This window comes from Thermobia domestica, chromosome 9, assembly GCF_964235325.1.
Source record: "Thermobia domestica chromosome 9, izTheDome1.hap1.1, whole genome shotgun sequence".
NCBI lineage: Eukaryota > Metazoa > Arthropoda > Insecta > Zygentoma > Lepismatidae > Thermobia > Thermobia domestica.
The window spans coordinates 56,480,581-56,768,938 of record NC_137462.1 but is presented as its reverse complement, the minus strand read 5'-3'; the positions used below and the strand labels follow the sequence as shown (position 1 = coordinate 56,768,938).

Here is a 288,358-nt window from a genome sequence, read left to right as displayed (position 1 = left end):
TAAAACTCAAAGATTACATTCCCGTTTCTTTTCTTTTTTTTAGTCGATTAGCCACAGTGGGAAACATCACATGCGACAGTTTTCTACTGGCTGCCTATGATGATTCCTTTCGATGAAGTAAATGGCAACGTCCTGTGAATTCTCACCCGATATCAGGATGATCTGGATTCGTCCATCATTTTCTTAATCAATCACAAATACAATAAAAGAGACGTGATATCAGTTATGAATAAATATAAGTTATCATCAATCATGAATTGTCACCATCGAATCAATAACTTTTCACAGAATAAAGATACTTGGAAATTCACTTCACCATTCTACAATATTTCCAGTAAAATTCTAGCCCAAAATGATGTCATGTACCCATTCGCATTTAAAAATGGATTAAAGCCAAGATGGCGACTACTAAGATGTGCGCTGCCAAGGTTACGTACAACGGCAATGTTCTTCCTTGCCATATGATGTTCCCACTATACTCGTACGTTATAGAAGTAAAAGTCTCTAGCATGGCTGTTACGAACATCCTGTATTGTTTATTCGTTGTTACACACTATATTGTCTTTCCTAGTATCTAACATACAACACATTCATCTACGTGTATGTGGTTATATTCAACATGGAAATAAAGATATAAAACTTATTGAACCAGAGGTTGAAGCAGTATAGAATCAAACAGCATACTTTCGTTTCGTCTCCTGTAATGGAAATAGTCCGTTGACAGAGACACGATGAATCGATTACATATTTCAACTACTTCTCTTCAAAGGTCTACATTACATAGTTGCGAGACACATGCACACTTTCACATACACACACACATAAAAATTCCATTTCCGAATGAAAGCGCTATAACTAATGAAGTTTACATTCACTTCCGACTTATTAATGTACTAGACTTAAGATGGCTGAATTATAGACCATTCACCTCTGGTGCAAGATTTCCTTTGTTTGTCTTCGTGCCACATGACTTTGTGATAGTGGATAACATTTTGTTTATGAGTCTTCTTATAATTCTCCTGTTCCCTTTCACATTCTTCTTTCATCAATACTTTCATAACTATTCCTTGGTTTTACCTCGGACAGATAATCCGAATTCCACTTTAAGCAGTAAGTTCCGTCTTACGCTTATATATATATATGATACTCCTAATTGGCTAAGCAGTCAGTGTTCGGATTCCACGTTAATCAGTAGGTCCCGTCTCATATAATCTTGCTACTTACTAAAAAGAACGTTAAACTCAAAATCAACTCCGCCCCTTTCTCGCTTGGAGGCGGAATTTCCGAAATCACTTAAGTACGTGTCCACTTTTTTCATATGAAGTTTATACATGAAGATTCATCTTTGTAACTTGAGAGTTCCTGAGATCAGTGACATGTACTCCTCCCAGACCCTCCGTTGCAGGGGAAGGAGGACTCGAAAACGTTCGGTGGCTACTAAAGTACGGTGCATTTGGAAATAAGTCGAAGTACAATACAGGGTCTACATTAGGCTTTACGCAACGTAAATTTTCCATAGTTTTCTTTGGAATATGCCTAGGTATATATTTAATTTTACTTTGTGGCATAGATCTCTAGAATCAACGTGTATCTCTACAAGCTGTGACTGCATCATTCAGCCCGTGGATGTGTATCCAACCGGCAGTAGTTCGCATCCTCTTTGGTTGCCTCAGTAGACTGGGGGACAAGCAAAAAAAAAGAAAGTCATATAAGTGCATGATATATTCTACACATTTTGAGTCCACTAATCTTTCTTAGCATACGCATTTTATTCGAAATTACATGACAAAGCTCAGTTTGATGTAGGTGCTAGTTATATTCAAAAATTCATTTCAAACGGTTCAGCTGTTTCCAGTGATAGGGACACACAAAGTCGATTTAATTATGATAATGCAGATAGCAATATAATCTGTGTTAAATACAAGAAGTACTAAAGAACGAAAGTATAAATTATGAATAAAAATTGTCTATGTATCATTACTTCTAGGATGGATAAATGCTTCATAGAAACATCATCGCTTATTCTTTAAAACTTTTAAGACATATATGTATACTTAACATAGATTGAAAACTATTTTCAGTATGTTTTCTGGGCCAAACTAAAGTCGTAAATTTCATCATATGGCATGATTATTATATTTATTTTTCAGAAAAAGTAATTTGGAGGAGAGACAGAGAAGAATGAAAACGGAATGCATTGTTCTCATGATTGCTATTATTTTTGGAACTTTGAAAGTCAACGGAAAGCTAACGCTTTTGGAACCAAATTTAAATTTTACTCAATTGATAGAATGTATGCATTTCGTCATAAAACAGCATCTCAGTTCAACTCAAGTTATTATTTTCTTTGAAGACATTTCAACAGAACTTGCTCATATCGTGATCAAAGATATTGAAGTTTCATTTATTACAATAAACAGCAATTTTGCCAAAAGTTTTAAAACATCAACACAAATAATTTCTCAATATGAATGGACAGAAGATACTATTGGGTATGTGATGTTCTTGCAGCATCCCAACAATTTCCACGTAGCAATTAATCAGTTAAAGCCCTTAAATTTCCGTCCTCGCAGTAAGATCATAATTGTTCTCAGCAGTACGAATAGTAACATAGAAAATATGAGAAAAATATTTATATTGTGCTTGGAAGAAGACATCTTAGATATTGTTATAATCATTCAAGAAACTTTATTGGAAAATCGTTCTGTTCTAATACACACATACTTCCCTTTCTCTCCCACTCACTGTAGATCAGTCAAGAATGAAGTATTAGGTCACTGGCAGGAAGGAAGCTTTCTGATTCAGGTCAATTTATTTCCTGCAAAAGTGAACAATTTATTTGGATGTCCTTTTAAATACACCATTTTCGATTTGCCACCTTCAGCAATCGTTGCTGCAACTGAAAATACTACAGTCAGTGTTACAGGTATTGCCGGAAGCATATTAGAAGCCTTTGCAACTAGGATCAATTGCACATTAAGAGGGAAGGGTAGAAATAACTGGTTTAAATATGGTTACAGGCTGAGAAACGAAACATATATTGGTGACATGAAAAACATTAAAGATGGGACACTAGAAGGAGCTTTCCTAGACGTATCTGCACTATTATATTATTATGAGGACTTTGAACCGATACTTTCAGGATTGCATCGTATCTTGGTGTGGATAGTACCTCAACCAAAATTTTACCCTCATTGGATGAATCTGTATTTTCCATTTCAACTCTATTGCTGGATTTGCATAATTGTCTTGTATTTCCTCGTGACTCTCTGCACAATATTAATTAAATATGTTGCAGATGGAAAAGGCTACATATTTGAACAACCATTTGTGTATAATTTCTCTGTTCTGATAGGTTCAGCAGTATCTGAACCTCCGAACATACTTCATGTTAGATTGGTGTTTTGGATTTGGCTATTAGGTTCCTTTGTGCTAAGCAACAGTTATAAAGGTTCTCTTTTCGGCTTTATGACCAAACCAACTAAACAACCTTATATTAACACAATGGAAGATCTTGTAAAATCAGACTTAAATTACGGAGGGTATATACAGCATCGACAATATTTTGCATTATCTTCAGATCCCATAATAAGGAAAATATACGAGAATTACCAAGAAAGAACGATAACAGATTTCTTGACAAAGATCAGTTCCGGAGAACGTTATGCTCATATTGCATCAGCTGCAAACAGCGAATATAGCTTGTATAAGCGAAGATTTATTGACTCCCACGGAAAACCTTTAGTACATTTCGTGCCACAAATTGTTGTTTCTTCACCCACAGTGTATCTTCTGCGACGTAACTCGCCGTACGTTAATACTTTCAACCATATAATAAAAGCTTGTGTTTCTTCTGGACTGCTTTACAAATGGAAACAAGATGTATTTATCTCAGTTCTTTCAAAAGGAAAACAATCTAGTGTCGTAACCAATAATAATGATCTTGTTGTATTGAGTATGGACGACCTGTTAGGGTCATTTGTATTGCTGATACTTGGTTTGTCCTTAAGCGCTATATTATTTCTCCTCGAAATTGTGTCCATGAATTTTAAAAAGGAAACAAAGTCAAGCACCAGTACCCTTCAGACTCTTCTTTAGTCAACCATACTTATTTTATAGTGACTTTCAGGTTAATTAATTCCAATCAACTTTTCGCATATTCATGATTACTTTGACATCTGTTTGTTTTGAAATATCATGAGTTTGTAGGTTACACTCTATTCCTGTACAGCCTATATTATATGTGATTCTTATTTCCCCGTAAAAATATTACACTGAGTGCAACAACAACAAAGGAAAAAAAAACTTTCTTCTAAGAGACATGTTAACACTTTTCCAGAGGGTAGAATACATTTAAAACCGACATTCGTGAGCAGTGACAGATAAACACTAAAAAGGAAGTGATATAGAAACACCGGATTCTAGTGAGTTGCTAGTAGAGGCTTGTATATGTGAAGTGACAGTGGTATATACATATACTGTACTGTATATGTATATACAGCGGTAAATGTGAAAAGCCTGAGCTCGTTGGTGATATGTAAAGAAGTAGTAGAGTATTTCCAGCACCAAATTTGTTGTAAACTTCAGAAGCGATGTAGGCAAACTTGGTTTGTGCAATTAGTGTAATTTGAACAAGAATGTACCGTTCGCCAGCAGAAGGCCGAAAGTGATTCCGTTTAATCTTGCAACCTCGGAGTTATTCTAAACGTGCAACATGTGTACCCTAGTTAGCACCAGTGATCAGAGGAAGGTGCACATGCACTTCAGTCCTGTTCCAAAAGATAGCAGCTGTACAGAGATACAGAACTGGACGTTCAAGTCACTGAAGATCGCGTAGTGATCGCATCACAAATTAGCTACACTAAAATACAATGGATTCAGCTAGAACCAAATACAACTGCAAGGAGTACGATCATAAGTGCTTCCCTAGGTTTATCCTCACGCCTCATCACCATGCAGCCTGCCTCCAATGGAATCTCGACTAAAACTAATTTAAAGCGATGAATGGCACTTTATTAGTGTTAGATAATATCGCTATCGTATAAAGAGATATAAAAGATAATGAATTTGATATCTCTACTACAAATATTTGAAACATGTACAGAAGGCCAATACTTAATTATGAAGAGTACAGGATACGACAATAGGTTGTACTCCACCATCTAATGTATGATACATCGGACCTCGTAAGCTTAACTAACGTAAAGAAACTTATCTTTGCAAGACTATTTATTACCTCACACTAGAATTATTTGAACAATACATAAAAAATGACATTCTCTTTAGTAATCATAGCATCATAATATTCTACAAAAACAATTAAAATCAGAAACACATAGCTCACAAGGTCCTAATTCAGTTTATTTGTGAACATCTGAAAATTTCTTCACTTCTCACTATCTCACTTGAGATGTTACATTTTTTAATTTTATCAAGTGCAGACATACTATATGTCATTGTCACCCAAATCTCTTAGTATGTTATTAATAACGATTGTATAATAATATAAATTCGCAGTTTATCCAAGTATCTTATTCCAATTGTTTTAAAAATTCCACTGGTCTCACACAACCTTGTAAATCACCTAATTATCGGTGTACGTTTTAAACTTATTTGTTTATGAACAATTGGAATATTAAAATAGCTTAAAAATAAACTTGTAACAAATAAAATAATTCTAAGAAATATTCAGTACTGACATTCTTTCTTATACCTTGAAATTTATTCTGATGTAAAAATCCACTCAATTGGTTGTCTCATCTTGCAACATAGTATGTGATCAAACCCAAGCCACATCTAACTCAAGGCATAATAAACCAATCTATCTTCAACTGTGTTAAGAGTCAGTTTTGCCCTGGTAGAAGCAATTAGTTTTTGGAAGATGAAGCATCGATTAAGTGTCATATTCCACTGTGTATATGGCATCGACCCAAAAGATCCATCTCTGCAACCAAAATGTTGTCTAACCCCTGTTTCTTAACCACCAAGAGGATGAACTCTTTCAACAGGACAGTTCGCTCACATAAGCAAATGCAAAGTAACAACATACGTATATAAGTCTTATACCACCTCCCCTGGAGTCATTTCATTAACGAACAATCGTTGTTTTGTGTACAGTTACTAAAAAATACAAAAACATTTTCTATCTTATTAGACGGATATAATAATTATGAACGATAATAACGTGTGATATACGAAATGTAGTCGGTGAGAAAGAGGAAAATAGTCGAATTTAATGTTGAAATTGGTAACCATGCTTCCTGAATGAAACAAGAGGAACAGGCAATGACCAACAAAGTAATCAGAAGCGGTATCAAATGTTTATAGCAAAGTTCCATTTTGAAGGTATCATGGGTTGAAAAACACCGACAGTAAGTGTACAATATTGATAACAGATTTCTGTACTTTTGCTAATGTGAATTTTGTAATAAAATTAATACGCTCACGACATAATTTTCGTGAAAGATTAAATAAAATATAACACAACATTCATTGCTCAGTATAAATGTCAAATACACCGCGTAAGCTTTGCTAGTAGCAAATCATAAAAGCAAATGCGAGCTCTGAAGGTCAGTTACGTAAATATTAATTATAGCCATTAAAGGGAATATACACGCTTAACCGTATACCCGACGTACATCCGTCGAACGCAATACGCGTAAGTGAACTTTTAGAAATAGAAAATAAGTTTTGAGAGAAATAAACAAACGTATTAAATAAAATATTATTGACCTAACTATAACCATTTCGCGTAGTGTTAGTGAAAAACTCAGTGCTGTGATCTGTGTTAAGCGATAGTGTTCAGTGCTTGTGTAGTATGAGTGTTCAAAGCGGCCCCACACAACCTACGCACCTAATACACAGACAGGTACTGTTGGTCGGTTGTTCGGTACCTGCGCCCTACTCTCAAATTCAAACGATAGCAGTGGCTCCAGCAGGAAACTTTCCTGGAAGGCACCTTTCCACCAAGGACAGCCAACAATGAACCAACTTCAAGAACTGGCATAACTGTAATACAATCTTTGTTATAACAGAAGATAACAGAACACATTTTCAACCACATTTGCTGAAGAGACAACACCGTAGACATGTAGAATGCACCAACACCAGCCAACATACAACATCACGCCACTTTGTCATCATAACACTGCCTCACAGAATAATTGGTTCCAAAAGAAAGCAGAAAGACACTGAAACAAGCACTTTCGGGACGAGTCTCTTCCTGGAAGAGTTCAAGAACATAACAGATTCGTTCTTCTCTTCCGTATCACAAACCAGGGTCAAGATTTTGTGTTTGATATGAGTTAAGCGTCATGTTCATCAGCGAGGCTACTTGAGGCGTGAATCTACAACTTAACGTGGGATCCGAACCACATGGGCTTCCGCCGGGAATCGAACCCCGATCTCCCATGCCAAAGCATGTACGCTATCCACATGGTTACGCAGAACGAAGTACAACCTCAGACCTCCAACAGGGAACAGACTCAAACTTCCAGTCAAGAAGTAGCAATGTCCAAAGAGGACGACGAAGAAGAGCTCCCTTCTCATTCTGCCAAGATACCCCATATTTACACATGAGATTGTCAACGTATATTCAGTTATGAAGTCACTGCCAGCGACTCTTGACACTTGGCGTCAATGAAGGACTATGCAAAGGTTGTGGCATTCTATCAATGCACAAATAAGAAGATCACAGATAGCAGAGCCATTGTGTTAAATTAAACAGCCATTTTTTACTGTGTAAGGTCTCTAAACAAGATCACAAATAGCGAACAACCTAAAGCTAAACAAATTCAACGCAACGACACACCAGTCACATCAGCAGCAGCCTCAACTCTGTCGATGTACATAGCAGCACCAACCGCAGCTCCATCAGCAGCAGCAACTCCAACAGCTGAGTCATCATCCAACCCCACTACCGCCGAGACAACACCTGCAGCATCAGATATACCAAAGTGGGACTGAAGCCGTCATCACTCAATGTGGTGCTTAGCTTACTGATAGAACTCAACATCAAGAGCTTAGAGAAACTTAAAGCCGATCTCAGGAAAATCATGGTAGCTCCAGACTATCACGAAGCTAACTACATTGCTCGATGTAGCTGCATTGATCCTTGATGACGGCACACAATAGAACTCGAATCAACAGAGAGGGGCCGCGGTGGCTCAGTGGGAGAGCGTTCACTTCTGGTGCATGGGGTCCCTGGTTTGATCCCAGCTCGTCCCAAGTGAACTTTGTGGTGGACAAATACCGGTGTGTGTGTGGGTTTTCTCGGGGTTTTCCTCTTTCCACCCACTTTCTTCATTCCACTATTTCATTCATTTCTCATCATCAAGGCCTCCTTTAGTCTAGCCAGCATACCTGTGGGACGTAAAACTCAAAGATTTTATTTCGCAACAACAGAGATATCAGTGTGGCGTGCTGGAATTCAGACGATGTCCACAAAAAGAGAGCAGAGTCATATATTTACTCACACGGAGATGTATTTATGTGGCTCTGCTCAAGGAAACACACCTAAAACCAGCACTGTCTTTACAAGTCAGAAACTGCACCATGTACAGGGACAATGGGCAGGGCGGAAAACGATGCACAGAAATCCTTGCCAAAATTCAGACCGCTCATGACCAATGTAAATACCAGCGATACAATCATCCTGCACTCTCCAGACAGGCCACTCCATATAGTTGCATCTTACAAATATCTAATCTACCAATCTATCTATCTGATCTTCAAATGTTCTGAGACTCGATCACAGCGCCCTTATCACAGTTGATTTCAATTGCAAACATCTAGCAAGGCACCATCTGTATCCAATCAAAATGGATAAGAACTTCACCGAGAACTCCGTCAGATTGATCTATTTCCAACAGCACCATCGGATCGCACTTATTTTACACTCATAGATGTTCTCGGCATTACCCTCTCGGCCAATACTGTTATCATAGAAGGTCCTCCCAATATTCTGCACGTCTTGCAATCTGATTGATTGCAAATCCTGTTTGAAGCAGCAATATGGATCATCATGTGCCAACGCATCAGCTACTCTAACACCGTACGAGCGACTGGGAATAATACAACTGGCTGCTAGCTGAGTTAGTGGACACTAGGCTAGCAGTGGGCACCCCATAGGTGATTAAAACCATAGTTTTTCCAACTAAAGCGATGGGCACGTCGCAGGTGACAAATAATATGTCACTTTCCATACAAAGGATGTTGGGACAATCTTACCAAATGGGTAGAAAAACAACATACAAAGGATTGCCTAAAACACCTGGGACTATATACTTCAACTTATGGATGGACCATTGTTGCAAACTATTTGCGCCATGACATGAGGATAAGACCCAACACATTGTAAACCTCTCTTAAAACCACAGCTAGATACAATTTCGAAAAATAGGCGAAACTCTTTGCAGATCACCTCGAAGAGATCTTCAGAGGAAATGGCTCTGCCCTAGCTCTGTCAGAGTGACATAGTATGAACCCATATTTGGAAAAATTGTCATTTCATTAGAACTGTGAAATCATATTTTGATGCATAAATGGTGTACATATTTTCCCAGATTTTGAAGAGGATCAGATCATAGAATTTTAATTCAGATGCAGTTCTGAAGGTTTTCAGGCCCTGTATTGCAATGTTAGAAAGCGGATTCAATTTCTTTCTAATTTTCATCATGTGGAAGACATACATCTCGCAACATAAGGTATGATTCCCGTATTGATATTGCATGTCCAGCTACAGTAAAGAACTATAACGCATATGGGTTACGTGGTTAAAGCAGACATGCTCAAATCAACATATGAGATAAAAAAAGAAAGTAAGAAATGATGACACTGAATTTTGTGTCACTTCGTTGATATCACTGTTGTAAATGAATTTCTGATTCACAAAGACCAGTGTGAGAAGCCATCCTGTTTCAAGCAGTTCTACTTGCTGTAATTTCGAGGTTGATTAGAACACCAATTCACCAAATTTTCGGAAGGAGAGCGAAAGCAACTTTTCAATAAGCATAAACCTATGTTCCACCTGAAACAAGGTTCACAAAAGCATTACATACACCAATGAGAGGAACATCTCGCAGATGTGCATTCTGTACCAACGTTCAAGAGCCTCATCGAACGCGAAGAACGTGCAATACGTGCGATGTTGGACTCTGTATAACAAATACCATGAAATGCTTTCATCAGTCCATAAGAAAATGTAATGGTGGATGTGAACTAGTGGTTGCAAGATCCTTCACAACATTTGGCAATCTCATTTGGTAAATGTTTTCCCAATATAAACATTATTGTGATATACTGCTTTTGTATTAGTATCATCAAATATTTAGCAATGTTTATTTTAGTATAGTAAAAATATAATGGAAGTTGTTGCCTAGTGGTTTCGACTGAAACCACCATATTTGGCAACGCTGTAATTATTGCTCCAAAATTATTTTGTATTATTCTTTATATATATAAGAGGGAAATATTTACCCCAAGCAAGGATGTTCTTATTTCTGTGGTACGAACAGGAAATGATCTTTTCGAGAGGGGGATTTCCCCGCCATCCTCCTATTAATTCGAATACTGGATCTATTTTGAAAAATTGAGTAAATTGGTCTCTGGTCATCAAAATTTCAAAGACACATTGATATCCACATCCAAAATTATATCTACAAAATATGTCATAGGTACAATCTTGTTCAAAAACTCTTAGTCACCCATCTTCTTTTAAAAGGCCACATTCTATCAACCGTAAGTAGAAAATTCAAACCCTTTTGGTTTAAAGAAGGATCTCAGTTAGCCAGGTTCTTGCCCACTGCTCTTTAAATTTAGACACCTTGATCAAATAGTAACACCCAAAATTTAAACAAAGAGGTATTGGCCAATTTTTAAGATACTTAAGAGTTACAAATAGAGTCACACCCGAAAATTAGAAATAGATACTCCTTTTAATTCACTATAGATAGAGACGATTTTTTTAAAATGAAATCTTTCCGTTTGACATCCCACGAGTATGCTCTATTAAAATGATTAAGGTAAGTGAATGATGATGGAACAATTGGTGGAATGAGCATGTGGGAAAAACGGGAGTATACCCCGACAAAACCCACGAATATGATGTTGTCCACCACAAACTTACTTGACCGGGGATCAAACCAGGGACCCCATGCACCAGAAGTAAGCGCTCTACCACTGAGCCACAGTGCCCACAGACGAAATTAAAAATTAAAAATTAGATATACGGCCCTTGTGACATTTCACCTCAAAATTTCAAAGATATACTGACTCGACCAGAATGTTTAACGTATTGTCAAAATATTGTGGTCCAATTCATTAAAGAGGACAACATTTGCACTTCTGGGCTAAAGATACACATCTATTATCAAATTTGGTAGGGAAACGAATATTGTTCTAAAAAGATTTGAAATTTACATCTTTGGGCTAAGGGAAAAAAAATTAAAAATTTTTCAAATACATTCCATGACAAGAACAAAATTTGTAGGGTGCCAAACCTACCAATCATATTACGAAAATGTGTTAAATTTTACACCTCCCCCTCCCAGCCAAACAAAACTCATAAAACACGAAAATACCAAGTTTGGTGGGTCACCGAAAAAAAAAATGTCAATTATGGTGGGGCAGGTTGAACAACTCTAAAGGGTCAGTCGAAATACCTATTACGAGACTTAGATTCGATCATGTATTCCTGTCAAATTTTGAGGATGTAGGTTGTGTTAACTTTTAATTTTGGGGTAACTCGAGGTCATTTTATATTTTGTAATGTCAGAATCTACTAGTCGTGGCAGCCTGGTATTAAAGTATCCTTATCATATGTTTAAGATTTTCTATAAGACATCTGCAGAAATCTGATCTTGTAACAGAGGTCGTAGATTGGGGCATATAAAACATACAGGCTTCTGCAGGATATACAGTGCACACAGAGTTTCATCTAATTTCATTCAAGCTCCCAAGTTCACATCATTTCAGATATTTGCACACATATCTTAATATCATAAATATTTTTGTATTATATCTTGTTCAATGGAGAGTTAAAATCCAGAAACCCCTTGAATACGCCACTGTATGCTTGCATATAACGGTTATTCTGCTATAGACAGGTAGTAGCACAATTAAAACCTATATGTTTGAATTATATCTAGTAAATACATTTTCTGAAAAGCCAGAGCAGAAACACATTATGTACCTACACACAATCACTAAATTGTGGCTAATGCACTTTAGTTTCAGCTTTTTACGTAACTGCGGATAATATTCTATAGAAAAAAACATCAAGATCTTAAGTGGATAATGCAGTACACTAAGCTAATGTTTCATTCTGTATAGGCTCCACGTATTCTAATAGCTCAGCAAAACGATAATGGACGTAAATGGGTTTCCTAAAGCTTTTAGTACTTATCGTTATCATTTATATTATTTCGTTTGTATTTTATTTTGCTTCTACGAAGCAGATGGACGATAGCTCTTTGACATTACAGTGTAGGGTGCATCCAGGAAAATACCATCAATATTTGTGAACTTCTTTGTATGTGGTGACTTAATCTGTTAAATACTGGAACTGTCACAAGATTTTATTACCTAATTTTTCATAGTTGACAATAAATGTTCCATGGATCCTTCACGTTGAAAGTAAGGTATTTTCCGCTTCTTTTAATATGAACAGATGGTAAGAAAACGTATGTCTTACTGTTTGATTGTTAGCATGAGCATAATGAGTTAATAGACAAGGAGACTTGCGGAAGTGTCACTCACTGATTTTAATGAAACTTAGCATACTTGTAGAACATCGAAAAATAAACGACAGGTATTTTTTTTATTTCAGCAGTCGTACGGGTTTAAGGGTAGAAATCACCCTTTTGAACACCTTTGAACGTTAGAGGTAGTCTCCAAGCATAGACAGAAAACAAGCGCTTGGAGGATAAAGGTGTTATGTTACATTTTTCGAAATGTTGCATTCTGGCTGTTCATGCACGTGTTATATGCTACTCATGCTACCTAACACATTATTTGGTGAGTCCTCGTCCTAGTGTAGATATTTAGAAACGATGAAAGTAGTATGTTAACGGACAATGTTGTGAAAGTCAATTTTCCCATCATATTCAATTTGTTACATACCACTTTTATCCTCCAAGCGCTTCATTTAATGTAGAAAAAAACATACTGCCAGGAGGAGTAGGAGAGGTGATTCAGAATCTAATGTCAAAATTACAAAATTCAAAATGGCGGATCTAATATGATGACTACAATTACTAAAAGTCTTCTGGTTTGAAATGCTCTGCAGTTAGCCAAGCCCAAGAACAATTATATTTGACAGAGGTTACTGCGAGAAGGTGCAGACCGAGCTGAAACTTCTTTCTGTACTTAGTTTAACGGCATGTTTGATTAGAGTGAGCCTCTGTATCTCGCACTACCAGGATGCTTATTTAAAGTGTGCCCTCTCGCCCCTCACTATTCGGGGTGCTTATTTATAGTGATTTATAATATATTTGGGTCCCGTGTTCAACCTTGAACAACGCAGTAGGCTCTAAATTTGGACAGTAGGTTTAATTTTGATAATACATACTTTAACTCTGATCCCCGAAACTTTCATCTTTACTTTCTCTACTGTTAAAATGGATTGTTGAATATAATAGTGAGGCTGGAAGTAGATTGAGTTGATTTTGAGTTTAATATCCCTTTCAGCAGCCAGGCTATATGAGACGGGGCCTACTGATTAACGTGGAATCCGAACACGCCAGGAAGGGCTGAAAGAAGAATCACAATTTAGGCTCGATTATATAACGACCGATTAAGTCAAATCATCGATTGGTTGAGTATCGTAATGAAAAACAATTTTCATTGCTTCATGGCCAATACTAGTTCGTCCAGTTAGTGAGAGTTTTGCGATGGGTAGAATTAAAAGATAAGTAAACGCCTTGTTGCGAAATGTCGCGGCCAGAAAACGAAAGACATATAACACAATGCTAACTGGTATATGGTGTTGTATATCTCAACCTTGGTGGCGTTGTGTAACCTCAGGTGGTGCACGCGAGGTGACTTACTATAAATAAGCACCCCGAATAGTGAGAAGAAAGGCGACTCACTATAAACAAGCACCCCGAATAATTAGAAATGCAGATACTCACTTTGATCAAGTATCCCGTTAAAATAAATACAGAAAGAGGTTTCAAACCTGTATGCAACCTTCTCGCAGTAACCTCTGCCAACTATAATTGTTCTTGGCTAACTTCAGGGCATTTCAAACCAGAAGACTTTTATTAATTGTAATCACCGTATTGGATCCGCCATTTTGAATTTTGTATTTTGACGTCAGATTTTGAATTAGCTCACCTAATCTCCCCCCTTGCAGTTCTCTTCTACATTAAATGATTGTTTTCTGTCTATGCTTGGAGACCACTCCTAACGTTCAAAGGGTAGTTTCTACCCTTAAACCCGCACCATTGCTGAAATAAAAAAAAATACATGTCGATTATTTTTCGATGTTCTACAAGTATGCAAAGTTTCATTCAAATCTCTGAGTGACACTTCCGTAAGTCTCCTTGTTAGCTACTCGTATAGTAGTTACAAACTGAAAGATAAATATTGCTTGGAAACGTACCCAGCATGTCCACATTTGAAGTGACACATGAACTTCTGTGTTAAAAATAAATGTTGATTTAAGATTGAGTTGATTTTTAGTGCGTAAAACAACTTTGGGACACAAGATATTTAAGATAGTCAAAACCGTTGATTTCAACCAACGAATTTTCACATCTAAATACAATTTATGGTTGCTGATTTCGTCAAATTCAACCAACCAATATTCACCGTAGGATCAACATCACTTTTTGGTGGTTAAGTTGAAACCTAGTTTTAAATATGTTGATTTCCGGTAAACGTAGGTTGATTGAAAACTACTGCAGCAAAGCGGGCATAATCAACGTATTAAACTCGGGATAAGCTGGCTTTGAGAGTGGAATCTGAATACACACCAGCAAACCCACTCCCCTCATTTCTCACTGAAATCTAGCACATTCTTCTCACAAGTTATCATATTGGGATTCACTTTTCAATATTGGCCGACAATGTAGTTGTAAAGGCCACGTGGTACACAAACAAGATCTTAATTTCTATAGAATGCATAATTATTTTTAAAACGAGCACAAGCAGAAAACTGCCGATCTCCAGCATAGCGATCGCTGCATTGCCACATTTCAGAAGAGAATCATGGTTGCCTGGAATGGGAGCATCGGTGTTATTCTAATTTTTAACGACCAATTTTATACATACATACATACATACATACATACATATATATATATATATATATATATAGTGGCGGATCCTAGATATAATCAAAGGAGGGTCTAAACGATAGTTTGCAGCTTTATCCAGTGTGAAGCTCTTGGGAAGATGCTTGGGAAGTACCCCTGCCAACATCTACAGGGGATGGTCCTAAGTACCCTTAGGTCATTGACCTTGGGTCAGGGACCATGGGTCCTGAGGCATTGACCCAGGGACCAAGAGTGAGACAAAGTGCTGCCCTTACTACCACAACAGTCAATACATATCGGACGTTACAAGGAAAGGGGGTCCGGACTCTATGGTCAATCCCCTCCATAGCTCTCTTTCTTCCATTTCTGCCTTATGTTGACGTCTACAGGCTGTCTGTACTTTGTGATTGATTACTTGATCATATATTATTACTGTACAATTCTCCTGACGTCTTGCTTCTTAGTTTTCCTCAATTATATGATCATTTTTAATGCGCTTATCCGCCTTCTCTTCTGTCGTTATGTGGTACGCCTCTGCCCTCACTTGTCAGAGTATTGTCGAATGTAATGTCAGATTTTAGTATATGTTAACTGTGCTTCTATGCATATTATCGTCGAACTCGTGCCATATTTCGTCTCATTATCCACAGCGTGTTGTGTTGGCAGTGTCCCTACTCTTCCTCCCATAAGTACGAAACGTTGCAATCGAGGACTTTTCCCGCCTATGGATTTTCGTATTCTATGACACAAATCGATTGACCATAGTCTCGTTCCACATTTCGTGTGACACCAGAAAAGGTTTCCTCGTAAGTAACCAATAAAATTGCGCATCGTAGTTAGCGCGCCACACCCGCGTCAAAGTAGAAAAATGTTCAACTCAAACGCATCTAGCGTTTCGCTTTTATTCATTTTGATGCTCCACGAAATATTAAACACATATTCAATCATTTGTCTGAGCCATGACTTACGGATCTACATTATGATATTAATCATGTTCGTGTGAGGGGGGAAATAGTTTACCAATCAATTAGTTTAAAGTTAAAAATCTGAAATAAAGAGAGAATTGCCTTAAGAGAGAATTTAAATCTAAAATAAAAATTCTATTTTGATCCAGTGAAAACACGCGTTACTGCTTCAAATCTCAGAAAATGTTATTAAAAATTACAAGTCCGTGAAAATGTAAATCTTAAAAATGCAAGACTTTTCACAAGTTCCTGCTGTCGGAGTGTTCTTAAAAATAAATTTAAAAGTTATAAAATTTATTTTTTAATTTGTTTCTCTAAAGCTGGCAAAATAATTTAGAAAAGAAAAATAAAATTACTAAAAGAGAGTTCACCGCCTAAAACTACTTTTCCTTGAGCATCGCTTCAAAAACTATCACCCCGGCCTAACTGAAAACTGTATCCGTCCACCTCACCTGGCACAAGGCTTGGCACAAAAATAATCGCGGATCCCCTGGTTTTCCGAGCTCTCATGAGTTCCGCCTTAAATAACATAGCAAAAAGATATTCTTATAAAGTTGCAAGAATATTCTCCTCTGATTTGTTTACTGTCCGAAAAAAAAACACGCCGAAAGAGTTCACGCGGAATCACAGCACTCGCGTAAATATCCGACCAATTATGTATATTCCTTACCTTTTATTGAGTAAAGGTCCCTTAGTTTTTTACGCAGTTCCATTTAACCTTCACACAATTCTAAAGTTACCGATACGCTTCCTTCGCTCTTTTCTTTCATCTCACGCAAAACCGCAAAATTGTTGTTTTCTCAGTTCAGGAAATTCTGACATAGCAAAGAATACGGGCATGTTTTTCTTCCCTATATGAATCCTCGTCAAAGAAACACCCGTGATCACTACTTCCCTAGACTGAAAATCTCAGTAACTAGGGCATAACATAATATTTACTTTTAATATATAAACATAACAAGCTGTTTACTTTCATCAACTTCTCTTTTATCACATGATGGGAGATCCGAGTTCGATTCCTGGCGGGAGCTCATGTGGTTCGGATTCCACATTAACCAGTAGATTTAAGTCTCATATAGCCTCGCTGCTGAAAGGGACGATAAACTTAAAATCAACTCAACTCAACGCTTTCATCCCACAAGAATTGGGGAATAGCGACATACTTTTTGCTCCTAAACTCACCCTTCCCCTTTAAATGAATGCAATCGTTATAACTTCTCACGCTTACAGAATTTGCAAGGTATATTTCAACCCAATGCCAGGGACACTTTCACTCATACAGAATTTGCAGGGTATATTTCAGGCAAATGCCAAGGACTCGTTCATTCATACAGAGTTTGCGGGATTTGTCTCAGGAGAGGGGCCACGGACGTGTGCATCGCTGGATTCCCAATACAAAAACACAAACATTTCCATCAGGCTTTGTCTTCACTACTCGATCCCATAGCTCTTAAGGAAAGAAAATATATTCACGTACTTTCCGCTATCTCTTTAAGAATAAAAAGCAATAAAATATGCGTTAACCTACTTTTTGATATTTCCTGCCCTTGAAATTAATTCAACAGTCCCGGAAGAGAAATGTGCATATTGTTATCCTTCATCTTTTTTAGCGTTTATCTGCACGGAGTACTACGTATATTTTGTCATCTATCAAGTTTTCAGTTCTCGGGGGAATTGGAAATTTATTCCCAATTACCGTGAGACAGCGTTTAACCGTTAATGACAAGAAAAATGTAAGTGAATTAAGTCATAACGTCGAACAATAAAGCAAATAGACAATGGAGGGATACTGGGCTACGGGAAGGTCACATTCTTGTTATCAAAACACAAACATATTGTCATTTCTCATAGTAAATTCGAATGCTTATCTCATTTTCTCATTTTACTATGAAAAAATACATAATTATATAACCATCTTTCCTTGTAACTACTCAATAATCACATTGACATTGAGAGATGTATAATTTCCTTATACAACACATTTTATTATTATTCGTCTAATTTGCCTACAACTGTATCAGAATGTTTACTCTTTTTAACAATTATTTGACTTTTGTTGAGACAAGCACACATCTCTATCCTCATTAGCTAATTTGTGAGAAAGGAAATACTGTAATTATTATTTCCTACTAATTGAATAATACTCACCACAATACGCTACACTACAGTAATAATTGATTAATACCTCAATTAATTCTCACTACTAGAAATAGAATATTACGCTAACAATACAAAGTGAGTATTACATCTGATTTGTAACTTAATCCGCGATAAGTAGAACAAAGTAATGGAAATCAAAAACTATTCAAGCAACTAAGCTAACTCCAAAAAGAATGATGGTTCTTTTTTTACTACAAGGTAAGTATTCTTCCCTTTCTTCATAGATTTCTCACAATTAATGATTACATATTCCAAATTTTTGTATTAGAATAAATATTTCTGAACAGAATTGCTGAAGTGATTATCAAAGTAAACTGATTTTATCATATTATAATCTCAAAATTATAATCTCATATTATTATTCTCATTAACCCTGAATTTGGTATACGTCTTTGATGTTACATTATAGGTATACGTATGACCGCCACGGTCACATCTGTTTTTGTTTTTGTTTTTGGTATTGTTGTTAGATTCTGTCAACCATGGTATTTACAGAAAGATATGAGAACTATTAATAATTCAAGAAAAACGTATTTTAACAATATTACATTGTTTTATAATGTTTTAATTAGGAGAAACGGTATTACCATATACTTAGAATCTCAAGAAGTCTTAATTTTCCAAATAATGTTATATTAAATTAGCAGCTCATGTTTACTAAAAAAAAGAAAAAAAGAAAGAAAAGAAGAAAATAGTCAAAATAACGTATGGTAGTACAACATTTTTGTTTGATAAAACCAAATAATTGTTTCTGTCATTAAATATACTAAGGTTCATATTTAAAGACATAATTTTTAGATGTTACAAACACATAAAGTACGGTAGTTTTAATGTTACAGAAAATAAGACTTGCGTTACGTTGACCGAATGGTTTTATCTGTATCAAAAACTGGACATATTTCTAATTAACACAGTAAATATATAAATAATGCTAATAAACTCTTTGTTGCTACATAGAAGAAAACAGAACAATTACTCACTAATTCGCAGTTACAAATAGAAATCTTGGGCCTTATGCAGAGTCGTTTTGACGTATGATTAGCGTCATATTAAAGGCCTGACTACTGCAGGAAACATATGTTAGTCGAACTCTTTAGTATGGCACTGATAACGCATCAGAACGACTCTGCATAACGCCCCTTAAGTTTAAACACAGTACCTAAACACGTTGAAAATGATACACTATATTTCACTGACTCCATCTAGCCATGCTAGGATTTCTTTTCGATTACTCGTATCACACGAAAGTGCAAAATTTACACAAGTGTAAAAAGAATAAAACCTATGGTTATAGAAAAAATATATTATCGCCGTTGATAGAGGTATACGTTTGAGGATCACGCTCACATTCACGACATGCTATTTCTCAACAATGCTTGAACTTCAACTGACCAGGTTGCGCCACCACAGTAGCTACATCCCTTGACTACAGAAAGTACAAAAGACAGCTAGAAATAGTTCAAATTGCTGCTATTAGTAATATATGAGAAATGAACGAGTTTGTAGGCAAGTAGGCGCCGCGCTCACACGTATACGAATCAACGGTTAAGTTATAAAATTTCCACAAGCGATCGAGTGTTTCCGTAGTTTACTATAGGCTTACTATGACATAAAATTAAAACTGAACATTTGTTTCTACATATCTACTTTACAATTGTCATCTCGACCCGACCTAACCTTATAAGAAAACTCTGAAGTCTCCAAAGGAATCTTCAGAGTCTTCTTATAAGGTTAGGTCGGGTATAGACGACAATTGTAAAGTTGGTGTGTAGAAACAAATGTCGAGTTTTAATTGGATGTCATAGTAAGCCTATAGTAAAATACGGAAACAGTCGATCTTTTGTGGAAATTTTATAACTTAACCGTTGATATATATCGGTAGTTCTAAAAGTGGCGCCCACTGACCATAGAGCTCTATTCTACAGGCCAAAATAAAGCGAAAATATTATATGATGCTATGACCTCTGGGACCTCCTTCAGCCGCTATGGGTAATCAAAATTTCATAATGTGACAACGTCGCAAATTAACTAGCAGCAATTAGCATTACTCTACGAATACAACAAGCAATTGAATTGATTGCTACACTAATAAGTGATGCTAGTGTCAATCAATATCGACCTTAGCTGCCATCTGGAAAGAATCGATATGACTATTTGATAGATTGGTAGTTATAATCTATGGTTATTTATTTGCGACGTTGCCACATACTGTATTTCATGTCTCCAGACGAGGACTCGAAAGGTATATATATATATATATATATATATATATATATATATATATATATATATATATATATATATATATATATATATATTGTTGATACATGTGATTGATATTATTTAGGAATATATTATTTTGGGAAAGGAAACATTTAATTATTGAATGTTATGTCAGAATAAAGAAACTCAATGTTGTCATGTAACGTAAACACGTGTGTGTGTTTATGTGTTTACATCAATGTTTTGTATATGTGATGAATGTTATGTTTTGCTACGGCTAGACGCTAAGTCGTCAGTTCGTATGCTATTGTAATTTGTAATTTGTAATGTTTTGATTCAGGAATGAATTGTCATCAAGTTGTAATACTATAACATTGACACACTTTGACTGTGGCATAATCGTTGAGTTTGCAGAAATTTGTGAGTCTGAGAATTTGATCACGATGTAATTCGGGTGAAACCAATGTTTTACCAATAGCTGAGATATACAGAAAGTCAACAACAATGAATTCCAGGATGTCTGGAAACCTAGTATAAAAACTCATGGTTCTAAAGGATTGGGATCAGAGAAGGAGCATCGTACGTTGGGTATCGACATCGAGAACCACTGATACTTCTATCACAGTTGTCTTTGAGCTGTGATTCCAGTCTACGATTAGATCAGGAGATCTACCAATTTCTAGTAAACCATTAAAGTGGATTATGGTTTACCAATAGTCAGCTACTATAGACTATTTACAGCGAGACATTCATCTTCCAGAACATCGACATCAGTTCCAGGCATCATCACTCGAAGGTACGTGTATCTCAGCTATGTTCGAGTTATTCGTGGTTAACTTCTTAGATGCTTAAAGATATGTGATCTGGCGTTTATACACAGTCTACGATCAGTTACAGTAATACACGATATTTATGGAAATACAAAGATTTCATTCAAAGTTAATTTAATGTGGTTTACTTCTGTCATCCTTAACCTACTCATTCTAGATGGTGAGTAGCAGCGATCTTCGACCGTCAATTATCATTTCATCCCCATGCAATCTAGGCACGACGGTGGAAGGTTGTTATGGTGGAGATTTGCTGGTTTTGTAGAGGTCCTAGTGTAGCTCCCACCAGTCTTATGGTGGAGATACTTTGGTTCGATTCCCGAAGAGTGCTAAGTATAGTTCTCACCATTGGTATGGTGATAATAGCTATGGTTCGAATCCCGCAACGGAATAATTTTAGTTTTAAGAATACGTTTTAATAGGTTATGGTTTTAGTCCGGTTTAAATATTTATAGTTTAAGTAGTTTAGTATGTTAAGATTGAGTAGTATTATCGTTCACCAATTGAATACGAGATTTGGTTCGGATCTCGAATGACTAAGGCATTGACTCAAGTAGATTAAGTAATTACGTTAACCCTCACCACCCACCCGTACTTCGTAATCAAAGTTGAATTATTATATAGATAAATGAACGAAAATACTGTGTTAACTAGAGCACAGAAAGCGAGTAAGGGTATAAATATTGATGTGCATAATTTATTTGGTGTGAGGACACCGGAAAGACGAAATACTTCTTGTAGTCAGGACAAAGTCGCGAGTCCTAAAATTGTTTTGAGTAGGGAACCAGTTTTTAATTTCCCAAGTAGTCCGGTAACTAAATCTGTATCAGAAGACTTTCCTTCAATCATAAATCTAGATCCGAAATTAATAAATAGTAACGATAAGGATTGTAAAATGGCGTCTAATATAACGTTTTATGCAGATATTAACAAACTACCTAAATTTGACCTCAAGAACGATAATGACATCGTTTCGTTTTTCGATGAGTTCGACGATGCTTGTCAAATGGCAGGTATCGCCGAAAGCAAAAGAAAGGAATTACTGCCTAATATTTTCAAAGGAGTAGGGAGGCAATGGATTAAATTGTTCCTGAAACGGAAAAATACGGCAGAAATACAGTATAAGGATTTGCAGTCAGAAATCGTGGAAGAGTTTACCAAATCTAATGTGACAATAGATATTGAAGATAAAATTAAGGAGGGTTTACAGCATGAAGACGAAGCCGTCATAAATTACGTATATGACATGCTCGTTCTTTGTGAACGATTAGATTCGAACATGACTGATATTAAGAAAATAGGTATTATAGTTGGAGGATTACATCCATACTATATGGAAAAAGTAGGAACGCGAGAATACTCTAGCCTAGACAAATTCGTTGAGGATTTGCAAAAGATAGAAAAGAATAAATGTAAGATTGCTAAACGCGTGAAAAAAGAAACCGGTAAAGTCACGATTAAAGATCTTGTTAAAAAGATTAGGGAGCAAGTAGAAGATGACGAAAGTGGATCTGATTCAGATCACGTAGTCGTAAGGAAAAATAAAGATGAGAATAAGATCAAACAAGAGCCGCAGAGTATTACACAAATCGCGGAGTTAGAGAAAAAGATAGACAAATTACAGCTTGCATTATCGGCAAAAACACAAGACGAAGAGAAACACGAAAATAACGGAAGAAAACAAGGAAAAAATCAGTATTATAGAAATAATAGGCAGAATAGAGGTAATAACCGAAATAATTACCGCGGAAATAAGAATAAGAATTGGTATAGTAATAATAACAGGAGTCAAAACAACGGTAGAGGAAATAAAGGTTTTTACAATAAGCGTGGTAATCGTGGTGGTTATTGGAGAAATAATAGAGGACGTGGTCAACAGGGAAACTGGCAAGGAAATTGTCAGAATTCGTGTTGTCACCAATCCTATAATTTTGAGAATCAGAATCAGCAGAGATTTGTGCAAGTGGTACCAGCACAAGTAAATGGTACTACTTACTATCAAACAGCAGGTCCGAGTAATTTAAACGGAACACATCTGTAAATGGGCGAGGCGCATTTACAGGCAATCGAAATGTACGAACAAGAGAAATAATTGCCTCAGTTAATTTAGAAAACAATATGGTATATTTACCATTAGAGATCGATGATAGACAGATTAAAGCGTTACTCGATAGTGGGTCAAAAATTTCGATTATTAATGAGAAATTAGTGCCACCGAGTGCGAAAATAATTCCACGACAAACAAAGATCAAAGGCATCACGCAAAACACTAGTAATTAATAAGTTAGCAGTAATCAAGTTCAAAATTTCAAATCAAACTTTTCACCAAGAATTTAGGATAATAAAAGATTTCCCATATCAAATGTTGATTGGGAATGATTTCTTGCAGACACAGAATTATCGAATTGATTATGGAACTGGTAAAATCATAGTTCAAAGGTTCGGAAAACCGATTAAACAGTGTAGAAATGATCAGGAAACTAGAACAGTTTCCGATAGTATCGCAATAAGTATAAAAACAAGTTTAAAGCCGAAATGGGTCCTTGGACATAGAGTGAAGTTGTTACCAAGAACTAGGACAACTGTTGAAGTTAACCTAGTTAACTCTTGGGCGAACAACGAGTATTTATTAGAGCCAGATAAAGTGTTAGAGTCTCAATATAACATATTTGTACCTAGAGTGATATTGTCAAAAGAAAATAGGTGTTTAGAAGTAATCAATCCATCAAATAAGACAATCATGTTGACGAGAAATTTGAAAATGGGAGATGCAGAAGCATGTATTAGTGAATCAGAATTAAGACAGGAAGGATTATCAGAGGATGAAATTGAAGAGGTGTTAGATGCGAGGAAAAACTACGATAAAACACGGTTAAAATTTGGCAATAAGACTAAACCAGAAATTAAAAAGAAATTATAGAAGTTATGCTATGATTACGCAGATGTTTTTGCGTGGCGAGAGAATGAATTAGGAAAAGTTAAAGGAGTAGAACATAAGATAGAGTTGGAAACAGAAGTCCCGTTCAGACGTCAACAATATCCGATACCTATAGCTATGAGAGATAAGGTTAAAGAACAGATAAACATCCTGCTCGAGCAAAACATCATTGAAGAGAGTAATAGCTCTTATAACTCACCCATGCTATTTGTTAAGAAGCCCAATGGATCGATCAGAGCTTGTTTGGACTGTAGGGTTCTAAATCGGCACGTAAAGTTCCATTCCGTGGCTTTGCCGCCTATACACCAAATTCTGACATGTATGGGTGGTCATAAATTCTTTAGCGTGTTGGACATTAAGAGTGCTTATCATACGGTATCGATTTCTAAGGAATCTAGAAAGTATACGGCATTCAATATTCCTGGCGTAGGGGCGTATCAATACTCTAAATTGCCCATGGGTTACATCCAATCGCCCGCTACATATACAAAAATCATGGCTATGACATTAGCTAACGTTCATCCGGAAGCGGTGTCATATTACATGGATGATGTATTCCTATACGTAAACAATCAGGAGAAGATGGTATCGGTATTGCATTCAGTTTTTCAAAGACTAAGAAAATATGGCTTAAAGTTATCGGTAGAAAAATGTCACTTCATGGAAGAAAAAAGTAATGGCATTAGGTCACATTGTGAGCGAAGCTGGTTATGAAATAAGTCCTAAAGTGATTCAGGCAATAAAAGCTTGTAAGCCACCCACAAGCGCGAAAGAACTTAAGTCATTCCTTGGGTTGACTAACTACGTACGAAAATTTTGTAAAAACTATGCAGAAATGTCATCTAGTTTTCAACAATTATTAAGGAAAAACCATAAATTCGTATGGACCGAGGAACACCAACTTAGTTTTGAAAAATTAAAAGATGCGTTGATGAATGCACCTTTATTAGCACCTTTCCGCGAAAATCTGGAAACGAGAGTGTATACCGATGCGTCTACAAAATCAATAGGGGCTGTACTCATGCAAAAGCAATTGAATGGAGAATGGACACCTATAGCATATTATAGCAGAGTGTTAATACCAAATGAAACGAGAAGACATATAGTGGAGTTAGAAATTTTGGCTGTGGTGAGTGCCTTTAAAGCATTCAACTACTATTTGTATAATAAAGAATTCGAGTTATACACTGATTGCAGATGTATAAAATATTTACAGACAACGCCAAAATTGTCACCAAAATTGTTAAGGTATAGTTTAGAGATGGCTCAATACCAATATACGCCAGTGCATTGTCCAGGTGAGAAAAACCCTAGCGATGTATTATCAAGAAACACGAATATTCAACCAACCGATGAAGACATTGATTTGGATGCGTTACCAGTAAAGACCGAAGACCTCGAAGTTAACATCACGTTCGACGAAGATGTGGACGTAGCTGAGTTGCAGAGGAAAGATTCTTTCTTCGGGTCAATAATGAAGGCTATAGAACATCCAGAAGAAGCAGACGAAAAGGCGGAAAAGCAAGCTCGCTGGTATGAAATTAAGGACGGAAAACTTTTCAGAACTCAAAAGATGGCTAATGGAAAGAAATTTCTATTATGCATTCCTTTTTCTTTACGGGAACAAGTTTTTAAGAACTTGCATTGCTCGATATATGGAGGTGGACACTATTCCTACACGAAATGTTATAATCGAGCTTTAAAATCCATTTATTTCCCGAATATGAAAAGATTTTTCCAAGAGAAGGTCAGCCAGTGCATTAGTTGCCAAATTCAGAAACGTAAAGCTGGTAGGACACCACTGCATCCGCAAACATACCCTAGTTATATGCCATTCCAGCATGTAACTATGGATGAGATTGGACCGTTTAAAAGATCTAAAAATCATAGGAATAAGTACGTAATTGTGTTTGTAGACAGTGCGACTCGTTACGTAATTGCTAGGGCAGTTCCTGCTATAACTTCCGAAATTATAGCAGAAGTAATTTTTGAAGAATTGATTACAAAGCATGGGATTCCTGAGATTTTAGCCATGGACCGGCATAGCACACATAGAAGCCGAGTAATGGAAGAGATGGCTGAGCGGTTTGGTATGAGATTAAATTTTGCTAATACAGATGCCCACTATAATATCGGAACATCGGAAAGAGCTATAGGGTCAATCCAACAGATTATGAAGCACTATATAGACCGTGAATTTACAAACTGGGACGAAATTTTACCTTCTATAGTGTTTACCATGAATACACAGATTCATGACGGAACAAAACACTCGCCATATTATTTGCTTACAGGGCGTGAACCCAGAACGTTCTTGGAACAGGATCTGGACATACCTTGTGAGTATGTAGAAAACGAAGAGCGAATAAGAACTGTAAAGGAAGCAAGGAAGGTCGCGTACCAGAATTTGCAAAAGCGGTTTAAATCCCAAAAGAAGCAGATTGAGAAGAAGTTCTCTCAACCAAACTTCGACGTAGGACAAAAAGTTTGGATTCGTGAAATGCCAAGAGCAGGCATTCCAGCTTGCTTTGGAAAAAGATTTAACACTCGAGGAGTAATAGTGCAAAAGATGACTAATAATTCATATAAGGTGAAATACGAAACTAAGAAAGGACAAGAGAAGACGGACACTGTTGATAGAAGACGTTTAAAACCATTTGTTAGCGCAAATGAGGAAGATTCGGATAGGCAAGAGGAAGAGTCGGATTTAGATAGTGATGTCTAAGAAAAAAAACAACGCGTGGAAAAACCAAGAGATTTTTAAGACTCAAAGGACTACATCACGACAAGTTAAAAAAATATTTGCAACGATAAACACGAATAAGTTTTAGTATACAAGGTTGTATTTTTTTTAGGTATCTGTAGACAACATGTTTTTATCAGTGAAACAGCGAGATGGACCGCTGTTTATCAACAAAAGTCCGTGTCCCGAAATCAAAGTAAATGTTGATTTCCATCTGAAAATCCCTTAACTGGTAAAAATATATTGTTTACAGAGCATAAAGTAATTAGGAAATTAGAGAATTTTTTTAAAATTAGAGATATTTAGTAAATATGTTGAAATGGTTGAATAATCCAAGGTACACATACAAAGTAAACTAAATAAATAAAAACATAAGTATTAAATAAATAAGAGATATAGAAATAATCAAAATAAATAAGTTCAATTCAGATAGTAATTCTAAGTTTTAATTGTTTACAGTTAACATCATGATCAAGTATTTCATTTTTCAAATACTATTGATTAGTATTGGCGTAGCAGAGGAAGAACATCAACAGATAACATTATCAGAGATTGGACTAGCTTTGACGCAGAATGCATATGCTGTTCATGCTACGAATATGGTGTTTACGACTGTCAAAATGCATTTGCATTTCCAAGAATCAGTGCCAGTACACGACAAATGTACTGACGCATACGAGATTCTTAATGACTATGCAGTAAAAGAGAAAGAGTTTAGACAAAACATAGTAAATTTATTACCCTGCCATTTTGTCTATGAAAATGGTAAAACTAGGTGTAATAATAATCACAGGAATAAAAGATTTATATTTTCGTGGTTACTGGGATTATCGTCTATTGGTTTATCGACGTATAACTTGATACATAATAAACAGTTGTCTCAGTCTATTGATAAATTAAATAAACATGAGAATGTATTAACTAATGAATTAAAAATCTAAAAGAATCTTTTAATAATGAGATAACAGTAGTCCACGGAATTGTCGTAAAAGTGCAACATGTATTGCAAGATTTTAAAAATAAAATTCAGGAGCTATACTGTTATTTGCATCAATCCCAACGCATGATAATGGCGAACTTGTTTGCTCATCTTGTACAGGAGAGAGTAAATAAAATAGTAAATAGCATATTAAATAATCAGTTAACATATCATATATTATCTAATGCAGATGTTAAAAGGTTAATTAGTCTTCATGACGTATTGAAAAATACTATTTATAGGTCAGACATTGGGATGTTTTACTAAATGTCTAGCGTATATTTAGTAAAATATTATTACGAAGAAAATAATGTGGATTTAATAATAAAAACTCCGATAATATATGATACTAGTATTTCAATAATGTATGACGTAACATCAATGGGCTACTTAATAAATAATACCAGAATATTTTATGAATTACCGGAAGCAGTTTATTTGGCGGAAGGCAAATTTCACTCATTAGACAAAAGTAAATGCGAATTTAAAAGTTTTCTATATTTTTGTGAAAGCATAACTATGGATCGTGAATCAAAATGTTTGAATAATATGATTTTAAATAATTCTTTGGAAGGATGCCAGCAGAATTCTGAAAAATTTTTGGGGAATGTGATATTTAGATATACACACGCTGGTGTGATGTATTTTTCTGTTGGAAAAGAAGCGTACATGACAAAAGTGGGTGTACATCAAGAAGTTACTTCAACAAAACTTGATCAAACTAAAGCTAAATCAAATTTCATAAACTATGATAAATTTGATAACATAATAATTGGAGAACTGGTCATTCCAACCAAGCGGATAATTCAAATTCAAAATAAACATATTAAATTGATCGGTAATTGCACTGAGAGACAAATAAATTTCACCTTGCATACGCAAGAGTTAAATAGTTTAACTGAAAAATTGTTAAAATTGAAAGTCGATACGTCAATCCAAGAACTACATCTAAAAACAGATTATATCATGTATGTAATTTTTGGAGTAATAATATCATTAATTTTGACGACAATATTGTTATTGGTACTGTATTGTAAGGTTTATAGAGCGATACGGAAGTATAAAATTCAAAATCAAGAATAATAATAATAATAATAATCATCATCATCAACAAGTAATAATAAAGTAAGCTTAGTATGTAAATCAATATTGTATGTGCCTTGGGTTATGAAAAAAAAAGTTTTACATTTTTGGATATGAAGAAGAATGAAGTTTATTTGAAAAAAAATCTAAGTTGCAATAAAACCTGAAAAGGAATATCGGATTAACATTTAAAACAATTGGTAATAGGTAGAGATACTTACCTACAGCATGAGGTAGTTGTGAGTTGAAAAGCCTTTGGTTATGTCATCCTAGATAAAACTAGGATTGGTCTATTTGATTTGGTGAAACGAATAAGTTGTTGAATGAAAATGGTTACGCAGTACTAATACGGCAAAACTCTTAGTTTTGGTAGAAAAAGAAGCAATAGAAAATAAGCATAGTTAATAGATCATCATAGATGAAAATAGATAAAAGCGTGTAAATAGATAATAGCTAAGTTAAATAACAACAGAATATTAGTGAAATCAGTAGCTTCAAGCTATAGGAAACAAAAGCGAAAAGAAGAAAAAATAGAAGAATTGTCTATTAGTAAAGCTAGACAAATAATAGATAATGTAGATGCTAGTGATATAATCTAGTACAGTAAGCTTACGAATCAAGAATAAGAAGTCGTAAAAAGTACGAAAAAAGTATGAAAAAGTCGTTAAAAGAAGTAAATAGTTTGAATAGAAAAGTACGAAAATCATAGATAATAGACGAGAAATAGTCAAAAATAGAATACATTCATAATGCATCATGTCTAAAATCATCATTAAGTTGTATATAAACACGTTATTTTGTCAAAATTCATTTTCTAAATTCAAGTTTTCTTTTTAAAATGAGAGAAAATTATTGATTTATTATTATTATAGAATGATCAATTGGCATATGGATTATTTGTATAATAATAAGTAAAAGTATTCAGTTCATGAATATCTTCAATATTCATGTAAATACAAGATTCAGTTTTGTAGCTTTTCTGTCTTCTACAAGCTACTACTCGCTTATCGGTTGAATCCTGGTGCTCGCTTCTCGCGCGTGTGAGAGAAGGATCGGTTGCTAAGGGGCGGAGCTTATAAGAACATGGCCGCTATATAGCAACAGGCCACGCCTACTGATGACGAGTCTCTCTCGTTCACAATGATTTTGATGCTTTATGAATGATTTCTGAGTACAGAGAATGTTGGAATGTTAAAGAAAGATAGATTAAACATCAATAAAGATAATAGTACCTACAGACAACGTTAAAACTAGCCGTAAAGTGTAGTTAAGAACATAAATATGCACGAAAATGTAGGAATTTACGACTTTAAAAAAATGACAAAGACAGCGTCAAACGAATAAAAATGTAACGAGGATAGCATTTTTGTATCCGAATAGGTTACATAACTATTAGAACACTAGTCATTATTTAGAATATGCATCGATTATGCATTTTATAGAGAATAATGAACGATTTATGAACATTGAGACTAGGCCTATGCAAGAAGTATGTAATATTTTTACAGAAGAGAGTAATAGACCGAGATGTAGCAATATTAGTTTTTAAGAAAAATAAAAACGCGATTTCACACTTAGTTATTTATATTTACAGGCATTATGGAGAAGAAGTTTATCGTACTTACTATTGCGTTAACATCTTTAACAGTATTAGTACTAGCGACGTCTATAATTATAATATATATAGTTATTAAATTACGTAGATTTAGTAGAAAGAAAGAACAGGAAGGAAGTGTAGAGAATAAAAAGGTATATGACGATATTAGTAACATAGAAAACTGCGGATCATTTCCAATTTATGCAGAAGTAGATAAAAATTACACTAAAAAGCACACTTTTAGCACTAAAAAAAATGCAGATCACAGTCACAAGCAAACAGAGGTATCACAAAATAACTCAGACACTGTTGGTACACAAGAGAGGTTACACTGCACCAAAACCAAGAGGGATGCACTAAAAATCACGAAATTATCCAATTTCGAAGCGGAAAACACGGATAGACTTTCATCTACGAACACGAAAAGCGAAAAACTGTACATGAGACCATGCGACGTGATAATCCTGTGAACAATTTTCCAAAATTTTAACGAAAAGTGCGGAGCCCGTAGTCAAAGTCAACTAGAACTATCGAAGCAACGCGGCAAACAGGATGAGACGTGGAGATTTTTCAAGATCAGTGTCAAAAACGTTGCTGATACAGCATCTTACGGAAGGAAGTGAATCAGAGTTACTAACTCTACGGATAAGAAACTTACTGTGAGTGAAGTGATTAATATTTTTCAAATTTTATTTTTGTGTTCTAAAATCATGCAACGACAAGAGACGTTGTTTATTAGTATATTAGTGTACTACAACAAGTTAAATAGTATATAATAAAGTGCGTTTTATTCGTTGAAAGCATCAGTGATATGGACACTGATTTTAGTAAAAAAGGTGCAAAGATAATAAACACTGGTTTGGACTTTGCGACTGAATGCAGCGGAAAGTTTCCGAGAACGAGAACAGGAAAATATATGTATGTGTGTTCAAGAGCACAGGATGTGCTAGACAATTACAAGTAGTTATGTATATAACTCAACAGATGGCAGGAGCCCATACTTTATGAGGACTCTTGACAAGTATTTAAAAAAAAAAGAAAACAATGAATGTAAATAAATGATGTTTTTAAAGATTTTTAAATGTGATAAATAGTTAAAGAAATATAAAGTTATATATACAGGGTGATGGATATATATACTCAATTATTTTTATGGTCAATTTCGAGGAAGAAATTGATTCGAGAACGGAGTTCTCTCATTTTGAAGGAAGGGCATGTTGATACATGTGATTGATATTATTTAGGAATATATTATTTTGGGAAAGGAAACATATTTAATTATTGAATGTTATGTCAGAATAAAGAAACTCAATGTTGTCATGTAACGTAAACACGTGTGTGTGTTTATGTGTTTACATCAATGTTTTGTATATGTGATGAATGTTATGTTTTGCTACGGCTAGACGCTAAGTCGTCAGTTCGTATGCTATTGTAATTTGTAATTTGTAATGTTTTGATTCAGGAATGAATTGTCATCAAGTTGTAATACTATAACATTGACACACTTTGACTGTGGCATAATCGTTGAGTTTGCAGAAATTTGTGAGTCTGAGAATTTGATCACGATGTAATTCGGGTGAAACCAATGTTTTACCAATAGCTGAGATATACAGAAAGTCAACAACAATGAATTCCAGGATGTCTGGAAACCTAGTATAAAAACTCATGGTTCTAAAGGATTGGGATCAGAGAAGGAGCATCGTACGTTGGGTATCGACATCGAGAACCACTGATACTTCTATCACAGTTGTCTTTGAGCTGTGATTCCAGTCTACGATTAGATCAGGAGATCTACCAATTTCTAGTAAACCATTAAAGTGGATTATGGTTTACCAATAGTCAGCTACTATAGACTATTTACAGCGAGACATTCATCTTCCAGAACATCGACATCAGTTCCAGGCATCATCACTCGAAGGTACGTGTATCTCAGCTATGTTCGAGTTATTCGTGGTTAACTTCTTAGATGCTTAAAGATATGTGATCTGGCGTTTATACACAGTCTACGATCAGTTACAGTAATACACGATATTTATGGAAATACAAAGATTTCATTCAAAGTTAATTTAATGTGGTTTACTTCTGTCATCCTTAACCTACTCATTCTAGATGGTGAGTAGCAGCGATCTTCGACCGTCAATTATCATTTCATCCCCATGCAATCTAGGCACGACGGTGGAAGGTTGTTAATATATATATATATTGCTTTATTTTGACTTGTAGAATAATACTATGTGGTCTGTGTGCGTCATTTTTAGAACACTCAATATATATATATATATATATATATATATATATATATATATATTGATATTATTAAACATATAGTTGAAACTGAAAGGTGTTAATAGGAGTAATCTACATGGCTGTCAGCATGATCAAATCCTTCATATATATATATATATATATATATACTCCTATTAACATCTTTCAGTTTCAACTATATGTTTAACAATATCAATTCAGTCTATATCTCCATTTTGTTTTTGTTTAGTTTGATTAATCGCACACAAACAAAAATGATTTATACAGTTTGAACTTATTTGCATCTTCATTAAACACCTGTATAATTTCGTGACACGCCGGTGTGTCGGGATTCCATTTTTGTTTCAAAGCTCTATTGAGGTTTCTCACTAAGTGGGGAAGGATTTCATACACAGGGCGAATGTTCTGTTTCCAGAAAAGTCTACTGCAAGTAGTGCATGGAGTTCTGGTTGCGTTCGGTTTCACTTATTTGGATCCAATCTTTGTTTGGGAGTTACCAAGTTCCTAACAGCATTTTTAGGTCTTAGTTCAGTTATCTTCAATACTTATATTGTCGAGGGCTAAAGTTTGTGATACGTGCACATTTTAAATTCAGAGTTTAAGTTCCATCTTGGGCGTAAAATCCATTGGTAAACCATATTCATCCATTTGTTTCATATTCAACCATTTGCCAAACATTTTTCATTAAGTTCAATGTGTTACCAACTTTCTACCATACAGGACAAATTTGCTGACCTAACTTCGTTGATTCGAACTACTGAATTCACAAGGGGACACGCTATTATCACTGATAGGTTGCCTTCCTTACATATTCAGTGACTTTGTTCGTGGGTTTGATAATTGATTTATATTTGTTGGATAGTATATATGAATGCTAGTTGGTATATATGAATGTTGGATAGCGTGTGAAAAAGGGCTTTATTGGCTACTACATACTAACTATCCAAATAAAGGGAAGACTGTCTTCTGCTGTTACAAATAATTTTGTCTGCAGCCCTTACTGTTGTCTCATAAAGCGTGATACTTCATATGAACCATGGATTCCTAATATACAAGGATGTCATAGAAAGCGAGATAGGAAATTCCGAATAATCGAATTGAGAGTTTCGCTTGCCAGATAGCGATCATAGGTTCTGGAGATCACTCAAAAATTTAAAAGGGTAAAATACATCATCTGATACATCATTGGAATGGTCATTGGAAAGACAAACTATTTTTGTTGGAAAAAGTTGTTCGTGTGAAGCACCGTTCACTAAAATAGGGTAAATGTGGAGTGTTAGTTTCTTCTAATTACATCTCTAATAATATTACTTTGCGTTGGGTCTAATTACAAAGTAGTTTCGAATAACTCAAATTTTCATTTCGTGGATGAGGTGACTTATATAATAATACTACATACAATCTCTCTGTTACAACTAGATAATAGTAGCACGAATATTTTGTTCATTTACACAATATCAAACATTTCCTTTCTATATTGTAGCTAATTTTGTCCTTTTTTTTTATCTGTTTTCTTAGTAAGGTCTACATCCTCGTCAAGAAAGTTACTTCGACTTTACTCAGCCATTACTTTACGATAAAATACACGATGTAAATATAACGTTTTGATATAAAATAAAACTAAATGTTGATGTAATTCCCAGAGTAATATAAAAGCCTTACTTCCAACTCGTATTAATATTACTTTTCTTATTTACTTTGCAGGAATCCGACTTCTAACAGAAAAGAGCGAGAAATGAAAATGAACTTTTTTCTACTCACGTTCATTACAGTTCTTGGCTCTTTGGAAGCAAATGCTAAACTCACATATTTAACTTCAAATACGGATTTTGCACATGTTATGAGGTGTATATACAAAATTATGCACAATCAGTTCAGCTCAATAAAAAGTTTAATATTATATGAAGATGTATCCATAGAGCTTGTAGATCAGACAATCAAAAGTTTTGAAATTCCATTTATTACAATACGCAATAGCTCCATCCAAACTTCTAAAGCATCAACACAATTAATTTCTCACTACGAATGGACGGAAGATAATGTTGGATATGTAATATATTTGCAAGATCCTACCAATTTCCGAGTAGCACTCACTGAGTTAAAATTCTTGAATTTTCGTCCTCGCAGCAAGATCATCGTTTTTATCAGCAGTGGAAATAGTGACAGGCAAATCATTAGAGAAATATTCCATTTATCTCTGGAAGAAAGCATCTTAAATGTTGTTATAGCTATTCAAGAAACTGAAGAAACATTACTAAAAGATCCTACTGTTCTAATCTTCACATACTTTCCTTTCGCTCCAACTCACTGCAGGTCAGCAAAGAGTGAAGTTGTAGTAGATCGTTGTGCAAAGAAAAACTTTTTAGTTGGAGCCAATTTATTTCCCAACAAAGTGAGCAATTTAAATGGATGTCCTTTTGCTTACTCTATATACGCATTGCCTCCTTCAGTGATTATTGAAAATAAAGATAATACTAAAGTTAATATTGTAGGCATCACAGGAAATGTATTAAATACGTTTGCCATAAACATCAACGCTACTTTAAAAGGAAAGGTTAGAACTGACTGGTTCGCATATGGTTTCAGGCAACCGAATGGAACATACATTGGCGACATGAAACTTGTCAAATATGGAACATTAGAAGGTGGCTTTTTAGATGTATCTGCACTGCTTTATTACTACAAAGACTTTGATCCGATACTATCAGGACTTCAGCGTACTTTAAAATGGATAGTACCACAACCTAGTTTATACCCTCACTGGATGAATGTGTATTTCCCATTTCAACCATATTGCTGGATTTGCATATTTTTAGTGTACTTATTCGTTGTTATATATTTAACAGTAATGAAATACGTCATTCCGAGCATAAAGAGCAATATTTTTCAACAATTATTTTTATATAATTTCTCTGTTCTGTTAGGTGTAGCAGTATCTGAGCCTCCACGCAAGTTTCGTGTTAGATTAATATTTTCAATCTGGCTTCTGGGGTCTTTTGTACTAAGTAACAGTTATAAAGGATCTCTGTTTAGTTTTCTGACTAACCCACCTAGAGAACCTTATATCAACACAATGGAAGATCTTGTGAAGTCAGACTTAAACTACGGAGGCTACGTATATCATCGACAATATTTTGCATCATCTTCAGATCCTATAATAAGAAGAATTTATGAGAATTACCAAGAACAAAAGATGTCAGATATCTTGTTGAAAATTGGTTCAGGAGAGCGTTATGCTCATCTTTGGACGGCTGAGACCGGTGAATATGAGCTTTACAGAAAAAAACTTATTGACTCTCATGGAAAGCCTTTATTACATTTTGTTCCACAAACTGTTGTGTCTTCTCCTACAGTATACCTGTTAAGATGTAATTCACCATACATCAAAACCTTCAACAGCATAATAAAAGCTTGTGTTACTTCTGGTCTCCTTTACAAATGGAAAAATGATGCACTTTTTGCAGTTCTTACAGAGAAAAGACAAGCTGACGTGCCCAATGATGATAAATTGTTGTAATTAATGTGAAGGATTTGCTGGGATCTTTTGTGTTACTGACACTTGGTTTAGTAGTGAGCAGCATAATATTTCTATTAGAAATTATAGTTTTACGTACTAAACGGAAGAGAAATTAAATCATTACATAATTTTATTATCTTTCATAATTGACCTATACAGAAGCTATATAAACAACTAGGCATGATAAGCTCTTAAAATATAAACATTTTCTGAAATATTTTTTCAGCACAAAGTTAAAAATATACTGTATATTTGTTGTTGTATTTCTCACCTTTGATAAACATTTAAGAACATGTGATCAATCTTAAAATTATCAAGTTTCCAGAGAGCTTGTACAAAAGACTAAGCTCTCATTTCATGAACTAAATCCAAATGTAGAGTATTAACAACTACGAGGGACTACTACAAATATTAAAATACATAATTAATTCTTAGAAAGATGTTTTATTGTTCAATGAAAACATACTTTTGCTTCAATGAAACTGTTTCGTTGTCCAAGGAACACACCAAACTTTTTGATATTCTTTAATACGCTCTCCACGGATCATTTTTCATTGCTATAACTAAAAGAATTTTTGTGTGCATAGGTGTCATAAAACTACATAACTAAGTGTTTATTATTGTGCTGATCTTGGAATATACTTAAGAAGCACAAAATTCGAAAGGAAAATCTTGTTTTATATACGTTATTTCTTACAGAATATGAACTGTAGTGAATTGTATTCGTTGCTTTCAGTGTATGAAATACATGAGCAAATTGTACCTTATTATATAAGGTGTTAGAAACCAACACCAACAACATTTGGGAGGTGATTCCTGACATCAAGATAAGACAAAAAGTATAGACCAACATGAGTGCACAAATGCTTCTTTTCGGAGTTATAGGCTGCCGAAAACATAAAAAAAAATAAACTTTAAAGGTCCATAGCTCCAATACTACGGGACCTAACGTAGTCGGGTCAAGACTTCACTAAAGAACTAGTATGTACCCTATCCAAATATCAAAGTTTCAGAATCCTGCGGTACTTCTGCAACAATTTTTATAGAGGTAGTTTGTGAATACTTCAAATTATATGCCTGTAGCCAAACTCTCTCTATAAAAATTGTTGCGTAGGTACCTTAGGATTCTGAAACATGTATTTTTGGATAGGACACCTATTAGTTCCTAAGTGAAGTCTTGATCAGACTACGGTAGGTCCCATATGGACCTTTATAGTTCATTTTTTCATGTTTTCGACAGCCTATAACTCCGAAAGTAAGCATTTGTGCACCTAGGTTAGTCTACACTTTTTTTCTTATCTTGGTATCAGGAATCACCTCCCAAACGTTGTCGGTGTTGTTTTGAAACACCTTATATATAGATTATGCCAAAAGTCACTAACCTGTGTACATTATGTTTACAGATAGTTAATTGATTACAATATATAAACGCGCTATTGCATGACTAATATTAAAACAAGTAGCAAGACTATCCATGGCTTTGTTAAAACAAGTAATAAAACTAAAATAGCTGCCTTAAAATTTATTGTTTGTGTTCTTCATTAGGAAACTCACAGAAAGAATAAAATACGCCATTTATTAGAAGTTTTCTTACTGTAATACTAAACTAGCTTCAATTAGTTTAATTGAAATAATTTCGTAATGTGAAACAATAAATAATCGTTTAAATGACGATGCACATCATTTGAGACATTATGGAATATAAGTTTCATGAGAATGGGTGTTACTAAGAAAATTTAAAAGAGAATCAAAGACATATGTCGCATTCTATGCCATCTATTTTCAACGAATTTAAAAAGTTCGTTACTGAATTTTCTATGTCTGTGTATGTGTGTGTCTGTCTGTTATTTGCGAAGTTTTCAATTTTGAGCCCTCCATTCGATGTAGCATCAACAACTATCTGAGGAGGTGAAGGAATTTTTTGCGTCACTCTTACCGTTCTCGAGATATTGGCCAAAAAGGTTCCGATTTTGAGAGATTTAAGGAGCCATATCTCGGGAATCGTAAGTCATAAAGAGATTATATTGGTGTTGATCAATACCTAAAAGGATGGTGAATATTTTGATACCAAATAGTAACCAGTAGCCACTAGCCAACTGGCCATTGGCCAGACCAGTGGCCACCGATTACTATTTGGTATCAAAATGTTTACCAGCCTCTTAGGATTGATTAACACCAATATCGTTTCTCTATGACTTAACATTCCTGAGATATTGGCCAAAGAAGTTTCGATTTCGGGAGATTTAAGGAGTTGTATCTCGGGAACCGCAAGTCATACAGAAATGATATTTTGCGAGAAACAGAAGACGGTGCGGATAAAAATATTTACTTTTATGTGTAGGAACAATCACATTTATAATTCACTCTCCACCTCTCCATTATTTTTAAGGTCGTTTTGGCAATGCTCTTGGAGCATACTCAACTGGTTTCCTTTATATTGCTACGCATAATTGATAAATTTAATTTCTGTTTGATAATTCAGTTGTTAATCAGAGTGATTCTGAAATGTATATATGAAAGTGAACATGTCATATGATGTAATTATTCTTTGAATAAATGTTCATACTTGACATTTTCCTCTTGAATTATTAGAAACTTCCTTTGCAAATCACAATAATGATAATGAAGTTGAATATGTTTTTATGGCTGGTGGCCATAAATGTATCAAAGGAATACAAAAATTATAACAAGCTTTTTACAATAGCAAAGGTCATATAAATCAAATAATACAAATAGTACGACCAATATAGTAAACAAAAAAGACATGAACTTACAATGCCTGGTCTCTATGGAAATCACATCCGAGTGACTACACATATAAAAACTTTGCTAGAATTAGAAGTCTTGCCAAGAAGGTACAGCGACGTAAATATTTTGAATACATGGACTCAATTGGTGATTTTACTGTTAGTAACCCTAAAGTCTTTTGGTCTGTAATTAAATCTAGAACAAAATCTCCGGGCATACCGGCAACAATTCAAGATGAAAATACTGAAGCGAGTGATGATCAAAGACCAGACCTCTTCAATAACTACTTCTGCAAAACATTTACTTCCCTTTCCTCTACAACCCATCTCCCCCCTCTCCATCCCATCTGTTCGGACACCTTATCCATTCTCTCTACCACCCCGGGCGAAGTTCTGGCTCTCTTGCTATCGTTATCTCCACATAGATCACTTGGACCTGATAAAATTAGTCCTCTTTTTCTCAACAAAACTGCTTCAGTTATTGCGGTTCCTCTATCTATCTTATTCAATAGATGCTTCAAGGAAGGGTATTATCCCACCAGTTGGAAACTGGCTCACGTGACCCCAATATATAAATCAGGACTTAAAGATCATGTATCCTCCTATAGGCCAATATCTCTTCTTTCTGTAATATCAATTATCTGCGAAAAAATAATTAAAGACAGGCTACTTAAATTCACCTCACCTTACATCCATAGTTCTCAGCACGGCTTTCTACCGAAAAGCTCAAGTCTCTCAAACTTAAGTACTCTTCTTTCCTGTGCAGTCAAATGTATGAATAGCAATACTCAATTAGATGTTATCTACTTTGATCTCTCGAAGGCCTTTGATTCTGTCAGTCACATTCATCTTCTTCATAAACTCTCCAATAGATTTAATGTACATGGCAAATTTCTCTCTCTAATCACAAGCTACTTGAAGGACCGTAAACAGAGAGTTGTTCTTTCAGGGGCGACTTCTAACCCCCAACCCGTGATCTCAGGGGTGCCTCAGGGGAGTGTACTTGGGCCTCTACTGTTTGTCCTGTATATGGATGATCTCTACACGCACTTATCAGCTCAACCTAGTGGCCTTCTGCTTTTTGCTGACGATTGTAAGTTATACAGAGAAATATCGTGTCTCCATGACACAATTGCTCTACAGGAAGACATAAATTACCTTACAGGCTGGTGTGAAATGTGGCACTTGAAACTCAACAGTAAGAAATGTGACAGTATTACTATTACTTTGAAAAAGTCTCCTGTTCCCTCCACATACCATATCAACGATTCCCCTATCACACATTCTGCTAGTCATAACGATCTTGGTGTCATCTTTGATTCAAAACTCACCTTCTCTGACCACATCTCCTCAATACTAAAGAATTCAATGCGCATGTTGGGACTTCTTTATCGATTCACCGAACTACGCACTGTTTCTTCATTAGCAACTTTTTATAAGACTTTAATAGCGCCCAAGATCGAATACTGCTCTCCCATATGGGCCATGGCAGCACCTACACATCTCTCCAGACTTGATTCTGTTCTCAATTTCTTCATTGCTATAGTCCGATTTCGTGTTCCTGCACTTCGAATATTATCTAAGAAGGAGCTCTTGCGACATCTTAATATTCAGACTCCCGAAGTACGCAGAATTATCTCTGATCTGAAATATCTACATAAAATAGTTAATGGAACCTTAAGATCGGAAATATTACTTCAGGAACTATCCTTACGTGTCCCTTCCCGCATCACTCGGAATACCCACCTTTTCCATCTTGCCCGTCCTAGGTTGGCTGTTATACAGAGGTCTCTTTTTTATAGAATACCAAACAGTTATAATCAAGTAACAACTGATGTGGACATTTTTTCGAGCTACCCAGTGTTTGAAAGAGCAATTAAACGAGCTTTGACGGAATAGTTTTACTTTTACACTCTTTTTTTTTCTATGTTGTTGTTATTGTTGTCTTGTTTTTTTTTCTTTCTTTTGTTAGCATGTCCCTGTGTAATATGGCAAAGTTATGCTGTATCTGGGAAATTGTTCAATAAATAAATAAATAAAAATAATTACTAATAATAATAATGAATAATGAAAATATATAAGAAAGAGAAGAAAATAGAATAAAGAAAAAGCATGAAAATAAAACATGCTGTTAATACAGAACATAGTTTAAAGTAATACAGAAAAAGATTGCAAATATCCCGTCAATAAAAAAAGAATTTAGGAAAACGTAAATTACAAAAATTGTTAATGCATCAAATAATATGTAAATTATGGTAAATAATATACTGCGAAAACAAAAGCACAAATAATTCAGGGATAAACGAAAAACAAGTAACCAAACAAGCTAAAAAAAAGTATCTGATAAGAAATTGAAAAGTTTTCCAGTAAAATGTTACACCAATTAATTTGAAGTAGCTGAGAATATAGTGAATAATAATCCCTTGTAGCAAATGTAAACACTCAGGACCTGCGTGCAATTTATAACCCTCACAAAGAAGAAGCTGGATTTTAATAGAATGATGAGATATAACAATAGATACTATGTATTCACAATTTGTGTTAGAAAGAATATTAGTATTAAATAATACCAAGTCCAAATTAGAAACTGATGAATCCACATTTAAATTTGTATTATCAGGAAGGGTAAGAGAAATTGAAATTTAATTTTGGAATTGTAAATGTTTTCCAGGAAGTGGATCATTCTTCAGTCAATCAATTCTAGAGATATTAAAATCTCCAATTATCAATATATCATCTTCTTGTTTACCGCAACCATAGGTTGGTGGGCAACATGGACATTTTAAAACATTTTTCTCCCTCGGAAGAGCTGTTTTATACTTTGATAAGGTCTCTTCTTCGTAAGTGCATCTAGATATTCTGTCCTTGGTCTTCCTCTTCCTGGTTCTTCTTCTGCCTTTCCCTCTTATCAGCACGGTGATCCAATAGGGGTGCCGAATAAGATGGCCAACCATGTTGTTTCTTCTTTTTCCTATTATCTTCATGATCTGTCGTCCTTCATTAGCTTCCTTTAGTACGTCTTTATTCCTTTTCCTTTCGGTACATGATATGGGCAGCATTCTGTGCCATTCTGCGACCACATTTAAAATGCTTCCAGCTTGGATATTTGAGATTTTCTCAATGTCCACATCTCTGATGCATAACGCGCCACGCTCCATATCAGGATCTTAATAAATCGTCCGACGACACATTTCCACACGACACATATTAGGAATGTCCAACGACATATTTCTTGATGTTAGTAGTCCTCTTTTCCTATTGAATCAATATATCATAATTCGCAAATTCAACTTACAAGCAATGCACCATAATTAATACCATGTGTCCACAAAAACACTCCGTGATTTGAACTGATTGCACAATGAAAACTTTTTGCAATATGTTTGTAAGTAAGGTGTCAGAAGGTGTAGTACCTCAAAATATTTTTACATGTAGTAACATTTGCCAATTTTTCCGCTAGAGGGCAGCAAATTCAAGATGGCGTTCTAACGCAGCTGGTGTGTGTTAGAATTCCACAAAATGAAGAGTGTTGTGTCTGTTCAACGTCCGTGCGGGAGTATAACAAAGATACAGTGTACGTGCCTCCCCCTACCTGCATCCATGGAAATTCTGCACGACAGAATCACAGAAGCCGTAAACACACATACGCCGGATATGCTTCCCAGAGTATGGAATGAGCTCGATTATTACCTAGATGTTTGCCGTGTGACGTAAGGCACACATTGAGTGCGTGTAATGAACATTTATCACATGAAATTTTATGAGTTGTTACACGTCTACCCAGAAAATGAACACAATATTACTCAAGGTTTTCATTTTATAACTAAATAAAATCGAGGAGTGTTTTTGTGGACACACTGTATAGTTCTTAAAATCTTGAGGAAAGAAACCTGAGTAGAGATGAACACATTATATCAACAAATTCTTAGTTGAGTTACACTTTATTTCAACCTAAATACATTCATTTATATTTTCTAAATAGTATCTTTGATAAACAAGAAGATGATTTTTAACGGCCAGCAGAGAGCCATTGCCCTGATATACGTTTCGTCACAATATTGTCTATCTGCCCTAAAGAATACGTAAGTTTAGGAAAGTAACTATAATCGTTGTATCTGTCAACCAGGTTTTAGTAACTGCTATTACATCAGTAACAGTAACATAAGAAGAACTCAGAGTACGGAGAGCCAGTATTATTTCTCTAAGTCCCTCATCATTGCGTAGTTTATAAACATAAAAGGTCTTATAAGAATACAACTAGACAACTCTCAATCAGTTTCGTTTATCTTAAAATGAAGTGATGAGTAAGCAGTTATATTCGGTGTTCAGTTTAGTACACACCACACTCACATTGACAATGCTTACAATTAGATCAGTCGTAAGCGACGGGCTAAATCTAGCTAGAAACAAAGTTTTCTTCCTCGATTTTGATACTAACGTAGAATTACTAACATCACACACAATTGCAAGTTTATTTTTTTTTATTTATTTACTTTATTTTTTATTTTCTTAGCTTGAACTTCGTGATCTGTGAACTACACGCTTAGAAATTAGTTTTATATACAGTAAAAGCTCCTTCTTCGCACTTCCTTCATTCGCGTTTTCACAATTAGCGGATTAAAAAAATGCGACCCAATTCCTATATTCGCGGCTAAAGATTTCTTTATTCGCGGATCTAATCAGTACGTACATACATAATAATAAAAAGGATTCCAATAGGTATCCAACCCAATATCCTTTGTAAACGCCGTCAAATGGACTAATAAAATGTAAAATAGACCTTATTACAACTTTGTCTAAAGTATGTTGTTAAATGATATCGCCGCTGTATTGGTTCGGACTTTGACATAAGCCGCCTTCGCCGCGATCGGCGTTTTTGAGAATGTAAACAAACAGAATGAAAGCAACCTTATTACTCAATGAATAAAGTATATTTTTAAATGCCGCCACATTATTAGACGTTCCGTCCATTCGTAAGAGCCGCTTTGCGTGTTTTATTGTTTCGTCTTTCCATTCGATACAAAAATTGTGATCGAGTAACACGTCTCTACCGCTGTCTTCCTAATTTATACAGTAATGTCAACTAAAAAAAAAGAAAATGAGAAACGAGTTTCGACACGAAAAAAATATGTGTTACCGCTTAAAGTGAAAATAGAAATGCTTGATCGTTTACGCCTTGGAGAGTCGTTTGCATCCATATCACGCTCATTCAATGTCAACGAATCAACTGTACGATCGATAAAAAAAATCCGAAGATAAAATAAGGTCGTCTGTAGCTTCAACTTCACTGCCAGCGAAAATTGTTCGTGATCCAGCAATAGAAAAAATGGAAGTGGCGTTGTCATTATGGATCGAAGACCGCAACCAAAAAAGGGTGCCCCTGAGTGGTCCAATGGTCCGGGAGAAGGCAAAGTGTCTTTACTCTCATTTTAAAGAACCTGATGGTAGTTGTAGTGGTGAATGTACAGATGGAGGATTTCAAGCATTGGAAGGTTGGTTCAATAAATTTAAGATGAGACAATCATTGCATAACATTAAAATCATTGGAGAAGCTATATCTGCAGACACTGCTGCAGCAGAACGATATCCAGAAGAATTTGCAAACTTAGTAGCTGATGGAGGATACAAACCTGAGCAAGTATTTAATGCAGACGAAACTGCACTGTTTTGGAAGAGAATACCAAACAAAACATTCATTTCTAAAAGCGAAAAGTTTGCTCCTGGATTTAAGGCAGCAAAGGATAGAGTTACACTCCTGCTATGTTTTAATGCATCTGGAGATTGTGCCATTAAACCACTGATGCTTTACAGATCGTTAAATCCTCGGGCTTTAAAAGATCAAAATAAGAACGACCTCTGGCAGCTCCTAAAGATTGAAAGTTAGTAATATTTGACTTATTTACACAAATATTACATTTATATGTAGTCACTAATTCGAGAATCATTAACAGCTTTACTTAATTGTTCCTAGACATGTGAAGTGGCTTTTATTTAAACAAATACAATGCATTTTATAGTTTTTGTCTCGCATAAACTGGCTGTTCACATTATCTGATGCAGGACTGCAGAATCCAGAATAAACGAAAAGGCAATATACTTGTACTGGCCAATAGAGTGAAGTCACGCAAATAATTGCAAAAAATGAGTTAAATTTGTTTCTCGACCTGCCAGAGGATATAAAACAAGAAAGACCTCACAACCTTTTCTAAGAAAAAAGCCATTGTGAATACTTTTAGAAGTTAATGACAATAATATTAATAATAGCTGCCCACAGAAATAGAGGCATTGGTATCGTAGATATACCAAAACTTCACCAAGAATACAAGTAGATTGAAGGCCTTCGCTAACAATTCATAAAAAAAATCAACCATTTATTTCATCTGATATGCGATGCAGACACAAAGCTTAAAGCAAAGCGTAAGTCGTGAGTGGGAAAGGGTATGAAGTCGCTATATATTTTGAAACTTCAAGATGATAATTTAGAAACTAATTTGAAATGAATTTCGGTATTTGGAATTTCGGTTATCTATATATTTCGTTGTTGGTTAATTAGTATCGGACTTCCGAAGAGAAAATCTCAAAAGAATCTTATGACCGTGTCTATAGCGACAACTCCCAGTACGACCCCTGTATAGTTTTATTAGAAATAGGAAGAAAAGGTGAGGAAGAAAAGAAGAAGGTAGGAGAAAGGAAGAACAAGAAGAAGAGGAAAAGGAAAAGGAAGAAGGAACTAGAGATAAAGGATTACTGGGTAATGATGGAAGTATGGTAAAGAAACTTGAGTAGTTATTGGAAAGGTGATTCATGTCCGAATGTTATTACTTGAGGATCAATTCTGAAGTGATCCTGAAGAGACACATGTTCCCTCATACTACCCTGACCTGGATCCGGGCAACTGCACAAGTGGGAGTTGTCCTGACCCGGCCCAGGCGATGAGAAGTTTTAATTTAATCGTTTGTTTGTTATTTCCAAATGTTGAATAACCTTTATTTAGATCAAACACACATTTGAATTAGACAAGAAAAAAATCAAATTGATGTATATGTATATTTTCCACAAATAGCAGTTTTCGAGATTCCTGAAAAGACTGTTATTATTAAAGCTCATCCTATTGTTTTGGCTTTCCTCTGAGAGCCGATTTAAAGTAATTTAGGGTTAGTTATCTTTCATGATTTCTGTCATGCACCAATATATATATAATATGCTATTACACACTTAATTATAAACAATATCGTCATAAATCAGTATTAAATGCTGCCACTTAAGACTAAACTGTCATTCATTCAATCACACACACATATAAATAGGACAATGTATTGGTATAGGTAAAGCAGTTTAAAAAGAAACCATCATCTAACTATGGTTGGGGTACATTTATCACATCTATTGAGAAATTAAACACAAAATGTTAAAAACATGCAAATAAGTATACACATAAATGTATCATCCCAGACACAATGTCGGACTACATGAAAGTAAATATACATATATATTTGATATTAGTAGACAGATGAAAAGAAAATATTAATTTTTGATAAAATACAATGTACATTTTAAAAAATCTAGTTACCTTTTATAATATTTCATACGAAAGAAAAAAACTTAAAATGATGGTTAGAAATTGAGTCTGTGTCTCATAAGAAATTTCAAAAGGAATAATAATTCAACGAGTCTTTTCTCGTACTTTCCGACTATCTGTTATGTCACACGTATTAGCAAGGCACCCTTTTGGTGTCCATTTACTTGACTTCACTTCATTTAGATGTACACACATGAAATCATATTTATAAATTGTAAACAACACATATTCAGTCTGTAAACATATTTATCGATACCTTTTTCCATTTCCTGGATTAGGAGAACAAAGTTTTGTCACTAATATCACGGTGACTACGTCACTTATCGGGCCATTTCAGTTATCTTGTTCATTGACTAACTTTAAATCACTATCTCCCTGTATCACAAAGTACACATATTTATAGTTATATTCGTACAACGTATTGGAAAACGAGAATTTTCCAGGTCCAATGAGATTTCTTTTGTATCAAGAGCCCGATTACTGACGTGGAACACTGTTCAGTTGTGAGGATTCGTATATAATGGATAAAATTGGAATGTAATGGTACAGAAGGATTTTAGGTTTATGAATTTGAGGGTAGATTTACTGATAAACTAGGGTTACGAAGATCTGCCTGAGTTTCATGCCTCATGCAGTTGGTATAATTACAGACGATATTAATAGTTACATAAGTTACTTAATAACATTACAAAAATTAAAGAGAATCTATCATGCGGCGGTATTTTAAAATTCACAATTTATATTCGTCGAATATTTCAAAACTATGGCAACCAACGAACGTCCGGGGCAAGGTACCAAGACCCTGTACACATATTTATCTACTCAATTAAACATTATACATTTCAGTTTAATGTCATAATTATATTCAATTCGTATTTATATCTCAACATACATATACTCAATAATCATTTAATCCTTCAAACCAATAACCACGACAAATAAATTTCTCAAGTTGCAACACTTCACATAAAGAACAATCCGACTATATCACTAATTCAACTGATTAACCGCGCATAATGATAAAATTCATATTATCAAACATTCTGTTTAAAAAAGACATTTAATGTGCAAGGCAGGCACGTAAACACAGAAAATATAGATATAAGTGAATCAAAAAATGTTAGAATACTTTTGGGCCCAAACATCTAAGACAATATTCACCTCTATGGTAACCAATGGAAACAAAAGTAGAAAAATGACGGATAACACACCAAAATTTTCAGATGGGTAATCATGAAACAAACGAAAGCAAACATTTAATCGTATACTGAACTATCGCTCGCTATTGCAGTGTGTCAAATGTGATGCAAAACGATCCCTTGATATCCAACATCAACAAATATTTCCACGAATTGGGTCTCGCAACATCTCAGTTTGTAATTCAGGTTCAAATGATACATGTTAAATGGTTGATATTTGTCAAGTTCAAAACACAAGAGAGGTGGGGGAAGGTTGGAATTTTTTAAAAAAATTCTTGAAGAGAATACAGAGATAGAGAAGAGAAAGAAAGAGTGGCGCGCCATAGGAATAAACTAGGACACTAAAACTACAAAGGTAAGTGGTCGAATTTAGACATAACAATTCACAGCCAAATATATTTTATATGCCGAAACAGGTGGCCTACTAAATTGCGTGCCCTAACGGAGTGTCTGAGTGCCTAAGTACGAGTCCGTGCCTTCTTGGCAACCATCTCACAAGGAATAAGCCCTGTGGAATGATTGACTATTAACCGTTTCCGGTACCAACTCACTCAGATTACGGCCGGTACAGCCGGAAGGTCAGTGTAGTCTCTAATTTAGAACTTCTATAAAAATTATCCGACCCCTCAGGAACTGAGAAGTTTCGAGTAAAATATGGAAAACTAGAATAAAGTCGATAAAATACATGAAATCCTAACAGGGATTTACCAAAAGTAAAAAAAAAAATTAAATTTAAATAAAATAAATTTTTTAGTAGTAAGTTGTCTGCCAAATCTTACTAGCCGCTACCACTTCGCAAGGGTGCTAACCTTGAGGCGTCAACTAATTTCAAACAATATATATTAGAAATAAAAGAAGTGAAATTCATGGACATTGGGATTTTGGACGTTCTGGTACGGTAATACGAGATTCTACTGTAATAAATTTACTAGGTTATTCAATCCTACCCACTCCGTCACCTCTCCGAACAGTAATCAACTTGGCTTAATCAGGTGACGTGGAAAAAATTTCAAAGATGCAGAGTAGTATCGCAAATGTAAGATGAATGTATATATTTAAACTACTAATTCTGCAAACAGCTATTCTGTTATGTCATTACTTGGAACTAGCCGGAATCATGAGCTACATGGCCACCAGTCGCATCGTCAGACCAGATAAGCAGTTAGTATGTACGCTTGCTATTATAGGTCGAGCCACGAAAATACAATCCATCATTTTTACACAACAAATTATCCTCACAAAATTCTGATGTAATGGTCATTGTACTAAATATATATATATATATATATATATATATACCTCCTGGGAAAATTCACAACTGGGCACATATATACACGGGTGTTCTAATGCTTATTCGCATTCACTACAATATATATATATATATATATATATATATATATATATATATATATATATATATATATATATATATATATATATATATATATTCTCATTTATAACAAACTTCTTTATGGACACCCTATTCCATCATTCTGCCCTAGACTGTTTAAAGCACTCTCAATATACGTATATATTAAAATCAACAAGTCACTACAGTACACTGATCAATAAACGAGAATTTGTAAGAACTGATACTAAATTCTTTCATAGCAGTATATTTCACTTCACGGCTTCATATTATTTTTATATGCAATGAGGATTCAATATCATTAGCTATACTCTTAACTAAATGCAATTATATTTTGAAAGCAACAACAATGCAGTCGCTCACAGAAACTACGGAAGAGAGAGAATTTAAAACTGCAGCCTGACAACAGAACAATGCCATATAGACAAACTTCAGTTTACGGACAAAAACAAAGTTTAATTTTTAATAATTCGATTATCAAACTATATAAAGTATTGTGCTTTACAGAGAAGCTAAATTATAATGTAATTTGTCTATATATTTATTCATATGGACCAGAAGTAATATGTATTCATCAATAATTACAGAAGAAGGGTAATTTTCGGGTTGACTAGATCCTTAAGTCTCGGAGTAACAAAACAGTAGCGGCGAGTAATTCGTTGCCCGACACAAGATGGCATTGATAGTATGAAAACAAACTTTGTACTACTAAACCCGCTTTGTACTGTTATCGGTTAACTATAATCAATATACTATGTAATGACGGTACGGAATTACTATGAATTGGCTTTGCTGACCAAAAGAGATAAATAATCACACAACAATACACTGTCCGTAAGTAAATAAATCATACTTTCACACATTACTCCTACTATCTACGTACTAAATTACACACATACATGATACATCCCACATAAACCGAGAAAGCAAATACTAATGCATATCACTACACATATTAATCCATATTATCACGCAACTCAACTATACGCAAATCAAACAATCATTAAATTTCACCATATCGACAATCGGCTCTGTAAACTGGGAAAAAGGAACGGAATAATCCGAACCAAGTGGCTCTTCTATTAACTAATCCATTTTTCATATACTTTTAGATAACTGTCAATGTCCCAGGAGGGACATATTGAAACTATTAACTAAAAAGGTCCCTTTCCTGAAGGGAAAAGAACCCTTTCGATTTTTCATTTAACCCATGACGCGTTGGAAACTGTGATCAACTCAGGAATAAGTGAGAGTCCCTGTTCTAATTTACACTGACATGAAATTTAAAGAAGCCTATGAATATCGCCATGTGCAAAAAAAATATCACATATACTACGTATACAGACAAAAGCTATATTAGGACAGGTCTATCGTAACCTAACGGAAAATTTGGGAAGTGGAGAGGGAAATTTGATGCACTTCACTACAAATCCTGTCCATAGCTATCTGTAGATGCAATCATGGCGTCCTTGACTTGAGATTCCTTATTCTAGATTTTTTTTGACTGTTTTAGAGTGAAATTTCGCTCAGTTGAGACTCTTAAAAAGTTTCCTCACTATTTATTTCATAACTAAAACATTTTACCTGGATTTTACTGCTTTATCGTGACAAAATCCAAAATATTTCGGGATCGAAACTGACGTCGTGTTACTAGAAGCCTTTCCCAAGTAGAACAACAGGAAGACGCGCCATAATACTCGGGCGTCAGACATAGTTCCAATCAGAACAAAGAATTTTGGCGGCGGAAAATATAAAACGAATAGAAAATAGTAAAAACTGGATGAAACCGGACTTTAGAAGGATATGGGCATCTCAAAGGGACGAAGGGGGTCTAAATTATTCTCATAAATATCAGATTGGTGGACAACTCAGAAAATTCTGTCCAATTGCTGACCAATGTTTTGTGTCCCACTAAGATGATAATTTCAATAATCATCGATGTGAAATGCCCATATAAAGAGTTTACAATGAAATAATATACAATTAAACAAATTATTCCCTACAATATAATTCTTTCCGGATTATTCCGAAGCTCCCAAATTAATTTTGGTTTGAGTTGAGAACAAATGAAGTTACTACATAGACCGAAAATTATGTATTGAAAATCTACAGTATATGATACTTTCGGAAAGTATTGGTCCTTCCAAACAAAAATTTCATTACCTTGACTGTAATAGCACACTACAAGCTACCACTCCATCTAGACATGGCACAAAAAATGAAATGAAATCTTTACGTTTCAAGTCCCACAATTATACCTGCTAGACTAAACGGGGATGATGAGAAATGAATGAAATGGTGGAATGAACGAAGTGGGAGGCAACGGGAGAACCCCTAGAAAATCCACGCACTCGGCGTTTGTCTACCACAATGTTCACTTGGCGATAGCCATGACAGAATTCACTACAAACTACTAATCAGATAAACAAAGGCAAAGCAAATGGACTGCACAGAACCTTTAAGAATCATCTAATGCAGTAGTTCTCAAAGTGGGATCCGCGACGTTAAACCATTGGAATTTGTTGTAATAAAATGGAACTCACAGCTGTTACCCAAGAAGTATTTTTTTTAGTTATTAAAAAGAAAGCAATTAGAAATTATACCTACGTTATTAAATTTAAATGTTTTCCTACTTTACTACATTTCTCCCTAAAGCCGGTTAACCGTTATATAAGACCAGAGATGTGGGTCTACGCGTAAAAAACGATAGTTTACGTTTACGTGTCAACTATGCGTAGACAATGTAAACAACGTAGACTATGTAGAATATGTCAACAACACGTAATTTAATATGGCGTCGTAGACAATAAAGAAACTTTCTTTTGTCGTTATCTTGCGAAATTGCGTACAAAATAAAATGCCTAGACCAGCGAGTAGTAACCTTCGAATACTTAGTGTCGTCTTGATGAAGGAAAATGAAAAATATTATGCATTTTGTGAAATATTCAAGAAAAAATTGGCAAATACAGCAGATTCAAGACTGAAAGCCCACAGGTGAGAATTAGTTTTGTAAATTTCATTATAAAAGCAGTGCTCGAAGTGGAAAATCTAAGGAAGTGGTATGTGCAGAGCAGAGTAAACATACAGATTAGATAATTCCCTCTACTTTTTATATGTTAGTCGTTTCCCTAATCTTTCGCTGAACCGAAGCAAAACAACTGAATGAGGAAATATGAACAAACGAGCAACGAAATTCTTCCTTACATTTGATAGTGGTTGTCTACATAGTCTACACGGGAAAAGGTGTAATGTAGATTACGTATAGATTACAATAGACAATCACTTAGACGTAAAATTATAGTTTACGGCACATCACTGTATAAGACTACTTCAAGTGAGAGAAATTCCTTCTTCGTTAGGGCATTTTTTCAAAAATAGTTGTACATTAACTCTACGACGCCTCGAAATTTCATAGATTGTATGTTCAAGTGATGGAAAGCTCCCACCACCAACATCAATTCAAAAAAAAAAAGTAAATGTTAGTCATTCTTATGCTTATAACTAAAGCAACCCACATTATGCTTTATTTCTTGTTTAATTATGCTATATTTTTCTCCAAATTATGCTTTATTGTTAATTTTAATCATTGTTTTACACTAATCGTGTATAATGTATAATATTTACTATACATTAAATATTCTAAATATCTTGATTGATTTATTAATATTTTATGCAACCAGTTTCTTTCATATTTAATGAACTTTGTACTTAATGTACTGTTTTACTCTAGTCAGCTTTTTCTATCATTTGTGTGCGCCTTAGAGGTGCATATATACAGAAATGGAAAGCAAAAGATGCCACCAAAATGTACAGAATGTGCTCAAGTTCAGGAGGTACATATAGGGCTCAGTAGTTGAAGACCTAAAAATTGCCTAAAAAGGAACTATAAAAAGACCTAAAGATATTTAAAAAAGGACCAAAATTGAAAAAGAACGTAAAAATAAAACTCAATTTAATTAGAATTACATATTTAATGAATATAATGCTCAAGAAATGGAAGCTTCTGGAAGGTTAACGGTCTGTCCTTCTTCCACAAACTGAAGTACAAACTAAAATAAGAAAACTTCTCTACCATCCCCTCCCCCTTAGTGGAGGACATTGTTACGCCTCCTTATCTGGCTTGGGATTGTTACAGATCTAGTCCTATCAGTCCAGTCGTTGAAGAGTCTTATCATTGGAATCTTCTTTACTAAGGAAAAAATGTTTAAGAGATGGTGGTGATTCAAGTTAATGACCAGTAAATGTATTGTCAAAAGATGAAGTACAAAAAACAAGGTTACTGCAGGTAATATGGGAGAAATGAAGAAAGAAGGGATAAGAAGAGGAGGAAAGAATGATGGAGAAAGAAGGAGTAATATATAAGATCCAATGCAGTGAATGTAATATGTGCTACATTGGTGAAACGGGAAAACGGTTAGAGGAACGAATAAAACAATATAAGGACACGTTAGGTTGGAGAGAGAGAGAAATGCAGTCTATAAGCACATAAGACACGGGCCATTCGATTAATTGGATTGCAGTGAAAGTGTTGGGCCAAGAGGAGAGAAGGTTAGTGAGAAAATGGAAGGAAGCAAGATTTATTGAATTAGAAGGTGATCGGATCATGAACTGGAATTCAGGACTTAAAATTGATGAACAGTGTAATAAATTGTTAAGGAGCCTTAAAGATTGAATATGTTATTTGTACAGGTTATTATTTTTGTAATGTTCAGTATTATTTATTTATTTATTTATTTTATATTATTTAATTCTTATTGTTTATTTATTCTTTATTATTTATTTAGTATTCACATTTATGAGTTATTTGTAACCTTATTTTGTAAGTTAGATATATATGTATATGGTGTCAACAAGGCGAAAAAGGGAATTAGTTATTTTTTCTGTTTTATAATCTGGTTTTGTGATTTAAGGGGATTGGCTGAAGTATCTTGTGGTAGCCAATCAGCACTCAGGAATTGTTTCGCTGTCTCTTCTAGTGTCTATACTATACTTGTGTATTTATAGAGTCTGATGAAGCCAAGTGGATAATTGGTGAAACTGCTACCCATTATTAATTTTTACACTAAACGTATTGTTTTGCTCAGCGAGCAGTTTTGATCGGATTTAATAATAATAATAATAATAATAATAATAATAATAATAATAATAATAATAATAATAATAATAATAATAATAATAATAAAATGATGATGATGAGACAAAAAAGAAAAAAAATACTGGAACAGGTATCCACTTATTTTTAATGAGAAGTTTATTTACCAAGTTTCATCTCCATAAATTCAGGGATTTATGTGATAATCTATTCTGAGCAAAATATTTGAATCTCCTTTAACTCCCTTCGCAACGCATTAAAAAAATTCCTTTATTCATTGCTCTCTTACAAAACGAGTTTTCTGACCAAATCTCACATTTCTAGCTATATTAATATGACCTGAATTTTCACCTTTCATACAATCATACATATTGACCCCTTCCCCTTCCAGGAGCGCAATTTTCGAAAACGTTGGAATATATGTTTCCCTTAATTTTAGTTAAGAGTTTATATAGCGAATTTCATAGCTCCAACTTATGAGAATCCTTATGTTAAGCATTTTCTGAATAAATAATAGGAAATCTTAATATTATAGAAATTGTCCCGCTTACCCTCTTTAGAATTGGAGTTCTTGAAAGCGATTAAACATGTATTGTTTATTTAAGAGTTTATATAATAATTTTCACATCGCTGACTTAAGCAAATCCTCAGAATGATCATTTTCTCAATAAAAGAGAGATTTGGATGTTATGTGAAAATGAAATGAGATCATTTTAAAAGTTTTGAAAATTCCATTTCTAAAGGGGACGAAGGGGATCTTTCTATAATATTGAGATTTCCCTTTATTTGTTCACAAAGTGCCATGTGAAGGGATTTTCTTAAGTTAAAGACGTGGAATTCTGTGTACAGGACAACTCTTTCACCGATTTGGAAATTTCCGCTCCTTGTTGGTGAAAAAATGGTCATTACTAAAATGTCCAAGGTAGAGAGTGGCTCAGTAGTAGAGTGTTCGTCTCTAATGTATGGGATCCTTGGTTCGATACCAGCTCGCTCTAAGTGAATTTTGTGGTGGACAAACACCGTGTTCGTGGGTTTTCTCGGGGTTCTCCCGTTTCCTCCCACTTTCTTCATTCCACCATTTCACTCATTTCTCATTATCACCGTCTCCTATAGCCTAACCGGCATAACCGTGGGACGTTAAACTTAAAGATTTCATTTCATTTCATTTCTGGTATTCCCTGTATATATATGATTAAACTGGTGAGCGCAATAGACAAATAATTAAAAGCAAATCTATATTATAAAAGAGAACGTACAAATCCTTTGTTCCCTCATCACGCTAATACGGCTGAACCAATTTCTTTTATTTTTGGGGGGTTATTAGGATTTGGACCCTAGATGGTTTTTATCACATCACTTTAATTTTTAATTACCAGTGTCTTGAGATAATTGACCATTCAAGTGTGCATAACGTACAAATCCTTTGTTAGTTCATCATAGGTATAAAAATAAACGTATTTATATACAACCCGCATGACCGTGTCACTCGGCGGGTTAACATAAATGACAGGCGCTATAATGTTAACATTTACTGCAATTTGAAAGCGAAAAAGTAAAAATTATCTAAGTAACAAAGTTTATTGCGTTCCGGGGTGACCGCAGCGAAGCTATTTGTATTTGTATAAAAGCAAGTTTTTCTTAGTTTTATATTTTTCTTCTCGTTTACTCTTTATATATAATTATTATAAATGTTTATTTATATATTTATTCATTTATAGTTGTTCTACTTTATTGGTTATGTTTCCAATAAATGATTATAAAATAAGTTGTCATTGAATTATTACAAGAAGTTATCTTCTGTTCTGACCATTCAATTTAAGAACAGGAAAGTCGAGTTAGAAAAAATATAAATGTATAAATTGGTGAAGTGCATGTGCATATGAGGGTCGAGATGGCCGACACGTGAGAAAGATTATAAAATTGCGATAAGACGTTACAAATAACACTAGTCAAAAGGTTTTTGCCACATGAAAGAAGAATGCTGATCTTTAAGGAACTTTGGCCGCTGAATTCGAATCTGCAATCTGTTTTTCTCTATCACGCACAGTTTTCCCGTGACAGAGGGATTTTCGGGAAATTTCCCCTAAAATTTCCCTTTTTCTTCATTTTTGTACCTCTAGCTCGGGTACCCTTAGGCATATAAACATACAAATTATATTCTAGATTAGCTAGATTTATACTTAGTAAACCCTGTAAGTTTCATCTGAGTCGCATCATTCTTCATTGAGAAATAAATATATTTCTATAAATATATGCTATGTGTACTGTCCATTTTACCATATAAAATAGGTGCAGAAAAATCACAAGTAACTTCCACGGGAATTACAACATAAGCAAGGTTTATACTTCATTGGATTTGTAATGAAACATGCTTTACAATGATGTATACACCATGTCCGCCATTTTTATAAGAGGGAAATTCTTGAGGGAAATTCCCTTATAAAGTATATTTTTTGTCTCATGTCATTGTTCATATAGTGATACAGAAACGGGAATTGCGCCAGATTAATCCTATTGAAAAACTGATCTTTAACTTTAAAAGTATATAACAAAATTCTTAGTTTCCACGCCTTTTAAACGTTATTCAAGATAGTAAACAAAAAAATAATATTGACCTACAAAAACAAATATCAATAACTCACAATGGATCAAATGCACAACTGCTTTACAAAGTATGAAAATAAAACATTTGTACTTACAATTAATTCTTCCTTTTGTAGTGCCAGTCACTTTCTCTAACTAAAAACCAGCAGTAGTCGCCCATCATATGAGCATCGCATTTACCTTGATAACGTTGCACCATTTTTTGAATGTCCTGATGGAATCGTTCCCCTTGTTCGTCACTTACAGCTCCTAAATTCTCGGGGAAAAATTCCAAGTGGGAATGAAGAAAGTGAATTTTCAGGGACATTCTACATCCTAACCTTTGATAGCTATCCAAAAGCTCTTGAACCAATTGACGGTAATTTTCTGCCTTATGATTTCCCAAAAATCCATACACCACTTTACTGAAATCTCTCCAGGCGGATAGTTCATCATTATTTAACTTTGTCTCAAAGATGTTGTCCTTTAATAGTTTCCGAATTTGGGGCCCGACGAATATCCCCTCTTTTACTTTCGCGTCCTAAGTTTTGGAAACTGACTTCTAAGGTACGCAAAACCTTCTCCATTCTTGTCCATGGCCTTAACAAAGTTTTTCATTAAGCCTAATTTTATATCTAAAGGCAGCAGCAGAATTTTTTCTGAATTAACTAAGGGAGAATACTTAAAATTGTGTTTCCCTGGCATATATGTTTCTCTTGGGGACCATTCTTTTTGAATGTAGTGTGATTCAGTTGCCCTACTGTCTCACAAGCAAAGAAAACAACAGTATTTTGTAAATCTTCTCTGAAGCCCCAGTAATATAGCAATGACCTTTAAATCACCACAAATTTGCCAACAGTACTTGTTATAATGTATCACAGCTAACAACACAGACAAACTTTCATAAGTTCCCTTCATCTCTACGGAATATGCCATTGGAATTGATGGTTTAGTGTTCTCATTATGTAGCAAAACAGCCTTAAGGCTTGTTTTAGAGGAGTGGATAAACAACCTCCATTCTTCAGGGATGTGTTGGAAACCTAGTGCATCCATTAAACCATCTATATTTGTACATGCACAGAGGGAATTTTGCATTATATAGTAACCTGAAAATTGTTCATGTCGGTTTCTGAAAATTGAAATTCTGGTGGTAGGAGCCAGTAAATTCCATTCTTGAAGTCTCAATCCGAGCAACTCAGCTTGTTGCTTACTCAGATTTAGATCCCTCACTAAGTCATTCAGTCTGGACTGGTTAACAAGAAGAGGTGTGTTTTTGGTTGGGCTATAGTTTGAATCAAAGGAAGTTGATGGTTCGGGCAACTCATCTACTTGCTCTTCTGCTGGAGAAGAGTCTTCTGACTGTGCCTATGGATCAGTGATTGGGAGTTCAGGTCCATGTGGTATGGCTTTTAGAGCGGATGGAACATTTGGGTACTCAATATTAGATTTTGTTCGTTTAGAATGACCCCAAATTTTTGTTAGACAGAAATAACAGTCTTCAGCATGACTGGTTGGTTCTCGTCAGACAATTGGCACCGCAAAAGGCATAGCTCGAGTTTTATCGCCACTTTTCCACTTAATAAGAGTAGAATAGCATGTTACACAGCACACATGGGGAGCCCACACTTTGTCTTGATCACTCACATGACACCTAAAATAGCTATAATAAGCTTGTTTTAACGTTTCTGTTAATACACGGCGCTGACTTTTCACAGTATATTTTCCACACACGTAACAGAAAGTGTTCGGTGAGTTTAGACACGCACGCCGCGATCTCTTCATAGCGGAGAAAGAAAACAAACACGCACACGCACTTACGACCGCTTATCACAGGTAAATCCAAATTAAAACTAAACCTACAATATGCATGTAGTTATACAACACTTCCTTATCTATTTGCCATGGACCTGACAATTTATCAGTAGAGTCCGATTTTGCGCAGCTTTATTGCATCAGCTAAACACGTGTTGTTGTACAGCTGTATCAATGCAATCGCATGCCAGGTGGTAGAAAACCACAGACCTCTTACTCCATGTCGTATACTCTCATTTTTCGTATTTTTGCCTGTGTGGGTAAATGAAATTGTTTTTTTTTTTTTTTTTTTTGGTGCAAAGAACGCAACATTACGTCTTAAAATAAGTAGTACAAACAACATACATGCAGCTATATTTATTTCTCTAGAAATAATAATGCGATTGTTCTGAAACTTGCGAGGTTTCTTAAGTATAAATCAAAGTTTTATATGGTGTCATTTTTGTATTTATATTTCAAGGGCCAGTGGTACGAACATTTGGAAAAAAGGTATATTTTGAGGGAATTTCTCAGCCCCCTCCCCTTGTCACGCAAAAAACTATGGGTGATGGAGAAAAACGGATTGCACTTTCGAATTCAGCGACCAAAGTTCCTTTAGGATCAGATGTTTTCTTTTATGTGGCAAAAACCTTGTTTACTAGTGAGCTATTGATTTATTGAATTGATATAAATCTATATTCTGGCGCAATTCCCGCTTCTGTATCACTATATGAACAGTGACATGAGACAAAAATCTACTTTTTTAGGGAATTTCCCGAAAAATCCCTCTTATAAAAATGGCGGACATGGTGTATACATCATTGTAAAGTATGTTTCATTACAAATCCAATGAAGTATAAAACTTGCTTATATTGTAATTCCCGTGGAAGTTACATGTGATTTTTCTGCACCTATTTTACATGGTAAAATGGACAGTACACATAGCATATATTTATAGAAATATATTTATTTCTCAATGAAGAATGATGCGACTCAGATGAAACTTACAGGGTTTACTAAGTATAAATCAAGCTAATCTAGAATATAATTTGTATGTTTATATGCCTAAGGGTACCCGAGCTAGAGGTACAAAAATGAAGAAAAAGGGAAATTTTAGGGGAAATTTCCCGAAAATCCCTCTGTCACGGGAAAACTGTGCGTGATAGAGAAAAACAGATTGCAGATTCGAATTCAGCGGCCAAAGTTCCTTTAAGATCAGGTGTTTTCTCTCATGTGGCAGAAAAAAAGTTAAAATTTGTTGACTAGTGTAATTGTATGTCTTGGGAGCTGACATATTTGTAACAATGGTAGATAATAGTAAATTGTGGTTTTAGTAATGTTAGAAGAAAGGACTTACAAATTTTAATGAAGATATCGACTTGTAAACTCCAAGTTGTTCCAGCTAAATACGTTGAAATATTTAGTCCATTTATTTTTCTTTAATGTGTTGAAGCTTCAGTTTTCGTCGAATCAAATATTAGATCTAATTATTTTACGCTGCAGTTTAGACCTGCGTGAACTCCACCGATCTTGATATTCTGAAGTAATGGATTATGGTTATATGTGACTCTATGTTACGCAAATATGTCTCTGATGGTTAAATGATTAAAATTTAAGTTTAAAACTGAAGACCGTTAGAAAAATATCATATGCTTACTAGCAGGGACAACGGTAACACAAGTAACATGGTTATGATACTCCATTTCCATTAACTAGTTGCTTAATATGTCATTTGTTTATTTGCTTCGTAATATCCAAAAGCCATCTTAACTCCAGGATCAGCCTTTTGGATATTACGAAGATTAACTTATTTCAATAATGTAATCACTTGAACTAAATTTTATTATTTCAATTATGAAAACATACTCGTCGAAAATATGAAAACATTAATTTTTGAAAACTGAGCTCTCTTGATAAATTTACCATATCATTAGCCGGGTAATGGGCCTAGGTGACAACGGGTAATCTATGTTTGTGTGAGATTTATGAAGATTTAAATAAAATATTGTAAAATGTAGTATCATCGGAAAATTATAAATCATAGAAGCATTTCAAGTAAGTGTTCTAAATCCATGTTTCATATAGCCTCGTTGTTGAACGGGACGTTACACTTAAAATCTAATACAATTAAGCTATCATCTAACTGAAAATTACTGATATTGGTTTCGATTGTATTCATCCTCAGGGATTAGTATAAAGAGATAACAGGTTGAAGTTAGATTTGTACAGGAACCTCTTCGCTGATTGCAGCTTCCGGGGTGTGATTGTTGAGGTAATCTCCTCTGTCCACAGTGACCTCGGTACATGCTTTGTAAGGAACCTCCTTTGCTCATTGCTACCTTGGGAGACAGGTTGTAATTAGGATATCTCCTTTGTCCACGGTGACCTCTGCAGATAGAGTAGGATTAGGAACTGATTCGTCCATAGCGGCCACAAGAGCACGTATTCTAATGTTATTAATAAGTCGGGAACTGATGCTTTGATACTCTGGTGGTCCTCTTTTATGTGTGTCTTCTGGAAGGTTCGTCTTCGGTTTCCTCCAAGCTGGTATCGTGTCATCCTGTAAAAGTGTACTCATTGGTAAAAGTGGATCTGTAAAGGTAGGGGGAACGCATGACGTCACGCTGTACCCCGTGGCTACCTTTGCCCATTGGAATTTGGTCAGAAAATGGAGCGACGCCATACTTATTTTCTGGAAGTGGGTTAACTGCGTCTCTCCGCGTTCCCTCTCATTTTTACCTCTGCCCCTACTATCGTCTCTTTCTAATTGTGTTGATAAACAATAGCACATGTTTACAGTTATCACGTATGCTCGTAGAAGTAACATACACTGCAAGGTTGGGATCCATACAATATATAAACCCATTATTCACTAAACGGAATACTTTATTAGAATCCTGTCTCATTAGTAATTATATACTTCCTATTTCAATTTTTGTTTTCAACAAAGGAAATATTAATTGTGTAGCAATACAAATTGAAAATTTAAAACAAACGCACCATTGTGCTGCCATAATGTCTTGATCCGTGGCAAAAATGCGAACAAAAACTCACACCCTCGACACACCCACGCGTTGAGCAAATAAAGATTCATTTGTTGCTAAGCCAGAGAGTCTTGTTATACGGACGACGAAAGGGAGTCCAATTTCTTCAGCTGATAGCAGCGCTTCGAACAGAAGACTAGGTGTCAAGTGAATGTGGTATATCTATACAGCTGTTTAAAATTCAATATTTTTTTTATTTAGTTTTTCGTTGACACTTACACCCTCTCTTACATTGCGAGATATTTTATGTTGTTTACCTTGTCGCATTTTGCACAGTCTACGAACTTTTTGTATTACCCTTTCTCTAGATAAGTTTCATTGCACACATAAAGACCTGTAAGTACTATTATAGTATTAAAAAGCTAGGTAAAAGTACAGAATGTGAGTAAATAATATAAAACAAGATAAAATGAAATTATGAGAGTTTTATACTCAGTATGGTGGAGGGAAACAAAATGTAATTTACGCGTAACGTCTGACTATTATTTCCATCAGGCCAAAACAAACAGATATTTAAAAAAAATGAATTATTTAGTGGAATGAGCATTTGGTGGGAAAAGGGAGTATCCAAAGAACATCCACGGATACTCGTATAATACTGTCCACCTCAAACTCATTAGCCTGGGATCAAACTAGAAAAACCACGAACACAAAGTGGAGGCTCTACAACTGAGCTACAGTACCTTCTCATATATACTATCGATAAAACTAATGAGCACGATATAGAAACAATTAAATGTAATTAATTTTATGAGTTACTTTTCCTTAATTGACTTTTCAACTAAGTAATATTCCTTCCAATTATGTTTATTTCCAATATTTCAAATGCGTGGCTCGGGCACTTTTCATCAGAGTTACAAGCCTTAAAGTCGATTCTTTTATTTTAGGTCTTCATCTTCACAGTGTTCTCGTATCTTGAAAGTGGAAAATACTTAATATTGTGTAATATATTATATGGATACTAATTGTTTATCTACTTGTCGCTTAGTAATTAAGTTAGTGACGTAACGTAAAATTTACACACACTGTTACATAGTCAATAAATAAGAGTAATTTGTATCTACGGAGACAAGCAGAAAAACTGTTGGTATCGATAAAATATATTACAGAATATTCACTTTTTCCATTGCTGAAATACAAAAACAATGTGAAGACCTTGCATAAAAAACGACTTACGCCTTGTGGCCCTGATGAAACATGCTTGAGAGACGAATTGCAAATATTTGAAATATACGAAGTGCACATCAAAGCTACGTACTGTTTCATTCTAATTTCCAAGAACAAAGAAATAAAGGAAACTAACCCGTTTCTGTTTCTCAACCAACTCTTTCTTTTTATTGATTTACATAATTATGTGGCATAGTCACATTTTGGGGCTATGTTTCAGATGCTGGAAAGTACAACGTCGCAGGGATTATCCACTGGCAAAATGACGTTCAAGAAAAGAATCCTTGAGGTTTGGAAACAATAAGAAATCACTCGGGGCTAATTTGGTGAGGAGGGTGGATGTAGCAGATGTTCTATATCGTGGTCAGTCAAGAATGAGGTCACAACAATAGCGTGGTGTGACGGTCCATGTTGAGTATGAAATTCATTTGCCATTTGAGGTCGTTTCTCAATCAATTTTGTCAAAAATCCGAAAGTGTTAAACAGGATGGGACAATATCACTCTATGGGAATCGCAGAAGATAGCATACAGCATGTTCTCATTGGATGCCACTTGACGACATTTTTAGGAGGTGAATCTTCGTGATTCCACTATATCAGCTGCCTTTTTTTGTGGATTGAATAATTGAATCTCTGATTCATCCATTGTTACAACACTTTCCACGCAACTTCGTCTCTCTGCTCTGAACCGTGTCAACAATTGATCGAATCTTTGCCTCTTTTCGATCGTCATTAATGATTCGTAGAACACACCGAGAATGAACTTTCCTTAGGCCCAGTTTGTTTATAATTACTCGTTCTGCTGTTACCATTTTTAACCCCAATGGATCACAAAACTCCTGAATGCTGGCACACCCTTTTTCCATGATGAAATTTTCAACACGGGCAACGTTAGCGTAATTTGATACTATTTTGAACGTCCAGGCTTCTGCTCATTTATAACACTCATTCACCGAGCTTTCGATTAACGCACCCACTTCCTAACAGAGTTTCCTGCAAGAGCACTACCACCACACATACTCTCCAATTGGTGATGATTATCAGCTGCACAACGTCCAGCTGTGAAGAGGATTTTCACAATTACCCGTTGCTCTTCAACCGAAAATTCCATGCTCCAGGGCAGTATCAGAAACATGGATTACTCGTTCAGGCACTGTGACTCACCTGTAGCCACCTAGTAACAAAATCTACCTTGCTTAGAGACGAAGTATGGAAAGTTCCAACGACGCAGTTACTTTCCTGAAATGACAAAAATTTGGACTTTAGGACAAAACTGCAAGTACTTGTAACGTTCCTCTTTGAGCGTTACATTTTCTCAAAGAGATTATTTTGTAGAGATATTTAATCAGCTCTTAGTGTTCTTTTCTTTTATATTTTCTCAATTCTCGACCCTCATGAAGGATTCAAGATGGTCGACAATTGGACTAGTATGTGTAATCAAAACATGCCACTTTTCTTTGTATGTCTATGGCTTGCGTCGAGCGGATATATCTCCGTCTCGGTAGATAACGCTGACTGCTTGAAATAATTTGAAATTTTGTGTTTCGTTTAAACTGAGGAATTTGTTATGAACGTACATATATAAATATTAACTTATGAAATTTTGATTTTCATTCAGTTATATATATTTTACTATTAAAATTGTCGTTTTAGTATTACGCTCTGTTGCGTAGAAAGGAGCGACCAATCAGAGAACGAGCGGGATCTATAAGCGCGTTCTCCTTTGTCTTAGCTCTTCGCACTGAAAAATATGGTGGTGAGGAAGGAGGAGTAGTGTTTCGTCCTGTCTTCTAGACATGGAATTACTGCATACTAAGCAGCAAAATGATTGTTCTTTATCACAAACTCTTCGATGGGAGATGCCATAACCGGGCAGTGATAACAAAGTCAGTGTAACGTGTAGTGAATTATAATAACTCGCCTGCAAACATTCAGCTTGTGCTTGTTCCGGATACTACTGGGATTGGTTTGCTACTCACTAACAGTTCGTTGTGTCGTAGGTGGAAACATGATAGTTACACCGAGAACTGTCTCTTGGATTAAGTTTCGATCTGGTTTGCTGCCTCTTCCTTGGAAGTAGCGACTCCCCGTCTTCCTTTCCCTAGTTGGGGACTCAATCCCTTGTCATTTTGCCGACTGACTCCACCTGCTTCTGTGGGACCCAAGCATATCACTTAGTGGAATCTTCATCCGTGGTCGTTGTTCTGAGCATAGGTGCTCCAACAACTTATACGGCAAAATTGTGTCTATCTGGTGAGCGTTGATGAAGTGTTCTTAGTTGCTGTTAACTAAGAAGAAGGTCGCCATTTGGTCAACCTGTACCTGTGGCTAAAATTGCGATTACTACGTGTCGAGCTGCCTGAGAGGTCATTGGAGACCGGTCGCCACCCGAAGATGCTGCCCGAAGCTGAACTGGCTTGTGGTGCCGGTATTGTCTACTAGTAAGCGTCAAAAGGTTGGGTGAACTTTGGTCACCGTTTCAGGTAACTCTGTTTTTGTTATTTCTATCTCGATCTATGGAAGAAGCAACGCTGTTCCAGGAATTGTAAAGGAACTTATTTACAACTTATATAATTCGTTCAAGTGTTTGTTTCCGTTTATAATATCCAGTGCAATATTATCACTGTCGTGTGTCTATTCTATTGTCTCAAGTCGTTCTATAAAGCAAGACAATATATGATTATTAATCGTTGGTTACTCAGTGAATTTACATACTATACGTATATAGATTCTACAATGTCCATAATGATGTCTCAAGTAAATTTTGTCCGTAACATGTTTGAGTAGACAGAAGTGAGTCTCTATCCAGTAAGTCGAATCATACGCCGACGGGGTAGTCTGCTATCAACACCATTTCTCTCTTGCTTTAAATGGAATCATTTCCCGAGTTGCGTAGATGTATAATGTATCACTCGCTACCATCTAGCTTATGTTCGTCCAGTAATGGGCACTCCGTATTGTCTATTTTATAAGTACTATGTTTGGTAAAGTTAAAGCTTGATTAGCGACAGCTAGCTCATGTCTGTCCAGTAGTGGGCACTCCGTATTGGTTATTACAATATATAATTCATAATCTAAGTATTAAGTCACCACGCAAGGAAAAATCTATGTACATCCTCGAGTTGTCTTCATGTCTTAGCTCTAGTTATAAAGCTACTTATTAGTTCAGTTGGACGCGTCGAAGACGGTGGGCATTGCGATAATACTCACACCTAGATGTGATGGTGTCAGAGGTAGAGTCTAATTTACTGGTTGGTCTTGTACTTCCTATAATGTTTCTGCAGTATGTATTATTATTATTACCGCCTCTGTTTAGTTGTAAGCTATGTCGAGGGAAAGCGCCCTCTTAACAGTTGGTTGCGGAAGAGTAGTGGAAACGTTATGTTTTTAGGGAGGAAGGTTAGTCGACACAGCCACATGCTTACTCCCTCTGTGGTGAGATGTTTTGTGAACAGTAATGTAATTTGTAATCTCCCTTCACTCGCTGTGATGTAGCCTACTGAAGATTGTCTCAATGTTTGGTCGAGGAATGTAAACGGCTTTTCTATTGTTATTAAGAATAACGTTCAAATATTGTTGTTACTCATCTTTTAGTTGTGTTGGCGCGATAAGTTTTTTTGGAACCCTTAAAGACTGAATACATATGATTTTTTTTCTTACAATTGAGTTTAGCTGTCCATGATTACTAATGTCGATGCCATTTTCAATATTATACGCTGTTTGCAAGAGAGTTAAATAAACATGATTTGCAAGGTATGTGGTGTTGTTCCGAAGTGATTTTTTTCATTTCTTTCTCGTTCTCATGTTACCGACGATGCCATTAGTGTGCAAGAGTCTGGAGTTAAATAGCGTTGTGCTCACTTGTCTATAATTGTAGCTTAAGAAAGGAATTATATCGGCGGCCCAATTTTTTTTCTTTTCTTTCCTTTCCCCTAACGTTAGCTACGAATAAAGGTATATGAAACTGGTGCAACTTGTACAACATAACGGTGGCTTTCCAGTCACGAGATTCTAAGGTCGTTATGAGTTTAACTACCCAGCTATAGAATCGAACTCGTACTCTTCAAGTTGGCTTTACATAGCCAGGATCTAACTTCATGTCTCAAGTTGGCACCCTAGTTCAGAATTTTAAGGTAACGTAAAAATTAGTGATGTCTCAAGTTTGACGATCTAGCACAGGATCGTTTCAAGTTGGCAACCCAGCTGTAGGATTATTTTATTGTGTAAAATGTCACACTATTTGGTTGTTGTCGTGTTTATGCGGGAAGAAATGAGTGATACAGACTGTCGCGTTGGTGTTGAAGAAATATACTGGATGGAGCTCACATATGTTTATGTTCATTAGATTTATAAATAAGTAAGTAAGATGTCGGCTGAGTCGAGGAATCTCCGTCCTAATGGAGATGATATTATTTGCGTTTGTTGTAGCGAGCCTCTTGCTGCCGCGGAAAAAATTGATTCTGATAAGAAACGTGCTATATCTTGTGATAGGTGTCACGAATGGTCACATTTTGTTTGTGTTAAAGGATACTTCGTGTTTTTGAAGCTGTTAGCTCAGATTCTTTCGTTTGGGTCTGTCCTAAATGTGACGCACATACTTCTGAAGTACTGGAGCGTGAGAACGAATCACCTCCCAAACATTTTTCTTCGCCTAAGTCCTCGCAAGGTAGCGAAAAAGGGACAGAGCACGCGAATGAACTCGCTGAAATGTTCACTCTTGTATTGAGCGAGATAGAAGAAAGTAATGCTAATACTAATAGGAAAATAGAGGAAAGTAATGCTGACATCAATAATAAGATAGTAGAAAGTAATGAAAGGGCTGAAGCTAACAATGTTAGAATTCAGGAGTGTATTGTTGAAAATGTACATAACCTTTCCACTACAATTAATAAAATTGATGAAAGAATAGGTAGTGTAGAAAACCTTTGCAGTTCTCTAACTGTTAACCAAAAGGATTTGCATGTGCAGTTACACAATATTAAATTAGAAGTTGATAGTAATAAGTCATGTATTGAAAATAATAAGTCATGTATTGAGTCTGTTAAGTCGTGTGTTGAATCCGTGGAATCTCGTGTTCATTCTATAGAAAATGAGGCTGAATCTCATCATAAAGCATTAAAGGTTGTTTTTGATAGAATAAAAAACTTGAAAATGAAAATGATGAAGTTAAGATTGAACTAGAGGGGTGTAATAATAGTCAATCTAAACTTTTTGCAGAAGTGTTAACTTTAACTAACAAGGTAGATAAATTGCAGAAACCGAAATTTTCGTCTGTTGAGTGTGGGAGCCCGAGTGAGGAAGGCGTTCCTTATAAACGCCCTTGCACTAGTGTAAACTCTCTAGTATCGTTTTCCGAGTCAAGGGATAATTTGCCTGTTAATACTATTGTTAGTACGTCTGCTGGTTGCAATGTGTTTGTTACTAGTTCTGTTACTCATTCAAGTAAACCTGTGTTTGTGCAATCAGAACCTGATATTAAATATGAGTGGGCAGCTAGCCCTAGTGAAACTAAAGTGGTTGCCAGTGCTTTAAATACTTTCCAAATGTCAATTCATTTATTTATTATAATAATAATGTAAGTAATAGTACTCGCACTACTGACACTGTCACATGGTCGTTGTCGAGGGGGATCACTTCTCATGTTGGTAATAGCCTACCGGTGTTTAATACTAGCTATTTAAAGCCTAGTTATGATCCTAGTGTTTTTCGCACTACTATTGTACCGAATAGTCAAGTACCGCGTAACAGTGTTGCCACTTTCAGTGGTATAACACCAAGTTCATTGCCTTTTGCGATTAAGCAGAAAGATTTACAATCTTTTCCTTCGTATTCTGGGGATATTAAACCTTGAGCCCCAAGAAAGTTTTTGAGGGATCTTGAGAAACGTTTAAGTATGTATTTACTTACTGATGGAGACCGATTACGGGTCGTAGAACATTGTATGGTTCGAGCCGCGTTTGCTTAGTATAGCTCAGTAGCTCCTGAAATCAAAACTTATCAAGATTTTGTGCGTCTTTTTAAAAGTCAGTATTGTTCGCCTCAGATAGAGCGTGCACAGAAGAAGTCGTTGCAATCTTTGCGTTATGATAAGACAAAATTTGCTTCATTGTTAGACTACGTTTGGTTTGTAGTTGAAAGTTACTACAATATATGTGAAACTCCGAGTACTTCGGAACTTCTGGAATTAATTTTGAATTGTTTACCGCCTAGGGATGTGCGTTTCCTGTCTGTTCAGCAATATAATAGTGTCGATGAATTAATGAGTAAAGTAGCGTTATTATCTGGGATTGAGGATACTTCCATGCATGAAGCTAGGCCTCCGACAAAGAAAGTATTCGCTAAGCAAGCTAAAATTATTAATCGTAATTCAGAACATGTTGACAGTAGCTGTCAAACTGAATTTTTAAGCTATGCTCAGACTGAAAGTAGAAATAATAATAACAATAACAGTAATGGTAATAATTATCAGTATAATAATCGATATCGAGGGAATGGTAGAAACCGTTATCGTGGAAGGAATCGAAGACGTAGCGGAAGATATCAAAACAATGATAAAAGACGAGATGAGGCATCTTCCAATCCGAGGGAAGATCAACCTTCATCTACTTCGGAAAACTAAGGTCGCAGTCTTTTCCGAATACGGGGGGGAAAGACTGCTATATTTCTCCGGTCCCCGTAGATAATGATTCTGAAACTAATGTCAAAACTTATAATGTCTTGGTTGAGTCATTATCTGGAGACGTAAACAATAATGAAAGCAATAATGCTATGTTATTTAACGTAAACTTTGTAGTTGAAGAGGATGAAGAAAAAGAAAAGCCTGACTATTATTTTTCTTCCTCCACTGTTGTGAAAGGAAACATTGGAGGAGTCCAGTTAACTTATACTATTGACTGTGGGTCTGAGTTATGCCTTTTAGATTGGAATATTTGCAAACAGTTAAAACTTAAATTTTCATCTGCTAAATTGCGACCATATACTGGTTTGTCATTGGGTGCCTTTGCCGGTACAGAGAAGTTTTCAGTTCAAGGTGTCCAGATATTTAGCTTAACCCTACAATGGCCAACCTATTTTCCTAACATAAACAGCCAAGTTGAGTCCAATGGACTCACATTGTTGATATTGTGTTATCAGATTTTATATTGTGTTATTGAGTGTAATTCCGTATGATATTTTAAGTTTTTCCGACGGAACATGCAAGTATAAGAACTAGGTATTCATATAGTGTTTTTAAAAACGTCAGTGTTGCCATCTGATGTAAAATTTTCGTGGAAATTAAAATTATTTTTCTTGTATTGTTTAAAAGGTAATTATAAATTTTAGTAGAAACAACTTTTGCTAACTACTAGGTTTTCAAGAAACGTTTTTCTCAAAGTGCTGTAAGTTATTAGAAACTATATAAGTAATGCAATTGAAGGAGAGGATTCCAAAAGTGCCTGAGTCAATTTTGAAAAAAAAATGAAATGAAATCTTTAAGTTTTACGTCCCACTGTTGTGCTGGTTAGGCTAAAGGAGACGGTGATGATGAGTGAAATGGTGGAATGAAGAAAGTGGGAGGAAACGGGAGAACCCCGAGAAAACTCACGAGCACGGTGTTTGTCCACCACAAAGTCCACACGTCGCGAGCTAGGATCGAACCAGGAACGCCAAGCACCGGAGGTGAACGCTCTACCACTGAGCCACCGCGCCCCCTTTGTCAATTTCGAGATATTGGTTCTATTAAGTTCCACTTCAGCATGTTCGCATATTGAACATGCTTTCATGACAAAAGTACATAAATTAAATTAGTTGTAGGCAAAAGAAAACTGAGTTATTGTCCGAAATGTCCTTAGTCAACAGCATTCTCTGAAGTTATTTTGTGACTCATGCCTAACAAACACTTATAAATCCCTTGCTATAGATGATAATTTCACCGTTATCTTACGAAACGTAGAGAATTAAAATTTTCTTTTACGTAGATTACTTTTCTTTCACGGAAATAGAATGATGGAAGCTCACAAAATATCGTCTCTTGAAAAGCTTACTTTCTTGACTTAGGCTCTTTTGGAATTGAGCTCTTGAATTACTGATTTTGAATGTTGTTGTAATTTCCTGGAACTACTGATGAACATGCTTCGTTTTACTTGTTTGTTGATTTACATCTTTTGCAGTATCTAAGAACAACCGAATCTTCAGGACACACATGCTTTTGGCAGGTCCTGCATGTTTGCCTTTGCAATTGTCTTTTCGCGCATCACACAAGTAAAAAATCTTCTCTTTTTCTTTCTCCAACCTTATGTTGGTAACATGCATTTCCTATATCGCTATTTTTGAACTCGGCAGCCACAGACTGGATTGATTTGACAAGACCTACAACACGTCTATTGCCAATATGTGGCTGGATGAGACTTTGTGCTATTGCAGTAAGGATATCCTTTCTAGAAGTCTCCCGATCAGGATGCAATGTACTCCAGACGAATAGGCTGCAACAGCTCATACATCAAGAAATTTCATTAAAAAAATAAATTGTCATATATTAGTCTTCGTTTGCCATGGATATTCATGTGCCAATTGGTCTCTTCCTTCCTTCAGTTTGATACGAATTCGGGTGGAACGAACGTCTTTTGTTTTCCTGTAAGGCAATTGCAAAGCAATGTGATGGCGAGATCGAAATGTGTGAAATAATTATTGCATGTGATATTTTTTTTAACTCCCAGGGCGAGACTCCGCCAAATGCAAGACCACATTTTGTCCCAAGTTTTTGGTTGTTATTTTCTTTCCTAACGTAAAGTGTACCATACAAAAGGATAGTGTGGTTTGGAATCTGCTATTCATCATACCTTCATCCCACACTTACCTGGTTTCAACGACATACATTGCGTAAATAGACATCTACCTACGAATGGAACAAGCTGTTCGTCAATATTCAAAATTTCTCCCGGATCATTTGATTTTCTAGCATTGGTTCATTCTTTCCCAAACTTCACGTGTTGACGCCAGTTTATCTTTATTTCTCCTGTCACTTCTTGTTATTTTGTCATCAAGTTGGATAAATGTGCGCAAATACTTGAACCTGTTTTTACTCATCGCACCGCGAAATGTTGTGGTCCATACTTTTTGTCCCATAGCAGTTCTATGTTCAGATCTTTGGCTTTGAGACGACCAGTAGTATACAAAGGTCCAAGTAAATACTTCAATTCTCTCTCATCGACCGGCCTACACTGATTCTGCATGTTGCTTCTTCATGGGTTATACCGAACACGTCGTCTTGAATAAATAATAACAGAGCGTCTAAGGGATTTTCGATTATTTTATTTGGAAAAAGAAACCTTATTTACTCCCCCCTGATGATGTTCTGAGACTTTGTTTTCTGTGGTCACGGATGTTCAGAATATCATGTAATTCCGTCCTTTTGCAAATAATTTTTTTTCATTACTTTGGCACCGATTTCCAACATCTTCAATCTCAGAATTACTAATCGTATCAGAAACTTCTAATGCTTCACTTTCCCAATCACTTCCGCTATCTTCAACTTTACTCCACATAATGTCTTCGTCTTCATCCCCAACCACTGTCGATTTACTCATACAATATTTGAAGAAGCAGCCATTTCTGCACTTTCATTAGCATTAACATACACTAACAGTTCCACAACCTGCACCACAACAAGAATCAACTGATAAAAATGTGCCATATAATTAATAATTTAAAGAAAATTACCTATATTATCATTGGGAATACAAATATATGAAGCAATTTAGTAATGAGTCCATTGGACTCATGTTGGCCTTTTATGTTACGAAATTAAAAATATATTTTTAAAACCTACCCTAATGTATATATTTTCAATTCCAAATTGTATTCACACTTTACATTACCTACCGATAGCATATCTATAATGAGACATCTATTGAGCAAGAAATAAATTGCACCTGGATAAAAATTATACGCGATGAGTCCATTGGACTCACGTTGGCCGTTTAAGGGTTAAATATTCAGGGTCACTTATTTGACATCGCGTTGTTTGTTATAAAATATCTTCGAACTGATCTTATCTTGGGTTGTCCATTTTTAGACAAATTTAAAGCTGTCGTTGACAGAGAGAGAAAGGAAATCAGATTGCGTGATAATGCTGGTAGTCTTGTCGTGATATCGACTGATCAACCTAGTATTCTTATGGTAGCTTTGTCTTCGAACAAGGTTGAGATCGGGAGGACTGAATGGCCATCCGATAAGCAGGAATTACTTCCGTCTGAACTTTTGTGTTCTGATGTTAATATTTTAGAAATTCCTCCTCCAGTAGAAAATTCAGCTGTCCTTTCTGTGTCAGATGTGCATACAGTTCCTGAATCCAATCTTTCAGAAGCTGAAATTCAGGACTACATCTCATCTCGAGAAGACTTAGATAACAATGTCAAGCAACGTCTATATGATTTGTTATTCCGATATCGTAATATTTTCTGCGAGTATCCCCGTAGAATACGAACTCCTTTGTACAAGATAGAATTAACCGACGAAGAACCTGTCCTAGGACCGTATTATTCTGTGCCGAAATCCATGGGAATGGAATTTGAGGCAGAATTACAGAAATGGATTGAATTAGGCATAGCCCGTGAACAGATCTCACCTTACCGGAACCCCTGCATTGTGTTCGCAAGGCATCTGGTGATGTTAGGCCCGTAATTGATTTTCGCCTACTGAACCTTCGCGTTCGGGCCCCTAAGCCTCAAGTGGAATCAATAGGTGATATATTGAACCGTGTAGCGAAAGCGCAATATTTTTGAAAATTCGACTGTTCGTTAGGATATTATGGCGTAGGTCTCCATCCTTCGTCATATCCCTGTACAAGTTTCGTTTATAAAGGACGCCAGTACGTAATGATGGTCTTACCTCAAGGAATCAAGAGTACGCCCGCCATTTTCCAGAGCGTAATGCATAGTTACTTCAATCAAAGTACTAAAGATTTCGTTACTTTGTTTCTGGATGATATCTTAATATCTAGTACTTCTCTAGATGAACACTTCGCCCATCTGGAGCGTGTGTTCGAAACTTTTGAGCGTGGCAATTTTTCCCTGAATTTCCGGAAGTGTTGCTTCCTTCTGACGGAAGTGAACTTCCTGGGACATGTCATTAGTGGTCAGACTGTTAAAGTTGACCCACGTCATAATGAGCCAATTCGTTGCTATCCTATCCCAAAAACCAAGAAGAAAATGCGTCAATTTCTAGGATTATTGGGATGGCGACAGCGGTTCATTCCTAATTATTCGACTCTTACTTCTCCGTTGTACCATCTCATTAAGAAGAATGTTAAGTACAAACTCACTCCCGAAGTTTTGGATCTCTTTTATAAATTGCGGGAAATTGTCAGTAATCCACCTGCGTTGGGACAACCTGACTTCAACTTGCGTTCCACATCCATTCGGATGCTTGTTCAGAGAATTTGGCTGGTTTTCTGGCACAGTACCCTGACGGGTCTGATCATCCAAATGTCATTGCCTACGCTAGTCGTAGAGTTAAACCTCACGAACTTTCATTGTCTTCTTTTCGGTTGGAATTGCTCTCTGTTTTGTTTCTGTGTGAACGTTTTTCGCAATATATCCTTGGGAGAACCACGTATATTCATACAGATAATGCTGCCGTCACTCATTCTTTTTCTATAAAGAACTTAGATACAAGGACGACTCGTATGCTTCTCAAATTACAAAGGTTTCACCTTGTCTTCGAACACTGTCCCGGGAGTTTGAACTTCGTAGCGGATACATTGAGTAGGAATCCACCGGAAGTGCCTTCTAAGTTAGAAGAGTATCATGTCAATTTCTTGTCTGTTCAAGACTTGTCTCTTTTCAACATGGAGAAAGTCAGGGAAAAGCAACAGTACAATGATTTTTGTATTAAGTTAAGGTCTTTATTGGATAGTTCTCCAGAACATGTCACTTGTTATCAAGGTTTGTTATATTTCAAGCATAGGAATTCGAACCAATGGCTTTTGGTTATTCCTCAAGAATTAGTAAAGGAAATAATCGGAATAGTTCATTCGCGTGGTCATTTTGGAGCTAGGAAATGTATGTCTCTATGTCGTTCTTTATTTTACTGGAAGAAACAAAGATTGTCAGTTCGACAGTATATCAGAGATTGTCTTGATTGTGCTGAGACGAAGTTCGCCAATCAAGTAATACTTAAAGAAGAAATTCATATAGAAGCTAGTCGACCTCACGACCGTCTAGCGGTCGACCTCGTTGGGAAACTCCCAGTTAGTAATGGTTATTATTATATTTTGTCTACTATTGATATTTATTCTAGGTTTGTTTGTTTCTTACCTTTGAAGACTGCTCATGTTAAAGGTATAATTTCAATGTTGGAGAAGAATTATTTTTATTTGTTTCCCTATCCTAATGCTATTGTCTCAGACAAAGGTTCACAGTTTGTCTCGCGTCCCTGGCAGGACTATTGTAAGGAGCATAATATGAAATCAATAGTAATGTCCAGTTATTCCCCTTCTTCGAATGGCTTGGCGGAGAGGAGCCATAAAGAACTCAACCGAATTTTTCGTTTAGAGTGTCATAGTAATCATTCTAAGTGGAGTACTGTACTTAAGCGATTTCCGGAACTTCTTAATTATTCGTTATGTAGTAGTATTGGTTGTACGCCTGCAGAGCTATTTTTATCTTATTCTGCTATTGAAGCATTCAAAAAGAATTTTCCTTGGCCTGGTGTTCTGGAAAAGACGCCTACCCAAGATCGTCATATTACGTTGTATCCTAAACTTACTAATAAAACTAAGAAATTTTTGAAACGAACAGGAAAGGAGGTTAAGTTAGAAGAAGGAGACCTAGTAATGGTTAGACTTCACCATCTTTCCTCTTCAGTTAAAGGAGAATTTGCTAAATATATGAAATGTTTCTCGGGCCCTTTCTTGGCTAGAAAGATTCTGAAAAACTCAGCGATTTTGCATACCCTCACTGGGGAAAGTGTGGGAACGCAAAAATTTTCACAATTTGAAGAAATTCAACTGCTCGAAAGAACGCAGAGATGAACTTCTTCGAAATTACCCACATAAATAACTCCTATCTTCAAATAGTGATATATAGGGTGTTCAAAAATAACTGATCTCTTGTATCATTTATTTTTCCTGTCCCCTGGGTGGATGTAACGTTCCTCTTTGAGCGTTACATTTTCTCAAAGAGATTATTTTGTAGAGATATTTAATCAGCTCTTAGTTAGTGTTCTTTTCTTTTATATTTTCTCAATTCTCGACCCTCATGAAGGATTCAAGATGGTCGACAATTGGACTAGTATGTGTAATCGAAACATGCCACTTTTCTTTGTATGTCTATGGCTTGCGTCGAGCGGATATATCTCCGTCTCGGTAGATAACGCTGACTGCTTGAAATAATTTGAAATTTTGTGTTTCGTTTAAACTGAGGAATTTGTTATGAACGTACATATATAAATATTAACTTATGAAATTTTGATTTTCATTCAGTTATATATATTTTACTATTAAAATTGTCGTTTTAGTATTACGCTCTGTTGCGTAGAAAGGAGCGACCAATCAGAGAACGAGCGGGATCTATAAGCGCGTTCTCCTTTGTCTTAGCTCTTCGCACTGAAAAATATGGTGGTGAGGAAGGAGGAGTAGTGTTTCGTCCTGTCTTCTAGACATGGAATTACTGCATACTATGCAGCAAAATGATTGTTCTTTATCACAAACTCTTCGATGGGAGATGCCATAACCGGGCAGTGATAACAAAGTCAGTGTAACGTGTAGTGAATTATAATAACTCGCCTGCAAACATTCAGCTTGTGCTTGTTCCGGATACTACTGGGATTGGTTTGCTACTCATTAACAGTTCGTTGTGTCGTAGGTGGAAACATGATAGTTACACCGAGAATAGTCTCTTGGATTAAGTTTCGATCTGGTTTGCTGCCTCTTCCTTGGAAGTAGCGACTCCCCGTCTTCCTTTCCCTAATTGGGGACTCAATCCCTTGTCATTTTGCCGACTGACTCCACCTGCTTCTGTGGGACCCAAGCATATCACTTAGTGGAATCTTCATCCGTGGTCGTTGTTCTGAGCATAGGTGCTCCAACAACTTATACGGCAAAATTGTGTCTATCTGGTGAGCGTTGATGAAGTGTTCTTAGTTGCTGTTAACTAAGAAGGTCGCCATTTGGTCAACCTGTACGTGTGGCTAAAATTGCGATTACTACGTGTCGAGCTGCCTGAGAGGTCATTGGAGACCGGTCGCCGCCCGAAGATGCTGCCCGAAGCTGAGCTCTTTGAACTGGCTTGTGGTGCCGGTATTGTCTACTAGTAAGCGTCAAAAGGTTGGGTGAACTTTGGTCACCGTTTCAGGTAACTCTGTTTTTGTTATTTCTATCTCGATCTATGGAAGGAGCAACGCTGTTCCAGGAATTGTAAAGGAACTTATTTACAACTTATATAATTCGTTCAAGTGTTTGTTTCCGTTTATAATATCCAGTGCAATATTATCACTGTCGTGTGTCTATTCTATTGTCTCGAGTCGTTTTATAAAGCAAAGACAATATATGATTATTAATCGTTGGTTACTCAGTGAATTTACACACTATACGTATATTGATTCTACAATGTCCATAATGATGTCTCAAGTAAATTTTGTCCGTAACATGTTTGAGTAGACAGAAGTGAGTCTCTATCCAGTAAGTCGAATCATACGGCGACGGGGTAGTCTGATATCAACACCATTTCTCTCTTGCTTTAAATGGAATCATTTCCCGAGTTGCGTAGATGTATAATGTATCACTCGCTACCATCTAGCTTATGTTCGTCCAGTAATGGGCACTCCGTATTGTCTATTTTATAAGTACTATGTTTGGTAAAGTTAAAGCTTGATTAGCGACAGCTAGCTCATGTCTGTCCAGTAGTGGGCACTCCGTATTGGTTATTACAATATATAATTCATAATCTAAGTATTAAGTCACCACGCAAAGAAAAATCTATGTACATCCTCGAGTTGTCTTCATGTCTTAGCTCTAGTTATAAAGCTACTTATTAGTTCAGTTGGACGCGTCGAAGACGGTGGGCATTGCGATAATACTCACACCTAGATGTGATGGTGTCAGAGGTAGAGTCTAATTTACTGGTTGGTCTTGTACTTCCTATAATGTTTCTGCAGTATGTATTATTATTATTACCGCCTCTGTTTAGTTGTAAGCTATGTCGAGGGAAAGCGCCCTCTTAACAGTTGGTTGCGGAAGAGTAGTGGAAACGTTATGTTTTTAGGGAGGAAGGTTAGTCGACACAGCCACATGCTTACTCCCTCTGTGGTGAGATGTTTTGTGAACAGTAATGTAATTTGTAATCTCCCTTCACTCGCTGTGATGTAGCCTACTGAAGATTGTCTCAATGTTTGGTCGAGGAATGTAAACGGCTTTTCTATTGTTATTAAGAATAACGTTCAAACATTGTTGTTACTCATCTTTTAGTTGTGTTGGCGCGATAAGTTTTTTTGGAACCCTTAAAGACTGAATACATATGATTTTTTTTCTTACAATTGAGTTTAGGTGTCCATGATTACTAATGTCGATGCCATTTTCAATATTATACGCTGTTTGCAAGAGAGTTAAATAAACATGATTTGCAAGGTATGTGGTGTTGTTCCGAAGTGATTTTTTTCATTTCTTTCTCGTTCTCATGTTACCGACGATGCCATTAGTGTGCAAGAGTCTGGAGTTAAATAGCGTTGTGCTCACTGGTCTAATTGTAGCTTAAGAAAGGAATTATATCGGCGACCCATTTTTTTTCTTTTCTTTCCTTTCCCCTAACGTTAGCTACGAATAAAGGTATAAGAAACTGGTGCAACTTGTACAACATAACGGTGGCTTTCCAGTCACGAGATTCTAAGGTCGTTACGAGTTTAACTACCCAGCTATAGAATCGAACTCATACTCTTCAAGTTGGCTTTACATAGCCAGGATCTAACTTCATGTCTCAAGTTGGCACCCTAGTTCAGAATTTTAAGGTAACGTAAAAATTAGTGACGTCTCAAGTTTGGCGATCTAGCACAGGATCGTTTCATACTTTTCGTGTGAACCACGTAACTGTAAGGTACATTATTTAAGTGATTAATCAATTAATTATTACAATACTCCTATGTTTCATACGCTCAATGAGAACTTTTCTTTAGTTCAATATTCTTTCTATTTGTTTAGTTTTTTACAATTATTTCTTAACATTTTATTTCTTTTTAGTTTTTTCTACTTCATTTTATTGATTATTCTATTTTCAGTGAATTAAATCATATAGTAAATTAACAAAAAATGGTTACTTACCAATAAACCCTCCATTGGGGAAACTAAACACTCTCCACACATTTCGGAACAACAGCTAGTTCCGTATTCAGTGGTAAGATAAACAAGGATAAAAATGAATGGGAGAAAAAAAAGAGCAGAAAATGGAATGCGTACTACAGAATGAACAAATTTAACGTAAAGGATGCTAAAATACCACAAGCAGAGTACAGTGCCAAACAATGAACTGAGTTGAAGGAAGCACGATGTCCATGTTACGTCACTATTGTCAAATCCAAAATACACATCAAAGGTAGGTAACCAACTTGTATCCACATTTAGTGGAGAGTGTTTCGTTTCCCCACGGGTGGATTCATTAGTAAGTAACCATTTTTTATTAATTTGAATCACCCTCTCATGCGCCTACATAATGATCATATAAGTTATTACTAAATTATTAGATGAAGAAGTTATTCTGTTTTGGTTATTCAATTGCAATTACGAAGAATGGGAAATCGAGTTAGTATATATATTTAGTAAACGCATGGCTGATAAATTGGTGAAGTGCATGTGCATGTGGTTATCGAGATGATCGACACATGTGAGATCATAGAATTATGATAAAACATTACAAAGAACTATAATAATATTTATGTTTTGTAGACTTACCAGTTATGACAATGGTAAGAAGTTATGACAGTGCGTTGTTCCTGTGACCACTTCTTTTCCAGGTACGTACTTGTAAAGTTTTCGGGTTGTGTTACAAACGAAACATCGTTGTGATCATACAGTAAACAAGTGAACTAGGAAGTTTAATGGGATAGATGTTGTAAGGAGTGACGATCCGGAATTCTCAGTTTGCTATGAAACTCACTGCTAATTATCAGGCTGTTCCAGAAAAAATCTTTAAAATCTTTAAAACATTTATATTATCTTTTATATTTTGAAGTTCCAATTTCCAACTAAGCTCCAGATGAAACATTGGGGTTAATTATTTTAAAGTGCAGTTTTGTTTTACATCAACTCAACAGATCTTGTCGTCTTTGATGTTTATAAAATAAATAAATACTCTTGCGCTTCTGGTACTATTGTCTTGAAATTCCACACTGGCAGAGAAAACGTCTATTGTACTTGCAGTTTAGTACTGATTTCTTCTATGGAATTTCTACATGCTAAAAAGGCAGTGTTGTCTAGAAAAAAACTACTTAATATGTTGGGTGGCAGTAATGGTATACAGTGATTAGTGATCAGACGGAGTACAGTGAAATTACAGTCATTAGACAGGGTATACAACAATTAATTCAGTATTAAGAAAACTACCTGTGATATAGAAGATTACGATAGATGAGTTCCCTAACATTGATCTAGTACAATTATCAGAACGCTCTACCCCAACGGCGCTGTCAAACAGAAATAATTTCATGAGTGAATATTACCGGACGCTCAAAATCGGCATAGTGGATAAAAGAAACACGAACTAAACCATCAACATTTACTGGGACGAACCTCCTCTCTGAACTTGTGACTAACACGTGCGTCTTTGGCACATAGCATCCCGAATTCGATTTCCGGTGGAAGAACTTTGAAATTTTAACATATTTCGTTGATTCGGATTCCATTTTAAATTGTAGGTTCATGGCTCATATACATACCCTCCCTGCTGAGAACCAACGCTCAACTCTACTTAATCAAACCAAATACTCAGGAACGAAAAGATCAAGAAACGTATCTGGAAGCAAATACTAGAAGTTTGACACAGAAAACACAAGCTCTAAAGATCACAATTCTGATGTAATAGAGAGATAATTTTGCAATAGAAGGATACCAGAAGGATGGAGCTACCAAACTTGAATTCCATTCCTGGGAGGTTCTTAAAAGACAGAGAAAAGAGATGTTGGGCTGTGAATGTTGTTTAATTTGGGTACTAGTGGTACTTATATTAAAAGAGGAAAGGAAGTAGGATTGTATTTTTAGAAGCAGTATGATTTCTTCCTAAAAATATCATGTATTATAAAAACGACAAAGAGTTCATTGAAACGTAGCGCCAATCTGCCGCCGTCCTAATTTGTGATTCTGTGACTACAAAACTTTTTACTTGTATTAGATTCCACATTATTCATTCATGGATGTATTTATACCTGATTTAAAACTGATAAGTCAATTCATGATTGCAATACCAAAACAACCTTACTAACTTCTACGTTATGGCTTTACAACAAACGATGGAAATCATGTTCAATTGCTACATTAGAGTTTCCCCAAGCATCTAAGTTAATAGTAAATATATGCGTTTTTTAGTGAATTCATTGTATTTATTTTATTCATTATATTCACCAACTTAGAGGTCGAAATTCTATTTTCTAAAATTTCGCCCTTAAGACAGGAAAAATTAGCATGATTTTTTAGATAGTTATTTACTTTCACTCGTCAGTTAGAGATTCTGAATTTAATGGATTTGTAAAAATAATTTCTCGACTAATTGTGAGAAAATGTGAAAATCTAACTAAATTTCTAATTAGAAGGACTTAAACATTTTATAGTTAAGGTTTAAGTTAACTTCAAGATAATACCTAATTCAATAAAATTATGTAGAAGGAAGTATTATTCTTACGTAAACAGATAGAACACTTTACAGAAAATATACTTATATAACGAAATTTTTATATTGTCACAACTTGTAGTGAAAATCTTGTAAGAAAAAATTACTGAATGTTTTAATACATATAAATGATTTAGAAGTAGATACATTTATAAAAGACTATACGAAGAAAAAATTCGCTTTTATGATGTACTTTCTTTTGAGATCTATTGTTCTGACTATAAGTAATATTTAAAGTTTACTTTAAATCTTTCTTTCTGAGAAAAAATTGATGTCATTTTTCGACTGAATACGAAGAGACTGAAATTTGATCTAAAATTTTTCCTGTTTTATAAAAAGAAAAAATACAGAATTTAATAAAATAATTGAAACATTATTTTAAAATCCATTAGGAAAATAGTAATATTTCAAAATAAGTCAGTTGAGTTTAAACTTTTATTTGATTACAGTTCAGCTTTGTTATAAGTCCGCCAACGCAGCATGATATATGCGAGAGACGACCTTCATATATCTGAATGGCCTGTGGTAAAATTCAATGTTGTCTTTTCGCTTAGAATTTTAAAGTGGCAAATTAATATAATCGAATTTTAATCAATATTAGGCTTGAGAAACTAAACTCTCTTGAGTTCACAAAAATTACACGTACCCTTTTGCTGCGTACTTTTAGTCCTTCGAAAGTAAACTAAGATCTTTAATTCACGAAACAGTCATGTTCAGATTTCAATTTCAGTACTTTTAAAAACAAGTTTTAATTCCGAGTACAAGACGGATAGATAGTCGTTAGCGGGGACTAAGACAAGGTTTAAGCGACAGAATTTTCTGGAATTTCTATGTTGAGTAACTACACTTTCAAATTTTATATCCATACGTCACCATAATATCCAGTTCTGCGAAATTCCGCCTAGTTACATAATTTCTCCTGGGTACATATATATTGAATCGCATTCAACTAACTACTGTTCATTCCTTGTCGATAATTATGATTATTTACTCTCGTCATTTTAATACTTTACGTTGATAATGATTAAGTAATATTCTACTTCCAACTCATGGAATATTCGTCTATTTCAGCATGACATGGATGCGGTAACAGGTCTTGTGTTCATCAGTGTCATACAACATACGAATTATACTGCATTAAAACTCAAATTACACATTCACTAATTAATTTTATTACAATATTGCCAATAAATAAACGCGAAATACACTGCTCTTCAATTGAAATTCTACTTATACTAATTTTCCAAAAATCAATTATGCCTACAACATAGCTAAAATAAGAAGTAAGTCAATTAATCACAAGGTGTTATTAAAATCTTAATTAAACAAAATATAAGAAAACTAATTATTTGAACTATTTTAATATCCATAAAAAATCCATTACAATATTGCCAATAAATATTACAAATAAAAGTTACGAAATATTACTAATTTATATTACTTCTCATTAGAAAACTTTAGTAAGAAAAGAAGACTTTAGACATGACGTCAGCTTTGATTGCAAATTCTACTTCTGAGCAAATTTATTTCTTCACAAATCACTAACAAATTTATGTATTTCTGCGTGAAGTTTCAGATATGTACGCAGAACGTTCAAATACTCAAATTTACGATCACAAATCTCGTATACAAATGGTTATTCACTTGTGTAAGTTGTCATGTAAAGTTTAAATGCATTACTGTTGCCAAGTTTCGCAGTAATTTCCTGCTTCCAATTCGTGCAATGTTATTTTATTCTTTGTCCATTGAATGTTCTTGAACAGACAGGAGAAAAGATCGTGCGATGTCGACCCAATCAAGGAATACCAAATATACTACTCTCCAATGAAATTGTACTTATACCAATTTTCCAGAAAATCAATTAGGTGTACAATATAGCTAAAATATGAAGTAGTTGAATTACTCAGAAAGGGTAATTAAAAATTTAATTAAATAAAATATAAGTAAACTACAGTTACTTGAAATACTTTAGTATCCATACAAATAGTTCATTGGTTTAATTACATCCCAAAAAGGCTCACTACACCAAGTTCTTAAATTGCAAACAAAAATCGATTAGTAAAGATCCTTCTACTGACAAATGTTTCATTTTTGTGCAATATTAATTAGAAACCTAATATTATGCATACATGTGCAAGCACTATACATGTGCACCTACTATGCATGTGCAAGTAACTAGTAAAGCTAAACAAAACAAAATAAAAATTATGTTTCATACACGGTGTTCGAAACGTAACTAACGATTACAAAAGTGTCTAAATTATCAGGCTGTCTGTGCTACTGAAGAATTCTTCTCACATGACTTCATGTGTGTCCGCAAATTCCACTTCTGAGCAAATCTCTTCCCGCATAAACCACACACAAGTTTACGCACTCCTGCATGGAGTTTCAAATGCGTTTGCAGATTGTTGTAACGCGCAAATTTACGACCACAAATCTCACATACAAATGGTTGTTCTCCTGTGTGGGTTGTCATATGAAGTTTAAGTGTACGCCTGTCGGCAAGCTTTGCACCACAAAGTTCACATTGTTCTGATTCATTGTGGGTTTTCATATGTTCTTTGATCCGTTGTTTCCTCACTACTTTTCCACAAACTTTGCAAGATATGAAAGTGTACTTGTGACTTGTTTTATGGCTGTACAATTGCTTTCTTGAAGCAAATTTCTTATCACATTCAGGACAACTATATTTTTCAATTCCTTCATGTTCTTCCAAATGGACTTTCAACAGTTTCCTTAGTATCTTCTTATTACATATTTCGCATTTCACACTATTTTTGTCTTTTTCATGAATATTTTTAATATGATCAAATAGTGTATTCTTTGATAAAAATAATTTGTCACAAAACTTGCATGCGAAATCTCTGGTACGTGTGTTTGAATGTATTATTAAATGTCGTTCCATAATATATACTTCGCTGAAACTTTTAGGACACTGTGGACACTTATATTCTCCAATGTTATGTTTCTTCAACATATGTCTTCGACGATCTTAGGACGACTAAACTTCTCTCCACATTCAGTACAAGTCAGGTAATACTCGTACATTTCCGTGTTTTGGTCATTAATTCTGAAAGATAATATAGAAAACGAATATAAATTAACATTTATTACATTAGCGAGAGACAGAAAGACTCTGCATATAATGATATTTACTAAATGTACTACTTTAAGATATTTACTTATATATCATTTACTAAATGTATTACTTTAATAGAACATTCTTGGGAGGGGTAAGGTTACACACTTATTGCAAAGAACTATCATGCCAGCAATGTATAAATTGACAGCGCGTAGATGCATTTTTAATTGCGCTCTTATACTAATTTGAAGATCCTGAATAGAATGCAATTATTTCGTACATCCATGAAGTCACGAGAAAAACTACCTAAAACTTGGATACTTGTATTTATTTATATCCTAAATTTGACATCGATTTCGTAGGCACACCATGGATGCGTATATCTAAAAATAATTTTATTGAATTCAGCAACTTCAGAGTAGTTTAGAAGAGCAATTAGAGATGTATCCAAACATGGCCATTCTTCGCGTGATCCCATGGACGGATATGTTGAAAAATATTTTCGTTGGATTCACCATACTCAAATTAGTACAACTATATTTTTCTCGAATTAGTACAACAAGTGGAATTAGAAATTTATCCAAGTGTGGGCACTTTTATTAGTGGTATGATCGTTACTTCTTTGTTCCTAACACCCACAAAGTACACTTAATTGTTCTGGCACATGAATTTAAAATTTAAGACAAACATACTCAAGCTGTATATTTTTTTCCACCCAATTCTTCGCAGACACTTATACTCTATCTTCCATTGTTAAATATTTTCTGTTGTTTGTTACTATGTTTTAGACGGCCTATGAGTATTTTCTTTGCACTTTAGTCTAGATAAGATTCATAGTATATACGTAAATGTGTAAACAACATTCAACAAGACGGAACTACACACAAGTATTGAAACGTACGTAGGCTACAAAAAAAGAGACGAAATATGTCTATATGTAGACACGTAAATGATTATGAAATATTTCGTTGAATGAGAATATAAGTTGAAATGGGAAAACCAGAAAAAAGAAACAGACACAATGTTATCCATCACAAACTCACATGAGCTGACTTTCCCTGTGTTTATACGATTAAACTGATGAGCGCAATAGACAAATAGTTAAAAGTAAATAATTGCATAAAAGGAACTTTTTTTTGTTTTATATTTTTCTACTTGTTTACTACTTACATATAATTGTCATAAATGTTTATTTATTTATAGTTTTTCTACTTTATTCATTATGTTTCCAATTAATGATTATAAAATAAGTTCTCATTGAATTATTACAAGAAGTTATCTTTTGTTCTGACCATTCAATTTAAGAACAGGAAAGTCCAGTTAATAGCTTTGTCTAATGAACAAATTATATATAAATTGGTAAGGTGCATGTGCATGTGAGAGTCGAGATGGGCGACACGTTAGAAAGATTATAAAATTGCGATAAGACATTACAAATAGTTGTATGTCTTGCGGTCTGACATATTTGTGACAATGGTAGATAATAGTAAAGTGTGATTTTACCACGCACACTTCTTTGCAACATACCGAGCTCACAATGTTTTCAGTTTGTGTGTAATATTTGTAGATGGAAAATCGGTTCGCTCATGGCTACAATGTTTAATGCAGTAGGGGTCAAGGTTATGAAACTCATAGCCTGTTATTATGAGACTCCCTGTCATCTGTAATCCAAGCTGTATAAACGCATTTCACACATGTTCGAAGAAAGGACTTACAAATTTTAATGAGGGTATCCACTTATAAACTCCAAGTTGTTCCAGCTAAATGCTTTGAAATATCTAGTCTGTTTACTTTTCTTTAATGTGTTAAAGCTTCAGTTTCCGTCGAATCAAATATTAGATCTGATTATTTTACGCTGCAGTTTAAACCTGCGTGAACTCCACGGACCTTGATATTCTGAAGTAATGGATTATGTAATATGCGACTGTATGTTACAGAAACACATCTTTCATGGTTGAAAAATATCATATGCTCACAAGCAGGGAAAAGTGTAAGATGAGTAACAGTGGCGTATTTAGGGGGGGCTTCCGGGCTTAATCTCCCTCGAAATCTTACTTACTATAGTCAAATATATGAAATATCTTGCAGAATTTTCACATTTTCAGGCAAAGCCTCCCCCCGAAAGTTAGCACAGCCCCTCCCGAAACAAAATCGTAAATACGCCAATGATGATACTCCATATGCTTTTCAATACTCCATTTCCATTAACTAGTTGCTTAATATGTCATTTGTTTATTTGAGTAGCAGCCAAAAGCCATTTTAACTCCAGAATCAGCCTGTTGCATATTACGAAGACTGATTAACTTCAACAATGTCATCACTTGAATTAAATTTTATTATTTCAATTATGAAAACATACCCGTCGAAGATATGAAAACATTAATTTTTGACAACTGAGCTCTCTTGACAAATTTACCATATTATTAGCGAGGTAATGGGCCTAGGTGACAACGGGTAATCTATGTTTGTGTGAGATTTATGAAGATTTAAAATATTGTAAAATGTAGTATCATCGGAAAATTATAAATCATAGAAGCAAATAATTGGGAAGAAACAATAGACTATCTAATAAAATCTCTTTTACCACAGGATATACCTGAAGAAGATAATAACTCACAAAGTTTCATAAGAAGAGAAATGCAATTACCACCTTTAGAAGACAGAATAGAAGTAATAGAAAACCAAGAAATAATAAATAACATAAAACGACTTAAAAGCAAAAAAGCTCCTGGACCGGATGGAATAAAATCGGAAATTTTTAAACATAATGCTGACACATGGGCACCATACCTAGCAAAACTCTTCAACTTGTGTTTTAAAAACGGACGAATTCCAAAAAGGTGGAAACAAGCAAATTTAATCATATTCAAAAAGTCAGATGACAAGAAAAATGACGATCCAAAATCTTATCGACCTATCTGCTTATTAAATGTAATAAGTAAACTTTTCGAACGAACCATTGTGGAAAGAATAAACAAAAACAGAATTTTAAATAATGACAAATTGCAATATGGTTTCAGAAAAGGAAAAAGCACCGAAACAGCTGTAAAAAGACTAATTGACCTCATAGAAGATGGTAAACTGGAGAAGTACCAAGTTGTTATTTATGCCGACATTAGTGGTGCTTTTGACAATCTATGGTGGCCCGCACTATTTAAAGAACTCAAAAAACTAAAAATTAGCAAAGCTCTTTACAACATCATGCTGGATTACTGTACTGACAGAACGATTACATTAAAATCTCCAGGAAAAGATATAACAACAATAAGCACCAAAGGATGCCCACAGGGTTCAATATGCGGACCTACAATGTGGGACATTACTTTCCAACCATGTTTAAGAAAACTAAACAATCTAAAAGAAACATTAGGTGTAGTTGGATATGCGGACGATTTAGCAATTGTGATGACAGCATCCTCAAGAAGACAAATAGAGCAAAAAGGAAATATAATATTAGAAAATCTAGAAAGATGGTGTATAGAAAATAAATTAACTCTATCGGTTAATAAAACGAAAATTACAGTATTTGGCCAAACTCTACAGAGAGAACCCATAATCAAAATTAGGAACACTAAAATAGGAATTGTGAATGAATTCAAATATTTAGGTGTATGGCTAGACAAACGACTAAACTACGAAAAACATATAACTGAAACAACAGAGAAGATGAAAAAAATAGCCAACAAACTCTTAACAGTGGCTATGAAAAATTTTAAAATTGACAGAAAAATTTTTAAATTGTATAACAAAGCTATTCTAATGGCTATTGCACAATATTGTGCCGGAATCTGGGGTCATAGACTGTTTCTAAACAAAAACTTAAGGCAAAAATTAATAAGAGTGCAGCGATTAATGCTAATTAGAACCCATGGCATCATAAAAACTATCTCTGCAGAAACAATACAACTTTTGGCCAATGAAGAACCCATACACCTACAGATATTAAGAAGATGTATTAAGACGTGGCTAAAGAATAATGAGAGAACGAAGATATTGGAAATTACGGGAGAATTCCCAAGCACCGAAGACGATATTAACAAACTGATTAAACGGAAGTGGGAAGATGAATGGAGGGATTCGATAAAGGGACAAAGAACAAGAACCATTATCCCAAACTTAAAAATAAGAGAAGAAATGGGAACAATAAGCAGTGAATTAATAGAATACATCTCTGGACATGGACCGTATAAATCTCATCTGAGAAGACTCAATATAATTAATGACGATAAATGTACGTGTAATGAAGTACAAACACCAGAACATGTCTTCTGGAATTGCAATAATTACATAACAAATAACAAAATAAGGGAAATAAGAGACCAATTAAAAAGGGATAATATACAAACTTTAATAAACGATAAAATGAAATTAGAAAAATTACAATTTGTTGCAAGACATGTATCAAGAAACTTGTGGAAGGAAAGAAACGATGAAAGAAGAAGAAATTAACAAGACCCAAACCCTATATTGTAAATATAAAGAAATAAAGAATTAGAAGAAAGTAAACTAATCAAACAGAAAAAAAAAACTAAGTTCTGATGACAATTCCAGAACTTAAACCTTCACGTTCCTTATTTGTGTTAGTGTATAGTGCCTTGTTTAGTGTTTTGCTAGTGGTGGCAGGATTTTAAAATATAACAAGTGTTTTAGAAGAAGAAAGAAAATAAGAAGACTTTACAAAGCTGGTGAGAGAAATTCAGACAGACCAAAACAGTTCTGATGTTGATTTCCAGAACTAACAACTAACGAAAAATTGGAAATCTGGAAGTCCGATTTCCTTTCAAAGAATTTTCTTTTTAGTGGGAAAGACAGGTATGAATAACACCAAGAAATAAATTCATACAGGGGAGATAACTATTTAAAGAAAAAAAAAAAAAAGATTCTGGTAATACTTGTTTAAATTGTTTACTAATTATTTCTTTTCTCTTTTCAGCTTACCTTAACATTTTATGCAAGGTGTTTCCTGCTCATGTATATGTATGTAGTATGTGTGTGTGTGTATGTGTCTTTGTGTATCTTTTCAATTTTTTTTAAAAAGGAAATAAAACAACAAGAAAAAATAAAGAAAAAATAAAGAATAGGGCATGATTTAAATTTTGTTTTAGGTATCATGCCAATAAAAGGTAAGCCTCGCCTCACCCTAACTGAGGCCAATCATAAAAAGAGGAGAGAAATCATACGAAAAAAAAAAAGTAGTAGAGAGAGAATTACGAGTAAGAGGCAGTAGCGTCTGCCATTTAATAAGACCATATGAAATGGCAAAGGCAGGGGAAAGTGGAGGCTTAAAAAAAAAAAAAATCATAGAAGCATTTCAAGTGTTCTAAATCGATGTTTCATATAGCCTCGTTGTTGAACGGGACGTTACACTTAAAATCTAATACAATTGAGCTATCCAGCTGAAAATTACTGATATTGGTTTCGATTGTATTCATCCTCAGGGATTAGTATAGAGAGATTTCTCTCTTTCTCTCTCTCCCTCTCTCTCTCTCTCACACACACACACTTGTGCGTAAAAGAAAAAAAGAACTACATTCCAAATCATCCGTGTTGGTTGTTACGCAATGCACGATGAACACAATATACTTCCACATGAGGCGAAACAATGTTTATCAACGTTCTGGAAAGCAACCTTGAAACCCGCCAGATATAGGAACAACATGTTAACTGGGAGGGGTCCAAAGTATTTGAGGAAGGTCCAATACGTCTACGTAATAACGAACCTGTCTTTTACTGTACCCGAAAAGATAAGTAATTCTTAATTACTGTCACCTATATTTTTAGAAAAAATGATAGAACGATTATTTCTATAAGAAAAGAAAGAGTACATGATGAGGCGTAAAATAAAATATTTAGCTTACATCAATCATTTCTCTGTTAAACAAGTATAGTTCGTTAAGAAAGTCTACAAATGCTATTCGAGTTTCGAAATTTTGCGGAGGTCCGGACCCGGTGGACCCCCCTCGTGGCTACGCCTCTGAGCATTGCTAACTAGTCCCAAATTCAATGTGGCGTTCCCTATCATACAGTTCTATCAAGAGTATAAAATATACTTATTTTATAAAAGAAATATGTATATACTAAAATACTATCCACAGAGGGGGGGGGGATTCTGCATATTGACTTATTAATATTTGGCTCACAAATTACTGTAGAAGAAATTTTCATTATCTATATAAGCTAAGAATTAACTTGTAAATGCGGATCTACTTTCATTTGATTTCTGCTCTACTATATATTTTCTTTTTTCTTTTGTAATTATGCTATCACTTTTTTTAATTGTCATTATATTGATTTGCTTCAGTATAGGTACCGTAATATAAAAATATGCATAAAAACAAATTCCATTTGTTAACTGCTAGTGAAATAAAATTTAGAAATCTTATTTAGCGCGAAAAACCTTCTCGTTCACTGGAAACCGTGCTGTGTTGCAGAAGCACTGCAACGACCAGACCCTTTAACTTCTGAGATAGGGGAAAGGAGACTTAACATTTGCTCCAATTCCCGCGCTGAAGGAATCTGGTCGTTGCATGCTCGCTGCAACACAATATAAATAAGATACTCTGTTACGGATTATTTTTCGCTTTTTAAAACGGATTAACGAAACGGACAGTTAGAGAAGTAAAAAAAATATGTTATTTAAAGTATATATGGGAGTATTAGAAAGTATTTTTTCTGTTCTTTACTACTATTGCTAATAATATTTTTTTCTTGAAATACTTTGGTCGTTGCGTCCGCCACTGGCTTCTACACTGCCAGACAAAATGTTTATTGTACTTTATATGTCGTACTTTATATTTGTATAGGTAGGTTAGACTGATTTCTTCTGTCGAATTTCTACATGCTAGCAGAGCAGTGTCGTCCGGAAAGTAAAATCTGACGTATCGAATGACATCAGTGGTATATCACTTGCATACATTACACACAGTAGTCTAGATAATGTTGAATTTTGAGCAACTCTTTGGAATTGACAAACTGGGAAATATAGACTGTTGTCAATGTGGAAATATATTCTATTATGAAAAAACTGCTAGATGAGGTGACCAAAGTCACTTAGTAGATCGACGAAATGTACTTTGTATATAAATCCATTACGACCCACTCAGGAAGGCGTTCTACACATCAAAACCTTCATTATATTGATTACTGACTCAAATACTAAGGCGTACCAAGTTATAGCGAGTCACCCTGAAGAGTGAAAACCTGTTTGATGTAATGGTAGAAGGTATCAAGTACTGAGATGAATATGGGTACAACAAGCTGTGGTTATTTGAAAATTTTCCAAGCGTATATTTGGCTTAATTAGACGATAGCACTGCAGCTGTGTGAGTCGTTATTTAATTTTAAAAACGTGGTCCCGGGTTCGATTCCCGGTGGGGGCACTCGGTTGAAAAAGTGTAAAACGCTTTTTCAGGCCAGCCATCCTGAATGAGGTTTTCCTGGGTTACCTCACTCACATCCGGGGTGGTACCTAACTCATAGGTCCCAGGCCGCTTCGTTCCTTCCTCAATCCTTTCTCCCTTCCCTTTCCCCGGATAGTGTGTTCGCCGAGGAACGTAATCATTCATAAATGCCCTTAGATGCCGAAGACTCATAAACCTAAATCCTAATCAATTTTGAAAACCAGAAGTTTCAAAAGCTTCCAGGATATACATTAGTGTGCGGTTAGAAGAATAAAATTACAGTGATTAGCCGGGGTATACAAAAATTAATTCAGTATTAAAGACACTACCTGTGATATGGGAGATAGCAACTGATGAATTCCCTACCCTTGATCTAGTACCCTTATTAGAATGCCATTCTTGGCAAATATGTATAACCCTTAACTATTACAATTTTTTTAAATACAACATGAATCAATAAAAAGGGTACTTTCAGTAGACAGAAATAATTCATAAATGAATATTACCGGATGCTCATAATGGACATAATGGTTTCCGTTGGTCTTGTTGCTAACACGCGCGTCTCTGGTGCACAGCATCCCGAGTTCAATTTCCGGTGAGGGAGACTTGAAATTTGAACGCATTACATTAATTCGAATTCCATTTTAAACTGTAGATACACGTCTCATATATTATATAGTCTCCCTGCTGAAAAGAGACGCTCAATTCTACCAAACCAAACCAAATATCTAGGAATGAGAAGATCAGGAAACATATCTGGAAGGAAATACATAAAGTTAGACACTGAATACACAAGTTATATATATATACTGGGATTCTTTTTAAGAGGGGAAGGAAATGTTCGTCTGTGATTGCTATTTAATTTAAATACTGGCGATATTTTTAATAAGAGAGCAAAAGAGGTATTTTCTTTTAGTTCTAGAAGCAGCACGATTTCTTTCTAAAGAACCATGCACGATAAAGACAACACAGAGGTCATTGAAGCATAGGGTCGATATATTGCCGTCTTAACTTTTGGATGAGTCTGTGAGTACAAAAATGTTTATTTGTATTAGATTCCACATTGTTAATTTATGGATATATATTTATACCTGATTTAAAGTTGAAATAAAGTTGCTCGTTAATTTTAAGATATGTTTGATGCCAAATTAATCTATGGTTTGAATATAATTACATCCTTATTAACTTCTACATTATAACTTTTCAACAAACGATGGTAAGCATGTTCTATTGCTACACCACAGTTTTCAAAAGTATCTAAGTTAATAATAAATACATGTGTTTTTAAGGGATTCGTTCTATTTATTTTATTAATTATATTCACCAACTTAGAGGTGCAAATTTGTATTTTGCTAAAAGATTGGTCTTAGGACAAAATAAAATAGTACGTGTTTGTAGACAAGGGCGCCCATCAGGGGGACGAGGTGGGGTGCTCGCCCCCCTAAGAGGAAACTGTACTTGGGAATATCGAAATCCCAATAGGAAATTTACATTAGTTACACCAAAATTTGAAACTATATGTGAAACGTCGCTTATACTACCCCCGCTTGGAAACCACAACATGGGCGCCCTTGTTTGTAGATGTTTATTACCTTTCATTTCCAGTTACACTTACCTTTAAAGATTCTGAATTTAATGGATTTGTAGAAATAGATTTTCGATTAATTGTGAGAAAATGTGAAAATCTAACTAAATTTGTAATTGAAAGGACTTCAATATTTTAAATATAGAATTTAATTTAAGTTGAAGGTAATACACTGAAACTAACTCAATAAACTTTTGTAGAAAGAAGGATTATTCTTATGAAAACACACAGAACACTTTAAATGAAAATATATTGATCGAATGAGAAATTTCGATTTGATCACGCTTGTAGTAAAAATCTTGTAAGAAAAATTTTAGGAATATTTTAAGATATATATAAGAATAAATTGAAAGTATATAAATTGCAGGTATAACATTTTTAAGGGATTAATAAAAAGTATAAGAATTCAAAATTCGCTTTTGTGATGTATTTTCTTTTAAAATATATTGTTCTCACTAAAAGTAATATTTTAAATTAGTTTTAAATCTATCCTAAATTGCTTCCTTGAGGATAGCACATGGCTTCAGGCTTCTCTGCCAGTTGATTTTGGTGGATTAGGCATCCGACGAGCCATAGATTTGGCTATTCCCGCCTTCTTGGCATCATTCTATGGTTCCCGATGTCTAATAGAATCACTTCTCCAACAGGATATAAGCTTCCACATGGATTCTGAAGTTAAAGATTGCTCTTCCACTTCGTCACTTCTAGTTGGATCTGAATTACCCGAATTTAGTACCAGAGCAAAGCAATCCACGTGGGAAGAACCTATTTTTAAATCACACTTCTCCTTTTTACTACGGTCTTCAGACAGCCTAGAAGACAAGGCTAGAATAATTGCTGCATCATCCATAGAAGGAGGAGCTTGGCTTAAAGCTTTACCTTCGTTCTCTCTAGGTCTTCATCTCAGTAATGAGAGTTTTCGAATAGCAGTTGCGTTAAGGTTGGGAGCAAATATATGTGAACCTCATAAATGTCAGGCATGTAGGAATCCAGTAGATAAAAAAGAACTGCATGGACTGTCTTGCATAAAAAGTACAGGTAGATATCCCCGACACTCAACTGTCAATGACATTATAATGAGAGCACTCATTTCAGCAGGTATACCGGCAATAAGGGAGCAAAATGGATGTAGTAGAACGGATGGTAAAAGACCAGATGGGATGACCTTAATACCTTGGAAGAGAGGCAAATCATTGATTTGGGATTTTACATGCACAGATACTTTCGCTCCTTCCAACCTTCCTTTCTCCTCACTCCAAGCGGGCAATGTAGCCAGTCGAAAAGAAACAGAAAAAAGAAGAAAATACAGTAACCTAACAGAGAAGTACCAATTTGTACCCATTGCCATTGAATCCAGTGGATCCTGGGGCAAAGAAGGTCTCAGTTTTATAAAGGAAGTAGGTAAACGCATCACTCAATTGTCTGGTGATGATAGAGCAAGCACCTTCCTAATTCAGAGAATAAGTATGGCAGTACAAAGAGGTAATGCAACCTCTATATATAACCATACCACCAGGTAAAGAGCTAGAGGAGATTTTTCTTCTTTAAAACACGTTTCTTTAAGTCATCTGATTGTTTTATGCTAGAAGAAGAAGAAATTTGATTTGTATATAAAGTTATCTCTAGTATGTGATTTGCATTAGGATTGTTCTGTTTATGTACATGTTATTTAAACTTATTAGTTTTTTAGTTACATTTCACTCAGTTACTTTCAATATTCTTACCAAATTCCTTCTCGTGGTGTATACATGACATTACTACTTGTTATAATATATGTATAGGTAGCATGTGTTATAATTGAAATGTCGTCTGCTTCTGTAATTTATCGTATAATAGAATACTTGTAAATAAATTAAGGTATTAGATTATTATCTAAAAAAAATAAACTTAAGAGAGTACTGTACAAAAAATCCCAAATAAAGCCATTATCTACGTTTTAAATCTTCTTTTCTACGAGGAAAAAATGATCCATTATTTTCTGATAGAATACGAAAATAACGTGAAGCTCAACTATTGTTTTTCTTCTTTAAGAAAGAAAAAAACTTCTGTTACCGAATTAAAAAAAATAAAACGTCCTATCAAACACTATTATTAGAAATATAGAAATTATTCATAATAAATTATGTTTTAACTTTTATTTACTAACAATTTAGTTTTGTTATAATTCCACCAACGAAGCATGATATTCTATGAGAGAGGCCATCTTCAATTATCTGAATGGCCTATGGTAAAAATCTAATTCTCTTTTCGCTTAAAATTTCGAAGAAGCAAATTAACATTATAAGATTTTAGTGAATGTTAGGCTTGAGAAAATGAAATCTATTTGTTCATGATAATTTCAGGAATTCTTTTGCTACGTACCTACATGCGCAAAAAATATTGTGCATACTGTAACTCACGATTTTTCGCATATATTCCATTTTCCTCACGCTTATGGGTATAATTCAGTTGTTAGTATGTGGAGATAATAGAAAGCAATCCATCTAAAGAGATATTTCCAACAAATATAATAAAATAATACAAATATAATCAAAAAACAAAATTATGCTCGGTTTTGTGTATACTGGCAACGATGATTTCTAGGGATTTTTCAGTAGCAGAGCACGATTGCGGAGGGAATTCAGTAGGGGGGTCGAAGACTTGGATCAAGGAACTGAATAGTGGAGTAAAATGTTGCATTTATTGGTTAAAACCTAGTGTGTAGATTGCCTGCCAAATATAAATTAGCTTCTGTAACTAAGATGTCGTACGAAAATATAAAATTAAAAAGAAAACTCTTATCTTAAGGTTCGAAGCGATACGCATCATAGTTATGAAGATTCTTTCTTAAGAACAAAGAGCAAACACAACGTAGCCTCCGTGATTAGGTGGATAGAGTGGCTGACTCGTAGTTATTTTATTATTTTGACACCACATCGAATCCCACCCCATCCTATATATTTTTTTTACAAAACATTATAGGAAGTATATAATTTTGATGTTAATAAGAACCGAAACAATATAATAAGGACATAACTTATTGATAGTATCCTTTAATCGACGTAATTATTCAGTATTAGAACACGTGTATGGAAACAGTTATCGTTTTCAGTTTATGGTCTTGTATGTTACACTTCCCCTGCCCGTTCTTGAACAGTAGACAACTCACTTCGGATTTGTGTGTCAGGTACAGGAAAAAGAACATACACGACCTTGACAGTCTTTCCAGTCTTACCCCTTGTTATATCGACATGACGTTACATCGAATGATGCTTCTTCTTGTGTTTAAAAAAAGAAAAAGGAAAAAGCTGATGTAAAATTATCGTTTGTGTGTGTGTGTGTGTGTGTATGTGTGTGTACTTGTGTTGTTTTTTCTTTTTATAATATTGACTTTCTCCCTCTCTTTTTTTCATATCCACAAGTGCGAAAAATGCAATCATAAACCTGTGTAAGGAATGTTTTCGTTGAAAGAAACTAAATTATACAGATCTACGTATGCGGAACACGAATATTTCCAAAAGATAGCATGAATATGAACGATAATCATACCATATTTCTACATTATATAGTAGCGTGAAAAACTTATATTAAAATGATTAACAAACAGGCATAAGCTTTTTTTTCTAGCATGGCAACACATTAAACGTAACTCACTAAATTTTGGGAATTACAAATTATCACCTTACGTGTCGTTGTATTCCTATTCGTCGAGCGACGAAAGAAGAAATTGTAGTAATAGTGATAAAAATCGAATTCGAGATTTCAATGAATTCAAGTTTCACGCCCCCACATATCGAAAAAGTGATTTTGATGTCTGTCCATCTGTTCGTCTGTCGGTTCGTCACGCTTTTACATGCATTCAAATAGAGGCCATACTGTTCGACGTATCTGGACCGAATTCTAGACATGAAGTTTTTATAACACTTTATCGTTTCGAATTCTATATCCTCCGACACCTAAAAATAAGGGTAGTTTACTGAAGGATGAAAATTTAAAATAATTAAATTATCTCAAAAACAGCTGTAAAGATTTTGCTTATTTTGTTACAAATATAGGCCTAGTATGAATCATGGCTCTGAAAAAATATGTAAGGTGTAATTTACTGTATGGTATGCTTTTTTCGAACAATTTTCTCAATCACATTTCATAAATAAATGTATCATTAATAACCTAACAATATGACACAATTCGTTCGTCCTGTAAACATTCAGAAGTGGTAGTTTAATCTTCTCCGACGAATTTTTTATTAACGCCTGACGCAATTTTGTTCATATTTTATAAATAAATGTTACATAAATAACCTAACGATATGGTATAATTCCATCATCCTAAGAAGCTAGAAGTGGTATAATACTTTTCGGAGCAAGTTTTATCCTACGATTTTGTCGAGAACGACTCAGGCAATTTTGTTCGTATTTCATAAATAGCATAACTCGTTTGTTCTGAAAAGATACACAAGGGATATTTTATTCTTGGAGACGACTATTTTGACGATTTTTTCAGAAAGTACTTAGATTCTTTTCCTCATAGTTCACATACAATTATTTCCTTAATAATTCTAATATATGGCATAAGTTATTTCTAACAGAAATATAACCAATCGATACTTTACTTTTGGACGTAAGTTGCTTCGAACAAAGTTTTCCAAAACACATTATTTTATTCGCATTTCCCAAATAAATGTTTTAGTAATAGCTGCAGCCTAACATGAGTCAGTTTAAGAAATTCGAGCGAGGAAACTCAGTGCGTTTCATCCGTACCCATTCCTAAATATATTTTTAAATGTTACACTAAATCACAATTTTCCTAACAAAATCGATACTTCTTTTTAAATGTGCCTTGTGTGGCCAAATGGTTCAATTTCATTGGTTCTGGATTTGATTCCTGGTGAGAGCTACTGTATTTTTATCCAACGTTAAGGTATAGGTAATAAGTAGGTGCAAAGAGAAAAGTGTTTAAACAAGCCTAACCAAGCTAATGAATAATACAAAGAAATAATACAATATTACGAAATTATAGAAGAAACTGTTAATATTAGATATTTGCGTGTAAAATGTCCAACCGATGACTGTCAACTCCAAAGGTAAGAAAGTGAAACATCCAATACCAGGTTAATCAGTGGTCTCTATTTAAAGCTATCCTACTAGGAAGTAATTGAGATACCAAAACATGTTGTAATCGCTGGGAGACATGTTAGGAGAATACATTGGGTGAGAGAGTTTAATACTGCAACTCATGAATAGTCTGCACCTTCGTTGAGTATTGAAGTGCGTAGGTCTATATAGATTTGCATTGAAATGAGCATTAATACTCAATATTTGTTGAACATTACGGGGGGCTTGCGGACAGGTTTGCAGTGCATTTCACGGAGTTCGATATTGTAACGATCCTAGCGAACTCCACACTCTACACTATAAGTTAAATTCGTGCTTAATTAAAACTATTTGTTTAAATTTAACACTGTTAACCGTTATCACCTGTGCACTACGGGCAACAATCCGCCAGTAATTCTTTATTTTTGCAATTTGTTTTAGCGCCATAAATGTCTTTGTTCATAAATTTCTTTGTCTATGGTTTTGCATATACGTAGCGTGGACAAATTTTGACTTCTACGCCATATGCATCTAGTTACAAACACACCTATAGAACGAACACAACAAACTTGGAATATATAGTTTGAGTACGGAAAATCATACACGAGGCGCTGCACAGGAGAGCATTGTGCATATATATGGCTGTCAACTTCCTAAGAAATTAATAATAATAGTAATAATAATAATAATAATAATAATAATAATAATAATAATAATAAACGGAAAACGAAACAGTTATTTACATAATTTATTTATTTAAGTATGTAAGTGCAATGGACTTAAGTTATTTCTCTCTCTCTCTCTCTCTCTCTCTCTTTGAAGGCAACAACTTTTAGAGTACCAAGACGTAGAAAAGGACTTGTGGCACTCACGACTATAGGGTGGTGTGTGTTTGGCACATCGGATTCTTTTGTTGTTAGTACCAGCTTTCTAGACCGGATGCAGTTATTTCCGGTAGAAAATAAAAGAAAATATACCTTTCTATTACTATTAAAGTAAATAATTACACTCATTCCCTCAATGTGATACTTGTTTGTTTAACTGTATACAGACAGCTGATCCGTGGAAGAATCGTTGATAATAATAAATAAAATAAACTCGACAAATATTCTTGTAAATAATAGGTTAAAGTTTGCGTCACACTGTTCATTTTGCTGGGCAAGCCAGTGTGCCGTGTTATCCCGTTGTGGCACACTGGCTTTCTAATTTTTCCCAACTATTTTAACTGTTTCAATTGAAATGAATCTATAATAATAAGAGAGTGAATGTAGTCTTCTCTTCCCTTAGCTTTAGAAATAAGGTCCGCTAGAATTGTATATATATATATATATATATATATATATATATATATATATATATATATATAATACTCAGAATTTTATAGAGTAGTTTGTTTTATTCGAAATGACATACTTCCTGCAAATGTTTGGGTTGGAATTATTTGAAATCAAATCTTTAAGTTTTACGACCCACGGTTATACCGGCTAGGCTAAAGGACACGATGATGATGAGAAATGAATGAAATGCTGGAATGAAGAAAATGGGAGAAAACGGGAGGACCAAGAGAAAACACATGCACATGGTGTTTCTCCACCACAAAAGTCACTTGGTGCGAGCTGGGGTCGAACCAAGGATCCCTCGCACCAAAGATGAACGCTTTATCACTGAGCCACTGCGGTCCCTCTGAAATTATTTATAGGAGAGAGTGACTACTTTTGTGAAAACTTGATATCGAACACATCTGTTTAAAAATACCAGCTTTTTGTGAAATATTGCTTAATATTCAGGAAAACCTAAGTCAATAAAATAATAATAATAATAATAATAATAATCTTAAATTAAAAACTCTCTGGACCTAGTGCTATGGCACAATTCCACGAATAAAAAGAATTTGTTTACTTCTCATGTAAGTGCAGAAGAACTTAATTCCTGTTGCTTTCAATATACGAAGATGCTACATAAAGTGCCCTATGCAACATAATGTAGTATAGAGTCATCGTTTCAGGTTGTCTAAAGAACACTTTCGTTTTAGCAAGAAAGGAAGAAAATAGAAAATACTCAGTTTTAACCTAGTAGAAAGTTTGCAGATTTAAGGGAAAATGCACAGAGTTGTTGGATAGTAGTTCTGATTAATGGAGTAAGAACCGTAAATAGTTTATTGTTTGAAATATACTGGGAGTGACCAAGCCATTACCTATGGAAATATCAAAAGAGAGACGTTAATGGTGTTAGCTGCAAACTGTTCTAGAAATGAAAAAATTAAGGAAATTTCTAAAACTCTGAAATCACAGATCCAAATTGACTGACTGTTAAGTAAAACTGTTAAATCTGACTAAAGCCCCTCCCCAAATAAAAGTATTAATGACCTGTGTCACAGTTTCAGACATAGCATTCTCATATCAAAACTACGATATAAGTAAATTATGAATAAAGGTGAATTTACAGTTCTGGAATACCAACAAATGATTTTGCTTGATGTAAATTTTGGGAAAACTTTTTATAAGGCTTTAGATTTATTTATTGGTTTGTTCGTTTATTAGCTTCCCCATGCCGTAAACGTCGCCACACCTAGTGGCCCACTTGCCGGTAAATGGCGATCGTCGATATAGCGACGCGTCGAAGGATTGCCGCTAGTGTGCCACTAGTGGCAGGGATTCGTCGAGTCGAAGCAGATATCTAGAATCGGGGGTATTCAAGTTACCACCACGTAATAGCGAGGACTTCATTTTGATCTGCACTCCTCTGATTTGTCAGGGAGAATCGCAAAGGGACCACCAACACGAACTATCGCCAGTCATGTACATGCGGTTATTATTATATATTATTTTTCCCTGACGAATTGTTATTATAAGGACAATACTTGAGTTCCGGGGGTCAAGAGTAACTCCTGCCTTTACATCATGAAGTGAACAATCTTGAGATGGGTGCGTATATTGTATGTATGAATTTAGTTGGGAACTGTCGCCGATCACTAGCAAGTGAATATGGGAGAACTATGAAAAGAGTAAATAGACGCTTGCCATTTTGTTATAAAATTACATGATGAGTGCATTTGATCTGATTCCAAACAGAAATCGTCAGATATACACGGTTAAAGGAGCACTCTGATTAAAAATATTAAAAAGACTTCAACTATTTATCACTCTACAAGCTGTGTCTTCATAATCGCCTCCGTGGCGAATTCGGAAGAACACGCAACTAGTAACCCTAAGGTTGATGGTTCACGCTCAGCTCAGGGCACTTTTTTACTTTTTTAAAAATGTTTTTAGACTCACCTTAATGCAAAGAAATTACGCATATAGGCGATTTAACGTATTTTAGGGGAATAATTTTGTGGTTCGTTGCCGTTCCGTAGCTTCTCTGCCGGTGGTGGTATAATTTTCAAAACGGAAGTGGGACCAATTTTTGGCTGCGGCACCGCCAATTTTTGGGGACATGTCGCTAGTTGCTTATCGGTGGTCCACCGACGCTTACGGCATCGGGTTGTCCCCTCACAAGTGAGGCAGATTGTAATCGACTAAGAATGTTTTGAAAAAATGGGAAACATCTTTTGACTTCGACTTCTGAATGATCCGTTTAGGATCAAGTCGAATCAAGGCTGCGCCACGGGAAGGTAGAACAAGTGACGCAATCGTTCCAAGCACTACGCTCCAGAGCCTCCGTTTCATTCAAGACTTATGACTCTTCAGGAAAAGTAACAAGTTTATTACTTGTAATTTATTCTTTGCGTCAAAGTATTTTGCAATAAACCATTGTTTTGTAAGATATTTTTACGATTGTATACTATTAATTTCGAAAATTGTACTCATAATATAATTTCCCATCATGGATTTGAAAAAATCAAAGTTCGAAAAAAGAAAGATCTCCGATCCACATGTCTTTTCATGTTTGATATAGAAGTTTCATCTTCATTATTAACCCTTAATTTATTTTAGCCCTAGGCAACGCGAATCGACGGGATGACTCTAAGTGAAAACATTCATTTAGATGGTTAAGTAATCAGGAAATTCCTACTGTTATTTCACGAAACACAACAGATCTTGAGGGATTTTTTTTTTGCTTACCACGGGGAGAGAGTAAATCATCTGCTTACGTCTGCTTAACTAGGAAGAAGGCAAGGGCGCCGATCCTGGGGGGCCGGCCCCCCTCAAAGCTCATATAGGCTCCCTGGTATATATGAATATAAAAATTTGGCATAATTTGAGTGCAATTTGTCTTAAAATCCTCATATATATATCTTCTGCATTTGAATGCCCCCCCCCCTCAAATTTACAGAGAAATCGGCGTCCTTGAAAGAAGGTGTAGTGCAGCGTTTCCCAACCTTTTTCAACTTGCGGCACACTACGGGTGTAACTTCAATTCTCGCGGCACACTCATAGATATTATTATTATTATTTGCAAATATAAAATACCATGGTATTTTTTTCTGTGATTACTGATCTCCTTCTCATAGAGATGAAAGCTCAATCACTGGTTTTTCCCTATGCTAATTCATTATGCTCATTTTTTATTCTAATTTTAAAATAGAAAACAATTGCAATGAAATATATGACTTCGATTTTTAAAAATACGCTTTCTTTTTCGAAAACTGTATCCAACCTTTTACTAAGAACGAAGATCACTAAATAACGAACGAACAAACAAATGTTTTGTACTTTTAACTTTGTTGTTTTAACCAAAACGGTGCATATTTTGCAATCACACAGCTTGCGATGCGTCGAAGTGAAATCACAGCTGTTCAACAAAGTATTGTTCTGTCATTCACGTGCGAATGAGTGTTCTATGGACGTTCACTTGACGCGTACCGTACAAGTGCTTCCATTTCTCGGTGTTAGTATGACTCTCAATTGAAGCGTAACATAGCAGCTAACCATGGAAATGTGTACGAGCCGTAATATTGTCTGCTACACAGTAATAGATGTAGAATAATATATTACAATTAGGGTCTATAGTAATTTTTTCTATGGTAGAAATCCATAGTAATGTGAATTACAAAAAAATACATTTTTTCCTATGTCTTGCAATTTGGTTGCTATAGAATTAATAATTTTGTTCCGATTTCTTCGCGGCACACCGCTGGTCTAGTGAAATGAATAAAAATGTGATAACTTAATACTTGAACAACTCTAATGGAGGAAAGTAAATTAGTATTCAACACTTTTTTCAATTTTAAGCATTTCAAAGATTCTCGTAATTTAGTAGCGTCCCGGATTTGCATTTTTGAAGTACGGGAACTCTATCTATACCTTAACGTGGGAATCGGTTTCGGACCATGCACTTAAGCCGCTTTGTCACAAGAGGCACATAGGTGTTTTTATTTCGATTTCTTTAGGAATATTGCGAATGATATGACTTTTAACACTATGTTTAAAAAAGAATACACATCGACAGAATAAGATGATAATCTGATACCTAGGAAATATATTGAATTGTTTTTAATTTGTTCTCACGCTACCAAAACAGTACTTATGTTTTTTTTTTATTCCAGTCTTTTAATAGAAGCATTTCACACTATTGTCTGTTCTAGGACGACACAATCCTAGTTCATGTATATGCTAGCTTTGGAAATACGGTAGAGTTTCGCTTCTCCGACATAAACAGGCAGGCAGAACGCTGGATAATATGGATGTGTTAAGAAAAGACCTATTAAAAGTAAAACTTATGATGTAATTTTACATATTACGCATCTAATAATAATGTTTTATAACAAATAACTGCACTAGCGTGAGGGCCTGAGAGCTGTCCCCCTCCGAAACTTAAGCACTTTTTAATAAACCTGCTTTTACCCTTTTGAGGTTCTTTTATATCAGTTTACTAGTAGTCAGTGTCCAAACTTTGTCTTGTTATAATTCTAAGAACATACCATAATGCCATTATACCAAGTGGAATTAAAGAACAGTTTTAAATAGGATTAACATTTCGTTTCCGTTCTGTTTTTAACTTTAATTTATTAGAACGATACACTCAATGTCTTCTTGTTATTTTTGTTATGTGATATACGTAGCAGACAGTTTTTTTTAGTTGCCTTTCTCTCGAAAATATATTTTAGTTTGTTTGTGCTATAATGCAGTTTCGAAAGTAAACCGGTTTATAAATGAAAAGTAGGAAAAAGTTTAAGAGAAGTACAGAAATGTTGCATTATTATTATTATTATTATTATTATTATTATTATTATTATTATTATTATTATTATTATTATTATTATTTTTATTAGGCCTATTAGTATTATTGATATTTTTAAAACATTAGAATTACGTGCTTACGAGGATTCCTGTTGGGCCCCCTCCAGATAGAAAAACTGGATACGTGTCTGCACTGAATGATAGACGTATGAGTCAAGGTGTAGACGGACGCGCTAGGCGATAGACTCCAGAGCGACAACAACTTGCAGTTCTTCTTGCCGATTGGTGCTATCTGCAATGATATATCGGATCATACGGTATGTGGAACAAAGGATGGTCGGATAAGCGAGACCATGCTGTATTGATGTTTCACGCACCTAAACCTGTTAAATGTTTGTATAAACAATTATCTTCCACTCCCTAGCTAAATTTGTGGGTATGATCACACACCTTGCTTCATAAACTATAATCTTATAAAGAAAAAAATATTTTTTAGCTAAAAGCTAAAGAGAAGCCAATTTCAATAATGTAGTGTTTTTTTTTTTAATGATGGTAAATTAGTCCATTTCATCACGATAAATTACGTTTGGTACTACGATGTCTTTTTCTGTCCGTATATATCCTTCACACTTTGTTGGAGACAAAATTGTTCTTTTCCCAAGAAAACAGGATGAGAGAAGCTATACAACAGCATGAACTGAAAACGATAGCTATTACCAATAGTACTCTAATCCTGGGTAAATACGTCATTACAGCAAAATATCAGTAAGTTGTCCTTATTATATTGCTTCGGTTCTTATTAACATGAAAATTATGTTTTGTAAAAAAAAAAAAAAAAAAAAAAAAGAATGGGATGGGATGGGATTCGATGTGGTGTCAAAATAATCAAATAACTACGAGTCAGCCACTCTATCCACCTAACCACGGTGGTTGTGTTTGCTCTTTGTTCTTAAGAAAGAATCTTCATAACTATGATGCGTATCGCTTCGTACCTTAAGATAAGAGTTTTTCTGTTTAATTCTATATTTTCGTACATCTTAGTTAGAGAAGCTAATTTATATTTGGCAGGCAATCTACACACTAGGTTTTAACCAATAAATGCAACATTTTACTCCACTATCCAGTTCCTTGATCCAAGTCTTCGACCCCCCCTACTGAATTCCCTTCGCAATCGTGCTCTGCTACTGAAAAAATTCCTAGAAATCATCGTTGCCAGTATACACAAAACCGAGCATAATTTTGTTTTTTGATTATATTTTTATTATTTTATTATATTTGTTGGAAATATCTCTTTAGATGGATTGCTTTCTATTATCTCCACATACTAATAACTGAATTATACCCATAAGCGTAAGGAAAATGGAATATATGCGAAAAATCGTGAGTTACAGTATACGCGCAATTTTTATTGCGCATGGGAGTACTTTTAGCCCGTCAATAGAAAACTAAGAATTCTAATTCATGAAATATTCATATTCAAATGTCAATTTAATACTTTAAATAATGCTGAGTCCAAGATAGTTAGTCAGTCATTAAAGGAGACTAATTGGATGTCTAAACGCGAGAATTTTCAGGAAGTTTACAGCTAGAACCTATACTTTTAAACTTTTTAATTTTTTTATACTTCACAAAAATTTGAATTTCTGTGAAATTTCTATGAGTTACATGATTTTTCCTGGGTACATGTACATATTCAATCGTATGCAACTAATGTAGTGGTTATCCCTTGACGATAATTAAGATCATTTCCTCTCGTAATTTGTATCCCTTTACGTAAATAATGATTAAGTAATACCCTGCTTGGAACTCACTGAATAATCTATTTCATTTGAATTGGAGACCTTGGCATGCACCCGAAAACAGGTCTTGCGATCATCAGTGCCATACAAAATACGAACTATGCTGCACCCGAACTGAAAATTATACTTTCACAAATTGTACAAAAATGCATGACAATATTACCAATAAATATTACAACTAAAAATAACAAAATATTCCTAATTAATATTACTTCTCATAAACTGTTCTAAACGTTAGTAATGATTAGAAAACTTTAAAGATGTAAGTGCTAGAAAAGAAGACTTCAGACATGACGTCAGCTGTGATTGCAAATTCCACTTCTGGGCAAATTTATTTCCCGGTACATCACAAACACATTTATGTATTTCTGCGTGAAGTTTCTGATATATACGCAGAATGTTCAAATGCTTAAATTTACGATCACAAATCTTGTATACAAATGGTTATTCATTTGTGTGAGTTGTCATGCGAAGTTCAAATGCACTATTGTTGGTAAGTTTCGCTGTAATTTCCAGCTTCCAACTCGTGCAATGTTATTTTATAATCACCCCGGACAAAAAATTAGTCACCCCCTTGGTACTTACGTTAATACCGCGTAGCGCCGTCCCTGGCCTGGATAACCGCCTGGATGTGGTCGGGAAGGGAGTCTACAAGGCCGTCACATCCAGTTGAACCCACTCACGGAGGATAAGATCGCGCAATTCCACCAAACATCGGGAATGCTGATGTCTACGTTTCATCCGCTGTTCCAACTGGTCCCACAGATGCTCAATTGGATTGAGGTCCGGCGATTCTGCGGGCCATTCGAGGTGTGGTAGGGTACCTGAGTGTTCCTCAAACCAGTCACATATGGGTCCAGCTCTGTGAACCCTGCTGTTGTCGTCTTGAAAAATGGGGGTGTCTATAGCAAAGCCATCGAGAAGAAAATGACTGAAGGGCAATACCTGCTCGTCCAGGATGTTCAAATAAACGTGCTGGTTCATGTTCATGGACACTTCAATGAGTGGGCCCACCCAATAGTACGAAAATCACCCCCAGAACGTGACAAACCCGACCCAACCCCGGCCTGCATCTGACCTTCCACACACTGCGGGTGAAATGCTTCATGTGGCCGTCGGTGGACACGACGCCGGGCGTCATTCGAATACAGGCAGAATCGTGATTCGTCAGACCATATGACACTTGGCCAGTCTGCTACTGTCCATGTTTGATTATTATTGGCCCACTGCAGACGAGCAACTTTATGTGCATGTGTGAGCAGTGGCCTCTTGCGAGGTATCCGACTCCATATATTCATTGCATGCAGTTCGTGTCGCAATATTCTCTCGCTGACAGGTTGGACTGGCCCTGCATTCATGGATTGCAGTAATTCGTGGCGGGTTTGGAAGCGATTTCGATTCGCAAGCCTGGCAACCTGTCTGAGGGCCCGATCTGTGAGGATGTTTTTCCGACCACAGTTCTGGCGTCGTGTTTCATGGCCACGTGTGTTACACCACTGCTTGTAGACACGTTCAACAGTCCGCCGCGAAATACCAACAAATCGGGCAACTTCCATCAATGTGTGACCATAGGCACAGCCAAACATGATTGCCCCTTTTTGCCACTCTGTTACGTCCGCGGTCTTAACCATCTTGCCGCACACACACCGCTTGGATAGGTTCTGTGTCACTCCACAGTAATGCCCTCTGATCGCATCGAGGCAATGTAGGCACGTTTGGCCATGTGATTCGATTAATACACCATCTGAACTTATTTGCCGACGCAGCCTTGCTCTCGCGCGGGGTGACTAATATTTTCTCCGGGGTGCTTACCTTTCCATTGACTATTTTGGAACAGACAAAACAAAACAAAAGATCGTGCGATGTAGGCCTACTCAAGGAATACCAAATATACTACTCTCCAACTGAAATTGTACCTATACCAACTTTCTAGAAAATCAATTAGGTCTACAATATAGCTAAAATGTGACGTAATTCAATTACTCATAAAGGGTAATTAAAAATTTAATTAAACAAAATATAACGAAACTACAATTACTTGAAATACTTTAATATCCATACAAATAGTTCATTCCTTTAATTACATCCCGAAAAGGCTCACTACATCAAGTTCTTAAATTGCAGACAAAAATCGATTAGTGAAGATCCTTCTACTGACCAATGTTTCATTTTTTTGCAATATTAATTGAAAACCTAATAATATGCTTTCCTACTATACACGTGCACGTAATTAGTAAAACTAACAGAAACAAAATAAACATTATCCGCCTTATGCAGAGTCGTTTTGAGGTATGATTAGCATTATACTAAAAGTCTGACTACTACAGGAAACATATGTTAGTCAAACTCTTTAGTATGGTACTAATCACGCTTCAAAACGACTCTGCATAAGGCCCCATGCCTCATACACAGTATTCTAAACATAAGTGACGATTACAAAAGTGTTTAAATTATCAAGCTGTCTGTGCTACAGAAGAATTCTTCTCACATGACTTCATGTGTGTTCGCAAATTCCACTTCTGAGCAAATCTCTTCCCACATAAATCACACACAATTTTACGCACTCCTGCATGGAGTTTCAAATGCGTTTGCAGATTGTTGTAACGCGCAAATTTACGACCACAAATCTCACATACAAATGGTTGTTCTCCTGTGTGGGTTGTCATGTGTAGTTTAAGCGTAACACTGTTGGCAAGTTTTGCACCACAGAGTTCACATTGTTCTGATTCATTGTGGGTCTTCATATGTTGTTTGATCCGTTGTTTCCTCACCACTTTTCCACAAATTTTGCAAGATATGAAAGTGTATTTGTGACTTGTTTTATGGCTGTAGAATTGCCTTCTTGAAACAAATTTCTTATCACATTCAGGACAACTATATTTTTCAATTCCTTCATGTTCTTCCAAATGGACTTTCAACAGTTTCCTTAGTATCTTCTTATTACATATTTCGCATTTCACACTATTTTTGTCTTTTTCATGAATATTTTTAATATGATCAAATAGTGAACCCTTTGATAAAAACAATTTGTCACAAAACTTGCATGCGATATCTCTGGTACGTGTGTTTGAATGTATTATTAAATGTCGTTCCATAAGACAAAATTCGCTGAAGCTTTTAGGACACTGTGGGCACTTATATTCTCCAATGTTATGCTTCTTCAACATATGTCTCCGACGATCTTTAGGACGACAAAACCTCTCTCCACATACAGTACAGCTCAAATAATAGAAAACGACGTACATTTCTGTGTTTCGGTCATTAATTCTGAAAGATAATAGAAAACATGAGTATAAATTCATACTTATTACATCAGAGAGAGACAGAAAAACTGCATATAAAGATACAGTAGAGTACCGATTATCCGAGTTTCGATTAACCGAGGTTCCGTGTTATCCAAGTTCAATCCAAACAAACAAAAATTAAGTAGTCTTATAATGATAGGTAGTTGGCAGGCTTTTGTTTCAGCAAGAAAGCAAAAATCAAGCTGCCTTAAAGATAATGACTCCGGCCGACATTACTACAATTAAGCAAGGGAGCTTTAATTATTACATATCTCGAGTTTCAATTTGAGAAGACACTCCTCTACGTCGAACAGCAAGACAACCCGATACCAGTTAACAACATGGTGTTGCGACGTCTACGCAATATAGCAGCCAAAAACGAGGCAGGGTAGTGAAACAGAAGTCTATGAAAGAATGTTTAAAAAACATGTGCATGCTAAACAGTGCTACTTTATTTGTATTCTATTCTCTATTGCGTTTTACTTATGTACGTGTCAATATCAAACTGAAGTTTGTTTACTGTATTATGGCTAATTCCTTATGTATGTATGTATGTATAATTATTAATATTGCACTATATGTTTAATAAAAATATTAAGTATAAAAATAATAATCTAATAAAAATAAATAATCAATAAACGGCAATAATAAGTACTGTACAAACTTTTCTAGATTCCATACGTGTTAACCGAGTTTTTGTTTACCCGAGTTATACCCGGTCCACACTACCTCAGAAAATCGGTACTCTACTGTATTTGATCATTCACTTAACGTACTACTTTAATAGAACACTTTTGGGAGAAGTAAGGTTACACACTTATTATTCCAAAGAACTAACCATCATGCAGCTAACGTATAAAGTGACCGCGTGTAGATACATTTCTAATTAAACTTTTTACAGTAATTTGAGGATCTTGAATAGAACGGAGGTATTTCGTACATCTATGAAGTCACGAGAAGAGATACCTAAAACTTGAATATTTATATTTACTTATATCATAAATTTGACATCAATTTACTAGGTACCCCATGGATATACTCAAGCTGTATAATTTTTTTCCACCCAATTCTTCGCAGACACTTATACTCCATCTTCCATTGTGAAATATTTTCTGTTGTTTGTTACCATGTTTGCTTTAGACAAGAAGCAGAACAAACATGCAAATGTGTAAACAGCATTACACTGCGAAGAAACTACATGCAAGTACAGAAACGTAAGTAGGCTACAAAAAAAGAGATGAAATATGTCTATATCTGGACACGTAAATGATTATGAAATATTTCGTGGAATGAGAATGTAAGTTGAAATGGGAAAACCAGAAAAAAAAAAGAAAATAAACAGAACAATGTTATCCATCAGAAACTCACATGAGCTGAAATTCTCTGTGTTTATACGATTAAACTGATGAGCGCAATAGACAAATAGTTAAAAGTAAATAATTGCACAATTTCAACTTGGAATTAGTTGTTGCATCCTTATTGGTATGCAACCGTGTACATCATATTGCATCGTATTGATGGAATATTATTGGTGAATTGGCAATGGCTTTCATGTTCTTGATGCTATTCTTTACATTTTCGACGCTTTCAACTCACGTTTACTGAGTATGAGTGTATTTCTGGGCATTTTGAATAACGTGTTTCCACACATGTGAATCACCCTGCTTCATCTGTTGTGCTCTACCGACACTCCAGAAGTCTTTCTAGAGCATTTGAGTACAAATTCGCAACACTTAATACTCAGAACGTCACTGTTGGCCAGCATCCGTACCTGGCGATTATGCAACCACACACAACAGGTATGAAGATGTTCGCCATTTTGTATTTGTTCCAGATATCGACTTAATACAAAATAATTATTGTTACCTGATAGAAACCCTATCAATTCATATCCATTTAGACCAATTTTCATTTGGTAGATTATCCGGGACTCCCTACGTTCATTTGGGGAATCCCTTGCGCGTGCATGATAGAATTATGAAACATGTAAAATTCAATACAGTAGGTATGACTTCTTCAGTGAATTTTTTACCCGCCCTCTTTACGTTGGATAGTTTCTGAACTATTGGCGTCCGAAAGTCATTTTCCCACGCTTTCGGCACCTTGTAGATCCGAAACTATGTCCGATAGCCGAAAGTTCAAGATAACTTTTTTTCTTGTCTCAGCGGCAGGAGTCACCTCCCAAGAGTTGTAACACTTATTTTGCAACACCCGATATATAATAATTATAAATATTTATTTATTTATTTATAGTTTTTCTACTTTATTGATTATGTTTCCAATAAATGATAATAAAATAAGTTGTCATTGAATTATTACAAGAATTTAGCTACCTTCTGTTCTGACCATTCAACTTAAAGGATCAGTTCGAGTTAAAAACAAGCTTAGTGCAATAGAAAGAGTAACAAAAAATAAGAGACCCGTATTTTTTAAAATCTTGATAGGCCGTCTCGTTCAGCTTCTATCGGCATTTGTTTTTGATGAATCGCAAATGCTGACGTCACCGGTGGGCTACGCGAGGAACTCAATGTGACTCAGCAACCACTCCCTTGTTCGCAGCTGATAAATCTTTAATAGCGCAGTGGATTTAATAGATTGTGTTTGGGGTTCGTTAGCAGTCTTGCTTTGTGTTGAATTTTTGAGGGTCGTTTTTGTTAGTTATTTTTCCTACAGCATTAGTATAAAAAATATAGAGTGAGCAATGTTTCTTTCAGACATGTTTTTGGTGGTGGTACTGCCTCCCGGAGCTCTAAGAGTGCCCCCCGGAGGATACCAAAATAATACGTCTATAATATAATAAATATAATAGTACTGTGTGAAAATAATGTGTCCCTCCGAGTGTGCCCTTCTCGGAACATTTTTTTAAAAGAAACTCTGGTGCGAAGTAGAAAACAAGTGTTAGTACAGCGCGTGCTGTGTCTGTGATGTGAAGTAGAAATGCCTAACACGTGCTGTGTTTTCGGTTGTAATTCTCGTGCGATTAAAGCTGAGGACATCAAGTATCTTTTTTTAATGTTTCTAAGTCGTAAGAAATCACCAAATGGATATAAATCATGGCTCAAGAAAATCAATAGGAAAAATTCTGTGGCAAATAATAACACTCCAAACATCTTGAAGAGTCCAACTTCTAGCAGTCATGTTTACTGAAAGAAAAGCTAATGCCAGGATAATTATTTACACGCAAACTGAAGGAATGCTGTTCTAAGTATATTATTGAAAGGTTTCGAATCCGAGCCATTGAACAAGCGCCGATCTATGTCCAGTTACCAACGTAAAAATATCGTACAAGAAGCAATTGACGATTGTAGTCAAGACGAGGCATTAGAGATAATAGCGACGTTGTCATTCATGATTCTGAAGGTACTGCTTTAGAAATAAATGTTCAATACAACTGCTATACAATGTGAATTGGGGAGTGAAATATAAGAGCTTGTAAAAAGAATTAGTGTTCCTCAGGACATTGATTCATCGTTTAATTTTTCTGTATCAAGTGACAATGATGATGAAACGGGTGAGAAGAGTTGTTCCGTGGAGAGCGATACGAATAAAACAAATTTAATCGGTAAAGTATTTTAAGTATTCTGGCAAACTTTACAGATATTTTTCATTTTTGCCACATATGTCACGCTCCTGTACATATCTTGAAGCACAAAATTATAGGGTCAGCATTGAAAATTGCAACAAAACGTGAAAATGAACATACTTATGTTTGGGAATCGGAACCATGATTAAAGGAAAGGTACTTAGGTGTTGTAACAGTCTAGTCCGCCATCTATTTACATGGTATTGGTTTCGAAATTTCAGTTCCTTTTCTGAAACGCTGAACTTATATTTTGCAGGAAAAATTACGTTTTATAATATTATAAAAAACTTTTGTGCAGCCCACCACCAGGTATTATCATTTTCTACATGCAGATGGCATTTCTAAGTCTTTGCAATCAGTTCTGTAAAAGGAAATCGCACTTTAGTATGTGCCACCGCACCTCTCACAAACGAAATGCTTGGCATTGTTTATGAAAGCGTGCTCTCACTACTTGACCACGAATGACGTCATCACAAAATCTTTCTTCCTCTGTTACTCGCTAACGACTGAACGTAACGCGATCAAACAAACACAATTCCTTTTAGAATTTTCAACTCTACAAATGGAAATAATTTGTAAAAAATGCATTTCTAAGTCGAACTGCTCCTTTAAGAACAAGAAAATAGAGTTAATAGATTTGTTTAATGAACAACTTATGTATAAATTGGTTGTGAGGGTCGAGATGGCCGACATATAAGATATATTATAAAATTGCGATGAAACGCTACAAATAATTGTGTCTTGTGGGCTGACATGTTTGTGACAATGGTAGGTAGCAGTGAAGTGTGATCTCACTACGACCACTTCTTCGCAACATGCCGACCTCGCAATGTTTTCAGTTTGGATGTGATATTTATAGATGGAAAATCGAAACACTAATACAGTAAACAAGTAGAACTAGGATAGTTAATGCAGTAAGGGTCGTAAGAAGGAACGTTCTGAAACTCACAGCCTGTTATTATGAGACTTCCTGCCATCTCTGATCCGAGCTGTGTAACCACGATTCAGACAGGGTAGACGAAAGGGCTTACAAATTTTAATGAGGATATCGACTTGCAAACTCTAAGTTGTTCCAGTTGAATGCTTTGAAATATCTAATCTGTTTATTTTTCTTTAATGTGATGAAGCTTAAATATCCGTCAAATTAAATATTAGAACTATTTATTTTACACCGTAATTTGGGCCTGCGGAACTCCATGGATATTCTGAAGTAATGGATTATGTTATATGCGACCCTATGTTATGCAATTATGTCTTTGATGGTTGAATGATTAAAATTTGAGTTTACTAGCAGGTAAAAGGCTAACATGAGTAACATGGCTTTTGATACTCCTAGACACTTCGCTTGCATTAACTATTTGCTTAATATGTCATTTGTTTACTTGCTTAGCGGCCACAAGCCGTCTTCACTCGAGAATCAACCCGTTGGAAATTACAAAGATCGACTCACTTCAACCAAGTTATCACTTGAATTAAATTTTATTCATAATTAAATATAAATTATGAAAACACATTCATCACAAAACATTACTTTTTGATAACTGAGCTCTTTGGATAGATTTACTATATAATTGGGCGGTTATTGGGCCGAGAGTGACAATGGATCATATAGGTTTGTGTGAGATTGATGAAAATTTAAAATATTGTAAAATGTAGTATCATTGGAAATTATAAATAATAGAAGCATTTCAAGTAAGTGTTGTAGATCCACGTTTCATCCTCGTTGCTGAACGGGACGCTGAACTCAAAATTCAATTCATTTGATCTATCACCCAGGTGGAATTACTGATATTCGTTTTGTTTGCATTCATCTTCAGGAATTATTATTATGAATTGCCTTCTTTGAATATGGTAAGAATTTTAAATACGAATATAATTTAGATGAAACTTAAAAATCCTTCATCTTAGTTACCAGTTACACAATTTTCCAGGACTTGCTAAATTCATAGTTTAAGCATTTTAACCGTTTAGCGTTTTCAAGGCACTTGCCTCTCGATTGGTTTCTGTGATTAGCCAACTGGATCCAATTTCTACTTTGTATTCCTATTTCTACGAGATCCATTTTAACATCGTCCTTCCATCTGCGCCTAGGTCTTCCTAATGGACGTTTTCCGATTGGATTTCCAGTCAAGACTTTGAAAGTGTTCCTACTTTCTTCTATTCTGGCTACATGACCTGCCCACCTAAGCCTCCTAGATTTGATGACTCAAACAATGTTTGGTAAAATGATACACATTATGTAGTTCCTCATTATAAAGTTTCTGCCATTCGCTATTCCCGTTCCTCTTGGGTATGAATATTCGTCTTAGGATCTTGTTCTCAAATACTTTCAGTCTACGTTCTTCTCTTAGAGAAAGCGACCATGTTTCGCAACCATACAGAACAACAGGCATGATTATCGTTTTATATATTTTGAGCTTCAAATTTATCGATAGAATTCGCGACGACAAAAGATTTTGAACTGAATAATAACACGAATTTCCGCTTTTATTCGACATTTAATTTCTTCGTGAATATGGTTTTGGTCTGTTAATACTGATCCTAGGTATTTGGAACTATCCATTTTATCGAAAATATTATCTGATATTTTAGCGCATTCATAATTTTTAGTATTACGATCTCGACGAATTTCCATGTACTTGGGTTTAGAAGTACATGCAGAGAAAACTAAGTTCCTGCAAGCATTTAATAAGATCTCTGGATTTCTTTCTATTCTTCTCTTATTACCCCCTATTAAATCTACATCATCAGCATACGCCATAACCTGGTGAATACCATTCAATTGTAGGCTGTGGTTGCTACCTTGTATTTTCCTTATAGCATACTCCAGGATAAAGCTAAATAATGACGACAATACATATCCTTGTTTCAGGCAATTCCGACCTGAAAGCTCGTGGACAAGGATTTTCCTATTTGGACTTTACTTTGGGATTCACTTAAACGTATCTTGATCTAAGTAGCTTTTGCGGTATTCCAAATTCTGTTATTCCCTGTTTCTCTCTTAACTGCGTCGTAAGCCTTCTAAAATCAACAAATAATATTGATGTATCGGAATATTGTTTATTTCCACTTCTTTTAAAATATTTGTCGAATGGTAAATATTTGGTCGATAGTTGATCGATTTCGCTTAAATCCGCACTTATAATCTCCGATAATTTCATCTGTTTATTGGGCCAACCTTGCTAATAGAATGTTTGAGAGGATTTTATAGGAAGTTGACAGAAGAGAAATGCCTCGATAATTGTTACAATCGGTTTTGTCGCCTTTCTTGTGAATTGGAACAATAATTGATTCCTACCACTCTTGTGGCAATTCGTGTTTGTTCAGGATACAGAGAATGAGTTTGTGTATCTTGTTCAACAATTTCTCTCATCCAGCTAAATTAACTCAGCCGGAGATTTGTGTTTCTTTAATTTCTTTATAGTGATTTCTATTTCTGTTCGGTTAGGCTCTAGAATATATGGTTCTGCTGTGTGCACTTTCCTTTCCTTTAACATTAGTTTTTGGTTGCGTGTTAAGCAAATTGCCAAAGAAAACTTTCCATCTATTCTTTCCATTGTTACGTTGGTTTTCTTTAAGATATTAGCACGAAGCTGATAGCTTTTTCTTAAATTCGTTGATATCCTTATACATCCCAAGAATGGTTTTGTTTTTACTATTATCTTGAAGTTCATTAATTTTAATTTAAAAAAAAAATCGCGTTTCTTTTTTTTAACATTTTAGAAGTTTCCCGTCTGATATCAACGAAATTTTGTGTAGTTACTTCGTTCGGATTTTGTAGCCAACGCTGTTTCGCCTGTTTTCTCTTCTTCACTAGTTCAGTGCATTTCTTATCGAACAATGGTTTGTTCCTTTATACTTCCGCATGCCCCATTTTTTCTTTTGTTGAAATTTTAATGCTATCCCTCATTTCAATCCAAGTATCCTCAATACTAGTGCACTATGAACCTTCTAAAACCGAGAATCTATTCGACATTTCAATCTGGTATTCCCGTCTTGCATGGTTCTCTCTTAATTTCTTTAAATTAAACCTCTCCGTTTTCAGATGTTGATTATTTTTTTTATTCAACGATAATCTCTTTCTTATTATCGCTCCTACCAGGTACTGACCAATGAGACAGTCAGCTTCTCTGAACGACTGAAGATTAATTTCGTGAGAATTTTCTGATCTTCACGATAAGGTTTTGGATGCAAAATTCACAAGCCTAACGCCGTTGTCATTACTTTTCTTATGCAGACTTTCATTCTCTATATTCGGTTTGCAACTATCCTCTCGTCCTACCTTCCATTGAAATCCCCTAATAGAATTTTCATATACAGTGTCGCGGGAGTATGTCAAATACCCGTTCTACTTCTTCGTAAAAAAAAAAATGTCTTTATATCGCCATGCTCATCTTCTGTTGGGGCATGTACACTTAAAACAATATCACACCACCGACCCTTAAGAGTAATAAAAGGAAGTCTAGTATTAACAAATACAACCCGTTTAATTGCTGACATTATTCATTTGTGAACGAAAAACCTTGTTCCTAATTGGTGATTTATATTTTCCTCCCTGTATAACGACGTAAAATTTCCGGACTTCATGGTTCTATTTCCTTCCCGCCTAACTTCCTGAACTCCTATTAGTCCATCCTATCCTTCTCTACCTCATTCGTAACGGATTTTAACTGCCTGCCCTATAAAGATTTCTTATATTTCCAAATCTCATGCCCATTTTACTCTGCCGAGGTAGTGTCAAGTTATCAGTCCTGATTCGAGGCTCCTTTTTATAGGATGAGGTTGTTATCCTCATGCCAAATCCTCAAGCTGGAGGATCACCCCTTGTGGTCTGTCCGCGATACTTATTCAATACATTCGTAGCTGACATTCATCCATAACCTGAGGACGCGCCATGCTGTGGTAACAGGAACTAACATTACATGAATTATGAGCGTTTAATTAAACAAAAAATTCTAAAGATGATACAAATACTAATTGATAGATCTCATAAAGCTTAACAAAGTGATACGAGGCACGTCCAGAAAGTAAGTTCCGTTTGGTAATAAAATTAAATTGTGTACAGATACAGAAAAAAATATTTATTGCACGAAATTCTACAACTCTTAAACTACTTTTCCACGTAACTGCCGAAATTTTACAGGCATTTGTCATAGCGTGGCACAAGGTTTTGTATACCTTCTTCATAGAAGTTTGCCGCCTGCGTCTTCAACCAGTTGGAAACAGTTTCTTTCAGCTCGTCGTCATTGTTGAAGTGTTGACCGCCAAGGAAAGACTTGAGATGTAAGAACAGATGAAAGTCGCTAGGAGCGAGGGCAGGGCTGTACGGAGGATGGTCAAACACGTCCCAGCCAAATCCCTGTAGGAGGTTTTTCGTCACATTTCGTTCTTCACCGTGCACGTCACTACGCCCTTCATTGAATTGTCGGACCCATCTTTTCACCATTGAATCACTCATCGCATTTTGTCCGTAAACATCGCAAATTTGCCGATAAATTTCACTTGGTTTCACTTTCCTCGCATTTCACAAGCAGCGGGATTTTCAATCAACACCGACATTGTAAACAAGCACAACAAAGCGTACGTGACTGACAGCGATCTCCAAATGGCGCACGTTTCTTCTCCTTGATACAGAGCGTCTACCGCGCATGAGCGGAACTGCGATCGCAGCGCTGTAGCGGAGATAAATTGAAACGGAACTTACTTTCTGGACGTGCTATGTATATGTGAGTAAAAGCTCATGCATAAGTTTAGAGAAAATTGAGAAAAACGGATTTCTTAATAAATCTAAAAATTGATGTTGTACAAGAGCTATGCTACTTAATGAAGTGAAACTGATATTAAAATATACTCTTATTAAGCCCTCCATAATCATACTAGTAAAATGAAAGGGCATGGTACAGTTAATGAAACACTGTCTAAAATTAGCTCTTAAACTTTATTTTTTAAATTATATTAGTGTGCAAAGAAGAAACATATATCAATCGACCGATGTCACCGAAATGACAAAATGACAACGAGAAGGCAGTATTTCTGTTGTTTGTGTTCTCTTGACGGTGACACACATCTTAATTTTAACTTAAGCTCAAGACAGTTTTTTTTTTCTTTTTATATAGATACATGATACGCGACGCATATGAGAGACTGTCTTATTTTCAGTGAGGGACAGCGTGTGTATACGATTGCCTGCTACATACTAACTGCTTCAGTTACTGATGTGTTCACAAAGGAAACAATTTAGTTTTGATTGCATGTTATTTTTATAACTTGGTCAGTGTCTTTTGCGTATTTATTACTAAAGAAGGCTACGTTTCTCCTCCTTGCAAAGAAAGAGAAAAGGAGCAGGAAAAGAGACGTGAGTTTCCTCAGACTTCGCATCCAAAGGCTGGCCCACAGAAAGATAATTTCAAGAAAGAAACAAAAGAAGTGCAACTACCTCACGCCGGACACGCCGTTACAGATCTATGTTCCTACCACATCAACAAAACGACTTTCACCAAATCGGACAAGCACTTCTCAGATCTTTTACTTTACACTTCAGGCAAGGAAACAGCCGGGTTTCACGATCCACTTGACGTAGTTTGTGATTAACTTGTGTATGTGGAGGACCTCAAGATTCTTTTCTCTTAGCAGGCTGCAAAGCATCCATGTCGACCGATGATAAAAGCTTAAACAATATAACTTTATTCTCTGTATTTTCTATGGACTAAACTAATTCGGTATCTTTCTATTGCCTTGATCTAACGATTGCTATGTCTTTGGTGTTCAATAGCTGGCGTCTTATGGAATCATTCATGCCCCAAACACGGACTGGTCTTGGTGGTGTTGGTCTGAAAATGAAGAATAGTCACAAAATGTGGAATGCTGTTTTAACTCTACCATAAAGTGCATAATAGTTTTGCTTGGTTTCTGGTGTAAAAGATGGAACGAGTAGCGTTCAGCAACTGCATTCACCTCTGACGCGTAGTATTCCTTTAGTTCTTTATATAATTTGTCGGATGGATTGGCCAACAAATATCTCTGAATTGATAATACGTCTGAAGTGCTATGAGACCCAGCAGTGTCCAGACTTTACGACTTTCCTGATATTGCGCACCAATACCCATATGTTCATACGATTAATCTAAATACTAAATGGTTGAAACAAACAGCGATTACATTGTGATGTCGTAAGACAGAAATTTGTAAACCAAATTTCGCCATGTTGGAAAATTCTTGTGAATATACTAAATGGGTAAAACTAATTCTGTCAATGTATGACAGTGGTCGAGATTCATCAGTAAAGGGAAGAGGAGTAGAGAGCTGGGTAATCTTATTGATATTTAGGAACGTAAAGATTGCTTTGTTTAAACTTCATTCATCTTTCTTCTAATCATCTTTACATTCTACATACAGCCAAGGGCTTTCATAAACTTTTATAATTTTTGAAGAATTCTGCGCATTTATTAGCTTCCAATTAATATACAACAGGTAATCTATAGCTATTCGCTATAATTTCTTCAAAAACGACAGAGTAACTGTTGCAGCTTTGTAAATTAAGATTAACAATGCTGTCCGTCTGTCCAGGAGAAAAAAGTCTCAAGAACTGCTCGACGAATTGTCACCAAAGTTGGTCCGGAGGTAGAAGGTCAAATGCTAGGATTCGGGTTCGTCGATGGAAGCAATATTCAAATCAGAAGACGTAGATATCAACCATTTTTGGTTTTCACGCTGATCATTGTAGAGAAAAGAAAGACAATACGAGGAATAGATAAAAAAAAAAATAATGGTAACATTATTATAATTCGTACTTTACTTCCTTCAATGTAATCGCCTTCCTTTTGTCACAGTTGTGCAAGGTGTCGTACACAGTTAGGGCATCAATCTTTATCGATAACAGGCTGAGACCGCCCTATGGTAAGGAGGGCTTCTTGTGTTGTAGTGCTTTCCGCAAAGTCATTTCTTCATTTTGGTGAAAAGGTCATCACGAAGTTCCTGAAAACATTTTTGTGTATTGTGCTTCAATCTTGATCCACGCACGTTGATCATCTTTTGGAAAAAATGTATTGGCGCTTCCAGTTTCCTCCTATACTTTACGACACTGCTGCTTTTGACTGTTACGACTCGCCACATTTCATCGCTCACATTCCCTTATCAGCCACGGAACTCTTGCAATGTTGAGATACAGCTCTCTGGCGTGACTACAGTGTTGCCAGTATTTCGAAGTATTAAAACTTACCTTTCGCGGATCTTTGGATTCGCTAACCGGACATATCTGACGTGTAAAATACCACAAGAATACAATTTCCTCTTAGCAGTGTTGCCAGAGCTACTGATTTTTGCAGGAGATCTCCTGCTTTTTCTATGTTCTACTATGAAAGAAAATGAAAAGTTAACAATCTCCTGCTTTTTCCTTACTTCGAGAAGTTAAAGAAATATATTATTATAAATATTGAATTTTCATGTTTCCCTTACATAAAAAGAGAAAATTTCTCTGTATGCATACACAAAGCTCTCTAGAAGCATATTGTTATAGAGCTATATAATGTGAATACAAGGATACAACTGCACGTAATCTTCTATATGTATGATGGTTCGCGATCTTTATGACTTACTGTAAGATTTACGAGTAAGTGCTGTTTAGATTGGGACTTGGGTTGGAAGCAGGTAAAATTGAGGGGTATGCTGGGGGGACGTCGTTACCTTACTTCCAAAAATATCTATGGCGTCCCCCACTTCCTAAAATATACATTAAATAAACATAGGCAAGAAGGCCGCCTACGGCCTATCATGCGTCATCCTACTATTTCAGAACCGCTTTTACCCCTGGTTGGAAGAGTAGCTTAGATCACTTCTCCACGATCGTCAGCTCTTATTTTGAAGTAACTGAAATTGAAATTTATGTTTTGTATGTATTGTTTTATTTTGAAATTAAAGTAATAATGAATTCTGGACCTGCTGTTTTGACCGCTGTCCCCTTAATAATGGCAAATTTTTTTGGTCTCCCTGCATTTGCACTCAAATGCCGCCACTTTAGGTATCTACTGCTTTCTCCTGTTTTTTATGTTCGAATCTTCTGCTTTTCCAACTGATTGGTCTGGCAACACTGCCTCTTAGTTTCTGGGATGAAAGATTTCAACACAGTACAACTCATACTCTGATTTAAATATTGAGCATTTGTAACCTCATCTTGTTAATGTTATTGTGATTGATGCCTAATAGTGGTATTCAGTCTTGCAATGATAATCGTATACATATTTATTAATTCCTTTGTAATATGCACCCTTATCCTCTAGCAACTTAATTTATTGCAATGCTACGTTGAAAAAAAAAAGCGAGATGATATAATTGTCTGATTTAGAAATTGTAGCACAGGGGGATGCGAAGATGATGTTATTGGCATATAATCAGTGGCGAAGGGTGGTAAGAGGCCCTGAGGCCCGGCCTACCCATTTACTTTCAGAAATTATAATTTATAATTAATTCATTTTCCTTGCACAGAATGCATGATATTTTCTAAGTTGAAAAAAAATTGTTCGATGAAGAAATCATGGTTGGCACCACTGCTAGGAGGCTCACCGAGCAGTGTCTCAGGTGCAGTAGAACTACCGCCAAGCTACTCAGAAAATCTCGCGAGAGAATGTGTTGGAAATGACGTTTTCTTTACCAGCGTATAACCTGCGAAAGAGACCGGCCTCAGCGCTTATCGACTTTCGTTTCTATCTACTAGTTTCTCTCGAGACCTTCGATTTCGATTCGATATATCAAACAAATAAAGAGCAAGATAACGTGGGCTCCATTCCGTTCCTACTTTGCTTAATTTTGCGGACTCAAACGCAACGCAAAAACTGGAACAAGAAATTCTAAAGGCGTTACGCCTATTATCGCAAACTAATGCCCCTTTATTCCGTTGCGTTGGCGCAAACCTGTACGAAATCAGACTCGTTGAGTTCATTAGAAAGAGTGTGTGATTTTGAGATTTGAGTGATTTTTTCTTACATTTGCAAAAATGAATGAGAGAAAATGTCAGTATGTGGAGAATATGAATATACGTAATATAATTCCTATTAAAGAACCTTCTATGTGAGTGGTCTTTTGGAAATTAATGTTATTAAGGAGCGAAGACTAACGCCTGTGTTGAAAATACAAAAAACAGAGGGTAAGAGAGTTCTGCATGCATTGGTACAATATATATATAAGTCTGATTATTTAAGTCTGATTTTGTTTTTAAAGGGGAATTAGGTGACACACAAAATATCTTGATTGAATGCTTGTAATGTGTTTTGAACAATGTAATTAAAGACAAAATTTTACAAGCAGAGTTTGTTTCAGTATTTTCTACATGTAGACTAAACAACATATATTTCTTGTGAAGCGCAGATAATGTGATAGTCCATCTTTCCCACCCGATCACGCCAATTAAAATAATTAAATTGCATTCTGTCGGATTAAGATCATCTATGAGTCAGATACGTCAATTTCATTATGAAAATTGAGGTCCGGATCGAATAAGTGCTGTCGATGAACTACAATTGCATTAAATTTATGTGAATTCGTCTTCTTGTATTTCTGTAGTAAAATATTTATGTCTAATCTGTTTCATTTTACTATTATTATTATTATCAGTGGCGTATTTAGGGGGGGCTTCCGGGCTTAAGCCCCCCCGAAATCTTACTTGCTATACTAAAGTATATGAAATACCTTGCAGAATTTTCACATTTTCAGGCAAAGCCCCCCCGAAAGTTAGCAAAGCCCTCCCCGAAACAAAATCGTAAATACGCCACTGATTATTATTATTATTATTATTATTATTATTATTATTATTAGTAGTAGTAGTAGTAATAGTAATAGTACTAGTAGTAGTAGTAGTACTAGAACATTGGGCCTACCCTCTTGAAACTATCACCCTTCGCCACTGCATATAATTGAGAGCTATGTAGACTAATTTATGGTAACGAAAACATATCTATATTACGTTGTATTGGAATATTACACTATTGCTCAATACCTCAGCGCTGTAATTATGAAGAAAGGAAAAAGGCGAAGTCTTGATTTCAGATATAATTGAGCCATCTATTCATTTCCAGCAAACCTGGCATAATCTCTTGATTGTCAACGTTTAACAAGTTAATACATTTATATCAATAGTAAAAAACAGTCTAGACAGCTTATATCCATCAACTTTAGCAGCAATTATCTTGTCTTATTTCTTTATGTTGCTGCCTAGTGTTGTATATTTTTTCTCTTTCTCGTTCCAATGGCGACTTGGACAGTGTATGACTGAGCATACGAAATTTTTGGCTCGTTACTCTGGTATGGTTCAAATTTAGTATATTATTTTTTTTTAATTCAGCCTACCAAAATTATTTTATTTTTTTTATAAAGTATCTGCCTTTTATTGCCGAACAATGAGTGCGACAATGTTCTTAACGTTCTAGAGCAGTAATAAACAAAGAGCAATACAGTGGAAGCTACGTACTTTAGGTTTCGAAGTAACCTCCATCAGCACCCAACACCTTTTGCCAACATTACTGCAGCTGTACAATACCCTGGTGATAAAACTTGGCGGTCGTGAAAGCAAAGAAGTCCGTGAGTGCGTTCAGCAAGTCTCCCTCGTTTGCGAAGGACCTTCCACGGAATTGGTTGTCGAGAGAATGAAACAGGTGGTATACTATCTGTTGGCACAAGCTCCCGTGAATATCGTGCATGACACAGTGTTTCCCAGCTAAGTAGCTGAAGGGTCTTCCGGGTCCTCTTTGTCACATGTGGCTTGGCATTGTCGCGCAGGAACAGCACACCCTTGCGATTCATTAATGTCAGCTCTTTCTGCCGCAATATTGTAACTGCATGGGTTTTCTCCCTTCGGGCAAACATTTTTCACCATTAAGAGACCATCCACAGAGCATCCCTACTTCTTTACTCCCAGACAATACAGCCTTCTACTGTGATGCCAGTGAACAGGGAAGGGGTGTTTTTTCCCACGTGTTTTCATCTAATGATGTTATCCCAGAGTCAAGCCTAACTCTCCACGATCAAGATCCGAGACTTAACGACTGTAAGACGGTGTAATGGTTGGTTCTACAAGAATAGATGATATCATCTACCACCTACTTACGACACTACAATTTTCATGCACTATTATTACTTCAAATCTACTTGTCTTGCATCTATTAAATAAAAGCACTATTTCCTTTCGTGCCTTTATTATTGATACCTGAATGATGATACAAAAGCGATAATTATTGTTATTTTCCTTGAATAATATATACTGATTTGCCCCTATAAGTGACAGACCGTGGCACTGCGAGAACGTTCGTAAAATGAAATAATGACGCCAATTTCTGATTTGTCTCCTGGTTAATCCTTCATACAACAGTTTTTGAGTAACACGGTGTATTCTATGCGTACCACTAACACTTGTCCTTTCAGTAACGAAATCCAACACTTTTATCTTTCTTCGACGTGTTTTGACATTATTTTACGTATTGCAGCAACAAGTTCATTTCTAGTGCATTACCAATCTACACTTTTGAAAATTTATCAAATGGCTTTGGCTCTGACAAAGATAAACGACTTCTTTTTCGGACAAGAATCACTGCATGTTCGAAGCTTTGGACGGCTTACTGTGCAAATAATCCGTGGGTCCGCCAAAGTTAGACTCACAACTCTTTTTACTGATGTGATCATATATCTGGGCAAGTACGTAGAAACAAGATAACTACAAATTAGTAAAATGTCAAAGTTTGACAAATCACTTATTATTATCAATATGTGGATGATCGTCTGTAACTTAAATAGGGCTATAAGGACAAAATTTTAACCAGAAATAACACTGGGAACTAGTCTAATCTAAAGTGACTAGATCACACCATCTTTTAATTTTTGCTGAATCATATTGTTCGTTTCACTCAGAAACACACTTACAATTCTGCACACACATATTGAGAAGCCCAGAGTTTCCTTTCTTCTTCTTTTTGTTTTATTTATTTTGTTTAACCATTTTGCCACTAGGTGGTAGCATAATCGAGGGACAAAACACAACCAGTGTCTGGTACGATTACAGCGTTTGCACACGTTCCCGGTAATGCCGGAACCGGATCTGCTTTGCACACGCGACCGGCAAAACCGGTGCCCGCGCTGTTTTGCACACACATCCCGGTAATGCCGGTGCCGAGAAGTAGTTTCAGTTTGAACGTGAAGGAGAGAACATGAGTCCAGCAATAAACAAACGATATCACTCAGTCGACAATCGTTCTATGGAACAAATGCCAGACCAGCGTCATACTAAAGGCCTGACTACTGTAGGAATCATATGTTAGTCGAACTCTTCAGTATGGCTCTAATCATGCGTCAGAACAATTCTGCATAAGGTCCAGAGTATTTTTATTATGCTCTATAGGGTAAAGCAACTTGCAGCCACAAGTCTGGAAATTTTCTTGTTCTGTTTGTGCTTTTTCAAAAATGAAATGAAATCTTTGTTTTACGTCCCAGGATTACGTCGGTTAGGCTAAAGGAAACGGGTCGGAAAGCGTGTGCAAGCTACCATTTGATTACATTGCCGCCGATTCCAACGCCGGCATTGCTGGGGACGTGTGCAAACGCTGTTAGGAATGTCACAGAAGGCCCACTCTTCTCCACGAGTGAGCAAGCGACCAAAGATGGGCGTGGTTAGTTGCCGAGTGAACAAGGATAAACAGCCTGTCACTCGTTGTTTCTTGTTTGCTGCCGACAATGTGTGTGGTATTCACTTGCTTATCTTGTATAGCTGTTTTCTGTAAGAGAAAACGCAAAATTACGTTGGCTAACGCAAAATCCGAATGAAATAACTACACAAAAGTTTCTAGACATCAGGCGGGAAACTTCTAAAACTTTCAGAACAAAGAAATGCCATTTTTTGAAAGCAAAAATTAAGGAACTTGAAGATAATGTATAAATAAAAACATTCGGGACATGTATAAGAGAATCAACGAATTTAAGAAAGACTATCAACCTCGTGCTTATATATTAAAGAAAGCTGACGGAACAGTTCTCACTGATACGGGTAGAATCTTAAATAGATGGAAAGATTTCTTTAACGATTTGCTGAACACGCAGCCAAAAACAAATGTGCGTGGAGAAAAGGAGATACATACCGCAGAACCATATATCACAGAACCCAACCGAATAGAAGTAGAAAACGCTATAAAGAAATTAAAGACACAGAAATCTCTAGCTTTAGATGAAATTCCGGCTGAGTTAATTTTAGCTGGAGGCGAAAAATTGTGGAACAACATACACAAACGCATTCTCCTTATCTACAACAATGGAAAGAATCAATCATTGTTCCAGTTCACAAGAAAGGCGACAAAACTGACTAATAATTATCGAGGCATTTCTCTTCTGTCAACATCCTATAAAATCCTTTCAAATATCCTATTAGCAAAATTGATCCCATACGCAGATGAAATTATTGGAGATTATCATTGCGAATTTAGACGAAATCGATCAACTATCGACCAAATATTTACCATTCGCCAAATACTCGAAAAGAAGTGGGAATACAATACCCCGGTTAATCAACTATTTATTGATTTTAGAAAGGCTTATGAGTCGGTTAGGAGAGAAACATTATACAACGTTCTTACAGAACTTTGGATACCGAGAAAGCTAATTAGATTAATTAAGATATGTTTAAATGAATCCCAAAGTAAAGTCCGGGTAGGAATATTTTTGTCCACGAGCTTTCACGTCGAAAATGGCCTGAAACAAGGAGATGCGTTGTCGCCACTATTATTCAACTTCGTTCTGGAATACGCTATAAGGGAAATCAAATATAGCAACCAGTGCCTAGAGTTGAACGGTATTTGTTTTGTTGTTAAGATTGTTTACTTTCGTAAAAAGGTTTTAGACGGTCGACTGAAATGTCCTCGATTGTATTTTTGAAGGAATCGGGTAATTGTACTCTATACAAGTTCAATTTAGAAATGACGCTTGTAGGTCCGTAGTATCTTTTAGACTAACTTCGGGTTGACCTCTCTTGCGGAAAGGGAAGTAAACAAGAAATGTTTCAGAATGTTGGAAATGTATATGCCTGTGCCTTCTTCTATCAAAGTATTCTCTCGTTCATACACTTGTAAGAAATTTTGTTTCACTTTGTCTCTTATCTTAAACTAGAAATTTCCTTTCTACTTGTAGTTAGGGGTTTATATTTCACTTGTTGTCTATCACGGTCCTTGGTTCATAACCATGCATCGAAAAGAATGTTGATTTCTTAGTTTCTGCTTGATAAAATTTATTGGCTCCAAATATCACGTGTGGTACTAATTTCGGTCATTATGATTGGTCCTCTTGAACAAAAATTTTAATGAAGTTTGAAGGGTTTTGTTGACAATCTCCACAAGCTCATCAATATGATTATAGCTCGGACAAATTTGTATTTAAAATCATAGATTTCCTCCAAATTTTGAAGTAGTTTTTCTTTATGGACTGCAAGTTGGTCTAATTGGGTATTACTAAATAAACCGAATCGTCACTTCTATTCCAAGAAATCATTGTAAATTATACACAAGATTGTTCAAGGTAAGATGAAACGATATAAAGTACATGCATGGCTAGCAGACGCCCCTCCTCCACCACTGATTGTTTTCGATGTGAGACCCACGAGCTCACACAATGACTCTGTACCAGAATTTCCACTCGAGGAGGCTTTGCAGAACATGAAGAGGAACAGCCTGTCGGGGCATGTTAAAAACTTTCTAAAGGCCTTCAATAGTACATGGACGGAACCGAGCGAGGGCCTATTTCAAGAGCGCAAAGCCAGAGAAATCCATGGACGATGCGTCCGGGGACTTGACAGGAACACACGAGAATAGCACCACTTTGATACCTTACTCGACCTCTTTCTATGTGTAGTAGGTCAGCGAAGACCGGGAAGTGTAACTGGAAGCCTTATCCATATGAATGGAGAAGCTCTCCTGTCTGTACAGTCGATCTGGGTCGAATAGGGGGAATCCATTAATTCTTCCTGAAGGAAGCCGCATTGATATTCACGTTGGATGGCACCCACACATGAAGTGCACTTCGATAGCAGTACACGACCAATACTGTATAGAAAATTCTCCCTGTATTGGCGGACCAACTTGATATGGTCCCACTTCTTTGGTTTGGTAGAAAATGGTCCGTGTCTAATTGGTGTCCTTCATGTACAGACACCCTTCATCTAAGGTAACGACCCGTTTCCTGGGGTTGTTGAAACTTTTCAGGATGTGCCAATCAGTCAGAACTTGCCCTTGAGGCTCCTCCCAGGTTACGGTGAATGATGTGGACAGTGCCGATAGAGATGTATCGCCTGATCAAACTCAGTTGTGATGAGTGGTTCTCCATGACACCACAGCAAATGGTACGCAATGGTGATGGCCAGCTGAGGTCGGCTTCAGGTTTTGTTTCTGGCGTACCTCTGTTCTTCTGGGGGTAGCGCGACACGTCCGTTGACCAAATCTCCAAACCAAGCTTCCTGAAATACTCACCTATCGCTGAGACTTCATTGCGCCTTGGAAAGTCAGTAGATGTAGCCATGGGTACACAGTCATACCTGCACCGATCGCACTCTCTTGCTCACTGTTCATTTACTAGGCCTTGCTTCACACGTAGTCCAAGTGGCTCCGCACTATGTGCCTCTGACTCACCGTCACGCCACGACAAACTTGTTTCATCTTATTTTGAACAACCTTCTTTAGTACATACCTCTTAACAGCAAGTATCTATCGCATTAAACACTAAGTTCTATTTAGAAATTTGAACTACGTTGCGTATGTGTATTTCAAGAAAACATTAAATGTTAACTGATTTTTATTTACTTTTTTCTCCCACATGTAGAAAATATATTATTACATATCTGCATTTACTTACATATTTACATGCACTAATCAGCCTATTCGTTCTCAAATCCTACCAGAAGTTAAAATGGAAAATATCACGTATAATTTGTCTGTTGATACAATACGTCACAGAACCTCTAATTTATATTGCGTTGCAGCGAGCGTACAACGACCAGATTCATTCAGCGCGGCAATTGAAGCGAATGTTAAGGGCCATACGCATCATAGTCGACACGTCTCAACCTTCCCCTTGACTGTGCAATGCATAAAGCTTCCAAAGTGATCCCTCAGGTAAGGTTAACACTGAGGGCTGATTGGTCTAGCCACATCTCGAGCGAGGCTAACATTTTTTTTTTTTAAAAAAAAAGTTGAAGGTGAAACTCCGAAGCTCAATTCTACTATGATAAAGCATTAACATCGTAAGCAGCAACTGCATAGTTACAATGTATGCTATATAAAAAAAGATAGAGAGAGAAGAAAGAAATGTTCTGAACTTTGTTCTTGTAAAGGCAGAAAAATAACTGTGTAGAATAGGAATAAAGTTCTTTTTTAATTTTCAGATAAAGTCTGTTAACTTCCAAGATGATATAAGAAAGTTATAGAAAAGCGGAAAAATAACGCTGCAGATTAGGAATACAGTTATTTTTTAATTTTCAGGTAAAGTCTATTAACTCGCAAAAAGAAATAAGGAGGATATGTAGCTAGAAAACGTGAGAGGTTGTAGCTTTACAATAGAGATCCCACTAGAAATACATTACCTATATGCTGTAGTTTTTTTTTCTGACAAAATCAGCCCATAGTATTTTCGAGAATGTATTTTCTAAACAATTTTCCAGTAAAGGTTAACCTTAGGAGGGCATAAAAGTTAGGTCGATAAATACAGTATTTTGGGGGAAAATTCCATGCAAATAGCGTATTGTTATCAACCAATTGCATACAATTGTATAAGACACATACATACTTAGCTAGTACATATAATGAAAGCCGCACGTCTCAAAACCACGCACCAAACTTTGCAAGCTGCTCATTACAAGAAATTTTTTTGCATCTAGTAGTCAAAGCCCAGATTTAAATATCTGGAGCATTTTACTAGTTCCTCAGAGCCAACCCACCTTTAACACATTAAACCCTGCAACATCCTTACTATTTTATTCTGATATCTGACAACTGATATATAGCATTAGTAGCTCTATTTTCTACTGAATTAGACCTACTACTAGTCAAAGTCTAGATTTTAATACCCCTTCATACCCATCATACGTTTTTCTAAAGGAAAATGAAATATATCTGAGTTACTTACAGCCATAGTGAAAAAAAAGAAGATATACTTTCACCAAAATTTCGTTTCCCGATATTTCTGTGCTGCAAAATTTCCTGCACCGAAAGTTTCAGCACAGGAGACGGGGTTGGATTGCTTTCTTCAGAAAAAGAAAGTATTTTTTCTTCGTCAAAATCTGTTTTCAATTTATATTTTAATATTCAAAATCTACTTCTAGTGCTCCCAACGGGTCGGGTCGGATTGAAGACCGACCAGACCCGTGACCCGAATTGACTAAGGGTTGAGGAAACGGGAGAACACCTGTGATTTTTTCCAACCCATCAACTTTCATTCCAAAATAGGTTCTTATGATTCCGGGACCCGCGCCACTTTGATTTTTCTTTCTCGGTAATTAAAACGTATTTTACAGTATATACAGTTGCAAATAAGAAGATACATAATATGAATTTTGTAATTTAAAATTTAAAAATACAGTATGATAATGAATTATAAAGTACTAATTTTATTTCATCACTTTCAGCCCAACAAATGAAATTCAAACAATTCGCACCCTGGGTCTTGGTCCCGCATTTCGTAATCTTGGTGGTCTTTCATGCTATACAAGAGCAAAGAATGCTCGCCTCATCGGTACAAATGAAGACCAAGTGTGATTTTGATTATGCTCTTTCATACTATACGGAAAGCAAGAAAATAAACTTCACCAATTGTGCTTCACTAATTTTATTTCACCAAGCCCAAGAACATCGATACAAGAATAAGATAAAGATTGGATATGCAAGACGAAGTGCATAGTAATCTTGCTCTTGGCCTTGTTTTGGTTATCACCAAGTAGCGATGAGCATAAGGTCCCTCGATTCTGCACCGAGCTAAGGGTGACCATGAGAAATGAATGCAATGGTGGAATGAAGAAATTGGGAGGAAACAGGAGAACCTCGAGAAAACCCACTACATGGCGTTTCTCCACCACAAAGCCCACTTAGCACAAGCTAAGATCGAACCATGGACACCATGCACCAGAGATGAATGTTCTACCACTGAGCCACCGCGGCCCTGCTTGGGCTTGGTCGTCTATATCCAATCTTTCTTTTGGGCTTGCTTAAACAACTTCTAGTTTTGTTTTAAATCCAGACTCCATATTGGTGTAGATATTAATATTACAGTCGATTGGTAAAATCAATCTTCCACATTTAAAAATTAAAGTACACACAAGTACAAAAATAAGTATTTACCATAAAAACACTAGCTGCAATTTTCCAAAATAGATTTATGCTTTCTATAAAATCAATTGAAAATTGCTATTTTTAATTAGGCAGCTAGTGAAAAACAGCAGCTTTCGACTCCAGCCGAGTTTAAGCTCAACCTAAACTCAGTTGACCAAAGTGAACTGATCCGATCCGACAACCTGGCCCGAATTGATCCGTCTCGGGCTGACCCGACCGGACTCGGGTCCGGTCGGTTCGTGTCAACCCGACCCGTTTGAGAGCACTATCTACTTCATATTAATATTCAGTGTCTGGTTTTCATTTTTGTGATATTTTCCGTTTGCCATTTTTCCATTGCTTTTTTTTATTTTATTCAAGTTTATTTTCCTTTGCAATTAAATTAGTTAACCTACAAATGTAATTAGTTATCATTATTGTATTCTTTATTGCTTTTTGCCGGTGATCTTATGTCCGCGACCCAGAATTTTTTTTTAGATCAACAGAAAGGAACTACTGATTAAGGAACATCAGATAATATAATAAACATATTAGCTATTAAAACTTGAAGTCATGAAGAAAATATATTATTTATATGAAATGTTTTCTCAAAGGTTGTCATTTTTATTTCAGATTACATCCATTGTGGAAGGGACAACGGCCCCGGGACATAATCATGAGCCGAAGCCACTAATTGAAAAGATGAAAAGAATGCGTGGATATAAATAATAAAGCTCGAACAGGATTGGAGAAGCCCGAACAAATAATAGCCGAATTTCTTCAAAACACTACAGAGGATGAAAGGTTGGAGTTTACAAACATCGAGACTGTGAAGCGTGATATTAGACGCCAGCGACGAAAGTTTACCCGAAGAACCAAAGAGTCTTAATGAAATTCGATTAGGTAACTGCACTCCTCACTTATATTTTTATTGTATTTTATACGGTGCGTGCAATGTGAAATATGCAATTATAGTAACACAAACATATTTTAATGCGAATATATTAAAATATAAAATGTTGTTCTATACTCGTGGTTCCTATGTTTGTTGTTGACTTTATTATTATTATTATTATTATTATTATTATTATTATTATTATTATTATTATTATAGATTTCTCAAAGTAATGTTGCTTTAAACTTGTAGCCTTAACGTTTATAGAGAACACAGCTTAATATTTTCAATGCTAATTAATTGTGTAAACTATATTTCCAAGATTGATTATTACATTGCTTAAATTATTTTCTTTCAGAGGGTGAGTAGGCAACCACAGGAGGTTCTGAGCCACAGAGGTTCCTACTATATGATAATGGACCGGAGGCTGAAAATAGGATCATTATATTTAGCTCTGATCGTCAGTTAAATAAGCTAGAAAGTTTGTCGACGTGGTATGCTGACGATAATTTTTCTATGAGTCCTGGACTATTTAAGCAAATATTGTAAAGGAATCTGTGTGTTTGTGTTGGGGCCCACATTGAAGACTGTTGTGATTAATTTGTTATCGATTTATTAATTTTATACATATTTGTTTTACCAGCGAACAATAATGTGGGCTACCTACTTTTGTTTGTGTTATTCGTGTCTTGTGAGTTTTAGCGTATTTTGGAAAAGGACAGAGACCTTTTATTATATGATTATATTACGCCATAAGAAACAAACGTGTTTGGACTAGTGTTCTGAAGAGCCGGTGATTGACTGATTTATCTTTCGCTGAATCTGCATTTTACAATTGTGATGTGATTTATGTAATTATTGTTATTGTTTTGTAATAAATTTATGAGTCACCATCCTGACTACTCCTACTACCTTTACCACACCTCCTGTGACGTCTGGGACTCGCTTCTAGGCTCACTTGTAATTGTCGCCGAGTCTTGGGCCCGAGCTTAAATAGCACCGAAAACTTCCGCTTTGGGGACGCGGTCGTAGAAGAAGAGGTTGCTGTCGGAGTTGAACAGTAAGGCCTTTTATTTATTTATTTATTTCTTATTTAAAGGAAATTGTGCCGAAAGTATTGCATTATTTACTTTTCTACTTTGATTCGACATTTGTTAATGGAAAATTCCATACCGTAAAATGTACTTCAGACATGTTTTCCGAAGGAGATTTAGAAGGATTCCACCCGTCTTTCCAAAACAAATGTGGAACGTTCATGAGGCTACAATTGAAAGAAAGGAGCGTACTAATAACTTGACAGAAGGATGGAATCGTTCTTTCAGTGCTCTTGTTGATCACAATCATCCCTCCTTCTGGACAACGATTTGTAGAGGAAGGTTACCAAAGAGCACGCACTTAATATTCATCTTGAAAAAGCTCCAAAAATAATGAAGCAAAAATTATATAAATTGAATATAATTTTAATTGAAGGTTTACCTACATTGTAAGAAATGGAAAACTTTACTACTAAATGTAGATATGGAGATATACGTTAAAATGTGAAAAAACCCAAATGCGTACTCTTAAGAACCACTGTCCCAAAGAGTGCCTTTCGTGGTCCCTAAGAGGGCGCACTCAACACCTATCATACTTGCAACCCAAATCCTCTTTGTAAGACAAACACTGAACATGTCACCATCGTTCACAATTAATGCACTGAATCCAGTCCTCGTCAGTTGTTTCTTCATACAATTCGTGACACATTGGGCTTGAAATTTGGTTGATCTCAGCTGCAGTTTTCTCTGTTGAAGTGGATGGTTTATTGAGATGATGAAAAAGTTTCCTTTTTGACTTAACATTTCCTTTAATTCGTTTGCTCTGAAGGACCTTGTGAAATGGAGCACTAGTAAAAATTTTAGATCGAAGTTTGGTACGTGCAGTTTGTCGTATTTCTTTCATTTCGGAATTGGAATGATGTATCTCGGATGAACAGACGTGTTTGAAGTTACGGCTTCTGTAAGTGTATAACGTTTCCCTTTTCCTATGGTATTGCCATACAATGAAAGGCAATAGCAAACTACCAGGGATTCACCATGCCTGGGGATCTTCGGGTAGAACAGAAGATCATCATCATTATCATTGTAATTTAAGAAATTCTGTAAATTGAAAATACTTCTTATAGAAGATTTACAGCTGGTGCTTGAATCGAAGACAAACAATTGCAAATAATTCTACAATCCATTCAAATATTCTGTTACACTCCGCTTTCTTAAACTAAGTAACTACAGAGAATAACCATATAGTCTGTATGATGAATGCCGTTACCTACACACACTCTTAATGAAATTATCTCAATGAGTACGCGCGCGCTCTTTGGTAACCCACTAACGCGCACTCTTTGGGAAACAGCAATCAATTCGAGTGAAATTCATCCAGGTGCCTGCACATGCAAGACCCCCGAAACTAAGCCATGGTAAACAATTCTATCTACATTCATGTTTTCTACCATGCAACAAAGGTACTGTAGTTAACTATTATATCAGAAAAATTTCTTAACTAAGAGTACTAAAATATTGCATCAAGAATTCAAAAAAGTTATTTTTTATCTGTATTTTCTGTTTGGAGCTATACGTTAACCCAGCGTTTCCCAACCGGTGTGCCGTGAATAGGCCGCTGGTGTGCCGCGAGTAAATCGAAACAAAATTATTAATTCTATAGCAATTAATTAAATTGCAGGACATAGGGGAAAATGTATATTTGTATTTTACATTACTATGAACCTCTAATATGAATCTACAATTTTAAGTTTCATACCGCGTTACTTTTCTGTACATTTTTAATATTGAAAAAGGTATTTGTTATCATTATTATTACGTTATGACCATTATTTCTTCTTTATTGTTGCAGACTATTTCGTAGCTTCAAATTTTAAAATATTCAATCTTTTCGACAAAACGACCATGGATACGAATTACCTACATTTGTGTTTTAAAAATAAAAGAGATTTGTTTGTTCGTTCGTTATTTAGTGATCTTTCTTGTTAGTGAAAATTTGGATGCAGTTTTCGGAAAAGAAAGCGTATTTAAAAAAAAAACTAAGTCCAATATTTCATTGCAATTGTTTTCTATTTTTAAATTAGAATGAAAAATAAGCATAAGGATTTACCATGGTAGAAAACCAGTGATCGAGCTTTCTTCTCCGTGAGGAGATCAGTAATCACAGAAAAATATACCATGGTATTTTATATTTAAATATAGTAAAATCTATAATTGTGCCGCGAGAATTCAAGTTACACCCATAGTGTGCCGCAAGTTGAAAAAGGTTGGGAAACGCTGCGTTAACCTCTGTTTTCTTCGTATCAAGACTCACACAAAGACGCATCAAACAGCGTAGCAATAATAATTCTATGTGTTACCACTTCAGTATAATTGGCGCTGCGCGCTCTTAGGGCGTGCGTACTCTTTGGTAACTCTCCTCTAATATAAGGAAAGAACAAAGTATTGAAGTAACTCATATTGTTCAAGCTGAGCGCGGGTTGTATCCTAAAAAGAGGAGGAAAAGAGAAACGGTGAAAATGGATGCGGTTATTTGATTTATGTAGTGAATTGAAAGATGGCAAACGTGATGTGCCGAGCTTCTTAAAAGCTGTTGCTCACAAAATTAGATTTGAGAATGTAAGGTTACAAATAACTTGACAAGTGAGTATGCCTTATGCTGTATACTATGATATAAAATTTTAAATTAATATAAAATTGTAAATTTATATAAAATTTTAGGATATAAGATTGTAAATAATTTGAGTATATTTGTAAATAATTTGTAAGTGTGTATATTTTACAAATTGTACTTACATTAGTTTGTTTTGGTATTATGCGATATTGTAAATAGTTTGACAACTGGATGATCATGTAATAATTTGTATGTGTAATGATAGAAAAAGTGTCTGATGCAAGGGTATATTGTAATGTTGTTTGTAACGTATTAAAATATTAAAGGGTGATTGGCATTCATGGTGAACTTGTCGTTATTTCGTTGACAAGTTTATTGTGAATTCTTGTCTACCACCTTTATCGACGGAACTATCAGAGTACGGGGCATAGATTATGGAAGTACTGGATGAACCGGGAGCAGTAGTGGCCAGGTATGTGATTGATGCAGATTAAGAATAGTGTAACCACGAATACCTACATCTTACTTGTATATCTAGTATGTGCATACGTCTTTTTCTGCAAATTGTTTGTGTCTTTTTGAGTATTTCAAGCATTTTTTAAAATACTTCGGAAGGGGCTTGGGTCCCTTCAAACTGTTTTTCCGCAGAAACGAAATATTACGTATTTCTTTCACGTCTAGTATCTGCATGCATAGTTTCTACTATGGATGGCTATCCCAATCATTTGTCTTTTATTTGTATTTTCGTCAGCTTATACGAAAGCTCCTGTTGGCTTTTTTCCGCATACACAAAAGCACTGGTGGGCTTTCGTCCGCTCTCACAAAAGCTCTGGTGGGCTTTTGTCCTACACCCCGTTAGATCATACGTGGAAAAAAAGGATGGTAGCGCTCCTCAACTTGACCTATGTTAACTGGGAAATGTAGGCAAACACCAACAGGGAAAAGGATGTAAAAGACGTTAGAATAACATTTTTCACGATGAAATATGTATAACTGTTGAATGAATTTTTCCCATCAGTGATGATTTCAGAAGTTTTTTTTTTTTTTTTTTTTTCCTGGTGTGGCAAATTTCAATATGCTGGGAATGAAACTTATTACTAACGAAAATACTGGCAATCCACATTGAGCACGATAGGTTATGTGGTCTTGAGGGAAGTTATGGTTATCGGGGAGAAATCCCCCTCGGCTGATCCCTGAAAACATCACTGGTCCCCTGAAATCAATTCTTAAGCTAATCTTCAATCTATTCTAAAATCTACTATCAATATTGTAACACCAAGTATCAATCGCTTATTTTATTTCAGGTAATGTTCAACATTTCGACTGGGTTCATTGTGAGTTTAAAACATCTTCCATCAAATACACAAGAACTCGCAAATTTAAAAGCCGACAAAACACTGAAATTGAAACTTCTCTGAGTTTCTTTAGACACGTTTTGGTTGACAATAAGAAGTGACCTCCAATATGACAGTTAATGTGTTATTGCCATTTTCAACTATATATTTTTTGTACTGGGCTTCTCGACGTTGACTGAAATTAAAGCGGCTAAGAGGAAAAGACTCAAATCCGTCGATGAATAAATGAGACCTGTATTTTCAACGATACTTCACGGGTGAGTTGCGCATGTGCAGTTAAGCAGGCAAAACTATCATATTAAAGCTGTGAGTAAAATTATTTACTTAAATAGTAACAGAAATGTTTATTTTCTACACAGAATAACTTTATATATGGAGCTTAAATCTATTGCCTTTATTTGCCGCAAAACGCTTAAATTCATTTAACAAATCTATATATATAAAAGAGAACGTACAAATCCTTTGTTAGCTCATCACGCTAATACGGCTGAACCAATTTCTTTCATTTTTGGGGGGTTATTAAGATTTGGACCCTAGATGGTTTTTATCATATCACTTTAATTTTCAATTACCAGTGTCTTGAGATAATTGACCATTCAAGTGTCCATAACGTACAAATCCTTTGTTAGCTCATCATAGCTAAATCTAACCGTATTTATATGCAACCCACATGACCGTGTCACTCGGCGGGTTAACATAAATGACAGGCGATATAATGTTAACATTTACTCCAATCTTCTATGGTTTTTATCATATCACTTGAAAGCGAAAAAGTAAAAATTATCTAAGTAACAAAGTTTATTGCGTTCCGGGGTGACCCCAGCGAAGCGGGGTGAACGCTGCTAGTTATTAATAAATGCAGGACTCCATTTCGTGTTTAATAATAATAATAATAATAATAATAATAATAATAATAATAATAATAATAATAATAATAATAAAGATGAATTACAATACACTTTCATATTAATAGTGTCACACAATATATAATAGTGTTTTTCGGGGATAGCATTTTGCTGTGACGCATTAAATCATGAATAATTTATGCTATGCCACGAGTAGAAGAGGATTGCGGATGAATGCACTACAGGAAGAAATTAGAAGGAAAATGGCAGCCATTCCAATTGATACGCTTCCACGCACCATTCTGCAGCTTAAAAACAAAGCCCAACAATGTACTCGTTGTAATGGTGGCTACCTAAAGGACCTGACTTGAAATCTTAATGTAGTGTGGAAAACTCCTGTACATCACATATGTATTCATCACAGTTTGCACTAAAACTTATTATTACAACTCCATGTTTTTGTATTTAAAGTGTGTCCCATCATTTGTATGATAGTAAAACTGGATTTCTAAAAATATGATCAAAAAAACTATAATTACCGATTTAAGCATTTATCTCAAGGAGGAGGCGGATATGTGGCTGATTGGGATGGAAACCAGGAACCTTATAGTTAATGAGCTGGCATGATAGGCCGTACACACAGATTCTGGGTTCTCACACTCTAAATTTCATTCGCAAGGATTTTATGTTATTTATTAGTATTCTAACTTACTTGCTAGGAACATGGTTCAACACTAGAGCAAATACAATATGTAAATATGATTCCTTTGTAAATTTCCTAATGCAAATGTTCATTTATTTAAATCTGTAAACAAGCAGCGAATTACCATCGAAAGTATAAAATTAATCTTCTTTAAATTTTCCATAGAATGGATTTGCACATAACTGTTACTAGTAAATGTAAAAAAATACATATCAAATCTTACAATTATAATGTTTCAACGCGAACATGATTATCAACGTGCTCAGATATATCATGACGCCACTGCTACAATAGAATTCTTCTGACATGACCTCATATGTGTTCGCAAATTCCACTTTTGAGCAAATCTCTTTCCACATAAAGCACACACAATTTTACGAACTCCTTTGTGCAGTTTTAGGTGTGTTGTCAGATTGTAGTCACGAGCAAACTTTCGACCACAAATCTCACATACAAACGGCTGTTCACCTGTGTGTGTTGTCATATGAAGTTTAAGAGTAGCAATGCTGGACAGCTTTGCACCACAAACTTCACATTCTTTGCATTCTTTTGGTTTAGTGTGGTTCTTCATATGTTGTGAAAAAAATCGTGTTCTCACGTCTTTCCCACAAACTTCGCAAGAAAAGAAACTTTGGTTGTGATGGATTTTATGACCAGGAAATTATCTAGCAAAATCTCTGGTACGTGAGTCTGAATGTAATTTTAAATGTCGATTCAAAAGATAATTTTCAGAGAAACTCCTAGGACAGTGTGGGCATTTAAATCCCTCCATATTATGCTTCTTAATCATATGACTCTTCCAATTTCTAACTTTTTTAAACTTCTCTCCACAGACAGTACAACCTTCTTTCCAGTTCCATATTTCTGGAATTTTGTCTTCAATTCTGAAAAAGAATATACACTGAATAATATATGATACTATAGTTTTAAAATTACATTGTATTTTGTAAAAAGGGAAGATTATACATACAAAGTGTTTTCTTTACTAAATGTAATACATATTAAAGCCTTCTTTCATTCCTGATGGCTCATCTCTTCAACTTGTTTCATTCGGGATCCATTTTTGGGGGGAATCATTGAGGAGAGAGATATTGTTATAAAAATTCTTTTCGGGGACAGTATTAACAGACTTCAACGAAAGTGTGAAACAGTAGTAACTAATAAAAGTGAAAAAAAGGTAATATTAAAACACTTAAAAGCACAAAACAATTCATTACCATTATGTAGAGAAAGTGTCGAAAGCAAGCAAACAAAATAATAGCTAATAAGAAATTATTTTCATGTTGATTTTAGGAGCCATTAATTTGTTTGCTTCGGCACAGACTTCCAATTTATATATAACGACAATGAATTATTTGTGCTTTTAACTGCTTTATTATTATCTTCTTTTTAGCGTTTTAATTATTTCCTACTTTCTAGCGTTTCTGTTCAAGTCCAATATTTAAAAAAAATACTGCTTTTTAGTGCGTTCTTGAAGTCCGTTAATTTTCTCTTAAGTCTATTTATTTATATTTTCCAGTTTCTCGTTACCGCAGTACTTTAGTTAGATACTAAACTGGTTCAATCCCGTGTCTCGTAAAGGCTTCTGAACAACATATTTTTCTAAGATAAGAATGTACACCATTTTAGGCGAGATTCTTACCTTGCATAATCCTACCTCGAATAAAACGGTGAGGCAGGATTTTTTGAATTTCATTAATAACCATAATAACCATGAAATCTGTGAAATCATAAACACATTTGAAAAATCTACACTATTTACTAATTTCTATTAAAAGGGAGTAATGAACAGATTTGAAGCTTCAGTGCACTGTCATCTCTGAAAAGATTCGTATTCTCCGTTTTTCAATTTATTGCCTTATATGTTAAATTAAACACCACAACATCTGTCACTGATAGCTTAGATCATCTTTTCTTAAATTGCCTCTGTAGCCTATTTGTCCAAACATTAATCTCCAGACAAGATGTAGAGAGAAGAGAAAGAAAGAGATACAACATCTGTAAGATTTATGTAATTCACTAAGGGACTATAGGGACTGACTGAGCTAATTACTGCTACTAGCTCTTTTCACTCCTCAGAAATTTACTAAGACATGTTCGCAGGACACTTTTCTAAGTCCTAAATCTGAACGTGAATTATTTCATTCGCCTTACTGTAATTATTCGAGAATGGAAAATGATTACGCTGAACGTGAATATGTTTCGCTGTCGTAAAGCAAGGACCGTAATAAATGTAAATAAGGTTCTTATTGTTATATAAAACACAGAAGTATTTATTCCGTGTATAGAACAATATAATACAGTAAATAAGCAACATCATAATCACTAATGCCTGCAGGGTTTTACCAACGGGGGGAGGGGGGGGCAAAAGACCGATATAGAGTTTTTTCGTTTTATTCCCTATATATATTGTTAAAAGTCATAGCATTTATCATTGATAGCGTATATCGTCTTTCGCCGCTGTAGCGTATTAGTCAGAACATTCATCTCCAGACATGATGTCGAGAAAATAGAAAGATATATGAACAGTGGTGTAACTAATTTTGCTGCGCCCTGGATCGATCGATCATCAATTTACTCATACTCCCCCAGGCACCCTGCCCCAGGTGTTTCAGCGGCTGCTTTATATATATGATTCCATGTCAGAAGGGCCAGACAAAAGGGCAAAGACAGAAAGGCCTGAGTCAAAACGACTCCGGTCAAAAGGGGCCCCGCTACTAAAGGGCCCGAGTCAAAACGGAACCACGTCAAAACTGTCTGGGTCAAAAGGTCTCCGCAACAAAGGGCCCGAATCAAAACGCCCCTCATAAAAAGGCCCGAGTCAAAAGGGGATCCGCTACAAAAGGGCCTGAGTCAAAAGGGAATCCGCTACAAAAGGACCCGAGTCAAAACGGCCCCGCGACAAAGGGATTGGTCAAAAGAGTTCGAATCAAAACGCCCCTCTAAAAGGGTCCCACGACAAAAGGACCCAAGTCAAAAGGCCCTGCGTCAAACGGGTCCGGGTTAAAAGGAACCCGAGTCAAAAAAGGCCGAATCAAAGCGCCCCTCATAAAAAGAGCCGGGTCAAAAGGGTCCCGAGTAAAAAGGCCCTGCGTCAAAGGGCCCGAGTCAAACGGCCCAGCGTCAAAAGGCTCCGGGTCAAAAGTTCTCCGCAACAAAAGGGCCCGAATTAAAACGTCCCTCATTGAAAGGGCCCGGGTCACAAGATCTTCGCAACAAAAGGGCCCGAGAATCGTTTGTTAACACAACGCAAAAATTTGCGATTAGATAGCGATAATAAATATAACAATTAGGCTATAATGACTGTATTTTTGCGTTACGTTAGTATACTCAAATTTTTGCGAAGATTGGTACGAAATGACAACCAACGTCAGTAACAGAGGCGACTCTTGAGGGAAGTGACATTGGTAAAAAAAAATATTTTACGAATGCAATCCACGAGAATTTCACTGCGCAAATGTATGATGGAATTTCATGAAAACATTAATGGTCTCTAACCAAAGTTCAAACAAAACACATCAACCAGTTTTTGTTCATTGTTACGCAAGTTTTGATTATTATTATTATTATTATATTACTTTTATTAACATTAATAATAATAATAATAATATACAAGGTCAGTTGTAGCCCATGCCTTCAAACCAGTATACGCCACTGATCGAAACATCGGTCGTCTTTCGTTCATTTTATGTTACTCCCTCCCACTCTCACAAGATGTGCAAGGATGTCTTATCCCTTACCCCAAAGCATAAAAAGCAAACAATATTATCGCAAACACAGCCTGGGGCAGAGAGGGAGTGACACAGAACGCACCCAGCTCGCTGTATAGCTGCAAGAGATCTATGGGTAATTATAGTTTCCCTCTTGTTAAAAGGCGTGCCTATCAAGGTCAGTTCCGGCAGTTGAACAAGGAATTGACTGTTAGAAAACAGCAGCAGCATACAACTAGTCCTTTCTGTTTACTTTTTTATGAATATTTTTCATCTTCATGCGTACAGGTCACGTATTGCGTAGATTTAAAAAAAAAAAACATACTGTGTCAAGTGTATATATTAGCAAAAAGATATGAGTATTCAAAAGGCAAAAACATGTAGCTATTTTTGCTTTCCTTTTTCTATTAGCCAGTGGAAGTGTGTATGGTTGTTTCAACATCCTTCTTGTAGTTTGCTTAGTCGTGGTTCTTATGATAGTGGCGTATTTTCGCCCGGAGAAATTACGGAAATAAATAATGTAGACTTCGATGCTTTTAAAACGGACGATGAATGTAGTTTGTAGGAAGATTCTAGCATCAATTTATGTGACATACACACCTCTTTTCATATAGTCTCGAAGAAAAAATGTTTAATTTTCTTGTGTTCATGTTATTCCTTTCCCTTTCATAGTCGAGTCGTACTCGAGAAATATATCCTTTTCCTTGTCGGCTGAACAATAAGATGTATATATAATGAATACAGATACAATTGGTTATGATATGATTTTTTTATATTTGAGTTTAGCGTCCGTTTTAGCAGCAAGAGTATGTGAAACGTGGACTTGCAGCTTAACTTGGGATCCGAACCACATGAGCTCCTGCCGGGATTCGAACCAGGGTCTCCCGCGCCACAGGCGCGTACACTATCCACATAGACACGAGGGTGTTCTACAGTGAGTTATGAATAAAACTGATTCCTAATTTTTTTAACCCTCTTAATCTATAGGTAACTTTTTATTTTCACTTAGTATCGTTCAACAAGATGTTTTCTAGCCAGAGAAGGAACTGGGCGAGCGTTATAGCAAGGGAAGGCAAGCGAGTATTATCAGGCAGCTTAACTTAGGATTAAAAACATAAGCTCCCTTAAGGAGTCAACACATTACCTATTAAAACAATGTGAAAAGACAATCATTTAACCACGATGGAGTATATTGCTTCTCTGGAATAGTTATTTAAGTAAGTGTATATTACACAACAACTGAATAATTTTGCGAACAATAGAATTTTGTTATGTCAAAATAAAGACCCTGTGTTTATAGTAATTTAAGATTTAAGTTGATTTGAATTTCGTGTTTCTGTGTACCTACCTATCTTCCACTCTGTGTTTTATTGTTTTTGTAAAATGAAAGAATGTCCTACATGATAAAGGATTACCCACAATCTGCACTCACAACGAAAATATGATTTTTATTAAAATAATAAGATATATATATATATATATATATATATATATATATATATATATATATATATATATATATATATTGTGGCAGTACGCATATATTTGATTATTTTATTTTATTTAATTTTCTATTTTTGATTTTATCTTTTCATGTACAAATAAATTTGTGATATTAATTTATAAAATAACATTCAGCAAAACAGAGTTAAGAAAGAAACGAACAACAAAACAGATTACATAAAAGCTTGGCATTGCATTTAATTTATGAAACAATTATATAACATTGGCATTAAGGAAACTACAATTTGGCAGATTATTCTAATTGTTAAAAATGAGAACAAAAACTAAATTATGCGTTACTGGAAAGAATTACAGAAATCTAATGTCATGAAGTTTGTAAAATGTTTGTTAACACAGACACAATTTTGGGTATGTCAGAATTGCCAAGTATCGCGGACACAGGCATTCTAGGGATTGCAGTCGTTGAACAACAATGTGTAAACTGAAAAGTTTCCTGGAGCAGAAAGAGAACACGCTTCTGACGTCATGTTGAGAAGGCAGATTCCAGATTTGAGGAAGTCAACAAAAACCCAATGATGTAAGGTCTCGAGAGTGAATGGAGGAGAGTGAATTCAGGAGAGCGGATTCCGGAGAGTAATTGAGAGATTCAGAACGGAGTAACTTCGGAGCGCGGAGTCGCGCAGTTGCATACTAAGAGTATGAACTTATACATTTACCAATACCAAGAAAAGTCAAGTATGAAAATGATTAGTTAACATTGAAGTCGGTGAATTCATATTTTGTCGTCGGTACTGTGAACACGTAAATAAGTCCAACTTGCTGTTCGTGAGATTCACCCACGACGCCCAGGAGACTAAGTCCATCTGTCACACAAACCATCTGGGATTGCCGTAGAGGAGCTGATCATCATTCCAAGGACCACAAGGAACATTGGAGGTATGTGTTACTTTCTAAATCTGTTGTCAGCGATTCAATGTTTAGAAATGCCGTATTCGATCTGGTAGAAATGAAATACCCGATATTAACATCCAACCCAATACACAAGAACTTACACACGAATTAAAAATACATAAACAAATTAATAGTTAAAATTGAGTTATTATTTCATACAAATTATTACCTCTCGCATAGTTAATGTTTACTTCGATATTCCCATTCATTCTAGGTGAACGGAAGGTGACTTTCGTGCGTTCAATTTCATCCCCCAAAATATAGACACCGAACGCGGAAGGTTAGCAATATATATATATCAGAGCATATGAATCCTTATTTCAGAATAGAAATGTAATAATTATACGAGATTTTGTTCGTTCCTTCGAATTCCCTTTAGAAAACCTGCTTGGAAACATGATACTCGCAGGAATGCAAGGAAAACCTGAGATTTTAAAAAGGAAAATGCTTATCGAACAAATGAAATGTAGGGTAGTAGCTACCTCGTGCCTAAGCGGTTATCGTAGTTCGGATTCCTCGTTAACCTGTAGGTCCACGTCCCATATTGTCTCGCTGCTGAAAGAGACGCTAAACATCAAATTAAAAATCAATCAAAAATATAGGCTAGTGTTAGCGATCTTCTTTCTTAATGTGATGGTCCCAGGTACAAATCCGAAGACTATTTATCCTGTCCGAGGTTTCTCCAGATGCTTTCTTCAAGTTACATCAAACAAATAAATGATATTTTTCAGTGCAGCCACTGGTCAGCTTCCTTCAATTTCGTCTTATATTGTTATAGATTGTTTCTGTTTTCAGTATAAATTGGAGTCTCAGGCTGTATCAGGAAGTTCGTTAGTGTTCAATACATGCTCAATATACAATATTTTAAAACATAAGAAACATTCCGGGTAATAATGGTGAACTCAACAAAGAGTTACTTTGGGAAAGACGCATTTTAAACTTTCTTCACAATGAAGAACTCTACAAAACGTTCTTGTTTTACTTAGTTATTATTGTTGTTGAAATTTGTGTTATGATTATTATTCTTTGGGTAAATAAAAAAGTTGGCCAGATGTTGAGTTTGTTCTTACTATTTGAAATGCCTCATACTGTATGTAGTAGAAATTAAAATAGTTGTTGAAAATAATCGAGAATCTTTTTTCGATTCTTAAAGATTATTTGTAAAAGCCATGTTTTCTTAAAAGACACACAATGCTGCAAATATGTTCTGAAATTCAGAGTAAATTTGCTTTATAATATTGTAGTACGTAGGGTGGTTGTGCCAGTCTTCGACCACCCCCTAGTTGCCGACCACTTTTCACTTTAAAACCATATATTAGGCTTATTTTCCGATGAAAAAGCATGCTTTTCCGTTATAATTGAATTGCAGCTTATTCTGAACCAATCACAAAGATACTGTCAAAATATATTGCACATGCATTCGGTAATAGCCAATCAAATGTATGCCTACGGAAGACGCACTGAATTTTCGAAAACTTTAATCTGTTGCAAATAGAAACGACAGCGCCCTGTTTTTCGTGCTCTTCCATAGTTTTATCTCACCAAGTAAGAAATGCATCTATTATTCTGTTACATGGAACTGTAGAGCACATTTTAGTAATTAAATTTTAGTGATAACTGTCAGGTATGAAGAATAAATAAATAAAATGTAGTGGTCGGACACTGACTTATGAAATATTCTTTGTTAACTAGTGTTCGACCACAGGCTGGTCGAGTACTAAAAAATTGTAGAAATATCAATAACGACTAATTTTCGATTCATCTGCATGAAATGAGTTCCTAGTTACCAATTCTGAAGTTATAATGGAATACGAAAACATTTACTAGTGTTCGACCACTACTTTTCGTAATGCATTTGTACTGGTCGAAGATTAGTTGTTTCTTTCTCAGTGTCCGGCCATGCTTTGCGTTTGTATTTTCTCGCAGAATTTCTTGATTCAAACATTAATTCAGTGATCAATTTACATTTGTATAATCATCTGTTGAGTCTTACCGTTAATACATGAATATTCACCTAATTGCCGTGGCTCAGTGATAATGGTGAAGAGGCAATCCATTGAGGGTTCGAATCCCTCTCAAGAGCAAGGGTATTTTTAATTGTCCTCGATATTTCTGTGTTCGTGTCCCTGTCAGGATTGGATTACCTCCAATTGGCTCGAGAAGCATTCAGGCTTAATGTCTCGGCTGAGACGAACTTTCGCATTTCGAACTTAGCATTCGGAAGGTCCTCGGTTCGATCCCAGCGGTCGACCATCTTGACTGAGTTTTTTCGGGTTTTTCCTCAGTCATATCAGGCAAATGCTGGGATGGTATCTTCAAAATAGGCCCTGGCCGTCTAACTTCCAACATCCTCTCCCCCACCCTATCCCGGTCGGAACCGTAGATGCCTAAAGGCCATTAAATAAATTCAAATAACTGAATATTCATGTAGTTTCCCAACATTTTCATGGAAAATTAACGGCACTGTTACGGTATGATATTTCATTTCAATAATAAATTTATTATATTTGGTCTAATTCGTTTAATAGTGAACTACACTATTCTCGCTTCGTCGTGGAACGCATTCAAATATTGTTAGTGGAATAGCAACTATCAGCTTACGTCTGGACTACATCTGTTTTCCTTGCGTGTCCTTAAGAATTTTTGTTTCTTTCAGAGATAATGAGTGAGTAGGCATAAGCTTAACCTGTCAGCTTATTCAAACGAGGATCTACTAAAAGCTCTGGAGGCTTGTCGAAAAAAAAAAAAAAACTCTCCATACGAAAGGCATCAGTAATCTACGGAATTCCTCGGGTAACGCTGATGGATAAATTTCATGGTCACAGTCCAAAAAGCGAAAAATAGATCCAGAACCATACCTAACACAGAAAGGAGAAGAGGAATTAGCAAACTGGCTCCTTAATATGAGCAAAAGGGCTTTCTACAGAAGAAATACGATCTTCTGAACAGTGTTGTCGATTCAGAAAAACGCAAAACGCCGTTCAAAGACAATCGAGCTGGTGAAACCTCGTACTACACTTACTTGAGCAGACACCCACAAAAAGTGTTCCTGAACTTGGAACAAAACGCGATATGCTGTAAACGAGGGAAACATTCGCTTGTGGTTTTAGGAGCTTGAGAAATACTTGAAAGAAACGGGACAATGTGGTATTCCAAATGATTCTGAGCGAATATTTAATTCTGATGAATCCAGCTTTTAACTGTGTCACAAATCAAGAAAAGCGTTGGGGTCCAAAGCGTGGGAAAAATATGTACGAGGTGATGGGCAACGAGAAAGAAACATTAACACTGCTTTGCACTTTTTCCGCAGCAAGAGAAATATTGTATCCCCGATGGTCGTATACCTGTAAGAGATCTTCCAAAGGACGTTATCAGTGCAGTTTCTTCAGAGATTTTCATAGGCAGGTCAGGTCAGATAGCGGCTGGATGCGAAGTGAAACACTACGAATGAATAGCAAACGGCTTCCTAAAATGGGTGAATGATCCCTCTATTAAGAAACCAGTCCTTCTGCTAATCGACGGCCACAAGACTCGCTTGGCAATGGAAGTCAACGAATTTTGTTCCAGCCATGCTATAGTACTCTACTGCCTTCCACCAAACAGCACACATATTCTTCAACCCTGCGACGTATCAGTGTTCAAGTCGTTTTCGAGAGTTCTACATGGAAACTGAGTAAAATGTTACACGTGTTATTTCTGCGCCACTAATTAAAAGAGTGATATACAAGGTAGCAACACAATTAATAATTAAAAACGAATTTAGAAGATGGGGTTTATACCCCTTCAACCCAGAGAAGACGAAGCATGTTTGGTGCTGCATTCCACTGAACCTTAAATAAATTTGATGGTCCCTTTCTTGACAAAACTATCACAAAATTACTTATTCTCAGCAACTATTGTGCGAAAATGCGAAGTGATACCTGAAAAACTAATGATGTAAGACCTACAGATGCTATTAGGTTGGTAAAGTTATTCTTTAGCCTTCATACTGTAATTAAAAGCACATTAACCGAGTAGTGGTCGATGACTAAACAGTAGGCGGTCGAACATTAACGAAAAATGGTCGAACACTAAAAGAAATCAGTTACTGGTGTTCTTCCGACTAATATTACATAAATGGCATAAGTTATCTCAGTTTCGGATAAAGTATAGATAAAATAGTTTTAGGAACATATGTGAGCTACTTGCATCCTCCTAAGTTGTTCCATTGAGTGAAAAACGATTAAGGACCATAAAAAAATGAGTTAGGTGGTCGAGGACTGGCACATTTACCCTATCCTCATCACTCCGTCAACGTAGTGAAATGTTATCAACTTTGCAACACTATTTTTCAGACTACACACACTACCCACCCCCCAACACAACTATCAACAGAGATGAGTTGCCACATTTAAGATTAAGATACCCTACGCGGAACGGCTGCCGACGAAAGAACAAACAATGTGCGTGGTGTTTCTTAGTATCCGTTCGAAGTCCGTGGCGCTCAGATAACACGTTTGCCTCAAACGTGTACGATTCATTTTGTCCTTCTCCACAGGAAGAAGGGAAAGAAAGGAACTCCGTAACTATAAATAAGTTATTGCAAAGAATATATATATATATATATATATATATATATATATATATATATATATATATATATATATATATATATATATATATATATATATTACTATGGTTATGTGAATATGTGTCGGTAAGATACAAATGAACACGTAATTAAAATACAATTATTATTGTTATTATTACTAAATAAAGAAAAATAACCATGGCGAAAAATTTACTTCAAGTACAGAACATAATATTCGTTTCCCCTATCTCATCATCATTGCCTCCTAACGGTATAATAAGTATGTCGAAATTTTTTGAAAATCCCGGCTTTAGTCCAGGCCTTTTGTATTAAATCACATGCATATTTCACTATAGACCCCCTATTGTTCGATATTAAAATAGCCCTTCCCTCTGGTCTAGTAGCTATCGCGTGTGGCTTTGTTGCACATAGTCCCGGGTTCCATTTTCAGTGAAAGCACAAAAGTGCATGTAATTTTATAATTCACTTTCATCGATCATCCATTTCATTTAGCCTAAAGGACACAGTTGTGGGACATTTTTTTCATAATAAATTGTCCACTTTGTCTACTGCGAGGTTTCTCAACCTTGGACTTGCTAGAATATGAGGGTTGAAAAAAATGAAATCTTAAGTTTACGCCCTACGATCATCCCGGCTAGACTAAATGAGACAGTGATGATGAAAAATGAATTAAATGGTGGAATGAAGTAGGAGGGAACGGGAAAACCTCAAGGAAACACGTGCACACGATGTTTGTACCACAAAGCTCACTTGGCTTGAGATGTGATCGAACCAAGGATCCCATGCACCATAGGTGAACGCTCTACCACTTTTTTCTTTTATAAAGTTCGTCCCAACCGGGATAGTGTTCGCCATGGACAGTTCGCGCAATTTCTGCGTAATCCAAACACGAAAGGGGCACGAACACAAAGGTCCAGGACAGTTAAAAATCCGATCATGCTCTTCAAAGGGACTCGAACCCTCAGTGGATTGCGCCTCATGATCCGAAGCCGAACGCCCGAGACCACTCGGCTACTACCACCTATTTACTACTGAGCCACCGCAGCCCGATATGAGGGTGCGAAGAAATGTAAATGATGTAATTAGGATCTAGTAGCACAGAAATATTTTTTAAAAAATATTTTGAACTTCTTCTTTTGATAGACATTTTTATTTGTAGACTTATTTCCAAACACAAAAAAGCATATTTAGAAATTAGCTACGAGAATCGTTTTAAAAATAACTGGGATAAAACAGGAATGAAACTCGTTAAAATCTGCAGATTTAAATACAAGAAAAATACAAATAGAACTTACAACCGTAAGCGATGAACAGCAATATATATATATATATATATATATATATATATATATATATATATATATATATATATATATATATATATATATATATATACAGGGTGGGCCATTTTAATTAATCCACGGAAATATCTGAAAAATGATAAAATATAGAAGAAATTTTTGAAGTACACGTTATATATTGCTAAGGGGGAAAACCAATTCCGCCAAAAGTACCCCTCCCCACCCCCCCTAAATGGGGGTAACGGGGGGTAACTTTGAAATGTCAAATGGGAACATGGGTCGAGTAATACCTCGTTCGAAAGGTCTTGGAAAACTAAGTAACGCTGTACCAAAAGATGTTTCATATTGTGCACCAGTTTCAAAATGGCCGCCATGATATGGTTCGGAAACTCCAGTACCCGTAGTATGAAAACCATGGAAGGTAAATGAATGGAACAAAATTGAAATACGTAAATATCATAGGGCATATCAAATGATGTAATCCCAGTGGCCTCCCTGAAGGGATCTTGTGGGCTAACTTCAAAATTTCAATGTCCGACCGGACAACGGTTCGGGCGTACGCTTGACCTACCCAATGCTGTTTGGAAGGCAGACTTCATGCATAGAGAATTGGTGCACTAAGTTAACGCGGATGGCCACAGTTACATTTTGATTAACTATTAGCATTCATGTCATATTGTGAGCTTGAGGGACGAAACGGTGTGTACGTATATCCCCGAAATGCTTTCTGAATAACCAGCACGCATTGCATAAAAGTTTCTCTTTTTTTAGTCACTACAGCGTCATCCTTACAAACAAATGTTTCAACCACACCATACCTATTTGTAAGGTTAACCTTAATTTACGAATTAAAGTAGAGTTCTCGTTTGAACTTTCACTTTACTTTCCACCCCACTCACATACAGAGCGCAGGGAGAGATTATTTTGCAGTACTTGGATTTCTCTCTATACATTATGGCAATTTTACTCTAATAATTATATCTCTGTTGTATTATTCTCGAGCCTTGGAACGCCTCCGTGGTTTTCCTATTTAATTTTCGTTATTTTCATTTATGTCTAACCGTATTCATACTATGGGCACTAGACGTTTTCTTAGACACAGTCACCATGTCTTTGCGATCATTTTAAAAACGGTGTCTCATGTCGAAAATTTTCTTACAGAAGCTGTTTGATATTAATTTGTCTATGTAACGTGATGTTACTCGCTTCAAGCTGCTATTTCAAATTTTCAAGTTGGCCCCGGATACCTTTCAGTTGGCCCTTGGAGTCACCCCGACAACACCTCTCGATGTACCTTACGTCAGTTAGCTACTCCAGTTTTTCTTTTGTTGATTTATCTCCAATCGCTTTCATACTACGGTTACTAAACCTTTTCTCTGACACGGATACTATGTTTCGGCGGCCTTTTGAGAACACTGCCATTTCACATCAATCGTTTTCTCCTGCAATATGTTAGATTTTGCAAGATTTATCGAACGAGGTACCACTCGACTCATGTTACTATTTGAAATTTTGAAGTTAGCCCCCAAGACCCCTTTAGGGAGGCCACTGGGATCACAGGGACCACACCGTTCGATATGCCCTATGATATTTACGTATTTCAATTTTGTTCCATTCATTTACCTTCCATGGTTTTCACACTACGGGTACTGGAGTTTCCGAACCATATTATGGCGGCCATTTTGAAACCGGTGCACAATATGGAACATCTTTTGGTACAGCGTTACTTAGTTTTCCAAGACCTTTCGAACGAGGTATTACTCGACCCATGGTCCCATTTGACATTTCAAAGTTACCCCCCGTTACCCCCATTTAGAGGGGGTGGGGAGGGGTACTTTTGGCGGAATTGGTTTTCCCCCTTAGCAATATATAACGTGTACTTGAAAGATTTCTTCTATGTTTTATCATTTTTCAGATATTTCCGTGGATTAATTAAAATGGCCCACCCTGTATATATAAACAGGAAATTAATTGTGAGGCTCGCAGGTAAGAAAGTGTGCTAAAAAGGGGCTGTGATATAAAATAAATAGATTGAGGAAGCCTAGTCTATTGCATCATTATATAGTAAGTCTTTCGTAGTCTTTTATCTTCCGTTTTAACGAAGTGCAAGAGAATTTACGTAAATTAATTATAATAATGGACGGCAGAATCCATACCTAAACGAAAACGTGCCGGTATATAGGTCTAAAACGAGTAAAGAACTCATACAAATGCCTACACGGAAGCTAGATACTAACAGACACGTGGTAGTGTAAAAATAGTTTAACGAAATAAGCAAATTTTGTATCCACTACCAACACAATATTATCCACTACCTTCCTTCTACTTTTTGACGTTTAGGTAAAATGAAGAAAGAAGGGACGGGGAAAGAGGGGCAGGGTAGGAACGTGGCAACAGTGACTTGTCAAACAGAAAGCGGAAAATGTTCTGACAGCCACCATTGAAATTGGAGTTCAGACATTAAACTAACCTTTTCCACATCATATTTTTCATACTATACTTTGATCCAGGGGTAGAAATGGAATTTTAGTAGTAAGGAGAAAGTCAACAATAGATAAAGTTTGATTGGGCTGAGTTTCGACCGTGGAGGAAAGAAGAAGAAACAGGGAAGTTCATGCACGTTTTTTTAACCTGACGTAACTTTCAAGTGGAATATGTTAAGGTTTTACACAGAATGGTTGTCAGCAAATTGTTAAGTAAGACATATATCAAAGTGAAGACCCTACTTTACTCGTTGCATATTGGAAGAATTCTATTACTTTGCACGGACCTGCTCAACGCGTGCACAAGTTTACAGTGCTCAAAACGGACGAATCCGGACGTTTAGGGAAGGTTGAATTCGGACACGTTTATTACGTTAAGGTGAATCCAGACAATGTAATTAATGAACTATGAGGATTCAGAACACTCTCCCCTCTCTCGCTTTTCACGTTTGTGAGTGTGAAATGGAGGTCTACTGAGGCCCTACGTGAGTTCTATTGCTTATATCTAGCGTCTATTCATTTTTGGCCATAAATGGACTCCGAGGAATCACCAGAAAAAGCTATAAAATTATCTTAGAATCCAAAACACAACTAAATCACAGAATGCTAATAATAAGGTTCTCAAAAATTCTGCACTGCTGAATGGCTACATCATCTGGTATATGCCCATTTGATCCGCAACAAGTTCGGCGGAAACATGAATTTCTTTCGTCGAATGAACATGATCCGCCAGCAGCTGGAAACAATTCCTCTTCTGTGTCATCAGACTCATCCCCTAACACGTCTCAATCGCCTTCAAAGTCCTCAGTTAAACCGTTCCTATCTTTTTCTGTTGTTGCTTCTTCCAAACCCACATCCCAAAATATTAAGGCCAGGTGTTGCTAAAATATTAAGTGTCACGAATTGTAGTTTGTTTCAAGCTATCTTCTCAAACACAATCGAAGGTATGGATCAAAGCAACTGTGGATTTTGTGGGAAGAACTATTATGCACCATCATCAAGCAAATACGGTTCCTGGGTGTCCTGTACTGTGTGTTAGACCTGGTTTCATGAAAGGTGTGTAGAAGGTGATAAGGAACTGTATTTTATCTGTGGATGATGTATCTGAATTATCACTAGTGCTTTACGAAACTGGCAAACGTCATTAACGCAAATAAATAAATAAGTGCTAGTCTCAGTGCACACATATTATACATTTTACAAATAATCTAGTTGTTACTAGCAAAAAATTGTAGTACAATGTAGTTCTAATGAGAAAAAATGTGATTACTATGTTTAATGATTAAACGCTATAGTGGTAGTTACACTATTGTGCATTTAGCTTAGTTTCAACAGTAATTAGTATAGAAATTGCTATGTTAAAATTTATACGTATTTATCATGTATTTGTATTTATATTCTGTACTTTTCATGTTAAAATGTTAGTGTAGCAAGATAGTAAGCTAAAATATACCTATCATGTATATACGCGTATCTTCCTTCAAAGTTCAATGTCCGGAATCGCCAACCTACTGTCCGGATTCACCCTTCTAAATTTGCAAATCAAAGATTTTGTCAACTTTCAGAAAATTATTTTTTATTTCTTAACATGCCATTTCAGGAAAAAAATTTCAGTTGCACATGCATACCAACATATCATTAAATAATTTGACAATGTATTGGATATTTTCGTTTAGCGGGCTAGTAGTAAAAGAATGAAACATCAGAACTGTCCGGATATATATATATATATATATATATAGGGGTTCGACAAAAAATCTAAAATGTTTGCCAAAATGTGAAAATCATACCTAGGATGGTGTGGGGCCTCCTTTTGCGTCCAAAACAGCTTCGATCCGACGTGGAATGGACGTATACAGCTCTTGAATCGTGGTGTGTGGAATTTTGTACGATTGTTCCTCCAAAACATGCTCCAGTTCCTTAAGGGGTACCGGTAAAGGGTACTGAGACCGAACACACCTTTCTAACTCTGACCACAATGGCTCAATGATGTTCAAATCTGCTACATCACATTCACTACTCGATCTCATCTTAACTAATGATCCGCAAAAAATTGTTCACTATGGACAATTACCAATTCCGGGAATATCTTACCACGATCTAGTGTTCGCCTGTTACTCTATACACACTCCGAAGAGACAGTCAAAATTTATTTCGTACAGGAACTTAAATAAAATAAATGAGGCTGCCCTTTCCTTTGATGCAGCAAATATTCCTTGGCAGGTAATCTACAATTCTCCGTCTATAGACGAACAACTTAATTTCTTTAATACCACGATGTTAACACTACTTGATAAGCATGCTCCACTCATTAAACGCAAAGTATCGCGACCCTCTTCCCCGTGGATAACTAAAGAAATTCTAAATTTAATGGCTAAACGCGATTCCTCTTACAGACAATACACGAAATCTCGTAAAGATAATCCAGTACAAGCTGATGACAGTTTTAAAAAATACAAAATCTTACGAAATAGATGTACACACTTAATTAGGAAAGCCAAAATGGAATTTGCCTCGAACCTAGCGAACAGCACTGGTAACTCGAAAATTTTGTGGAAAAAGTTAAATATATTAGGGATCAAGAGCAGTAGGAAACAAAATATGGCTAACAATAAATTTACTGCAGATGATCTTAATAACAATTTTTGTGACATTAAGTTTTTAAGTAATGCAGATTCTAAAATTACATATGATGAGAGTCCAGAATGTACAGAAAACGTTTTTTCCTTTGAATGTGTCAGTCCTCTAACAGTCATGAAGGCCATCAATAGAATAAAATCAAATGCTACTGGAGCTGACCAAATTAGTATTGAATTTATTAAAAAAATTTTGCCTTTTATACTAAATCCCATCACTAATATTTTCAATCGTTCTCTTATGAGCGGCACTTTTCCATCTGCTTGGAAAACAGCTGAAGTCCTAGCGTTCCCCAAAACAAGTAATATCACAAGTATTAATGATTTTCGGCCAATTAGTATTTTACCTGCTCTTTCGAAGGCATTAGAATACATTGTTAGTGATCAAATTCGAACCCATCTATTGAAATACAATTTTTTTGATCCGTTTAAATCAGGCTTCAGAAAGTACCACAGTACTGCTACAGCTGTTACTTATGTCACTGACGACATTAGACTAGCAATGGATAGAAAGCAAGTAACTGTTCTTACTCTACTAGATTTCTCTAAAGCTTTTCAATCAATTATACATAAGATTCTCTTCCATAAATTGGCGACGAAATTTAACTTCTCCAATGGTGCTATAAAATGGGTTAAAAAATATTTACAGGGACGGAAGCAATTTGTAACCGTAGCCGATACTTCTTCTGCACTACGGAATCTCACTCACGGCGTCCCTCAAGGAAGCGTCCTTGGCCCTCTCCTATTCTGTCTGTACATTAACGACCTTCCTTCTGTCTTACAATACTGCAAGTATCACTTATACGCAGATGATTTTCAAATCTATATCTCAGGTTTACCCGAAAACTTGAAAACTTCAATTCAACAAATGAATGACGACTTGCATCGCATTTACTTGTGGTCAAAAGAAAATGGGTTAACCATAAATCCACTTAAATCGAAGTGCATTTGCGTCTCCTCTAAACGACTCATACAAATGCACCGTTCGAATATACCAACAGTACAGATAAATGGAACTATTATTCCATTTTCTGAAACTGTTACAAATCTCGGAGTAATAATAGATCAATTTCTTGAGTGGAAACCTCACATTAACGCTGTATGTAAGAAAGCGTTCTGGTCTTTGCATTCACTCACTAGATTAAAGAAAATTCTACCCACTGAAACAAAGCTACTACTTGTAAAATCTCTAATATTTCCTCACCTTGAATATTGTGATGTAGCTCTATCAGACTTAAATGAAGAATTAGCGTATCGTTTGCAACGTATCCAAAATGCCTGTATACGGTTTGCTTATAATCTCAAACGATCAAATCATTTAACTCCATATTACAGAAAGCTGGGCCTTTTGAAACTTGCCGATAGGCGTTATTTGCATCGACTCACACTTCTCTTTAAGACTTTGCGGTTTGAACAACCTTCCTACTTATTTCAACGCTTGCAACCACTAAATGCTCACCACGATCACAATACAAGATCAGGTGTAAATAAACTCCTTTCCCTTCCACTACATTCATCAAAATTCTACTCAAATGCGTTCTTTGCATGTACTATCCGTGCGTGGAATGACCTCCCATCCAACACAAGGCAATCTCGGACAATCAATCTATTTAAGAAGTCGGTTGAGCAGATCCTCCTATCAAGGCTTACTAATATATGAATAAATGCTGATTTTTATTTGTTCTTTTTTGTTCACTAAATAAATGTGACTGTATTATGTAGTTATTTGTTATAATCCATGTGCGCAGGTGATGTGTTGCATGTGTGTATGTGTGTGATTGGGAGTGTTTTATATAGTTTATACATATTTTATTATTATTATTGCATAACTAATTATGATCATTGCATGGTCAAGTGGGAGACAAGGCATGATTAGCCTTAACTTCGCCATGTAAAATAAGACTAAATAAATAAAAAAAATAAATAAATAAATCTGGTGATTGTGGGACCTAGGGGAGGTGTGATCAGGGTTTGCCCAAGTGGGCCCAGCCCGAAAAAACCCGGTGGGTTTTTTCGGGATGGACCCACCTGAAAAAACCCACTTTAAAACCCACCTGGGTTTTTGACCTATTTGTTAGTATATTATTGGTACAACTAAGGTGATCACATTGTAAGTGATTTTTATCAGATTTTAGACTTTCCTTGGGCGAATTAGAGGCTTTCACGTTAAGGTATACAACAACATTCAGCATAAGACCTTTATAAAGTTCTGAATGCACTAAATGAATTTTTAAAAAACTTACCTTAGCTTGAGATAGTTATAGAATAAATTAACGTATGAATTGGCTTATAGCCTATTTGAAGTAAAATAAGCAATTTAGTACTTTAGAAAATATTTTCCGTGAATAGTGTGCTCGTCGACTTCGTGACACCAAGGGACATTATCACTCATACGTTTGACGGGTTTAAGGTTATAGGTGCCGGTACTAATAGTAATTTTGTAAATACATTAATAAAACTATTAGTATTATTTCTTACCTTTGATGTAAAACACAAGTATTCTTCAGTAAAATTTGGTTTTCCAACAATAACAGTTTAGTTCGGTAATTTGTTGCTACTCTTCAAATAAGCATTCTGTAAAATCAACACCAGCAATAGCGTAAAAATTCTTGTCAAATTTAAGAAGCTTAATGCTTGGGGTTTTGAAGACTATGTAATGCTTACTATTTCAAGTGATGAGTTCAAATTTCCGTACTAGTGGCAGTTTTGATGTACACGCCGTGAAAGAAGTGCTCGAGAAATTCCCGAATTAAACGCAGAAGGATCGGAAATGAATACTTCAACAATAAAATTATTTATTTTACGCTTATGCCTGTCATACGACCCGTAAATAAACGGGACAGTCCCGTTTTTGGTCCCGAGTGTCCCACGTCCCCGTACATTTAGTTGGGGCAGGGAAATGTCCCGTATTCTGCCATCAATATCAGCTTATTCGAAAAGCAGGGCTCATAGCGAGTCACATTTTTAACTAAAAGTTACTTTTTTTCGTTGGTCACTGAAAGTTACTTTTTTTCAGATTTGTCACTAAAAGTTACTTTTTTGGGAGGTAAAGTGATTTTTCGTATGATTTATGTTTTGCATTGGCAGTTTTCTAAGAAAAATATAAAAATAAATGGAAAAAGCCAGAAACTTGTTACTCATTACTCCTCTGAAAACTTCAGTACTTACTGCCACATGTGAAACAGTCAGCTTTATCCTCACTTCAGTTTTTATTCTTTCTAAAATACAGTGGATGATGGTTGGTGGATGCTTAAGCTCTCAAGGTGGGGTTGAGAACTCTTCTGTGTCTATTCTTTCTTCTATCATAATAGTCTTTAGTTTTTTCTCGTAATAGTTAACACTCCGCTCAACGTTGTGTGTGTGTGTATTTGTGTGGTTCATCATGTTCGTCTTGTGTTATCAGGGTGCCTATCGGTTACGAAAGTCACGAAAAAGTCACGAAATTTAGCTTTTGGGTCACGATTTTTTTTATCTGTACAAATGTAAGTACAGATTGGAAAATTTTGTTCTATGAAACGTCAAAATTTACCACCAAAATTGTCTGTGGTCGGCTTTAGACGCTACCAAATCGCATGCAAACCACATTTCTATCCCATGGATGAAAAGTCGGCCTAATTTTCACCCAAATTAACTCTTGAGAGTGTTGCGAAATTTTATGGTTTGGTAAAGAAAAAGTCACGAAATTTCATTATGCTTCTTGTATGTTCTTAAGAGTAGGTATGAATTTGAATATTTCACGGCTTTGAGAACTCTGCTAAGTTAAAGATAATGTCTGGGATGAAGAAATTCGGAAGTAGCCCAGAACTGGTTCCACTTACTCAGAAGCTTCTTACATCTGCTAAGTCTGCTTACCGTAACTAGAAAGCATACTTAGAAAACCTAAGAAAGGAAGTAAAGAAGAAGAAGTAAAGAAGACAAGATGAAACAAAACAACAAATAAAGAGAGAGGTGATGGAGAAATTTACAGATGAAAAAAGGGGCATGATGAGATTTTGGTCACTTTTTCGTGTGTTTTTGGTCACTTTTTCGTGTGCTTTTGGACACTTTTCAACTATTTACAGGAGGCCAGACCACTATGAGTCCTGGAAAATGAAAAACAAAAAATTCTGACATTGGCTGGGAATCCTGTAGTTAGTGAATGAACAGTACGCTGTTGCATGTAACAGTTTCGAGGAAGTTATTACATCACCCTGTTCGACTTGATAGCGAGCGAAATTTGCTAAGCTACTTTTCTACATTTACAAACACAGGGAAGATGACTAACCTTTTCTTCAGCAACACATTAGATAAGTTAGCAAGAATTATAATCTTTTTCAGAGGCTAGGGGGCACAGAATTGTGCTTTGGTCCAGGTCTTAGAAAAATGTAAATCTGGTGCTGACAATTACACGATGGAGAAAAATCGGCTTTTCATCAGATTAAACTGACGAACGTAATTTTGGCAAATACAGCCATGTAAATAAATATTGCTAAACGTGCGAAGAATATTGAAGGTAGATTGTACCGCTGATTTAAATAATTTGCATATTGTGTTCCTGTAAAGCATTTTTATAGCACATCTTAAGTTTTTAGGCATCTTCAGTCTGTACAATTAATTGCAGGGTACGAACAGAGAAAAGCAGCTGCTGCTTAGTGAACTTTCACCTATTATATTCTTGAAAAAAAAAAAAAAAAAAAAAGAAAAGAAAAAGAAATTAAATTAAATTAAATTAAATCGTTTAGTTTTAGTCTCACGGTTATGCCTGTTATGCTCAAGATGACGGTGATGATGAGAAATGAATGAAATGACGGAATGAAGAAAGTGGGAGGAAACGTGAGAATCCCGAGAAAACCCACGCACAAGGTATTTGTCCACCACAAAGCTCACTTGGCGCGATTTGGGATCGAACTAGGAACCCCATGCACTACAGGTGAACGCTCTACCACTGAGCCACCGGGACCTATTATACTTTTATTCATAACCAGACTACAGTTCATTGCATTGTGTTGGAAAGTTGAGGGAAGGGGGGATCTGAGTGTCCCGTATTCTCATGGAGAAAATATGGCAGGTTTATTTACGATGGAAGATGTTAATTTCATATAAGACATTTTAAAACGTAACGTTTATTTATTTTATACAACATGAATTGTATCTTTGTTTTAAATTAATAGACCCCTTTTGGTATTCATATTTGGCGAACGTCAGTCAGGCTTCTGGATGACTTGATCTGCATTTGTTCGGTTGTCTGCCGAGCTCCTTCATGGTTATGCAGTTAGTGTACGCGTCTTCGGCGTGAGACCCGGGTTTGCTTCCCGGAGGGAGCTCATGTGGTTCGGATTTCACGTTAATCAGTAGGTCCCGTCTCATATAGCCTCGCTACTGAAGGGACGTTAAACACAAAATCAACTCAACTCGCTTGTTTGCCTCTATCACACACACTACAGGGTACAACTTTCGGCCTTTTAAGTTCACCATTCACTAGTTACTGTCCGTCCGCCTTTGCCTGAAATACCTTTGGACATTTTATTTCTCCTTACAAAATTTTCAGAGCACAAGCACGAGACACACTAAATTACCTGCATTGATTTTGGCGGCATACCATCGTAAATATCAAAATGGCGGCCATTTTTTCAAAACAGCGAGTATCCACGCTACGAAGCGCAATTTTCAGTTTTTAAGTTGAAATTTTGACGGTGGAAGCACGAGATATGCTAAATTTGCTGTATGGATTTTCTCGGCGATCGAATGTAAAATTTCAAAATGGCTGCCATTTTTTTCAAAACAGCAGTGAGTAAAAAAATGTTACAAGTTGTGACAATGACAATCTTGAAATATAAATCACATTTTAACACTTTTACCCCAAAGACATTGATATATTTCGAAAAAACCCGATTAAACCCGAAAAAAACAATTAAACCCGAAAATACCCGGAAAAACCCATACGGGCCCAGGTGGGTTGGGCTTTTTCAAAAAAGCCCGGGTTTTTTCAAACCCTGGGTGTGATAGCTCCTGGTCATGCTCCTCAAACCATGACTTCACCGTTTTTGCAGCGTGACAGGGTGCCAAATCATTTTGGTAGATGCTATCACCATCAGGGTACAATATTTGGGCCATTGGTAGAACCTGGTCCCCCAAAATGGCCTCATACGCCTTAGCATTCATTATTCCATCGAGTGCTATGATGGGACCTGCAGAAAACCACGATATCACTGCCCACACTGTAACAGAATCACCCTATGCTTTACAGTTGGTAGCAGATAGTCTGTAGACTGTGTTCTCCATACGTAAACATGTCCGGTTGTTGGAAACAAGGTGAAGGTCGACTCATCGGACCACCTTACGTGTTTCCATTGCTCATGAGTCCACGCCTTGTGGTCTTTGCACTACTGGATACGCCTCTTCGCATTTACTGCTGTGACCAGGGGTTTGGCAATAGCGGCCCTGCCATGAATTTTCATTTTATGAAGTTTCCGTCGCACTGTTTTCGATGAAACCGGGTTCTGTAGGCCGGAATTGAGTTCAGACGTAATTTTCATTGCAGTGGTCTCCTTTTTAGCTGCTACACTCCGTTTTAATGCCCTCCAGTCCCTATCTGACCGGATTGTCTTTCGATCACTGTTGCGCTTTGGAGACGTCGTTTCCCCATGAATTGTGTATGACTTCGTGATATTGGACACAGTGCCTTTCGATACCCCCACAATGTTCGCCACTGTTGCCACTGAAACTCCAACCAGACGGGCACCAACGATCATGTCTCTTTAGAAGTCTGTCAGGGTAGCCCATTTTACCGCACCACTTTCACACCACGACACTCACAGGTGAACTAGTTACTGCTGACGGAAGAGGAAGGTCCACATGACACATTGAAACCAAAAAACGATCAGTCTGAACAGTTGCACTAGTAGCAATTCCTTTGAAGCGTAATACCTCATCATACGATGCGCATACTTTGAAGTCGTGCATTAGCTCTATAAGATGCTTTTCACGAACACATAATCCTAGCGCGATTTGAAGTGACGTGTGGCAATGGTTTATCATACTTGTCACCATGTTTCCGATCAAACTGGAAGGGAGATCATACTTCATGTTCGTCAGCTGATCAAGAAGATTCATTAGGGTGGGACTAACTTCGTCCTTGGCAACATCTGTATTTATTCTCGTGGTGTAACTTACTTTGTTGGATTTATGCAGTGCCTTTGTTTCGTCAAATATCCGCCTCACAACTTCCTCAGTGCCTCATCATCATCATCATTGTCTTCTGTTTGGTTCAGCAATGTAACAGCTGTTTTTTCTAAACGCTAATAAATTTGCAGAACCCTTTGCAGAAATCAGGATAAGATCGCTATGAAATGTCGACTTCTTTAGACAATAAACTTATTTCTATAAACTGTTATTTAATTCTGAATATCTTCAAAATGGCGCAAAACAAGATGATTGAATCGTAATTCGTATGCATAAAGCGCCATTTTCCGTTTTTATAGACTGACGTGTTTTCAAAACTACTGATTTTCCAGATTGTACATTTCTCTTAATTTTTATTTTGTCGTAAGATTCTAAAGAATTGAAATAGGTGGAGGCATCCACCGCAGAGCTATGGTACATAGGTTCCTGTAACATCTCTTTCAGGATTCCAGACTGATTTTTTTTTCGGGGGGAACGCATACAAAATGGCGGACAATACATTCGTAACCTACAGAAAAATGCCCGCTTTAGCAGTGTATTTTTCAATATTTTGGAGTCAAATCCCAATTGAAATAATTTGTTCCACTTAATTTTTTTTAAAGAAAGTTAGGGAACAAAATGGCGGGCACAAAATTCTCCTATTCTTTTTCTGATGGACTTAAACCAGGTTCGTGTGTGTGTGGGGGGGAGGTATCAAGGATCGAATTTACTTTCAAGGGTTTCAAATTGGGGAGAGAATTCTTTCACCCCTAAACACTTCCTCCTCTCCCTCTTTCTCTCACGCTTACAAGCATACACATACACACATGCTCATATATATTAAAGTTTATATATAGTTAAGGTATATATCTTCAGTGTTTTAGAGTATAAGCAGCTATTTTTACTCATTTAAACCTTTCGAAGTGATAACGGAAAACGGTGGACCGAAACATTTAAATTTTTCACAAATTTTGTTAGAAGTTACTAATGAAATAATAAACACTTCTGACCAGAGTATATACACTTGCTTATTAAAACTAAATTACAGTGTAACGGTTTCGACAACTTGTCTTCATCAGACACTAACTGAAAGAGATATCTTAGAGCGTAGATATTTATACTAAAAGTGAAAGTCCTTGTGTGCATGGGAAACCACCTGGGTCGTACTTCCCCGGGCGTCATCTTTCGGCCACCTGCCCTGACTTAATTACCCTCCCACCTGTGTATATGTTTTCCAGACACACCTGTTGTTTATACTTGACCAATTGACTTAAAACTTTCTCTTAATCTTCCTCTGATGCCTATTAGATATAAATAACAGACTATACTACATACAACTGTATGTAGTATACAGTTGTATAATACGAGCAAATCGGAGCATATGCAGCAAAAACGAACACCGGCTTCTATTATCTCTGAAACTACATGTAGTGAGATAGGGGGAGGACTGAGAATATCTTTTTCTAGTCCAAATTTAAAATTGTATTTTTTAGAGAACTGTAAGGCAGAAAAAAGAGGAAATTACTCTAAATCGAAGCGAAGGCAGTACAAAGAAACGCCACCTTCTATTCTCCTCTACGATTAATTTTAGTAACGCAGGGCTTGGGTGAATGTTGTACCACCTCCCACTTTCAAATAGCATTTTTCAGGGAACAGTACGGAAGAAAGTGAAACAATTCCAGAGTAATTCGGGCAAATCACGCAACGAATTATTTCTTACTACAATTTTTAGGAGGTTGAGGACTGGGATCAACATTTCCAGACCAACTGGTTCAAAATTCCACTTTCCTAGCAACAATCGAATTAGACGAGTACTCAGAGCAATTGTGGAGCAAATATGAGCAAACGAGATATAACTAACATCCACTCCCCTCTGCGCTTATATAAGTTGGGAGGGTGGCTGAAATCACGTGTTTAAGTTCTGTTTACTCGATAACGCTAGGGAAGCAACCCAAGCAACTGCGAAGCAAATCGAAGCTAACGAAGTTCAGAATAGTGCCACCATCCGCTCCCATACGCTATTATGTTTATTTGAGTGGGATGCTGGGACAATTTTGTTCTAGTCTCCACTTTTAAAGTCCCATTTCCTCTGGAATGGTAAGGGAGTAAACGTAGCTAACGCGAAGCAAACCAAGTACAAACGAATTTCGCCATCCGTTCCTCTTTGAAATTAGTTTCAATTCGAGGTGCTGGACTACGTTTTCCTGGACTCCCAGTTTAACCCTATATTGCGCCGTGTTAATCCAAATTAACAAACCATGTTGAGCGTGATACTTTGACGGTCATACCGTAGATGGTGCCACCCGTTTCAGGTGGTTTCCTTTATGCCGTGCCATCTGTTATGAGCACTCATAATTGCGCCTCTTTCGGAAGAAGTTTTCCAGCAGTTTGTGTTGCGCGGACGGATATAGGTACGTGGAATGCATTGCTTTGTTTATTTTTGAAGCAAGAGGAGTCGAAAACAGGGAAATTTTTCTTTGAAAAAATATTTTTCTATAAGGTAGATGTCTGTTGTTTATTTTAAGTGCTTGTAACTTATCATACTAATTTCATTTTGTATTTGATCGTCCGAAATGTGTTTGTATATTCTGAATAAAATTGAGCAACTACGAACCTCTTTTACTAAGAATCAAACATTTCTTCGGAAAGGCCTAAAGGAAAGTTTGAAAGGTTGGTTTCTGACCTTCTTTTCTTTGAACTTTGTCGGAATTTTTATTGGCTCATGGAAAACATTGTTGCGTGCAGTGTATGCTTTCAGTGTTACCAACTTAAGAATGAAAATAATCCGAAGTTGAACACGAAAAAAATTACTAAACGTAACGTCATTTCCGACATCTTCCTCTATTGATTTCAATTTTGTGTTATTTTGAAAACCTCTGTCACTTTTTCTCTCTCTTTCCTTTCTGTTACTCTTTTGTATTATTTACCGATGTATTGCCCGATAAAGATTCCTGAAGACTGTAAAAGCTTATATTACGTTAACAGATGAGCAAGAATATATTTTCGAAAAGACGGTTCGTTCAGTTGTACATACCGCCTGACGACAGTGAGGATGAGCAGCTCCAGGTAAGCAATAAAAATTTAGGAGTTCTAGATTCAGATAATGAAGAATGACGTCCTAAATCTGAAACTTCAAATAGATCAGAAGATATGTTCAAAACTATTGTACTCAAGTATTTTGCATTGATTTACTTGAAATCGATACTTTTAGATTAGTAAATTGATTGAATCGTTATTCATTTATTTATTTTCTTACAGATGAAACAGTAAATGCCAATTCCAGTCAGGCTACAACTGCTGCCAGTCGTCAGCTCCAATGGAAAAGAATAACAAGAAATGATCCACCTCTTCAGGCACCAAAATAGAAATCGTGTTTATCTTCCCCAAATGAAGTCAAATCTCCAATTGAATATTTTCGGATGTTTTAGTGCTGATATTCTGGAGTTAATCGTTCGTGAAAGCATGTTATATTCTAACCAGAAGGATCCCAATAAACCTTTGGAACTAAGTTAGAAATATTTAGGAACCGTAATATTCATGTCCATTATTCGTATACCAAGGACAAAATTGTATTGGAGTTCGTCCTACAGAATTCACCAAGCTGCTAATAACATGTCTTACGGCATTGTGTTTCACTTTACAGGGTGTCTACTAAAATCCCAAAGTGAAATTTCGTGACTTTTTCGTGACCTTTTCTTTACCAAATCATAAAATTTCCTAAAATTTTCAAGGGCGAATTTTGGGTGCGAATTAGGCCGAATTTTCATCCATGCGATAGAAACGTACTTTGCTTGCGATTTGGTAGCGTCTAAAGCTGATCATAGACGTTTTTGGTGGTGAACTTTGACGTTTTATAGAACAAAATTTTCCAATCTGTACTTACATTTGAACAGTTAAAAAAAAGCGTGACCCAAAAGCTAAATTTCGTGACTTTCATGACCATTTTCTGATTTCGTGACTTTCGTGACCGATATATACCCTGATTTTAAAGAAAAACTTTTTACTGTCATTCCATACACAACAGGTGTGATCCATGAAGGATATGTTAGTAATTTCAGATTAAATGTACTGTGTTTCAGTATACCTTAAAATACATATTGTTTACTAAAGCATGTTATGAAAATCTGCACAATACTCTGTGTTAAAAAAAGTTTGTAACGTCTAAAAGAAATTCTGTATTGGATATCAATGAAAAATTAAACAAATAAGGTTCATAATTGCGCAATGTTAATTCAAATACACAATCCTCCTGACGTCATATGGTAAATGTGAGAGTCAAAATTTGTTATTAGTTCGTTTTAGATACGCGAATGCAGTAAGAAAAACATCTAAATATTTTTTTCTCGAAACAATTAATAAATTGCGCAATATAGGGTTAATGTTCCATTTTCCAAGGAACGGCAGGGGAGCTAATTGAGAAACTGCGGAGCAAATGGGAGCAAATGAAGTAGAAGCAAATGCCACCATCCGTTCCTCTCTGCCATTGGGTGGGGGCTACGACCAAATTGTTCTGGCTCCCCCAGTTTAAAATTATATTTTCTCGCGAACGATAGGAGAGCAAACGGGCAAATTGCGGAGCAAATAAGAGCAAACGATGTACAAACGAATGCGACCATCTGTTCCTCTCTGTGCTTTTTTTTTTTTTTAATTCGAGGGGCTGGGATTACTTTTTTCTGGCCCCTGAGTTTAAAGTTCTATTTTCTCGGGAACGGTAAGGATGCAAACGTAGAAACTGCGGAGCAAATGAACTACAAACGAATGCCACAATCCTTTCCTCCCTGCCATTGATTGGGCTGGAATCATGTTGTTCTGGCCCCAGCTTTAAATTTCTATTTTCTCTGGAACGGTAGGGGAGCAAACGTAGAAACTGCGGACAAATGAGAGCAAACGAAGTACAATCGAATGCCCCCATCCGTTTCCCTCAGCGATTATTTTTAGTTGGGTGGGGACTGGGACAACGTTGTTCTAGCTCCCCACTTTAATGTTCCATTTTCTCAAGAACGGTAAGGGAGCAGACGGAGCTACTGTGGGGCAGCTGGGAGCAAACGAAGTACAAACGAATTCGACCACCTGTTCCTCTCTGTGATTGTTTTTAAATCGAGGGTCTGGAACCACTATTTTCTGTCCCCTCAGTTTAAAGTTCCATTTTCTCGGGAACGGTAGAGGAAAAAAACGTTGAAACTGGGGAGCAAATGGAGCAAACGAAGTACAAACGAATATCACCATTCGTTCCTCTCTGCTATTGGGTGGGAGGACTGGGATCATGTTGTTCCGGCCCTTCACTTTAAATTTCTATTTTCTCGGGAACTGTAGCGGAGCAAAGGGAGAAACTGCGAAGCAAATGGGAAACGAAGTTCAAACGAATGCCACGACCCGTTCCCCTCAGCGATTATTTTTAGTCTGTTGGGGGGTTGGGACGACATTGTTCTGCCCCCCCCAACTTTAATATTCTATTTTCTAGGGAACGGTAGGTAGCAAACGGAGCTACTGCAGAGAAAATAGGAGCAAATAAGGTACAAACGAATGCGACCATCTGTTCCTCTTTGTGACTGTTTTTAATTCGAGGATCTGGGACCACCTTTTCCTGGCCCCTTAGTTTAAAGTTCCATTTTCTCGGGAACGGAAGGGAAGCAAATTGAGAAACTGCGGAGCAAATGGGAGCAAACGAAGTACAAACGAATGTCACCATCCGTTCCTCTCTGCTATTGGATGGAGGCCTGGGACGATGCTGTTCTCCTCCCCCCCCCCCCAAACACACACTTTAAATTTCTATTTTTTCGGGATCAGTAGGAGAGCAAACTGAGGAACTGCGGAGCAAATGGGAGCAAACGAAATACAAACGACTGAAATTGTTTTCGAAGAATTGCGTGATGGTGGGGGCGGCCAAGACTGCGCACGCGAACTACCATATTGAAGCTGTGAGTAAAATTATCTACTTCAATAGTTATAGAAAAGTGTATTTTCTACATAGAATAACTTCATACATGGGGCTTGAATCTATTACCTTTATTTGCCGCAAAAAGTTTAAATTCATTTAACAAATTATTATAAATGCAGGACTCCATTTTTATTTGTTTAATAATAATAATAATAATAATAAAGACCAATCACAGTACACTTTTATATTAATCGTATCACACAATATGCTTTGGGGGAATAACATTTTGGTGTGACGCGTTAAGTCACGAATAATTCATGCTACCACGAGTAGACAAGGGTAGTAAATTAATGCACTAAAGGAAGAAACGAGAATGAAAATGGCAGCCATTCCAGTTGACACGCTTCACTGCACTATTCTGCAGCTTAAAAACAAAGCCAACCATGTACTCGTTGTAATGGCGGCTACCTAAAAACCTGATTTTGAAAAATTTATGTAGTGTGCAAAACTCCTGTATGTCACATATGTTTTCACTACCGTTTGCATTAAAACTTATTATTACATCACTATGTATTTTTTGTATTTAAATTGTGTCCCCATCAATTAAAGCCCGGAATTAATGGCAAAATGCCATAAGTGCCATTATTGCAATTTTCATGACATTTTCAGGAAAAGTGCAATTTCACTATTTAGAAGCAATTGGTTGCCATTGTCACAGGTTCTCTTACACTACTCTTTATTTGCTCATGAATGACAGCATACCACAGATCTGAGTCGCTCTTATCTGGCCAAGCGATCTCGGTGTCTGATAATAACTGGTCTACTTTCGTTGGAATGTGACAAGGGGCGGGGATGCTAGTGCGTATTCAGTTCTTGGAATGACAAACGAAGATGCTTACTTTCAAGAAGTAGCCAGGTGGGCAGTTATTGTGAATCTTAGGCGTGCGTGATACAGAACTGGTATTTATAGGCGTTTCAGTATCTTAAGATGCCACAAGTTGGTCTTTCTAGGCAATAAAAGTTGGAAAAATTTGTGAGTGAGTGTGGGCGTACTGTGTTTTCAACAGACGGTTCTGTACTGTTTTGTAAGTTATGTGAAACTGTGGTTTCCGCTGAAAAGTGTTATTTTGTAACACACCATATAAGCACTGCAAAACACAATTCTACAAGGACATGCAAATCAGCTGGTGAAAAGGTTCAAAATCTTCTTGGAACAGTCCCGAATCCCGCTTCGCGTACTAGCAGTTTTGCGAATGATCTGTGTGAAGCTCTGATTAACGCGTACATTTCTTTATGGAAGTTAGAAAATGTTTCCTTTAGAAACTTTCTCGAGAAATACACAAAACAAAAAGTTCCAAGTGAATCATCTTTGAGAAATACTTACGTTGATAGCGCGTACAGCAGAACTATTGACGATATCCGTAAAAGTGTTGCTGACAAAAATTTATGGATTTCAATTGATGAAACTTCCAATATTCTAGGACATTCCATTGTCAACGTTGTAACTGGAACTTTGGGAGGGGAAGAAGGCACACAAACATTTTTGATTGCATCAGAAGTTCTGGAAAAATTAAATGGCACGGCAATTGCACAGGTTTTTACAAAATCGCTGAGTATTCTGTGACCAAAATGTGTAAAATACGATTAGGTCCTCTTTTTTGTCACAGACGGAGCTGCATACATGAAAAGTGCAGCAAAAGCCCTTAAGGTTCTATTCCCACGTATGCTGCATGTCACCTGTCTGGCACACGCGCTACATAGAATTGCAGAGGAAGTTCGTTCTCATTTTCCTAACGTTGACCTTCTTGTGTCAAGTGTGAAAAAGGTATTTCTGAAAGCTCCTTCGCGAACAAGTGCGTTTCGCGAATTAGCCCCTGAACTTCTGCTTCCACCACAGCCTGTCTTAACGAGATGGAGTACATGGATTACAGCTGTTCTCTATTATGCTAACAACTTTGAACCCATCAAAAGAATCATTGATACTTTTGATGAGAATGATACGTCTTCAATTAAAGTTGCTCAAAGTTTGCTTAAGAAGAATTCCTTCAAAATCTCAAAAAGACGTTAATAATTTCACAGAATAAAAATATGAAAAACCTTTCGTAAGTGAAAATGAACTGCTAGTGTAGTGTAAAATGACTTCACTTTAGTATTTCCTGCTTTGAATGTTAGTGCTAATGTAACCGCGTGTGAACAATATGTGATAGTGCTTTTAAGTTATAGTTTCATTGTTACTACTGAAGAATGGCGAATGAATTGTTAGAAGACGTCCCTTCACGGGTTCAGCAAATTTCCAGAATTTTAAGTGGTAAGTACAAAGTGCAAAACGAAACATTTTATACGATTAGTAAACGAATTATAGCCTCTTGTAGCTTTTACATATTTTAGTATATATTTTTTTCCCAAACTTCGTGACAGCTTGTTTATTTTATTTTGCCATTTTACCTGCCATTTTTGGATGTTTATTTTGCAATTTTGCCAGTCATTTTCGGGCTTTTATTTCGCCATTAACTCCGGGCTTTACCCATCATTATGGGACATCTTGTATAATAGTAAAACTGGATTCCAAAAATATCGTAGGAAGAACATAATTGAAGAGATAAGATATGTGGCTGACAGGGATGGAAACTAGGGCCCTTCCTTATAGTTAACCAGCTGGCATGGTAGGCTGTACACACAGGTTAGATACTGGGTTCTCACACACTAAATTCTATTGCAGTAGTGAATTCAATTCACAAGATTTTATGTTACTTATCAGGATTCTAACTTACTTGTTAGGAACATGATTCAATACTAGAGCAAATACAAAAAGTAGGTATGATTCCTTTGTAAATTTATTAACTCAAACGTTGTTTACTGGTAAATTCATACATAATAATTATTATTATTTAGAAAACAAGCAGCGAATTACAATCGAAAGTATAAAATTAATCTTCTTTAAATTTTCCATACAAGGGATTTGCACATAGCTATTACTAGTAAATGTAAAAAAAAAAAAATACATATCACATCTTACAATTATAATGTTTCAACGCGAACATGATTACCAACGTGCTCAGATATATCATGACGTCACTGCTACAATAGAATTCTTCTGACATGACCTCATATGTGTTCGCAAATTCCACTTTTGAGCAAATCTCTTTCCACATAAAGCGCACACAATTTTACGAACTCCCTTGTGTAGTTTTAGGTGTGTTATCAGATTGTAGTCACGAGCAAACTTTCGACCACAGATCTCACATACAAACGGCTGTTCACCTGTGTGGGTTGTCATATGAAGTTTAAGAGTATTAATGCTGGACAGCTTTGCACCACAAACTTCACATTCTTTGCATTCTTTCGATTTAGTGTGGTTCTTCATATGTTGTGAAAAAAATCGTGTTTTCACCTCTTTCCCACAAACTTCGCAAGAAAAGAAACTTCGGTTGTGAAGGATTTTATGATCAGCCAATTTTCTACCTGAAGCGAATTTTCTGTCACATTTAGGGCAACTATACTTTGCAATCCCTTCATGTTCTTCCATATGGTGTTTCAATCTGATCCTTAATATCTTTATATTACACACTTCACATTTCACACTATTTTCGTCTTTTTTATGAACATACCGAATATGACTATTTAGGACATTCTCCGACAAAAATGATTTGTCACAAATTTTGCATGCAAAGTCTCTGGTACGTGTATCTGAATGTACAATCAAATGTCGATTCAAATAATACTTTTCATAGAAACTCTTAGGACAGTGTGGGCATTTAAATCCCTCCATATTATGCTTCTTAATCATATGCCTCTTCCAATATCTAGGTTCTTTAAACTTCTCTCCACATACAGTACAAACTTTTCTCCAGTACCATATTTCTGGAATGTTGTCTTTAATTCTGAAAAAGAATATACACTCAATAATAAATAAGACAATAGTTTTAAAATTACATTGTATTTTGTAAGAAGAGAAAATTATATATACAAAGTGTTTATTTTATTTATTTAAAAAAAATACTAAATGTAGACTTCTTACATTCGTACTGATTCATCTTTTCAACTTGTTTCATTTGGGATCTATTTTTTGGGGGAATCATTCAGGAGAAAGATATGGTTATAAAAACTCTTTTAAAAGACAACAATAACAGATTTCAACAAAAGTGCTAGAAAGTAGAAAATAAAAAAAGCGCAAAAAGTGGATAATATTAAAACACTAAAAAGCACAAAACAATTCATTACTATTATCTATAGAAATTGTTGAAAGCCGGCAAACAAATTAATGTCTAATATGAAATTAGCTTGGATGGAGATTTTAGAAGTCACCAATTTGTTTGGCTTAGTACAGACTTCCAATTTTTTTTTATGTATAACGGCAATGAATTATTTGTGCTTTTAAGCGCTTTATTATTAACTGCGTTTTAGCGCTTTAATTATTTTCCACTTTTTAGCTCTTCTGTTGAAGTTGGATAATGTTTTCAATATTTACTGCTTTTTAATGCGTTCTTTAAGCCAGTTATTTTTCTCTTAAGTTTGTTTATTTAATTTTTCAGTTTTTCGTTATCGCAGTAGTTTAAGTAGATACTAAACTGGTTCAATCCCATCTTTTATACCATTTTAGGCGAGATCAGAATTCTCATCTTGCCTAATCCTATATCCTAAAACGGTGACGCAGGTATGTTTGTGCTCGATTAATCACTACAAAATCGTGAAATCATTAACACATTTGAAAAAATCTACACTGTTTACTAATTGCTGTTAGAAATAATATAAGAAAATAGCTAATCTCATTTCAATATTAGTAGTTTTCGTCAGTTATACTAACAATATAAAGAAATGGTTTTTGAAAATAAATAAAATTAATACAGTTGTTTTGGAATAAATAGAATTTCAGTTATCACTTTTCAGTATATTATTATCCCCATTCTTGAAGAAAAAACTGAAAGTTGAAAAACTACTTTATAGAGTCGCATGAAGGTCTTACAATTGGTCATCTAGAAATGTTAACTTATCAAAGCATGAACAGAATAGTAGAAGACTAGCGGACAGACATCAAAAATATCTTTTTCACCGTGTATAAGCTATGAAACAATTAAATCGGTTGAAATACAAAATTTAACTTTGTTCACTATCATCTCTCCTATTCTTGTTCGAAAGAGCAAGTGGAAAACTTGCAATACACCGATTGAAATCTAACACGTAATTATGAACATAATATTTGTTATTTTACCGTTCAACAGCATGGCGGTACGATTTCCAATTTTTTCATTCCTGTCTATTACCTTGCAAAATTACAATTTCTACATTCAGTTTACAACATAATATACGATGAAGTCATATAACATTTCATTTATCATTAGATACATAGCGTGTCCACAAAAACATTCTATGATTTCAATTAAAATATAAACTGTTTGCAATATCTTTGTACATAAGGTGTCAGGAAATGCATTATTTTTTTTTCTTCCCTACAGGTTTTAATATTCACTCTTTGTTCACTGTGTTAGAGGGCAGCAAATTCAAGATGGCGCTCGACAAACAACAACGCAGCTGATATGCTTTGGAAATTCACTCAATAAAGAGTATTGTCTGTGCAACGTGCGCTGAGGCGCAAATCTGATGTGAAACCACCTTCGGAGAAGTCAAGTTTGAAGTGGTACATTTCTGTCCACATAAACTTGGAAACCTCCTCAGACTATGTTCAAAAACGTGAGCCCAGAACCATCACAATTCCTGCAGATCTATGTAGAGGGAATTGCATTTTCCTTCCGTTCTTTATATAGGCACTAACTGCAATACCTAATGTGCCGCCGGTAGTCGACCGTGGGGAGGCACTGAGTCTTCATAAAGAACTTCTGAAACTTGAAGATTAAGGGTTCGAAATTCGATCTTAGATGTTTCGTTAATTTTATTTTAAACATGAAGATATGACGAAATAATTAAAAGTGTAAGATTTGTTACACACGTAAATGTTAAATTTAATGATTTGGTGTTAAAACTGTTTATTGCTCTCTCGGTTTAAAATCTCTAGACTAATCAGTGACACTTGTATGGGTGTGAATTTCGACTGAAATACATGCAAGTAACCATGTAATTAGAAATTTATACATCGAACTAATTTTGTATCTGTATCTGATAAAATACATTTCTACAGCAACATATTTGATAATCATACAATACTGACAAATTAGTATATATATATATATATATATATATATATATATATATATATAAAGTTCACTCACTGCAATGGAAACTTTATTTTCTTTATTACCACGAATATCTATATCCCCCTTACTGTAAAACAAACAATTGTGCTCCCAGATTTATGAAGAATTTACATACAGGAATTTACTTACAGAATTTACTTACTTGTATCCTTTTCCTTTTTTCGTAAATAATCATCCGATATGACTTGTTAAAATATTTGGTAATTTGATAATGAAAAGGGGTATGAAATTTCCACACATAAGAAACAATAGATCCCTGCTGTGGAGTAACGTGTGAATGGAAAGTTTGAGACAACAGTTAAGAATATAGACTCATCATCCGACACTCAGTCAGTAACTATCAGTTGTTGTCTTTTCGAAAACGGCTGCCAGAAAAAAAATCCAGGTCTTTTACGCTGAGATTCTCAACTTTCACTCACTCTCTTGAAGAGAGGTAATGGAAATTGAAGAATTCTAGAAAGTCAAGTAGTGTATATATGTTATTAAACAATTCTACTAAACAACTTATAGAATCGAAATGTTACTTGTCTGGGGTGGTTGTGTGCTAAGGAACGGAACAACAAAATTCACTGTTTCGTTAAGCTCTAAATATTGTATGGTATACGAGTCAGGCAGTCTCGTTTTGATATAGCTTGTTACGGGAAAGGGTGAGAATAGGGGAAAACACGCCCACAGCGAAGTGTCCATTTGCTATTGTAAATGTAATTATCATTAATGAAATAAGAGATAAATATTCATACAAACAGTTATCACGACATATTTAATAAATGGCACCTCTCGAAAAAGAGGCTAAAGAACGGGCTCTGCTATATTCAGTCATACTCATATTACTGAATTTTCACACATGTTTTACTACAATTTAATTATATCTATTACAATGTTCGAGATGTAGATATGGAGAAGGAATGAAAAATCAGTTGGAAAGAGAAAATAAGACAAAGAGGTTCTGAGAAGAATATTGAACTTCATAGCAGAAAAGTAAAAAAATTGATTTGGACACTGTCTAAGAATGAATTGCCTTGTAAGGGATAATTTGCAAGGATTAGTATCTAGAAGGAGAAAGAAGGGAAGAAGGGGCCAGCTCTTGGATGATATGAAAATAAAAACTTCTGATGCCTTAACAAAAACTAAGTAGGATTTGTTGTCTTTATCACGATATATACTAACACCCTTTCTTTGGATAAAATAATTTGGACTATTTATATTATATTGATATTTTAACAAAATATGCATACGAAAATAGTAAAGAATTGTTCCGATTTACAAATTTTTGTTGAACGGACATATGGAACGTGTTGGAAAAGGCGAATAAAAATATTATTATTATTTATAGCAATAACAGTAGTAGTAGAAGAAGTACAAAGTTAGAAACAATTCCACATTTGCTAGGAAACAATAACGTTTTTGATCAGTCACATTTTTCATCCATACAAAAATAAGCCTTATGTATTCATCAATTGTTTGCTAAACACGTTACATTCTCAGACAGTACGAACCAAGGTTCATACGGATGATGCCATTTTGTAGACATGGTAGTATTTCTCCTGTGAAGAAAGTCGTCTCAACTCTAAGACCGAAAGAAATTAAATATTTCTAATGTTTTTATCCATCAGATATTGCAAATGATGATAATTTTCTTAATTACCTCAGCGAGAATCAAACCGAAGACCACATTTGCGAAACCGATGCTTAAACCATTACTCTGAGACTGCACTGTTAAGAGGGAAAAATACTCGATATCAAGTGTATTTATCAAATTGCACAAGTTTACGATTCCAAAGTTTTAATAACGACGAAACACTCTGATCTCGGTTATGGTAAAATTCTAAAGTGTTATGTAAAAACAATAGTCAAGAGAATTCAAATTTAAGTTGAAAAACAAGAAAGACATACAAACACGCAAGTACATGAAACTTTAAGCCACTGCTCTTTTAACTGGAATCTGGTGCCTCAGACCACTTTTGACTTTTGTTTTTATGATTCACCGTAAGTATATCAGTAACTTGTCTCTCTTTTCAACTCGGTTATACTTGTCTGATAGTTATTTCCAATAACCTTGAACGACAGGGACATGAACAGATATATCCAGGACATTTAAAATTTCAAAGCTCTCCCACCGGGAATTGAACCCGGGAGCCCGATCACTGGACTCTTTGTGAATGGCAAACAATGGAACGTAAATAAATATCTCTTGTACTAGGACGATAAGAAGTAATGTTCCAATAGAAATTATATCAAATAGAAAACGTCAACAGAAAGCAATTACTAATTTCCATACTATTATTATTAGTAGTAGTAATTGTTTGTATTTGGTGTTGTTGAAATTAGGGATGGGCAAAACCGGTTTTTATAAAAACTGGAAACCGTCTCCAAACACCGGTTAGGTTTTTCAACGAAACCGGTTTCGGTTTTCTACAAAACCGGTTCGTTTTTTACCGAAACCGGTTTCGGTTTTCATCGAAACTGGTTTCGGTGAAAACTTATGGAAAACAAAACTATTTCTGTGGAAACGGATTAGGTTTCCGGAGAACAACGAAACGCTATTCTGGTCAGAAATAGAACGAATTTTGGAAAAAACCGAAACAAAATCCGGTAAAAAAACGAACCGGTTTTGGATAAACCCGATAACCGGTTTCGGTGAAAACGAACCGGTTTTGAAGAAAACCGAAACCTAATATTCGGTATAAAAACGAAAAACCGTTTTTTGTGCCCACCACTAGTTGAATTATGAGTGGTATCAGTAGTAATTAGTGGATGTTGTTGCAGCATTTAGATAACACGAATTTTAACGCGGTGTTTGAGCATCGAGGCTCACGAGGCACTAATATACATTGTAGATTGTCGTGTTTAGTGTTTTATCCAGTCTCCTCGATTTTGCGAGAAATCAAAATCTCAAGAGCAGGTATGTTTAACCGCTGGCCCGTGTCCTCAAACATATGTTTTATACATATTTTCTGTTTAAGTCATTTTGTATAGGCGTTTTTTATTTGTGAAATGTGAAAAACGAAGAATTATAATGTAACCAAACTGAAACTAAAGCCATTCCCTTTGCACTCCGAGGAAAACTACGATAATTTTGAAATAAATAACGATTGTATTAATACTTTCTACTGTGGATAAACGTTAAGGCACAAAGATATTTTTTAAGTGGTCACTTTTCTATATAAATGCAAAAGGAGTGAAGTTTGAAATTCAACTTGAAATTCATGATAGATAAAATAGATAGATACCCCACTTAATTTTCTTGGGTTCTTTAATTTCCATTACCTTTTATCAAGAAAGAGTGAGTGAAAGTTGAGAATCTCAACGTAAAAGTCCTGAAATTTTTCTTATGGCAACCGTTCTTTTCGAAAAGACTGCAACTGATAATTACTGACTCTGAACGATTAGGATTTAGATTTCTGGGCTTTCGGCATCTAAGGCCATTTAGCCAGTCACGTATGAGGGATGACGTCCCTCAGCGAGCACATTATCCGGGAAAAGGGAAGGAAGAAAGGATTGGGAAAGGAAGGAAACGTCCTGGGGCCTATAAGTTAGATACCATCCCGGTATTTGCCTGCTGTGAATGAAGAAAACCCAGGGAAACCTCATTCATGATGGCTGGCCTGAAAAGGCTTTTTACACTTTTTCGACCGAGTGCCCCGAGGAATCGAACCCGGGACTGACTCTGAACGAGTTTCCAAGTTATGTGAACAGCAGTGTACAATGATTTCGTAGAAGAAAACATCTATGACAAACGAAAATTGAATTCCGACCGACCACCAGTGATGCAGGAAGTTGTTGATCACGTGAGATAAACCTTTTGTGGAACCCCAAGAACTCTGTGCGTAGAGCTAGCTAAGAACTACAAATCCCAAGAGGCACAGCTAGCAAGGTGTTAGGCAAACGCTTGCACTTTCATCCGTATAAACTGCAATTTGTGAAAAATTAGAAACCTGAAGACCATCCAAAGCGACTGCAATTCTGTTCGGATCTCCAGCAATCACTCGAAGATGATGATAACTTGACGTCCAAAATCATTTTCAATGATGAAGCAAGATTCCACTTGTCTGGAAAGGACAAGAGACACAATATGCGAATATGGAGATCGCAGAATCTCCTAACTACGTTCGAGGTGAAACATGATTCACCCTAGTGTATTTTTTTTTTCTGTGTATATGTGTGTTATATAAGAACGGAGAGTTTACAGGCCTTTATTCTTTTTACGATCTGTGTATGGCGAAAGTTGCATTGGGTAAGGCAGCTCCTAAGGCAGCTATGAAATCGTTTAAATCTTCAACTGAAATTTACAAACTTGGGTCTTCCTAAAGTCATTCAACATCGACTTTTATGCATTTCTTTATGTTCCGTCAAACATTCGCCTACTAGAAGCAGGTGTTTCGAACTACGTATTGAATTAGACCCGGAGACTTAGATAACACGTTCTAATGTTTAGCTCTTCTGCGAACATATGCACACGAACTTTGTTCAACGTGAAAACAGTCTAATGTCTTGCGGTCTCCAAATTTTCCGCTTATACTCCATTTGTCACGGTTTCATTATTACTGAAACAGCAAGTAGATTCTTCACAGCACACACACACACACACACACAAATTCTTCTATCGGTAATTCATCAATACCTTTGCCATAATTGTTTGATTAAACATTACTTGTATCACTAAATTCGTCATCAGTCATTTTCCCTTATCTGTAGTTCGACCGTAACATTTTCTGCCGTAAAATGTATTCATGTTTGACCTGAAAGTTTCGGCGAAAACGTGATCATATAACTTGATACGGAAGGAATACAGTCAAGTTTTAATTATCACCAGAAAGATAAGATAATGAAATTTTGTCAGTGTTATGTTTGGTTCATAAGTGCATAATGTTCACGAAATTAGCTATTAATGATTGTTTATTTTTTACAGGGTGTGCCGATAGTGACCAAACTGAAAGATGTATAACATTGAGACTTGCAGTGTGATAAAGTTCCTGCATTTGAAGAATAATAATTCCAAACAAATATATTTTGATCTCCGGATCATACTGATATATCCAAGTTTCATCCATGGTTACCAGACGTCCGAAAAATCCTCTTCATTGTTTTCTATAAGCGTCAACATCTGTCGGGAAAGGTCACGTCGTGCTTGCTTCTGAAAAGGTGTCAGCAAACGAGGAACCCATTGCACAGATACCCTAGACACGTGAAGTTCGTCATGGATAGTTTTCCATACACTACCATAACTGAGACCACTCTCATTCACAATCGTTTGAATGGTTGCACTTCTGTCTTCGAGGATTAAACACTCCTCTTTCTTCACAGTGACCACGTCGTCCGGCAGGGATAATCTTCCAGGTCTTGAGTCGTCTATGAGGGACATATGACCAGTTTGGAATTTCCTTTTCCACTTTACAATGGCGTTAGAATATGCACAACCATAGCCATACACAGCCTTCATGTCGTCATGAATTTGTCTGGCATCATTACCCTTCAAATGCAGGAACTTTATCACACTGCTAGCCTCAATCTTATCCATCTTGAACTTTGGTCACTTTTGGCACACCCTGTAAAAAATGACAATCATTAGGAGCTAACTTCATTAGCATATAAAAACCAAACACAACACTGACAAAATTTCATTGTCATATCTTAATAACTTCCTGGTGATAATTAAAACCCTTACGATACCCTTGTACATTGAATTTTGAGATAATAATGATATGAGAAAGGTACAGAACTAGTTACGAATTATCTAAAACTGCAAACATTAGAATTCGTGAACAATGGAAATGAAAGGGATTATATTTATAAGGGTCAACATGACCCCTGTAATGAATTTAAGCTTTAAAAATCTAATTACCGAAAAGAGTGTTCAAGTCTACGAATAAGTGAAAAGTAACTGAAATAAAAAGTCATGACACTCACGCAAATATGTTCAAAACTTTCCGAAATAAGGAAAAATCATTTTCCAAAGGTGTTAATATGACCCTTGCGATGCTTCTAGTGTTAATCGACATTAAGACAATAATAATAAAAAGATATAGTTCACATTTTGTATTAAGTCCATCTTCAGAAGCCGAAAGACGACATTACAGTACTCTCTACACTGCATGTTAAAAGCAAATAATTTTGTAGATTTATCTTCAAAAACAGATACCCTTTAAAAGGGAGGGCCGCGGTGGATTGGTGGTAGAGTCCCTCTCTCGTGCACGGAGTCCTTGGTTCGATCCCAGCTCGCGCCAAGTGAGCTGTGTGGTGGACAAACGCTGTGTGCATGGGTTTTCTTATGGTTCTCCCGTTTCCTCCCACTTTCTTCATTCATTCATTTTTCATCATCACCGTCTCCTTTAGCCTAACCGGCATAACCGTAAGACATAGAACGTAAAGATTTAATTTTCATTTCGTTTTAAAAGAGAGGAAAGTTACTTACGAGGTTAATTATAAGGCTAACTGGATCATTTGATTGCTAAAGAAACAGCAGACAAAAGAGGAAATAAACTTTAAATATATATATATATATATATATATACAGTACTGGCACAATTATTATGGATTTTTGATAAAAACAAAACTTTTGTGCAAAAATGTCTTGCAAACAATTTTATTAACTAATACCTTATTTACTTCACCACACCAGTACGAAACAAATATTTATTAGTTATTTTAAATGGGTTTTACAGTCTTATATGGGAGTCCCTGGCAATACACAGAGAAAACGTCTGACAACCCTGACACAATCACTGCATTGTCAGGACAGAGCTCAGTAATAGTCTGGCATTTGCACGGAAAAGTGTGTGTTTATTGCATTGTCTGCCTGTTATTTGAATGTGATCACTTTAGTTCTGTGTATTTGTGCATGTAAGTTTAATGCCAACTGTTTTTTTTTTAATTAATTTATTTATTTTTATTTTCTAATGTGTTTATGCAATTGAGCAGACATGGGCAAAGTTCGTGATTTGAGTCCTCGCAAGGTTGGACAGATTAGTGTTTTATTGAAAGAAACCACCTTAAAACAGAAAGAAATAGCGAAGAATCTTAAAGTTTCAACTCAAACCGTCAGTAATATCAAGAAGAAATTCGAATATGGCCACAGTTTGGCATCAAATAGGGTTGGAAAATGTGGTAGACCTAAGAAAACAACACAGAGAATGGACAGAAAAATAATTAAAATGGCAATTAACAACAGAAGAGCATCTTGCAGAATGATTTCCAACCAACTTGCAGCAGAGAGCATTACCATTGCTCGCAGAACAGTAAATAAGAGACTATTGGAAGGTGGATTAAAAGCATATCGGCCTAGAAAAAAAACTCGCCTTACTGACAAGATGAAATAGGCTTGTAAGGCCTGGGCAGAGGCTCACGTTGGCTGGGCAACTGAGCAATGGGAGAAGCAAAGAGTTCAAAACATTCATGTAAAAACGTTAATAACACAAATGATTAAAATTATGCAAAATATTAAACTTTACTCTCCAATTTTAAGCCTTGCAGACTTTCACGTCATTAAGTCTACTCGTTATTCAATTGATTCCATCACTTTCTTCAGCTGTTCAAAGCCTCATTTTCTGTTCTGTATTGTTGCAAGTTGTGTTCTCTAACGAGTCTACCATTGCAGTGCTTGACGACCGTGTGCAGAGAATACGAAGATGATCAGGTGAGCAATTTACACCGGAATGTTTAAAGAAGACTGTAAAATTCCCTCACAAGGTTATGGTCTGGGGAGCCATTTCTGTGCATGGAACAAGTCGTTTGGAGATTGTTGATGGCACCATGGACCAGTATAAGTACAAAGAAGTGCTGCAAAGAGGTTTGCTACCTCAAACAAGAGACTGGTTTGCGGATAGACCTTGAATTTTTCAATAGGACTCTGCCCTGTGTCACACGACAAGGTCAGTGAAGACCTGATTTGAAGAAAATGGTGTAGAAGTGCTCTCATGGCCTGGAAATTCCCCGGATATGAATCCGATTGAGAGTTTATGGTCTGTATTGAAAGATGAAATACATGAAGTTCCCATAACGACCAAAACAGAACTCATACAACGTCTTATCATAGTATGGGTTCATTCAGGTAGAATCAGGGAATTGTGCAGAAAGTTGATCACTGGAACACCCAGACGTGTTAAAGAACTTGTTAATGCAAAGGTGGACGAACTAAATATTAAAGTAGTTGTTTACTATTGGCGTACTCATTATTTGTGAATAAAATTGATTTGCATTATTATTTGTTTGCTTAACTCTTTTAAATTCTTGCCTTTTTCGGCCTTTTTCTTGAGTCTCAGATAAGCAGCGACAGTGTCATCCCTATTTACCCTAAGATCATGGTTCATACCTCGTTTTTCTCAGAATGGAACAGTCTTTCAAACGGTACCACTTACATGTCCCTATGATATATCAGAAGAGAATTACTTGAGGGAAAATCGGGATTTTTTGCCAAAAAAAGAACTTCTTCAAAGTTTGGGACCCCCTAAGGCTCTAACGGGTCTGCGCACAAACCTCCCAAAATTTGGAAAAATACTACGTAGTGTACTAATTACTTGTGACAAATTCAAATTTCCTGTCTTGAATAGTAAGGGCGGGAAAATTTTTTACCCATGTTGAGAGAGCATAAAAAAAACGCCCGAAAATTCCCTAAAATGCACCCTACAAATTAAAAAAAAAATTCTGACACGTCCCTAATGATCGTAAAATTATGGTTCATACGTCGTTTTGTTTGGAATGGAGTAGCCTTTCAGATGGTATCACCCGAATGTCCCTCGGACGTCCCTAAGAAGGGAAACATTGAGGAAAATAGGGATTTTTGCTGAAAAATTCCTTTTTGTTCCGGTTTGGAACCCTCTGGCGCGGCCCTGGGTACACATAGAGATCCAGAAATCACTTCCAAAAATACTACGTAGTGTCCTAATTGCTTGTGCCAAATACCAATCTTTTATCTTCAGCACTAAGGACGGAAAAAATATTTTCCTCTTCTGCGAATATTCCCAGAATATCCCAGGATACCCTATATAAATTTCAAAAATTTCTTGACACGTCCCTAATTATCGTAGGATCACGATTCATACACCATTCTCTTCAGAATAGAGCAGGCTTCCAGATTGTATTACTCACATGACCCTCGGACGTAACTAAGGAGGGAAAAATTGAGTAAAATAGGGATTTTTGCTGAAAAATCTCTTTTTTCCGTTTTGGGGCCGTCTGGTACGGCCCTGGGTAAACATAGAGATCTGGAAATCACTTTCAAAAATACTACGTAGTGTACTAATTACTTGTGCCAAATACAACTTTCCTATCTTCAACAATAAAGACGGGGAAAATTTCTCTTCTGAGAATCCGAAATTTCCCAAGGATACTATACAAACTTCAAAAATTTCCTGACACGTCCCTAATTATCATAGGATGATGATACATACGTCGTTCTCTTTAGAATAGAGTAAGCTTTTAGATGGTATCACCCGCATGTCCCTAGGACTTTCCTAAGAAGTTACAAGTGAGGAAAATAGGGATTTTTGCAGAAAAAATCCCTTTTTCCCCAATTTGGGGGCCCTCTGTCGTGGCCCTGGGTTAACATAGAGATCTGGAAATCACTTTACAAAATATTACTTATGGTACTAGTTACTTGTGCCAAATACCAATCTCCTATCTTCAATACTAAGGGCGGGAAAAATATTTTCCTGTTCTGCGAATATTTCCGAAATTTCCCAAGGATACTATACAAACTTCAAAAATTTCCTGACACGTCCCTAATTATCGTAGGATGATGATTCATACGTCGTTCTCTTCAGCATAGAGTAGGCTTTCAGAAAGTACCACTCAAATGTCTCTATCGTGTAGCCGAGCGGAGCAAGAATCGCGAAAGTGAGATTTTTGGTCAAAATATCCCTTTTTTACCTTTTTGTCCCTCTAAACCCCCCTTCTGTGTTGACGAAGAGATCCGAAAAAATTCTCGTAAAAACTAATGAATCCACTGATTGTTTATGGAAAATGATAGGATTCTAGGATTAAAGAGAAGTTCACCAAAAAATGTTGAAGTTAGACCTCAGTAAAAAAAGGGAATTTGTAAATTGATGACGTCATACCTCCCTATGTTCTGACGCTCGGAAGCGTATAGACCCTTACAAGGCTTTCTTGAATGCCTCCTCTCTTGGAAAATTAAAAAAAAAACGGAACTAAATAGCATTCTTAGTTCTCTTTTAATCGGATCTTTAAGACACTACAATATCAGTCGAAAACGACCAAAAAAACTTAAAAGGGTTAAATGTCGTTTTTGTAGAAAAATTGTGTTTTTGTCAAAAATCCATAATAATTGTGCCAGTACTATATATATATATATATATATATATATATATATATATATATATATATATATATATATATATATATATATATATATATATCCTTCGAATAAGTAGTCCAAATAGGCCTCATATACGACTGTCCTTACAAGTTGTCGAAAGCTGCGTAAATTGCATGTCTTAATCTAAGATCTTACAAACTAAATTTTTGGAATGAACTGGTAACGCAACTTTTTCAAATAGAAATGATCATTACTTAGTTAATGTGAGTGGCAAATTCTAGCCTAGATCGATAGTAAGTAAGTTCCTCTCAGAAAAAGTTAGTAAGTTTCTCTCTAATAATTTCTATGCAATTAGGTTTTAAATATTCGAGTAAGCTGTGTTGTATACGCAGTAATTAATGTCACAATCTGGTATCACTGAGGTAGTACTTACGTAATTTCTGCTAGTGATATGTGCAAAGGGATTATTATTTCGAGCAGATTAGGTAACGGTATGATAAACAGTTAAGATGCTAAATATCTCAGTCGAACGTGTTTTTAATATTCGTCGTGAATATTTAGATATGAGGAAGCTGTCGGCAAGATGAATTCCGTAATTGCTTACTGTTGATCAAAAGCTGAATCACATGAAAATTTTCATACAGTATTTGGACATGTGCAAGCACAACCCAAATGAAGTTTTCCCTTATGTGACTGTTGATGAAACATGGATATACTAATAATAGCTAGACAACAAAGAACAATAAACGTAGTGCATCTCAGCAGAAGAATATACTTAAAAAATAAAAATCAAAATGCGAAAACTGTTCCATCGGCTAGGACTTCTTTTACTTATTTCCATGGCATCGTTTTCATTCACAATGTGGAAAAATGCTGAATATTATAGGTCAGCACTATGCGCGTCCTTATTTGATTGTTTCCACAAACAACTATCATAAAAAGGCGGCCCCATTTAATGAAGAAAGAAATTTCCTTCATCATGACAATGTTCCGTCACATACTGCTCCAACTACCAGACCAAAACTGTCCAATTACACTATAAACTGCTACCTCACTCACTATGCTTTCTAGATTTCGCACTATCTGTCCTTTTACTCTTCAGGATCTGAAGACCTGGCTGGTAGATGATGATTTGCGTCTGATGATATTATACTAGACACAAACATCTATTTTGCAGCATTTGAGAAGTCCTGCTTTTTATTTTTTATTTTATTTTTTTTTCGAAAGGCATAAAAATTTTGTCAAGACTCTGGACCGATTTAAAAGGAGACGCTGTAGAAAAATAAACTGATTTTAGCACGTAACAAACGAACGTTTTATTTCGAAGTCCGCACTTAAATTTTTACATGAAGTCCTCGTACATACTATCTCGTTTGAATGAAACAAACTGCGAATAGTCACAGATACAAAACACAAGAATAATTCAACAAGGGTATAATTTATTCATTTAACCGATCTTGAGAAATCACTTTGCATAAGATTCTCTTGTACTCTCTTTTTCTTAAGTTTCTAATCCGGAACACAAGAATGGAAAGCATAACAGTTTCAAATAATACCACAAAACTTGTTACCTTCCCCTTCCCTGACTTTCAATAAATCTTATACTTGGCGCTACCCGTTTTTATTAGACACTGAATTAATAGTGGCAGTGCTCGAAATGCGCCGGTATGTCATATCGCCACTTTTTAATTAAATTAATTTTCATACCAGCGCTTTTAGAGGCAAACATTCTATACCAGTATAATGATTTTGTTGATATAAATTTAAAATTCCCGAATGAAACGTTACCATATCTTCATCGAGGTTTTTTTCTTTTTCTTTTTTTTTTTTTTAAAGTAGCTGCAAATTTATTTGTTGATACAAAACCAACTATGACCTATATTACATAAAATATTTCTATATTGCGCGGGAGAAACAGTGGTCAGAAGCGGGAGAAGTCAGAAATTGGCCAAAATGAGGTAAATCAAAATACTACATACTATTCATAATATTGATTGAAGGGTATCCATTGGTACGTATAAAAAGCCCAAAATAGCAATTGAAATATCTTTCATTATTGTCTTCAAGTGCAATGTTCTATTTTGGTGTTTCTTCTAAACACTTTCGGTCGAATAGTAAAATTCTTTTCTGTTCCTAAAAGCGAACTTATTCACTGGAATAGCAAACACTGAAAGGGATCGCGAGACCAGAGACAGTGAGTGCTGGTGAGTAATTCGTTCCTCGGCGAGAGCACACTATCCAATGAAAGAGAAGGAAGGAAACGGCCTAAGACCTGTATGTTAGGTACCATCTCGACATTTGCCTGGTGCGAATGAGGGAAACCCAGGAAAACGTTACTTAAGATGGCTGGCCTGAAAAAGCTGTTATACTTTTTCGACCGAGTGCCCCTACCAGGAATCGAACCTGGGACGGCTTGCACCAAAGGCGAGAGAGTTAACGACTACGCCACGTGGGGCCACTAAGGAAGGGAAAAAGCAGGAGGAAAAGAGATGTGGTTTTCCTAAGGTTCCGCCTCCTAGTGTTGCTAGAGAGTAAGGTATCTTTTTTTAAAAAATGTAATTACGTTGTTGGTATCAAGATATCCATAAAGACAACTTAAGGCGCAAAAAAAAAAAAAAAAAAAAAAAAAGGACAAGTGTTTTACACTGTTTTCATACCGTAATGAACAGAACGAAAAAGCATTTGTAAACAATATTATATTTACTTTCATTTTTTAATTATTAAAAAAAAAAGGTTTTCCTTAAACTTTCCTTTTGGGCGTCATATTAACTACGTATATTCCTATGAATGTCTCAACAAAATTCTTCGTTCAGAAAATTCTAATAATGATCGACATTCATATTTTCTCCGTTGTTAAGCACCGAATAAGTCTTCCACTTACATTTTTCTTCCATATTGACCGTCGCTTGAGCATTCTAAATCTTGGATGACGGGCTAGAATCTTGATAAGGGCACGCTCTCACAAATGGTTGTTCCTACCACATCAGCAAAACGACTTTCCCCAAGTCGGACAAGCACTTTCCAAATCTTTTAATTTACACTTCACGAAAGGAAATGGCCGGGCTTGACGATCGATTTGACGTAGTTTGTGATGAACTCGCGTCTGTGGAGGATCTCACGAATATTTTCTCCTAGCAGACTGCACTTATTTTCTATGGACTAAACTAATTCCATACCTTTCTATAGCTTTGATCTATTAGTATGTCTTTGGTGCTCAATAGCTGGCGTCTTATGGAATCATTCATGCACTAAACACGGACTGGTCGAAGTGGTTGTGGTGAAAGCAGAAAGAACAGTCACAAAATGTGGAGTGTTATTTTAACTCTACTATGAAATGCCTAATAGTTTGGCTTGGTTTCTGACGTAAAAGATGGAACAGATAGCGTTCAGCAACTGTATTCATTTCTGGCGTGTAGTACTCCTTTAGTTCTTCATACAACTTGTTGGATGGATTAACCAACAAATGTCTCTCGATTGATGGTACGTCTGAATCCTATGACACCCAGCAGTATCGAAACTTTACGAGTTTCCAAAAATTTCTCAGCAATACATAGTTGGTCATACCTTATAGGTAAGACAATAGCCGTTCAATCTAAATAAGAAATGGTTGAAAAACCAACAGCGATAACATTGTGATGTTGTGAGACAAATTCGTAAACCAAATGCCGCCAATGTTGGAAATTCTTGTGAATATACTAACTGGGTAAATCTAATTGTGTGCGTCCGTCAGTGGCCGAGATTCATTAGTAAAGGTAAGAGGAGTACAGAACTGGGTAATCTCACTGATATTTACGAATCTGCGGAGTCCTTCGTTTAAACTTCATCCATTTTCCTTCTAATCATCTTTACATTCTACATACAGCCAAAGGCTTTTATAAACTTTTATATAATCTTTTAAGAATTCTGCACATTCATTAGCTTCCAATTAATAGATAACAGGTAATCTTCTATATCTATTCGCCATAATTTCTTACAGTAACTGTTACAGCTTTGTAAATTAACCCAGTCAGAGTGTCTATTATTTGGAAGAAACAAAATTACCTGACTCTTCCAAGTTTTCCAGATTGAAGCGAAAATTTTCCACGTTACATTTTAGTAACATTAAATACAAAGTTGTGATGTCCATTCACCACTTATGGGGCAACCCAAATGAAATCGACCAATGATGGTTGCTGACATCTAGTTTTTTTTTTTTTTTTTTTTTTTTTTTTTCCCTAAGTTAGTACCACATTCAGGGAGTTGAAAATGCATATTCATTTATCTTTTAGCCGCGCAGGTTTTGTCGTAGCGACCATTTTGTATGGACGCCTGAGCGTATTTTGAACTTTTCAGAGGATTTCATTAAACGCTGTAACTTTTTAGGTTTTAAAAATAATGAGTTCAATCTAAAACCATATGAAAAATAATGGAATGAACAACATTCTATGTTCTGTGCACATTGAGACATTTTTAGAACGTCAAAGAAAGAAGAAAGAAAGAAAAAAAGCTCTGAATATTGAGGTTGGAAACCTAGAAATGGCCATTTTGAAACGAAATAAATAAGACTAACCATTTTTTTGTCTACATAGACATTAGGTAATAGACAACGTCTCAAACAAGTTTCAGATCTGAGAACCATATCCTTGATTTTTTGTTAATTTTTAAACACTGCGAATTTTCGAAAATCGAGTATTTTCACCCAAATATCTCAGGGAGGACGCAAGTGAAAAATCTCAAACTTGCACAAAATAGACGATAGTTGTGCAGTAACAAGTAGGTAAAATTGTATCACTAAGATTTGAGTAGTTTCTGAGCTATATTTTTTTTCTTTCTTCACTGGGTCTTTATATCATGAAGCGCCATACGGTATGGATATAAACTTTTTAGGAAAAGTCAAAATAACACGATAGTGGTAATAAATGGGTAAAGTGTGCAAAATTTATGAAACATATCTTGTACAAAAAACGAAACGCGTCTGTTATTTCTTTTCTGCCTATAGCACTGCTGTTAAGACAGCAGTGAGGTAAACAGTTGACTAATTTGTAAACATTTGACTCTGCGCTAACAGAGTTTGGCACTGACATTGAAAGTACGACCTATAGGAGTTGTGAACTCTGTGGGTGTGAGTTTCCGAAAGACCTTAGTGATTGGCACCCAAGTCATTCGTACAGTTTAAAAGAGATTCTTGGGCCATGGGAATGGAAAAAGTGAACAAAAAGATCGTTATTTTCCTGACTGATCTCTTCAATTCTCCCAATCCACTATTTCGCGGCGTAAATAGAGGCTACGGTATCATTAGGTGCACATGACAACATGTGTTCTGGAAGTACTGAAGTACTGCAATCAGTAAATTCATCTAATTGTGAGTATTCATAACATTTAATTTGTGCTTGCGTCAGAGTTAAAAATCTATGATACGACCTGCTATTGATAATTCTTTTACAAGTAGCAAATCTCGAATTTCTTGCTGTTTCACTGCACTTCTTCTGATGAAACATAAATAAATTGTATGCCTGAGATACTATCAATACAAAACCTGTACATCTATTCAGCTGTTAAAATCGCGAATTTCACATCATTGCAACAACTTATAACTCAGACACTACGTAAGTCTCAATGATACAATTTTCCCCACTTGTTACTACTGCACAACTATCGTTTATTTTATGCAAATTTGAGATTTTTCACTTGTGTCCTTCCTGAGATATTTGATGGTGAAAATACTCGATTTTCGAAAATTCGCGAATGTTTAAAAATTTCCAAAAATCAAGTATATGGTTCTCAGGTCTGAAACTCGTTTGGGACGTTGTCCATTATCTAGTCTCTACGTAGACAAAAAATTGACGGTGAGTCTTATTTATTTTGTTTCAAATTGTACATTCCAAAATGGCCATTTCCACGTTTCCAACTTTGATGTTCAGAGCATTACTTATCTACATTCTAAGTACGTCTCAATGTGCACAGAACATAGCATGTTGTCCATTCCATTATCTTTCATATGGTTTTGGTTTGAACTCGTTATCTTTAAAACCTAACAAGTTACAGCGTTTAACGGAATCCTCTGAAAAGTGCAAAATACGCGCACGTGCCTATACAAAATGGCCGCTACAAACAAACCTGCGCGGCTAAAAAATAAATGAATATCCGTTTTAAACTCCCTGAATGTGGTACAATCTTAGGTAAGAAATTAAAAAATAAATTTGACAGCAACCTTTGACCTGGAAATTGGTTGATTTCATTTGGATTGCCTCCTATGGCTACAAACTCGTTCGTAAAGTATTTTTAGCTTTCAGAAATTATATGGGCGTTAAAAACGTCACTATAAGCCGAGGATACATGAATGAGTTATAGTGGAAAAGTAGACTCAAGTAAATTTCTTTAACAAAAAGAGACTGAAAACAGGAAAGACGATTGCTTTAAGACTGCTTTTGTTTTCACGAAATATTTATTAAATTTTTAGTATTTTGCAACATAAATTTAACCTAACATTAAAATTTTCAGAATATATAGAAAATTCCATTGCTCTAAAATTTACAAATTCCCTGACTTTTTCAGGTTCTTTGACTTTTCCAGACAAGTAAACATCCTGCTAGTACGTGCATAATTAACAAACTATTTCCCAACCAAAAGCTACTACTTGACAGTAAAAAGATCGAATAAACGATATTATTACTACTGTATCTGCTTGACAAACACTGGATAATTTCAAATCACTGTATGCAGATACTATGAATTCAGGAACACTTTAAGCAATTTTGGGATCAAATTTACAATTCTGGATCTATGAATCTCTTTTGGCCAATATGAAATCGTTGTCGAAGTTTTCCGAAAAAGCACGCTTAAGATCAACATAATTACGTAACGAATTCTTGATAGCATTAAACCATACTGAACAAGGATGCACAAGGATGTCCGAGAGAACGTTTAAATAACTGGGTACCTCTAGATATTTCTCCTTGTGATCAGTGCTATGACTGGCATGCTATTCATGCAAATTTCATATATTTCGACATTGAAGAGGAGGGAATGTAGTAAGCTGAGTTTGATACGCACATTTTTTCGTCTTCTTGCGGATCGCATAATTTTCTTCTCTTTTGACTAGAGAAGATAATAATATTAATGCCTTGCATTCAAGTGACGTCCTTTTTAATTCTTTGGACCACTGACGACCATGACGCGAGACTCACAACAGATCATCTCTGAACATACTAATTAAATTCTGTACTCTAACTGAAAATTATACTTAGCGTATCAAACTTCACCAAAATGTTCATTATAGAGTTACTAAATAATAATAATAATAATAATAATAATAATAATAATAATAATAATAATAATAATAATAATAATAAAGTACCTCAATCACACAAGTACTAATCAAACAAAATATACACACTACTTCAGATAGCTGGCATAGTCGAGAGGTCTAAGGTATTAGGTTGTCACTCGTTCCGTGTAATATCGTTGTAATATATATATGATCTAATGTACTACATTCCAAAGCTGTGTTACATTTTTATAAACAAATTACAACTTCTTTTGTCTCTAATCCATAATCTTGAGCAGAAAGCAATACAGAAAGTCATTTACCTTCAACACTGGTGCTATACCACTTCGAACGGCAAGTCATTATTTCAGGAAACAATTCGCCACAACATTGCTTATCAACACTAATGAAATGACAAAAAGAAAATAATGCATAGTTTGCGTTGTATGACAATTGTATGGGCTCTACATTCATTGCTGTCAGTATACAGAACATAATGTGTAAAACCATTTCAAGAATGTAACGTTCCCTTTCTCTTTAATAATTAATATTTCTGAAATTTTCCACACAGTGGATCTGCCAAAATTATCATTAGCAAACACGAGAAATATCATCTTTCATTAATTATGTTTCAATGCTAACATAACTACAATAGTGTCCACACGTATCAAGACTTTACTGCTACAATAGAATTCTTCTGACATGACCTCATATGTGTTCGCAAATTCCACTTCTGAGCAAATCTCTTTCCACATAAAGCACACACAAGTTTACGAACTCCTTTGTGCAGTTTCAGGTGTGTTGTCAAATTGTAGTCACGAGCAAACTTTCGACCACAGATCTCACATACAAATGGCTGTTCACCTGTGTGGGTTCTCATATGAAGTTGAAGAGTAGCAATCCTGGACAGCTTTGCACCACAAACTTCACATTCTTTGCATTCTTTTGATTTTGTGTGGTTCTTCATATGTGTTGATAAAAATCGTTTTCTTACATCTATTCCACAAACTTTGCAAGAAATGAAAGTTCGGTTATGATTGCGTATATGATCAGACAATTTTCTACGTGAAACGAAGTTTCTGTTACATTCAGGACAACTATACTTTGCAATTCCTTCATGTTCTTCCATATGATGTTTCAATCTGATCCTTAGTATCTTCATATTACACACTTCACATTTCACACTGTTTTCGTCTTTTTTATGAACATACCGAATATGACTACCTAGAACTTTTTCCGACAAAAATGATTTGTCACAAATTCTGCAAGCAAAATCTCTGGTACGTGAATCTGAATGTACAGTCAAATGTCGATTCAAAAGATAACTTTCAGAGAAACTCTTAGGACAATGTGGGCATTTAAATCCCTCCATATTATGCTTCTTCAACATATGCTTCCTCCAATATCTAAGTTCTTGAAACTTCTCTCCACATACAGTACAACCTTCTCTCCAGGAACATATTTCTGGAAGTTTGTCTTCAATTCTGAAAGATAATATACACTTAATAATAAATGAGATTTCAGTTTAAAATTACATCATTGTATTACGAAAGGAAGCTCTATACATATAAAGGTGTTTGTTTACTAAATGTTCTATTATTGATGATTACTCATGACTTCGCCTTGTCTCATTCGTGATTCTAGAACTCGAAATTTAACGGAAGTATATTAAAGCTGTATAAAATTCAATAATGTAATATCCCGCACATGCCTCTGTTTACAAACAACCAATGCATGCTAACATTTATAAACATCAGCCATGTGCGTCCTACTACGAATTACTACAGTGACAGATGACAGGAAGACCACCGACACCATTGGTCATGTGACGACGAAGGACCACGAGTGCCACTGCCACACTGAAGCAGCTATAATACCAATAGGATTACACCGACTACTATCAGTTCCTGGATGGTCAAATTCTCTTTGTCGGCTGCAGTGGAACTCTAGGCTTTCATTCCCGCTTGGCATGCAGTGAAGCTCTAGGCCTTCATTCCCGCTTGGCATGCAGTGGAGCTCTAGGCCTTCATTTCCGCTTGGCATGTAGTGGAGCTCTAGGCCTTCATTCTCGCTTGGCATGTAGTGGAGCTCTAGGCCTTCATTCCCGCTTGGCATTAGTGAAGCTCTAGGCCTTCATTCCCGCTTGGCATGTAGTGGAACTCTAGGCTTCATTCCCGCTTGGCATGTAGTGGAGCTCTAGGCCTTCATTCCCGCTTGGCATGTAGTGGAGCTCTAGGCCTTCATTCCCGCTTGGCATGTAGTGGAGCTCTAGGCCTTCATTCCCGCTTGGCTTCCAGTAGAGCCTTGTCGGTAGCCTTACTTCTCTCTGTTTGCAGTAGAGCATTGAGGTGTTACGATACTATACGTCGGAGGTCCCTGGTTCGATTCCATCAACGGACTTTTGGATTCACGACATCTACTTCCGGCCGTGTGCACCAACGAAGTTCAACTCTTGAACGAGGATCATAGCCAAGTTCATTGAAAATGTCTGTTGCACCAACAACGTTCAAGGATAAGTCTCGGTCAAATGGTGGATGAACTTGGCTTTAGCTTGAACGGCCGAATTTGGGGGTTTAAACTTCGTTGATCCAAGTCAGTCTGTTTACATTCAATAATGTCTTTGCATTTTTCCACTAATGAAATTACAATCCTCGTGATCGGAGAAATTTTCTGCTCGTGGTTTCATTATTTTTTGCTAGATACAATGTATATCAATAAAATGAAATAAATGTTCTGAAGTTTTAGCAATACAGTTCTTTTTTTTAATTTTCAGGTAAAGTCTGTTAACTAGCAAAAAGAAATAAGGGGGATATGTAGCTAGAAAACCTGCGAGGCTGTAGCTTTACAATAGAGAATTTACTAGAAATGAACTACATATACTGTGCGTTTTTTTTTTTTTTTTTTTTTTTTTTTTTTTTTTTGTGTGTGTGTGTGTGTGTGTGTGACAAAATCAGCTCAGCATTTTCGACAATGAATTTTCTAAACAATTTTCCAGTAAAGGTTAACGTTAGGAGGGCATACAAGTTATGTCAATAAATACAGTATTTTCTGTCAAAATTCCATGCAAACAGCTTACAACTTATCCAGTTATTCCTCGTAAAACTCATTATCCAGTTATTCCTAGAGTGTTATCAAACAATTGCGTACAATTGTATAAGACACATAGAAACTTAGCACTATAGTGAAAGCCACACGTCTCAAAACTACGCACCAAACTTCACAAGCTATTTTTGAACCTCTTACGGGTTCACCCCAGCAAATTAAGGGTTCACTCCAGCAGACAGTTCTACCAAATAGAAAATTTATAGGTAAAAAACGACGTGAAATATTTTTCATGAAAAGTTTAAAGTGTGAATATAAGTAATTACCATCTATCACAGCATATTGATGTTAATTATTAGTGATAAAGAAATTATTGTATGTGTAAGTGTGCTCTTTCACTGTCCTCGTTTATGTGTATACCCCGCCGCTGGCGCGCCTGCTCTCTATGGACGCAACCGCTCGGGCCTCCCTACTGCGCTCCTACTCTAACTCGGTTAGATAGCATTCGTGCTTTTTAGTGGCCACCTAGCATAACTTGGTTTGTGTTTTATACACAGTAGTTTTTATGCTATACGCCCACACTTTATTTATACGTTACTGAGCCATCCTAGTCAATTCCCAAGTAGTAATGGAGCTCTTCATTTAGTACTTGCTCTGCTTAAAAAAAAAGCTCTAATCTAACCTGAAAATGTAAAAAAGCGTCAAAATTTGGTAGAGCAGTCTGCTCGAGTAATCAACAAATTAGTACAAAAATTACGTACCAATCTCTAGTAGGTGATCACTACAAGCAAGTTTTATATTATAATTGCATAATTATGAACCATACATTTTTACGCTGTTTCTATAATCAGAGATTACTAACACGTATAGCGATTTTTTTTTTTTTTTTTTTTTTTTTTTGAGAGAAATTGCACCGCAAAACAGGAGGTTAATATTTTCCACACTTGTCTTTCCTTACGCATACACCACCATCGCTAATGTGCCTGCTTTCGCGGACAAAATCACGAGCGATCCCTCAAATTGTGCCTTGCTTCGAATCGGAATAGATACAAACTTAGGTTGATTTGGCCATTTAGCATAGATTCGTGCGTGGTTTTTGCACTTATTGTATTTATAACATATAAGTTTGCAAGCATATTATAAATGTGTGCGTAGCTGGTGGACAGGTGAGAAACTAAAAATGCAGAAGTCGTTAGATCATAAATGGACAGAATAAATGGTAGCGCTCCTCAACTTTACCTACGCTAACTAGGAATTGTAGGCATACGCAAACAGGGAAAAGGATGTAGAAGGCATTAGAATAACGTTTTTCATGATGAAATATGAATAACTGTTGAATCAATTTTTCTCCTCAGTGGATTCCAGTTTTTTTTTTTTTTTTTTTTTTAATTTTCTAGTGGTGGCGAATTTTAATATACTGGGGATGAAATGTACTAGGAATCTACATTGAGGATGATAGGATATATGGTCACGAGGGAATTTCATGGTTCACGGGGAGAGGTTACCCCCCGGTCAATTCATGAAATCACCACTGGTCCATATAGATCCACGTTATATTTCTTCTTTGTTATAAGTTTAGTGAATTATCATGGTGCAGTTTTACTATAGGGGCTACGTATCCACAATTATAAAATATATGGAAAAACTTGCAGACGTCTTTAATCTGTCCATTTTATGTCGAGAACAACGTGTAGTTTTACTGTACGTATCCATAGTATAAGTAGTGGTAGGAACGAGTCAGAAGCCCCGCAGGGTTTAGTTGGGTTCTGTTCTCGACATAAAATGGGAAAATTAAAGACTTGTCCATATTTCTCTATACATTTTGCAATCTGTGTATCCGTATAGTAAAACTGCACCGAGAACAGAACACAACAAACCCTGCGGGAGCTCCAACCCTTTCCTACTATTACTAGTACTACTACTTATACTATGGATTCGTATAGTAACACTACACGCTACAATCTAATCTAAAATCTACTACCAATATTGCAACACGAAGTATTACTCGCTTATTTTATTACAGGTATAATTTATTAGTCCATTCTTTGATGATGTATTCAGTCGAGATGCACACAATCTCGAGAGTCGAGAACGCCGGCACGCGGTATGCTTTCTTCATTTGTTACTTTGTTAAACGAAGGTTAGAGACAAAAGATGACAAAAAATCAGATTCGATTTTACAAATTGACCGAAGTTTACTTAAGCGAGGTTTACTGAACTTCGATTTTCAATGGTGCAACGAAAGTCCGGGAACCACGTTTAAACTTGAAAGTTTAATGTTGAACGCGTTTAAGTGAACGCTCGTTTAAACTTCGTTGGTGCACACGGCTGTTCGCTGGATTATTATTATTTTTTCTTTCCTCGGAAAGTTCAATTATGTTGTCTCAAGCTTCCTAGAAGCATTTTTGTATACCTTTGTGTTTTATTAAAAATAAGTGCAATAGCAGATTCCTTTAACCTCATAAAGTCAATACCCTTGTTTGTTTTCTTACCTTTGTGCAATTTATCAACTTTCTACTGTGTCTGGCTACGTTTCCATTTCTTGGCAGTGTCACTAGTCTGCGTTTGAGGACATTGCTCACATTCTACTTATTTGTAAACATTTCGAGCGCCCAGTTAGCTCTTCTCTAGCTGACTCAATGGATTGCCTTCTGGTAACTACGTCGACGATTATTGTTAAGTGTGTATTTTGTGTTTTCTACTTTTCGCTGAGGTTTAACTTCGCACTTAGAATTCCTCAGAAAGTACAACTCAGGATTTGGAGATGAATTCCCCAGCGTGTGAGGTCTTCGACTCTCAAACGTTTTGACTTATGTGACGTCACGAACACGGTGTAATGAGGACGTGAGTTATGGAGTGACCATATTTGGTATTGAGGAAATCAGGTGTGGTTTGAGGCCTCAGTCCGGGAAACAAAACTGGATGGTGGGTGTTTCTCGGGGTACTTCGTTTGGAGTTGTGAGAAGAGCAACCAACAAGAGAGAGGCGAGAATGGAGTTTTAACCATTGATGAAGGTACAGTAAATACGTCGAAACATCAAGTGACTACGCCAGACTTATCGTTAATATTCTAATTTTACCTTTCCTTATCTGCTGCACTTTTAAAAATGCAAATTTGTGTACGAGTTATGATTTCTAAATACCTATGAGCTACATTTCCCACATGCTTTAGTTGTAGAGTTATCTTTCAGATGAAATTTACTTTCATATTCCAGCGTAAATTGCTGGTGGTGGAGAAAGTACCCCAAAATCTAGTCATCTATCGGTCTCAGAATGACCAAAGGGATAGATGAAATTAAGCTAAACATAACTGCTATTTAGGCATGTTCCAGAGGGATTTCTTATCACAGAACCATCCAGCTTTCAGTGGAGCTTCGTTGTAGACCTTGCCCGCTTAGCTTGCAGTGGTGTTTAGAGAATTGAGTGTAATACCCCTAATCAGTTAGCTTGCTTTGTGAGAAATCCTTCCCACGATAGTCAGATCTAAGGGACGCCTATTCCCACCCAAACATTAGAGAATTTGTACTTATTTTGCATTATACTGTTTTAGAACGGAATTTTGTGATAAGATTTGGCAGTGGGAGAAAACGACTCCTACCTTAGTTCTACTTAAGAGAATTTTACAATATTTTCCCTCCAGTTCCCCGCAGACTATTATGCCGTCTCATGGGTAGCAAAATACTCGATAGTGTTTACAATATTTTAAAAAGTTTGAGATTTGTATTTAAACTTTGTTTAAATAAACAGAATTCATAATACTAGTAAGATTTATAACAAAGAAATTCTTTAAATATTATTATATTACGTAAACACTATGTTGTGATAAATGATGAATAATTGTAAAAGAATATGGTAATAGAAATATGGATATGAAAACTTCTTTAAAAATATATATATACACATTAACAGACTTCAACGAAAGTTCTAAAAGGTAGAAAATAAATGCGCTAAAAAGCATATAATAATAAACCGCAAATTAATTCGTTACTATGATCTATTAAAAAAAAAATGAAGTCTGTGCCAAGCCAAACAAATATAAAATTACTTTGGATGGAGATTTTATGAGGCATCGATTTGTTTGGCTTGGCATAGACTTCCGAATTTTTATATATAATGGTACTGAATTATTTGGTGTTTGTAAATGCTTTATTACTATCTGCTTTCTAATACTTTAATTATTTCGTATTTTTCAGCGTTTTTGTTCTAGTACGTTAATATTTTTTTCCTTTTTAAGTTTTTGTTTTCTGCTTTTTAGTGCATTCTTTTCTTGAAGTCGGTTATTTTTCTTTTAAGTTTATTTATTTTTTTCATTTTTTTCGTTACCACGGTAGTTTAGTTAAATACCTAAATTGACTCAATCCCATCTCTACTAACGCTTTTTCAGTAACATACATCTCCAAGATAAGAATTTACGCCATTTTGGGCGAGATGAGAATTCTCGTCTTTCCTAATCCTATTTCGCGTAAAACAGTGACGCAGAAATTATTGTACTGGATCAATTGCATTTCTGACGTCTCCAGTGTGACCTTACACACGTTAACATATACTGTCTTCTACAGCATTCTGTACTAAGTATATAGAAAGTAACTACTACTTTCTCTCGAGTAACTGGAGTAGTGTCGAATAATCAAATAACATTAAGAAATGATCGGGATTTTCGGTTATTTGTCCGGAGTACTTCGTTATATGTGGGATATTAAAAGGTAGTGTAGAATCCTGTTCGGGCATATTTTCTGTATCTGTATTCTTGCTGGATCTAGTTTATGGAATAGTTCTGACAGATTAATTTAATTTATAATTTTAGAAGAGAAACAAAAACACAGTCTATGGTATGTATCTAGTAAGCTATAAGTTCAATTTTTGGTTAATATAAAGAGCGCCCGGCAGGAGAGTGTGCAATTCAATCTGTTCGGATTGAGTCCGACGCATGTACCATGTAAAAATATCCTGCTTGGGCTGTAGGTATAGCAAATTAGTTGACGGTATTTGGGCTTTTCTCTCACGACCTTTTAATATCAAAATCCAGTTATATACAAATATAATACTAATCACTATAACCAGGCATGGGCTGCCAACCTGATACTATCTGATGAAGCCAAGTGGATAGTTGGCGAAACTGTTATACGTTAATCATTTTTACAACAAACGTATTGTTTTGCTCAGCGAGTAGTTTGAATCGAATTTAAATCTACTAAAGCAAAGCTTGTACAATGGAAAATAAAGAAGAAAAGCAAGCTTTTCATTCTACCTACAAATGTTGGATAAAAGGTAGTAGTAACATTGTTTTTACGTCAGAGGGCTATGTCCAATCAAAGGTAGTAATAACATTCTTTTTTTTTTTTTTTTTACGTCAGAGGGCTATATCCAATCATTATACGATTTCCGTAGGTGATACGGGAATGTGAGGGGGTGACGATACGTGGCGAGTGGCAACGAATTTGTTATTCAATCAAAAGCATCAGTGTCGAAAAAAGTGGCAGTATTCGAATTTTTGAAAAAGTTTAAGTGAAATAGACAATTTTCTTGAAGAAGATTGCCACACCAGAATTCTATACTATCTTTTTTATTATTTCGATAGTATCAGTTATTTAGAAACTGACGGATGTCATAGTGGATAACTAATACAGCCCTCACCTCCGGTGAAAGAGTTCCCAGGTCGCAGTGGCGACGCTAGGTTCGTAATATTGGGGGCAAGAAAAATTCTGAGGAGACAAGGCAACCACACTTGTTTTGCTTTGAATATTATTATCGGTTGCACATATTATTATTATTATTATTATTATTATTATTCACCGGTTGTGCATAGAAAAATTGTGGGTGAAGGAGGGTCGAGAAAAAAATACTGGGGTGGTGGTCGCCCCTCTTCGTCCTCCTGCAGCGCCGTCACTGCTAGGTCGATCCTAGGAGATGAATTTGTTGTGGACAACATCATGTTCGTGGTTTTCTCCGGATTCTCTCGTTTCCTTTCACACTATCATTCCATAAATTCTTCCACAAGCATTCACCTTAATTAATTATCCTTTAGCCTAAAAGGCATAAGCATATGGCATTAAACTAGACATTTCATTTCATTTGAAAAGAATTGAGAATCTGGGTGCCTTATGCTCAAGTGACGGTTTCCTTGACGTTCATGTTCCAGCTTCTCTTCAAATGCTTACAATTCTGACCCGAATGAATATTTATACCCGCGGAAGTTTATTCCAACAGGTATTTATCCTGACCCTCACTCTTGTCCTCAAATCAGTATTTCTTATCTACCTTAAATGATGTTGGCATTAACGCATTTTCCCTCGAATATAATTATAATTTTCACTCTCTATTGAAATGAGGGTTATGATGGTCTCTCATAAGGGCATACTTAAAGAACTTTGAACACCAATTTTCTGTTGCGTGTGTACAAAGTACAATAAAATTTCAAAAGAGAGAAAAACATAAGGAATTTATTCACCGTGTCTCCGTCTGAATAATACAATTTACTTTCTCTAATATCACGTTGTCTAAGAAGCATTCAGCCTTTTAAACACAAGATGGCGTCGTATCCCAAATCTCAGGATTTGTAAGTCGCAGCGTGTCAGGCCTAATGTCATTTGATAGTTCAATATAGTAGATATATGAAGTGTTCGAATTCTAATAGTGAGATGCCATAAGACTGACTGACAACTTTCCTGCAAAACTGCGCTACATTTTACAATTTTATTTCGATACAGTTATGGAAATTTCCATATCTACGATGCTCCTCGCAGTAAGGACCATTACAGCAAAAACGGATGATATTATTGCAAAACTCGAGCAGAACCGTTATGTAAGTAGTCATGACATTGCCACTAACCTAAACTTACATCGCCAAATAGTGTTAAACCATTTGAAGAGAGATGGCTATAAGCAGATCCTTGACGTTCAAATGTCACATGATCTGTTAAAAAAAAAAAAAAATCGAATTTCTATCTGTGAATCTCTATTCAAACTTAACGAACTTGAGCCAATTCTAAAGCGGTTGCTTAAAAATGACAACAAGTGGATAACTTACGACAATAATATGCGAAAAAGATCCTAGTCAAAGCGAGGAGAAACTCCACAGTATATGGCAAAGCACATGACACTCGCTAAGGTTATGGTATATGTTTGGTGGATTGGAAGGGCATTCATTGTGCATCACGAGCTGCTTGCCGTCGTGCAGAACGACAGTCCTGGACTTCTACTATCGATAATTAGCACGAATGACCTTACAGTTCAAAAGAAACGGTCGGAATTTGGTCTACACAAATGGTATTGTATACTATGTTGACAATTCCAGACTGCAAACATCTTTAACGACCTATCAGAAATTGAGGCTGGAAGGTTTTAATGCATCCACCGCATAGCCCGGACTTCATAACGTCAGACTACTGTTTGTTTCGATGTTTGCAGCGCTCCCTGAATGGTGTTAAAGTTTCAGAAGTGACCTGTGAACACCACAATTTTTTGATCAGAAAGCACAGAAGTCATACAGCGACGGGATTATAGTGTGGCTGGAAAAATAGTAAAAAATCACCGAACAAAATGGTATATATATGTGGTTTCATCATGTTATTTTTCAATTCATAATAAATGTATTCTCAATTTTGACCTCAAAAGGCTCAATATTTTTTAGACAACTTGATATATGACTCTTATATGCTTTAACATTTGCATTCATAATATACAGTTACATAAATAAAAGAGATCTGAGTATCTCAAAAGTCACAGAGTTATCATCTCAAACAATTGAAACTGGAATTTCATTAATTTGAGTGGACGACATTTTAGACTAACAAAATTAGAAAAATTCTCTCATTTAGGTTCTTCAGCTTTTTATACGTATTTCCCAGTTATATATATATATATATATATATATATATATATATATATATATATATATATATATATATATATATATATATATATATATATATATATATATATATGTGTGTGTGTGTGTGTGTGTAACAACGATCTTACATATGATCATTTGGAATGCACTTTAAGCCTTGAATAACTAAAATACTTTCTGCACGTACTCAACCTTGTCACAAATTAGAACTATTATCTTCATAGTTATTTCAATTAGTTTTCTGGAGATTTCTTTTTTAATAGAAAATATTGGAAAGGACTACTTTACAGAAAATCGTTGTTATAAATTTCGGCAGTAAATAATTTACTTCGATCTTACTGGTAACTTGAATATTTGAATCAGTTTTGTTAACGTTGTTATGTGCATATTTAGAGTTCAATGCTACATAAAAATAGGAGGTATAATCATATTGAACAAAGTTATGGAAAAAATAAAAGCAACAAAACGTATAGCCCTGGCTGTACTGTCACATTAATTTCTTTCGTTCTCCGCAACTTACGAAAACTGACTTCATATTCTTCCAACACTTAAAAAAAAGAAGAAGAAGAAGAAAGAAAGAAAAGAAAGAAAAAGAAAAAAGAAAAAAGCGACGATAGAAGACTACTCATACAAAATGTTTAAAAAATACTCTTGCAAATTTACAGACCTGAATGTCGTACTTCACATGTACGGGGTCGGGAAGAAGAGTTGGACGGTTTTAAAATGATAATAACGCACTACCATTTTCACATATAGAGAAAGAGGTTATTGTATGCCATTTCTACTTACCATGATAATTCTTCGTCTTAAAAATGATGCCCTTCAAAAGCCCCCATTTGTTCCTATACGCATTTGGATCCTCTTCCAGAAATCGTAGAAAGCACTTTGAAACTTTTAGTGTTGGTAAATTCTTCTGTTGTAGCAAGCTTCAGGTTGTCTAATGTTCGAAGATTATCGTATACTTAGGATTTTAGAAACCTCTACAAGAAACGGTCACAGATGGATAGATCAGGTTATGTCGCTAAACTGGGAAGTGAAAAAAGTTGAACAACACACATGGAGGCTCTCGGAATGTATAATCCTTGACATCGATTCGCCCCGGTCAGACAGAATAAACCCCGTACATTAGACGACCTGAAGCCTGTCACAACAGGAAAAACTGCCAACATTGATAAAAATGTGTGGTATAATTTGCAAGGAATGAGCAGCTCACTGAACATAACAAATATAGCCTATAAGCCAATGTAAACAAAGTATTCCATGCAGACGTATGATTAGCTTGCTTATCTCTAGTGTATGTGCTTCAAGGTTCGATTTACATGAGAGATCAGAATATACAGAGCTGATACAGCATTATGTGACAACTGGGAAGACTCTTAAATTAATAAATATGATACTGTGAACCCAAAAAGCCAAAAGTAATGGCGTTAAGAAGACAACCGCACAGTTTTATACTATTACGTAGGTTTCGTTGATTCTAAAAGTGTACTACAACTGAACTGCAGTGTACTGGCTGAGAATATCTAACTATAAAACAGCGCTCAGGTTACATACCTGAATACATTCATGATAAGGTGATAGTATATAACTGTTCAAATTTTGAGCAAAAAAATTTTATTCTATATACCATAGTGAAAAATTCAGTGATCTTTATTGAATTCCTATGAAGTCTTTGGATCCATCGTTTTCCAGTAATGTTTTGTTCTCCTATAACACTATCACCTGACAACGGAAAGTTAAACTAAGAAAGAAAAAAAAAAAAAAGACAGTAGTGGAGAGTTCTTCGTTGTCATGATGTCTGTGTGTGTTGCTAAAGGAAAAGTAACTTTCAAAAAGAAAAACTCATGGTGACGTGGAACGTTAATGACAAATCATGACTCTTCTACCCAAGGGCGCCGATCCTGGGGGGGCACGTTCCCCGCCCCCTCATTGTATTTGTGAATATACAATATTTGGCACAATTTGAATGCAATTTGTCTTAAAATCCTCATATATATGCCGTCTGCATCTAAATGGGCCCCCCAAATTTACAGAGGAATCGGCGCCCTTGCTTCTACCCAAAAGTTTGTGTTGTAATTCTTAAATTACGCAAGTTATAAATGTACTGCTAAGTGCATCGTATTTAGACAAAGATAACACTCATTTCGTCAAGTTTTTATAGTGAATTAAAGTATATACGTTTAATATGACGTAATTAACAGCACTAAACCCAGCAGCTATTTAAAAAAAAAAAAAAAAAAAAAAACTGAGAACGGTATAAACGCTATTTTTGGTAGTATTGTGCGCCAAACTGTTTCAAAGAACTGTCACGTTATGCATGACCTCCGAGATTAATACTAAGTTTGCAAAAATAGATCAAGTTAGTTTTGCATACAAGCCATTAAAGAAGAAATTATCTAAGAATTTTCCAAACGTTACAATGAACCAAGTGAAAAGGTGTTAACACGAAATTGATTATGGATATGTAACACGTAAAATGACCAAACGCGCATGCGAATTGGACTTTGGGGGCATCAAAGTTTGTATCAATATTTTCTTACTCTATGTGCATCAATCAGGTACGTTAATTTCTTCAATAAAAGTATAATTAAAATAGTGCTTTGATTTAAAACAATGTCTATAAAGGTAGATTTAAAGTAGTAAAAGTACATGGAAATTATGATGCCGTAAGTAGATTGGAATAGGCGATGACGTAACCTATTCTTATTAAACTAACCACTAGATTATCTAACGGTTGTAGTTCCCCGAATCTTGGCATTAGCGTGTTGGGTTGACTTCTATAGACCTCATCACACGGTGAGGACCCGCTCGAAGTGAATGGCAACTCGTGACTGTTATACTGATTTAGTGCAAGGACATTACCTAAAATCCAGGATGTTGGGCTGTGCGCAGCAGGTATTCTAGGTGATGACTGGTTGCCCAAATGGTCTGAAGAGGAGAAACTCAATACACTAATAAGTATTGACCTACCTCATAAGGTAACTGTATTGACCTTTTATTTTTTATTATATTTATTTGCTTTCTGTTAACTTTAACTAGAACTAGAAATGTCTCGTTACGAGAATATATATATACTTACACGCGATGTTCTATTTCTCCGGCAGATTCATTCAATAACAATTCGCGTTCTGCGACCGAAGACTATGGTCTGAGATTTACTTTAGTATCATCATTATAAATAAGTACTAACCCCATATTGAAGAATGAATATCATCTATTGTTGCTACATGACTAAAAGACTTTAAATGGATAATACTTACCCAGTGTTGGTACCCCTGCCTACTAATGCATTCCCCTGAATACTATTTTCGCTGCTGTTTCCAGGCATCTCCTGCCCCTCAGAGACATGTCCTGATTTACCTATTTGTTCTATAGCAGTTAGTTTATTTTCACTACTTCCGTTTTCTTTAATCGGTGAACAGAAGTCTTGCAATTCTGTTTGCAAAGCGTCAGAAATTTTACCAATTTCGCGATCAAGCATTTCCAACAACGTACTTTTTTCCTCACTTGATGTAAGTTTTTGAGATTCACTACTATCACCAACAAATTTATCATGTATTACAGAAGACATGTCTTTTGGATAGCAAGACGTCTGATTTTCGTCTTTTAAGGCAATGTTATTTTCAATTCTTGTTCCCACGCGTATACTGTTATTATCATTAGGTTGCTTATAAGTACCTTTTGGCACTGGTTCCTGTTTTAGACAATTAATAGAGTTCTGTAATACATTCAAAATATCATAAAAAACACCAGAATTTTCTCTCTCACTATGAGAAAAATTCAACCCATAACTCTCTCTACTAGAACTTATTTCACTCGCTTCGACTTTTATATTGTTTACTGCTTCGTGCCTTCCAGGAACAAACAAAGTACTAGTGGTCAATTCACAGGTGCTTGGATTCTGTTTACCATTTAACACTTTTAAAGGTGAAACATTCTTATAGTTTTCCCCCATAGAAGTCAAAGGGCTGGATGCATATTTACATGCAGAAAGTCCATCATTCGAGCTCTCATTTTTCAAATTACTCTCTTTGACGAGATTCGTAACTAATTGTTCAAATGATTCAATACATCCAGGAGTATCATCATTGGTTCTTCCACATGGACCCTGTGAATATATAAGTAAATTATTTCAATCTCCTTTCTTTCCAATATAATTACTTTTACATTGGAATATAATTAATTCTATTTCCAAAATACATGATATCCGCATTTTAAATAATCTACATTTAAGTATCAAATAAACAATATAAACTAGTTGTAGTAAACAAGGAATAAAGAAGCCTGTTCCAGATACACAAGGTCTGAAAATTTTATATGTATCTTTTAAATTTCACAGTTTACTACTTACTTCCACAACATTGGTACCTTCAAAAACTATACTGAAGGCAACACACAGAGTTCGATTCTAGTGGGATTACACATAGTTTCATTAAAAAAAAAAAAAAAAATTGATCATCATATTAGGATGACCATGAAATTTTCAGATGAAAAGGAACAAGTACCTACTTAAAAAAAAGAAAAAAAAAGAGAGAGAGAGAGAAATGGGAAACAAGTTACTGCGTAAATTAGTTCAAAAACAAACAAGCAACTGCTAAAACCTCTGCTGCCTTTCGAGCAGTACTGCGAACTATAGGTCATGTTTAATGTAGGGAATTTCAGTTCAATTCTTGCCTTTTTGCTGTTATTAATTATTAATACCTTCACAAGGAGCAAAGGTACTGAGTTTGTTATTTACCTCTTACATTTGAATAAAATGGACAAATACTACTGTTACTATTATTTCTTTGCATAAAATGAACAAATACTACTTTTTTCCTTTTCATCTACTGACGGGACGGCCGAGACACTCCTAAAACAGGACGTATGGTCGCCCTATCATATATTGTAGTTCACTCTTTTTCTTCTTCAACTATTACATTTTTTTCCGTCTTTGATTAACGATGAATAATCAGAAAATAGAGACGGTAGAAATGATAGCCTACATGAAAGTGTTTTTTATTACAATATTATCACATATGAACTGAGAAACTGGCCTAACTCCAGTCAAGAAATTCGATTAAGAAACTAGAACTAAATCAGAACGTTGCGTTTCTTGGCTTTAAAATGAGTGTCTATATTGTTTCCCGAAGAGGAAAAACGGGAGCATGGAAGCCTTTGAAACATGGTGCTACAGAAGAATGTTCAAAATTAAGATGGGCGGACGGAGTATCAAACGAGAGAGTATTGGAAATGGTAGGAGAAAAAGACGAGTATAATTAATATTTCCAAATGACGGGATACGAGATTGGACACATTATGAGACATGGGGGACACAAATACAATGTACACGTTGTAGCGTTGTAGTACTGGGCACTTCATGAAGGACTAAATAGCATGTGTAGGTCGCCATTTGAGAGAAGAGTAGTGACCACTGCTCTCTGTCAGTAAAGTCGTTCAAGAAATTTACTCGGCACATTAATAGACTCAATGGCTTATGTGGACTGTCTAAATACAGACATGGTCATTTGGTAGTAAATATTTCCTAGTAGAGCTGTAAAAGCTCTAACTTGCCTTTGTCTAGTTACGACAGAAGTACATTGTTCATTTGTAATAAGCCACAAGCTACTTACAATTTTTAACTTGTTCACATTGCGCTCTCCTCATCCTCAATTCAGTGCCTTTGTTTCCGTCACTAGGACAACAGCTGTCATCAGTTACCATCGCTCGTAAAATATGGAAGTCTGAGCAGTGGGAAAGTAAGTGAGAGAGAGAGGGAAGGCAAATGAAACCACTACGTTGTTCGTTTTTCTTTTATAAATCATCAGATAAATTTTTGTATGAATTTTATAGGAATTCTAACTGACTCATCATGAAATATAATTATTGTCCTCCGTAACGAAATATTTCTGATTTAAAATTCTACTTTGTTCAACGTTAAATTAATTAAAATTCCCTCAGCGAAAGTCGAAAAAGTACTTCCAATGATCAGAAAGTGTTGTACGTAACCATCATGAAAGAAAACATGTGTAATGTTGTACAACTACTGTAGAAAATGAAGGAAATACTGTTTTAAATTGTAATGTACTGTAATGTTTCTCACGAGATGATATATCAATTGGCACTCAATAACAAAAGTAACCTATTAGTTATAAATTCATGGAGATCATTATATTTAAGTGAAATCTTGTGAAACCTCATTATTATGCTACGACCTCGTGTTATGTCATGAGATTAGTATAAATGAATTGTAGTCTTTGTCATACTTTTCCTTCATAAAATAACGTCATAAGCAGATTTCAACATGTACCACGACTCACTTGCTCTTACGTCCTATATTCCTCCAATTCTCTCTGTGAACTGTTTTAATAACGTTATATTTTTACTGATTCAATTGAGTGTATATAAATTCCATGTAATTATCACGTATTTGCATTTGTCTTTCTAAAGTAATGATAGGTACACTCATGTACAAAATTACTGTCGCATGTCTATAAATATGTTGTTGTAGGAATATATTTGATAACGAATTCGCCCAGTATTTCTTATAATGTTAGTATGTGTATAATTAGGAAAGACAGGTATGAGGAAAATTTCTTGTCAAAAGAGCAGTAAATAAGAACAATAAAACGAAAATAAAACTTTCTTGTCCATTTAGCAACATTTTGTTTTACTCATTTTAATTTTCGTATTTATAATTCTTTTCCTATGAAATTTACCACAAATATACATTTTTCGATTATACACATAGTATCAGTATTAAAAGTACCCTGCAAAATCATTATCAAATTATATTCTTACAAGAAGACAGTTATAGACATGCGACAATCATTTTGGACATGGATGTACATAGCTCAACTGCCATATTAAAGGAAGATAATCATTTTACAAATGCTATATTCATGTAATGTATACATATTAAGTTTCTCAAGCATTTCGTATTTCAATTTAAAGTACGGTATTATTGGGGGATGATGCTCTGGCTGATTCCCAAATGACCACGTCTGTGAATTCAGACACTTCTATAGTCATAGGGTCCGGTAAAGTACGATGTACCTCTTCCGTAAATGAAGGAGGTGCCGTATTGCTTGGAAGCCTTTGGCAGAAGAGAAGTGGTTGTCTTCTCTCAGTGGCGACCAACACGTACCACTGATTCTGGACTCTGCCCGGATTAGTCACACCAAGGGATTGTGTAGCTGATACTTGTAACAGCTGGTGGGAAGTTTGCTTGCCTTATAACGTTCGGATACCAACATTGCAGACGCTGGCTAGTCCAGTCTCCATTAGCTACATCGCTAGACTGGAAGACACTCAGAATCTGTCTTCTTGCAAAATGGGGCTACACTACTTATGACATCCCACTCTCCTACTTGTAACATGGGGTTACCTGCCATATGGTAAACGAAGACAAGGGAACCAACCGTCAAGACAGATTGAAACAAAACATATTTACTGCAACCACGGATGGTTTCAAGGTATCACATTTCGGCTCATTCAGAAGGGCAGAGCCCGAGGTAAGTACATCCCAGTAGAGAACACACGAACTATATCACCTGTTCAACTGTTAATTCCGCCATGACCAGTCTCAAGCTTGTGCTGAGAAAAGAGGAGGGTACCCTTCCTGAGGTAGGTGTTTTGCCTGACAAAACTCGCCAACTTTTGTCTAACCATAAGGGATTCCTTGATATGGACATCTTGTAATGATTGACCACATTTCACCAGACTTTCTTCTGCGTGTGCAGTCGGAATGGATACGGCGTTTAGGATTATGGTTTAGACGGGATGGCCACCACATAGAACATGTGCTGTCGTATACCATTGGTATGTGATTTTTCAAACTTTTAAGTGTTCATAAAGTGAAAAACATTCAAGACATAAAAAAAAAAATAATTACACTTTTGAATTCCGAGTTCATGTCAGTATTACTTGATATGCGATAAAGCGACATGCTCCTGTTCTCATCTGAAATTTCTAACTTGCAGTGAAGACGGCGAATTTAAGTATGACTGCCATTGTTGCCACGTACCGTATAAGTTGTAGGTCTCATTCTACTACCATCTCCCGCTGCGACTTTCATATTTTCTTCTCAGGATTCAAAATTGAAAGGTGTCAAAATACTTTTTCTTCACCCTGGATTACAAAAATACAATTTTTCGCAGGAACTCTCATTTCTACAAAGCATTTTTTTTTTCTGAGAAAGGTAACTTGAAAAACTATTGCTTACTAAAAACTAAATTATTCTGAAAATACAGCAATTTATTTTTTAGTACAGTATATATTCACTCATTTTCCAAATAATTTAAATATTTTAGCATTTATGTTTTAATAACTAAATTACCTAATTCCACAAATAACAATTACTACATTGTTACAAAGTATACTGACCATAAAAAAAATTGAGAATGCTCCAAGAGCATTGCCGGAACGAACTTGAAAAGAATTAATTTTCTCGGACTCTATATCAAATTGTATATTAAATTTATTTGATTACCTAATGACGCAATAATTATTGAATCAATATCGGTATTGCTCAACACCAATATCATGTCTCTATGACTTACGGTTCCCGAGATATGGCTCCTTAAATCTCCCGAAATCGGAACTTTTTGGGCCAATATCTCGGGAAAGGCAAGAGCGATGCGAAAACTTCCATCACTTCTTTGAGATAGTTTTTGATGCTCTACCAAATGGAGGGCTCTAAATTGAATCAACAACACCAATATCATCTATCTATGACTTAAGGTTCCCGAGATATGGCTTCCTAAATCTCCCGAAATCGGAGGGCTCAACTTTCGCTCCCATCTCAGAGCGTCTTAACGAGATGGGGTATATACATTAGAGGATAGCCCCTCTCTATTATGCTAAAACTGAATCAGTTGAAAGAATCATTGATACTTTTGATGTAGATGATGCATCTTCCAATCAAATTGTTCGAAGTTTACTTAAGAATAATTCACTGAGACAGGACGTAGCTTTGACTCTTCAACGATGTTATCAATGAACTGCGTGTTGTACTTGGCGACAAGGGCGGCATATTCGGCACAAGTATGACCGTGTTGTTACGTGCTAATTCAAATTTCGAAAAATAGAATATCTTTAGTGTTATGGAAGATTACACTGCTGTTGACATCGACGTAAATCCTTTACAAATTATTTGTTTCCGGTATGTTTCAGAGACATCTGCAAATATGTAAATCATTTTCACATCTAAAGCATATTCTTTGACAGTCTTTCGTTTGAATATCTTAATAACTTGTTGATTATTTCACAAAACAAAAACGGTAAATTGACTTACATGAAGAGAAATTGAATCATTTAATTTTTATAGTTCGCGTACCTTCAATATCTCCTAATCTGCCCATATACGTGATAAAAGTGCAATAATATGCACACGTTTACCATTTTGTTTCGTTTAGTTATATTGAAGAATAATATGAATTAATTTCATCAAATGTCATTCCTTACGGATTCCGCAATTTCCAAGTTTCAATAATTTTAAGTACAGGATGCGGCAAAACAAACAGTACTGAAATTCGAATACGAATAGCGCACAGACGCAATGTGGCATAGCTGTGAGCGCCACATATGTATTTATGTGTGGAATAGCGTGATTGTAGTGGCGCGAAGATAATGTTGCTCACAGCAGAGGAGAATGTGTTTATTTTCAAGGACTATTTCCGGTCATAAGGTGTGGGACAGTGTCTCACTGCAGAAGGTGAGCGAGCTTTTACTGTATTGCTCTGGAGTGTTAGTTATGGCATATGAAGATGAAGACTTCATCAGCAACATATACTTCAGTGATGAAAGCAATATTTATATTGATCGCTACATCAATTGACAGTTGATTATTGACCCATTCTTGCACGATTTGCTGCACCGAAATTCTGTCGTTAGAAGAACAATAGCTACAGCAAAGACGGAGCTACTGCCCACATTGCAAGACCGTCACTTGTTCTTCTGCCCACGAGAGTTTGGATGTTACTTGATTTCCCGTGCAACGGATTTTCCATATCCTTCCCAGTACTCTGATCTCACGGCTTCAGATGTCTCATATGGGGTTTGCTGAAGGAAGCAATGTTCCGAACAGATAATCACTACCACTATACTGGTGGTAAGAGAGAAGATCCGGACATTCGTTTTGTCGTTGCAGCAACTCGTGTTCACTACCACGTTCATCAATCTACAAGACAGCTATGAAGAATGTGTGCGATATAATGGTCAACATTTTGAACACATGATGTATAAGCGCGATTCCTCTTAAATTGGCAATATATGTTGAGCAACATTTAGTTGAAATCCATTTAACATCATTTCTTATGTTTCATTGTTGTACAACAAATAAATAAATAAATAAATGTCAATGACGTAATTTCAGTACTGTTTGTTTTGCCGCATACTGTATTAACTACAAAATGGAATATATTTTATTTCATGCTATCCAAATTATTTACTGGATTTTTATATCGACTGTTCGTTTGTTGAAGCTAAGCATTCTTTTCTCGACCAAGGCTATATTGGACGTGAACCTATAGTTTAAGGTAAAATACACTGGTGCATAAAGCAATCCCATAGGGTGTCGCGTAATTAAGCATTTAGTAAGTTAAAATCAATTTTGAGACAGACTATATCAGTCGACGCCTTCAGCGGCAGCAACAATGCTCTGTACTACATAGTCACTTCTTTATAGAAACTTGTAATGTTTCAGTATATTATATTATCTATATATTAAAATGCTAGGTTATATTTGTGGTCAAAAAAATTATGTTTGTGGCCAATCCTTTCTACAGTGAGTTCTCGGGTACCATAGGCTCTAGAAAGATGCCGTTTTCACTGATCGATTGCAAATTTTCTGTACATTGTTCAGTTCCAATTGAAAATTTAAAAAAATGACTGTTATTTCTTTACTGCATTTTTTACGGGTACACTGGAAGTGTTGAAATTTCTTAAAAAGTAAAGCATCATATTCTATGAATTATACATTCCAACATCACACATATGTATACGGGGTTAGTATATCTTTCCGACATTTGTTTCATGGCCAAATGATAATGAAAAACGAAGGATAATCGTTTCTCCAGCCTAAGATGAATCTTTATTGTTTGGAGTGTTTTGCCCAATGAATACCATATATCACTGAAATTATAATTAATTGTATGTGCAATGTATTTGCTTATTACATATTGCATGCAAGAAGAAAGAAAACTCTGATCATACATGAATTAGAAACTCTCCATGGTAATAGGCTCAAATCTTGCAAACGGCGACATACTGAAAAAATAATCGAAAAAATCTCTCCTTGCCGACTTTTATCAAGAGGTCTTTCACTTCTGTCTATAAAGGGACATGTACAGATGTTATGAGGAATGCAAGGAGATTCATGCTCATCGCTGTGTAGAGAGCGCAGGTTCAACTAGTTATTAATTAAAAAATCAAGCAAAAGTGCGTCATGATGTAGTGAGCGTTCAGTAAAGTGTGTCCTTAGTTAAAAAAAAAAATAAAAAATAATTGGGAACCACTGACTTAAGTTGGGAACAACTAATATAAAAATATTTTCTTATCGTCTTTTATTTGATTTGACTTCATTTTACTTCACTTACCATATTTGCCTCAGAAACTGATGGTTCTGTTTTCACATGTTGCAAGACGTTATGGCACTTCAGACGGAATACATGAAAGTTTTCTAATGACTCAAGGCAGTCTATACAAACATCATTAGAGAATGGGTCATCTATTGATACCTGTCGAACAAAAGAGTTCCTCAATATACAGTATTTACCATCTTACAACTATTTTTTATTAATCTATTTTTAAACCTGTACTATAGCTATCAAATGAAAATTAAACAAGAGATGTTACAAATATACGTATATACAGATAAATATTTATCAGAAACTAGTGAAAACAAAGATATCACAAAATCTCACCCATATCTATACCCCGCATTCCAGCAAAGCATAGGGATCTATTTCCCAAAGCTACTACTCCTGCAATATGCTCTCTGTAAGTCGCAAAATATCACGAAGCAGGAACACTAGAATAAGTCATTTCCAAATACTAAGGCTGGTATGTCTGATTTTACGGTATATGCAATTGTCAAAGTTTTGATTTTGAAAAATTTCACATTAATATTACAAGACTATCAATTTTCAGAAGTACATCCCTTGATGCCTCACAGCTATTTCCTGTTCCTTAACTTTTCTCTTCTTTTCTTCCAACTTTTTCACTTTCCTATCTTATGAAGAGCTCGTAGTGTACTTTTTAAATGGGTATTATTATGTTTTTATCATACGTTTTCTGGTAAGAAATTCGCTGTTTATTCCAGCTTTGTTATTTGTTTCATCGAGCTATAATATATAGGATGAACCATTTATCTTGAAATAAACTTGTAACTTTTAAATACATAAGAAATACTGAAATTTTGAGACGCAAACTCGACAGGAAGACATTGATATATCTTGCAATATTATCCAGCATTAACAAGTTACCAATCCAATATAAAATCTTATGTTTGCAAATTGCACTACGACAGATTATTACATATTATTAAACTATATGTTAAACGAAAACTTAATGCCACATTTATTATTCAGTGTTATTAAGATACAGCAATACTATAGTATTCGCCAAGGAGTATTATAAATTGTGGCCCTTCTACTGACATAAATGATATTCAGGACCCATAGAAATGGCATACGAACGTGAGTGTTGTCGTTATGTTAATATTGATAAAATAACGCAGTGGTCAATTATTTTCTTATATAATGATTCATACTGCACGAAAAATTCGAGAGCTAATTTGCAAAATCAACATCTCTTTATATTGCTTTGTGTTCAAGAGCATACATTAAAGACGAGAAGACGATGAGTTGTAATTTGTTTAGGTAATGTTCTAATGTATTACGTATATTACATATTCATGTTATATTAATAATTTTCTTTCATTATATGCACTTGTTCTTCCTCAATAAAACGCAAATTATTTATAATTTGCTATGGCGAAATGAAGATCAGCATGCAAATACGTGACCTTACAGATTACACCATGAAGTGTATATTTTCAAACAACTCTTGCCTTTAGCTCTTCCTATCTTCGTGATCTTGCGCTTTCTACAGGCTTTGATCGTCTCCAACCTAATATATCAAGTTTTATTTTGATCATTTTCTTTCTTTCTTTTTATGACTGTTTGCTACAGATCAGTTATATATATTTGTTTGGTGGTAACATCCACATGATACATCTCTCTCATATATTACGCACTTAGGGTAAATGGATTTTCCTCTGTGCAGACCTATGGCAATTGGAAAAGATCTTAGGTTCAACTTTTTGGACTTAAACCCTGAAAGGCTATCTAAGTTTTGTGACTAGAGTATACTCAGGCATGAATGAACTCTGGAAAGAGTGTCAGGGTTTTTTGTGGTTCAAGATCTAGTAATGAAAATATCCTATCTGATCCCTGCAATGTCCTAGATCAGCATTTCTCAAACTTCAGGTTGGGACTAGTTTCATTAGTCAGAATATTCTACGGACCACTCTACACTCTTGTTTTTGTGAATATACTCGTATGCCATTTTAATTATGATTTTAAAATAATATTAAATATTCCTTAATTTAATATTGGTATTAACATAGGAAAATACAAGTTTGTAACTGTTATTTAATACTTGAAGGATATTAGGAATATTTTCAAATAATAATATATCCATAACATTACTTTATTTAATGATATAATCTACACCTGCTTGAGGTTCAATACTATATTGTGTGATACAGTTTTTATTATTATTATTATTATTATTATTATTATTATTATTATTATTATTCAACTAATGTTCGCTGTAAGAGGACCACAAGAGCATATCTCAAGAATCAGTTTGAGAAACGTTATTCTAGATAGATGGGAGCAGCATTTCTATCACCGGAAAACGAGCAAAAGGATAATGAAACAAACATCTAAGAACCGCGCACGTAGAAATTGAATCAGATATTAAAAAAAAAAAAAAAAAAAATGATTCTACTAAAGAGGAAATTCCAAACAAATTAAAAGAATCAGGATTAGTGTTTATGTCTAAGAGAGACAACTAAAGCGACTACAATTGTTAAAGAGTGCTTCAAGATCTTACCAACATTCTTGTAGCAGGGTTAACCCTTATGTAGATGGAATGATTGGAGATCATCAATGTGGTTTCAGATGACATAGGTCAACGTCATATTTTAGGCAACCGAATATTTTACTTAAACAAATATTTGAAAAAAGAAGTCAAAATATGGCGGTACAGTTCACAAACTATTCGTACACTTGAAGAAAACCTAGGCTTGATTAAACGGTCTACAAGTTATATAATATCTTGAAATAATTCGGAAATCTCAAGATTTAAGGTTCGTGAAAACACGCCTTAACGAAATAAGAAGTAAAGTGTGGATAGTAAGAAAACTGTCTCATTATTTCAAGACCTATAACGATTTGAAACAAGAGAACGCATTGTCTCAGTTATCTGTCAATGCGTGATAAAGAAAATTAAAGATATAGCAACAGGGGACTACTGTTGAATGGACTGAACCATCTCTTCCATATTCAAAAGATGTAACACTGATAGAAGACAATACTTAGTCAGTGCAAAACAACGCTAACACGAGTATTCTTCTGGCGACATGTAAGGAAATCAGTATCGAAATGCTCAAAATCGAGTACATGGTAATAAACTGAGACAGAATTAAGGGAACATCGTAACCGATAATACATCATACAAGGGTATTACCGAGAAGTATAAACGCTTAGGTTGTATTAGTTATGGACGCAATAAGAGTACACACTAAACAACTGAATAAAATGATCTTACTGCATGTTGTTACGAACTACTCTCATGATTTATTACATTTTTTTCCGTGTTATAATGTAAATTTGAAACTGTTTTCAACCATACCATTTTACCTGTACTACGAAAGAATCAGCAGTTTAACTTAAGGATTTTCTTGTACATATTTCTGTTGAAGCGAAGAGAATTTGTGGTGAAATGTGACTAGTGAAATTGGTGACTGAAACTCAATCCAAGAATGGTTGTGATGTATCAACTACATTCTTTCACAATTTCTCATATAAAGTTCTATAAAGTAGTTTGTGAATGGAAAAGTCTTAAGGAAACAGAAGAAAATTGCTTAAGTGAGAAAAAATTATCATTATCTGAAATTTTGTGTATACCGCAGACACAATGATTCATGCTCCTTTAACTCTTCTAGGAGAATCTCACACTAGGAAGAGTTTTCAAGGAGTCAGATGTCGCTAGACTATGTGTTACCGATAAAGGCATCAGAACTATTTTCAATACGGAAACTGTGTCCAGATAATTTTATCCAATTACTCTAGTGTAATTTTAAAAAGTCGAGAAGGAAATGCGCAGTAAATTAACGGCGAAAAATACGTGTTACTATTCCGCCTTAAACTGATTATCGAACAGACTAAGGTAGAAAAAAACTAAAACTAAAAATTTATAAAAGCATAATTTTATCAGACGTACTGTATGGATGAGAAAGTTCGGCTAAGGTGCAGAGAATATCAGAGACAGAGTACACGAAAATTAATTTTTAATGGAAATATTAGGTGAGGAAAGAGACAAACAAATAGATTTTAGAAAGCTACATAACGCTGAAACTTCATAATACCTATGTGTCACACAATATCAAACAGACAATAAAGTCAAAACAAAGAAAACGGAATAAAGTCGTTCGCATCGGCAATATCCTTGGGATGCATCAAGTTCCAGCATGAAACGTAGGGAAAAAACCTTTAGATATACCAAGAAAAAGATGGGAGGATAATGTCAAGTAGAATCCTAAGGAGTAGTAACAATAGGGTGTATCTACTTGGCACAAGATAGAATCCAATTGGGAAATTTCGTTTCTTCAGCGTTGAACCTATGGAATTAATTATATTTCCTTTAATAATTATTCCTTTTCTTACTGCAATCTTACAAATAACTTGTGGCATAAAGTTCACCTTCCTTCACCAAACTCTTGCCACTTAATATCTAAAACATTCTCACATGACTGGTTGTTATCACAGCGGGGCATGCTTCACAGATTCCGCTTTTGTTTTTATTTCATTTTTATCCTTAATTCGCTTCATTCATATCTGATAAATCAACATACGAAAGAGAAAAGTATTTTTTTTTTCTTATTGCACTTTTAAGCAATGAACGTTCAGAAATTATTCATAACTAAAAAAAATTGACCAACATATAAGATATAAGACTAATTAAGTTAAAGAATATTTGATAGCGTAAAATTCAGATAGTATACAATCTTAGTACAATTGAATATTTGATTGATTGATAAAGTTTCTTTTAATGAAGGGGTTGGTGCAGCTAAAATATTTTACATTTTTCTTCCCTGTAAACTGTTACAATATTGCAAATAGCTTTTTATATGTATTTCCGTATAATGCTTTGGATTGCATTTTTCCTTGTTAGTTAAATCCTCTTAATTTTCCCTGTGTTTAATCAGGAAGCAACTGATTCGTTTATGCTTTTCTTTCTTTCTTCAAGAATAATAATTTCTTCCTCCCTCCTCTGCTTCGCGAGGATATAAAAATACTCGGTTGAGAGTCTAAGTGATTCTTCTGCAAAGGCCAATTCAGTGAGTTGTGCCCTATCAAAGGCATCTTTTCAACGTGGGTTCATTGTTGTCTCCCCGTTATTATAAGATGAAGAGCAGGATAAAGAGCCAAGTAGACGCTTCCATTAAACTGAAATGTGTTTCACCAAGGATTGAACGTTGTAGCTATTCTTACCAGATTGAATGCGTCGAGTAGGGTAGTAAGTTTCTTGTCTCTGGTAACATATACTAGAGGGAAGTGTAAATAGACAGATCCGTTTGAGTGAGATGGAACTCGTTGATTTTAACTACTAACTATTCTTGCGTGAGTGAATGCTTTGGGCGGAGCAGTGAGATAGTTCTCCGTTATTATAAGCTGGAGACTAAGAATAAAAAGTGAAAAAGAGCCCTAGTTCACGGTCGCTAGGGTAACAATACTAAATTCAAAAAAGATGACTCAATAATATTTTATCTACCTCTTTGTATATTTGTATACATATTACAGTTTATTACCTTTTATCATTAAAAAATAAGTTCTAGATTTTATTTCAATAAATATATATGCCTTACAAGGTAGAAATACTCCTAGACAAAAAAATGAACATGGTACGAAATGAAATTATGATGTATGAATATTACACACCGATAACACATACTAAAATAAATTGCAAATTCATAGTGAAAATATGACGAAAACCTCATATATGACAATAGAATAACATTAATATCAGTTAGGAATACTTACTGTAATATTTAAACATAACTGAATCTTGGTAGTTATATTCACACTTTCTCCAGAGATATTGAATATATTAATCTTGTTCTTTTTATTTTCCGTACAAAGCCGGCATACATTAACTGAATTTTTCTGTAAAATAAAAGAAAGTTACAGTGAGTTGGTTCTACTGGAAGCTGACCAACATAGACAGGTACACCATTTACAGAAAGTTATACGCATACTTTGGAACAAAGCAATAATACTGACGGTAGTGTCCTTTTAATGATCATCTTGAGTAACTACAAATTATTGAGCAGAAATAACAATAATATACGTAACATCTAACTTTCCAATACTGACAGTTTAACAGGGTATGGGGGGAAGAGTGGTAATTCAGTGATAGAGCGTTTACCTCTCTCGTGTGTGGGGTCTCAGGCTCGATCACTGGACAAGTAAGTTTGTGGTGGACAACATCGTGTTTGTCAGTCTTTTCGAGATACTTCAGTTTATTCCCATATTCCCATTTCACCGGTTCTTCCATTATTATTTGCTTGCCTTCAGGGTTGGCTGGTTTAAACCAAAGTGGTGTGGTTTAAACCTTGGTTTAAACCAGCTGGTTTTTTTCAAAAAACTGGTTTAACCCCCCCCCCCCCCCAAAAAAAAGAACAAAAAATGCTTTAAATCGTGTGAACTTCATGGTGACGTCTCCACGTATCAAACCATCAGCATTACGTTTATCTACTTTTCACCTTTTAATCAAGGGGTCCCGTATTCAATTCTCGGTCGAACCACAACCCATCTTTCAAGTGTAAACCAAGTAGCGATTCGAGGTGTCCCTTTAAGCGAAAGTCTTCTCCGTGATAACCTTGGTATTTCATAAGGATAAATAAACACACTGCTGAACAAGACTGCACTTATTTAATATAAAAACACATTTACACGTGACGTTTCGATCTTCTAGCCAAGATCCTCATCAGACGTACACTGAGTGATACAAAAAATTACTCAAGTATATATACACAATTCATCTCCCTATCTGCTCTCTCATTGGCCCGTTCAAACAGCCAATCAGAAGCGTGGAAATCTATCTGAACTGACCAATGGGATAACATAACATTTTACCAGAAAGAAACAACAAGGAGCAAGCAACCATTGAATACATTAATTCATATACATATTTCTGTATTTATCAATAATATTTCTCCATTCTTTATTAATGGTGATACCTTTGGTCCAATTCATTAAGTTTACATCCCCTTCCTTTTCTATCCACCAGGCCTCTTTCCACTTTCTCGGCCACAATCTTTTTTCCCGTTCCAGTACAATAACTTCTTCCCAGTTAACATCATGTCCCTTTTCTTTTACATGTCTAAAGATTGCGTTAGTTTCTCTGCCATATTTCACATCACTTTTATGTTGTTTAATTCTTTCTTTCAATAATTTCCCCGTCTCACCAATATATTTCATATCGCAATCCTTACAATTTATACAATAAATGACACCTTTCTGATCTCTCTTTTTTTCTTTTTTTTCTTCTTCCCTTTGCTTTTGACCATGTCCAACAACGTTCTGCTACCTTTTCTATACACTTTGACCCCTTGCTTTCTTAACATCTTCTTTAAAATCTCGGTATCTTCTCCTAACCCTATAATGCCTTTCCATACCCCCTCATTGTCCTCCCCACTTTTACCTTTCCCCGAGACCACAGATGCTTTAACGATATCCCGTTTACTATAACCATTCTCATAGAGCTGTCTTTTAAAGATTTCCACATTATCTTCTACATTCTGTTGAGAAGTGGAAGAACAGAAGAAGGAGAGAAATCAACATGGAGCAGCAAGTGGGTTTTTTGCAGAAGTGTATGGAAAAGAAAGTAATACCTAGGAGTTTGAGAATCCAAAGGAGTAACATAAAAGGACAGTCAGTGAGGTTAAGGACGCTTATAAGGAGAACAGAGATGGAGAACGTGAGGAGCCTGACAGCTGGTTTGAAGAAGAGACTAAACGTGAGTAAGGCTTTTACACAGAAATTAGAAATAGAATGTGTAGATTTGGCATCTATTTTTGTAAGAGACTGGTTAGTGCAATATTTAAGAGAATGGGAAATGTGTTTTAGTGGCAAAGTGGAAGAAAGACTTAGAAACAAATTAATAGCGTTGGGCATAAGAGAGGAGAAGACCAAAGAAAGGGTAGTGGTGATAGGGGAAGTGCAAGTGTCAGAAGAAGAGAAATCTTTTCTTTCATTGGGTTGTAAATTTAAAGTGAAAGACGGAACGAGCAGGGTTGATGACATAGTCTATTCTGTAGAAGAAGCGTTGAACGAAGTTAAAGAAGAAGAGGACAGAGATAGGTTAAGAAGGAAGGCAATGGTTTTGGTAAAGAAAGAAATCCATAGAAGATCTTCGAATTTGACAAAAGAAGAAAGAAGAGGATATGATAGCATTAGGAAAAGGAAGGACATAGTGGTAGAGAGAGCTGACAAAGGAGGGGCGACAGTGGTAATGAATAAAGCGTGGTATGAGGACAAGGTGAAGGATTTGGTGGATGGACAATATGAATTAGTTGACAAGAAGAAAGAAGAAATTATAGAAGAATTAAAAGAAGAATGTAAAAGGAAGGGACTTAAGAAATGGATGAATGAAGATGGAAGAGTGCCCGTGTTAAAGGGTTTTCCAAAAATACACAAAAAGGAAGTAAAGCTTAGGCCAGTTATGGACTGTAGGAATAATTATTTGGAACCGCTAGAAAGTGAATTGAAACCAGTGTTAGAGTGGGTAAGAGACAGACAAAAGACTTTGGCAATTAAAGACTACAGAGAAGTAATAAACTACACCAGTAATGCTGAAATTAATAATGATTGTATTTTGTTTAGTTTAGATGTTAAAGCCATGTTCCCTAGTCTAAAGAGAAGTGCTATACTTGATACTATTAAGAGAGTTATGGGGGGAGAATGTGTTAAAGGCTGGAAATGGGAGAAAGTTAGAAAAGCCCTCAACTTAATATGGGAGTTTGATTTCTGTAAAGTTAAGAATGACATATATAAGATTAAGGATGGTTTAAGTATAGGATCTAAGATAAGTCCGGTATTGTCTGATATCATTATGAATGTGTGGGAGAAGGATGTGATAGAAAAGGGGAAAGAAAAGATTCGATTTTTATGTAGATACGTTGATGATTGTTTTGGGATATGGGAAGGATCAAAAGAAGAGTTGATAGAGTTTGTTAGCAGTATTGAAGATAAGGAGAAGGGAATAGAATTAGAACTAGAGACAGAGCAGGGAGGTGTATTATGTTATCTTGACATTTTAATGAGTAAGGAAGGGAAGAGCATTAAGACTCAATGGTATCAAAAAGAATGTAGTGCTGGTATTTATTGTAATAAGAGAAGTAATGTAGATAGAAGTACAAAAGTTAATTTCATAAGAAATATGTTAGAAAGAATTTCCAAAATTTGTAACAAAAATGTAGAAGATAATGTGGAAATCTTTAAAAGACAGCTCTATGAGAATGGTTATAGTAAACGGGATATCGTTAAAGCATCTGTGGTCTCGGGGAAAGGTAAAAGTGGGGAGGACAATGAGGGGGTATGGAAAGGCATTATAGGGTTAGGAGAAGATACCGAGATTTTAAAGAAGATGTTAAGAAAGCAAGGGGTCAAAGTGTATAGAAAAGGTAGCAGAACGTTGTTGGACATGGTCAAAAGCAAAGGGAAGAAGAAAAAAAAGAAAAAAAGAGAGATCAGAAAGGTGTCATTTATTGTATAAATTGTAAGGATTGCGATATGAAATATATTGGTGAGACGGGGAAATTATTGAAAGAAAGAATTAAACAACATAAAAGTGATGTGAAATATGGCAGAGAAACTAACGCAATCTTTAAACATGTAAAAGAAAAGGGACATGATGTTAACTGGGAAGAAGTTATTGTACTGGAACGGGAAAAAAGATTGTGGCCGAGAAAGTGGAAAGAGGCCTGGTGGATAGAAAAGGAAGGGGATGTAAACTTAATGAATTGGACCAAAGGTATCACCATTAATAAAGAATGGAGAAATATTATTGATAAATACAGAAATATGTATATGAATTAATGTATTCAATGGTTGCTTGCTCCTTGTTGTTTCTTTCTGGTAAAATGTTATGTTATCCCATTGGTCAGTTCAGATAGATTTCCACGCTTCTGATTGGCTGTTTGAACGGGCCAATGAGAGAGCAGATAGGGAGATGAATTGTGTATATATACTTGAGTAATTTTTTGTATCACTCAGTGTACGTCTGATGAGGATCTTGGCTAGAAGATCGAAACGTCACGTGTAAATGTGTTTTTATATTAAATAAGTGCAGTCTTGTTCAGCAGTGTGTTTATTTTTCTGATTTCATTCGCAAGACGTTGACTATGTTTGTGTGTCAGTTCATAAGGATGTTAAGCCTAAACATACGAAACGAAACCAAATTATATATTTCTACTTGCCTGAATGCCTGTTGTTTTATAAAGAAGCCAAGGTTGCTTAAACATATTGATAGAAATTGGCAGAATTTATCAACTGCCTACGTAGCTTCCAACATCAACTTGGATTCGACTTTGTTTTAATTTTATTGAATGATACCTACATACCAAATTTGTAATTTAATACCTTAGTTTTAGCGTAGTGATTATGATACGTTGATCTTAAAATTTTACAAATACATTTAAAGTAATAACAGGATTTTCCCAATGGCTAAGGCGGGAGTTTCCCGATTTATATGTAATTCTGTATAATGTTTTTACTTGTGTAACTGTTTATCTTTTTGTCCTTCTGAAATGACTCTTGACAATTATATTAACAACTAAGCCTATGTAAAGATCAGTACAACGTATTTTTATCAGGAGTCCTTCGTTGAGTGAGTCGGCAATTGCATTTGTGACCAATTAGTCCCGGTTTCGTGTCGAAATAGACAATTTCTCTTCTGGATGTAAGCCGAGAAGCGGTTTGGATTCCGCTTTAAGCTTATGTGACCCCTTCCAGCATAACCTTGTTGTTGCATAATAACGCCAAGGTGAAACCATCTAATTTCTGCCCATATCTAATATAAATACATAGAGTAAATTATTTAAACCAAAAAAAACCTGGTTTAAACCAAAAAAGCCGGGTTTAAACCAAAAAAACCTGGTTTTTTGGTTTTTTCAATAAAAACCATGGATTTTGCCAACCCTGCTTGCCTTAATCATCTGTCTCCCTTGGCCTAAAGGGCATAATTGTGAAACGTTAGACTGAAATATTTCATTTCAATGATAGCTTATCGGTACAAGGTCAACATATTAAACGTTTATTTCTTTTATCCTTTCTACTTATGCCAAATTATGTTTGTATTTTTGCAATCTTCAATTGTTATCTATTAGTAACCCGCTGTAAATGTTCCTCATAGAATGTTGTAAGATATTTCTTAAATAATAATAATATAAAGCGTGTTAAAATGAAACCTGTCTAAGGTGGAAAACGAAAATACAGACTAATACGGGCAGCATAACACATGCACAAAATAAAGCGCAATATGTAAGTAAAAAGTTTAACAGATACTGACGGTTAGTAACTCCCATAGTGGATGAGATAGGCATCATCACAAGTCGAGTTCCTGCCGAGAAGGAGTTCTGCTGTGTACTGTACCATTCACTTCATCCTCGCTGTGAAACACTTTCCTCTTGAGATTTTTTTTTATTCAAGAGCTCGAATAATTAGAAGTCGCAAAGTGATAAGTCCGGGCTGCATGGGGAGTGAAATTGAATCTCCCATGATTCTTCTTTAATGTCCCCTACACAATGCCCGCCACATGCGAGCGACCATTGTCATGACAAACACCAGGCGTCAACATCTCAGGACATTTCCTTCGTATGGCCGCATGTAATTTGTTGAGATTCGTGGTATAGCGTGGTATGATGTCGAGTTCCTTGAATTTTAATAACGATTTCCTCGATGGTCGAAAAATGCAGTCATTATACCCTTGCCAGTGGCGGTTGGGCCTTCATTTGCTTCGCTTTTGGCGATGACGGAAGCCTCCATTACATTGTTGTTTCTTTGGTTGAGGGTTCAAATAGTGACATCTCGCTTCATCCCTCGCCGCAATGCATAGTAAAAGTCGTCACCATTTTCGGCATATCAGCGCAGGAGCTGCAGACACGCATCCATGAGAGATACTTTTGGTGTGCACTAAGAACTCGCGGGACCCCACTGTGCACACCCTTTACAGCAGCTTCTTCACGATAGTGTACATTGTGCCGTGCGAAACACCAAACTCCATGGCCAGCATACAGCAGTTCCAACCCTACGAGGTCATCAGAGTTGATGACATGTGTCTGGCCCGGACTTGAAGCGTCTGTCGTATGTTCCCCATCATCTCACAACATTCGTGCCCAATTCTTTACAATTATGTTCGATACACACTTTTTTCCATAAATTACACTTATTCTCCTGTGAGTTTCGATGTGCGGACAAGAACTGAATCATAGCGCATTGATCAACGTGGGACGGGTTTGCAATAGCAGACATACTTTTTTTTCGTGACACCACAGTCAAACACCACGTGCTAACAGTTTGGCTCGTATTCTTGCACGTCCATTACTGATATGTTACTCGCCCAAGTTGATCTTACACTTTCCTCGATCCTCAGAAGAGCGCAGAGTGTTATCAGGCAGGTGGTATTATTATTATTATTATTATTATTATTATTATTATTATTATTATTATTATTATTATTATTATTATTATTATTGAATTTAATTACGATATGAATGATTCGACGAAGGAATAAAGAAAATCCAATTATGAGTTTAGTAGACGGAAATCTATGTCCAGCAATTATGAAATGATTTTAATGAAGCTGATTAAATAGACAAGAGAATTAACTATCGCCTGCGATATCTGTCAATTGCTTAATCTGCATATCAATGTCAGTTGTTCATAAGATGTACTCTACTGCTTCTTTGCTATACGAATTAATGTAGTGTTTTGTCTATTTTAAGTTGCACATAATAATAATAATAATAATAATAATAATAATAATAATAATAATAATAATAATAATAATAATAAACGTATGTTTTGGCTATGACAATATGTCATTCTTGTAATTTCGTGTTCGAATATTGTTTTAAATATTTTACTGATTTGTTTCCTTCACTGGGGTCCATACTCCATTCTTGCTATCTCAATGAAGTCCGATTCTTCTGCAACTTCTTACGAATAAACAAAACAATAACCAGTTACCACATATGAGAACAATCTCCATCAACTAACATTAAAGATCCGGATAATCGTATTTCTTCACAACTTTGTTACGTTAAAAGTTTGATTATCATACCCTCAACGAAATTACACTATGAAAAAAGCATACTTATACAAAATTACCTGGTGACGTCTCGCATCATCAATCATCTTTGCCTGAGCATTTTGACATTTTTGTTGAAACTTGTCAACTTCATTCAATTGTTGCAAACAAGACTTGCATATTGATTTCGGCCATGGATCATAAGGATGCACCTGCAACGAAGTTTACAATGTTATACATACGTACATACACAAAATCAGATAGAAGTGTAGAATGAAACTTACCGTAACAGAGTTAATATTTAAAGTTAACATTCCGGTTAAGGTATTTTCTCCCTTCCAAACTGTGGGACGCTACACGAAAAAGCTGGAGACAAGAAATTTGAACAGGTGGCTAGTTTACAGTACAGAGGTAATAGTAATATTAGTTACGATCTGAAATATGAAATGAAATCTTCGGTTTTACATCTCACGGTTATGCCGGTTATAACACTACATGGAACCAGGATATGTGGTATAATTATCATTCAGCTCTCTTGGAGGAAAGATAGTGCGGTGGGAAATGGCATATACTATCAGAGTTGATCTTACACGATGGTTTGTGCATCTGCCAACTGCACCGATTCAAACCATGGCTGTGGTTCGGAGCCCACGTTAACAGTAAGTTCCATCTTTCATAATCCCTATAATAATCTTGTCGCAAAAGCTTAAAAGCCTTAGTGGGTGGTATAGAAAATTGACCTTTAGCCTTCTCCTCGCACTACATTTTAGTGAAACCGATATTTTCTCCGAAATCCGGTGTTGCCAAGAAATTAGATTTGTTTGGTAGTTCTCGGCCAGAATAGGGGTGAGTAAAAGCTGATCATCTCTGTCACTTGAAAGAGGAATGCAATGTCTTAAATGTTTTGAGGATGAAAAAAGTAGCCTGGAAACTCGAATGGTTTGTGTTGTTTTGTTATTTGACACTTTCAGAAGAAAACCTTTTTTCTTCCATTGAGAAAGAATGAGCCATATGCAGGCAGTTGGTCAGTGTGTTCATTTTCGAAGCATCTACCTTTCGTTGGTGAGGGGAGAAAAAAGGAGAGAAAAAACAGTGGTCTCTCAAACCCACATGTGTAAGTCATTAATTACTGTTAAAAGGGGACCAAAAATATGGCAACCTCGTCGGACACATGTTATGTTATAATGTCACTAGAAAAAGGATACAACTATTCGGACAGTTCCGAATATCATCCACTGAGAGTCATTTTGTTGCAGCGAGAACTATAAAATAAAATAATAAAATTAAATGCATATGCAATTAGTAAACAATAAAACCGCAAAAATGTACACTGACGCAAATCATTCTTGTATAATATTCTGAACTGCAATGACAAAGTAGTTCTAAAGTTGTTATATTGTTATAGAGTCAAAGGATTACAATATATAAGTTGATACAATGTATGAGGAACATTCAAATGAAACCTGGTCAATGCGTCTAACTTTGCCTTACATGTAAGGTGGCACCATGTAACTGCGGGTATGGTGGCGCCATTGATTGGTAGAGAGACTGACGCGTGCGCCCCGTTTGACGTTGCATAGAGCCAGTGTGGTTTCACGCCGAAGAGAAGATGGTCACACAAGTTTCGTCCACTACCGAACATGCAGGCGAGTAAGCAGGAACAACGAGGAGTGAGTCGATTTTTGGCGGCAGAGGGAGTTGGAGGCCGTGAAATGCATCGACGGATGAAGGCTACAGGTGAGTGCAGTCTGAGTCGTGCAAGTGTTGTTAAATGGCGCAAAAGATTCCTTGAGGGGCGCGAGTCACTAGAAGACGATGCTCGTCCTGGACAGGCTCATCGTGTCGTCACACCGGAAATGATTGCAGAAGTGAATAGACAACCGCAGAATCACCGTGGACGAGATCCATCGGTTACTGGGTATTAGCGTGGGCACCGCCCATACCATAATACATCAACACTTGAACTTTCGAAAAATTTGTGCGCAGTGGGTTCCCCACCAACTGGCCGCCGAACAGCGCAATACTCGAATGGCGCGGTCTTTGAGTCATCTGCAACGTTATCATGAGGAGGAATACGGCTTTCTGTCGCATATTGTCACAGGGGACGAAATATGGTGTCACCATTTTGAACCGGAAAGCAAGCGTCAGAACAAGCAGTGGAAACATGCGACTTCACCACCTTCAAAGAAATCAAAGGCCGTGCACACCAGTTCTGGTAAGCTCATGATGTCCTTCTTTTTTTAACTACAAGGGCCCACTGCTTGTCGAGTTCCTGGAACGGGGTACCACCATCAATGCCCAGCGTTATCAAGCCACTTTACAGAACCTTAGACGAGCCAACAAGTCGAAACGCCCAGGTATGTTGTCTAATGGCGTTATCCTCCTGCATGATAACGGCGTCCACACACGGCCAATGCGATGAAGACGACATTGCAGCAGTTTCGGTGGGAAACGCTGGAACATCCACCGTACAGTACCGACCTTTGACCGTGTGGTTTTCATGTATTTGGACCTCTAAAACAAGTTACGAGGGTCACTACGAAAGTTTTGAGATACGCATTGTTGTGGCACAGTATTTGAATTCCAACAATTACGTTCGGTAGTGGTATCCAGAGCGAAGAAGCGAAGCAAGTTTCAAGTCGCCTCGCTTATCGGCGTGGCTGTATCGCCTTCACTTGTTTGCTGATGTGAGCAGTATTCGGCTGTCTAGAATGGAGCTCGAAAGGGAACATTTTCGGGCAATGATCCTTTACAATTTCAAAAGTGGTTTGAACAAGACACAAAGCCTTGACCGTTTGCAGGGGGCATTTGGGGACCTTGCTCCTTCCCGTGCTACAATTTTTCGGTGGTTTGGTGAATTCAGAAGAATCCGGACATCGCTTAAAGATGAAGAGAGAGCTGGACGTCCGGCAACAGCTGTGTCAGATGTAAACATTGCCGCTGTGGAACAAATGATTCGAGAAAACCCTCGAACAACTTTCAAGGACATTGAATCTACAGTGAACATTGGATCGCCAACAGTAACAAAAATTCTTCATGACCATCTTCGGCTCAGGAAGGTTTCATCTCTTTGGGTGCCTCACACTTTGACTGAACAACAGAAGCGCATGCGTGTGGAATGGTGTGAAGAAATGCTTCCAAGATTTGATGGAGGCAATTCTCGACGCGTCTCTGACATTGTTACTGGTGATGAGACTTGGATCTATCAATTTGATCCTGATAATAAACGCCAGTCTACAGTTTGGATCTTTCCAGACGAAAATCCACCCACGAAAGTGAAGCGACCGCGAAGTGTGGGGAAGAAGATGGTCGCAACTTTCTTCTCCAAATCTGGCCATGTTGCAACTGTTCCACTTGAAGAACACAGGACTGTTACTGCTTAATGGTACACCACTGTTTGTCTAACAAAAGCGTTCCAGAAGCTTCGGGAACGGTGTCCAAGTACTGGATTGCGTGGGATCCTGCTTCATCATGACAACGCGTCCGCACACAGGGCAAACATCACAATTCAGTTTTTAGAATCTACGGAGGTCAAACTTATGACTAATCCGCCGTATAGCCCTGACCTGACTCCGTGTGATTTTTTCTGTTCCCCAGGATCAAAGATCGCATGCGTGGGAAGAGATTTTGCAGCCCTGAAGAAGCTGTAATGGCTTACGAGAATGAACTTTCATCACTTGAAGAAAAAGATTGGCAACACTGCTTCCAAAAGTGGTTTACGAGGATACAAAAGTGTGTACAATGCAATGGTCAATACTTTGAGAAAATGTAACTGTTAAATTGATTTTCAGTGTGTAAGTTATTTCACATCTTAAAACTTTCGTAGTGACCCTCGTATTCGCGGACATCGATTCGCAACGGACGACGAAGTGTGTGACTGGGTCCAGATCTGGATCCAACAGCAGCCTACTAGCTTCCTCAAGAATAGAATCGACCGGCTAGTGTCGCAATGGGATGAATGTGCCAAGAGTTTTGGCGACTATTTTCGAGTATGTGTACTGTGTATCACTACATGTGTGAGTATGTATACTGTGTATAACTACATTTTTGAGTTAATACAATCGATACCGTTACTTTACACTAGTGAAGTCCTGGTGCCATTTGAAAGCCATTATATATTGTATCATGTTTCATGAATTCGAATGCAGACTGGTTGATTGGTTTTAAGTTTAACTTCCCTGTTCAGCACCAAAACAATAAGAGACGCAGACCTAGCATAACGTGAAATCCAAACCGCACAGTTTTCATTAGGAACTGAACCCGAGTCTCCCACGTCGAAGGTGCGTGTGTAAACCAAATATCAACGACGAAGCTCCTAAATCCTTTAAGGTATGCGAGCTTGGTGTGTTTCTTTCCATGCATCTAAAACCACAACCGTTTCGTTAATATTATACAGGGTGATTCAGGAGGGTGTCACATAATTTGTGAGGTGATTCTACATGTGAAAATAAACTGAAAAAGTCCTATGAAGATGTGTTCGACTTTCGATCGTTACGGAACTGGAGAGGGTTGAAGGCTACACACATTCATGAATGATTATGAAGACAAGTGTGAACATCACTAACCGAAATGCTGTGCAGGCGCTGTAGTGGACATCTGTGGGGGTTCTCCAACAACGTCCAAATCGCATGACAACCAGAGCATACGCACATTTCCAGATAGAAGACCTACCTGCACTTTTGGAAGGCGTGACATTAGAGCAACGATAGCAAATGTACCTGCAACATGGAGCACCAATTCACTGTCCCAGACAAGTATACCAGTATCTGAAATGACACACTTCCTCAACGATGGATTGGCCGTGGCGGACGCATGAACTGACCTCCCAGATCATCCAACCTAACCACATTAGACTTCTATTTATGGGGCTCGTTAAAGGGGGATGTGTACGCTACGAATGTGGATACAAGTGAAAAAATCGTTGCTCGCATCACCGACGCTGTTGCCTCCATTAAACCCCGGCGAAATGTTCGATGTGCAACACAACACACCCTCCAACGCGTTAACAAGTGCATTGAGATGGGTGGGGAACTTTTTGAACAACAACTGTACAATGGATCAGTCATCTGTCCCACCATTACTATGTCCACCACAGCGCCTATACAGAATTTTGATGAGTAATATTTACATTTGTCTTCATAATCATTCATGGATGTGTGTAGTCTTCAACTCGCTCCAGTTCCGTAACGACCAAAAATCGGACCCATGTTCATAGGACTTTTTCGGTTTATCTTCACATGTAGAATCACTTTACAAATTATATGACATACCTCCTGAATAACCCTGTATGTTTAAATAGAGTAAATCTAAATGTATAGCTATAAGTTACCATATCAGGTGCGGTAAGTGTTGATTTAATAACGATAACCTTTCTACTTTATTAACTAAGTTTATTACATTTGACCTAAGGTTTCGTATACTTTGTGTTGCCTGTTTTTCCTTAAAACAATCCTCTCCTCCCTGCTGGTTGAGTTTTATTGCAAAATGAATAATAAAAGGGTAAAGTAGATAAGAATTACCCTAGACAAGTGTTGATAATATTGGTAATCAATTTTTGCCACATATTCTGACTTCTTAAAAATTTCCTCGATGTATCTAGTCGAAATAACAGAGTTCCGTTTTAAAATTATCTTGGAATTTCAAAAATCTCCACATAATTTGTATCTGCATTAAGAATTTTTTGAGGGAGGGGGAAGTCTTAAAAATAAGGAAATACCATGCTCGAATACAGCATAACATCTTCCGTTCCGGAGATAAAACAAAAATATATTAATGGTGTATTGTGACGTACATGTGTTCCACAATACACAAACAACACCAATCACAGATCATTTTATTCAAAACGAAACTTTTTTTTTTTTTACAATGATATCGAATATAGTGCTGGCAACGAAAATTATCGGAATTTTATTCTATTTTCGAAATTTGGCCTTCCACCACATCCGTGCTATGAAAACAATCAACCCACCAATCAGCTGTTAATACATTCGAATTTTCTAACAAAAGCAAGCACGTTTTCATTTTGTTACGGAAACTGGACAGTAGGAAGAGCACTTTATAAAATAAATAAATAAATAAATAAATAAATAATAATAAGTAAATAAATAAATAAAAAAGAAATAAACTTTGAAACAGAAAAATACTGTACGCAGTCACCAAGCTGCTTCAACAAACTCAATTTCCGTTGGCCGATGCAGCAAACACGATATGCTCATGTTTAAAATTAATTCATTTATTCAAATTTAATAGGGAACAGATGCTATTTCAGTTTTATCATAACGATATAATTATATCTAATAATGATCTAAAAGGAAAATCACAAGAACCAAAGAGGTGTAATTTATAAATAAAACACCTACCTCATATTGTAAACTTCTGCTCAGCTTTAAACAAATTAATTGAGTCATTCCTTCTTTTCCGAAGATATCTATGCCTTCTGTATGGCGACCAGAGCACAAACGACATGTTTGCCAATTCATTATCTATTCTAGAAGTAAACAGTAAGGACTTCAGTAAATAAAAACCTAGCATATTCTTTAATATTTAATGAACGTGAGGGAACAGACATTACGATAATTCAAACAAAAAAAGAGAAAGAAAAAAGAAAAAAGAAAAAAGAAAAGAAAAGAAAGAAAGAAAAAAGATAAGAAAAAGAAAGAAAAAAAAACACTTATATTTGTCTTCAAACAACGTTTTGAGCTTATCCATGGAGCTCTTTTTCAACGTATCAACGACAACCACTTCACAATAACTAACAAATGATAACACATTGTATATTATATTTACCTACATTATTCATAGATGGCAACAGTTGCAAACCAAAACAAATAGAAGTATATGAAAACCTACCCAAAATACATGAATTTAAACATTATATATATATATATATATATATATATATATATATATATATATATATAACCTCATGTCCAACCCACTTTGGAACACACAATGTGTATGATCCTCTTATTACACTGTACACAGCTTCAAATGTAAGCCCTTACTTTACAGGATCAGTGACGTAATTGTTAATAATCCGAGTAAGTTCCTTAGAGATGCTACAACCATCACGGTTTAAGCTTGGCTCCTCTTTCATACTGCAAAAGGCGTCAGCAACTTGGAAGTAATGTCTTAACTTTGATTCTATTATTGAGTGTTGAGTCAGTGATAAGACAGATATCTCTTTAACGTCTTTGATGTCCCTTACATGTTCCTTGATTATTTGTAGTCTCATTTTGTTTGTCCAATGTATTTTTTCTTTCATACATGAACACGTCACTACATATATACCAGTATTTTCAAGATCTTTTATGAAATATCTTTTGTGAAACGGAAAAGATTTTTGTATGTTTATTCCTGTTCCTGTACATAATGTCACAAAAATTGTTTTTGAAAATAAACTCACCTGATTCAGGCTCTTTTTAAGTCTGTAATGTTTTAGGCCATTTTATTTTTCGAAAATTGTAACAAACGGACACAAGCAGTACGGAATAAAAGAAAGAACACTAATATAAAATTGGAAAACCTATTTTAATTCTAGTTGGGATTCAAGTGGCTAATAGGTAGTGTTTTTTATTATTATTATTATTATTATTTTTTCGGCTACCTGGAAACTGATTTTCAGTTTTGAATACCGAAATAGATTTCTGAAACTAAATACGTAATATAAAATTCGAAATTAAATTTCGGCTTTGAAACATGTTTTTAAAATCCAAAAGCAACTAGCGATTTTGATTGTCTTTCCATTACAAAAAAGGTAGCCATTGTACCACACATGTAATATATATTCCATAATTGTTGCTGAAAGTTACATTTTTTCTTACAATTTCCTCAATATATTTACTTTATAATATATATTATACTTCCAAGCAAAAAAGAATCTAGCTTTCGGAACATTCCTTATATAACCAGTGCTGGAAAAGAAAAATATTAAGCGCCAGAGTTGGTATGAGTTTTGCATACGAATATTCAAGTGTGCCGTCGAATTAAATATTTTACAATTTCACTATGAATGGTGCCTGTATGAAAATTAATGGAAAAAAGAAATGTCAGAGTGTGTCATACAGACAGAGGTGGACCTGCTCCGTGAAAAGGGCTGTAGTTCAGATATTGGAAGGACATCGTACTAACCGGTAAGAGAAGGGTGTATTATGTTATTTATACACGTCTGTTGTTAAAATATGCATATCATATTATGATTACAAATGCATTTGCTTTTAACTGTAACTTAAGATATAATTTTAGATCATAGATACTTCTAACATAGATACTTCAAACAAAAATGCTGTTTTAGTGTGAAATTTGGAAAGATATTACCGAAAAAAATTAATACGCGAATTATTTTGTGTACTTAATAATGTAAATCTTTAAGGAAAATTTATTCATTCATTTTTTTTATTAAACAGATTTTTGGAGGACGTCATAACGGAGAGAGTGCATTGAGCATTTATTCGAAGGGCTCGTACACTCCTGCACACAGAAGTAAACGAAATTTCTTGTTAACACCCCACGATAATGCTCCAAGGCTAAAGGAGACTGTGATAATGAATGCAATTAAGGAAGTTTGAAAATTACTAGAAAATCCACATACACGGTATTCGTCCACCACAAAGTTCACTTGGCATGAACTGAGATCGAACCATACATCCAACGCACAAAGGGTGAGCACTCTACCACTGAGCAACTGCGACCCCTGCATACAGGAGTATACGACTCATTTCGAGCAGTGTAACATAATTCTGTTACTGGTTAATGTTAATTTTAAAATGAACGATTGGCGAAAGTAAAATACAGTAGGGAAGTTTCTTGCACGTCACCCAGTAATCAGTCAGAATCAAAACATAAAATATCTGTCACGCTGCACTCACAAAAGCTTTCCAACGACCCTTATTTTTTTCGATAACTGAATCCAGTTCCTACATCTATTCTCACTACGCTCAGATTCATCTTTAATATTAGTCCTATCTACGCCTTATCTTCCGTTTTTTTTTTTTCTTTCTTTCCTTCCTTTCAATCAATATTTAGAAGGTATTTGTACTATCTCCCATCCTAGCTTTTGTATTCTTATAATATTACGTGAACGGCGTATGTCATGAAGTTCTCAATGAGAAAGCAGCTTGGTGTTCATTTAAATGTTTAACAGAGAATTTTTTTAGGAAATCAGAAAGCCCCAAATTACCGTGAAATTGTGAGTGATTTCCTGCAATCATTCAAAGAAATGGGTTGTACCATGTCCCTTAAATTTCACTTTCTAGACTCCCACCTGGATTTCTTTCCTGAAACCCTTGGTGCTGTTAGTGATGAGCATGGGGAACGTTTTCATTAGAACATTTCCTCCATCGAGAAGAGATAATGGGGACAATGCTAGCTGATTACTGTTGGGACACTCAAGAGAGATGTTCGAGAAGCCAAACACAGAGGAAAGTCGACAACTAAAACATTTTAGAACTTTTTACATAGAATTCGAATCTGCAATCAGTTTTTCTCCATCACCCTCCAGTGACAGAGGGATTTGCGGGAAATTTCCCCTCTTTTTACAATTTTTGTACCTGTAGCTCGGGTGCCTTAGGTATATAAACACACAAACAATATTGTATGTTAGCTTGATGTATACTTAGTATTCCTCGTGAAAATTAAGTAAGTGTTAATTTATTAAGATACCACTAAACATAAAATTATGTTTTAGTGCAGTTCCTGTTTCTTTATCACTATATACAAATAGCAAGTTAAGACAAAAAATCTTATAAACTACTTTTTGGAGGGAATTTCCCATAAAATCCATCTAGAAATTCCCTCATAAAAAATGATGACACGGTATATACATCATTGAAAATATGTTTTATTTCAAATCCAATGAGGTATAAACCGTGCTTATATTGTAATTTTCGTGCAAGTTATATGTGATTTTATCTGCACTAATGAATATGGTATAATGAACAGCATATAGCATATTTTTATATAAATATGTTTATTTCTCTAGAAAGAATAATGCGATTCTTATGAAACTTAGAGGGACTACTAAGTATAAATCAAACTAACATACAATATAATTTGTGTGTTTATATACCTAAGGCACCCGAGCTACAGGTACAAAAATTGTAAAAAGAGGGGAAATTTCCCGCAAATCCCTCTGTCACTGGAGGGCGATGGAGAAAAACTGATTGCAGATTCGAATTCTATGTAAAAAGTTCTATTACAATCAGGTATTTTCTTCCGTGTGCCAGAGAAAAAGTATTTTTTTGTCGACTAGTTAATTGATGTACCAGGTTTTGAGAATTTGTCTAATTGTAAACATCTGGTCGATAGTTGATCGATTTCGCCTAAATCCACTGATCATCTCCAATAATCTGTGTATGGGGTCAATCTTGCTAACAGAATGTTTGAGACAGAATATGTAAGCATTAGGTTGATAGCCTTTCTTAAATTCGTTGATACCCTTATACATGTCCCGAAAGTTTTTGTTTTTACTATTATGTTCAAGTACATTAATTTTAATTTTCAAAAAATCGTGTTTCTTTGTTCTAAATGTCTGCAAGTTTCTCCCCTGACGTCAACGAAATATTGTATAGTTATATCATTCGTATATTGTGGTCAACGCAGTTTTGGCTGTTTTCCCTTCTCTGCTAATTTAATGTATTCCGGTTGAATACATGGTGTTCCTATGTATTTCCACGTGCTCCAATTGTTCTTTCGTTAAATTTTTAATGCTATCCCAAATTTCAGTTCAATTATCAACACTAATGCACTCCGAACTTTCTAAAGCCGAGCATCTATTCGACACTTCAATCTGGTATTCCCCTCTCGCCTGGCTTTCCTATAGTTTATTTAAATTAAACCTCTCCGTTTTCCGATGTTGAGTATTTCCTCTATTCAACGATGATCTCTCTCTTATTAACGCTGCTACCAGATGGTGATCCGTGTCACAGTCAGCTCCTGAACGATCGAACATCCATTATGCTAGACTGTCTTCTTTATATTTACTAAAACGTGTTCAATTTGATTTGCGTTTTTCTATCTGGTGAGATCCAAGTATGTCGCGATGTGGGAATTATGTATTCTTCACGGTAAGTTTTTGGGATGTTACAAAGTTCACGAATCTAATACAGTTTCATTACATTCCTTATGTAGGCGAAAATACTCTCTCGTCCTATCTTCGCACTGAAATCCCTTAAGAAATTCATGTAACCGAGTAAAAGCAGTTTTGTAACACAATTTCTGGAATCCTCTTCTGAATTTAGCAACAGAGTCCTGAGTCTTCTTATCTTCGGGAAGTTTATTGTAAAGCGTAATACCCACGTATTTACATCCTTTTCCGTATAACAGAAAAGTTCTGTTTGTTTCTTGAATCATGACTGTGCTGTTCTGCTTGAGTAAGGACACCTTCTAGGTATCTCATTACACATATCAGTAAATTTGTGATATACAGAGGTTGTTCAGTCTACATTTGGCCAATTTCGACTTACCTACAAATTTAGAAGAATCCATGGCGCCAGGTTCGTAAGTGCTCGATGTGTTTCCCTTAGTTCCTAACAATAGCCCGACAACGTAATTTCCACTGTAATAGGCTTCTCTGAAGAACTGGGAGGGGAATCTTGTCCCATTCCCTTTGCACAGCTTTCCAAAGTCCTTCCACAGTTGTCACAAGCCGTTTTCCCAAAGCCCGCTTCAGCAATCCAAATCCACAATAGTCCATAGGACTTGCATCTGGAGATTTAACAGGTACACCATTGAAAAGTATCACCTGTATACCACTTGCCTCCTCCATCTTCCTGTAGAATGCGAGGGACGAGGCTTTCTCCATGTGAATGCGCACCAGATTGGCGTCATTTCCGTACATTATTGGAATCTCATGCTCGTAGATCAGCCGCATGATCTGTTCCTGAAAATACTGTGAATTTATTTTGCAGTTCTTCGCCACCCTACGAATCTTCAGTTTACCTCGGTAACAGTAGCCAGTAACGACCATGAACCCTTTTGGGAAGGATTCTTTACAGACACGGACCGACCTTCTGAAGTTCTTGGCGCCTTTCTCTCAGTTTGCCGCAGTCGGCAAGGTAAATCCATGCTACATCGAGCGTTAAGACGTACATCCACCTTTGTTTTGCCAGATGCCGTTCGTACAGCTTTCGGCGTTACACTTTCGTTTCTTTTGGTGCGCATCCGTGAGAAGATGGCCGCGAGCTTTCATGACTTTTTCCAGCTTGAGTTGGTGGTATAACGTCCGGCTCACAGTCCCCAAAGACACGTCAAGACGATTAGCCATACATTTTTGTGTTGACCGATTTTCTTGCATTGCCATTTTACGAAGTTTCCTCTGCATGGTGGAGGTGGCCTTGGTGCATTCCCGCTTCCTAGGCAACTTCGTTGGTGATCCAAATGGTGGAGCTTTGTTGCCCTTGTACTTTTTAATAACATTTTTATTCCACTTAAACTGATGTTACAACCATGCTTCTTGCACCGTTTTCTAATGACAGAAACACTAAAGTGAGAGTCATAAAGAACCGCAACGCAGCCTTCCCAAAACCGGCTTAGTTTGGGCGGCATTTTGGTCACAGAGCGGAAACCCACACACTTGGAAACAAATTTAACACAGCACTCACAATAATGGTCCTGTTTTGTGCATTATTGTCGTCCGCGCGGAAAAACAACTCCGTTCCCAGGAAGCCAATGCACAAAACTGCAGGACGCCACGAGCAAGGTCGGATGAGTCCATTCTGCCCGTGAGGGGGATGGAACGAAATCGGCCAAACGTAGGCTGAACAACCTCTGTACAAACAGGGTGCTAAAAGTATACAAAATTTCTTTAATTAATGACTTGCAGTATCTTTTGCTTAGAAATTGCCACCATTCTTACTATTCATTTTGGTATTGTAAAAATCACTTTGGTTTGGCATGTAATTCCCCAAAATATAATGCCGTATATTAAATTCGATTGGAATAATCCAAGGGAAATTGTTTTTAAAGTAGAATCTTTTAACTTTAATTGCGATATAAACTTGACTTTTTTTTTAACAAAGCTCAGTTAAAAGTGGGAGAAATATATTGGCATTGGAGCAAAGTATTGAAAAGAAATAAAAGCTATATTTGTAACTATAATATAGTGGCCTGGATGTTCTCAACCTGCGCATGATTTAATTTTAATTGACGTAATAGTTAGACTCCTGTTTCTGGTCTAAAATAATAAACAAAATAACCCTGTTGATATATAACTAAAATATTTGTAATGATAGAACATTACAGACGACTTTTAGTGTATTTTAAACTAGAAAAATAAATCTTTTTCGCAGGTTATTCTTATATACAATAAATATCTTACTTATTTTGTCACTTTCCTTTTACTATTCCACTAAATTTATTTGTAATTTACACTAAGAACCTGCAATATAAAAGATCTCCAGAAGCTTTCAATACGATTCAGAGAGGGAAATCGATATGTGATGTCACACCAAAACAGCTTTTCTGTTGCCGTGACGTAAACAACACATTTTTGCATTACTTGAAGCTTTGTATCTCAAAACTGAGAAATATTTTTCTGAGATTTTTGGTATGTGCTATATTGAAGTCTAGTTCTATATGATGGAATCATTATATTAAAACGTTTGGTCAGAAAGGAAATGTCCATTATACCTACCAACAAGTATTATTGTAATGTTATAGAGGCAAAGTAAATCAAAAATAGTTTTTTTAAAAAATGCCCACAAATACACAATTTTAAGAAATATATGAAATTTTACCATTTTTTTCATATCTCCCGAATGGTCTGATATCAAATTTCTGTAAACGGCACTCTGATCTTTATATCTATTAGAAACCATGTACGTAATTCGATGTGATACTTATCTTAACACTTTTTCCAAACTAAGTCCATTGAGAAAGGTCAAATTTTCTATTCCTTATAACTTTGTATTTTTTTTTTCGAAATACATCATATCAGGGATTCCGCCACACCCCCCATTGGGGGGTGTCACTTCCCTAAACTTCTGCCTTGATCCGAGCCTGAATAGGCAATTTTTCACAATTATTTCATGTTTTGTGCGAAGAAGTCCTATTTGAATATAGAACTCTCAAACGATTGAAAGAATAACTTTCTTCAAGGGATTTCTAATGAAGCTTTCCTGTGAAGAACATAAATGCATTACATTTCATAATTTGTCAGCTCTGGCAATAAAATGTGTGCTTCTTCCAATCGGTACCGCTTCAGTGGAGAGATCATCTTCAACAATGAATAGAATTTTAATTTCAAAACGGAGCCGGCTCACTCCAGAACACGTTAATAATTTGATGAAGGTGTCCTTGGAAGGATCTTATTTACCTGATGTTTGGAGTGAAAATAAAAGTGTTGAGACTGATTTTGAAAATTTTATAAAATATGCACATGCCCGTATCCAAGGGTGTCTAGGGGGGCCGGACCTCCCTAAATTTTTGCTGACCCCCTAAACATTTCACGGTAGGCTTGCAAATGATCTATAATATGGTTGGATCGGGCCATCTCTAACTCCTTCCCTCCCCCCCCCCCCATCTTCGGGCTGGCTACCGGCCTGGTTGTGCATACAAGAAATGGTTGAGAAGTCCTATACGAGTGGCATCGGTTCAGTTGGGCCATGAGTGAATCAAAATAAATGAATTTGCATTTCAAAGAACATGTAAGAACTTGGAACATTGATTTTCAATCTTTGTAAGACTGCGCCGCGGTTCACAAGTATGCTTGTAAATATATTTCCAATACTCTTTTTTTCTCATTAGGATCACAAAGAGCATTTAACTTGACTATTAAACGAACCCGCATAAGGCATGTATAGGTTACAAAATGGTGTTACAATGTATGAAAATGTGAAGAAGCCTAATGACGGTTCAGAGGTGAGTTTGTCAAAATATGCATACGATAATCATCAAGACTATTAATACATTCGTGAATGTATGAGTCACATTGGTAAAAAATTACAAAACTACAAAGTACTAAATTACATTGGCTACAAATTTAAACGAATTTAGTTACCTACAATGTTGCGATAAAAGGTACACTCATGTCCAAAATTATTGTCGCATGTCTATAAATATGTTGTTGTAGGAACATAATTTGATAACTAATTCGCCCGGTATTTCTTATAATGTTAGTATGTGTATAATCGGCAAAGACATGTATGTGGCAAATTTCATTTCAAAAGAGCAGTAAATAAGAACAATAAAACGAAACCAAATAAAAATAAATAAAACCAAAAGAAAGAAAAAAGAAAGAAAGAAAAATGTTCGTAAAAGTGTAAGTGTTCGTAAAATCTTGATGAACACACATTTGTAGGTTATCACGTTTCACTCCCGTATATTATTCGTATTATATTCAGACATAAATTCCCCATTTATTACTCAAAGATATTATACTTCAAAAGGAACTTCTATTTTTTAAATTTTATTTTATGAATGTTTCTTTCGTGATTTTTTATAGTTTATAATTGATATACAATTGCAATCAAAGAAAAATTCTAAATATTGTTTCGTTTTAATAATGTTTACTATTGATAAAATACATCGAAATGCCGTACTTTTTTGGGGGAGGGTCATACAAACCCCACGAGAGGCATTTATTGAAATCAAAAGCATCTTTGATATTTATTTATTATCATGGGTCAGAGCCAAAGTGGACTCAAATAATTCGTATTTTCAATCGTTTTTGTTACTGATATGCAAATTAAGTTGTTGTATTTCTTTAACTTGGACTAATGAAAATCTTAGTGAACTAATTTGGACTAAATTAGTTCTCGTGTAATCTGCAGTATTTTGAAATTGTCCATATGTAATTCTGTATAATGGCTTCAATTGTGCAACTGTTTATCTTTTTGTATTTCTGAAATGACTCTTGACAATTATATTAACAAGTACGTAAAGATCAGTATAACTTTTTTTTTATCAGGAGTCCTTCATGAGTGAGTCGGCAGACGTATCGCTTTTGTGGCCACTTAGTCCCGGTTTCGAGTTCAAATGGAGGGCATTTCTCTCGGATGTAAGTCGAGAAGCGGTTTGAATTCCGCTTTAAGCTTATGTGACCCTTCCAGCATAACCCGATTGTTGCATAAGACCAAGGCAAAACAAACTTATTTTTGGCCATGTGTAATATAAATATATAGAGCAAATTATTTAAACCATAAAAAGCTGGTTTAAACAAAAAAAAAAAAACTGGTTTAAACCAAAAAACAGTTTTTTTTTTGTTTGTTTTTTCAATAAAAACCATGGTTTTTGCCAACCCTGATACCGAGGGAAGAAGAAGACTTTCGCTTAAAGTGACATCCGAACGGCTACTTGAAAGAACGATTGTGATTCGACCGAGAATTCAACATGGGACGCCTTGATTAAAAGGTGAAAAGGAGATAAAACTAATGCAGATGGTTTGATATGTGGAAACGTCATTATGAAGTTCAGACGATTTAAAGCACTTTTCGTTCTTTTTTGGGAAGGAGGGGGGTTTAAACCAGCCAACCCAGTTTTGTACTACGTGCTGTGGTTAGGACTGTTGTGTTTTGTTGCATAATATGATTGAGTACAGTGCAGAAATTTTATTTTTTCTCTTTTGTTACGTCAAAATATATATATTTTATTTTGTAATTTGCAGGTAACTTAATATTTAGGCCAATTAGTGGATTTGACTATTTAGGCCTACAGCAAAAATGTATTGTAATGTGAATGAAGTACTGTCTTTTTTTTTTCTTTTTTTTTTTTTTGGCACCTTCCATTTCAACTCAGGCAAAAAAAAAAAAATTGTACCATCACCACCTTAGATATTGTTGAAACTTTTTTTTTTATAGCAACTAGACATGTTTTTAAGAGACCCATATTTTTTTGTTTTCTCGAAAACAATTTTCCCGCAAAGTAATTGGCCACTAAAGACGGGGAGTACAATTTATGAAGTGTAGAAGACATGGAAAATGGTCAAATTCGGAGCCCCACCATTCAGGTAGAGTTATAATTCTTGTTGTGGTATGTACATAGGGATATAAATAAACTATATTTTATTATAGTTTGGTTTGCGCATGCGTATCTTTTTGTGCATAAATTAACAAATGAACGTCAGTTTATCTGAAAAGTCGAAATTTGCGATTTTTTTTTCGAGCACTCCCGGTTCGAATTTTAAAATTCTGTTTTTACGGTTGGTAAGACCTAGTTACACGCTTTACGAAAAAAAAAAAAAAAAATGTATCGCTTCTGTATGCAACCGTTTTGTCGCAAAATATTCGAGAAATTGTAAAATTTTCAAAAATCGCCATTTTCTCGGAAACATCGTCTTTTTTGTCAGATGGTTCAACTTTACATGGATAATAAACACACCAAGTACCATTCTCGACCAATACTTCATGAATTAACTACAGCCTTTTGAAGTTAGCGAAGTTTCATTAACTTTGATGTCCCAGTTAGCAACACTGGAAACAATAAAAACGCAATGATTTGATGATGTTTGTGGTTCACATTAAATAAATGAAGAATAAAAGGTTTTCCTGACTGGTTTTTTATTATTTTGATCAAAAAAGCTCTCTGGAATAGTAAAATGAGCCTCCCCCTTACTCGTCCGTTTTCTTAAACCGAAGTAACCTGAAACGGAAATTACGATTACGAAACACACAAATTTTAAGTTTACTTAAAATGGCCATCCAATAAATTCTGATGATCTATAAATAGCCTGAACTATTACCTCAGTGATGACTTGGAATGATCCAGACAAAGTCTCAATCAAGTGCAATGTCATTACAGTGATCAAGAAAGGACAAAAAGTTTAAAAAAGATCGAAACATTTTCTTACGCGTTCCATCAAAGAAATTTACGGACTTTTTAAACAGAACAATCCCAACTCGGAATTTTATAGTATTCGACTAAAGTGGGTCAGTCCGCAACCTGTGAGGGAAGTGTGTGTGTGTATTGTGCAAATTTTAAGTTAGCTGCTAATGCTTTGCAACAAATCAGAGGTGCAGCCTGTATTGAAGCTGTCAAGAGTGACCTATTTCCTTTAGTAGTATGATCCGTAGAAAATGACAACTGTCTAATTCAAGAATGTGGTGAACGTCCTGGAGTGGAAGAAATAAGTGTGGAGTCTTTAATTACTGATCCTGATGAAAATGAAAGTGTTATGTATGCCATATGGGAAAACAATGATCTCGTTAAAAAACTGTGCCACTTCCTGTTTTCGTATCGTACATTGCTGGTTTAACTGTAAGAATTGTAATTCATGACTACATTAAGAAAATCCAAACAGAATTAATTGCTACCGAAAAGCAACGTATAAAATTTCAATATGTAAATTCTATTTTACTTCATATGGACTTCGTTGAAAACTGGACTGTTATTCTGCAAAGTGAAATTCAGTTATCACCTGAATATGGAACAACTGACAGTTTTGTTCTAAAAAGCGACGACAAAACACACGATTGGACTCTCGTACTCATAGCCATAGACAAGATTCTAAAAATACTCGAAGAAAAGGGAAAATACAGGTCATAGAAAAATGTTCGAATACGTGAAAATAATTGTCTACAATTTCCCAAACCGTGTCAGTGATTTGTGATGGTGCTGCATCCCACTTCAAAAATCGCTTTCAGATGTTCGAGATGCAGACAGGTCCGACAAAGCAGTGGTTTTGCAGTGAAACCGGCCATGCTAGGGTCTCTGCGACGGTAGTGGGGGGAAGGGGGAGTGTAAAGAACGTGGCAATGTGGCATAACCTTAGGCAAAAATAGATGCACAGTAAAAAAACCGCAGAATTCGTGAGTATAGTGCAAGTACAAACTCCGGGTATTACTATCGTTTTGTTGCCTGGAACTGAATTCGACAACTTCAAAAAAAAGAAAAAGTATTCGACCGGTAACTGGTATTCAACGAAGTCACCTTTGGCTTTCGGAAAATGGCGAAGTTTTTATGGCAGTAACGGGTCATCATGAACTAACTTCATGCTTCCCCCAAAATCGAGCTTCTGCAATTCAAAGTGTAGATTTAAGAAGTCTGCAGAGGAACTTTTGTTACATACATATGCGCAAAGGCGACGAGTTCTCTGTAAATTGGGGGGGAGGGGGGGCATTCAGATGCAGAAGGTATATAAGTGAGGATTTTAAGGCAAATTACATTCAAATTATGCCAAATATTGTATATTTATAAATACATTAGGGGGCCCACATCAGCTTTGCCTCCCCCTCCTAGGATCAGAGACCTTGCATATACATAGGATAACCAGTGGTGCGTAGCAGATTTATCAATAAATCATGAATTACGTAAAATTGAAGTGCTGTTTATGCTTCCACATGGACCTTCAGCAGGGTACAGGTTTCCAGAAGAGCATAAGAGAAGTGGAAATAAGTGTTTTGAGATTACCGACAATGTGCTACGCAGGGGCGGATCCAGGACGGACTTCTTGGGGGAAGGGAGGTGTAATACTCCTACTTAGAGCTATTTTTTAGAGCTCCAAACTCTGGGATGGGTTTTATTTATATATAAAATAAAAGTTTCTTCTTCTGGGAGGGCGATCGCTTCCCTGGATCCACCTCTGGAGGAGTTGTGAATGTACCAACATCTATTGGAGCATTTGCACGGTTACATGCTATTAGCGAAGAAGACACCAAGCAAGCCAATTATTGGTCCATGTGGAAAAAAAAAATCTGTGAAATGTTGTTTCCGAAGACTGTTTTAAGTAAGTGAACTTAAAATTGGTGTGTTTCGTAATCGTAATTTCTATCCCAGATTACTTCGTTAAAAAAAAAACCTGAGAAGAAGGGGGAAAGGCTCATTTTACTATTTCAGAGAGCCTTTTTCATCAAAATAATAAAAGAAACAGTCAGGAAAACCTTTTATTCTTCGTTTAATTGATGTGAACCACAAACATCATCAAATCATTGCGTTTTTATTGTTTCCAGTGTTGCTAACTGGGACATCAAAGTTAATGAAACTTCGCTAACTTCAAAAGGCTGTAGTTAATTCATGAAGTATTGGTCGAGAAAGGTACTTGGTGTGTTTATTATCCATGTAAAGTTGAATCATCTGACAAAAAAGACGATGTTTCCGAGAAAATGGCGATTTTTGAAAATTTTACAATTTCTCGAATATTTTGCGACAAAACGGTTGCATACAGAAGCGATACATTTTTTTTTTTTTTTTCGTAAAGCGTGTAACTAGGTCTTACCAACCGTAAAAACAGAATTTTAAAATTCGAACCGGAAGTGCTCGAAAAAAATTCGCAAACCAAACTATAATAAAATATAGTTTATTTATATCCCTATGTACATACCACAACAAGAATTCTAACTCTACCTCTCTCCATAGCTGAATGGTGAGGCTCCGAAGTTGACCATTTTCCATATCTTTTACAATTCATAAATTGTACTCCCCGTCTTTGATGGCCCATTACTTGGCGGGAAAAATTTTTCAACAAAACAAAAAAATATGGGTCTCTTAAAAACATGTCTAGCTGCAATAAAAAAAAAGTTTCAACAATATCTGAGATGGTGATGGTACAATTTTACTTTTTTTTTTTTTTTGCCTGAGTTGATATGGAAGGCACCCCCTACAAGGCTTAAAAGTGAACGTTATGTGATTTGGTTAGTTAGGTGGTTCAGACCATCGTTAATGCGTAAACTGAGTGCTCCTTCCGAGAATTTAATCAGTGTTCATTTTGCTTTCTGTTGTGCTGATAAAGCAACGATAAAAGAACCCAAACACAAATATCAGGTGAACCAAAATTTCAACTCGGTGAATAATAATTGTGCTGAAAAGTTGTTGATAAGGTTCGCCAACTAGTAATTAGACCATCGACCATCGACCTTCAGTAAGTTTGGTTATATTGGTCCTTCACGTGACTGACGGATGACGTCCCTCGGCGAGCACACAACTCGGGATAGGAACAGAGGAAGGAAAGGAAGATGTAATGGGATGTGAAGGGGAAGTTATGGCCCCCAAAGAAGATGACATCCCAGCATTTGCCTGAAGGAAACCGTGAAGTAACGTAAGTCATGCTGACCGGTCTCGGGGATCGAACCTCTTACCTGCGAATGCGGCGCGGAAACTGGCTACCACTGCGCCACGGTCCCTCGTTTTTGACTTTGTCGGACTGATAAACTAATAATAATAATAATAATAATAATAATAATGCTAGAAATATTCTTTAATTACAAATCATTGGGTTCACAGCAAAAAACAGAAAATTCTTCAGAGAAATACCTATATTTTGGTTTTTAGTCCAAGAAATTAAAGGAAATGTTTCTACCCTGCTTAAAATTTAGAAAAACTGATACATCTGTTAAAAAATGTTGATTTAGTGTATCTTGGGCAATATGAAAAAATAAATTGATTGTTAGATAGGACACTCTGTGCCTCAAAACATTATACCGTATTTGCATAAAAAAGGCACACAAACATGGGGAAAACAAAATTCATAAAAGAGGAACACCAAAACAAACAGTATTATTACACCAACGTGGTTGGTGCACTAACTCAACTACGAACAAGTATACTATAATATATAATTTCTAAATGTTGTGATATTCTTTTGAAAACTGTACTGTATATATTTATGCAATAACAATTTCTGATTGTTTCTTGTTCAAGGATGGTATAAAATTTTACTTTAAAAAAAAGTAGTACTCGAACTCTGGTATGATTATTGCAATTATTTCATTAGCGTTACCCAATGGTAATGAAAAATATTGATTCTGGTATTTTTACATATTACTCATATAATTAGGGCATAGAGATAACAATTACTGCTTCAATACAGTCCTTTGTATAAACGCTACAATAGACTGTTGCTACTTTCTAAAAATGAAGGTTACTCATTTCTCTGAAAATAAGTACATCCAGTTCTGTATTTTTCTTTCACTCTTTCTTTGTCCAAAAGTCATCATGCTTGCACTTTTAATATAAAAATGTTTAATAATCATTCAGGAAACAATAACAATATTACGATGTTGACATAATACTGACAGTAAAACGTTTCAGAACAGAACTTGGAACACGCGAAACAACGCCAACCCCCTTACACGAAATCAAGCTTTTTCGTTGTAAATTCTATTCGGAAGTTAGGCACGAACGCAGGAATTTATTTCGGAAGGGGTCCAAATTCAACACGAGGATAGATTATATAATTAAACATACAGAAAAGTCGGGATTTCGGGGAGGTCCGGACTCCGAGGACCCACCCTCGCATACTTCTTTGTCGGAAGTGTCCTTGCTGACGTTTATGAGCATGACCCGCCCTCTCCACTCTTCAAGCAAGAACGTCCTACTGTCATTCGTTAGTGCTCACAAGGGATATATATTTCCTCACTATAAAACTTAGTGCACTCTGCATATTGTTTGTAAGAATAATTTAAATTTATAGAAAATATATTTAAATGTCCTGCTACACATTTAAACTATTATCTTTTTTGAACTTTAAAATCTCCATTTACAACGTTTTGAGAACGTACACCAATGGAAATAAAGTAAATTTTCAATTCTTTTTCCTAAATTTTTCTCTCTATCATAGGGACAAAAAAATTGTTCGGGCTCATATCTCAAGGAGAAAGATAAATCTGAAATAGATATTTTCACACTGTCATAAAAAACAAAATTTAGTTCATATAATTACTCTTGTGTGATGTTTTTACAGTCTGAAAGTGGAGGTGGAAAACAAGTATCTTTCCTTTCATCATGAAAATCCCCCCCCCCCGGGTTCCGACGCCCCTGGTATCAGTTTTGATAAATCAAACAACGGAATCACCTTAGGTCAGCATTCAAACTATTTGAAGACCAAGATAAAACTGCAAAGAGAGTTATACAAATAGAGAGGTTACATCCGATAAATCCTTTACTTATGAATAACCTTTGCATGCCGAACCCTTTAAAAGTATTGAGCACATACGCGCAATGCCCTTGTGTACAGGTTAAATCATAATCCTTCATTCGAACTTGTTTTTTTCCTTTTTGCATAAAACGCTGAATTTATAATTTCAATGATTGTGCCTAGCTAATGTTAATCTATGCCGAGGAATGCGACGCTGCCTATAATATATGATTATTATTGAAGATACTAACAGTCTATTTTTATTAAAAATGTAGGGTATACGTACTGGTATCTACTCAGGTCTATATTCTCATTCTGTACCACACTATTTCCAAACGTTCCGTACAAATTCTTCATAAATGGTCCTCTGGTTAGGGTGAAGCGTTGTACTATCTCAAATATATTTCCCAATTATTATAGATCTTGACGAGAGGAACACAATTTGAGCATAAGATGAATGGCAGAGCTAATTTTAACGTTAGCTGATGTCTCCATTTCAGGTAGTTCATCATTTTAAAAGATGCGGACTGTTATCAATGGTTTCAGTTCTTAGTGTTTTTGATAAATAGTCCACTGACATCAGATCTCTATCTGGAGTGTAAGTAAAAGAATGTGTGGTAATGAGTTTCTTAGAAAAGCATTAATATGAATCGAAATGTGTATACTGGTTTAATATAATTTTTCATGATAAATGAAAATGAATAATGTGAAGTTAATATGGGTATTCGTTTTTGACAATTAGTGGTAGATTATACTTTTTACTGTAAATTGTTTTAGCTAATCATTAGGGATAATAATAATACACCCAATACCCAATCGGAACCAATTTGAACGAGATGATAACAAATTGAGTATTTAGTTTCAAACGCAGGCAACATGTTGTTGATAAAAACATGTTTTCATTTTAGGCGACGTAGGAGCACAATGGTACAAAAATTTTTGTGATCGGAGTTTTGAGATTGCAGGTAATGACAGTTCTTTGGAACTTTCACTTGAAAAGCTCTATAGCACTTTTTTTTTTTTTTTTTTTTTTTAAACTACGCAGTCATGTTTAGGTATGCCACACAAAATAGTCTAATTGTTAAAAAATTAGAATTCTTTTACCATTCCCTTCTCATTGTTCTACAAAAGATCTGCATTGTGCGACATGACAATATCCGATCTAGGACAGATGAAGTTCAAGGGATCCACTGTAAGTAATTGTTGAAAAATTACAATTCTTTTCAGATTTGAGTATAAATACAACGTCCAGACATATACGATAAAACTACAGTGCGAAACCCCTAAATCAACCTGTCCTAGATGACCACGAAAAAGCAGGAATAATATCTGACCCAGTAAGGGCAGGGCGAAGCTAGTGGGCCCAAGAGGGGCATTCATTCCGAAGTTGGTCGTCCGCCTGGTTCAGTGGCGGCGATAAGGGCCCCGCAGACCCCGCGGTGCGGGGGGGCCCCGGACCTGAGGGGGCCCCTACAAAGTACGCTCAGGAAGACTCATTTTACATGTCATTTATAATTTTAGTGCATTTTGAAAGCGTTTTTACACAGCCTATAACTAATTCTAACAGTTTCATTGCCATTTTGAGCATCGAACATGAAAAAAAAAAAAAAAAAAAAAAGGATAAAATTATGAACAAATTCTTGCTGCTGAAGAACTGAAGGTTAGGTAAACAGTTCTTACAAATTTTGTGTTCCATTCCATTTCAAGTGAAATATAGTGATAGTGACGCTTACAATACCTCTCCTTAGTTTTATCATGTGGGTTTGTGTGTTATGTGTGAAGGTGTGACGATACAAGAAGAGTTTCCATTCCGTTTTATTCTACGTAATGAGAACACTGTATTTTACGCGAGTACACAAAAAAATTCTACGTTAATTTTCCTCTGTGTGGAATGTAGTTACAGTATAATCCCGGATAACCGAAGCCCAAATTATCCGCAATCGCAAATCCAATAAACATGTACTGTACTGTACTGTACGGGAATGATCTAGAAGACGGGGACGCGCTAGGTTGTACCTAATCCATATGCTATAAATGTAAACTATTACAGTACTAACTACATATAGATGTACTGTAGTCCTAAAAATGTTCATTTAACTTACAAAAACTAAAAACTGAAACCATTGGCATAACAGACCTTAAGTCCTGAGCCGGCCTCAATGCCATATGTTAACGACTGGTGGACCTACAACCAGGTTGGAAAAGATCATTATTTTTTAAAAAAAAAAAATAATTTTTGTTGATTTTTTTTATTTAAATTGATTTTTTAAATTTAAATCAAATCTTTCTCCTCGTATAATACAAGTCACAAACTGAAGAAAAACATTAGGAATGAGTATTAAATGTTAGTTATACCATTTAAGTGAAAGTATTGGGGTTGAATTTTGAATTAATCTCCAGTCATTAACCTATTTCAATCCCAAACAATATTTCTTCAGCATTAAGGAAAAAGTACAGCAACATTTATCAGCATGACACTTTTCTTTTCACCAAAGTTACTGATATTTCGCAGGGGCATATTTAAAGAAATCGGAACTAGCTAGCGGCACGAAATGCATATAAAGTACAGTATATATATATCACCTAAAATTAAGTAACTAACTCTATGGTCTATGAAACCCGGAGCTTCAATGCCACGTTTACAGAAGCTCTCCATTGATTTTTATCCTTAGCCAATTGGGTCCAGTATCTATCTGCACCTAGGTCTTCCTAATGGTCGTTTTCCTATCGGTCTTCCAGTCAAGACTTTCAAAGCATTTCTACTTTCTTCCATTCTAGCTACATGACCTGCCCACCTAAGCCTCCAAGACTTGACGACCCTAACAATGTTGGGTAAAGCATATAAATTATGTAGTTTCTCGTTATGAAGTTTCCGCCATTCCCCATTCCCGTTCCCCTCGAGTCCGAATATTCGTCTCAGGATCTTGCTCTCAAATACTTCCAATCTATGTTCTTCCCTCAGAGTTAGCGACCGTCTTTCGCAGCTATACAGAACAACAGGCATGATTATCGTTTTATATATTTTAAGCTTCAAATTCCTCGACAGAATTCGCGACGATAAGAGATTTTGAAGTGAATAATAACAGGAATTCCCTGCTTTTAGTCGACATTTAAGTTCTTCGTGAATATGTTTTAGGTCTGTTAATATTGATCCTAGATATTTGAAAGTATCCACTTTATCAAAAGCATTATTCAATATTTTAACGCGTCCAAAATTTGCCGTATTATGAACCCGAGGAACTTCTATGTATTTAGTCCATAAATTTCGCTTAGTTTTATTTATTTATTTATTTTTAGGAGAGGGGATCGGACCCCTCTAAATGCGCTCCTATTATCTGGAAACAAAGAAATAGACGTGGACAGAAGAAAATTTTCGCTTTAAATGCCCATGGTGATTTCCCAGTTGGAATAGTTAACGATTTAAAAACCGTAAGCAGGATTAACCTGTTATCCGTTCAAAATGGGATTTCTCTAATCATCCTTTGCATGATACTCGTTTCCATACTGTGCTTACATACATTTGAGTCCCGATTGTATTATGATTATTATCTTTCATAATCGAAATAACAGAACAGAAACGGGATTTTACTTATTTTCACTTTAAATTAATTTATTTCGGATTTTGATTTAAATCAACGATTTTTATTTTTAAAAAAAATCAAATGATTTAAATCTTGATTAAAATCGTGATTTAAATCAGACTGATTTAAATCAATCCACCCTGCCTACAACTACTTGGGTGACGAACAGGTGGTCAGCCCATTGCGTCACCCTCCACCAAGAGGCGTATCATTCCTCAGTTTTCCTCACGACGCTGGGCAGACGTCAAAAATTTGGAGTATTCCAGCGGATGATTGAACCCAGATCACGTGGATATGAATCCAACGCTGTAACCACTAAATTATGGAACTCCTTAACTTTAATGAAGAACATAAGTGTAGCATACAAAGAGAGTTTTGAAGTTATTTGATCTTCAAAACATTTCAGATAAATAAGAAATACTGTAGTACAGGCCCGGTAACAGATGTCATGACTTAACAGACAAACAACAACAAAAAAATATCCGAAATAAGCCCCTACTTTAGATCTGTTAACCGTGGTTATACTGTATTATTATTATTATTATTATTATTATTATTATTCATAGTAGCTGTAATCATAGTGGTAATACTGTTAACATTGTAAAATGGTACATTAGTACGCATATAGAAATTGTAAATGAAGTTCGAGTAACACATGGCCACTCGGTTCAGTTTTTGCGGGGGGGCCCCGAAGCCGGTATCGCCGCCACTGGCCTGGTTTACAACCAAAAGTAAGTATTTGTGATTTATGAGGACCCACCTAATTTAGGTGGCCATTACAAAGCACGAGTGCTCTCTAATCGAGTCAGCGTAGGAGCGCAGCACGGGTACTTCAGTTGTAGCGAAAAAAAAAAAGTAACTTTCACTGCCGACTTTTTCCAATGACATTTTACATCACCACGATTTTACATTTCAAAATATAACCGCTCCACCAATGCTCTATTTTCAATGCCTTCTTACATTTCTATAGGTTAAGGTCCAAAGTTGGTCGTCCGTATGTAGCAAAATCTTGAAAATTTGCCGGGAAGAAATGAATAATTGGCTTGTTTATGTGCTTGATAATGTATAAGGAGAATGAAAGTTACGATCATTTCCTTATGTAAGAGTTCAAAACATGGAACTACTGCCGCAAGGTCACTGCATGGTAGGATTGTGGGAATGTAATGAGCATTTGTTTCGTAAACATGGCTGCAGGTATACAGACATGCAGCTCTGAATATGAAGTAACATTACTACAGTTTGTGAAACAATAAGGTGGCTTAATAAATCTAACAATAAACTGGTGAAAATATGGTAACCAATTAACTGTCAAGAAACGTGAAGAATATCACAATTTTCAATGTAACGGTTACATAATCAAAATGGCGGTAAGGTTCTAGAACACATGGCACCCTCCACATTTAGCTGTAATCAAGGGAAAGGCAGAAAACAATATACCCTGTGGGCCCGCTAACCCGCCTGCACTCGCTCACGCTCGCTTGGCAATACTGTTTGAATTAAATATTAAACTCTGGTACAGAAAGGAACCAACTATTACGCTTTTAGCCAAAAACTAGGCGGATGGCCAACTTCGGATTAAATGCGTAGGTGGTTTTTAAATCTCACAATCAAAATGTTACATCCGTCACATGCAACTACCATAAGTAGGTCCTTCCGCTTGCCAAATAGTCCCATGTTTATAACCGGTTATAAAAAATAAACAATTTTCGCTCTCCTTACATATTATCATGCACATAAACGAGCATATTAAGTTATACACTTCTTTCCGATAAATTTTCAAAATTTTCAACGAATTTTGGAGTGATAGCGTCCGAAAGGAGCACGTGTGTCAGCAAATATGGGCACACGCGTTCTAGAACCTTTCCGTATACGGTATGCGTAAGCAAAGGCAATTAAAACTCGTGGGTCATTAACCTTGCCCGTAGGATTTTATTGTGACGAGTTACTACAGCAGCACATATATTGGTCTCAGACTAGTTACGCTACGTTTGCAAACATAGCTTTCCAATACGGGGGGTTAACTTTACAACGCCCACTCCAGCAGGTATACTCACTCAGAAACGAGAAATTACACTCTAATAATTTTATGAAAATGGATCATAACTTACCTAGCCTTAAGCTAACCCGTTCCTAACCCCTATCCTACTTATTTCTATCTATCTTACCCTACTCTACTAAACGTTTTAAAAGAGCCCTACTTATCGATGCGCAGCTGGAGCGTGTCTTGTAAAGTTTACCCCATTGTAGCATCAAAATGTTCTTCATAATTATTGTAGATCTCAATGAGAGGAACAAGTCGAATAAAAAAAATCGATCCGATCTTCGGAAGTGGAAATAATCACAATTTTACGGTAATTTCACTACTTAAAAAGCGACTATGTGGAGTTCCGAATGTCGAATCACAAAAATCTTTGTACAATTGTATTCCTCTCATTGATATCTACCATAATTATAAAAAAAAAACATTTGTAATGCCACAACGTTTCACCACAACCTGGTTCTATTTATTTTGATGTTCTAGAAAAGCGAAAATATTGCATATAGCACAGTAGTATTGTTATCATAAAGCCACACACATTAGCACCTGTAGTACCTGTACACATTCCCATAAAGCAATGATAGGGTTCCTTTCATAATCAAAGTGTAAATTCTTAATTTTCTCGGGTTACACTGTATTATAGATTAAAGAACTGAAGCTAATATCTAAATTGCCTTATAAGGCATGCACTACTTACAACTTTCTACGTCGCTCCTGCCTATCTTCTTGGGACTTGCAGGAATTAAAGCAACCCACTTCTTATAATGTCATTCGTAAAGTTACCTCTGCACATTAAACTTCGACAATAAACATTTCGCAACACAATATACGCGTTACAATGTTCATTTGTTACAAACTCTTTCGAAACGCTTCCTTTCTTTCTACTGTTATATTAGGACGGTCAACATAGTTGCCAACTAATTAACTAAAAAAATCGCTCCACCAGAGACGCAGTAACTCAAATTTGGCATGAAAAGTTGCTAAAAATTTGTCACTTCCGTCACTTACATTATACGATTTTTTAAAAAAAAATTCACAAAAATTAAGTCTACAAAGGAAACACACTAACATTCGTTTCTCTCACGTTTCTACAGCTAATCTGCTTGTTGCTCTCAACATATTTGAAATACGGATTTTTGACGTGGTGAGGGATTGTGGGACGATTCTGGTAAAGCGTCTGCAATGTAGGGATTTTCCGGCTATCTTATGCTTGATGCATGTGTTTTACTTGAAGCAATTTTTCAAATCGACTTTCTTTATTTTTGCTTTAGGTTTCTGAGCACATACCAGTTTTTATTAGTCCCTCTCTCTGGTCGTTTGTGAGGCCTGTACACCACCCGTGGGAGTCACAAACCCTCCTCCTCGCTATAAAAGCGGAGGCAGGTCGTAGAGTGAGTATTATAATCACTCTACGGGCAGGTGTTATGTGTAATAAACTAGCATCCCCAAAGACCATTGACCTTGCCTAAGACCGATTCATTCCACCCTTCATTGAGAAAAAAATCACCTACAGTATCTTCGCTTCGACCACTCCGTTAGAATGATTCAAACAGATATATAAATAAATGAATGTATATTGGGCTAAGGCAAACGAAAAAAGAAATAATGTATGTATTCTGCTGTTTTGGCGGGACAAGTAGGCCTGCCAATTCCCTTTAGAACGATTAATTTTCTTGTTATTCTTGAAAATATTCTCATTTGCTTGCATGTTTAGTATCAATAGCGTATCCATGATTTGTTTTGTGTGAGTGGTGTAAACTACTCCTCAGTGCTTATCAATTCCTTAAATATCATATAATGATTCATATTGATTTCTGAGAGAGAGGAAAGGTGGTTCTGTAGTATAGCATTTACCTCTCGTGCGAAAGGATTTTGATTCGATTCCAGGCCATGTGAATTTGTAGCGAACACCGTGTTCATGGGTTTCCTGGGGGCGCTCCCAGTTGCGGATCTAGAAGGTAAAAGCTGGGGGGGGGGGGCATCCATAACAATGATTATGAAGGTATATTGTTAGTTTACCATAAACTTTGAAAAGTATATAAATAATAGGTTCAATTATTTTTGTCACTCGTAAAACTGGCGGACTAGGGCTAGATCGACCACTGGGCGCTCCCACACTCTAATCCCAGCATCTCTTCATAATCATTCACTTTCTTAATTCATCCGATCCCTTTAGTCTAAAAGGCGTAATCATGGGATGAAAAGCTAAATATATATATATATATATATATATATATATATATATATATATATATATATATATATATATATATATATATATATATATATACAGGGTGTTTCAGATAAAACGTCCAGTGCTTATAAATCCGAAATGGCTGAGAATAAAAAGATGAAACAAAAACTGAGATAGAAAAATGTCATAGGGCGCATCACATGGTGTTGTTGTGGTGACCCACAGGGCCCTCCTTCAAAGGGGCCCAGGGGCCAACTTCAAATTTTCAAATAGGAACATGTATTGAATCATATCTCATTCAATAGTACTTGAAAAACGAAACAACTGTTGTAGGAAACAATTTTCGATTTGGGCCACCGTTTTTAAATGGCTGCAAAAAGCGTGCCCTATATCAGATAAAACGTCCAGTCCTTATAAATCCGAAATGGCTGAAAATAAAAAGATGAAACAAAAACTGAGACAGGAAAATGTCATAGGGCGCATCACATGGTGTTGTTGTGGTGACCCACAGGGCCCTCCTTCAAGGGGGCCCAGGGGCCAACTTCAAATTTTCAAATAGGAACATGTATTGAATCATATCTCATTCAATAGTACTTGAAAAACGAAACAACTTTTGTAGGAAACAATTTTCGATTTGGGCCACCGTTTTCAAAATGGCCGCAAAAAATGTCCTGTATCAGATAAAACGTCCAGTGCTTATAGGCCTAAATCAGAAACGGCTGAGAATAGAGAGATGAAACAAAAACTGAGATAGAAACGATGATAAAGCATATCAAGTGGTGTTGTTGTGGTGACCCTCAGGAAACTCCGTGAAGGTGGCCCAGGTGTCAACTTCAAACTGATACAGGACTTTTTGCGGCCATTTTGAAAACGGTGCCCCAAATCGAAAATTGTTTCCTACAAAAGTTGTTTCGTATTTCAAGGACTATTGAATGAGGTATGATTCAATACATGTTCCCATTTGAAAATTTGAAGTTGGCCCCTGGGCCCCCTTGAAGGAGGGCCCTGTGGGTCACCACGACAACACCATGTGATGCGCCCTATGACATTTTTCTATCTCAGTTTTTGTTTCATCTTTTTATTCTCAGCCATTTCGGATTTATAAGCACTGGACGTTTTATCTGATATAGGACACACTTTTTGCAGCCATTTAAAAACGGTGGCTCAAATCGAAAATTGTTTCCTACAACAGTTGTTTCGTTTTTCAAGTACTATTGAATGAGGCATGATTCAATACATATTCCTATTTGAAAATTTGAAGTTGGCCCCTGGGCCCCCTTGAAGGAGGGCCCTGTGGGTCACCACGATAACACCATGTGATGCGCCCTATGACATTTTCCTATCTCAGTTTTTGTTTCATCTTTTTATTCTGAGCCGTTTCGTATTTATAAGCACTGGACGTTTTATCTGAAACACCCTGTATATATATATATATATATATATATATATATATATATATATATATATATATATATATATATATATATATATATATATATATTTCTACCTTAAGAACTTGGCTTCGTCAGACAATACGTAATGTTGATAGTAACAACACTTTACATATGTCAGTATTAATGATATATTCCACTATGCTATAGAACAGATGCTTATGTATTAATAATTTTGTTAGCATTTTTAAATTTGGAATTTGTTATTTATTTAACAGAAATTGGAAGTCTATTATACAATTTTAATTCTATGTGAGGTGTATCGAGTTTTAATTTTTTGTTAACATAATATTTTATATATGAACATAACATTGATTTACATAGTTTTTTGGGAAGAGGGGCAAAGATATTCATTTCGTAATGAATTTATTGGATTTTGAAAATGATCCGGAAATTTAATCAATCTAAAACTAGCATTATAGGGGGATATTTTTAGATAATTTTCGTAAGCGTATAGTTTAGTAATTAACTTTGAACGTTCACGAAAAGAAATCTAGTTTTGAACCCTGAATCGTTTAGGTTCTTATGACATTCTTTAGTAATCGACTATTGGAATGCCCATGGAGAAAATGCTGCATATCCATTAAGATTTTCATTCAGAATACTTTATAGAACATAAAGAAACGATGAATGGCCTTCTGTGTTTCGGATGTAAATTAAATGAACGTGTCTCCTTTTACCATCGTGACTATAAGATATAATATCATTCATGCTTCTTGTGAACCATGAGGCAACGCTGATTCAATTCGCAATCGAACTCAGACTCTAAAGTTAGCATTTAAGCATCTTGCCATTGATATACATAGAATATCCTAGAAATAAGTTGTATGTATCACGTAGAGCCTTGTGGGTGTAACAGCATTTACCTGTTCAAGTATCTGCATACAATATACTGTCTACATGCAAGCAGAAATATTCGTTGGATATAGTCTTTCACCTAGCATTGCATGTAATTTTCTTATATACATATGCAACAGTGTCACAGTTCTACTTTTTTGCTTAACTTACTACTGAAAAACATATGATATGCAAATGTTCGAATGGTTAGCGGAAACAGCATATTATTACTATTATTTATATACGTGATACTAGCTTATATTCTTGAACCTCCTCTGAACCTAGTTGATGCTCTCATTGTGAAAATACCTAGACAATGTGTACTCATCAGGTTAATATTTTCTCAATGTTCTGTTGCAAGGTGCAATTTGCTCATATGTTTGATACACAGAAGGCAGTAAATACAATATCATACAATAGAATATAAAATACAGACATTTTTTTAATAGACATTTTTATCACCATACCCTTCACCAATTTTAAACCCAACTATCAGGAGGGATAATTAACCCAGAGAACTCAAACTTTGAATCAATATTGTTAAAAAAAAAAAGAAAGAAAAAGAAAAAGAATGAAACCGTAAAGCACTATCTTAAAACTGGGGTGTGATCTCAACCAATAATAATAGACATCACTAGGAGGTGTGAAAGAAAGCACACAATGTCTATTGGCTATTAAAAAAAACTAAAATTATATATAGCATGCTTTCGCATGATAAGAGAATTTCTTTTGCTTAATTTCAATCCAAAACAAATGAAATGAAATATATAGTTTAACGTCCCACGATTACACACCAAGGCTAAGGGAGGCGGTGATGAGAAATGAGAAATGAATGCTCTACCACTGAGCCATAGCGGCTCCAATCCAAAAGGAGAGCATCATAAAACGGTACGAGTAAATTTCATGTTTCATAACAATTGCAGAATTTAAAAGAAATTTTAGAAGATTTTAATTCGATGGAAGAAAAATTCACTTATTCATTATTTATCATCTGAAAAACCAGTGAAGATGATTAAAAACTCACTGGAAAAATATACACCATATTCAGAAAAATATACGCCTAAAAAGAAATTAACGACACATTGCATCAAAATGGAATCATTTTGATTAAAATTATGGGAGTATTGTTTTATCATGTTATTTAAACATATGGAAAATTCGATTTCAATATATCCCTGGTGCAGACAAAACACAAGTAGAATATATTATTCAAAAAGAGTTACGCACTTTTGGTATGGAGGGTCCGGAATCAGTGCCCCCCCCCCGGACATAGTTTCTATGTGATATTTTTTCATACTAAACGTAGGGATATTTTTCCAAAATGAGGGATATTTGACATTAGTTAGAGGGTTTCTTACCAGTGAGAACCTGGCAACACTGATGTTGAAGGTTTGAACGGTAACTGTTATCCGTTACCAGGCAAGGAGCAACAGAAAAATAACTGAGATTTTATAGACAAGGTCGAGATCCGGCTTTATGTATTCGCAGATCTGAGGCTAAAGATGTCTGGCCTCTACTGACTAAATTAGAAAGAAGTAGACCTAGATAAGATATACCCAAAAATACATTTCAAACAACAATAATAATAGGTCTAATAATAATAACAGTTTCATTTCACATTCCAGTGAAATTACGGTAGACTTCCAAACAATGCAAATTCAATGCTCAAGCTTTAAGTAGTACATCTAGCCTATAACTACTGCTCGAACAACATAGAAAATAGAACTTGATCCTCTGATGCCGAATCCATACAAAGTTAACAGAGAAGATGGGACCTATTCCTGGGACGACGCTGAATCAGTGTTCGTAGTTTAAGGGAAATTTCTCTAATCTAGGGAAGTTTCGTAGGTCAATTTAGGAAAAAGGGAATTTTTCGGTAAAACATGAAAATCCAGAGGAATTCTCGCGCCGACTGATTGACCAACATAAACGCTTAATTTTTTCTTTGTTCATCACAAATAAACAACTTAATAGGAATAGTTGTATGTATGTGTTTTTAAAATAACATAATTTGCACTGAATATTGGTTGGGTGTATTTGTGCGCAGCGATGCAATTATGCTCGTTGTCGCCCGGGGCAAGAACGCGCTTTAGCGCCCGTCACCAACCAACCCAAAATGCTTCCCAAATATCTACCCAATTTTGCGCCCTCTCAATCCGGCGCCCGGGGCACAAGCTCCGTTTGCTTCCCCTAGTTACGTCACTGTTTGTGTGTATATTTTGTTAGTAGAGACCAGATGTTAGCCAAAATGCCTATTCTTTAACATCAAAGATATGAAAAATAACGTTTTAAAGTTTATATGGGGGGTTAGAGTTTCAATTTAAGCCAATTTTATTTTGCCTATTTCGCCCCTCTAAATAAATACTTTAGTGCCTAATGTTGCCTATTCTATGCATATTTTCAAAATAAAATTTGAGATAAAATGAATTCTTTAAGTTTTACGTCTTACTGTTATGCCGGCTAGGCTACAGGACACGGTGATGATGAGAAATGAATGAAATGGTGGAATGAAAAAAGTGGGAGGAAATTGGAGAACGCCGAGAAAACCACATACATGGTGTTTGTCCAACTCAAAGTTCAGTTGGTGTGAGCGGGGATCGAACCAGAGACCAGAGGTTTTCAGAATGCTCTACCACTGAGTCACCGCGGCCCTAAAAATAAGACTTTATTGGGAAAAGTATGATTTAGTACTGCTATGTGCATTGATAAAGTTCTGTGAAATTTTGGACTGTTGTGTGTACTGATAAAATGTATAAAATTTGGACTAATGTGTAGTGATAAAGTGCTGTATAGAATGTATTTACCAAATATGCATGGAATACATGTCAAGCTTCGTTTTTATACGTATATACAGTAAAATAGGATATTAACAAACAGGTATGTTTCTATATTCTTTGAACATTATCTATGACTTGAATTTATTATTTTAATTGTATTGAGTATTTTCTTCATTACTTCAAGTTATATTTGAGTGCTTATTTTGTAAATTTTAAGTGCTTATTTGCCTGCTTATTTTCCACGTTTCAATGCCTAAACACCCGGTCTGTATTTATTAGTAAAAAAAAATATTTTAAAAACCTGAAGAGTGCACAAATAAAAGCAGAAACAAATTAACAAAACAAATGTGGTTAGAACTTATATAATATCGGTCTGTGCTGTGTAGAGAGCCCACGTTCAGCTGGCCTACATATTAAATGCTACGTTTGTATGTTTGTCCGCAATTCTTTCGAGAAAGAGATCTCGAAAACCTCACGTGCTAGAAACGTGCCGTTTTCACTAGTCGATTCCAAATTTTGAGTAGATTGTCCAGTTCTCATTCAAATTTTCAAAAACCGTGTCATTATTGTTCTATTCAACATTTTAGGGACCGTTTTTAGCCTATAAGATTAACATTGTTGCAGGCCGAAACTACAGTGTTAGGCAACCAGTAGAAGTTACGTATGGCGGGTTGACGAACACTGCAAGCGCTTTTCTTAAATCTGAATCTCAAAATCTATTACATGCTGGCAACTTCAAAGGCCTCAAGAGACGCAATGAGATGTACATAAGAAAAAATATATATCAACTAGATATCGCGTTACTTCTACAAATTTGCTACAAACTCATTTCAACATCTATACATAGCACTTCACTTTCTTTGTGAGTCTTCTATCCTTTATTTGTGTGAGTAAGGAGACAAGCACAGTGGAAAGGAGATTAATGGTCATAACAGAACGATGCGCTGAGTAGACAGCGCAGGTTCAGCTAATGTAATTTAAAAGTTTATATTTAACAAGTAGAAAGAGAGGCACCCAGAAAAGGACATAATAATGTGACTCAATTGTGTAATTCTAGATAAGACTACAGGTAAGACTCCGTGAAAGAAGTCAACATTATACATTTTTTTTAAATGTACCATAATTGTAAGAAGTCAAAAAGACGCATAAATTAAAGGGAAGCAAAACCAAGTAAATAAAATATGTCTATCAGTTTTTTCTTCCATCTTAGCAAAGTTATTGATTGTATTATCGAGACCAAGAAAATTGGACATTTGAATCTCAATAGACGCCAACGTGAGACTGGAAACACACACAGTTGTCCTACTGCAGGACGAAGTTTGTTCTTACTGAGAGCTAGTTTTCAAAATCCCTCAGGTTCACAATTAGTGATTTATATTGACAAGAAGATTCGGTATGCATCATTATGTTTGAAACAATATCTTTAATGTCATTTTATATATTTTTATTTATAGGCTACGCTACATATTACTGGATATTGCCGGCATCTATGGCTTTAAGTCCGCCACGTATGAAGGATGACGTCCTCGGCGAGCATACTATCCGGGAAATGGGGAAGGAAGAAAATGGCCTGGAACCTGTATGTTAAGTACCACATCACTGTATTTGCCAGATGTGAATGAGGAAAACCCTGGAAAAGCCTCACTCAGGATACTGGCCTGAAAAAGCTGTTACATCACCTTTTCGCCCGAATTTACTCACGGGAACCGCTCGTAACAAAAGTGAGAACGTTAGAGACTGCGTTACGCAATGCTAGCTTGTATAATTAATTTTTATATTTCAAAGTGAAAGTTTCGAAGCCTCGTCTTTACGAGATTTCAAATATGCATTGAAGTGAACAACGAAAACTTCTCCTCATCGAGGACAGTGCAATATTTATCAAGAAGTTTTATGTCTGGGTTAGAAGTTGTTTAGTTTTTTCTTCTTCTTTCTTCATTATACTTCCAGTTGAAAATCCGAACAGTTCGTGTACTTCACAACACTTTTGTTTCCATTTGTTCTATTCTGTCCACAACCTACTAACAGTTGCAACAAATGACTTGGGAAATTTATACGATACAGGGAGCAGGATGATGAAGCGATAATAATTTCTGTTCCTAGCCTGTTACTCCCTCATAAAATGGCCTTCTTGGGTCAGGGTGTGAAACATAAGTAGGGCCTAATGGGTAAAGGTCCTCCATGCTTCTTTAGCTGTACAATTAAAACCAAAAATCTGTACTTTTTTCATACTTCAGCTTGGATTTGCGTAACTTATAAAAGATATGGAAACAATGGGAATTTAGAAACTATCGTATTTTTTCCTAGTGTTTGTTATATTGCAATAACAGAGAGAGTTTTCTTCTCTCATTTGCCCAGATTTTTGTCTTATAAGATCAGTTGTCACCTCTTCCCGTAGTCTCATATGATGATTCAAATAAGTTAATGTGTGTTTGTTTTGAAATCAGAGAATGTACCAACAATTTACATAGAAGTATCTGTCGTGTAATCACTTTTTCAAAGCCATTCCTCATTGTCGGCATAGGCCCTATCCGAAAGGAGGTCCAGAGCTGAAATTCTCTTAGCCCAACTCCCCCTCCCGTAAATTCGGGCTTGGGTGGTCACGCAGTATAGAGAGCAATTACTTTTTGCTTGCGCTGATTAAAATAAGCACGAAGGGGAAAACATCAAAATAGCTTCGAATTAACAGTGCTTGATTACAGAAGGACAAGTTGTTCGCTGCACAGAAGTAGCTGTATTTATAAATCGTCATTTAACAATTACAAAATAAACAAATACAATACTACACTTCACTACTACTACTACTACTACTACTACTACTACTACTACTACTACTACTACTACTACTACTACTACTACTACTAATAATAATAATAATAATAATAATAATAATAATAATAATAAATGATCTTTTGGTACTATCTTGAAAGACGAATCCACTAAATTTAGCAGGCTTTCCACCAAACTGGCAAAACAGTCAATAAATTCAAGGGTGAAACAGAGAACTTGTTCATTGAAAGTAAATTCCAGCGTTGCCAACATTTACCATAATTACTGAATCATACGATAATCTTAATTCCCGTACGTTGTATGATAGATAAACCAAAGTAATAGGAAAATATAAGATAATTGATCATATTTTTGTAAGCTAAAAAAAAAAATCTGGAGATACTTGAAATTCGAAACAAATGTTACTAATTTTTTGCAGAAAGAATAATGAGGGTTTTGCACATTAGAACCCATTTCCTCCAAATGACTCTAAAGGACAATCTCTCTAAAAGATAAATAATTAGCGGAGGTGGCCGTGCTCGAACACGAACAGAATTTTAAAGAGAAAGAAGAAGAATAAGAAAAAAAGAAATAAGAAGAAAAGGAAAAGAAAGAAATAAGATTTGATTTCACTTGAGTTTTAGTTTGGCGTTCCTTTCAGCAGGAGGCTATATGAGATGTGGACCTACAGCTTAACGTGGAATCCGAACGACAAGAGCTCTCTCCGAGAGTCGTACTCGGGTCTTCCACGCCAAAGGCGCGTATGCTAACTGCTTAGCCACAAAGAGGCTCGGAAGAAATAAGAGGGAAATTCTAATATAATTACCGCACTTTTTAAATAATAATAGTGCCCGATATTTTCATAGAACGAAGAGGGGAAGAGGAATATCAAGTTTGGGCATACTTTAGCAAGGATGAAAACAAGTAAAGATTCTCGAATTGAGGCGCAGAGTATTCTGTAAGTGACAAATTGAAGAACGACATGACGAGAACTCAAGAGTTAGAATCTCAGAAACCTAGAAACTCTGAAGGTCGCCAGGTTATGCTTTTATATTCTCATTCAAGAATACATATTTTCCACTGTGAGAAAAGGGAAGGAAAACAAACGCGAAAAATAATTCCAGTTGCATTAGCGTAACTAGGATATTTTGCCAAAGTGGGGGCATGGCTTCTTACTTTTGATAATAGAAAGAAGTTTACCTGTGGTCCAACGATATCCTAAACAGCAACAGTGTTCTAGGGGTCTTTCCTCTGGCACCCTTGCAGTTACACATATGGATACTTGGTTGGTCTCTTCAGTGCAGTTTTATTCACCTTTACAACACCACAATTATATAAGATAGGAACTACTGTTTAAAATTAATCCAAACTCCTTCTAGTGTTTGTATCCCAGGAAAACGTCCTCATTTGGGATCAAACCCGAGCCTACATACATAGAAATCATGTTAGCTACTAGATGAGTGAGAGGTAACTATAAGCTACCTTAAGTGAATGCGTTTTCACAGGTTAATATATAAATTGTTCATGAAAAATCACAGACAATCTTTTCAACATGCTGAAGGAATTGAATTCCTACTTGTTTTATTCGTCTGAGGGTTCTGTACGAAGACAGGCTTTAGCCCATTTACCCTAAGTGATGAAACTAAGCAACTTAAGCAGGAGTAATGGCTCCGCGTAGCGTAGTCGATACGCTCTCGTTCTTGGTGCAAGTGGTCCCGGATTCGACTCCCGGTATGGACACTTGGTCACAAAAGTGTAACAACTTTTTCAGGCTAGTCACCCTGAGTAAGATTTATTCTGTGTTTTCTTCATTCACACCGGGATGGTACCTAAATTACAGGTCTCAGGCTGTTTTCTTCCTCCCGTCTTCCCCGGGTAACGTGCTCGCCAAGGAAAGTCATCCCTCATACTTGATTACCAGAGATGCCCAGAAATGTGAATAAATAAATAAATTAAACAGAAGTAAGGTGTCCAGTTTCTTTCCTCTATTATTCAAAAAGGGGCATAGGAAACTGATATCTAGCCCCTCGTTCCGTGGCAGTTTCCATTAATGCAACGGAAAATTTCCATTTTAGGTTGATTTGCCATAGTTAGCATAGCAATTAAAATTACTTGTTGCATTCTTTGCGATACCTTACGATCCGCGAATTTAGCGAAGTCCGATACGGAATGCGGCCCCTGGACTAGAGTAACAAGTTCAAAATTAGAATTAAGGGATTAGAGATACCACTGATGCAAGAACAGTGTAATTATGGATTCATTACAAAGACAGTCGGCTGTACATGTAAATTGATAATACTCCTATATAAAGCACTCCTACATTGTGAAGAATGGACGGATATACTAGATTTTGGCGTCTCTTTCAGTAGCGAGTCTATGCGAGACGTGAACCTACAACTTAATGTGGAATCCGAACCAGATGAGCTCTCGCCGTTAATTGACCCCGGCTCTCCTGCGCCGAAGACGTGTACACTAACCAAATAGCCACAAGGAAGTTCTACAGGGTCAAGGGATCAGCATCTTCACATACGGACGTTTTCTATGCAGTATTTTATAATGCATTTATTATTATTATTATTATTATTATTATTATTATTATTATTATTATTATTATTATTATTATTATTATTATTATTATTATTTACCAGTAGATGATATTGAGACGAAATAAAGTGAATAACAAGTTTAAAGTTCTACGCACGAAAATGTATTCTTATCAGGTTGGCAACGCTGGAACGTACCTATCCTAAATTTTACTGTTTCTTTAGTCCATTGTCATAAGACTAGTTCTCCCGTAATATTTCACTATTGTCAGGTGCACACAGATTTATTGAGCTATGAGTGATTGTTATTTTCATCAAACATTCCAAACATTTTCCCCATGACAAACTTGCAAGAAATTTCTAAAGAGCAGGAGACCTTGTTCTTCATACTGGAAGAATAAGGTGTAACAGATATAAGACAGGAAGTTTGAATATCATAGAAATGGCCCTCCTTTCCCCATTCAGAAGAGGAATTTTCAAAAAGGCTGAAACATGTGTTCGATCAGTTTTAATGTGCCAAATTTTACATCTCCATTTCATAGGCCAAGTAGCATTACTCTTAATGAGGAAAATTTTTATCATTCTTAAAAACCACTGAAATTTATACATCAAACCCAATGTATATAGAGTATTACAGGTAGCACATTTTCTGCTATCGAGAGAAAAAAATACCCAGAATTCTTGCGCGACGTGACGTCACGTGGAAGAGAGCACGAAACAAACACATTGTAGGGAATCAGCGTTGCCAACTTGTACGATAATTATCGAATCATACGATAACTTTGACCCCTGTACGATGTACGATAGCCGCTGTACGATAATAGGAAAGTATACGATAATTTAACAACTCTTGGTAAGAAGCAAAGACAGTTCTGCACGTGTTTGAAATTCGAAAGAAATTTTATTCATTGCATGAAAAAAGAATATGAATTTGGCAACATACGTGTAGTGTAACAAAATTACTCAAACCGCCTCGAGAAGGTAAATAATCCAGGAAAATTAAAGTTAATAGGTTAGTAATTTAAATATTTTTGTTACACTGTTAACTACATTTTACATTTATCGTACTTCAAAAACGTGAAACCAATCCACCTCCTTACACAGTTCATTATTACTAGATAATTTGTTGATTGAATCATTGCAGTTTAACATACATTTTGAACACCGATACTGTGTGAGATGGAACATAGTACTATAAAATTTATCCAAACCAGTATTAGTATTTGTACTGCAAACACATAATTCCACCTGTAATCAAACCGAGTACCACGAACACGCACAAAGGCAACTGATCAAAAAGGGGCAATTACTAACTACTTAATGTATTTTAGATAAGTTGTTTAGATAAGTTGTTTAGATAACTTATCTAATGTATTTTAGATAAGTTTTCGCAAGTAAATGCATAAAGTGTTGAAGATAAGTTAGATTTTTTTTCGATAGATTGGTGAAGAATTACGCTTCAAAGTTGTCTTTTATCCAGATTGTTAATTATAGTTTTAGCTGCAAACGTTCATGTTAGTTTCATAATAATAATATAAACTTGATATTGAGACTGAAAACAAAAGATACGATAATTTTACGTCAAAAACTATAATTTTAAGTGCTGCGTACGATAATATGTTCTAATCTGGTTGGCAACGCTGTAGGGAATACAGTAAGTGGTGTCGATGCGTGAAATTTATAAAGAATGGGTAATTATTGAGACAAAAATGAATAAAAATAACTTTGTTATTGCTCAATGTCCGAATTGAGAAAGGAAGGCTCCATGTATAACATAGCACCCCTTTCCTAAAATGTTGTTGGCACAACGACAGTGAGTTTCTCGGTGTAAACGCACAGACAAAATCGATGTAAACAATGCTAATATTTATCTATTCACTTCTTACCGAAAGATTATGAGACAGACTTACAACACGAACTTCATAAGCTACCTGTAAGAAAAAAGTTCCGCCCTCATGGAATTTCTTCTCTGCACATATCGAATTGGCATCGAACTGTTAAGAACGAATTTATTTTTAAAACATATGAAGTTGAAGAACTTGAAAGAAATTTAAATAACTAAAGCGTTTTTCACAGTCCTTTGCACCTTTCAAAAACAAACCGCGTAACTTGATGTATCACTGCGCGCACGACTATTTGCTGATTGGTGAAGAGGAAATTGTATCGTCTGCTTCCCGCAATATTTCTGTTGCAGCACGTGCATGTATTTCTGCTACTGCGATGTGCAGTACTCGTCTCACTCTCACACCATTGCCGTGATATAGGGCAAAATACCCAATACTATATAATCCCCCCTCCTTTAAGAGCAACTGAACATTGTTATTTTTCTCCAAACTGTAATTATAGATGAAATTACAATGAGTTATGTCAAATTATCAACTGAACTATAAAGAGATGGCGCTGGTATGTAACAGCAAGCATATTTATCATTATGGGAGATTATTTCTTTTTCATCTATTACCTAAATCATTAAGCATATCCATGAAAAACAGATGGTACTTTTCCCCTTTAGTTCAATTTATTGATATGCTTTCTTAGCATGCGAATGTACAAATACTAATTTCAGTACTACAAAGTAAGTAAATAAATATTCTATGAGAACATGAAAATTAACTATTATAGGTCTTAATTTTCTTCAAGTGAATTGAACAACGTTGATATCGTTTGATAAAGTATTTGCTTTTCTTCTGAACTTACGGGTTTGCCTTGTTTATGTTTAACAATAACTCGGAGCAGCAGGTAAACTGCTGGCTTCCTTGGGCGACATCTTTAAATTGTGGCGCGCACTTCTTGTGTTTTGTCATTTGTTGTAACAGTTTTCTCTTACAAATTCGATTTTGGTTCAAGATTTCGATCCCATATAGATACATACTTTGAGTCAAAACCTAAATGATCTTACTGTGCCTTAACAACACATTAATTACCATAATACATTGCATTTGTTGTGTACTATTTGCTCATGGAAGAATAAACTGTTATTAGTCTCTTTTTCAATGTTGCTAACTCATAGTTATTTTTCAGCTTTTCACAAATAATGGTTGTCAAACAGTTGTCATTTCATGAAAATGGGCTAAGAAAATGAAAAAAAGAAATCAAGTGAACTCGCTGTTCTTATTGAAGATAATAAGTTCCTTATAGTATTTCAGATCTTTGTTTGACCTTTCATTAGAGATGAGGAAATAGTCAATTAAAAAAGAGAGAGAGAGTGAGGGGATAGAGAGAAGTTAAAGAAGATAAAACCTGTTTTAGTGATTCATTACGAAGTAATATGAGGCTATTTTTTTCAGTAATAATTTGTATATCGCCTTTTTAAAATGCGATCAGAATAAATGACCATTTAAAAGATGCAAAAACCGAATATTCGGTGCCAGAAATGAAATAATGTACAAAGGAATCTTCAACATTTAAGAATTTTTATAATATTGGATAGGAATGTTCATAACTTTTGAGTCTTATTTTTTTCTGGCTGCAGTGAAATTAAGAGGAGGTACTATGTGCATGTTAAATAATGTGCCTTTACTCCTATGCAGAATCTAAAAAGTTTCTTGGAATTTGTTGAATAAGATGTCGATAGAGTCTTCATACTCTCATGACTGATATTAGTTTATGGCGTAACTTTTCTCTTAGATATCAAATGAAAGGATAAGTCACGAGGATTCAAAATATATTTTATAGGTATTTTATTACATATAACAAAGGAAATAAAATAATAAATTCTCTATTCAATAAATAAGTAAACTCAGTAGTTTTCAAGTTTTTGCAGAATGAACAATTGCTTGTTCCAAACACTCGCTCGCCTATAATGAAATCGTACAAGGAGCTCGATTTTGAAACGAAATTTTTCGAGTTTTACGTTTCACGATTATGCAGGCTAGGCTAAAGGGGACGGTGATGATGAAAACATGAATGAAATATTGGAATGAAGAAAGTGGGAGGAAACTGAAGGACTCAGAGGAAACGCACGCACACGTTGTTTGTCTACCACAAGGTTCACTTGGCGCGAACTGGGATCGAACCAGGAACCCCATGTACCAGAGGTGAACGCTCTACCACTGAGCCACTGCGGCCCCTCAAGACCTCAGTTTTGAATAGAAGTCGTGAGTACAACTGCACATGTTTCTAGATCTGATAATTAACTCCTTTGTGGCTATATGATCCGCGTACTCGTCGTCGGGCGGGAGACCCGCGTTCGATTTCCGGAGGAAGTTCATGTAATTCGGAACACTCGTTCGGCTGTAGGTCCAAATCTTATAGAACCTTGTTGTTGAAGGGGACTATAAACTTTAATCCTTCCATCCAACCATAGATCTGCTAGTAAGTCATCGTATAATGGTGGTTCTGAATCCTAACATTTTAGGTAGATTCTCAGCTAGAGGAAACGTTAGGAGTGGGTATAGTAAGTTTTAGTTGCAATTTACACTGTTAGAAGAAATTCAACGTTCAACCCTTCTTCCTCCTGATGCGTGTATCTTTTATATAGTAGTTCAAAGATTCAGGAGAGCAGTGCGTACGCCACTGCAAACAAGAAAAAATGGTTCCTGATTCTCTTATCACAAGCCCATGCCATTTTATTTTTAATCTCATTGTTTTCCCCCCTCAGTTTGTTTATTCATTTCTTAGCACAAAATTGCATATAACATTTTGTGTTTAATTAGTTGGCAACATTTGTGCACTGCAGTCTGCATTGTTTAGAAGGGGAGCAAAGCTTCGTGAAAATCAGATTAGAGTCATGGATGTCGATCCTGTAGGACGAGCAAAAATGTTAGAAAAGAGGATTTGTTCATTTTGTCCCCATAACTCGGTGAAGCCAAAATAATAATAATAATAATAATAATAATAATAATAATAATAATAATAATAATAATAATAATAATAATAATAATAATAATAATAATAATAATAATAAAAATAAAAATCGAGACAAACCTGATTGGCTGCTCACTTTTCCACCAGTAATGCTCGCTCAAAACTAGGTTTCCCGTACCAACATGTAGTGTTCATTGCGTTTATTCTTATTTAAATATCACTTTAACGTTTAAAATGGTTACATGTGCAGCTTATGGATTCCTGTTCGTTACCTTCAATGGGGCTCGCGTTCTTATTTCCGTTGAGGCTCGTGCTCACTTGGGCTAGGACTCATCCTCCAATAAGGATCACACTCAGGGTGCGATCCAGGATTTTCTGAGCGGGGGTGCACCAATAATTACCAAACTAACCAATCACACCCAAACTCTTCAAAGTGACACGTGACAATATTCTTTACCCTTGACAGCGCTGATACATAGAACGAAGTCGGTTATTTTAAAGAAGGTCGCATGTTTTCTGTCCTACTTGACAAATGTTATATTGTTTTGGTTGGTGAATCCTTTTCCTTCATCCTTCAGAAAATAGACTTAATGTATTGCTTTTGCAAAGCTCTGCTTTCTCTTAAGCCCCAAACGGAAAAATAATGGCAGGAAGTTTCGGAAAGTGTTGATATTTTCACTGCTAGCTTCTCATTTTAGATAATGTGTATTTACAACGAAGGGGTGAACGTGCACCTGTGCACCGCCCTAAATCCGGCCCTGATCGCACTCACTAGACTGCTGGGAGCTCGCGCTCACTGATTTCATTGGGGGGTGGAGGCGCGTTGGCTCAGTGGTAGAGCGTTCATCTCCGGTGCTTGGGGTCCCTGGTTTTATCCCAGCTCGCGCCGCGTGGACTTTGTGGTGAACAACCACCGTACTAGTGAGTTTCTCGGGGTTCTCCCGGTTCCTCCCACTTTCTTCATTCCACCATTTCATTCATTTCTCATAATCACCGTCTCCTTTAGCCTAACCGGCATAAACGTGGGACGTAAAACTTAAAGATTTCATTTCATTTTAATTTTAATTTCATTGGGGGTAAACGTTTATTGGGTTTGGGCTCACTACACTCAATAAAGCTCAGGCTTATTAATCTTACGAATCTCTAGTAAGTGTCACTACCATTAATGACCTCGTGCTCAATGACATCAGTGGGGCTTGCAATGAGTTTAGTACTTTCAGTGAGGAAAACGTTCACTATTCTCGATTTCTCGTTAAGGCTCGCTCTTACTCAAGTTCGTGCTCATATCCTTCAATGAGGCTCACGTTTACTCGGTCTCGGTCTCACATACTTCAGTGAGGCTCACTCTCACTAGGCTCCTTGGAGATCGCGTACAGTAATCTATTTCGAGCGAGCACGCGATTAGTTAGGTTTGGGGTCACTAATCTTAATTAGACTCTTGCTCACTCGCGCGTGCTATCTCCCGTCAACTGGGCTGGAGCTCACTCATCAATGGGGCTCAAACTCACTGACACCAGTGTGTATTAATGTGGGCTCGGGTTCCATATTTTCAGTGGGGTTCGCGCTATTTATTCTCGTTGAGGCTTGCGCTTTCTTGGTCTAGGATTCACATTCTTTAATGAGGTTCGAACTCACTAAGCTCTCTGGTCTCCTTCGTTCACACACTTGCTTGGATTCGGGCACACTAATCTGGATTGGACTCGTGCTCACTTGTGTTGGCTCATTTCCGTCAGTTGGGTTCGATCTCACTACCATCAATATAACTCGAGCTCACTGATATCAGCGCGGTTTTCACTAATGTGGGCTCGGGTTCATTATCTTTAGTGGACTCGTGCTCACTATTCTCGTTGAAGCTCGTGCTTATTTGGCCCCGGGTTCATATCTTTTAATGAGGCTTGCACTAACTAAGTTCCTTGGAGCTCGTGCTCTCTGATCTCTTTCGGGCAAGCGCTTACTTGGGCTCAAACTTCAACACTCAGTGGGACTCGAGCTCACTGGCGTTAGTAGGGCTTGTACTCATTTTTGCTTGGGCTCACATCCTTCATTCAGGTTCGTGCTTAGTCAGGTTTTTGACTTAGATCCTTTAATGAGACTTGCAGTTATTAGCCTCCTGGCACTCGCGCTTACGAATTTTGTTCGGGCACATTTTCCGCGAACTAAACCCAAAATATAGTAGAAACACATGTAAGAACAAGAACATTTATTTGAGCAATCTCAACCTAAACAAAAATAAAGCCCAAACAATGAAGAAACACAGTGCAAGGAAAAACAATCAAAGCGTTCCGGGTTCTGTGACTTCTAAGGGCTGCAATTAGAATTACACTAACGTTTCCTATCAATATTCATAAAACAATAACAATGAGTGGATGATAACATTAATGTATATTTATTGTAATATAGCAATTTACGCTGCGTATTTGTAGTGTTAGAATTAGTAATATTTTTGTCTCTATGTAGTTTCAACAATCAAAAGAAGTTAGAATATGCTCGGAGTATACAATAAGTATATGCTAAAAGCAGAAGACGCGATTTCCTCTCTTCCTCGTGAATCACACTTCCAGCGACCAATGCCAGTTCGAATCGCATATTTAGCAGCACCTGCATCAAACCAATGCTTTAAACATATAAAAATATAAAAATTCAGTTTCACACATCCCAATCAGATTAACTATTATAACTATAGCTAATATCTTAATATCAGTGGCGTATTTACGATGTTGTTTCGAGTGGGGCTTTGCTAACTTTCGGGGAGGGGGGATTTGCCTGGAAATGTGAAAATTCTGCAAGATATTTCATTTACTTTACTAAGTAAGATTTCGGGGGGGGGCTTAAGCCCGGAAGCCACCCCCTAAATACGCCACTGCTTAATATAATCTCATTTTGAACATTACACTAGTCAACAAGGTTTTTGCCACATGAAAGAAGAATGCTGATCTTTAAGGAACTTTGGCCGCTGAATTCGAATCTGCAATCCGTTTTTCTCTATCACGCACAGTTTTCCCGTGACAGAGGGATTTTCGGGAAATTTCCCTTTTTCTGCATTTTTGTACCTCTAACTCGGGTACCCTTAGGCATATAAACATACAAATTATATTCTAGGTTAGCTTGATTTATACTTAGTAAACCCTGTAAGTTTCATCTGAGTCGCATCATTCTTCATTGAGAAATAAACATATTTCTATAAATATATGTTATGTGTACTGTCCATTTTACCATATACAATAGGTGCAGAAAAATCACATGTAACTTCCACGGGAATTACAATATAAGCAAGGTTTATACTTCATTGGATTTGTAATGAAACATACTTTACAATGATGTATACACCATGTCCGCCATTTTATAAGAGGGAAATCTAGAGGGATTTTTCGGGAAATTCCCTAAAAAAGTAGATTTTTTTGTCTCATGTCACTGTTCATATAGTGATACAGAAACGGGAATTGCGCCAGATTAATCCTATTGAAAAACTGATCTTTAACTCCAAAAGTATACAACAAAAGTCTTAGTTTCCACGCCTTTTAAACGTTATTCAAGATAGTAAACAAAAAATTAATAATGACCTACAAAAACAAATATCAATAACTCACAATGGATCAAATGCACAACTGCTTTACAAAGTATGAATATAAAACATTTGTGCTTACAATTAATTCTTCCTTTTGTAGTCACTTTCTCTAACTAAAAACCAGCAGTAGTCACCCATCATATGAGGACCCCATTTACCTTGATAACGTTGCTCCATTTTTTGAATGTCCTGATGGAATCGTTCCCCTTGTTCGTCACTTACAGCTCCCAAATTCTCGGGGAAAAATTCCAGGTGGGAATGAAGAAAGTGAATTTTCAGGGACATTCTACATCCTAACATTTGATAGCTATCAAAAGCTCTTGAACCGATTGACTGTAATTTTCTGCCTTATGATTTCCCAAAAATCCATACACCACTTTACTGAAAGCTCTCCAGGCGGAGTTCATCATTATTTAACTTTGTCTCAAAGATGTTGTCCTTTAATAGTTTCCGAATTTGGGGCCCGACGAATATCCCCTCTTTTACTTTCGCGTCACTACGTTTTGGAAACTGACTTCTAAGGTACGCAAAACCTTCTCCATTCTTGTCCATGGCCTTAACAAAGTTTTATATTAAGCCTAATTTTATATGTAAAGGCGGCAGCAGATTTTCTTCTGAATTAACTAAGGGAGAATACTTAGCATTGTGTTTCCCTGGCATATATGTTTCTCTTGGGGACCATTCTTTTTGAATGTAGTGTGATTCAGTTGCCCTAATGTCCCACAAGCAAAGAAAACAACAGTATTTTGCATATCCTCCCTGAAGCCCCAGTAATATAGCAATGACCTTTAAATCACCACAAATTTGCCAACAGTACTTGTTATAATGTATCACAGTTAACAACACAGACAAACTTTCATAAGTTTCCTTCATCTCTACGGAATATGCCATTGGAATTGATGGTTTAGTGTTTCCATTATGTAGCAAAACAGCCTTAAGGCTTGTTTTAGAGGAGTCGATAAACAACCTCCATTCTTCAGGGATGTGTTGGAAACCTAGTGCATCCATTAAACCATCTATATTTGCACATGCACAGAGGGAATTTTGCATTATATAGTAACCTGAAAATTGTTCATGTCGGTTTCTGAAAATTGAAATTCTGGTGGTAGGAGCCAGTAAATTCCATTCTTGAAGTCTCGATCCGAGCAACTCAGCTTGTTGCTTACTCAGATTTAGATCCCTCACTAAGTCATTCAGTCTGGACTGGCTAACAAGAAGAGGTGTGGTTTTGGTTGGGCTATAGTTTGGATCAAAGGAAGTTGATGGTTCGGGCAACTCATCTACTTGCTCTTCTGCTGAAGAAGATTCTTCTGACTGTGCGTATGGATCAGGGATTGGGAGTTCAGGTCCATGTTGTATGGATTTTAGAGCGGATGGAACATTTGGGTACTCAATATTAGATTTTGTTCGTTTAGAATGACTCCAAACTTTTGTTAGACAGAAATAACAGTCTTCAGCATGACTGGTTGGCTCTCGCCAGACCATTGGCACCGCAAAAGGCATAGCTCGAGTTTTATCGCCACTTTTCCACTTAATAAGAGTAGAATAGCATGTTACACAGCACGCATGGGGAGTCCACACTTTGTCTTGATCACCCACATGACACCTAAAATAGCTATAATAAGCTTGTTTTAACGTTGCTGTTAATGCACGGCGCTGACTTTTCAAAGTATATTTTCCACACACGTAACAGAAAGTGTTCGGTGAGTTTATACACGCACGCCGCGATCTCTTCATAGCGGAGAAAGAAAACAAACACGCACACGCACTTACGACCACTTGTCACAGGTAAATCCAAATTAAAACTAAACGTACAATATGCATGCAGTTATACAACACTTCCTTATCTATTTGCCATGGACCTGACAATTTATCAGTAGAGTCCGATTTTCCGCAGCTTTATTGCATCAGCTAAACACGTGTTGTTGTACAGCTGTATCAATGCAATCACATGCCAGGTGGTAGAAAACCACAGACCTCTTACTCCATGTCGTATACTCTCATTTTTCGTATTTGTGCCTGTATGGGTAAATGAAATTGTTTTTTTTTCTTTCGGTGAAAAGAACGCAACATCACGTCTTAAAATAAGTAGTACAAACAACATACATGCAGCTATATTTATTTCTCTAGAAATAATAATGCGATTGTTCTGAAACTTGTGAGGTTTCTTAAGTATAAATCAACGTTTTATATGGTGTCATTTTTGTATTTATATTTCAAGGGCCAGTGGTACGAAAATTTGGAAAAAAGGTATATTTTGAGGGAATTTCTCAGCCCCCTCCTCTTGTCACGCAAAAAACTGTGGGTGATGGAGAAAAACGGATTGCACTTTCGAATTCAGCGACCAAAGTTCCTTTAGGATCAGATGTTTTCTTTCATGTGGTAAAAACCTTGTTTGCTAGTGAGCTATTGATTTATTGAATTGATATAAATCTATATTCTAGCGCAATTCCCGCTTCTGTATCACTATATGAACAGTGACATGAGACAAAAAATCTACTTTTTTAGGGAATTTCCCGAAAAATCCGTCTAGAATTTCCCTCTTATAAAAATGGCGGACATGGTGTATACATCATTGTAAAGTATGTTTCATTACAAATTCAATGAAGTATAAACCTTGCTTATATTGTAATTCCCGTGGAAGTTACATGTGATTTTTCTGCACCTATTGTATATGGTAAAATGGACAGTACACATAGCATATATTTATAGAAATACATTTATTTCTCAATGAAGAATGACGCGACTCAGATGAAACTTACAGGGTTTACTAAGTATAAATCAAGCTAACCTAGAATATAATTTGTATGTTTATATGCCTAAGGGTACCCGAGTTAGAGGCACAAAAATGAAGAAAAAGGGAAATTTTTGGGAAAATTTCCCGAAAATCCCTCTGTCACGGGAAAACTGTGCGTGATAGAGAAAAACGGATTGCAGATTCGAATTCAGCGGCCAAAGTTGCTTTAAGATCAGGTGTTTTCTCTCATGTGGCAGAAAAAAGGTTAAAATTTGTTGACTAGTGTTATCAGAACATTCTACCTATTATTATTGTTTTTCTTTTGTTCTTTTCTTTATCTTCATTCTGCTCAGTGGCGGCGATTGGACGTTAAAAGTAGAAGGGAGGGACAAGACATGATGTGAATATTTGTATATTAATGTTAGTTTCCCTGGTTGATGCTAACACTTTAATTGATGATAAGTTGTATAATTAATAGGAGTTGTATAATTAATAGGATAAGTTGTATAATTAATAAGTTGTATAATCAGTGTTAAAATACCGTATATCGTATTTAATATTTTATTAAGTAAATTGATAAGAGCAACACAAGTTGGTACTAGCCCTTTGTACTCTTAAACAAAGAAAGTATAAGAAGAGATTTGATTTCTTGCTCATGAACATCTTAAAATTCTATCTGGAAAATTATGATCAGATTGAACAAATTTGCAAAACAAATAAATAGCAGGATAATATTAATCATAGTAATGAATAATGAGGCTTGTTTTGTAAAAGTTATGTTCAAGCTGGGGATTAATGAACAACTTATCTTTTTAATTCCACACATGCTATTACATGTATGTTATTACTCTTAGAAAGACAGTAAATACTACAAATATAGGCTACAACATTTAAAGAAATACTTACTTTTGTAGTTTCCCGAAACATATTCGCTGCCATTAGGTGCAGTTTTCACTTTCTTGGAATACATCAAAGCTCAACAATACTTAGAATCACTCCACACTACAGTTATACAAAATAATCCTAAAACCTAGAATTATGTTGAATTCACTAAATTTAATTGCATATACACTCATACACACTTAAACAGGCCACTTTATTCGTACATTACATAGTAAAACAATGGAAAGGTAGGAGTTGTTTCTTATCACTCTCTTTTTAATCAATATTCCTTTTTATTGGAAAGAAGAAAAGAAAGAAGTTTTGGGCCATTTCCCATAGCAATTAAAACGCAATTTCTGGAGCTTTCTTAACTCCACGGGAAGACAACCAATACGTACTCACGCAATGGCAAATATTATATAACATCATTTTTTTCTATGAACCAGTCAGAGGCGGCCTGGGTCGCCCGGACAGACGAAAAATTTCCACGGTCTCGGTTCGAGCCTGTGCAAACCTCTAGCGAGTGGTGGCGATAAATAATGGTCCCCTCAGCACAGCGGTGATGTCAGAAAACGGGACCGAAGTGTGAAGTAACTATGTATTGGATATAAAGAAACATGAACTTTTGAAAACTTTGAAAGAAAACTTTGACTAGAAGTGTACATTCTCAGACACCTGTTGTAAATGCATATTTGTTAAATAAACTCGACTAGCTTCCTTCTTTCCTTTCCGCATACCTTCAAGCACAGCCTGATACTTCCCGATTAGGTCATCATTCTTGAATTGATCAAAACCACGAGGAACAGAACAACAAGGGGCATTCAACACACGATTGGGACAGGTGCAGGATCATCAGAGAGAAGCGGATCCCACCGTTGGAGGACCACCGACTCCACAAGTCAAAGAGTACCATTCTGTTGGTTTATCACCGCAGACTCAACAAGTTCCAGCAGTCTAGTAGAATGAAGATGTAGAAGGACATTATCGTAAAGAAGCATTATCGATGCCCCTTGCAGTTCAACAGGATTAAGATCCAGATGTTGACTGTCTCCAGCTAATCCAGACTTCTCCAGAGAAAGATATTTATCATTCCAGATGACCAGGACGACGCCAGCCCTGTTAGATCTATCAGGCTAGTGCTCATCCTTTATCTTTTAGTCATAACCTTTCTCTTTCTCTCACCCTTTTCCCCAACTAGTCATTTTCTAAATTAGAAACATTTGAATTTTGTTTAAATTCAACCACAATTTTACAGTTAAGTACCGTGTTGTGCATCAGTTCCATCCCCATTTGGTTGCATTCATTTATTTCGTATTCTGAGCTATAACTGATGACACAGCACCGGCACATGATGGAGATGCTGTGAGGCTTACGCCTTTGTTACGATCCTAAAATTTCGATAAATTACGATTCTAAATATTCGGTAGATGCTTTAAGATCCCAAATTTTGAGTAATTTGTACTGTGTAATTTATAGTTTGTCGAGAGAAATTGAGCAGAGTTATTTTTTAGCCCACCTGCCCACCCTCGCTACGTTTATTCATTTGCTCTGTTAGAGTATTTTTTTGTTTTTGTTGTATTTTAATCGAATGATAAGTGGGTGAGAAGAGAAAATTTTGCTAAGTTATTATATTTTGTTTTTCTTTGTGTTATTTACATTTTGGTGTTGGATATATATACATAGTAGTGTAAGTTATTTATTATAAGTGTGATTTTGAAAATAGATATAATGGAGAATACTAGTGCTATATCTTTTGCTTTAGATCGTTTAGTAGAACCCCCCAAATTTTCTGGCAAATTGAACGAGTCAGTTCAGGTATTTTTTAGTCATTTTGAGGATTTTTCTGTCCTTCATAACCTACGTGATGTACAGAAACGTCATTTGTTGCCGTATTGCTTAGAAAATGGAGCTCGTGCTTATCTGCTACCTTTACAATCAACCGCAGAATATGATAATCTCATGTATGTACAGATTAAGAAGAAATTAATAGAGGCTTATGAAGATAACATAGTTTCGCAAGTTTTAGAGCAAGAAATGAGAAAAAGAGAACAGTCAGATTCTGAATCTGTTTTAGATTACATTTTCCATAAGTGGAAATTAATACTCGAGTACGATCCGAAGATGCCAGTGACCGAACAAATTAACTTGATAATCGATGGGTATTCGTTTTATTCTGTAGTCGTAAGAAAATCATATAAGACTGTTATTGAGTTAGCAAAGTCCTTAGGTTTAGAGGAAAGAATTAATGTTCTTGTCAGCATGCGTAGTCAGCAATCGAAGTCCTTGGAAATAACAAACGAATACAATATACATCCTGTTAGTAAGAATGCTATACAGCAAAAAGAAAATACTTTAGATGCTAATATTCAGAACGAAAATGAAATTGGAAGTTAGCCTGAAGAAAAAATACATTGATAGCTCAGTTGGACGGTATCAAAGTCCAGTTACAAGATCTCGTGCAACGAAGTGCGCTCGCAAAAGTTTCTCACGCACACAAAGAAAAATCTCTGTGTATACAATCTTATGAGCATTCGCGTTTGGAGCGAAGAAATCCATCCAACGCATCCTTCTCTCACTTGCAGCGTCTTGCTTCTGTCAATGCAGTCAATGTAAATGAGAATGTTAAATCGAATAATAGGAATAAAGTAGACAATAATATGTGTAATAATGTTAGAAATAGTAAGCGATATTATGTGCCTATTCAATATGAAGCTGATTTACCTCATGTTAAAGCATATATTGATAATAAGCCGCATTTATTTCTATTGGATTCAGGCAGCACTGTTAGCTTAATTTCTGGTAATAGTTTAAGTAAGAAGCATAAAATACTTAAAGGAACTACTTTTATTCGTGGTATCACTGGAAATTCTCAAGGAAGTGATCAAATCGCTTTAGTAAAATTTAAATTAGGAGGACAGTATTTTACGCATCCTTTTCGAGTGTATAATAATTTTCCGTATAATAGCATAATTGGACAAGATTTTTTGAAAAATCATCTTGCAATGGTTGATCACAATAAGAATTCTTTTAGTTTTGTTAAATTTGGTATTCCTCCAAGAGTTGAATTACCGCCATATGTATCGTTTGATGAAATTTCTAACCATATAGCAAAATTATATAAACCTCAATTTTTAGTGGCTCGCTCTGTTGTTTTGCCTCCAAATTCAAGTGTTCAAGTTACATTGAAAAAAGTAAATGATCTTGCAGGAAATCGCAATTTATTAGTTCCCAATGAGTTAATAGATACGCAGGCAGAAATTTTTGTGCGTAAATCAGTTGTAGACGAGATTCATCCGGTAATATCTGTGATTAATCCTACCAAAAGTAAACTTTACTTGAGAAAAGATGCTGTTTTGGGTTCTGCCGAAAATGTTATCAGTAATACCAACTTCAAGAAACAAAATAGCGCTAATAATAAGGTTCATCAAGTTAATGCAGTAGATACGAAATCTTTTCCTGAAGGTTATGATAAATATAGAGTAAATGTTAACCCTGAATTGTTGCCACATAAACAGCAGCAATTATATGATTTAGTAGAAGAATTTTATTCTAGTTCTTCTTGGAATGAATTTGATTATGGTTGTGCTAAGGGATATAAGCATAAAATTGAATTAGTAGACAATATCCCAGTAAATCGACCCTAATTTTCGATACCATTTCATCTACGGGATGCGATAAAAAAACAAGTAGATATTTTATTGAAAAGTAGGATCATTGAACCTAGTATTAGTCCGTACAATTCTCCAGTAATGCTTGTTAAAAAGAAGAATGGACAGTATCGATTTATACAAGACGCGAGATATATAAACAAAAAAAAAAAATGGTTCCTAACAGCTATCCGGTCCCTCCCATCCAGGATATTTTAACTAATTTGGCAGGACGCAAATATCTATGTTCTAGCGACGTTTTTGGAGTTTTCTTTAATATTCCCCTCACTGAAGAATCTAAACCCATTACTGCTTTTTCGATTCCAGGCGTTGGGGCATACCATTTTAATTTTCTCATTTAGGGTGTCAAGACATCTACTAGTGGTATGAACAGATTAGTGAAACTCACCTTAGAAGGTCTTCCACAAGATAAAATATTTGCTTATGTTGACGATCATTTTTGGTCTGGTGATAGTCTGGTGATGCCGTGTAACGTGGGTTCCTGTCACCACGACATGGCGCGTCCTCAGGTTGCGGATCGAGGAGAAGGCCTCTAGATATAGAGGTTAGCTGCGAATATACTGAATAAGCAGTCGCGGACAGACGACTAGGAGTGGTCCTCCAGCTTGGGGGTTTGGGTAAGGCTAACACCCTCATCCGTAAAAAAAAAAGGTACTTGTTCAGAAACATTCACAAAAACCACGGACAAGGACTGATAACTTGGCACGACATCAGCAAAAGAAAATGGACATGAGATTTGGAACATGGAATATTAGAAGTCTTTATAGGGCAGGCGCGTTAAAATCTGTAACGAGTGAGTTAGAGAAATACAGGATGGACTTAGTAGGAGTTCAGGAAGTTAGGTGGGAAGGAAATGGATCTGAGAATTCCGGAAATTTTACGTTCTTTTACGGGGAAGGAAATAAAAATCACCAGTTAGGAACAGGGTTTTTCGTTCACAAACGAATATTACCAGCAATTAAACGGGTTGAATTTGTTACTGACAGACTTTCTTTTATTACTCTTAAGGGACGGTGGTGTGATATTATTGTTTTAAATGTACATGCTCCAACTGAATATAAGGGTGACGATATAAAAGATAGTTTTTACGAAGAAGTGGAACGGATATTTGACCAACTCCCGCGATACCATATGAAGATTCTATTAGGGGATTTCAATGCGAAGGTAGGACGAGAGGATATTTTCAAACCGATTATAGGGAACGAAAGTTTGCATAAGGAAAGTAATGACAACGGTGTTAGACTCGTGAACTTTGCAACATCCAAAAACCTAATCGTGAAGAGTACAAAATTCCCACATCGCGACGTTCATAAATACACTTGGACATCACCAGACGGAAAAACGCATAATCAAATTGATCACGTTTTAGTAGATAGAAGAAGACAATCTAGCATAATTGACGTCCGGTCGTTTAGAGGGGCTGATTGTGACACTGATCACTACCTGGTAGTAGCGATAATACGGGAGAGATTATCGTTGAATAAAGGTAATATTCAATGTCCAAAAACGGAGAGATTTAATTTAAAGAAATTAGAAGAGAGCCAGGTAAGAGAGGAATACCAGATTGAAGTTTCGAATAGATTCTCGGTCTTAGAAGACTCGGAGTGCACTAGTGTTGAGAATACTTGGATTGAAATTAGAGATAGCATTAAAAGTGCAGCAATAGAAAAATTGGGACACGCGGAAATACGTAGGAACAAACCATGGTTCGACCAAGAA

The 288,358-nt window shown here is 35.8% G+C and overlaps 2 protein-coding genes across 9 annotated transcripts; one reads left to right on the top strand and one right to left on the bottom strand.

The window, feature by feature from the left end:
• The first annotated feature begins 34,898 nt into the window (after nt 1-34,898).
• On the top strand, nt 34,899-36,554 carry LOC145660814 (uncharacterized). The gene has a single exon (XM_081726232.1). It carries the CDS (start codon nt 34,899-34,901, stop codon nt 36,552-36,554), a length of 1,656 nt encoding a protein of 551 aa, XP_081582358.1.
• A 46,568-nt stretch (nt 36,555-83,122) lies between these two features.
• LOC145694672 (uncharacterized) lies at nt 83,123-259,502 on the bottom strand. 8 transcript variants are annotated; one of them, XM_081771163.1, is made up of 8 exons: nt 259,111-259,495; nt 236,371-236,498; nt 230,092-230,223; nt 222,742-222,864; nt 217,006-217,146; nt 208,690-209,537; nt 109,522-110,300; nt 83,123-85,043 (listed from the first exon to the last, which is right to left on the bottom strand). In XM_081771163.1, coding segments are annotated over exons 2-8 (2,145 nt in total). In that variant the 5' UTR covers nt 236,491-236,498; nt 259,111-259,495; the 3' UTR covers nt 83,123-85,041. The 8 variants fall into 8 exon arrangements, 7 of the variants coding, with proteins under 7 accessions (XP_081627289.1, XP_081627292.1, XP_081627287.1 ...); XR_014133040.1 differs by lacking the exons at nt 83,123-85,043; nt 109,522-110,300 and adding exons at nt 174,557-174,694; nt 194,862-196,022 and having other exon boundaries at nt 259,111-259,502; XM_081771166.1 differs by lacking the exon at nt 109,522-110,300 and having other exon boundaries at nt 259,111-259,476.
• Nucleotides 259,503-288,358: the final 28,856 nt, after the last annotated feature.

What these genes read in the sequence shown, in the direction of transcription:
- LOC145660814 (XM_081726232.1), top strand. Translation starts at nt 34,899, where the DNA reads ATGCACAATCAGTTCAGCTCAATAAAAAGTTTAATATTATATGAAGAT.
- LOC145694672 (XM_081771159.1), bottom strand. Translation starts at nt 236,490, where the DNA reads ATGAATTGGCAAACATGTCGTTTGTGCTCTGGTCGCCATACAGAAGGC. An exon ending in GCAGAAGTTTACAATATGAG is followed by an intron (nt 230,224 to 236,370) that starts GTAGGTGTTTTA and finishes ACTTCGTTGCAG; the next exon opens with GTGCATCCTTATGATCCATG. An exon ending in CAGTTTCTGAGGCAAATATG is followed by an intron (nt 209,538 to 217,005) that starts GTAAGTGAAGTA and finishes ATATATTCACAG; the next exon opens with GGTCCATGTGGAAGAACCAA.